This window comes from Sphaerodactylus townsendi, linkage group LG13 (genome assembly GCF_021028975.2).
Source record: "Sphaerodactylus townsendi isolate TG3544 linkage group LG13, MPM_Stown_v2.3, whole genome shotgun sequence".
NCBI classification, from domain to species: domain Eukaryota; kingdom Metazoa; phylum Chordata; class Lepidosauria; order Squamata; family Sphaerodactylidae; genus Sphaerodactylus; species Sphaerodactylus townsendi.
This window is the reverse complement of record NC_059437.1, coordinates 42130021-42350195: the sequence shown is the minus strand read 5'-3', so window position 1 is coordinate 42350195 and position 220175 is coordinate 42130021. Positions and strand designations below refer to the sequence as shown.

Sequence of the window (220175 nt, the reverse complement as noted above, 5' to 3'; positions counted from 1 at the left end):
GTTTAGTGGTTAAGAGCAGGTGCACTCTAATCTGGAGAACCGGGTTTGATTCCCCACTCTGCCACTCCAATGTGGAGAACCAGTTTGATCCCCACGCTCTGTCGCCGGAGACTTATCTGGCGAACTAGATTAGCTTGTGTACTCCAACACATGTTAGCTGGGTGACCTTGGGCTAGTCACAGTTCTTCAGAGCTCTCTCAAAGGGTGTTTGTTGTGAGGGAAGGAAGAGGTTTTGCCAGGGCTTGCTGGAATGTCCTGCCACAGGAAGGAAAGGGAGATAGTAATCCCTTCGCTGTACCAGCTGTCTTCTTTAGCTTCTTCTGGCCTGTTTCTTCTTCCTCTTAACACCATTGTGGCTTCCAGCTGTGTGTAGCTTCTTTGTGCCTTCTCCTTCTCCTTCTTCTCCTTCTCCTTCTTCTTCTTCTGCTGCTGCTGCTGCTGCCTTTTCCTAGCATGATTGTCTTTTCCAGTGAGTCCTGTCTTCTCATCCTATGACCAAAGTGTCATAGCTTCAGTTTAGTCAAACAGCTTCTAGGGGAGAGTTGAGAGCTTAAGTGACACCTAGAGCATCCTTGTATCTGTGTCTTTTGGTGGTCCACGATATCCATGAAACTCTCCCTACAAGAGCATCACAGTGTGAAAGCGCTGAGCCTTAAGGGCACAAGGCACAGCCCAGTGAAATCCAGTATTAAAAAATTAGAGGGTTTTGCTCCAAGTCATAAAACTCAGGTCCACCTTAATGCCTCCAAGAGGATGTGTCTAGTGATTTCTAAACCTCCAGCATTTTTTTCCTGTTGTTATCTTAAGCATGACCAGTAGCAAGAGATCTAAAGCTGTACTCAAGTGGAGGAATTCAGATTATTTATAGAACCTTGGCTTCTGTCAAGATTCCCTTCTGTTTGCTCTTTTTGTGGCGATCTTTCTCTGGCAGAGAGCAGAGGTGGAAAAAATGGAACTGATTTAGTGCAGGGCCCTGTAAAGCCTGTGATCTTCCTGCTCAAGTGCAGAAAAGAAACAATCGTTTTACTGTCTTTCACGTGCTCTGGATCTCTGTTTTGCTGTTCTTTAAAGAAAATAATAAATTGCTAGTCCGTAAGACAGTGAAGATTCGAAAGGGTATGGTGGCCTTATCTGAGAAGCCAAGCAGGTAGAGATGAGATAGCTCTTGTTGGCAGAGTGACTAACAATAGAAACAGTGTGCAACCTGATTAATGTGCAGATAAATGTTTATTAAGGAACCACCATACTTGATAGTAAAGAGGAGGGGCAGAGAGACTCCCAGACCTGCTCCAACAACTCTGACTGTTAGAGGGAAGAAGGGAGGGAGTCTTCCATTTTCTGGGTGCCTCTTTGTCCCCCACCCCCAGTTTTAAAAATGAGAATAAATTATACAGATTTGGGTGTGCTTTGTTTTTGTGTTTTTATGCAGATGTGGGTGTGGGTTGTTTTTGCTTTGTCAGTGGGATTCTTTTTTGATGCAAGAGTTTTGCACAGAAGCGTTCTCTCCACCTTCATTTCACAACAGCCCTGTGGGGAGGTACTTTAGGTGTCAACCAACCAGCTTCCATGGCAGAAGCAGGATATGCTCCCAGGTTCTAATTTGACAGTCTAACCACTCTGCCATGTGTATTTTCCATGTGTCTATGCCTAGGCTTCCAGTGTATCACTCAGATCCTAGCTGGACAACCAGTAATGAGAGCCTGCGTGGTGCAGTGGTTAAGAGCAGGTGGATTCTAATCTGGAGAATCGGGTTTGATTCCCCACTCCTCCATCTGAATGGCCGAGGCTTATCTGGTGGACCAGGAATGTTTCAGCACTCTCTTACACATTCCTGCTGGGTGACCTGGAGGCTATTAGTCACAGTTCTCTCAGAATCCTCTCGGCCCGCCTGCCTCCCAAAGGTGTCTGTTGTGGGGAGGAGGAAGGGAGAAAGGAAACTGTAAGCGCCACGCTTGAGTCTCTTTACAGAAGAGAAAGATGGGGTATAAATCCAAACTCTTCTTCTTCTAATGTTGCAAGGGAAGGAATAATAGAAGAAGGTTAACCTCTCAAAAGAGAGGGCCCAGTAGCTCAATTCTGGCTCTCTGGAAGCCCGGCTGAATAATCCTGAGCAAATGGGAGATGGCTTTGGCTTCTCAGCGAAAAAGAGAAATCTTTCCGTACATGTCCTAAGATATGCAGCTTTTAGCAATTGACCTTGGACTTTGCATTAAGCTGCATGGCAAAGTGAGGGGGGCAGGGCGGGGCATTCCAATGATGCACCAAATTCACATTTTTTTTCAAAAATACAACGGATGAAGGCTAGATATGAAAAAAGACAATATATGTTAAACAAGGTAGTGTTTATATCTTAAGACAAACAAATTTTTAAAACACATCCTCACATGTACCTGTATTGAATATGACACAGAAATGTCAGAGTCATTTTAAATAACCACAGCAATATGAATATGCTTGGGAAAAAATTCTGGGGGTGGGGGATCTGTTCTAAGAAGATCAAATTAAGTATACCTGTCATAAAAATATATTCCTCTGTCCATCCTATAACTAGCTCTCTGAGCAGAGGTGGGAGGAGTTTTATATCTATTTCGGTATGGAACAATTTCGCCTAGGAAGGAATTCTTGTGCCTTAAATCCCTGTTGCAAAAATGACTGTTAAGGGTGTAAGGACAGTCCTGCAGCGTCCATCTCAAGTCCACTTTGAGGCTTCATAAAGGTAGAGAAACGCAGGGTATAAATCCAGACTCTTTTCTTCTACGTCAGTGGTTCTCAACCTTCCTAATGCCGTAACCCTTTAACACAGTTCCCCTAACATTTGTATCCATTTTACAGATGGAGAACTACTGATGAAGAAGTAGTAGAAACGACCCATGTGAAAGTGTCGTTTCAATCTAAAGGGAGCGACCTACAGGTTGAGAACCGCTGTTCTATGTTTTTATCCTGCCTTTCCTCACCAAGGAACAAAGAGCTCCATGCATAGTTTCCCCTTCTACAACAACCCTGCAAAGGACATCAGACTGAGAGTTAAAAACTGCTCCGAGATGATCCACTACGCCATGCTGTGTTAGCCCAGTTTTAGATAGGCTACATCCATGCAGGACTGCATTATGGCCCCTTCCGAACATGAAGAATAATGCACTTTCAATACATATTCAGTGCACTTTGCAGCTGGGTTTTACTGTGCGGAATAGCAAAATCCACTTGGAAACGATTGTGAAAGTGGATTGAAAGTGCATTATTCTGCATGTGCGGAAGGGACCATTGTGCTGCCTTTGCACTGCAACAATCACGCACACTCAAATATCCCAGGGCAGATGAGCCGATACAGGTGGTGATACAGGTTTGCCAGCTCCAGGTTGAAAAAATGTTGAGCTCGTGGGGGGGGGGGTTGGGGGGGGGTATCCTAGTAGAGGGGGCTTATGAGTGAGCTTTAATGCCATAGAGTCCACCCTCCAAAGAAGCTCTGTTCTCCAGGGGAATTGATCCCTGAAGGTAAGTTGACATTCCAGAATTCCACGCGTGACCTGAAATTGGCAGTCCTAGCGGTGAATTATTGCAATAGTGCACAGGTGTCAAACTTGCGACCTTCGAGATGTTCATGAACTACATTTCCCATCAGCCCTTGCCAGTATAGCCAATGCTCAGGTTGGGAGGAACTGATGGGAATTGTGGATTCATGGTATCTGGAAAACGCGGTTGATATCGTCACAACCGTAACCCAAACCGTAACCCATACCAAGGAGGTATGAATGCAGCTGAATATCTGGAGAACCACAAGGCAAATTTAGAAGGACCAGACATTTTTCCTGGATGCTCATCTAGTATAAGCCCTATTTCAGATTTCAAGGCAGCATTAAAGAGGTGCGGTTTATGTTCTGTAAACCCAGTGGACTCAATACAGCACATTCTTCTTGTCAATTGTCAATTTCATTCTATTCCACGTAACATCTATTTACTTCCACTTCTCAAAGCAAAAAATGGATTGTCTATGGTCCATGTAGTGCCCTATCTATTGAACGATCTTTCTCCCGAGATAACTAACAAAAGTTGCCACTTTTGTAGCTGAAGTGGTAAATGAAAGAGGACAGCTTTCTAATTGATCTGATTTTAACTAGTCTGATTTTAACTATTTCAAGAATGCAGTCGTATATTTTTTATAAGCTTTGCACTTCTCTTTCTTAAATTCTCTTTCGTTTTATTGGATATTTTAATATTCCAGTATTCGATCCTTATGGTTGAAATATAATGTTTTTACATTATATTTTTACAGGAGCAGCAGTGGCGTAGGAGGTTAAGAGCTCGTGTATCTAATCTGGAGGAACCGGGTTTGATTCCCAGCTCTGCCACCTGAGCTGTGGAGGCTTATCTGGGGAATTCGGATTAGCCTGTACACTCCCACACTCCCACACACGCCAGCTGGGTGACCTTGGGCTAGTCACAGCTTTTCAGAGCTCTCTCAGCCCCACCCACCTCACAGGGTGTTTGTTGTGAGGGGGGGGGGAGGGAAAGGAGATTGTAAGCCCCTTTGAGTCTCCTGCAGGAGAGAAAGGGGGGATATAAATCCAAACTCTTCTTCTTCTTCTACATATGACATGCCTAATAAAGGTCCTATGGTATTGTACAGTGATCCCCAAACTACGGCCCGGGGGCCAAATGTGGCCCCCTGAAGGCATTTATCCGGCCCGCCAGGCATGGCGGCGATGGCTCCATTCATGTGCAGTGGGGGCTCGAGGGAGAGGAGGAACCCATTGCTTGGCTGTTGATTGCAGTGCATTGATGGCACCCCCAAATCTCCATGAATTTTCTGACCCAGAGTTGGAAACCTTACATGTGGCAATGCCTGCTCCGCCTTTCCCTCTCGGCTACTCCATGTGTTGCTCTCAGGCTTTCTGTTCCGCCTCACTCCCATTGGCATCAGCCAGGCTGGTGAGGTGCTCACTGGCTGCTAGGGAGAACAGAACGCAGGAAGATACCTGATCCTGGGGTAGATGGAATGCTTCATTGGGAAAGTGCTGCTTTTTGTTTTTTTTTTTACAGGGAAGGTATTCCACAGCCCCAACAATATTTGGAGCCCACCCTGTACTTGACATACTTTGGTCACTGTTCTAAAATAATTCACTTGACAGAAAGGCTGAAAGGTGAAATCAAACATTTTACAATCATTTTGTGCATAGGAATTTGTTCATAGTTTTTTTTTTAGTCCGGCCCTCCAACAGTCTGAGGGACGATGTATTGTCGAAGGCTTTCACGGCCGGAATCACTTGGGTGCTGTGTGGTTTCCGGGCTGTATGGCCGTGTTCTAGCAGCATTCTCTCCTGACGTTTCACCTGCATCTGTGGCTGGCATAGATGCCAGCCACAGATGCAGGCGAAACGTCAGGAGAGAATGCTGCTAGAACACGGCCATACAGCCCGGAAACCACACAGCACCCAAGTCTGAGGGACAGTGAACTGGCCCCCTGTTTAAAAAGTTTGGGGACCCCTGGTATTGTATAAGCCTCATTCCCACACATATTTCATTGGTAGTAGTTGTCCTTCTGAACTTCAACACACTCTGGACCTAAAGCTGGAAAGTGCTTGAGCATTTATGTAAAACTCTGGAATAAGTCTCAGTCGCTGACTGGAAACACCAGGAAGCTGGCAAAGAGGGATCAAGTCAGACTGTCAGTAAATTTGGCCCCCGGACCTCTATTGTGTAGTGAAGCAACGAACGATCCTGCCCCTGTGGACCCAGATTGCCGTCAGACTTTGAGAAAACAGCAATATTCAGGATGCATTAATAACCCTCATTTTCTCCAACCGAACAATCCTTTTAATGCACGCTTCGCTCTGGAAGTCCATCGCTGGGAATTGACAGAGCGGCTCGCTTCTCACTTGCAAAGCAACGGGAGGCTTTTGTCCCACAACGGGCCTTTATTCCCTTGCTGTAATCCTCAGAACAAAACGGCAGTTGGCTGATATTATTCTCACATCAGCATATCTCATGAACTAGACCAAGGGTATGGCTGATGGATGTGCAGTTTACGGCAAAGCAATAATGATAGCATACTGCTAAATCAGCATGGTGTAGTGGAGAAGAGCAGGTGCTCTCTGACCTGGAGGACAAGGTTTGATTCCCTGCTCTGCCACTTGAGCTGTGGAGGCTTATCTGGGGAACTAGATTAGCTTGTGCACTCTGACACAACCCAGCTGGGTGACCTTGGGCTTGTTACAGTTCTCCTGAGCTCTCTCAGCCCCACCTACCTCACAGGGTGTTTGCTGTGAGTGGGGAAGGGAAAGGAGTTTGTAAGCCCTTTGAGTATCCTTACAGGAGAGCAAGGGGCAGTGGTGTAGCTCCAATGGGGTTGAGTGGGGCGCGATGCCCCAGGCAGAGAAGTGGAGGGGGTGTAGCAGTTGCGTATTTGCCTAGAGGAGTGTCCCCCAGTGGAGGGCGCAAAAATTTCAGGTTCGTTTGTGTGTGTTTTTGTATTTTTTAGTGTTTTTTCCGTTTTTGGCCTGCAGGGGGTGCAGTTTTTAGGCTAGTAGCATCAGAATTTGACGGATATTTTAGGACACCCTCCTGATGATAACACAGAAGTTAGGTGAGGTTTGGTTCAGGGGGTCCAATGTTATGGACTGCCAAATGGGGTGCCCCCATCCCCCATTATTTCCAATGGGAGCTAATAGGAGATGGGAGCTACACATTTGAAGGTCCATAACTTTGGACCACCTGAACCAAACTTCACCAAACCTGGGTGGTATCATCAGGAAAGTCTCCTAAAGATACCCTGAAAGTTTGGTGCTGCCAGCTTAACAATTGCACCCCTGACAACAGGCACACTCCAAATTTCCCCAGATTCTCCTTTTAAATCCACCTGCTTCGGCATGAACTTAAAGGGAGAATGTGAGGTCCCCAGTTTAAACATTGAAAGTGATACTGTTTCAGGGTGGGGAAGAATCCATCCCAAAACAGCATCACTTTCAATGTTGTTTTAACTGGGGACCCCAGATTCTCCCATTAAGGTGGATTTAAAAGAATAATCTGGGCTCTCTAGTTTAAACACCATTGAAAGTGATGCTGTTTGGGGGTGGATTCCACTGGTGGCGTTTTGTGAGAGATGGTGCTGACATTTGTTTGGTAAATGTTTTGCTGGGGTGATTTGTGAGAGATTTACAGGCTTGATACCCATTTGCACTGGGTTGGAGCTGTTTCTCAGGCTAACAACCTACCTCATAGGGTTGGTATGAGGACAAAATTAGGAAAGAGAGTTGGTGAAGAGAGAGACATGTATGCTTTGCTGGGGGTGGGAGGTGTTTTGTGAGCTGGTGAAAAAAACCATTGTTTGGCGTGGTGGGGGGAGCGTGGCCGCTCATATGGGGGGGGGCAAAATCAGGTTTTGTCCCCTGCCTCCAGTTTGCCTAGATACACCTCTGGGGTGTGGTGTGGCGTTCTGGGGCGGGGGTGGATGGCGCTGTTGTAGGGGCGCAGGGTGCACGCCCTGGGCGCAGTTCCCATTGGCTCTGCCTCTGGAAAGGGTGGGGGATATAAATCCAACTCTTCTTGTTCTTCTTCTATTATACACAGTCGTGATGGGAAAAATGCATACATAAAATACATACCCCTATGACAGTGTCAAAAAGATAATACCCCTTGGCCAGAGCCCCTAGGCGTCAGCCTGCTGTAAGTGTCAAACTCTCAGCCCTCCAGATGTTATGGACTACAGTGCCCATCATCCCCGATGATGGGAACTGTAGTCCATAACATCTGGAGGGCCGCGAGTTTGACACCTGTGCTATAGCTCAATCCAGCACTGGGCCCAGTTCAGGTTTACCAGAGCGCTTCTTATCATCCTTTTACGCGCACGGGGAAAGGAAGCGGCAGAGACCGCTTCTTCTGTTGGATTTCCGCCTGCAAGTCGCCTACTTGGGGAAGTCTTCGAAACCCGGCAGGGGTGGGTGGGTGGCTGGCTGGGGGCAGAAGCTCTCCCGGCTGCGGCGCCCGCCCAGGAACGCACCGGCGAAAAGGTCACGCTGCCGCGGGGGAGAGAGCGAAGAAGCCGAGCCGCCCGCGGAGGGGAGGCCTCGGCTGTCCCCGCGGGGGTTCGGCGAGAGGGCAACGGAGGCGCTGTGGAAGGCAAGGCAAGGCAAGGCAAGGCGAGCCGAGCGGGGGCGGCGGCAGCACTTGCCTGGCCGTCGGGGGGCGGGAGCGCGCAGGCAAGGCTGGGGCGCTCTCGGAGGCGCAGCGCCAGGAGGACCTTCCGACGGGCAGCCGAGGCGCGAGCGGGTGAGCTGCGCAGGAGGAGCCAGAGGGAAGGGCCAGGCAGGCGGGGACGGGTCCTTCCTCCTCTCCCGTCCCGGAGGGGGGGGGGCGGAAAGGGACGGTGGGGAGGGGCGTCCTCCACCCCCCTCCATCCCTCTCCATCCCTACCCCCCTCACACCCCACCGGGGCTTGGCGCGCGCGGCCGGGAGCGCCTCTCGACGGCAGCCCAGCTTGTGCCCTGAGCTGCCGGTCGGCTTTCCAAATATAGCACGTGTGTTCTGCCGGAGGGGGGGGGGGCTTCTGCACGCCCCCGGCCCGCCCCCGGCGCCTCGCTCCTCTCGATGGGGAGGGGGCTCGCTTGCCTTGACCCGCCTGACTTAGCTTTCGCTTGGGAGGTGCTGAAGTGTTTGCGGGGGGGTGGGGGTGGGCGGGCGGCGGTCTGCTTTTTTTCCTGGTGTGCTTTTTGGAAAAGGAGTTTTACAACTGCAGGCTCTGGAGGGGGGAGTGTATGGCAGAGAGGTGTGGCACTTTCAGACCGTTCCGGGGCTTGGGGCACAGTTGCGAGCCTACCCCGTCAGCGTGGTGTCGTGGTTAAGAGCAGGTGGATTCTAATCTGGAGAACCAGGTTTGATTCCCCACTCTTCCACCTGAGTGGCAGAGGCTTATCCGGTGAACCGGACGCGTTTCCGCACTCCTACGTTCCTGCTGGGTGACTTTGGGCTAGTCACAGTTCTCTCAGAACTCTCTCAGCCTTACCTGCCTCACGAGGTGACTGCTGTGGGGAGAGGCAGGGAAAGGAGCTTGGAGGCCACCTTGAATCTCCTCACAGGAGAGAAAGGGGGGGGGGATATAAATCCTAGCTCTTTCTGATCAAGCCCATGTTTCTAGTATTACAGAGTTGGAAGAGACCACAAGAGCCATCAAGTCCAACCCCCTGCCATGCAGGAACACACGATCGAAACACTCCTGACAGATGGCCACACAGCCTCTGTTTAAAACCCTTCCAAGAAGGTCATGCTGCTGACTACCAGTGTGCTGTGGGGTAAACTGCGGAGGAGAGAACCATGCGTGCTTCCTTGAGCTTCTTGGAAGGAAGGGGAAGGGAAGAATCCGTGCCCCTGAGGGTTGGCTTGTCCAGTGCTGTGAGCCTGTGGCCATTGGGGAACGGAAGTGTGGCAAAGTGGGCGAAAGGAGCTGAATGTGCACAGGAGAGGTCGAGCCCACATGGTGGATTTCTCAACTGCTGGCTTTTGGCACCGTGTCTGTACCTGCAGCAAAGGCTGTTGGGCACTGAGCGTGAGTTTTCCTGACCGTCGTGGCCCTGTACAAATGCTGGGGATGATGCGTTCTGTTTTAGTATTGAACTGGGGTGTTTTTTTTTTAATTAATGCAATCTTGGTATCTCCTTCCAGCTTCTGGAGCAAGGCTATCCATATGTGCACAGACTTAGTCCAGGTTTCAAGAGAACATAAGAGCTGGGAATTCTCTGGCTGTTCTTTGGCTTCTTTGGCAACGGCTGACCCAGCACACATGTACTCAAGGTCACCTAAAGTCTATTAATTAATTCTGCATTGCCCCTTAATTTCTGCTCTTGAGATCAGAGTAATGAAGAAGTAGGCCTTCCCAACATGTGATTATGGATGAAATGGAGACTCTGTTCTGGGACTCTGTGCAGGTGCAGGTGCGAACATCCCCTGAGCTGATTGGTACAAACTGTAGATTCTGTATTTGGAATATCAGGTCTGTCCAGACTGTACTGAAGGAATGAATGGAGTTTATTTGCATATGGCCACAGGATGTGGCAGGATGGCTGATCTGGAACGACCCCAGTTGTGCACGGCTTGTAACTGGTGGGTTTGATGGACAACTGCTCTATCAGAAATTTATATCACCCTGTGGCTAGCTGTGGAATCTTTTCCAGTGTGGTGTAGTGGCTAAGAGAGAGCCAGCATGGTGTAGTGCAGTGATGGCCGAGTGCCCAAGACGGAGTCCAAGACCCGCTTATTTATCGCAAAGTGCCAACATGGCAATTTAACCTGAATACTGAGGTTTTCATTTAGAAAAAACGGTTGGCTCCAAGGCGTGCATTACTCGGGAGTAAGCTTGGTGGTAGTCAGTGGCTTTGCTTTGAAGCAACCGTGCAACTCTTCCAACGGGTGAATCACGACCCTAGGAGGGTTTACTCAGAAGCAAGCCCCATTGCCAGCAACCGAGCTTACTCCCAGGTAAAGGATCGCGCTTTAGTTCTTTGCATAAAAATCAGTGGGGTTTCACAGCACTTAACAGGGTTACCTACACTGCTTCCCAAAACTAGATCTTAGGTTTAATGCTAATAATCGAGCTGCGGCCTAGGCCAGCCTAGATGTGTGGGGGTGGGTGGGGACAACTCTGTTTGCACGTGCCCACAGAGAGGGCTCTGAGTGCCATCTCTGGCACCCATGCCATAGGTTCGCCACCACTGGTGTAGTGGTTAAGGTCAGGTGCACTCTACTCTGGAGAACCAGGTTGATTCCCCACTCTGCCACTTGAGCTGTGGAGGCTTATCTGGTGAACCAGATTAGCTTGTGCACTTCAACACACGCCAACTGGGTGACCATGGGCTAGTCACAGTTCTCCGGAGGACTGTCTGCCTCACCCACCTCACAGGGTGTTTGCTGTAAGGGGGCGGGAAGGGAAAAGAGATTGTAAGCCCCTTTGAGTTTTCTTACAGGAGAGAAAGGGGGGATATAAATCCAAACTCCCCTCCCCTCCCCTCTCCTCTCCTCCCCTCAGATGCCAGAACTTTGAAGAAAGTACTTGGGAGGTCCATTCATAATACCATGAATGGTTTTCACCTGGGCAAGCTGAGAAACAGGTAGGCAGGCCTCTTGCTGTGCCATTATCAGCCCCACCTGCTGCCTTGGATGCTTCAGTGTGGTGGTTCTTCCACTGTAGGAAGGCCCGCTGTTTCCAAAGTGTGAAGCATAATCTTCACACTTACAGCATGACCCCTTCTTTGCCGGCCTGGAATGCTCCTGGTCAGCAGGACCGTTGATGTCTTGCTCTCTGTCCCTGCCAAAGCACAGTCCTCACACTGGTATAGAAGTTCACTTGGGCCTTTGAGAGCTCCGCTGGAATAAAATCTGTGAGGAACAATGGGATTCGTTTCAAAAGCCTGATTTTAAATGTAGACTTTGGAAAGGCAGAAGAACTGGTCCGTGGGACTTTGCATTTGCACAGCTTCTCGTTAGAACGGCATGCCGCACATGCCAAGCAACAGCGTGTGCTAAGTTCAAAGGCCGAAGTCTGGTAGTCTGCGTGGGTGGTGGCTGGAAGTCCAGCTTAGCACAAGTAGCGGCTGCGCTTGAATAACTGGTCCTGTTTAAATGAAATGTTGTGCAGTGGTGACCTAGACCCCTTCTGCACTTGCAGAATAATGCACTTTCAATCCACTTTCACAATTGTTTGCAAGTGGATTTTGCTATTCCGCTCAGCTGCAGAGTGCAGTGAAAGTGAATTGAAAGTGCATTATTTGGTATGTGTGGAAGAGGAAGAAGAGTTGGATTTATATTCCCCCTTTCTCTCCTGTAGGAGACTCAAAGGGGCTTACAATCTCCTTTCCCTCCCCACCCCCCACAATAAACACTCTGTGCGGTAGGTTGGGCTGAGAGAGCTCAGAAGAACTGTGACTAGCCCAAGGTCACCCAGCTGGCGTGTGTTGGAGTGTTGGAAGAGACCCTAACCGCCATCTAGTGGTGAAATTGGTGTCCAAATGAGAGATGACCAGGGGCTTTTTTGGCCAGAGTATCCCTCCCTTGGGCAGCCACTTTCTATGCAATGAGTTTGCTCCTTTAAAATGGCATCATGTACGTGCCCAGTGTACAGGTTTCCAGGGTGACTGCTGTAGGGAAGGAGCCATCTTGCCCACCTGTACCACCGTCAAGCAACTGCTCTAGGAAGCCTACAGCCATAGACGCCTGCTTCTCCTCATGGAGGAGTAGGTGGCTGTTGATGGAGTTGTTAAGGGGGTGACTAACCTGAAGCATGATGGGGATTAACTTAGCCTTTCCCCCTCAGATGTTGAAAGCACTCGGCTCTCCCAGCAGGAGAGCGTTGTGTATTCAAACCCCACTTCTATAGAACTCCAGGGATTCCTTTTGCTACTGGGATTAAATTCCCCGCAACTGCGTAGGGGGATGCAAAGGAGAGAACGTGAGGTTTAGGAAGAGAGGAAAACTGCTGTAATTTTTACATGGAGAGTTAATACAGTTTGCTGACAAAGAAGCAAGGAACAATGGAAGTCACTGTGGTCGTTGAATCAAATATAACAAATGGGGTGGGGGGGGGAGTGTGAAAATAGTGTGAAAAGAATCCTTCCTTTAATGCACGGATGCCCATCTCAAAGAGCTCCAGTCACCATCCTCTAGATGCCAAATAACTTTCTTTGTAATTTCCCCATAAATAATGTCAATTTCATTTTAATCCTTCAAACGTCAGTTCTTCAGTCTCCTTCCTGATTTGTTACCCCTCCCCCCTCTCCCCCCTTCTCCCCCTCTCCCCCCCAAAAGTGATTTAGTGCCTGGAGAAAGAAAATGCTCATGGGATTGGGATGCGTGGGTGGGAAGGCTTTAAAAGGAGATCTGCAGTCGAAATCCTCTTGCAGCTCTCCACCTGTCTCTGAAGACCTGCCTTGGCCAGGTATTCATCGACTGACCCCGAGCCCTCAGATTGAAAAGCCCATAGAAAAGAGGTTGATGCTTAGGTTCTGACATCTTCAGAACTGGCAAACCCTTCTTTCTAGGCTCTTTTCTAACTTCAGGTCCACCTCTGTATTCTGTGATCCATCTTGACTCTTGGCAAAAAAAAAAGGTAAGTGATAAAATACATAAATACCTCACATTGCACTCTTCCTGCTGTTTTCTTGTGGCTCTCCAAAGGTAATCCAGCATGTCTGATGTGGACCATGGGGATTTATCTATGTATTTTGAGCATTTATATCCTGCCTTTCTACAAAAGGGCACCACGATACCAGAGGCGTATCTAGGGAAAATGTAGCCCGGTGCAAAATCTGCATCCCCCCTGTATGGGCAGCCACCCTCCTCCACCACGACCAAGCAACTCTTTTTGCACCAGGTCTTGACGTTAGTGTACGGACCCAGGGAGTAGGAGGAGGGGTGTGGGGGCGGTTTTCCACTCCCCATGTGACTAAATGGCCACAGTCTGGGGACATTTGACCCCTTATGTCCCTCCGAGTGGTACGACCCTGCTGATACATTACAAAAGGAATTAACCCAGGAAAACCAAACAGAATAGACTGGCGGCAATATACACATCAGCTGACAATCTTTTTATCAGAACAGTTTCTGGATGGCAATCCACGCTAGTCTGTCACTGCCGAGCAGATTTCTGCTTATAACATGGCGGTAGCTGAAAATGGGGGCTGTGTTGGGGGTGGGGGAATATTTTACCCAAATGACTAGATACAGCGGTATGAAATCCATACGCATCAGTTTAAACGACTTCCAGAGAAGCAAGCATTTCGCCAGCCAAGGTAACGTCTGTGACTCAGCGGCGAAATGAAAACGAGGGGTTCTTGTGCGGGAACGGACTTGCCCGATTTCATGCTAGGCTACAAATTACAGAAGGGTCGCAAAAAAATATTCTCCAAGGTGCTGTGTGACTCTTAGTGTTGACACTGAGCTTGCATTCGCTGGGCTGCTTACCGTTTGTTGCTACAAATTTAAAAGTAATAGTTGAAGGCTTAACTTTAGCAGAGATGCCAAAAATGGTTTCTCTCTGGTAATAATACAGTTTCCAGTGGGCAAAAAAGCCTTCAAATCACCCACAGAAGAGGCTGAAGAGATGGCTGCACCTTTACCATTTGTACCATGCAATCGTCTCAAGTTCTGCTCCCTTCCTCTATGGCTGCCATAAACAGGAGGGCCCCAGGTAGACCATGAGGGAGATACATGTCTCTGGAGGAAGCAAGTGTGTGGTGATGCTGTCCTTTACTTCAACAGGAGAGATTAAAGCTGCGGTAAGAGGTGGCTACTATTCTTAGTGTAGCCTTGACTTCTTGAGTCGGGGGTTCATCGAGAAGTTTGAATGGCCCCTCCAAAAAGCCAACCTGAGTCGCACCTGTGGTACTGCCAGCCACTTCTGCTGGGGCCATTCAGCTCTACTGCAACCATGCCGGTGACTGCGTTGGCACGCCTGTTCTTTCCAGTAGCAGCACTGAGGGGACAGCTGGTGAGCTGACCCCAATAGCTGCTGCTGAAAGGCCAGAGCCAAGTGACTCCTGGGCTGGTCTAGGTTCTGAGGTGTGGCTGTGCTTTTTCCTGGCCACCGGTGACCCTGCAGGTCAGTGGCCTGCCTGGAGCGTTCTTGGTAAGTTAAATGGCCAGCCTGACCATGTTCTGGTCCTGAAGATACTTGCATTGTTTGGAGGGTTGTAAAGATACCACAGGTTGTGTTTGAGGACCTCTGGACTGTTCATTTGAGGATCAGGCTAGTCTGAAATGGTGAATTGGCTTCTTGGTCTCTGTGAGGAGACTGTGTGCCATTTTGCAAAGGGGTTAGAGCAGTGATTCCCAACCAGGGTTCTGTGGTACCCAGGGGTGCTGTGAGCATGTCCCAGGGGTACCACGGCAACGCTACCAGCCCCCCTCACATTTGTGGTGTCTTCTGCCGGTGCCAGCAAGGACATGGAGCTGGCCCAGGGGGCAGGACCAGCCGCAAGGTCAGCAGCCACTTCCTTCTTCACAGTGCTTCCCTTCACCCTGGGAGGAGAAGGTGGGGGGATGGTGGTAAGCAGGGGCACTGAGAGGGGAAGGTGAGGGGGGTGGCAGAGGTACCGTGAGATATGAAGAGTGAGGTCAAGGGTACCGTGACGTCGAAAATGTTGGGAAACGCTGCCCTAGATCATTCACATCTGATATGATTGGCAGGAGTTCTCCAGGGTCTTTAGACAGAAGAGCATGCTGGGGATTGAACCGGAGAACTGCACGCCAACATGTGCTCTGATTCTAAACTCTATCCCACCCAAAAGCTGGGAGAGAGTGTTCTGTGTTTTAGGTCAGTGTTATGATAAAGTTTTCTGGTGTTGTGAAGCTAAACATGGAGCCAGCGTGGTATCCTGGTTAAGCGCAGGTGGATTCTAATCTGGAGAACCGGGTTTGATTACCCACTCCTCCACTTGAGTGGCAGAGGCTTATCTGGTGAACCAGATGTGTTTCCACACTCCTACATTCCTTCTGGGTGACCTTGGGCTAGCCACAGTTCTCTCAGAACTCTCTCAGCCCCACCTACCTGACAAGGTGTCTGTTGTGGGGAGAGGAATGGAAAGGAGCTTGTAAGCCACCTTGAGTCTCCTTACAGGAGAGAAAGGTGGGGTATAAATCCAAACTCTCCTCTTCTAAACACTGCAATCTTAGCTACAGTTCCTTCAATCTATCTATTGACGTTCAGCTTTTCTTATCGCAAGGAAAAGCTTAGAAGGCATTTGAGTAACGTACATGATCCTGTAATACACTCAATGCCCCAAAGCAGGCAAACCAGCAATTGATCTTAGTCTAATCTAATGGATGGATAACTATTTCTTTGCATTGCAGGCTTGATGGCAGCCAATTACAGCAATATGCTAACAGCCGCGTAGTAAGGAACCCACTCTGAACCACCATTTGTTTGAAACAAAGGTGTGGGTTACCTGTTGAGAACTGAACAGCAGTCGCAGAAAGTTCAGTCTCGAAATTACCTGTTCTGTGAGGTACCCAACGTGGAGCTGACTTGAGACTGCGATACGCCCCCCTCCCAATTGCTATTTTCTCCCTACCTAGGCAAAGTGCCTGTTGTTTTTTTCCCCAATTGAAGTTAATGAAAGCCTGGGGGAGTAATTTCAGCTGAGGACAACAGAGTATGTGTTGGGGGGGGGGGGAGATTGTGGCAGGCCTGACATCCCTTGCACTTCTACGCAGTTGCATTTTGATTTGATTTTGATTTGACTTTTGATGTATATACTGCCCTTCCCCGAAGGGCTCAGGGCAGTGTACAACATAGTAAATAACAGCATATCAGTACACTAGGCATAAACAACGTCAATTACAACAAATCCTGACTCTGGTCCAACATCTCAGGTTAACAGCTAACACAAATCAGCATTATAGCATCGTAACAATTTGTAACAGCATAATAACATCTTATATTTCACAGCATAATAATAACATAACATCAAATAACACAAGATTCTAACAACTGCCAAAAATATCAATCCGTAGTACATGAAAACCTAACCATTTCAACACTCAGCTCTGCTGTGTGATCCACAAAATATTGTTCGCCCTTCCGTACTGTTTCTCTGCTTTCTCCATTCCCCCCCCTCCTTTTCTGCCTCCTTGGGTCTCTCTTCAAACCCGCCTCTTTTCAGTGATCCCTACCGGACCCTTCTCCCCTGGATGAACACCCTGCACCCCTCCCTCAAGTCTCCCTGTGTCCTTTCATGTCGTAGGAGAAGACATTATGTCCTGACCAGGAAGTACAGACTGGGACATGTTTGGGAGCAGATTGTTCTGCACTATCCTGCGTATCTCAGAGAGCAACTCTCCCAGATGAGTGCACTTGCTTATTTTCAGTTCAGCAGGTAAAGTTTTTATCCCCTCTTGTCAGGTTAATTCGATCTGGGTGTGTTGCTGGACTTCTACTTAGTGTTGGCCCTGCCGTTGTGTCTTAGAGATGCTTAAGCCTGCAGATATCTTTGAATCAACCAGGTTGCACCCCTGTGAAACTTAACTTTCAACAACAAAATCTGTTTTGGCATGCATTTGGTGTGATTAAGCTCCCCCTCCTTGTAGCTAAAATCAGCTTTCCCCCCTCTTTCAGACCCCTTCCGCACATGCAGAATAATTCACTTTCAGTCCACTTTCACAATTGTTTGCAAGCGGATTTTGCTATTCCGCACAGCTGCAAAGTACCTTGAACGTGGCTTGAAAGTGCATTATTCTGCATGTGCGGAAGGGGCCTCACTTTGTAACGTCAGACCTGATGATGGGTTCTGGGGAGCTCAAAAGCTTGTGCGCTATTGTGTGTTGCTGGATTGGTCCTAACAGAAGCTGTTCGTGGATTTGTGTTCAAGGCTTTTTGGTTCTGCTGTCTGTGGGTGATAGGGTCTCCCCCCCCCCTTTTTTTTGATCACTGACTCTAATTATTTATTCAATTCATATAATTTATTTTCTACTGAAGAGTGGGTTACGCTAAACTGAGAACAGCAGTTGCAATAATTATTTTTTAAAACCCAATAACCAACACATAATAAAATAACAGAAAAAAAACCCATTTTAGCAGTAATCATAAAGGCATCAGTTAAAGTTAAGAGCCGTTGGTTCAAACTATAAAATGCAGTATCTTAATTAAAATCCATGCCAGATTAAGGGTAAAGGCTGAACCTGTACAGAAATAAATCTGGCTCTAAATCCTGGACCCGGGACTTTTAAGGAACTTGTCAAGGCAACATAGACCAACTATAATGGGTCAAAGCAGATGAAGATGTTGTTTCAGGTTACGTATTCTCTTTTGAGACCATGTTTTCTATATACATGACCGGTTCTCTCTGGGGTCCTGGTAGAAGAAAAGGAGAGGAAAACTGTTTCTAGAATTGGAGCTGTCTTCCAAGGAAAAGAAAATAGCAAGAAAAGGGACAGTTCCAATAAGCAGGGAAAATGTTGAGGGACCTTATTGGAGATGGTCGCCTGAATGAGAGTCTGAGATAATTTCATTACTGCACCTGCTAAGGTTTCAAAAATTAAGTGAGATCAAGAGAACTGGAATCTGTTTATGGGTAACTGCACAATGAATGTTTTAGAGAGCCAGTGTGTTGGACTAGGATCTGAGAGTCCCAGGTTTTTATTCCCTGTCTGCCACAGAGGTTTGCTGGATGACTTTTGACCAGTTGCACATTCTCAACCTAATCTACCTCATAGGGTTGCTGTGAGGAAAAATGAAGAAGAAAACATTGTAAGCTGTTTTGGGTTGCCATTGGGGAGAAAGGCTGAGTATAAATGAAAATGAATATATTTTCAGATATAACATTATTCTTGTGACTTATAGTGGCCACTGTGGTGTGCTGCTTAAGTCTGGTGAACTCCAATCTGGAGAATAGGGTTTGATTCCCCATTCCACTAAATGAACAGCGGACACAACAGTGAACTGGATTTGTTTCTCTGCTCCTACACATGAAGCCTGCTGGGTGACCTTGGGCTAGTTGCTCTCTCAAACCCACCTACCTCACAAGGTACCTGTTGTGGAAAAGGAAAGGTGATTGTAAGTCACTTTGAAACTCCTTTAAGGTAGAGAAAAGTGGTGTATGAACAAACCAACCCTTCTTCTTCATAAGTGTTCTTTGGATGGGTGGTGTGAACGAGTGTGCTGTTGTGGTTATACTGTTGGAATAGAACCAGGGAGGCTCTAGCTGATTAGGGGCAGGTCAATTACTATAAGTTTCACTACCTTCAAAGGTTATTGTAAGGGTAAAGTGGAAAGGGAAGTTATGCCATGCTGACTTCCTTGCAGAAGTTTGGGATAAAAATGCAACAGACAATGAAATGAGAGTTTAGTCTGCCAAGGTTTTGTAACAATAAAACCTGGGGTTTTTTTTTAGATGTCACAACTATTAAACCAGGAGTTAATGTTTGCTCAAAAATAATTCCCACAACAGAGATTATTTGCAGGTAGATATGCTGGAATGGAACCATCGTCTGAGGGCGCACAAGCAAATAACACAGTTATTTCTCTGGGAATTAATATTCCACTTGCAATTTAGTAGATAATATGATTAACCTAAGTAATGAACCGGTGGAAAGTTGTCAATACTTGACTAGTAAGATAGCATCATTTGTGTAAACACAGGGATTGTAACTTGGTAGTGCAAACATTGTTGATTATGTGATCCTTTACTTATGATTTAGAACTGTGATGGACTGGAATTTTGATGCAGAGTTTCTAAATTGCGGTAGCACTTTAAAGGGGTGTGTGTATGTGTGTGTGCAAGCAAATAACCAGCATCTACTTGTTCTCCTTGGGTACTTCTATCAGATATCAACTGTGATTTCCCTGCTAGGAATTTAATTCTCAAACATCTGGACCCCCAATTGAGATTGGAATGACAGAAAGAAGGGGTGTCTGCCTCTTCCTTTTTCTTTCCAAACTGGACCACATCAGGTGATAGTCTTACAGTTGGCTCTGTGGGTAACCTATCAGTTCATGTGCAGCACTCAGAAGGATAAATAGTGTGCTGTGTCCTGTCAGAAAAATGTAGAATCCTCTTCTTCCAGTTGTCCTGGAATTGGGGGCCCACATACTTGAGAACGGAGTTCCTAGCAAGAAACTTAGGACATCTGACTGAAAGTCTATGTGGAAAACAACCGTAAAACATAAAATAGGGTTAGGTCTTTAGCATTTTCTCTTTTGACTGCCAGAGTTGGCTTTGTAACCCAGCCTAGCTTATTTTTTAAATTTTATTTTACAAAATGTATACCCCACTTTTCCGCCCTCATAAAGGCTTGATTCTTCCGGGGTAGCCAATTCCAAATCTGAAGTGCTGAGTCATGCTCTCCTCCCTCTGTCTTCCTGGCTATCTACAGCAGTGTTTCTCAACCTGTGGGTCGCGACCCCTTTGGGGGTCGAACGACCCTTTCACAGGGGTCGCCTAAGACCATCGGAAAACATATATTTTCGATGATCTTAGGAACCAAGACACAAATAATTTTATGGTTGCGGGCAGTGGTGGGATCCAAAAATTTTAGTAACAGGTTCCCATGCTGGTGGGATTCAAACAGTGGCGTAGCGCCAATGGGACTGGGCTGGGCATGACAGGGGCGTGGTCGGGCATTCCGGGGGCGGGGCACTGCTGGGCGGGGCTGTGGCAAGGACGCAGCCGCTGCGCCGGTCCTTGGGCAGGAAACGAATGCACGCAGGCACGGGCTGCCACACACGCCGGTGCACCTCCTTCTAGACTTCTTCAAGTTCTGCGCGCTACTGCTGAGGAGCGGAGAAGGGGCGTAACTAAGGCAAAAATCACGTGGCAAAATCACCAATTAGTAACCCCCTCTCGACACACACAAATAATTAGTAACCTACTCTCAGGAACCTGTGAGAACCTGCTGGATTCCACTTCTGGTTGCGGGTCACCACAACAAGTGTCACAGCATTAGGAAGGTTGAGAACCACTGATCTAGAGACAGTCTACCTGACTGAACTTAGCAAAGCCAGTGTTGAGGGGAGAAGCCTCATCAAAGCAACAGCACTGTGTGAAGAGGACAGTGTTCTGAACGAGTGCCAAGAGATGATCAGATTGTGGGGAAGGAGACTGTGGACCGCTCAGAGGTCCTCCTGGCCGGCTCTGTCAAGGAGCACTTGGTCAATTAATGCAATCGTTGCTTTTTTAGGGAGATGCCGGCTTTGACTTTGGAAGAGCAGGTGATTAGCTCCCAACTGCCTCGTGGCTGCTTCTGTACCTCCTGTCACTTTGTGGGAGAGGAAAATCGATAAGTGCCACTTTGAGATTCATAGGAGGAAGTCTTATCTCTTGATGGATCCCTAGAGATAAAAGTCCAAATGAAATTCCTCTGCCCAGTGGTGAAGGGCAAGAGAAACCCTTTGTGAGTGCCTGAACAGGGAAAGCACGAGAGCACTCATTTGTTAGGGACTCTATAAAGGGTAATAATAAATCACAACTTCCGGACAGTGTTATTGATTTGGAGGGCCTTCGGCGCATCAGAATAGAAGCACTGCCTTCCATGATCACCTTTCTTTCTCAGGTGGTAGCAGACAAAACCATGTCACCTGGAGTCTTGATGTCTCTCCCTACGTTGTTTCCACATAAGATACAACTGCCCCAAGATAATTTGTTTGAACTGTCTCGCTCAGGGGTCTGCAATGACTCTGAACGGCATGAGCTAGACCAGGGGTCTGCAACCTTCAGCTCCCCAGATGTTCATGGACTACAATTCCCATCAGCAATTGGCTATGCTAGCAGGGGCTGATGGGATTTGTCGTTCATGAACGTCTGGAGAGCCGCAGGTGGAAGACCCCTGGTCTAGCTCATGCAATTCAGAGTCATTGTAGGGACGAGTGCTTCCTCTCTTACTGTGCTGTATTGTGGCTCTGACACCCTACGTGTCATCTCTTGCCACAGGAGTACTCACTAAATTAATGTAGTAAATGTGTGTGAAAGTATGAAGCTGCCTCATATGATGCTGGGCTGTGATCCAGTATCCTCTGCTCTGATTGGCTGCAGTTCTCCGGTCTTGGTTTTTCCTGAGATACTTTAGTTGGAGGCTTTTCCTGAGATACTTTAGTTGGAGCTGTCTAGAGATAAACCTGACAGCTAAGAAGCATGTTCCTTGTCACTGAGTCACTGTGACATGGTATTTTGATGTGCCACTAATGCACAGATGTGGGTGTGCCCTATCTGGTAGCAAGAATGCAAAGATATGAACCTTATCGCCTCCCCCCATGCACCTTTCTAGTCTCTTAAGTGTGGATTAATGTATTTCTCCACCATATTCCCCCCCCCCCTTGCTTGGTATTCCCTTCAGGACATACAAGGTCCTATGTGTGACTAAGCCAGGGGTAGGGAACCTGCGGCTCTCCAGATGTTCAGGAACTACAATTCCCATCAGCCCCTGTCAGCATGGCCAATTGGCCATGCTGGCGAAACTGATGGAAACCTTCGAAACATCTGAGCTATCAATACTAGACTGAAACTAAGCAAGGCACAATTCTCTCACTTACCATAATGTGGCCCCAGGGTGGTAAACAGTTCAGTGGTCCTTCTGTGACCCCCTCACTGGATGAATTGAGTTACTCCAAGAAAGGTCGTGTGAGACCGCGAATGTTGAAAACAAAAGTGATCCATCTTCTGCAGGCAAAACTTGGAGCATCAAGCAGGTTTTATTTTTTAAAAAAAGTGCAAGATGGATTTATCCAAAATGAGTCCATTCATGTAATTCTGTTTTTCTTCTGGTTGGGGGAATGGGGAGCCGAGTGTTGGGTGGCCAAGGGAGGCCCCGTGGCCTGTTCCCCTGGCAATAGCCTGTGTCTAAACTGCTCCATGTGTCAGCTGATTTTTTTTGCACTGCGGCTACTTTCTCATTACAGACATTCTTAAACGCAAAGTCTCCGAGGCTCCTTGGTGCTTGCCGTCTGCTCAAGATGTTTACCCCTGGGCAGTTGGAAAGTTACCAGAGACGCAAAGGAAGCATCTGAAAAATGAAACTAGATGAGAACGTGTTCAGTCTCTAGCTGCCTGCTAGAATCTTATCAAGCAGTTTGGAAGAAACTTGCCTACAGAAGGCAGAACAATGGTCTAACTGTATGGCAGTGCAGGAATGACTTGGGCCCCTTCTGCACTTGCAGAATAACGCACTTTCAATCCACTTTCAATGCACTTTGCAGCTGGATTTTACTGGGCGGAAGAGCAAAATCCACTTGCAAACAACTGTGAAAGTGGATTCAAAGGGCATTATTCTGCATGTGCAGAAGGGGCCTTGGTGCTAAAAATGATGCTTTTCCCATTGTGCTGCGCTTTAACAGCATTCGTAAGTGATACATTCCTGTCTAAGAGTTCTCCCTTTACTGGCTGTGACCATTCAGACTGTGGTGGGACATGGAAAAGGCCTTGTTTGTGTCTGATTCCTTATCCTCTTTTAATGGCTGATGTTGGAAGGGTATCCAAAGCCACCTTTTCTGGTGACCTTGCCCCTTGTAGTGCACAGTATGATGTAGTGGTTAAGAGTGGAGAACTCTAACCTAGAGAACTGGGTTTAATTCTCCACTCCTCCACATGAACCTTGCTGGGTGACCTTCGGCTAGTCACAGTTCTGTCGGAACTCTCTTAGCTCCATTTACTTCACAAGGTGTCTGTTGTGGGGAAGGGAAGGGGATTTCAAGCCCTTTTACAACTCCTTAAAGCTAGAGGAAGACGAGGTATAAAAACCAATTCTTCTTCATGTGCATGAACACACATACCCTCCTGGGAACGGGAGTATAACATGACTTTTGCTCTCCCACTGAGGACGATCCAGATAAGAGGAACGCAAGAATCTCATTTTGCTGTTTCTTTGAGGGCCACTTGCATGGGAGACTGAAGTCACTGGAGAGACCTGGTGACATTGCAGGGGGCTGTGAGGTCACTTCCTGTTTCTTGTGGAAGCAGGCAGGGCAGATGGCATTGGTTGGCAGTGGGCTGGACTGTGGACCTCTGCAGAGGCCAGGGATGCTTAGTTGTGATGTCAGCCTTCATAGAATCATAGAGTTGGAAGAGACCCCAAAGGCCATCCAGTCCAACCCCCTTCAATGCTGGAACACACAATCAAAGCACTCCTGACAGATGGCCATCCAGCCCCTCAGGTGCATCCTGCTGTTGGCGCTCCTTTATTCCACAGAACCCAGGTCTAGTTTTAGCTTTTTCCAAATTGGCTTTGCATGGCCCTTTGAACGAAGTAGTGCTCAGCTTCCATGTGCAGTGTCCTCCTTCTGTTATTTCTCCTATTTATGTATAGGTTTAGAAGCTTCTAGGTTGCCTTCCTATCAGAAGATGCTCAAGGCTGTTTGCAGCTAAATCATAGAGACAAACAGCACATTTATGTTGCTTCTTTCTGCACTTGAATCCTCCCGGCCCTTTTGGACTGTGTGGAATTCATTTTCTTTCTTTCTTTTTTTTATTATAATTTTTCTTTACCAGGAAAAAGTTACCGAAAAGGAGGAAAGAATTAAAAATGAAAAAAATTAGCAAACATAAACAGCAATATTCCAAAACAGTAATATTATTACATGGATCTGCATGTACAATCTTATACATTTTCTTCATTGTTTTGGTGCAAATAAACTACTATTAAGTAGCATACTGAATAAAAGCAACTTTAATCATTGGTCATTTGAACGATCTAATTAATTATAGCTGCATTCTCAGTTATTATATGTAGAAAAAAGCTAATAGAAAGATACATATAATTTTATATACATAGAAAAATATTACACTATTTTAAGAGGTCTTAAACACCTCTACCCAAGTTGTTAAAATGGTTTAAATAAATTTAGAATTGTATAGCTGTAGATATGCAATGTTTTTAGATATGTAAACTGTAACATCATAAGTAACTGTATATTATGCCTGAGTTGGGATTCTTTTTCTCGCTGGTCAAGCGAGCATCCTGGTTATTGCTTCCAGATCTTCAGTGACAGCTCTCTCCCCCCTTTTTCTCCCCCCAGCAGAGCTGTCAATCTTTGTCTAGTGACTCTAGGGAGTTACGTGGGTGGGCTATGGATGATTGACAGGAAGGCATAAGGATCATTGGAACAGGCAAAGCTGCCTTACACTGAGTCAGACGGTTAGTCTATTGAAGTTAGCATTTTTTACTCTGACTGGCAACAGCTCTCCAGGGTCTCAGGTAGAGGTTTCTCGCATCACTTTGTCCTTTGGAGATACCAGAAATCGAACCTGGAACCTTCTGTCTGCCTAGCAGATTTTCTACCACCAAGCCATGGCCCTTTCCAGGTAATGTACTATGGAGCAGCATAGAATGGGGCAAAGTAGAAAGTAGAGCTCTGAAATGTATTCCTTGCAGTAGACTACAGAATGACTTGGTCATCTTCTGGACCATTTGTGGTATGTGCTAGATCTGAGCATAGTGCAGACGGATGGTCCCTGTCCCTAGTAAGGCAAAGATGGCAAGGAGGTTTGCATCTGCCACAGCCGGGTTCAAGGCTTCGGTCACTCTGTCCTACCGCACCTTCCTGCAGTGTGCTTCGATGGCCCCATTACTGTGGCTTTACAGCAGTGTGATTTGGCAATAGATGCTCTGTTTCAATCAGCGGCTGGTTGCAGTTCCATCGCAACTAAGCCCAAAGACAAAGCTGGAAATATAGTTCCAGCATTTCTCTGCATGCTGATTTTGTTGGCAGATGACTGAGCAGAGGGGTGTCAGGTGCACTGATTAAAGGATTAAAAGTAAATGTTTATTAGGGGAACTACATTTCAGATAGGAAAGACAAACAGAGGTAGCCTGCTGCAACCTTTCTAATCAGAGAAGACTTCTGAGAAATAGGAAATTAGATCTGAGAATACCTGTCTAAGGACAGACAAGAGGTGACAGGAAAGGACGCAGGGGTCTCTAACCTTACAACCCTCTCTACCTGACCACTTGCCCGCCCCCTGCTGGGTGGTCTTCTCATTTCCTTTACATGCTTCCCTGTTTCTCCGAAAATAAGACATCCCCGGAGAATAAGACGTAGCAGAGGTTTTGCTGAAGTGCTAAATATAAAACATCCCCCGAAAGTAAGACGTAGCAAAGTTTTTGTTTGGAATCATGCCCGTCGAACAGAACACCAGACCATGTAGCTGTGGAGCGGAAAAATAAGACATCCTCTGAAAATAAGACATAGCGCATCTTGGGAAGCAAAAATTAATATAAGACACTGTCTTATTTTCAGGGAAACACGGTAGACATCACTACTTCCAGCAGTTTTATGTAGGATCCTCCAGGTTTCAGCACAGAAGTATCTATTCTTATAGCACAGCATCAGGTCCCAACACGCAAGGATAGTGTCCCAAGTGTTGTTACAGGGCTCAGTTAAAACTTTATCTGGATGTCGGCAAAATACATTTCCAGATTATTTTTCAGAATGGGTGTGGGGTTTTCTTCTGATTTCTGGTTATTGTCAGTCATGTTTGGCCGGTGGTTTGTTTTTTCTTTAGGGGTGGGGCCGTGGGGAACAAGCTTCAAGCCCTACTTGTGGCAGAGAGCCTTTCCTGGGCTCTTACGGAGTTCTTAGAGCAGTGTCCTTCTGTTTAAGATGGCATTCGAAGTGTGCTAGTGCTTTCTAATGACTTTTAGGGTGGTTTTTGATAGTTCTGCTTCTGTTATGGCTTGTTGGAGGGGGGCTTCCTTCTCTCTTTTGTGAACATTCAGTTCATTGTTGGAGAAAGCACTGCGTAAATAAATGAACCAGCAGATGCCCACATGCACAGCAGCTTGAAATCTGCTTCCTCGCTATGCGTTCATGCTTATTGTGCGTTCCAGATTTCTGCAGTCCTGTTCCCAACACGTAGCTTGTGGGATGTCCCATCCTGTAGATTGTATTGGCTTGCCTTGTGTAGCCTGCCTTGAGTCTCTGTACAAAGGTGGCCCGTGAATAGCATAAATAAATACTCTACTGGGGTGGACTTCTGTGCTTGAGTGGGCGTGACTATTCCAGACAGCTTCGTAGGCAGAGGCCTGTCTCGCTGATCAGATGGGAAAACCAGTGTGATTGGCTGGCTCATTGTGGTTACAGTATGTGCAGCCAATTGACTCTCTGTGCTCACAGATCACATATCCCGGGCAGAGGTGGGATCCAGCAGGATCACACAGGTTCCCAAGAGTAAGTTACTAATTATTTGTGTGTGCCGAGAGGGGGTTACTAATTGGTGATTTTGCCATGTGATTTTTGCCTTAGTTACGCCCCTCCTCTCAGCAGCAGCACGCAGAACTTGAAGCAGTCTAGCAGGAGGTGCACCGGCGTGCGTGGCAGCCTGCGCCTGCGTGCATTTGTTTCCTGCCCAAGGACTGGTGCAGTGGCAGCGGCCTTGCCACAGCCCCGCCCAGCAGTGCCCCGCCCCTGGAATGCCCAGCCATGCCCCCGTCATGCCCAGCCCAGCCCCATTGGCGCTATGTCACAGTTTGAATCCCACCACCATGGGAACCTGTTACTAAAATTTTTGGATCCCACCACTGGTCCCGGGCCTCAGTCTTTAACTTATTGTGTCCATTACGTGGTTGATACCATCATGTTCCAGTGTGGCCGTTGATAGGTTTGCATTCTCATTCCTGCCCTGTTTGTCTTTCACATGTTTCTGGCAGATGTTACCCTCTCCCCGTCCCCGTCAGGTTATGTCTTTTACCCACGCCATCCTCAGAGGGTGGCTACAATCAAGCGAGGGGATCTCAGCCAGCCCTGATGCAAAGAAGCTTTTCTTCCTAGGTATCGGACCTCTGTCATCCTCTTGGTTCTCGGCCAGGCAAAATGAATATTCCCATAATGTTACTGTTCCAAGTGCGGTGCTCCTTAAAATACCATTGAGGTGATAAATTGCCTTTTTCTTTGCAAGAGAAGGCATGGACAATGGAAAGTCACCTTGGCAAGAACAGGCTGAGGCAGTGAGAGAGGGGACGGCTCAGCCCATTTATGCCAAGTTCAATTACACCAACTTTCTCACCGGTTTTTGAGACTTCCTTATCCCAGAGACTTTAGCAAGATTTTAACCAACTATTTTTTCAAAAAAAAATTTGCATTTAAGAACATAAGAACTAGCCTGCTGGAGCAGACCAGAGTCCATCTAGTCCAGCTCTCTGCTACTCGCAGTGGTCCACCAGGTGCCTTTGGGAGCTCACCTGCAGGAGGTGAAAGCAATGGCCTTCTGCTGCTGCTGCTCCCAAGCACCTGGTCTGCTAAGACATTTGAAATCTGAGATCAAGGAGGATCAAGATTGGTAGCCATAGATCGACTTCTCCTCCATAAATCTATCCAAGCCCCCTTTAAAGCTATGCAGGTTAGTGGCCATCACCACCTCCTGTGGCAGCATATTCCAAACACCAATCACACGCTGCGTGAAGAAGTGTTTCCTTTTATTAGTCCTAATTCTTCCCCCCAACATTTTCAATGAATGCCCCCTGGTTCTAGTATTCTAGTATATGCCCCCTGGTTCTAGTAGTTCAATAAGCCTACCATGATGCTACCTGAGATAGTTTTGAGACGTGGCTGAAGAGCTGCGCTAGGATCTGGGAGACTCCGGTTTGAATCCCCGGTCTGTCACGAGAACTTTCTGGGTGACCTGGGGCCAGTCACTCTCTCAGCCTAACCTAAAGGGAATGTCTGTGGCTTAGTGGTACAGCATCCTCTTCCCATACAGAAGGTCTCGGGTTCAACCCCCAGCATCTCCAGCTAAAAAGATTGTGTGATGTGTTGTGTGATGTGAAAAGGAAATGCAATGGGAAAGACCTCCGCTTGAGTCCCTGGAGTGTTGCTGCCAGTCTGAGTAAGTTCTGACCTTGATGAACCAGTGATGTGATTCAGTATAAGGCAGTTTCATGTGCAGGGTAACAAGTGGGAGGGGGAAGGGTTTAGCCCCACCCCTCCCCTGTACACTGTCACTGCTAAAACAGACCGTGCGGCTTCCCACTTTGGCCCCTTCCGCACATGCAGAATAATGCACGTTCAATCCACTTTCACAGCTGTTTGCAAGTGGATTTTGCTGCTCCGCACAGTAAAATCCTGCTTCAAAGTGCATTGAAAGTGGATTGAAAATGCATTACTCTGCAAGTGCGGAAGGGGGCTTTACCTGGGAATGGGAGGGCGTGGTTGCGTGTAAGCACACATGTAAGCATGTGTAAGCACACGTGGTTCCTGGTGTCTGCACCTATTGACTTCAGGAGGATGAAGTGGAGAAGGACCAAGGAAAGATGGCTCGTCAGGGTTACTCTGGCCAACGATGGGGGAAAGGGCATCAGTGCCTGCATGGCTGTTCCCCCTCCCTGTGGTACTATCACGATGCATCGTGCAAAGTAAGCGCACAAACTTGGTTTGTGTAACTGATCTGTGTTGCGGAATCCTGCTTTGGTCAGTACAGAATCCTTCTTCCCAGAGCAGCATAGAAAGACCCTCTATGTCAGTGATGGTGAACCTTTTCGAAACTGACTGCCCAAATTGCAACCTAAAACCCATTTACTTATCGCAAAGTGCCAACACAGCAATTTAACCTGAATGCTGAGGTTTAGTTTAGAAAAAAGGGTTGGCTCTGAGACATGCCTTACTCGGGAGTAAGCTTGGTGGTAGTTGCTTTGAAGCAACTATGCAGCTCTTCCAATGGGTGAATCACGACCCTAGGAGGGTTTACTCAGAAGCAAGCCCCATTGCCAGCAACCGAGCTTACTCCCAGGTAAAGGATTGCACTTTTCTTCTTTGCATGAAAATCAGTGGGGTTTAACAGCGCTTAACAGGGTTACCTACACTGCTTCCCCAAAATTAGGTCTTAGGTTTAATGCTAATAATCGAGCCCAGAGGCCTAGGCCAACCTAGATGTGTGTGGGGGAGAGGGGGGTGACTCTGTGCGTGCCCACAGAGGGGGCTCTGAGTGCCACCTCTGGCACCCGTGCCATAGGTTTGCCACCACTGCTCTATGTGTATCACTTCCATGTCTAGTTTTTTTAAAAAACAAGACCATTCCTCAGCATAGAGACTCCAAGAAGCCAGAGAAGCATTGCATGCGAGTGTTGTTCAGCAGCACAAGAGACCGCTTTTTTGTCTCCTGGGTTAGCGCTCTTGTGTTCTCCGTCCTTGCAGTTTCCCCCTTCAGATGCCAGGAAACAAGTTTGCAGTTACCGTAACTGGAAAGTCCAGGAAGGAGGAGGAACTAGTTGATAGGGGAAAGGTGAACACCTGTGTTGATTCCCACCTTTACTTCCTATTCTGCTCCCAGCTGCCCTGTGAAAGTCTGTGACTAGCAGGTAACTTCCTCGGGCTTTTATGGGATTGCTTTAGTTCTCCTCATTTAGTCTTCTTTGCTTCTTTTGTGTCCAAGGGGAGGTTCTTAGTTTCTCTGGGGAACTTGCAGGAGGAGGATGTAAGTATGGCAGCAGAGTGAAAGACTGAGAGAACTTCGGTCTCCATTCACTTTTTGCATTGGTTATCAGTGGGAGGCATAATGCGAATTCTCGCATCACCGCTTGTTATGAATTATTCCGTAATGTCTCAAACTGCAGCGTCGGGAGTGTCAAAGATGGGCAGCACTGGCTGATTCCCACTCCGCCTGCCTTTGTCTATGCAGAAATGGCAACAGTACTCAGTGCGCGCGGGATTATGTCAATCAGTGCAATTTATGCACATTTTAGATTTTGTTTGGCAGACACTCGTAGGTTTGATTTCGGGGGAAAGTGGGAAAAACTCCAGAGATGGAGTGTTTCAGGCCATGGAGGGATATGCAGGCTGATGGAGGCAAATGACGAGGTAGCTTTAGGCAGGACATAACCAGAGGCTCTGAGGAAAGGATGCGGAGTTGACATTGGGCGTGCCGAACAATTTACAACACTGGGTTTTTTTGTGTACTAACAGTATTTCATACGTATGATCTCAGCCATTGTAACAGCTCCTTAAAGTAGGTTGGGATTATTTTTCCCACCAATAGAATGCCAAACAAAATCTAAAATGTGCATAAATTGTATTGGTTGGTTTGATTGTTGTATTTTATTGATATGTTTTGATTGGTTTTCATTGTTGTGTTAACCTTTGTAAGCCATCTATAGACACTAATATGAGACAGGATATATCTTCTTCTTTTTCTTCTTCTACTAGGGAGCAGCAGTGGCATAGTGGTTAAGAGCAGGTGCATTCTAATCTGGAGGATCTGGGTTTGATTCCCCGCTCTGCCGCCTGAGCTGTGGAGGCTTATCTGGGGAATTCACCAGCTGGGTGACCTTGGGCTAGTCATAGCTTTTTGGAGCTCTCTCAGCCCCACCTACCTCACAGGGTGTTTGTTGTGAGGAGGGAAGGGAAAGGAGGTTGTGAGCCCCTTTGAAGGAGAGAAAGGAAGGATATACCTCCTCCACCTCCACCTCCACCACCTCCTCCTCCTTTTCCTCCTCCTCCTCCACCTCCACCTCCTCCTCCACCTCCTCCTCCTCCTCCTCCACCTCCTCCTCCTCCTCCTCCTCCTCCTCCTCCTCCTCCTCCTCCTCCTCCTCCTCCTCCTCCTCCTCCTCCTCCTCCTCCTCCTCCTCCTCCTTCTTCTTCTTCTTCTAGTAAAATGGAGAAAGATGCCATCTTGAACTATTATCCCCTCATTGTTGCAAACCTCCTCCTGTAGTTCAGGTTCTCTGCAAGGCACTTCTGCCCCTTGAAGATGTTCTTCAGAGCAAATAGAGGACTGTTTGGGGAGACAGGGAGGTGGGGAAAAGCCCACCCTTCCAAGAATTCTTCTGCTAGATCCAAACCTGTGTCATTATTTTAAACAGTAGCACACAAACTCTAAATGATGCTGAATAGAATTTGTGTGACTTCCTAAACATGGAACAGGGGGGGATGGAGAGAAGGTTCTTACTGAGTCTAACTCTTGCACTGCTGTGTGTTTAAATGGAGGATGGGGACACTGTACCTTGAAGATAGGACAGAATTAAAGGATGAGATACGTGAACTGAGGCATTATTCACTGTTCATAAAGCCCAATAAAGGTTTCTTTGGTGGGCTAACTGCACAGTTCCCATCTTTCAAAAATGTAATAAAAGATAACAGTTTATTTTAAAATATTTTTCAGCAGAGAGGCTTATGTTTTTTGTAGATGGGTGGAGATCTTAGCCATAAGCAATCATGTCCCCTTAGAGTTGCTGGATCCCTAGCTTACTAAATCCTAAAACAGATGGGGCGGCCCCTGGTGATGTTACGAAATGGGGTTGGTGATGTCACGGAATGGGGCTAGTGATGTCATATTGTGTTATACTGTTAGCAATGGAAACTTCCATAACCCCTTTAGAATTATGCCACAGAGTATGCAGGAATGTAAATCGTCAGCCCCAGCTCAGTAGTAAGAGCATCTGCTTTGCTTGCAGCGCATCCTGGGTTCAGTTCCTGGCATCTCCAGTGTAAAGATGGAGTAGTAGGTGATGTGAAAGACCTCTGCCAGAGACCCTGGAGAGCCTCTACCTGTCTGAGGAGACAGTGTGGTCTGATTCTGTAGACAGCAGCTTCATGTGGCTTTGGAGAATCGGATTATTCATCTCTTGGGCCCCTTCCGCACTTGCAGAATAATGCATTTTCAATCCACTTCCAATGCACTTTGCAGCTGGATTGTACTGTACAGAATAGCAAAATCCACTTGCAAACAATTGTGATAGTGGATTGAATGTGCATTATTCTGCTTGTGTGGAAGAGGCCTTGCTCAGGGAAGAAACCATGGGATGTAGGTACCGTAAGGTGACCAGACGTCCCGCTTTTGGCAGGACAGTCACGCTTTTAAGCAATTTGTCCCGTGTCCCGCGGGGTTTTTTAATTCTCCCTATTAGGCAGTGCGGCAGCGTGGGAGCACGCACGTGGCCGCAGGAGCGCATTGCCTTTTGCGGCGCTCCCCGGTTTCCCGCCCTGTCACAGGGCAGGAAACAGGGAAGCCCCCCAGAAGGCAGTGCGGCAGTGTGGGAGGCGCACGTGGCCGCAGGAGCGCACTGCCTTTTGCGGCGGTCCCCGGTTTCCCGCCCTGTCACAAAAGGCAGTGCGCAAAAGGCAGTGCGCTCCTGCGGGTGCGCGCGCGCACGCCCCGCCCCGCATTCCAAAGGTGAAAATCTTAAGGTACTGGTATGTGCCAAATGTAAAATGTGCTCAGTTAATAACTGGATTGTCTTTTGGCTCCAGATTTATTTGTATGATCATCATAGCCAGGAATGCATAGAAGCTTTTAGAAGATGCACCACTGCAAATAAAGTATTGGGATCAAACCCTGACACTGGCCATTTGTGTCTCCTTACAGAAACCTTAGCAGTATATTTCTGAATCATAGCATCAGGAGGCAACATTAGGGGGAAGGGCTTCTAAGCCCCGTTTATGGAACTCCAGCATAACTGGTTGGCCACTGTGAGCGCAGGGATTCAGGACAAGATGGTCAGTCTAACCCAGCCGGGCTCTTCTTATGTTCTTAACTAGTCCCAAACTGAAGGACTTTCATAGCATTGTGAGTCTTTGTGGCTGAGAGGCAAAACAGTAAGCATTGATGCAGATACATCTAATGTGGGGTTCGGGGCATAGACCCAGAGAGAACATGTTCAGTAAAATCGCCAAGTGGGTCCATGGGGTTGACATTCCCGGGGGGTGTCTTTTGCACCAAACAGCATCCGAGACCAAGCGTGTCGAATTTGGAAGCTCATGATCCCAGTGATGGGAGTAGTCACTTTAAAAAGAAATTGAATTGCAGGGATGACCAGCCAGGACATCTCTGGAGCAGTTTGAAAGACTGACGCAGCAAGAAAAGTTTTGCTCATTAGCAATCCTGGACCTTTTAAATGCTGCTCCCCCAAAGTGTTAACAGTCCGTACTTAGATCTTATTACTCCGTTCTTGCTACTCTATTGAACACTGAATTAAAGCCTGTTTTTCCCTGCGTGTGACGGGAAAAATGGGGAAAATATTTGACTTGGGAGGTCAAATATTTTGAATGACACAATAGGTTATGTATCATATTTATTATTATGAATATTTATGACTCAACCAAATAGCACGGCCGTTTACTTTCCATCTGTCTTGTTAAGCAATTACCAGCCTTGCTGCTGGGAAGGACGGGGTGAGCGGCTCGCAATCTTGCTCCTCATACTGTTCTGCAATGTGATTCTTTGCCTCCAAGAAAACCGTCTCCTCATCTGTGCACATACAAAGGCAGATGAACAAAAACCCCGGAATCTCTCACCTGTCCCCTCTTTGTCTTTAGAGGATGATTGAGTTACATGATCATTTTAGAAGCCTTTACTTTTTTTTTTTGGGCAAATCCAGTTTTTGGATCTTCATTTCGGAGGGGGAGAATAGGCCTGGTGGAGGGACTCTTTTGCTCTGTCCTCCTCCTTTATCATTTTCTTCACTGAAAATCCTCAGAGCTGCCAAGGAGCACTTACAGGTGCTTGCATGTTTTTCCAATAGGAAGTATTCAACCAGATTGGTTGTGGTGTTTTTCTGTGGCAGCGACAAGCTGGAACGGGTCCACAGGAGGGCGACCAAAATGGTAAAAGGTCTGGAATCCATAACCTACGAAGAGAGGCTTAGGGAGCTGGGTATGTTTAGTTTGGTGAAGAGAAGGTTAAGAGGTGACATGATAACCATGTTTAGATATTTGAAGGGATGCCATGTTGGTGAGGGAGCAAGCTGGTTTTCTGCTGCTCCAGAGACCTGGACCAGGAGTTATGGGTTCGAGATGAAGGAAAAGAGATTCCACCCAAACATCAGAAAAAACTTCCTGACAGTAAGGGGTGTTCAACAGTGGAATGCACTACCTCGGATTGTGGCAGAGTCTCCTTCTTTGGAGGTTTTCAAAGAGAGAGGCTGGATGGCCATCTGTCGGGAGTGCTTTGATTGTGTATTCCTGCATTGCAGGGGGTTGGACTATGGCCCTTGGGGTCTCTTCCAACTCTATGATTCAAATGACAGGGAAATGGAAGACTGAGGCCCTTTCCCCACTCACCTTTGCCCGAGGGTTGCTGCGGGCTATTTCTGGCGCACACAATTCCTGGCACGCGCCCTGGCTTCCCCACGACCCTGCACTCTGCGTGGGGTTGTCAAACGGCACCATTTCAAAAGGCGCCAGGAATTACGCGTGCTGAGGGGGCACGAGAGAGGCAGTGTCGGGGCGGCTGCGTTCTCACCGCCCCTGAAGTGGGGAGGGCAGCTGGACCCCGCACTACTTGAGGAAAGTAGCACGGGGCTTAATGTAAGTGGGGAAAGGGCCTGAGAGAAAAAACCCTCTCCTCCCGTGACTTATTTTCTTCCTTCAAAAGGCAGTTCCAGAGGTGACAATGGGAAGAGGAGTAAGTCTTTTAAAACAACCACAGCACAGGATAATCCCGGTGGTGACGGCTCCACCCAAAGCTGATACGATTGTGTGGTATATAAAGGCACGTGGATTGGGAGATGGGAGGATTTGGGGTTATATTCTTGGGAAGGCAGGCTCCGTTTTCTGTTAAATCCTATTATGTCTTAATTGTTATGGCAACCAGTTTAGTATGTTGGTTAGGAAATTCATGCCACTCAAAACAGCGGATGTGATTTAAAACCCATTGTTCCCCTCTCGGTGACTTAAATCAGCTCTTTTATTATTATTTTTTTTAAGCACTTTTAATTTAACCCTGGTCTGTTAACACATTGTGAATGTGCATACGTTTCACAAACATATGAATTGACATCGGGTTGAGTCAGGCTGTGTGGCTTTCTATCTCTGTGTTGTCTACTCTGACTGGCAGCTGCTGTTCAGGAACTCAGGCAGAGGCGGGTCTTCCCCAGCATCTGCTATGTGAAATCTTTTCACAGGAAGGTGCCAGAGACTGGACCAGAGATTTTTTTTTCTACCGAGCAGGTGCCTTACCCCTGAGCTGTGACTCAGTGCCCAAGATGATTACTCTCCAGCTGGCTTGTGCTGTTGAGCTGATATATTATCATTTCAACAACAGAACGGGAGACTAGCGGGGCTTTGCTGATGACCAGTAAAGCAATTGATAGCTTGAATATCCACTCATCGCCCAGATCTTTCCCACTTCCCCAGAGCCCGAGCAGTGTGCCGTGCTGACAGCCCTTTGGCATCGCTGTAGCAAATTGCAACCCAGTAGATTGTTGTTGGCGCTCTGCCGAGATGCCAGCGGCTTGCTGTCCTCTCATAAACCAAACTGCTTTTGGCTGTGGAAGGAGCAGAAAGGGCTGCCACCCCCCATCTTATTCCAACAGTGTTCCCAGATATGGTCCTGTGTTGCTGTCTGCAGAAGATGAGCCGCCGCCTCTTGCCCCATCTTTCCAGGGGCTGCATGCAGAAGTCCATCTTAACCCTCAGTTAAATGTAGGGCTGCACAAACCCAGCCTGCAAATTGTTTCCTGTGCCAACAATTAAGCTTAAAAGCTGAGAGCCACCGTGGTGTAGTGGTTAAGAGCAGGTGGATTCTAATCTGGAGAACTGGGTATGATTCCCCACTCCTCCACCTGAGGGGCAGAGGCTTGTCTGGTGAACCAGATGAGTTTCCGCACTCCTACATTCCTGCTGGGTGACCTTGGGCTAGCCACAGTTCTTCAGAACTCTCTCAGCCCCACCTACCTCCCAAGGTGTCTGTTGTGGGGAGAGGAAGAGAAAGGAGCTTGTAAGCCACCTTGAGTCTCCTTACAGGAGAGAAAGGTGGGGTATAAATCCAACTCTTCTTCTAAATTTGGTTACCTGTGATGTAACCAGCTGCATGAGTTAACTGGAGTTAGTTTCCACCCTGTTTAACTAGGATCCTAAACCTGGATTTCACTCATGCTTTGAATTCGGGTTGCCATGCGAGGAAGGGAACCAGCTGCAACTAACCTGGCTGCTTTTATTTATGGGGTAATTCCCCACCCCCACTCCAAATTGACTTCCATTGACTTTTAACGCCCCTTCCGCACACTCAAAATAATGTGTTTTCAAACCACTTTCACAACTGTTTGCAAGTGGATTTTGCCATTCCGCATAGCTTCAAAGAGCACTGAAAGCAGTTTGAAAGTGCATTATTCTGCATGTGCGGAATGAGCCTCAGTGTGCTATCTAATAGTAAGCTCCAGAATTGTTAATATATGAACCACCATCTCTTAATCCCCCCCCCCCCGCCATGCTGGCTAATTGGCCATGCTGGCAGGGGCTGATGGGAATCGTAGTCCATGAACATCTGGGGTGCCAGAGTTGTACACCCCTGTCCTAACCAAATACAACAACATCATTTAAAATATATTCATTTAAAATATTTTATTTTCCATATTAAATTTACATATTTTGCAGAGCCCTTCGGGGGGTGGGCGGTGTAACAAGTTTAATAAATAAATAACTGTTTCCCTGACTTTCCTCCATAGGATCTTCTAAGGAGGCATACGTGTCATAAACTGCAGTCCTAGCAACAGCAAATGGCATCTAAAATAGCAAGTAGCTACATAGCCGTCAAAAGTTCACGGGGATTAAAGATGGATTGGCTCGGTGTCCGACAGATATAGAAACAGGAAAACTTGGATGGACTGTGTGCTTGTGGGCGTCGCTCCAGCCAGAGCAGAAGCAAATATCACGGAGTCAGCCTGGCCGTGCCCTGGATCTTGGGTTTCCGAGGCAGAAAATCTTAATACCTCCAAAGCAGAGAACCTAATGTGAGATTTACTTCCCAAGCAGAATCACCCCTTTAGAACAGCGGTTCTCAACCTGTGGGTCGTGACCCCTTTGGGGGTTGAATGACCCTTTCACAGGGGTTGCCTAAGACCATCGGAAAACACATATTTCCTATGGTTTTACCGTGTTTCCCCGAAAATAAGACAATGTCTTATATTAATTTTTGCTCCCAAAGATGCGCTATGTCTTATTTTCAGGGGATGTCTTATTTTTCTGGGTTCTGTTCGACGGGCATGCTTCCAGACAAAAACTTTGCTACGTCTTACTTTCGGGGGATGCCTTATATTTCGCACTTCAGCAAAACCTCTACTACGTCTTATTTTCCGGGGATGTCTTATATCCGGGGAAACAGGGTAGGAACTGAGACACCGCTCCTCTATAGTTGTATTGTATTGTATTACTTGATTTGTATACCGCCCTCCCCCGAAGGGCTCAGGGCGGTGAACAACAACAAACATCAGTAACAGCAAACATCAGCAACAAAACATTCAATAAACATAGGATCAACAAACCCAACATTATAAACATAGAATTATGAACAAGAACATCAATAATCATAACGTCATAAGCTATAAGGCAACAATAATCATAGCAGCATATATAATCAACAGAGATAGACATAATAAGCATAGATGGTGACTTTCCCATTCTGTAGCCTAATGTATACCCCATATTTCTGCCCTCATAGGGTAGGGGGGTCAACACAACATGAGGAACTGTATTAAAGGGTCGCGGCATTAGGAAGGTTGAGAACCACTGCTTTAGAATCTCCTTCCCTTCAGAGGATAGGATGCTTAGCACTGTCAGTCATGGATTTCTCCTTTATTTTATTTATCCTGTTTCAGCATTGAAGTCTCAGGGGACCCCGGTTTAGATTGGTGGCATAAGACCTGTAATTTTTTTACATCAAATCCCCCAATCCCCCTCCCTTACCTGAAAACTTCTCCCTTTGGGGAAAGGAGACACTCAGTTTGCCCTTATGTTCCCTTGGCCAGTGTGATATAAAGGTTGGAGTTAGGTCTAGGAGATGCAGGTTTGAATCCCCACTCTGCCGTGGAAGCTTACTGGGTGACTTTGGGCCTGAATCTACTGTGTAAATGGCGCAGTGGTTAAGAGCAGGTGCATTCTAATCTGGAGGAACCGGGTTTGATTCCCCGCTCCACCGCTTGAGCTGTGGAGGTTTATCTGGGGAATTCAGATTAGCCTGTTCACTCCCACACACGCCAGCTGGGTGACCTTGGGCTAGTCACAGTTTTTCGGAGCTCTCTCAGCCCCTCCCACCTCACAAGGTGTTTGTTGTGAGGAGGGAAGGGAAAGGAGATTGTAAGCCCCTTTGAATCTCCTACAGGAGAGAAAGGGGGGGATATAAATCCAAACTCTTCTTCTCTTCTAAAAGTGGTTGTGAGGATAAAATGGTAGCGAGGAGAGTGATGTAAGCCACTGTAGGTCTCTGTTGGTGAGAAAGAGGGGAGGGAACCTTTGCAGTAAGGTAAATGGGCACAGGTAGAATGGGTTAACCCTGGCCTGGATGACCAAGGATAACCCAATGACATCAGATCTTGGAAGCTAAGCAGTGTTGGTCTTGGTTTGTACTTGGAACGGAGACCACCAAGGAAGTCCAGGGTTGCTCCTCAGAGGCAATGGCAAACCACTTCTGTCTTGCAAACCCTGCAGCAGTGGTTGCGAACCTATGGCACTCCAGACGTTCATGGACTACAATTCCCACCTTCCCCTGCCACCACGGCCCTACAGCACTGCCATAAGTTGTCTGTGGCCATTTGTGCACTTGTGGTTTCCTCCGCAGTGAGCATACATTTTCTGTGGGTCAGATTCTTGGTGGGTCTCTGCCCTGGAGATCCACTGACAACCAAAAGCAAGTGAAGTAGACTAGCTCCAGTGCAGCTGAGGCTGGATTATTTGAACCCTGCCCCATCTTCCATGGCACTGGTTGGAGGAAGCATTGTGGCTGTGATGTAAGGGGGTCATCTGCGCTGGCAAGTTGCAGCCGACTTACGGCGACCCTGTGGGGTTTTCAAGGCAAGAGAAATTCAGAGGTGGTTTGCCATTGGATGCCTCCACACGGGCTGAGAGAGTTTTGAGAGAACTGTGGCTGGCCCAAGGTCACCCAGCAGGCTTCATAGGGAGGAGCGGGGAATCAAACCCGGTTCTCCACATTAGAGTCCGCTGCTCTTAACCACTACACCACACTGGCTGTGCTTGTAAGGGTTGCAAACATCCTTCTGTCGAGTGAAAGGCTAGCTGGGATTGGCCGTTGCAGGTTCATCTCTGAGACAAGCTCTCCACCTTTCATCACTCTTAATTTGAGAGCAGTCAGATGCGCTTTGTTCTCTGCCTTGGTCGCCATGCCACGGGATGAAAGCAGATGGCATCAGCCAGACACCATCTCAAATCTCCATGACTTAGGGCACTGGGTTGGGTAGCTTCGGTTATTCTTAGATGTGTGTCTCTACACTGTTCCCCCAAGGAAAGGGGCTACTGGTTTTCTCCAGCTCTGCTCCACGTCTGTTTTCATTTCACATGTAAACGTTCCTCTGATCTTTCCATTGGACGCGGCTCTCACGGCGCGTTTGCTCGTGACTGACATGCTGTCAGCAAACATTGCGCGGATCCGTCTGGAGAAGCTTGCGTCTGTTGCGGGGAGAAGAGGGTTCTGTTGGTTTTCAAGAGTTCTCTCCCCGGCGCGGCAGAACCGAGCCTGGTTGTGAAATGTGCTATTCGTGGCACATTTAATTGCCAGCTATTACCGTCGTTGTGTTCTTTCATTTAAAAAAAAGCAAAACAAAAGAAGCAAGCAATGTTTTGTTGCCACAAGTCTGGAGAACTTCAGAATGGAAGGAGCGTTAAGTGTGTTTGTGCTGAGGTGCAGTCCGTCAAACCCTCCCAAATAAAAATACATTTCCTCAATCAAACCAGATTACAATGGGGCCTCTGCAAGCCCCAGGATTGAGTTAAAGTGGTTAAAGGCAAGGGATGTACAAATAAGTATTTCATGTTTTTATTTACGTGCGCTGCTGGGTAGAATGTTCTTTTTGGCTCATATCCTGTTTTTGTTTATTTTATTTTTATTTATTTTTCCATTTATATCCCGCCCTTCCCACAGGGCTCAGGGTGGCAAACATGTTTGGGAACTTTGCCTTTCTTGTGAACAATTACTCCACCAAAAGTTATTGGTTGAAGCAGCAATATTTCTGACTGATTTGGTTAATACGATCCGGGGTGGGAGAATGACTGTAGTTTGCTCCTATATGTGGAGAAGCCATGAAACAAATTTGGGCTTTTGAACGGAACCAGAGTTATCCGAGAATTTGGCGGCATCTCTGGCGAAGAACACTTAGGCTCATTCCGCACATGCAGAATAATGCACTTTCAAACTGCTTTCAGTGCTCTTTGAAGCTGTGCGGAATAGCAAAACCCACTTGCAAACAGTTGTGAAAGTGGTTTGAAAACGCATTATTTTGCATGTGCGGAAGGGGCCCAAGTTTTTATACCCCACTTTTCTTTACCACAAGGAATCTCAAAGCAGCTCACAATAGCTTTTCCTTCCCCCGCACCCAACAGACCCCTTGTGAACATCAAGACCAGCAACAAACAGTTCTTCAAGTACATCAAAAGCAGGAAGCCAGCAAGGGAAGCAGTAGGCCCGTTAGATGACAAAGGAACAAAGGGTGTGCTAAAAGATGGCAGGGAGATTGCAGAGAAGCTGAATGAATTCTTTGAATTCTTTGCATCTGTCTTCACCCAAGAGGAGGTGAGGAACATTCCTGCACCTGAACCAAGCTTCTTAGGAGGCGAATCCGAGGAACTAGCAAAGATAGTGGTAGACAAGGAAGAAGTTCTGGCAGCCATTGATAAACTAAATGTTACCAAATCCCCTGGCCCAGATTGCATTCACCCAAGAGTTCTTAAAGAGCTCAAGCATGAAATTGCTGAATCTTCTCACTTTAATATGCAACTTATCCCACAAGGAAATCAGGCTCCATCCCCTGAAGACTGGAAGATGGCCAATGTCCACACTACAATCTTTAAAGAAAGGATCCTAGGGGGGGACCAGGGAAATTCTAGGCCAGTCAGTTTGACAGCTGTTCCTAAGTAGAATTGAGTAGAATCTATCATTAAAGATAAAATTACTCCTGGCAAAAGCAATAGCTTAGAAAAGCAAGACCCTAGCTGAGAAGGAGAGTCCAGCATGTGAAAGCTTTTGCAGAAACAAATCCTGTCTTACAAACTTTTACTGAGAGTTCTTTGAGGGGTGTAAACAGGCATGTGGACCCAGGGTGAACCGGTTGGAACATTGTCTACTTGGATTTCCAAAAGGCTTTTGACAAAGTTCCTCACCAGAGACTGTTGAGAAAACTCAGCAATGAAGAGGAATAAGAGGGGAAGTCCTCCCTATGGATTAAAAAACTGGATTTGAGAGCAACAGGAAACAAAAGAGTGGGTGTAAAATGGAGAGTTCTCACAATGGAGAGATGGCAGGAATTAATGGGTGTCCCCAAGGATCCGTTTTGGGACCAGTGCTCTTTAACCTATTCATAAATGACCTATGGAAGTACTTAGGGGGGTGGGTAGCGTGGTGGCCAAGGTTTGCAGATGACTACACCAAATTCATGCTTAGGGGTGGTGAGAAGCCACAAAGGATTGTGAAAAGCTCCAAAGCGGACCCTTGTAGTAGAATTAGATGAGTGGGCTCCAGAGAAATGGCAAATGCAGTTCAATGTGGCTTAAAATGTAAAAGTGATGAATTGCGTGAGGGGCAAAAAATCCAAACTTCACATACACGCTACAGGGGGTCCAGGTGCCTATCAGGTCACAAGAACCAGGAAAAGGGATTTAAGCGTCTTGGATTTGATAGTTCCATGCAGGGAATGTATCCAACTCAATGCATGGCAGCTGTGAAAAAGGCAAACTCTATGCTGGGGATCATTAGAAAAGGAATTGATAATAAAACTGCAAAGATTGTCATGCCCTTATATAAAGCAGTGGATCGACCGCACTTGGAGTACTGTGTCCAGTTCTGGTCGCCGCATCTCAAAAGGATATTGAGGAGATAGAAAGAAGTGCAGAGAAGAACAACAAGGAAGATCGAGGGACTGGAGCACCTTCCTATGAGGAGAGGCTGCAGTGTTTGGGACTCTTTAGTTTGGAGAGGAGGCGGCTGAGGGGGGATATGATTGAAGTCTACAAAATTATGCATGGGGTAGAAAATGTTGACAGAGAGACATTTTTCTCTCTTTCTCACAATACTAGAACCAGGGGACATTCATTGAAAATGCTGGGGGGAAGAATTAGGACTAATAAAAGGAAACACTTCTTCACGCAACGTGTGATTGGTGTTTGGAATATGCTGCCACAGGAGGTGGTGATGGCCACTAACCTTTATAGCTTTAAAAGGGGCTTGGACAGATTTATGGAGGAGAAGTCGATTTATGGCTACCAATCTTGATCCTCTTTGATCTGAGATTGCAAATGCCTTAACAGACCAGGTGATCGGGAGCAACAGCCGCAGAAGGCCATTGCGTTCACATCCTACATGTGAGCTCCCAAAGGCACCTGGTGGGCCACTGCGAGTAGCAGAGAGCTGGACTAGATGGACTTTGGTCTGATCCAGCTGGCTTGTTCTTATGTTCTTATGTTCTTATGTTCTTGTGAGGAAGGTGGGGTCGAGAGAGTTCTGAGAGAACTGTGACTGCCCGAAGGTCACCCAGCTGGCTTCATGTGGAGGAATGGGGAATCAAACTCAGTTCACTAGATTAAAGTCCACTGCTCTTAACCATTACACCAGTGATGGCGAACCTTTTTGAGACCGAGTGCCCAAATGGCAACCTTAAACCCACTTATTTATCGCAAAGTGCCAACGCAGCAACACAGCTGAGGTTTTAGTTTAGAAAAAACGGTTGGCTCCAAGGCACACATTACTTGGGAGTAAGCTCGGTGAAGCAACCGTGCAACGCTTCAAATGGGTGCATCACAATCCTAGAAGGGTTTACTCAGAAGCAAGCCCCATTGCCAGCAACCAAGCTTTCTCCCAGGTAAAGGATCATGCCCAGGCCAGCCTAGATATGTGTGTTTGTGTGTGTGTGGGGGGGTGATTTTCCACCCCCCTCCCACATGATGAACTCTGTGCACAAGTGCCCACAGAGAGGGCTCTGAGTGCCACCTCTGGCACCCGTGCCTTAGGTTTGCCACCACTGCATTACACCATGCTGGCCTTCTGAAGGCCAGAGATGTGGTAAAAGATGCTGCGAGTATTGCATTAAGAACCCCGCTGGATCAGACCAAAGGTGCAAGTGTAGAATCCTGTATCCCACAGTGCTAAGCAAGTTGCCTTTGGAAAGCTCAGAAGCAGGGCATTAATTCAAGGCCCCTCCCCTGTTGCTGATACCTGCTGTTTGGCATGTGTGTGAACATGCCATTTAGCTATTCCGCCACAGACAAGTATTGAATTCAGCTACCTCGTAAGTCTCACTTATGGCAACCAAAATGTCCAGAGGAGAGCAACCAAAATGGTAAATGGTCTGGAATCCATGCCTTACAAAGAGAGACTTAGGGAGCTGGGTACGTTTAGTCTGGAGAAGTGAAGGTTGAGGGGGGACTTGATAGCTAATGTTTAAATGTTTGAAGGGATGCCTAGTCGAAGAGGGAGCAATCCTGTTTTCTGCTGCCTCAGAGACTAGGACACGGAGTAACAGATTCAAGGTGCAGGAAAAGAGATTCCACCTAAACATTAGGAAGAACTTTCTGGCTATCAGGACCGTTCGACAATGGAATTCACTGCCTCAGAGAGTGGTGAAGTCTCCTTCTTTGGAGGTTTTTAAACAGAGATTGGATGAACGTATATTGGGAGTGCTTTGGTTGTGTATTTTTTCTGGTTGTGTATTTTTTTCTGGTTGTGTATTTTTTTCTGGTTGTGTATGCTTTTCTGACTCTGCTCATCATCTGTGCCAAGTATGTAGAACCAGGGGGCATTCATTGAAAATGCTGGGGGGAAGAATTAGGACTAATAAAAGGAAACACTTCTTCACGCAACGTGTGATTGGTGTTTGGAATATGCTGCCACAGGAGGTGGTGATGGCCACTAACCTGGATAGCTTTAAAAGGGGCTTGGATAGATTTATGGAGGAGAAGTCGATCTATGGCTACCAATCTTGATCCTCTTTGATCTGACATTGCAAATGCCTTAACAGACCAGGTGCTTGGGAGCAACAGCCGCAGAAGGCCATTGTTTTCACATCCTGCATGTGAGCTCCCAATGGCACCTGGTGGGCCACTGCGAGTAGCAGAGAGCTGGACTAGATGGACTCTGGTCTGCTCCAGCAGGCTAGTTCTTATGTTCTTATGTATTCCTGCATGGCAGGGGGTTGGACTTGATGGCCCATGGGGTATCTTCCAAGTCTATGATTGTATGATCAGGGGGAGGGGAGCATTGTTGGTAAAGCCAGTAGCCCTCATGACAGGCTTACAAGTGTGCCACTGGACATTGGTGAGGCCTCAAAAGCTGATAAGGGGTGGGTAGAGCAAACAGGATTTTCCGTAATCATTGCCCATGAGTGAGAGAAGCAGAATGAATTATGAGGAATAAATATGTGTGTATGATTAACTGGCATATTAAAAACAGGTTACAGGATCCACCTCTTTGTGGTATGGGATTTGAATGATCTGCTTTTTAATAGGCAGAGCATAAGTGGAAGCTGGCAGGCACTCCTACGAGGCCACAGATCTCTAGGGAGCAGCATATGTAGCCCCTTCTCCTCCAAGTCTTCCTCCCTAGTATCAGGCAAATTAGATACTTTCAGTTCTTTGCCTTTTCTAGACTGCCCCCTGTTATTCTTCTCTGGCTATATTGAGATGGGAATAAACCAGGAAACCCAGGGGCTCGTGTGTGCTTTTCTGACTCTGCTTATCAGCTGTGCCAAGATCCAAGACTTCCAAGGTTTAGAACTAACCCCATGCCTTTCTTCTTCGATAGCAGTATGTGAATCGGGCATTGGCAATTAACAATGTGTGGTTTGCCCCAGTGGTGGGACCCAAAAATTTTAATAACAGGTTCCCATGGTGGTGGGATTCAAACTGTGGCGTAGTGCCAATGGGGCTGGGCGGGGCACGACGGGGGCATGGCCGGGCATTCTGGGGGCGGGGCATTCCTGGGCAGGGCTGTGGCAAGGATGCAGCCGCTGCGCTGGTCCTTGGGTGGGAAACGAATGCACGCAGGCACAGGCTGCCACGCACGCCGGTGCACCTCCTGTTAGATAGCTTCAAGTTCTGCGTGCTACTGCTGAGAGGAGGGGCGTAACTGAGGCAAAAATCACATGGCAAAATCACCAATTCGTAATCCCCTCTCGGCACACACAAATAATTAGTAACCTACCCTCGGGAACCTGTGAGAACCTGCTGGATCCCACCTCTGGTTTGCCCCCTGGTTTACATAGCAGTGGAAATTGATTTCAGATAGCTGGCTCAAGGTTGACTCAGCCTTCTGTCCCTCTGAGGTTGGTAAAATGAGAACCCAGCTTGCTAGGGGTGAAGTGTAGGCGATGGGGGTAGGCAGTGGCAAACTACCCTGAAAACATAGCATGCCTAGTAGGCATGATGGGTCTACTCATGGGTCAGTAAGGGCTCGGTACAGAGGACTTCCTTTACCTCTAGTTCAATACCATAATTGGAAACCAGGACTTGATAGCAAGAGAACAGACTGAAATGTTCTGATTTGGACAGAGCAGAACATTGCGGTTGGTTCCAAATCAGGAAGTCTACAATCCTTGTGTAGCGTTGCCAGCGGGAGAGGGCAGAATGGTAGGTGAAAAGGGGTGAGCCCCAAGATTTCCTAGTTTGTTTTCACCCCCCTCCCAACAGAGTTTGTTCATAACATCCAAATGCAGCTACTGCACACCTGTGTCCCCCCCGCCCCCAGCAGCAAAGCATATCTCATTTGCCAGTCCCTGCACCAGTAGCGTAGCGCCAAGGGGATAGGGGTGTGAGGCACCGGGCACACACCGGGGCAGGGGCATTCCGGGGGCACGGGGCGCACGCATTCCCCAGGCGCAGTTTCCCCTTGCTCTGGCCCTGCTCTGCAGGGTATTCTTTCAAAACCGCTGAGAATCTCATCTCTCAGGTCACCAGCTACTATCCATTCACTAGTGAAACATTGGCGGACCCTCTGGGACTCTTAATAAGCAAAACAGGCCTAATTAAGAACCGGTTGCGCCTCCGGGCCTGCCAGCAGTTCTCCCTGTAGCAGAACTTGAAGCACCAATCATTTCCCATTCAAATCCAGAGAAGTTTGCTTCGCATAGCGGAGGGTTTAAATGTTGGGTCAGACTCTTATCTTTCCTTCCCAAAGCTCAGCTGCTCCACATGTAGAATCAAGAACCATCTGGCGCATCAACGTTTCCCTTGGCTCTCCCTCCACCCCTGTGTTGTACCTGTCAACACTGCAGAAGGGCTGGCGGCACGTTTGCTGAAAGGTAGGCAGGGCAGAGCACTTTCCTTGACATGCATAACTGTGCATGAAATAGGTGCCTGTATTTCCCCTCTCCGGTCCCAGTGGGAATTGGGCAGCGTCAGCCTTAAACAGATTTTCCCTTCCCAGCTGTGCTTATAGACCCCTGCAGCTGGTGAAAATTTAGTTGGCAGTTAAACACCAGGTAACTCTAAGGATAATTGCTACTGCTTATGTTCCCATTACTCACACAGCAAGGAGAATTCCTCCCTTTCCAAAAAATCTCCATGCCACCTTTTTTTTTAGGCTGGGCCAGAGTTTTCTTTCATTTGTTTCCAGTGTGTGGTATTCGCAGGCAACGTGCCCCTAGAAATGATGGTTCTGTAGTCTCGGACAGGTAAATGGAACTTCCATGGCCAGAGGTGGTGTATCTTGGTGCACTGGAGACTGTACATAAATAACATGAGAGAACTTCTGTTTTTTCCTTCTCTATGTGGGCTTCTCCGAAGCATCTGGGTAACCTGATATTGGACTTGATGGATCCTTGGTCTAATCCAGTTGGATTTTTTGTCCTTCTATGAACGATTAGCTGGCTCACAGTGGACAAACCTTTGAGCAGCTATTAACATTGGTCCTTTCCCCACTCACCTTTGCCCGAGGGTTGCTGCGGGCAATTCCCGGCACGCGCAATTCCTGGCGCGCGCCCTGGCTTCCCCATGACCCCGCACTCTGTGCGGGGTCGTCAAAAGGCGCCATTTCAAAAGGCACCAGGAATTTCGCGCGTCGAGGGGGCGGGAGAGAGGCAGCGTCGGGGTGGCTGCATTCTCGCCGCCCCTGAAGTGGGGAAGGCAGCTGGACCCCGCGCTACTTGAGGAGAGTAGCGCGGGGCTTAAGGAAAGTGGGGAAAGGGCCCTTGAGAATTGAGAATAGAATTGCCATGTTCAGAGGCAGTCTACCTTTGAAGCTCAGTTGCTTGAGGGCAAGCAGACTGTGCTGCAAGCAGACAGGGTGTGGAATGCTGTGAAGGTGTGGCCAGGTCCAGTCTCACAGGACAGAACAGGCAGCAGACAAGAGCGTGGTCAGAAGACAGTCCAATGGGTCAAGGCAGGCGGCAGGTGAAGGCATAATCACGGGTCAGTCCAACAGGTCACGGCACAGGAGATCAGGCAGACAGGCTTGAGATCAGCAATAGACCAGGCACACAGAGACAACAGGAAACACACTTGTTGCACCCAGACAGAAGCAAGGTCAAGCAAGGCTTATATAGAGAGCCTTGTCCAAGGGGTTGGGATTCTGCAAGGAGTTAATCCTCATCAGATGCAGACACTTCTATCTTCCCATATCTTGCTGCAATACGAGCACTCCTCCTTTGCTTCTGCAGCAGCTGCCTCTGCTTCTGCCTCCTGTGCATAGCTGACTCATTACTGGATTCCCTAGGAGGATCTGCAGGCTCCTCCACCTGCACGTCACCAGGCAGGGAAGGGCTGTGAGTTGGCTCTGTTGCCTGGTCTTCCTCAGGAGCAGCTAATTCTGGCTGCACTGTGTTGTCAGGCTCTGCACTAGAGTCCTCTGTATCCTGGTAAGTACCCAGGGGTTGACTCATGACACAGACCACTACTTTCCCTTAGAAGCATCTCGTTGGCCACTGATGGAAACAGGATGCTGGGCTACATGGGACTTCCAGGAGGGTTCAGCTGGGCTTCTTTTGATGTGAGCTAAATGGAGCCTCCATGTTCAAAGGCAGTGACTGTCAGCTGATGGAAGATGCAGGGAAAAATGGGATGTTGGACTAGTCCAGGGGTCAGCAACCTGTGGCTCACCAGATGCTCATGGACTACAATTCCCATCACCCCCTCTCAGCATGGCCAGCTGACAGCAGGGGCTGATGGGATTTGTAGTCCATGAACACCTGGAGAGCCACAGGCTGCAGACCCCTGGACTAGTTGAACCCTCGACCTGGTCCTGGTAGACTCCTCCAAGATTTACTTCTTAACTGCACTGAGGCCTTTCAGGCATTGGCTATTAATGGGGCATTTCAATACCGTTGAAATTCTTCTGTGGGTGTCCAAGTTATGTTTTCTTTTCCTGCTCAGCCGCAGCTGTGTGCGAAATGCTCTGCTGCCATTAAACAACTGTTTTGGATAATAAATCATGGTGTGCAGAAATTATATTCACCTTGGCCTGCCAAGCCAGCTTTTCCTCTCCTTGCTGGATTTTTATTGCACAGTCTGTGACTTATTTGGAGGGGAAGATGTTCTCAATTTACACCATCCCTGGATTAATTAACCTGAAACCTCCCTGGCTGTTCTTGAGAAAACAAAAACGTCCCAGACGAGTCTGCTGCGATTTTCAGATCATTGGCTTGTAAGTTTTTCGAATTACCTTGGTAGGCGGGATGGATCAGAATGGTCTAAATCGGATTGGTCCAGGTGCTCCTGACTTTTGATTGACCACCCTGGCCAATATCCCCTCATCCTGTTTCCACAGCAGTTGTAATGGTATGTGAAATGCCACTCAAGAGTCTCCACTCAACAGAGCTATGTCCCCAGGATGGCAAATGTAAAACTGATACACTGGGGACTTCTGTGAATCAAAATCTGAGTGCTCGCTTCCTGACAGGCTCCAAGAATTCCTCTTCCTCATGGGTCACATGTTACCAAGTGAGGCAAGGCAATGTACTCCGGGTAGCAAATTCTCCACCACGTTGTTTAAACTTTGTTCCTGGAATGTTGATTTGCCCCACTTTTTATTGGCATGCCTTTTAATTTGTAACGTTTTCCTTTTAAAGAAATGAGAGTTTCTTCTTGGAGTGCGGGACTGTTGGAAATATTACTTCCAAAATGGCTCCTAGATCTCCTCTTCCTGAATATAATATGAAGACCTTTATCCCATTTCTTGGTGGGCTGGTTTGGGGGGGAAATAATACCTTTGTGTGTGAGATTTTGAGCGGAAAAATGGTTGGGAAGGAAAGGGTGAGAGGCTCTTCCTCCCTGTGGCCCCTTCCGCACATGCAGAATAATGCACTTTCAATGCACTGGATTTTACTGGGTGGAATAGCAAAATCTAGTTGCAAACAATTGTGAAAGTGGATTGAAAGTGCATTATTCTGCATGTGTGGAAGGAGCCTATGGGCCCTCCTCCCAACCACCTCGTGGTTCTCTGTTAAATCTGAAGGCACCCATACCTACTGCTTTATCAGGTTAATAAAAGTTCTGGAAGAAAGACCCATGGAAGAGTAGATCCTGAAGCCAGTATAATATAGTGGTTAGTGTGTCAGGGAACTGGGGGGACCTAGCTTCAAATCCCTACTCTGTCTCGAATTTGCTGGGTGATCTTTGGCCACACTCTCTCAGCTGAACTTATCTCACATTGCAAGGGGCCATGCATAGCATGCTACACTGAACTGCTTGGAGAAACTGTGGGATGTCACATTTTGCGAAGCAGACATTGTGTAGGTCTTCCCTGTCCTAAACCTTTATCTTTGAACCGTTTGAATCTGCATGCTGAATCTCTACTGGCTGCAAGGTCCTAGTGATCGTTGTCCCTTGATTTTGCAGGTACTTAGCCAAGATGAAGCTGATATGTGGGCAAATGAGGAGACCTAAAAGGAGAACCATAGGTATTGATTGACAAAACGGGGGTCCTAACTGTCCCATGCTTGTTCTTGGCCAGTCTAAAGGATTTTTCTCTCTCAAACCTCTGTGACTTGAAGGAGAGTGCAGGTCCTAGAGCTTATCCAGCGAAGCCGCTTTTGAACAGGTGGCTGGCTGGGTGGCGTCGGCTTGCTCAGTCAAATGCTTTTACCTTTTGCTGAGTTTTCTGGAAAGCAATTTACTCAGAACCTCTGCAATGCATCACTTAATACAAAACTACAGCCATAAATTACAGGGAAGCAGGATTGGACACAATGGGATTAGGCTATTGAAACAATAAATCCAATTTCCTAGAGATGAGAATCAAAACAGCAGGTCTATTTCAAGCGATGAGATCAGGCAGACTCTTGACTTTCTTTCCCAGGTCTTTTCCTTCTCTTCAAACTTCTAGATTGAGCCACCTGAGCTGGCCAGGCCCTGTAGCTTTGTTGCCAGAGTACACCCAACTCCTATAGAGGCTCTGCCATGTCCTTTTATGGAGACTAGCAATAAAGCCCATTGCACAAACAAATACAATGGGATCTGGTAGGTTACGGTAACAGTGCCCACCAGGGAGGCCAACCCCTCCTGCCTTTCCTCCCCCCTTTGTCCCATATCACTAGTTTCCTCCGTGTCCTGCTCCTCCTCCCAGATGCCTACATCAGCTCACAAGGCTTGGCAGCCACTGAGGGGGGCAACTCCTTCTGGCTTCCCCCCCTCTTTGGCTCCATGTCACCAGCTCCCCCTCCTCCTCTTGTCTTCCTGGGTGCAAGCTCCTCTTCTCCTATCAGCATGCATCAGTGACCCTCCCACCTGGAGTGACTGACACCTGCACCTGAGAGCCAGTGTGGTATAGCGGTTAAGAGCAGGTGGATTCTAATCTGAAGAACCAGGTTTGATTCCCCATTCCACCTGAGTTGCAGAGGCTTACCTGGTGAACCAGGTGTGTTTCTGCACTCCTACATTCCTGCTGGGTGACCTTGAGCTAGTCACAGTTCTTCGGGACTCTCTCAGCCCCACCTACCTCATAGGGTGTCTTAGTTGATAGTTCCATGGGAATGTCAACTCAGTGCATAGCAGCTGTGAAAAAGGCAACCTCTATGCTGGGGATCATTAGGAAAGGAGTTGATAATAAAACTGCAAGGATTGTCATGCTCTTATATAAAGCCGTGGTGCGACCGCACTTGGAGTACTGTGTCCAGTTCTAGTCACCACATCTCAAAAAGGATATTGAAGAGATAGAAAAAGCGCAGAGAAGGGCAACGAGGATGATTGAAGGATTGGAGCACCTTCCTTATGAGGAGAGGCTGCAGCGTTTGGGACTCTTTAGTTTGGAGAGGAGACGTCTGAGGGGGATACAATTGCAGTCTATAAAATTATGCATGGGGTAGAAAATGTTGACAGAGAGACATTTTTCTCTCTTTCTCACAATACTAGAACCAGAGGGCATACATTGAAAATGCTGGGGGGAAGAATTAGGACTAATAAAAGGAAACACTTCTTCACGCAACGTGCGATTGGTGTTTGGAATATGCTGCCACAGGAGGTGGTGATGGCCACTAACCTGGATAGCTTTAAAAAGGGCTTGGACAGATTTATGGGGGAGAAGTCGATTTATGGCAACCAATCTTGATCCTCCTTGATCTGAGATTGCAAATGCCTTAGCAGACCAGGTGCTCAGGAGCAGCAGCAGCAGAAGGCCCTTGCTTTCACCTCCTGCATGTGAGCTCCCAAAGGCACCTGGTGGGCCACTTAAAGTAGCAGAGTGCTGGACTAGATGGGCTCCCGTCTGATCCAGCAGGCTTGTTCTTATATTCTTATGGGTGTCTGTTATGGAGAGGGGAAGGGAAAGGAGCTTGTAAGCCACCTTGAGTCTCCTTACAGGAGAGAAAAGTGGGGCACAAATCCAAACTCTTCTTGTTCAGGCAGCTGTAGACAATACAATGACTGTAATTATTCAGCAGTCGGGAAGAAGGGCAAATGCATGAGAGTGAATAGCCACCACATTCTGTTATTTTGGTTGGGGTTTTTCCTGTTCTGTGTAAGTCCTGACCTAAGCCATGTGTGCGTGGCAATTGGTTAGAAGTGAGTCGTCACCCCTATGGCTAGACTTTATGGATTATTTCTTGGAATGACTGGGCAGGCAAGCAATTTGTATAGAACCTACCTCTGTAATGGTGACCGCTTTTGCATGAAGGAGGACTGCACATCTCAGACTAGTACTGTCAAATTCATATTCCAAGGTATCTCTAAGCTTAGTGGAGGTTCCTTACTTAAAGTTTGTTTTCTAGTGACTGATGGAGCTTGTGGGGTACTCTGGAACCCACACATGTTTTTTTTCCAAAGCAAGTGGGCAGTGTTGCTAGGCATGACTTTTTCATCTCTACATGGTGGGCAGGTTATGGTCCTTTCTAGACTGACTTTTGCTATGCCAGTTCATACATGCTTGATTACTGTAATAGGTTCTATGGAAGAGAGCCCTTGGAGAGTGGTGTAGGATAGAGTGGCCTGCCTTTTTTATTAGTGCTGGGTGACTTCTTCTTCTTCTTCTTCTTCTTCTTCTTCTTCTTCTTCTTCTTCTTCTTCTTCTTCTTCAACACAGTCCTTCTAAACATGCTAAGCTAACGAAGCCCCCACAGTGTTATAAGAAGCCACTGTTTATGGAGGCCTGGTTGTGGAGCTTTCGTGTGGGTTATTAGTTCAACAGTTTCATGTCAGAAATCCCAAGTGATGGACAAATGTGCCCATACCCCTTGCATGCTGGGTTAATGTGAGTCCTCAAAGACATTGCCATTCCAACTGCATGTGTATCCCAAGCACGCTGCTGTCTTCAGAGAACACCTCACATCCACTTGGCTGATGAGAAGCCCCATTCCAGTCTAGATAATCTCTTAGAGGGGCTCTCGCTAAGAGATTATCTGAGGGGAGGGAGCTTCTCAGCAGCCAAGTGGATGTGAGATGTGTTTTCTGAAGACAGCAAAATCTGAAATTGCCTTAGTTGACTAATCAATGGGGGCAAATTGTAACCAGCAGGGTTGAGACTGGGGGTGGGGGTGGGGGTGTGGCTGTGTTTCTTTTTTTGGAAGTCAATCTTGGATCTGGTACAGCGCTGTAATAAGGAACGGCAAATATTAAAGATGACCTTTTCATTGCAGTTACGAGTGCTGGATTTTGTTTATTAAGTCATCTGTTATCTTTCGCTTCAGTATCTGCTGAAAGGCAACTATATTGAGATTTTGGTAATACGGTGAAGTTTAGTGATTCAGTCGGCTGGTGGATGAAAAGCAATATTTTAGAAAAGGTACCTGGAAATGCCTCTGGCCTAGGAGGACACATTTAAACTCATTCGTGCAGAGCAGTCAAGCATAAGAGCCTTATGGATTTCTCCTCATGATCTGAAGAGTGACCAGACCAAACAGAAGGACTTGTGTGCCTTAGGACTGAGCACATGCTGTGTGGGTGGAACTTCCCAGGTTCAATTCCTGGCACCACCTTTTAAAGGATCTCAGATGCTGAGGAAGAGCTTTCTTTGGAAAGAGATGACAAGGAGAACTTTTCCTTCCTATTCCAAAAGACTAGAACTTGGGGCATCCAATGAAGGTGATGGGCAGTAGATTTAGGACAGGCAAAGAGGAATACTTCCTCTTTGCCTGTGGCATAGGAAATTAAGAGCTCGTGTATCTAATCTGGAGGAACCAGGTTTGATTCCCCGCTCTGCCGCCTGAGCTGCGGAGGCTTATCTGGGGAATTCAGATTAGCCTGTATGCTCCCACACACGCCAGCTGGGTGACCTTGGGCTAGTCACAGCTTCTTGGAGCTCTCTCAGCCCCTCCTACCTCACAGGGTGTTTGTTGTGAGAGGGGAAGGGCAAGGAGATTGTCAGCCCCTTTGAGTCTCCTATAGGAGAGAAAGGGGGGATATAAATCCAAACTCTTCCTCTTCTTCTTCTTCTTACACAGCGAGTGATTGGAAATTTGCTACCTGAGGATGTCGTGATGGCCACAGGCACAGACAGCTTTAAAAGGGGATTAGGCAGATTCGTGGAGGATACATCTATCAGCCGCTAGTAGCCATGGCGACTGAGGGGATCCTCCATGTTCAGAGGCAGTAAACATCTGAGTACCAGTGCTATACCTTTTTCAACACAAAGATGACAGGAGATTTGAGAATTCAGTTGCCATTTCCTGGACCATCTTCATTCTAGAATGCTCCGCTTGGGTCCCAGTTCCTTGGAGGACGGAACTAGAGAGGCACCAGGACTCAACTAGAGCATTCCAGAACCAAGACAGTCCAGAAATGGTAGATGAACTATCAAATCTCCTGTCATCTTTATGCTGAAAAAGGTATAGGAGTCAACATTAGGGGAAGGCTTCGGCCTCTGTGCCCTGTTGTTCGCCCTCTAGAGTAACTGGTTGGACACTTTGTGAGACAGGATGCTGGACTAGATAGACCATTGGTCTGATCCAAGAGGCCTTTTATATTCCCATGACACTAGAGTGAGACAGCACTGAGCTACATAGACCAATGGTCTAACTTAGTATAAGGTGACACCATATAACAGTGATGGTGAACCTTTTCGAGACCGAGTGCCCAAACTGCAACCCAAAACCCACTTATTTATCGCAAAGTGCCAACACGGCAATTTAACCTGAATACTGAGGTTTTAGTTTAGGAAAAACAGTTGGCTCTGAGGCATGCATTACTCGGGAGTAAGCTTCGTGGTATTGGTGGCTTTGCTTTGAAGCAACTGTGCAACACTTCGAATGGGTGAATCACGACCCTAGGAGGGTTTACTCAGAAGCAAGCCCACCCCACATGACAAACTCTGTGTGCGCGTGCCCCCAGAGAGGGCTCTGAGTGCCACCTCTGGCACCCGTGCCATAGGTTCGCCACCACTGCCATATAATAATTGTGGACCATAAAGTTGGCTGTGTCCTCCTCAGTTAGCTTGTGTGTATCTCACAAGGCCCTCTGCAGTGCCAGCATCTGGTGGTTGGCATGGATTTGAAGTGACTGAGGTGCTTCAAATCAGCATCTGATATTTCCCTCATCCTGGTTGCACTAACATGTTTTGAGCTGTTTTTGCCCTCCCTCCAAATGGATATAAGTTTCTGTAACATCAACCGTGTCTTGTTGCTTTCAAGCCCTCTGTGTGGGTTTTGCTGAAGTATCTGGCTGGCCTTGGTTGGAAATGGGTTGTTAGATAAGGTGGATTTTTGTCACGATCTTGCAGAGTTCTTGGATTCCTAAGACCCAGCTTCCTAGCCTGTTCCTGAAGCATGTGTAGAGCTGCTACATTCATTTTGTGTCCCAGGGTTTGAAATATAAGAACCACGGGAGGAAGGCTCCTATCTCCAACCTAATGTAGATATGGAACGTATCCCCCTTGTCTAGTTAACGTCCTCAAAGCTAGTGAGCTGAGCTAGAGCTTCATGAGGATATCTTGAGGACTCATGAGGGGAAAAGCATTAAAAAGAAAAACATTAGCTATTGTTCCCACCCAGGGGCCTTCCTCATTAATGCAGAAGGGATTTCACAAAGGGCGATCGGAATGATTGGGCTCCGAAATAGCTCTCCTGTGAAGAGAGAGTGAATAGGCTGAGTTTGGTTTAGCTGCTGAAAAGAGACCAAAAAAAGTGCTGATCAAACACATAGGAGACAAAGAAGGACACGGATGCAGGGGACGGAACAACATTCACAATAGGAATGAAGGTGCATTCAAGGGAACCGAGAGGTAGTGGAATGCTAATGAAGGAGAAGGGATTCGGCCATGTAATTTATGCCCAGGAATTTATTTTGAAGGGGTATGGTCCGGTTTCTCAGTTAAGAGCAGAACTGAGCCCAAAATTCAGGCTCAGCTTTCATGACACTAATCTCTTGCTTGTGATGGCTGTGTCCGCCATTTTGCACCTGCAAACTGCGTTTCAGTTGGTTTGGACAGCTGTGGTCCTGTTTGGCAGTATAGCTGATTTGTAAAGAAAAACAGCATTTTCGATCCCTCCAGGCCTCAGTGTTTTATCCGCCAAACAGTCCTGTCTGTTGGCTTAGGCTCAGAGAGCCGGCCAGCCCACAGTCAAGCTGTGAATTTGTCGGGATTTGAACCCATGTTCTAGTTTGTAATGCTAACCTCTGCATCACACCATACTGGATGCTGATAATCAGTGGGAACAAATGGAGTATTTCAAACTAACATCATCTTCAAAAACCAAAACAAAGCTCCCACCTGTGTCTAAAAAATTATATGCAAATCACCTGTAATCTTGTCATCCTACTTGCTGGTGTCCTTCTGTCACACTTCATTTGTAGATCTTTTATCCCCTCCCCCCACGCTGTCACTTTTGCATGCCCCACTATTGTTTTGCAGAGAAAAAGATGGCACTGTGTTGGTTGGAGTTGGGCATTCATGTGGCCTTCAGAAAGTGGCACAATCGGTGTGTCCTGGGCCTTGGTGGGTGGATGCTTATCCAACTTCTTCCTCTTTCACTGGGTTTGGTTGTATGGTGCCCAAAGTTTCTTTTATTAAATAGCCAGCCAACAGAAGAGATTTTCTAATAGCTTTATTTGCAACAAAAGGGGAGCCGTCCCTGCTAAGGCAGCTCCGCTCACCATCCACAATACACGCACCTGTATACAGCTCCCTTCTCTCGATACGAAAGTCCCACTCCGTTCCTCCATTGGCTACTTAGAGTTCCACCTATCCGATCCGCCTTTTACATATCAAGAAACCCCTTCCTCAAATACTGGAAGCCCCTTACCATTCCATGTTCATTACTGACACCCTTTATTCAGCTCAGGGTGTGTCAGTTAATATGTAATAGCTAATTAAGCATGCATCTTGGCCCCTTACTCATAAAACTCATGCCCTTTGTCTGACTTTCAAGCAGCTTGAGGTCTGAACTAGTTCTGACCATTTTTTTCCAGCCTGGTCTCATGATCTTCCCTGTCCCTGGTACGAAGAAAACATCCTGTTCCTGTTCTCACTGTTGGTTTTTGTAGGTTTAGAAATAACTTTGAGAACCTTTTTGACCAGAAACAACAGTGAGGCCAAAGAAGTTCATGGGAAGGTGATGCCTTCATCTCTTTCAAAAGCCACTCCTACACTTGGGGAACATGCAGATATCCAAGGAGGAAGACCAGGCCTCTCCCAATAGCTGTGGCTTTTAGCAAGTGGGACTTCTGGACCAATCCTTTTCTTTTAGCTGTGCAGAGATTTTGCCATTGGAAAGCCATGTTTCCAATCATCGTACATCTGCAGGGAACGAGACAGCTGTGGCTCTCTTAAAGCCTCTCTGATGGTGGCGCTGGGGGATCGTTCAGTTTTGAGCATGTGTTGAGGTTCAAAGCCTTTGAGGTGCCTATGCAAAAATACCAATTGAAAGCTGGGTGATTAAACTTAACCCATTGCAGCGCTTATAAGCTCATTACAATACTCGCAGGAAATGTTGTTATTCTGGCTACTGAGAGTTGCCAACTCATTAAATTATTGTTGACCATGCAAATGAATAAGTGGGTTTTAGATGTGGAAAAGAGTATCTAGCTATTAATGAGCATATTCTGTGGCACCATGTTTCTGTAACAAAAGCCATTTTCACCTTTTGTTTTACGCTAATGACAACCGAGAGACACTAAATTTAACGAAGCCCTTTTCTCTGCGGTGCGTAAAATTTAGGGCAACTGACGCACAGATAGCTTGTCATCAGAGTGGTTATAACCCACTCTTAACAAGTTTCTATTAGAGCTTTATTTACTCATACCCTACTTTTCTTTTCAGTGAGAACCCCAATCAATCACGTTTTCACGTTCTCATAACAACAGTACAGTCGGGAAAAATAACACTGAGGTTCTCAGAACACTTTTTGTGTGGTGGTGAAGTTACTGGGTTTTTTAAAATTACTGTTAAAATGGCAGAAGAAATCAGACTGCACAAAACTCCCTCCCCTTATGCCCCCTTTTATTTTGGGTCCCTGCTCTCTCTTGTACCAGCTCTCTCCTGGTTCTGTCCTAGCCCGAACTCTGAAATTTATTGGGTGGGCTCCATGAATGATTGTGTATTTTTAGAAGGGTGAGCTAGGGTGGGGGGTGGTTTATTAAGGAGATTTTAGGATGGTTTTATATGATTGTACTCTTATGGTCTTTTTATGATTGTACCCCACTCAGAGATTTTGATGATGGGTGGGAAATTAAATAAATACAGTTGTATACTATCCAAAAGTTTTTTTTTAACTCTAAAAAACTAAAATAGAATCACAATAATGGCCAAATTTACATACTGTAGAATAGATAGATTAGAGTAACAAATAAGTACATAGGGAAAAAAATCTCACACTATCTAGACACAACCCAGAGATAATATGGAAGCAATCTGTATGACTTTCTGGACTCCATAGACCCTTGGAATTTTGTCCCCCTCAACAGTTCTGTGACTGAACACACATGAAGCTGCTGTGTCCCTTTAGTCTGTCAAAATCCATGCCATTAACATGTATAGATTTTGGAGGCTCCGTAAAGCAAAGCTTCTTTGGCATTGTCTTGGTAGCCCAGGGCTGGCTATTTTGATCTACTTCCTTTTACTTGCATTTCTGTTGACATTAGATTGCACTTCTTCCAATTTAAGACAAGCTGCCATGAGTCCCGTCGACTGGGAGAACAGTGTGACATAAATGTTTTTAAAATGGAGTTGTTGTTGTTGTTTGGATTTATACCCCACCTTTCTTTCCTATAAGGAGACTCAAGGTGACCTACAAGCTCCTTTCCCTTCCTCTCCCTACAACAGACACCTTGTGAGGTAGGTGGGGCTGAGAGAATCCTGAGAGAACGGTGACTAGCCCAAGGTCACCCAGCAGGAATGTAGGAGTGGGGAAACTCATCTGGTTCACCAGATAAGCCTCTGCCACTCAGGTGGAGGAGTGGAGAATCAAACCCAGTTCTCCAGATTAGAATCCACCCGCTCTCAACCACTACACCACACTGACTCCTGGGGATCCAACTGTGGTTGGAGGACAGTCCTCTCCTCGTGGGCTGGAATGTTGTTGGGACTAAAGATGGGCCAGCAAAACTCTTCTCTGGCCATTTGCTTGAGGCTTGATTTTATGCCCCTTTTTGCATAAAGAGTCCCCTCATAGCAGAAAGCAAGCATTGGTAACGTGCTCCCAAAGACATTCACAACTGGGAGTCTGTGCCGCTATCCACCTCCGCTGCCCTCCGGCATCCTCACCCCGCCTTACGTGACCTCCGCACATGAGGATGCCATAATTGGCCCTTTTTGCTTCTCGGGCCTCGTGCAGCAAGAGGGAGACAAACTGCTCTGAAATCATAAAATTCAGACGCTGGCTAATAGCGTTAGGAGGCCGGTGATTGTTGCAGAACGTCCAGTGGGATGCAGCAAATGAACCATAATTCTGTAATATAATTTCCCTTTCCCGGTCAGACTAAATGTTCTTGGCCACTGGGAATATGCAGAGAAAAGAAAGCTGTCTCTAAAGGGCTGTCAGCCTTGATCGCATCAGAGATCACCGGAGCTTTTGCATGTCTCCGATGGCGGTGGTTTACTTTGGTGCAAGTGCTTGGCGCGAGTGACCGAGAGTTTATGAAGGCTCCTTTATTCTGTTTGTCTTCTGGCTCTTCTTACAGCTATTGGTTTCTCGCCGTAGCATTTTTATGTACCATTATGTCGCGGTTTAATTATTCCTAATAATAGCCCCTTGTTTTGCCACCCAAGCACAGATCATGGTGACGGGGCAGGTTTAAGTTGCTTGGGGGGGGGGGGGAATTGCAACACTGCATTCTAGGTCACTATACCACAGTTTTATAAAGCATGCCAATGTCTTTTTAATCTGGAGACTACCGAACACATGCACAGCTCCCTTAACAAACTTCTCAGTACTTTTAGCAGAAATTCCTACACCTAGAAAGCTAGCATGTCAGACCTGAGCTTAAGTTGAAATGTACCAGTTTTTGTGTGCTGCAATATTTTTCTGTATAGATTAGCATTCAGCTGTGGAAACTCCCAGACCTGCACGGAAGCTTAGACTGGAGGTGACCATCTCATTGAGGGGTTTTTGGTGGTATCCTTACTTTATCTTGAGGATTACTGCCAGCCAACCATCTATACTCTGTTTCACATAAAGATGATGGTGTGGTCAGCAATTGAGAAAATTGCGCGCTTCCATATTAGAATATAGTCCTGAACAAATATGAGAATTATCATTCATTTTTATGTGCTGCCTTTGTCAAAACCGTTATTGTGTGCATTATTGAACATGGTACTGCAGTATGAGAGCATTTATAGTTCATTGAATGACTATCATCAAACTTTCAAATGCGGGGGTGGGGGGGGGGAACAGGGCTAGGTAGGCACTAGGACCCAGGGAGAAGTATGCTTTCTGGATACCTCCATATAAATGGATGAACATTTTAAACTATGTCCCTGCCCATATCACAGATAAACTGACAGACAGAAATAATGCTTTACACTTTAAATCTAGCTTACCCTGTTAGCATGCCTTAGGAGTTGGTATGCCTTAGTATGCCTTAGGAGAAATTCCACATACAAAGAGGACTTTGAAAGAGAAGGCAGTCTATTACTGCATCAATACAAAAAAGTGGCTATCCAGATTTTACATTGTCATCAGCCTGGCCCAAGATTTAGGGAGTAGATAGGCAGAGTCTTTCAACGGCAAAAAATAAAGCCACTGATACAGACAGAATGAACTTTGCTTTGGATTTCACTCCTAATGCCAATCATATTAAGAACATACTGCTTAAGCGTTGGCATTTACTTTCAGAGATTCCTGGGTTTTCACAGTTTCCGCAAATAGGTTTCAGGAAAACAAAGAATCTCAAACAATTATTATCTCGATCAGACTTTCTACAAGTGCCTCCTTTGAAAAAATTGATGTTAGGGTATTTTAGATGCGGCAACTGTGCTGCTTGTGAGATGTCAATGAACATAAAGAAATGCGTACATCCGTTCCTTGCCTTTAAATGGCATTTTTCTTCTTGCACAACTAAACAATGTGTATACTTGATTGTTTGTAAATCTAAACATCTATACCAGAGGTCTGCAACCTGCAACCAATTGGCCATGCTGGCAGGCGCTGATGGGATTTGTAGTCCATGAACATCTGGAGAGCCGCAGGTTGCAGACCCCTGATCTATACATCGGGATGACATGCAGGGTGGTTAGCTCACGTGTACTTGAACATGCCTCGAAAATCTGCAGTTGTCACTGAGACACCTCTAGTGCCACATTTTATATCTTAAGAATCTGACAGATAAAGATTTCCAATTGTGTGTTTTATTTAAATACCAGCATAAAGCATACAATAGAACCAATTTCAGGAACCTCCTGTGGCAAGAGGAAGCCAGATGTATTCACGGGCTTTAAGGCATGCAATTCACCGCGGGGTGAATTCTGAAGTGGATCTTGCATGCTTTTTTATAAACAATCATTTGAGAGACAGTCTCTGCAGTGTCCTTGTAGTATGAAGAGATTGTAATTACATGTCAGCAACAAAATGGTACTTACCTCTAAGATTCTAGTAACAGCAAGGACCACACAGCTGCAGCCAATTAACCTTTTTGCCTTATAGATTCGTGTATAGGTAGGCAGCAACACTCTGATGGATATGTGCGTCTAAGCCTGATAGGGGGATGGTTCAGTTAAATCTGTATTAAGTAAATCTATTTTTAATATAGTTATATGATTGGATGAAGTTTAAAATCTTTTACACATTTTATAGTTATTGTATTTATTGATATATAGAATCATAGAGTTGGAAGAGACCCCAAGGGCCATCAAGTACAACCTTCTGCCGTGCAGGAACACACAACCAAAGCACTTCTGACATATGTTCATCCAGCCTCTGTTTAAAAACCTCCAAAGAAGGAGTCTCCACCGCTCTCTGAGGCAGTGAATGCCACTGTTGAACAGCCCTGACACTCAGAAAGTTCTTCCTAATGTTTAGGTGGAATCTGTTTTCCTGCACCTTGAATCTATTACTCTATGTCCTAGTCCAGGGGTCTGCAACCTGTGGCTCTCCAGATGTTAATGGATTACAGGGGGTGATGGGAATTGTAGTCCATGAACATCTGGAGAGCCACAGGTTGCAGACCCCTGTCCTAGTCTCGGAGGCAGCAGAAAACAAGCTTGCTCCCTCTTCGACATGACATGACATCCTTTCAAATAAGTCAGCTTCAATTTGATTGCAATTTCTACCACCACCAATTTAATGAATGCCGGGGGGGGGGGGATTTTTCTCTGATTTTTTAAAAAATTGTTTTCCATTTTGGAAATTTGGGAGCGCACTGAAAGAAACCCTCCTCTGAACTAATATTTCCTTAGGAATGAAGGAAATACTTGTAAAGATAAAGATTTCCACATTTAAAATGTGTATGAAAAAGTCTTCAGTCTAATTTGTTCAGTAGGTAGATTGGGACCTTTTCTTCTGCTCCCAAGTGCTTCCCAAAATTTGGGATACCCCAGACCAGGGGTAGGGAACCTTTAACACTCAAAGAGCCATTTGGACCCGTTTTCCACGGGAAAAGAAAACACTTGGAGCCGCAAATAATTTTTGACATTTAAAATAAAGATAACACTATATATATATAGGGTTTTTTTAACCTTTTACTCCGCTCATTCTGAGAAGCACACGGATGCGCCCGCCCTGCTGCCTGCAGGGCGGGCAAGGATGAAGCCGGCGGCTCAGTCTCGCTGGCCGCCGGGAAAGCGCCCGCCCCGCTCCAATGGGGTGGGCGAGAGGGAAAGCCCGTGGCGCGGCCCAGCCGACCGTGAGCAGTTGGTGCGCCCGCCCTGCTGCCTGCAGGGCGGGCAAGGATGGGGCCAGTGGCTTGGCTCGTGGAGCCACAGTGTAAGGGCAAAAGAGCCGCATGTGGCTCTCGAGCCGCAGGTTCCCTACCCCTGCCCCAGACTCTGAGCAGGGACTTCACGGTGCCTTAACCTCTTAACTGTAACTTCAAATCTAAATCACCCACTCGGTTGAAAAGTTCACTCTGTCACTTTGGGCCAGCCTGTCTCAGCTTAAGCTATCTCACAGGGTTGTTGTGAGGATAAAACGGGGAAAGGGAGCAGTATGTATTCTTGTGGCTTGTGGAGGCAAGGTGGGATAAAGATCTAATGCTTAGTGTCTCAGGAGCCGCATGTAGCTCTTTGGCATCCCATCTGTGACTCGTCTGAACCGGGATAGCACTTGCCCCATGTTTCAGGAAAGGGAGCAGGTGCCCTTCTGCCAGCGGGGGGCATCTGATTGGCAGGTGGTACCCACCTTGAAACACTCAATGGCAGAAGAACAGGTCAGCTATGGAAGGCTTCATGCCAGGAATGGAGGTAAATACGGTTCTTTTAGTTGATGGTAACTGCAAATGTGACTCTCTGTAAGTTGCAGAGTTTCTCCCCAATCTAATGAATAAATTATGAGCCAGTGGTGAAGCAAGTGGTCCGGAAAGCAAACAGAAGAGAGGGACCAGGCAGGCTACTGCTAGGGGTGCAAAATAGCTTTTTTGCATAGTAACACATAAAAGGGGGGATTTTTTGCAGTGTTCTCTACTCTTGGAACCTCTAAACACAGCCCAAATAGCATTTCCCAATTTATAAACTTTCTGTCCCTGCCTCTCCCCGACCCCTGCACCCCCAATGCCATGCTGCATTGGCCCTTAGTCTTTTTATCGCCTGCTCCATCTCCAATGTCAGGCTCATTCCATCACTGCAACTCTGTGATCTTTATCACCAGCTCCTTCTTTTGACTTACCCACTCTACCCCAACCTGACAAGTTAAGCATCACTTCAGCCTGTTTGCCAGCCACAAGTAGACTTTCTTGCACAACTTGGGGGAAATATTGGGGATACAAAAGATAACTGTACATGCAAGAAGCTGGAAATAACTCTTTCTTTTAATGCATCTGTGAATACAGGTGCAGGGAAGGGCTGTGAGAGAACTTGTAGCAATCCCCCACCCCCCGCCACGTATCCTAGTTGCCTACCAAATTATCATGGACAAGATTGGGGAGAGTGTTCCTGGGTTGCTAGGGGACACTAACCACTTCATCAGAAATCTATTACTTCTTCATTCGGTTTTAATGAGCAATCAAGATGATCTGATGTGGTCTGTGTTGTTATTTTCCATATCTTTTTAGACCTGATCTATAGCAATTTTTGAAAAACTCGAAGTGCGATTGCATATCAGGCCGCGAAGTGTGGGCATTCAAAGGGCTATTGAGGTTTCTCAGGGCTACAGTTCCTTTGAATTTGTCTCATTATTATTAGCTTCATTTACTTTCTCATTTTTATCACCTTCATTATTTTCCTGTTTCTCCCACAGCTAGTTCCCTAGGGGCATGCATGAATCAGGTGTCTGTTATGTTCTTGGAGAGGTGGGGAAAGGGTTAAATATTGCTTTTCACTTTGCATCTAGTCACACCGACTACTAGTTTTGTTTTTATTTTTTAAATTAAAGTTATCCCTTCCACATTGCAAAGATTGTACTATCTGAGACTTTTAAGGGAACAACAACTGAATGGAAAACTCCTGGTGTCCTTTTACCACTGTGCTATAGAGAGTGTCTTAACCTACTGCATCTGTGTATGGTTCTCCAGTTGCACAGTGGCAGATAGGAAGGCGCTCCAAAGGGTGATCACTACTGAACAGAAGATTATCAGCTGCCCTCTCCCCTCCTTGGAAGAACTCTATAATTCCCGAAGCCTAAAGAAAGCCCAAGAGAGACCCGTCTCATCCAGCACACTCTCTTTTTGAACTGTTACCATCCGGCAGACCATACAAGTCTATCAAAACTAGGACAAAGAGGCTTAGAGACAGCTTCTACTCTAAAGTTGTGGCTATGCTAAACTCCGCGGCTTCGTGTTGATGTATTTGGGGCTGTGTAGGGATGGGTGGAGGAAGGGGAAAGTGAGGATGGGGTATGAGTCTGAAATTGTGTGCATCGAGGAAAGCTGCTGTAAATTTCGTTGTGCATGCACAATGACAATAAATGCTTATGCTTATGCTTATGTTAGGGGTGCATCACCCCGCCCCCCACATCTGGAAACCTGTGTAAAAAATGTTGGCCTTCCCTTCATACCAGAAAAGCCTGAGTTTTTTCTTTTTCTTTTCTTGTAACTTTTAAAAAGAAATTGTGCATATTTATGGTATTAAAAATAAAATATGTTGATTTTATACAATACCATACATATGTTTTATGCGTTTCTTAGTGTCTAAACTTTTTTGTGTCATTTGCTGGCCTGCGCATTTTGTCTCTGGCTTCCGCGAAACACCCCAAAATCCCCATTTAATTTCTTATACTGACTGGCCTTTGTATGTCATCTTCACTTTATGCAGAACTCCCCCCAAATTCCCATTTCATTTCTTACTCTTATCAAAATCGCAATGGGGAGAATCACAACGTGGAAGGGATAACTGTATTATGTTATTGGCTGCCTGCAAAGTAAAAAAAAAAGTATGAAGTGAAAAATTGAGGTCAAGTGGAACCTTAAAGGTTTACAACGATGAGGGGAGCAGGGAAAAGACATCTGGTAAAAGTTTTGCCATTAATCTTTCAAGAGCAAATTCTCAATGTAAGGGGAGAAAGGCGAAGTAAAGGTGGAACGGTTAGAATTCAAACCTAAACTTTCCACCTTGACTGCTCCCTTTCTCCTTTACATTGAGAATTTACACTTGTAAGATTCATTGTGGAGTTCTTCCTCAGTTTCTCCCTTCCTCAGGCCCCTTCCGCACATGCAGAATAGTGCACTTTCAATCCACTTTCAATTCACTTTGGTGCTGGATTTTACTGGGCGGAATAAAAAAAATCCACATTCAATTATGAAAGTGGATTGCAAGTGCATTATTCTGCATGTGCGGAAGGGGCCTCAGTAATCCTCCTCACAAGAATTCCCAGTATAGTGTACTTCACATCTATCTGAAGAAGTGAGCCGTGACTCACAAAAGCTCATATGGAAATAAATGTTTTATTTTGCTATGACAGACTAACATGGCTACCCCCTTTGCAGTGCAAAGTGAAAAGCAACGTGACCTTTTCCACTAACGAAAGAACAAGAACTGATTTAAGAAACCACTGATATGCGAATGCCTTGAGTGAGCTGGCTAACTAGGAGACCACAGGAAATAATTGATTGGGCTGAAAATAAAGAACGCAAGGGCTATTTTGGGGAAAAGTAGATTCTTCTAATCGAATTTGTTTCAGAGTAGACATTGTAGGACCTTGCATGTGAGGGAAAACTTTTTGGAGGAAGACAGCATTATTTTAAGTGCCATGTGGAACCACAGTTTTAATTCCGCTTTCAGCTGGTTTGTAGGATGGAGAGGGAAAGGAATTTTTCAAGCAATGCAAAACAACGCTTGAATTCTTCTCTTCCTGGACCCAACAGAATGATGCTGGTAGAATATGGTGAGCCAGAAGGAGATAGGAAGGGGCTCATATTCCAAAACAGTGCCAAGATGTTCACTTTGTACAACTGAACCCAGTTACTTTTAATCACTCTTAAGCAGTGGTTCTCAACCCTTTCACAGGGGTCGCCTAAGGCTCTCTGCATCAGTGTTCTCCATCTGTAAAATGGATAAATGCTAGGGTTGGGGGTCACCACAACATGAGGAACTGTATTAAGGGGTCATGGCATTAGGAAGGTTGAGAACCACTGCTCTTAAAGAAACATGATCCTCATCCTTTTGGTTTCCATGTAATGAAATCAGTGGGTCTACTTGTGTGCCTCTTGTTGTGCAAGAGCAAGTTGTGCCTTCCCCCCTTTTGCTTTCTTTCTGGAAACAACAGTGAGGCCTCTATGGGGAGTGGTTTGGTGACAGGCAAATTAATGAACATCTAATAAACTTGGAATTGAATTTAAACAATCTTGTTGCTTTCCCAAAGGGAGATTCTATCTCCTGTCCCGGAAGTGCTGTTTACCCGCATCCTATTAGAATACTTTATTTTACAAGCACCCGTTCAATATCCCATTAAAATCATTTTGGTAATAAATCTCCCGCCTGACAATGCTTTGGTGAATGGAGCCATTTGTCTGCCCAAAAGAAGCTAAGTGGGAACTTCCCCTTCTGGAGAGGTTAATTTGGAGGGGCTGGGCAGATCGAGCTCGCGGGTGAGTCAGAGGAGGACGTGAATGGGCTGCCTTGTGCATTCCTGTAATTGCAACGTAAAGTTTTGCAGGTAATAACTTTACTGTCTTTCCTTGTTCTGTGAAGGCTGTACAACATTTTGTTAGGTCGTTAATCCACTAGCTTTACTAGTTTGTTAGTTTTCCTCTCCTGTGCTTTTTAGAATTATTTGAACAAGAATGCCGGACTTATTGCGGAAAAGAATCCTCTCCACTCTGGCTTTGATCTGCCCTTCCAAAGTCAGGTTTGTTGTTTTCTAGGTCAATGAACCCGGCATGCTCAAACACCTGCCAGTGCAGCTCAAACCTTTATGCCCATTGGCGATCAGGCAGCAGTCAGTAGCTACATCTTGGCTGAAGGGGGATCAGCTAGGAGTCTGCCTCTATTTTGCTCTATATCCACCAAAAAAAATTAAGGTGCGGTAAGGATCAAGAGCAAAATCCCAGATGATTGTGGAAATTAGCTGGAAGTTGGACTTTTCTGACCTCCCATTCTGGAGGGTTTCCTACATTGCGGACTTGCTGAGAGGCAGCAAATTTGGCAGGGAGGGTGGTGAGAAGGTGAGCCAATTCCCCTTCTTTCCATGCAGAGCTCTCAGCTTGGATTGCAGTAATCTTTGTTCCCTCACTTTTGCAATGGGGATCATCTTTAACAATGGCTGATTGATTCTTATCTCCATCTTTTCTGTGTAGAAATCTGGGGGTGGGGTGTTGAATCAGAAGCCCATTCTCAGCTGATCACATTCATCAGCTGAGAGTCAGCTTCTGATGTCTCAGAAAGCTTTCTTGTGACTTAGCACAACAAGACAAGTGCAAGGAAGAGCTGGGAGATCGGCACCGGATTCCTCAATCAGCTGGGACTCAGCTTCTCATCAACAGGCAGCTGCAAATTTGTTTGGCAACTGTTCAGGTAGTTTGATGCAAGCTAAGCATGTTGTTGATCCACTGCTCAAGTGGCAGAGCGGGGAATCAAACCCGGTTCTCCAGATTAGAGTGCACCTGCTCTTAATCACTATGCTGGCTCTGTGAAAAGACTGTGGAGGGCACCTTTTTGCCATCTGGCATGGTTCTGCTTCCTGTTGCTCCCTCCCCCCCCCCCATTTGACAACAGCTGCCAGAAGGGGAAGAGAGCAGTGGTGGCGAACCTTTGGCACTCCAGAAGTTATGGACTACAATTCCCATCAGCCCCTGCCAGCATGGCCAATTGGCCATGTTGGAAGGGGCTGATGGGAATTGTAGTCCATAACATCTGGAGTGCCAAAGGTTCGCCACCACGGGGGTATAGTGATCAGAGCTGTCAGATTATGAACTCAGGTTCAGCTGTGGAAGTTCACTGGATGATCTTGAGCTAGCCACAGTCTTTTCTCTGAGACCAGCCTACTTCACAGGGAGGTTGTTAGATTAAAATGGAGGAGGGAAGAACGGTGGTGTCAGCTGCTTTGGGTCCCTGTTGGGGAGAAAAGCAGCACATACATATCCAAATAAATAATTGAGGCAGACACGTTAAAAGTAGGTGATTGGAGAAAACTTCTTTTAGGATCTTGGGGATCGAAGTGTGCATCAGGTAAGGGAAGCTGGCAGTGGCTCTCTGGGGTTGCTTTTGGGGTTGAGGTCTCTCACTGTAAGATCCTACACTTACAAATGTAAGATACTACACTTAAGCAGAAAGAAAAAAGAAATGGATAGATATAGGATGGGTTTGACAACACTACATGAGAAATGGACCTGGGAGTCTTAGTAGACCACAAACTGAACACGAATCAGCAGTGTGATGCAGTGGCCAAGAAAGCTAATGTGATTCTGGGCTTTATCAATAGGTCTCTTCCAGCTCTATGATCTGGTCGCCACATCTCAAAAAAGGATATCGAAGAGATAGAAAAAGTGCAGAGAAGGGCAACGAGGATGATTGAGGGACTGGAGGAGAGGCTGCAGCGTTTGGGACTCTTTAGTTTGGAGAGGAGACGTCTGAGGGGGGATATGATTGAAGTCTATAAAATTATGCATGGGGTAGAAAATGTTGACAGAGAGAAATTTTTCTCTCTTTCTCACAATACTAGAACCAGGGGGCATACATTGAAAATGCTGGGGGGGGGGGGGAGAATTAGGGCTAATAAAAGAAAACACTTCTTCACGCAACGTGTGATTGGTGTTTGGAATATGCTGCCACAGGAGGTGGTGATGGCCACTAACCTGGATAGCTTTAAAAGTGGTTTGGACAGATTTATGGAGGAGAAGTCGATTTATGGCTACCAATCTTGATCCTCTTTGATCTGAGATTGCAAATGCCTTAACAGTCCAGGTGCTCGGGAGCAGCAGCAGCAGCAGAAGGCCATTGCTTTCACATCCTGCATGTGAGCTCCCAAAGGCACCTGGTGGGCCACTGTGAGTAGCAGAGAGCTGGACTAGATGGACTCTGGTCTGATCCAGCTGGCTTATTCTTATGTTCTTATGTTCTATCATTCTAATCTGATTATTTGAACAGACGACACCAAGGATCGAACCTGGTACCTTCTGCATTCAAAGCGGATGCTCTAACACTGAGTCACATCCCCCCACACTAGATATAACAGGGCAAGTGTCCAGAGAGATGAGGCTTATTCTGCTCTCTGCATATTCTGTCTTCATATTCATGATAGCTTCCAGCTACCCCGAGGGACGTGGAGGCCTTTTTGCTGGCATGGGTGCAACATGGTAGATCACTGCCATCTCAAGGCAAGGCTTAGAATAAACTCTCCCTCTCTTCCTAAAGAGGAGCAGGGAAAGAACCAACCGTGTCACGGTCCCGATTCAAGCCTGCTTCTGAGCCAAGCCACCTACTCTCATCTGCTGCGTCTGTGGGCATATGGTTTACATAGGCTTGGGAGCATTTAGTATAAATATGCCGAGCTGCTTCTTTATCCTCCCCTCCAGCCGGCATTGTAATCCCTCAAAGTTGCTCCGAGTTGTGATACGTGAGTCGCCGGCTCATTCCTAAGCCACTGCCACTGCTGCTCTGGGAACTGTGGCTCAGCATGATTCGGGGCACAGCCTTGCAGGATATTAGGGCTTTTGAAAAAAAATCTCAGGAGCATCTGTGGAAATCCTCCCTGCTTAGGGTAAGGTCTTAAGAGCGCTAACTCAGTGCTGTGTTTTGTCAGAGGCGCAAAATCCTGAGCTTACCTCTATTCAGTCCCCTGGAGAGAATGCAGTGCGTTTCTTCTGGCAGATGACTCTCATTGCAGAGTGGGAATCTCTGTAGCCCTGTGTGACATAGAGCGGGCAGGGGGCGGCAGAGAAGCTGGAACAGCGGCTGTCGTATCAGGAGAGCGAAGCACCGGGAGGCGGTCGATGATCAAACACTACAGAATAGACACCCTCTCCTACAGTCCCATATTTCAAGGCCCTGAAGAGGTCTGTGGGAAAGAATAGTCCAAGTTCAGGACAGGTTGCAGAAAGGCAGGAGTGATTCATCTGGGTCTCAAGAAGGTGTGGCCCCCTTGCAGACAGGTTGGCAGCCTTCCTTTCTTCCTATCTTGCTCTTGGAATGGGTGGTTTCTCTACTTCCCCCACCAACTCTGAATCTTTTCGATCAGTTAATCGCAGGCTACTGTTGTTGTGTTTATCCTGCAAAAGATGCTGAGCTATAGGCTAAATGGGTGTTTAAAGACTAACGTCAGAGAGAGAGAACAAGGGAGAGCCAGCCTGCTGGGCGTACGGAATAGTGTGGACACACCAACCGTTCATCATGAACTGTGGCTCGTGCTATCATGCCATGTTTTATACACACTGTGTGTGTAGATCTATATAGATGGATGCAGTGGTGAAGCCACCAGGGGATAGGGGGTGTGCAACGCACTGGGCGCACCATTTCTAGTCACATGGGGGGCGGGAAAATCCCCCTCCCCCACCCCCCTGCAGCGCACCACCCCACTTACTTTTAGGAATGGAGCAAGCCAGAAGTTTGCCTGCGTTGCCTGGGCCTGGTGGGAACTACATTTCCCAGGGGCTCCTGGGAAATGTAGTTCCCACCAGGCCCAGGCAACGCAGGTGGGCTTCCGGCCTTCTTCTCCGGACTGCTCCTTTCCTAAAAGTAAGTGGGGTGCGTGGGGGTGTGTGTGTGTCGCAGGGGGGGCACTGTGCAGGGGCTGCAAAAGCCAGAGTGTGCACCGGGTGCACTCTGGTCTAGCTACGGCTCTGGATGGATGTTCAGACAGCACACGGCCCCACTAGTGTGTGAGCATGTATATGTATGCACAAATCCACACACATGAGCGGGATAGATTAATAACCGTACTCAACTTGGTGCCTAAGGTTACTTAATGCACTAGTATCTCCAACACACTAACATGGATTCTGATCAACGGGATGTTCCCTTGAGGAAATATCACCAAAGAGCAGTAGGCTGTGTTCCGGATCTGCCTTACCAAGTCAGATGATTGCGCTGTAAGCCGCATTTTGGAGTCTTGGGGCCTTTCCCCACTTACCTTAATCCCCCCTATGCCGCACGCTGCTCTCAGCTCTGTGCGGGGTCATCACAAGGCGTCATTTAAAAGAGCGCCAGGGATGCCACGTGCTGAGGGGGCGTGACAGCGGCAGCATCGGGGCGGCTGCGCTGTCACCACCCCTGTTGTGGGGAGTGCCGGGGGACACCGCACTATTTTCGGAGAGTAGCGCGGGGCTTAAGGTAAGTGGGGAAAGGCCCTTGGACGGACAAAAGTGCTTTTCACTGCTTGCTACAGAAGATGATGGGGAGCAGACAGAGAACCTTACAACAGCTTGCTGCTGCCCCCAAGTTAACCAGGCCTAATTCTTGGTTAGAGTGTGGTCTGCATAGAACTTGTTGGAACCCCACAGATCTGACATGCTCACATCCATGTGGTTCATGTGGTTTCCTCAGGTTATGAGATGAATGGCAGGAAGAAGCTGTTGTGGCAGCCCATCTGTTGTGCCTGAATCTACCTCCAGGTGAGGATCTCCCCCTGCCCACCTTACCATTTTGAACTGAATTTCAATGTCATTTGCATTTATTATATTAGAAGAAGAGTTAGTTTTTATACCCTGCTTTTTCGCTTCAAGGAGACTCAAACCTTCTTACAATAATCTTCCCTTTCCCACCCCACAACAGACACACCTTGTGAGAAAGATGGGGCTGAGAGAGTGAGGAGGAAATGGAAAATCAAACTCAGTTCTCCAGATTTTAGCCCACTGCTCTTAATCATTCTGACCTGCCTTGAAAGGAAATGTTTGACTGAGTGGTGGGAAATGTTAACTAGACCAGTTTACTCACGGCACAGTGCATTTGAAGTTGAGCTTCTGTGACACGGTCTTACACAGGTGACTCTGACGTCTGCCCCACTAAATTTAATGAAAACGTGATCCCAGGTAAGTGTGTGATGGTGCTGTGGTTTCCAGCAGTGCAGGCAAGCAGAGTTGTCTGCTTTTCAGCTCATTGAGTTACTGTTATTTAGAAGTTTGTTGTGACTGTGGTCAGGGTTCTTTTGTAAGTCTCATGAGGATAGGATAGTGTAGTAACGAGGCAAGTGCACTTTGACCTGGGACCTTAAAAGTCTGAATCTCATCTTGACCACAAGTTCACATAGGCAATGTATTGTCGAAGGCTTTCACGGCTGGATTCAACTGGTTCTGGTGGGTTTTCTGGGCTGTGTGGCCATGGTCTGGTGGATCTTGTTCCTAACATTTTGCCGACATCTGTGGCTGGCATCTTCAGAGGGGTATCACAGAGGGTATCACAAGTCTGTTACACATAGGCAACCTCATCATTCTCCTCCCCTTTGCTAAATGGGTATAGCAATAGTACCCTGGCTACGAGTAATGGATTCAAGGTGCAGGAAAGAGATTCCACCTAAACATTAGGAAGAACTTCCTGACTGTCAGGGCTGTGCAACAGTGGAATCCACTGCCTCAGAGAGTGGTGGAATCTCCTCCTTTGGAGGTTTTTAAAGAGAGGCTGGATGTCAGGAGTGCTTTGGCTGTGTGTTCCTGCATGGCAGGGAGTTGGACTTGATGGCCCTTGGGGTCTCTTCCAACTCTATGGTTCTATGACCTGACTAACCCAGGCTAGCAAAATCGTCAGCTCTCAAAAGCTAAGCAGGGTCAGCCCTAGTTAGTACTAGGATAAGAGACCACCAAGGAAGTCAGAAAATAGTAAATCATCTCTGTTCAACTCTTGGCTTGAGAACCCTAAAGGGTCACCCTAAGCCGGCTTGACTTGGTGGACGTTTCCACCACCAACAGTATCCTATCTTTATATGACTCCTTTCAAGGACTACCATGTCATTATGCATACAGCTCTTTTGAAGACTGAGATCCTTACGGTATATAAATATGTATTGCTCTTATTAAGTTGCAATTGAAGCATCAACCATCTGCTGCTGAAATCTCTCCCTTTCAGAAACAGGCTAGGGGTGTGAGGTTCCAGGGGTCTGGATAATCCACAACTCGGAGGGCAGGCGAGGTGCTTGCCAGCTCTATGAAAACCTCTGGCAGGCAGTCTTTTAAATGCAATGAGAACTTGGTCTGGGGGCCCCGTGGTGGGTCACGGCAGTCCACCTCCTGTTGTAATCACTGGGACGTTAAAAGTGCTTAAATCCAGCTGGAATGTGCCTGAAGAGTACTGAACTGGAAGAGGTGAAGAGATACCAGCTGTGATCATTTGCAGTTGAGACAGGAAGGAACAGGTTGAGTAACTAGCCTCGGGCCTTTGAGATGCAGCGGATTCTACAAGTCTGACCCAGTTCTTCTGAACCTGCAATTCTTTTCAAGGGGGCCGCACTCAAAAGGTGGCATGCCTGGTGTTCAAATGGGCAAAATTGGACGGTGACCGTAAACAGTCAGATCTCAGTTGTGAAAGGAAAAAAAGCCCCACCACATTCCTTCAAAAAGGATTAGTGATACATCTGATAAACTGTCCCAATTTCCAACCGCTTGGTGTTCCGTAGGGTTGCTCCTGGGGCTCTTTTGATTAACTACTCCCGTAATTAGCTTCTTTACAAGCATCTTTATAGGTCTTTTCCTAGAGAGAGGGGGAAATGAAACCTTGGTTGCAGGGGAGAAAACTGTGCAAAGAGAGATTACCATATACCGATTGCAATTTGAGATTACTCTGGACTTTTTAAATAGCTTGTTTTGTTGGTTTCTTCCCCCCCCCCCTCGCCATTAATATTGAATTACATTTCCATCCCTTTTCTTAACCTGGGCCACGGTAATGAAAGTTGTCCCGTGGCATTATAGTGATTTTAATTGAACGGTGTCCCTCCACCAAGCTTTCTGTATTCCTTTAGGTTGCAACTGCGTCAAACAATCAAGCCTGTAATTGTCTCTTGGGCTTCAAAATACTCTCCCAGGGTCTGGCTCACAGTGACTTGAAGTTAAGGCTTCTTGCAGTCACTTTATCTATTGGTTGATTTGGATGTATTCATACACTGCCTTTTTGACGTTCCATTGCCAAAGGATAGGCAGGGCTGAATGAACTGTTAGGCTAGTAAGTCTATAGCCTAAGGCCCTCCGTTTCCCAGCTCTGACTAACCTAGGGCTACCAACCTCCCAGTGTGGCCTGGAGGTCTCCTAGAATTACAATTGATGTCCAAACAGAGTTTCCCAGAGAAAATGTCTGCTTTGGAGGGTGGTTTCTATGGCATTTTATCCCACCGAGGCCTCACCTCATGTCAAATTCTGCTGACTCGGAACTGTATTTCTAAAAGCCAGAAATTGCCTAAGCCACAGGGGGCAACACTATTTAACTTATCTCACAGGGTTGTTGTAAGGGTCTTTGTATGTCACCTTGTTGGGGTGTAAGCAGTGGTGGGATCCAAAAATTTTAGTAACAGGTTCCCATGGTGGTGGAATTCAAACTGTGGCATAGCACCAATGGGGCTGGGCGGGGCACGACGGGGGTGTGGCCGGGCATTCCGGGGCGGGGCATTCCTGGGCGGGGCTGTGGCAAGGACGCAGCCGCTACGCCGGTCCTTGGGCGGGAAACAAATGCACGCAGGCGCAGGCTGCCACGCACGCCGGTGCACCTCCTGCTAGACTGCTTCAAGTTCTGCGCGCTACTGCTGAGAGGAGGGGCGTAACTAAGGCAAAAATCACGTGGCAAAATCACCAATTAGTAACCTCCTCTCGGCACACACAAATAATTAGTAACCTACTCTCAGGAACCTGTGAGAACCTGCTGGATCCCACCTCTGGGTGTAAGGAGGAGGAAGAAGATGAAGATTTTTTTACCCTGTTTTTCTCTAGCAAAAGGAGTCTCAAAGCAATCTTCTTCATTCCCTGTTTGTGAGCCTCCTTGAGACATCTCCCTCGCCACTGTTGGAACAGGATTTTGGCGTCAACAGACCATTGGGAATCCAGAAGGGCTTTTAAAATTGGTTAACTTGTTGATGTCCATTGCACCAAGCCCATCTGATGGGAAGAGCAGTTTACAAGTAGAATAAATAATAATAATAATTTTTGTATATAATGGCGGTGAGATGCTTTTTATGGGACCTCTGTACTCTGGAAGGTGGAATGCGGCTTTTTTTGTTTCCTGAATGAGCTGACCTCCCTTAGGCCCCTTCCGCACATGCAGAATAATGCACTTTCAATCCACTTTCAATGCCCTTTGAAGCTGGATTTTACTGTGCGGAATAGCAAAATCCACTTGCAAACACTTGTGAAAGTGGATTGAATGTGCATTATTCTGCATGGGCGGAAGGGGCCAGTCTGCAGCGAATGGTGATTCAGTTGTAATTTGTAGTGTTTTTATACAGGAGTAAGTCCCTCTGCGATCAATGCAGCTTACTTCCAACTAATGGTGTCTGATGGAAGCTTTGGAAATACAGATACCCTCTTGGGGCTTAGATGTGGCCCGCCTAAGATTGCTGAGTCCCCAACAGCAAGTAGATTTGCAGAAACTTCCCAAACATGCGTAGCTACAAAGCGCAGTTCCAGCTTCAGCTGCTGATCAAAGCGGTGGTGATCAGTGGTGGGATCCAAAAATTTTAGTAACAGATTTCCATGGTGGTGGGATTCAAACTGTGGCGTAGCACCAATGGGGCTGGGCGGGGCACAATGGGGGCGCGGATGGGCATTCCAGGGGCGGGGCATTCCTGGGCGGGGCTGTGACAAGGGCACAGCCACTGCGCTGGTCCTGGGGCGGGAAACGAATGCATGCAGGCGCAGGCTGCCACACACGGCGGTGCACCTCCTGCTAGACTGCTTCAAGTTCTGCGCGCTACTGCTGAGAGGGTAACTAAGGCAAAAATCACGTGGCAAAATCACCTATTAGTAACCCCCTCTCGGCACATGCAAATAATTAGTAACCTACTCTTGGGAACCTGTGAGAACCTGCTGGATCCCACCACTGGTGGTGATGATATAAGAGCAACTCGGATATCTTGTTTTGGTCAGTTGGCAGTCTTTGGCCTGAAATTATGTTGGAAGCAGCAGTGTCTAGCATGCAGAGGAACTGAGAAGAAGACTTACGTTAGCTAAATAAGGTTGGATAAGGGCTGTAAGATTAGTGACCCTCCATCCGTTTGTGTCACCTCTTGTCTGCCCTTAGACTGATACTCTCAAGTCTAATGTCCTGCTTTTTCTCAGAAGTGAAGTGTTCCTCTTCGTCACTTGCTGGTGGTGAGATAGCAGCAGGCTATCTCTGTCCCTCTTCTTTCTTATCTTAAACATAATTCTGTAATAAACATTTCCTTTTAATTCTTTGAATCAGTTTGTTACCGCCTCTCTGCGCAGTAATCCGTCAACACCTTAGTGGAAGCACCCCTCCCTCAAACGGGTCAGCAGAAATGGTTCTTGTTCCCTGAAGATAAGCGATCCCCACAGCAAGCACCCAAGATGGTTCTGGATTCTCAGGATTGTGTTAAGACCAGTGGTGGGATCCAAAACTTGTAGTAACAGGTTCCCATGGTGATTGGATTCAAACAGTGGCGTAGCGCCAATGAGGCTGGGCGGGGCACAACGGGGGCGTGGCCGGGCATTCCGGGGGCGGGGCATTAATAATTTCTCTGTTACTGTAAAAAATTCTTACTGTAAAAAAAGTTCCTAATTTCCAGCTGGTATCTTTCTGTCCATAATTTAAACTCATTATAGCAAGTCCTATCGCCTACTGCCAACAGAAACAACTACTTCTCCTCTAATTGACTGCCTGTCAAATACTTAATACTTTCAAATACTTAATTTTGTTTCTAGAAATCAAAAGAAGGATACTTTCCTTAAACAAGGAACTTTACCATATTTCTAAAACATGTTTTTAAAACAGCCCAACAGGGAGAATTATCCCGTTTTCGACCTTCGCTAACCAGCCACATAGGAAACAACAGGACTTTATGATTTTTGGACCTTATGGAATTTCTAACGGAAAATCAGACCCGATTAGTAACCCCCTCTCGGCACACACAAATAATTAGTAACCCACTCTCGGGAACTGGTGAGAACCTGCTGGATCCCACCTCTGGTTAAGACCCATTGCTTACATTTCTGAGTTCCCTGGGCAAGGCATCCCCGGAAGTGGGTTTGAAACAGGAAGGGAATGTTTGAGACGCAGCGGAAGCTTGGCCTGCATGGCAGACACTCCCCACTGTTCACTGGTGCTTGGCTCCCTTTGACTGCTGGGCTGGGCTGGTTTGGTCCCTCACCTTCCTCCAGAGTTGTGCTGGCAGGGAGGCAGTAGCCCCTCCCCTCCCCGCCCCGCCCCGCCCCTCCCCGCCCCGCCCCGCCCCGCCCCGCCCGCCCCGTGTGAAAATGTCTCTGATCTGCCAGGCAGGCTCTCCTGCTGGGCTCTTTGGAGCAGATGCCTTTATATTGAATTAGTTCGCTCTGCATCCAAATGGGGGGATAATTAGGTTTCCATTAGCCAGGGATGATGGATAACATCTGGATGTCCTCGGCAGGCCAAAGGGTGGAGGGGAACGGGCCCCTTTTGGCATTTTTCTACTCGCTTCAGTTAATTAGTTTTTACTTCTCATCTTTTACCGTCCTCATGGATCTTCCTACACATGGAAGCTTGAGCTTCATCCTCTCTACCTGGCACCACCCCTTGTAGGGCACTGCGCCCAAAATATGTTGGTAGCCAAATTGCAAGATGCAAATCCTCTCTTTAATAAAGTGTGGCATCTGGGTCAGTAAATCTCCAGTATGAGTCCCACCTGGCGGTTTTTCAGTTTTTGACTTAGAAATTAACTGTATTTATAGTGGGACTGTAATCCCTTGCCTCGTAAAATAGGGGGCAGCCGAGTGCCCTTGACCCGGCCCATGTTGATGATGACATAGGCGGGGTCAAGGGCTCCAGAAGATGATGAGGCAGCAGGAAGTTCTGCTGCCTCGCCGACTTCCTGGTCACGTGGGGGCAGAGGTGGGATCCAACCAGTTCTCACCACTTCTCTAGAAGGGGTTACTAATTTTTTTCTGAGTGCCAAGAAGGGGTTACTAAAGCAACCTCCCTGCCCAATAGGGACTGAAGGTGTGTGTGTGCAGTGGTGCCACTGTTTGAATCCCACCACCATCGGAACCTGTTATTAAAATTTTTGGATCCCACCACTGCATGGGGGTGGGGGGAGGCACCCAGAGACTATTTGTCTCCGGACGTCATTTGCCCTTGATATGCCTCGCCCCCCCCCCCCCCACGGACAAAGTATTCCAGGTGAGGTCTGACCAGTGCAGAATAGAGAGGTACTGATAAGTCATTCTATTTAGACCTGTGGTGGTGAATCTATTGCACTCCAGATGTTCATGAACTACAATTCCCAATTGGGCATGCTGGCAGGGGCTGATGGGAATTGTAGTCCATGAACATCTGGAGTGCCATAGGTTCACCACCACTGATCTAGACACTATATTCCTATTGATGCAGCCCAGAATTTCATTGGCTTTCTTGGCTGCTGCATCACACTGCTGACTCATGTTCAGTTTGTGGTCCACTCAGATTCCTAGATCCCTTTCACATGTACTGTTGTCAAGCCAGGTGTCGCCCATCCTATATCTGTGCATTTCCTTTTTTCTGCCTAAGTGTAGTATCTTACATTTATCTCTGATGAAATTCATTTTGCTAGTTTTGGCCAGCTCTCCAATCTGCCCAGGTCATCTTGATCTCTGACCCTGACCTCTAGGGTATTAGCTACCCCTCCAAATTTGGTGCCATCTGCAAATCTGATTAGCATGCCCTCTATTTCATCATCCAAGTCATTGATAGACATATTGAGTAGCACTGGACCCAGAACAGAAGTCTGCAGTACCCAACTAGTCACTTCTCTCCAGGATGATGAGTCATTGGTGAGCACCCTTTGGATTTGTTCTGTCAACCAATTACAAATCGGTCTAACAGTAGCACTGTCTAGCCCACATTTTACTAGCTTGCTTGCAAGGATATCATGGGGCACCTTGTCAAAGGCCTTACTAAAATCAAGGTATTTTACATCCACAATATTTCCTTCATCTACCAAGCTTGTCACGCTTTCAAAAAAAGAGATATGATTAGTCTGGCATGTTGACTTTTAGTGACCACAGTATTCCCTTGTAAGTTCTCACAGATTGCCTGTTTAATGACCCACTCTAGAATCTTTCTTGTTTTTGATGTCAGACTGACTGAGCAGTAATTGTTTGGGTCCACTTTTTCGCTCTTTTTGGAGATGGGGACATTAGCTCTCCTCCAGTTCACAGAGTCCTCTCCTGATCTCCAGGAATTCTGAAAGATTGTAGCAAGTGGTTCTGAGATTAGTTCTGCCATTTCTTATAGTACACTGCAATGTAGTTCATCAGGTTCTGGAGAACTGAATTCATTTAAAGTAGCCAGGTATTCATATACTACCTCTTTATTCTGAGCTGAATCTCCCCTACTGTATCTTTTGTTCCATTTCCCCCTGGCTGGGCACTATTTTCCTTTTGGGAAAAGATTGAGGCCAGAGGCGTAGCTCCAAGGGGACAGGGGGGGTGCGACACACCAGGGGTGCGCCCCTGTGGGGGTGTGGTGAGGGCGTTCTGGGGCATGGCAGGGGCATTCCGGGGTGGGAGCGGAGGACACACCAGTGCACTGGGCGCTTTCCCCCCTTGCTACGCCTCTGGCTGAGGCAAAGATAATATTGAGTAGTTCTGCCTATTCTCCATCCCCTGTTAGCATTTTGCCATCTTCTCCATGCAATGGCTGTGTCATATCCTTTTTCTTTCTTTTGCTATGGACATTACCAAAAAGTTTTTTTAAAAACATCATTTTTAACCTCTCTGGCAAGCCTGAGCTCATTCTGAACTTTAGCTTTTCTGACTTTTCCCTTGCTATTTGTTTGAATTGCTCCCTGGTTTGAATTGCTCACCTTTTTTTACTTTTCTTGTATATGTCCCTTTTAAATCTCAGCTCAGTTAAAAGTTCTTTAGACATCCATCCTGGTTTCCTTAGACACCTCCCATTGTTCCTCCTCATTGGAACAGTTTGAAATTGCGCCTTCAAGATCTCACTTTTGAGAAGCTCCCTTCCTCTTTTAGTATTCTTAACCATAGAATCCAGTCGTTTCCTAAGTTTACTGAAATCAGCTTTCATAAAGTCTGGAATGCATGTCTGACTACGCTTGGCATCCCCTTTCCATTGTATGACAAACTCCAGGAGGACATGGTCACTTCAGAGGCGTATCGCCGAAAAACCCGCAACAACCAGTTGAATCTGGCCATGAAAGCCTTTGACAATACACCTAAGGATCACCCCATTAACCAGGTCATCATTGGTTGTGGTGGGTTTTCCGGGCTGTGTGGCCGTGGTGTGGCATTTGTTCCTAGTGTTTCACCTGCATCTGTGGCTGGCATCTTTAGAGGCGTATCACCAAAAAACCCGCAACAACCAGTTGAATCTGGCCATGAAAGCCTTCGACAATACACAGGTCAGCATTGTTGGTTAGGAGCAGATCTAAAATAGTGGATCCCTTTGTTGCCTTTTCCACCTTCTGGGCCATGAAATTGTCTGCAAGGCAAGGGAGGCATTTGTTGGACCTAGGCTTGGCAGAGTTTGACTCCCAACAAATATCAGGATAATTGAAATCGCCCATTACTATGACTACTCTTCTTTCTGAAAGTTTGGTCATCTGCTTCAGGAAGACATCATCCAACTTTTCAGTCTGGCTCATCCAACTTTTCAGTCTATAATAGAACCCGCACAATGAGATCTCTGTTGTTTCTCTGTCCCTTAATTTTTACCCAGATGCTTTCAGCCTGGCTTCCAGGATTTAAGTCATGGACCTGCTTACTGGTGTAATCATCCCTGATGTATAATGCTCCTCCTTCTTTCCTCGTTGCTCTATCTCTTTGAAATAGGTTATATCCTTCAATTATTACATTCCAATCATGAGATTCATCCCACCACGTTTCTGTGATGTCTGTTATATCATATTTGCTTTGTCGTGTTAACAGTTCATGTTCATTTTGTTTATTTCCCAAGCTCTGTGTGTTAGTGTACAGACTTCAAAGGCCATTGTTCACTATCCCTAGCTGCCTATTTATGCTTTTTTCCCATCCCACTGCTGTGGTGCCCATCCGAGCCACCTCCTTCCCTACCCTGGCCATCAGAATGGGGCTCAGGGGTGGCTCGGATGGACAGTGGCTGGCAAACCACCACAGTGCCCTTCCCTCACCTCCCTGCAGGCTGGCTTCTGCCCTCCTCGGGGCCTGGGGAGGGCAAAAAGCAGCCTGCTGGGAGGCTGGGGGGCTCGGACGGGCTTTGTGGCAGCAGGTCGACCCAGGTGCCCATCTGAGCCCTGCTTTAAGCCCTGCCCCCGGCTACGGGGGCGGGGGGGCATCACCCAGAGCAGGTGTTGTTCCCAAGTGCCATTTTCCCCAATAAGCCTCTGCTGAGTCCAAGAAAGATGCTTCATGTGTGGTTGGTCTTTTTCTCCTGTAGGTCCATGTCTGGTGGTTTTATCCCGGCCCTGAAAACTGGTTCTTAAGTTCCCAAAAAGGCTGCCCACATTACCAAAGACTTCTCTGAAAGTTTTGCAGTGCACAGGCATAGTGGAGAGCTAAAGGGTCAATTGATTTCCTTTGTTTGCTCTGATGGGGCAACCTGAAAGCTCTCAACCCAAAGCGCCACCCTTTTCAACTTTTTTTTTAAACTTTTAAGTAAACCTTCTGAAACTGGAGTGTCTGGAACTCTCCAGAGGCTCCCTGCCTTGATCTGAAAGTGGCAAGTTTGCATATGCAGATAGCCAGAAGTGGTCCTTTAGATCTGCCTTCCTTTTTCTTCCTTTCTTTACCCTTTCTTCTTTTGATTTCTTTTTTTGATCAGGTAAAAGAAAAAGGGAACTCTTGATCAGGAACAGACTTTGTGTATCTATATCTGTGTATGTGTGTGTGGTGTTACCATGGAAATGAGGAACAATTACAAAGGCTGGGGAATGATGTCAAACATGAGATCTGCTGAACTTGAAAAAGTGCAGGTATGGAGGGGGCAGGGATGAAAAGGTGCGCAGGCAGGCTTTGATTTTTGCCTTCTGCCGCAGATCTTTCCGCAGAGTTCAGAAGCAAGCAGCTGTGTTTTCTGCTGAGGGTCAGGTTCGACTTGCTGAGCTTTTCCGAAAAGGGTGTGGTGTGGTGTGAAACGGCTGGTGGTTGCCCTTGTTTTCAGCAAGGCCTGGCTTCAAATCATAGAATCATAGAGTTGGAAGAGACCCCAATCATAGAGTTGGAAGAGACCCCAAGAGCCCACTGCCCTGCAGGAAGACACAGTCAAAGCACTCCCGACATAGGTTCACCCAGCCTCTGTTTAAAAACCTCCAAAGAAGGAGACTCCACCACTCTCCGAGGCAATGCATTCCTGCTTCCCCATTACGTTCCAGGCTCCTGTGTTGTAGTCTAACCTATAACTCTGAACAAAAGCGGAAGGCCAGTAATACCTTGGTCAGGGTAAAACCAAGAACTCAGAATTGTTGTTGTAGAGGGAGGGCGAATAGTAAGCCGTGTAACCATCCTTCTAGCAGGAATTATGATTTTAAAATGGCAGTGCTGGTTCTATAGATCCAGGTATTGCAATGTTCCACAAGTCCTCATTTGTGATGATCCTAGTCCATAATAAACCAACGCTGTTTGGAAGGAGTGTCTTTGTTGTTCTTCCCCCCACACACACACTCCCACTCCCCACTCTTTGTTAAAGTGACATTTCCCTTCCCTCCACGCTCCTTTTTGGCCAAATCCATCCTAATCCCTATGGGTGATTGTAAAATGTAAATGTAGATGTTAATCCAGATTAAATCCACCTGCCTATACATGCCGAGCAAATCCGGCTCAACTCAGGAGGGTTTACAGCCTTTCCCCCCAGGTTGCCTAGGGAGAAAGCCCTATGAGCACCGTGTGGTCTACTTATGAGTAACCACGCACCCCCTCAGCCTGTATCCAGCGGGAACCAGGGTGCACTTTGGGGGGCTAGCAGAGGAAGAAACTCCTCCTGTACGGGGGGGGGGGCTTCGAGGGGAGTTCAGGCGGGGCAGCTGGGGCTGTGCCTGAGCCCCTCCGGGGTCAAGCCTCTTGGAGGGGGTAGCCGTGGGGCTGGCAGAGGGAGTGGACCGCTTCTGCTGCTGCCGCCGGTCCCCCCCGGCGGGGCGTGGAGCTGACGCGCTTATATAAAAGGCTGCCTGACGAGGTGGCGGCGAGGCCGGCTGAGCCCCACTGGTTGGCCGTCGGGCTTAATTCGGTTTTGCGCGGAGCGCTTAAAGGGGGCCCGGGCGGGGAGCGCGGGGCGCAGCTCGGCTCCGCAGCCCACCGGCCGGCTGGCCTCGCTCCGGCCTCCCCCCTCCCCCCTCCCAACACACAAACCCCGATCCGGTGAGAAGCGGAGCGGCAGCCGTGAAGGGGCGGGGAAGAAGGGAAGGGAAGGAGCGCCCGTGGAAACCGCAGCCGCTCCGGAGTCAGCCACCCCCGAAGGACTCGACGGAGGGGGACGCCGCCTGGCACCAGGTGAGCCGAAGGTCCCGAAGAGTTAGGGGTGGGGTGGGGTGGGGTGGGGGCTCATGAATGCACCACGTTTTCTCCTCGCTCCCCTTCCCCAGTCTGGATGTCCGCCCCTCAACTCCGAGCTCCGCTTCAGCGGGAGAGATTCCAGAGCGCTCTTCTGACATGCTCGGAGGCGATCGTGTGCACTGGCAGGGGGAGAGTCTGTGGCCGGGCTCCGATTCCTGTGGCGGCGGAGAAATGGGGCGGGGAGGGGTCCTGGGGTTTGGAAGGGCGAGCTCGACGGCAGCGCGGCCCGGGCGCTCGGGGGTCAGCGGGCGTCCTCCCGCGCCCACCTTGTGCTTGGCGCTCCCGCGGTCGGTGGATCGGTCCCGCTCTTGGCCAAGGGCCCTTCAACTCCTCGAGACTCTGCTTGGTCCTAACCAGAGCGCGGCTCAACCTCCTCCATCCCACAGCCGTGCTTGGGTCGAAGCGGTTGGCGGGGTCGGAAAAACTTAGCAGCGCTGGAGAATGGACCTTCCTGCACCGGACCGGAGGGTCCCACCTGGGCTCCTTTGGGAGCTGTTTGCTCGGGCCCGCAAACGAGCCAGGGAGGTCGGGGAGAGCGGTCCTGGGACACCTGCCCACCCAACTGCCCTTCCACTCCCTGTCCTCTTAGCCCCCGAGGCGTTTGGGGGTCTCCTCTCTCTATTCACACGTTCCCTAATCCCTCTTCCCCAAGGCAGAGTTTGGGCTGCGGGAAGAAGCAGCAGCCGGACCGCAGCCCATGGCTGTCCTGGCAGAGTTGTGCCAGCTCTTTGCCCGGTCCGTGGAGTTCCTGGGAACTCCGTCGCTTTTGCTAGGAAGGTTTGCGGCGGGAAGATCCTAATTTGGCGTGGTTTTCTGGCTCTGGGCAAAGGAGCGGCCGTAAGATCGGGATCTGGGGCACCCTAAACCCAGTCGAGAAGAAGCCCGCGCTGGAAGGACCGGGGCTCTGCACGTTTGGTCTCAAGCCAGCCCGGGTCCTTCCAAACGGGTTTTTCTTCCTTCCCTCTCCACCTTGCATTCCACACGTGTCCAGAACACGGCTCTACCTGCTCAGCACAGGTCCATTTCACATCAATAGGGTTGGGGCACGAGCCCTAGATGGAGCGCCTTTGCCTTCCAGCGGTTGACTCAGGTGTGGAACCGGGCAAGGCTGGTCTCCGGATCGGTTCGTGGAATTGGGTCCCGGCTGGTTCCGGCCCCGTCTGTCCGCTCCTCCCGGCTCCAGCTGGGGCCGCGCGCTTCCCGCATCTGCGTCGCCTTCGCCTTTTCACGTGGAAAGCCTCTGCGCCGCAGCCAGCTAGAATTAGTCTCCATAAATTAACCTTTCCATCTGCCGGGAGATGAAAGGATCTCGAGAGGAGGGGCGGAATCGGGGAAGAAAAGCCCAGCTCGAGTTTGGGGAGGGGGGCTTTTGGTCGCCTGTAGGTTCGGGTCCAAATGTGTGGGGTCGTTTTGGATCCCCTTCCCCGCCCTCTCTGCACAACTTGGCCAGGCTTCCTTCTTTCCATCTGAGGTCCAGGGGAAAGGGGTGGCTTGCCAATCCATCGCGCTAGCCAGGATTTGAACCCAGGTGGGAGAGCAGTGCTGTTTCTGAGGGCGCTAGGCAGTATGGCTGAGGAGGAAGGGTGCCCAGGGGGATCCATGCCAAAGTGTTGGGAAAGCCGCTGAAGCCAGGTAGCCCTGCTTTGCAAGAAGAAGAGTTTGTGTTTATAGCCCCCCTTACTCTCCTGTAAGGAGACTCAAAAGGGCTCACAATCTCTTTTCCCTCCCCCCCACAACAAACACCCTGTGAGGTAGTTGGGGCTGAGAGAGCTCCAAAGAACTGTGACTAGCCCAAGATCACCCAGCGGGCATGTGTTGGAGTGCACAAGCTAATCCGATCCACCAGATGAGCCTCCACAGCTCAAGTGGCAGAGCGGGGAATCAAACTCCGTTCCCCAGATTAGAGTGAGTGCACCTGCTCTTAACCGCGACACCACGCTGGCTATTATGACAGATTAAGACAGTGCACACGAGGTCGTGTTGATGTAGTCAGAGTCGTGGACCCCAAACCTTTGCATGTTTGTGAGGAGGGATCTGTGGATGAACACGCTGGAGGGTCTGCCACGGCTAAAATTGCAATTAAAAAACGTATAGAGGGGCGATGAATTCACAGGGAACTTTGGGTAAAGATGGTCCCTTGTATGGTGGTGGAAAGGGCACTCATAGCTGACATGGAGCCCCTGTTAGGGGAGCAGACATAGACTCTGACTCAGAATGGTTCCAACAGCTTCTCACTTCAGGGGAAACAGAGTCCCCTCTTTAAAACTGGCCCTACTCTCTTCACCACAACCCCACCGTCTCCCACCCCCTTCAGCCAGCATCCCGCTCTAGGGGCAAACGCCACTCATCACCGTTAGCTTCTGCGAAGTTCAACAGGTAGGGAGGCAGGCACAGCTTGGTCGAAGGGAAGAAGGTGGGAAGGGAGGGGATAAAAGAGCTTCTTGAGGGAAATGGGTCAGGGCTTGCACAAAAACGTCCATCAGTCCCTTTTGCCGATGGTGGGGGCGGACTTCTTTGGGCGCCCCAAATTCTGGAATCGTCTTTGTCAAGACGTATTCAGCACCGCAGGAGATCAGCACCTGGGACAGCTCACGGCGTCCCTTTAACTTCTCTCTTGAAAACAAGAAGAGGAAGAGGTTGGATTTAGACCCCGCCCTTCTCTCCTGTAAGACGATTCAAGGGGTCTTATAAATTCCTTGTCCTTTTCTCTCCCCACAAGAGGAAGAGGGTTTTCCCAAGAGTCATTGTTGGGGAGAGGTTTAAGACTGGGGTTAAAAGCAGCAGGAAAGTGGTCTAAACACATTGTATGGATCTCCCACTTAACAAATAATGTAGTTCTGAAAGGATGTGGGGTGGAAAGGAGGATCTCTTTTAATAAAAGCTGAAAATATTTAACCTGAACAACAAAAACTCTGTGAAGTAGGTTAGGCTGGACACAGGTGTGATTAGCCCAATGGACTTCTATGGCAGAGTATGGATTTCCTTCAATCCTAGTCCAGTCACTTTGCAGAGACACCACTGTGTAGCTAATCGCTACACAATGATGTCTCTGTGAAGGGGCTGGAAGCCACCTTTATGCTAAAGTGATCCTTGGATGGCATCTCAGGAAAGCATCTGATTTTCTGAAGGAATCTGCCTGCAAATGAACAAGCCTTACACAAGGCATCTCTCAGTCCCAAGCACTATGCCTCGATTAGTAAGACTAGAGGGAACTTCCTTCCAGGAAAAGGTGCTTTTGATTCACAGTTTTTTTTTATTCTTTAGAAGGCAAAATGTGTGGCAGCGTATTCTGGCTCAAAGCTGTGTTAGCCATGTTTTGGTTTAGACCCAAGCAGCCCAACTTTTCTGGATATACATTTTTGGTGGCCAGAACAACACAGAAACTATTGAAATAGCAATTCCCATAATCACAGCAATAACTTTCCTTTTGTTTACTGTGACCACAGGAATAGCTTCTGGCTGAGACTGTGGTCAGCTGTTTCCCACATTACGATTACCAACCTGCTAATTTTTCAAAAATTACCCTCTTTGAACTGGTCTAGATGGCTTGTAGTGGCATGATCAATGAAAAGTAACAGACGACTTCACCAGAGGTCCAACGTTTACTCCAGCATCTTGCATAATTCACACACCATTGTGTTGACATGCTGTGCAGTTTAAATGAACTTATTGCTTTACTGTAGCAGCAACCAGAAAACCAACATGATGAGGTGGTTGAAGTATCAGGTTATCCATCAGGAGATCCTGGTTCAAATCTTTGCACTGCGAAGACAATTGCTAACTAACCTCGGGCTGTCACTCACTATTTCTGAGTTTACCTTCCAGGGATAGGGGTAGGGAAACCATGAGACTCTGTATTTGTGGAGGAAGGCCAGGGTTAAAAATGTCAGAAATAGCTCTGATGTGCAAGTACTTTAAGAATAAACAGCATGGGGAAAAGGAGGAGGAAGTTTTATTCTAAAGCACAAGACTTGGATACCTCACAATGGGCAGTTTTCTTTCTGGAAGAAATTAAGTTTGTCCTATTTGGATATGTGTGTATGTAAAGCACTGAGTGCTCTGAGCAAGGAAAATGTATTTCATTATCTTAATGTGCTGAGTACGGTGCAGCGGCTGCTTAGACCTTGCAGTGTAGCAGCCACATCTGTGTGAGGAGCCGGTTATCGGTTATCTGTAGTGCTAGTCCACCTGAAAAAGCCAAGCCTCGATGCCCCAGGGCTACTCTTGGAAAAGTTCTTTCCCTTTACTCGCTGGTGACATGAACCATTTCTATTTGTGTATGCCTGCATCCACATTCAGCTGCAGCCAGGCACTCCTGTGTGCCCAGATCGCGTTTTGAGGTTTCTGTTTCCTAGGGCACGTTCAACAGAAAACTTCCCTCCTCCCGCATATCTCCTTCGCTTTCTTACTCATGCTGTTTGCTTTCAGGAATGGGGTGTTTTGCACATCTTGGTACAAATTGCCAAGTTTGCCTACTAAGATTCCAGTGCTGTGCTGTTGATTCTAAAAGGGCGTGTGTCGGAGATAGGTTAGCAGATAAGTAACAGTTATTCCTCAACATCCTTCAGCTATTTCAACAAGGTGGCAAAAGTGTGTATCGTCTCCAGGCTTTTGAAGCCTCCTTTTTTTGGCAAAGTAGAGAGACTCATTCGTACTTGCGACTGTGAGTGCAGATTGTGAGTGTGAAGGCAATGCCTTGTCCCCCCCTCCTCCCCCGTCTGCTGCCTAGGTAGTCCTGGAAGAATCAATGCGGCATTTAAGGACTTTGTCTTGCGTATATTGTGTAACTGCAATAACTGCTTCAAACACTCGCCCTTGTTAACTGGCTCCTTATCAGTTCCAAGCGTAGGATGTTTGATTGTCTTCTGTCTTTCATCTTTCAGTTCTTCCCCTGTGGCCTTGGAATGCCCGGGGCTTATCTCCTGGGAAAGGTGCCTGAACTAGAGCAACTTTGTTTTGGATAAGCCCAGTTCCTTTAGCACAGAACCCTATCTTTTGTCCAAGCTGGGGATTTTGCTTGGTTTTCCTTCCCCCTCCCCCTTGTTGTCAAAAGATCACATTTGCTTCTCTGAAGGGTCTCCTTATGTGACCCTCTCCATTGTGAGCTAGCAAAAAGAGGAGATTTTTGTCTGCAGCAATAAGCACGCTGCACATCCTTGAGCAATGAGAAATCCAGAGGCAGCGCTTCAGGGCGTCGATTGCTTTGGGTGAGAGACAGCGGTGGAGTCTTGGGGCATCTTCCTGTTTGTTTGTTTCTTAGGTACAAATGTGCAAGCAGAACGTAGTGGGAGCAAACAGAATTGGGTAGCACCAGCACCAGTGCCAGAGAAAACAACTGCCCAGAACTCCTGAAGCTACACCCCAATTTCAACTAACTCCAGCTAAAAACTGCAATTATATTGGGGTGTTGTGGGGTTTCTGAGCTGTATGGCTGTGTTCCAATAGCATTTTCTCCTGATGTTTCCTGCATCTGTGGCTGGCATCTTCAGAGGATCTGAATCCTCTGAAGATGGATCTTCTAAAGATGCTAGCCACAAATGCAGGCGAAACATCAGGAGAAAATGCTACCGGAACATGGCCATACAGCCTGGAAACCCCACAGCACCCCAGTGATTCCGACCGTGAAAGCCTTTGACAAGGCAATTATATTTCCTCCTTGCTCTCTTCCAGTTTGCAAGCAGTTCTTCCCTTTGCTGTAGCTGAAGGATGTCTCCTTCCCAAGTAGGCAAGAGGGATAATTTGAACTATTGAGGGACATCACCATTCTTTTTAAAGCCCCCACCTCTCTTCGTGAGTCAGGCAGAACCAGAGAGAGAGAGACCCATACTCATTAATCGAGACTGCCAAATCTCTAACTAGTACATGGGCAAATTTGCAAGAGATAGAAAACATCACTGGAAGATTTGAGAATGCCTTATTTTTATTTCATTGTTTCTCGTTCAGTGGAAGGACCTTATTACGAGGGCATGGCATCACTCTTTTCCCTGTTGCAGAGAACAGAAATATCAGTTTCAGAGCATACCCTCCACCTTTAAGGCTGGCAATATTTCCCTCTGCCCTTTCTGAAGCAAGACCTTCGTCCTGTCACTTTTCAGATAGTAATAGCAACCAGAAACCTGTATACACTTTTAATGGCCAGTCTGTCATTTTATGAACCTTACAATAGCCCTGTAAAGTAGACCAGTACTTTAATGACCAGTCCAGTGATTCCCAGTCAGGGTTCTGTGGTACCCTGGGGTGCCGTGAGCATGTCCCAGGGGTACCACAGCAATGCTACCGGCCCCCCTCACTTTTGCAGTGTCTCCCACCGGCACCAGCAAGGATATGGAGCTGGCCCAGGGGGCAGGGCCGCAAGGTCAGCAGCCACTTCCCATGCCCCCCACCCCCATGCTTCCCTTCACCCTGGGAGGGTGATCTGAGCCGCAGTGCATGGTCTCCCAGCCCCAAGCCCCAAATGTTCAGGCTCTGTCATGGCTTTAATTTATTAACATCATTTATACCCCACTTTACTCCTTAGTGAGGACCCAAAGTTGCTTTCATTGTTCTCCTGTGCTCCATATTATCCTCCTAACAACCCTGTATGAGTAGGTCAAGCTTCTGTGGCAGAGCGGGGATTGGAACCTGAGTCCCCCAGATCCTAATTTGACATTCGAAACATTCCACCTTGCTGGCTCCAAAGACTGTCTTTTTGAGTGCTGGTGGCTCCCCTCCCCAGCCATTCATTACCTGCATGTATCCTCCTGGGAATTCTGTTATACTTTAGGAACTTGTCAGGCCAATCAGTGAGGACTGTCAGGAGGACAAGCCAGACGGCTGTGCTTGTATAAATTGACTCCTACGTGTTTGCACTCAAAGACACAAGTGGCAGGCATTGCAGCTCCTGGTGCTGGGTGTGAAGGGGAAGGGAGAGGTGGCTACTGCTAATCTGGAAGCATAAATCCATTCCTAAATCAGCTCAAGTCAAAAGATTCTCATTATTAATTTGCAGGAAAATCCAGGCGGGCATTCGCAAACTGGCAATCAAGGATCTATCACTTAGGTAGCAAACAGGTAATATGGAAATGGTGACAGCGGAGGGTAACCTTTAAAAATCTGCAGTGTGTTCGCAGCTGGACAGAGCACAAAACATGCCCTGATAAAGGGCTTATTTAAACCTGTGTATCTTGAGGGCCCTGGACTGTATTTGCAGCATCTGCCCAAATCACTGGTGGCCCCAGATTATAACTTCAAGGGGGAAAAAACAGGAGGTCTTGTTACGGTCCAGCTGCCCTTCCTTAAACTGTGTTGTGGTTTGATCTGACCATAAAGACCATGACTTACCTTCAAAAACAGGACAGTTCTTACCTTTGATCTGACCATAAAGACCATGACTTACCTTCAAAAACAGGACAGTTCTTACCTTTGATCTGACCATAAAGACCATGACTTTACCCTCTCAAAAAAACAGGACAGTTCTTACCCTTTGATCTGGACCATACAAGACCATGACTCTACCTTCAAAAAACAGGACAAGTTCTTACCTTCGATCTTAAATTCATAAAGACCATGACTTACCTTCAAAAACAGGACAGTTCTTACCTTTGATCTGACCATAAAGACCATGACTTACCTTCAAAAACAGGACAGTTCTTACCTTTGATCTGACCATAAAGACCATGACTTACCTTCAAAAACAGGACAGTTCTTACCTTTGATCTGACCATAAAGACCATGACTTACCTTCAAAAACAGGACAGTTCTTACCTTTGATCTGACCATATGCCAAGACATGACTCTTACCCTTTCAAAAACAGGGACAGTTCTTACCTTTGATCTGACCCTTTCATAAAGACCATGACTTACCCTTCAAAACAGGACAGTTCTGTACCTTTGATCTGACCATGTTAACTTCATGATTCTTCACCTTCAAAAACAGGACAGTTCTTACCTTTGATCTGACCATAAAGACCATGACTTACCTTCAAAAACAGGACAGTTCTTACCTTTGATCTGACCATAAAGACCATGACTTACCTTCAAAAACAGGACAGTGTAGCCACGTTGCTTAGTGTCCTGATCGTTCCAATAAGTGTAGAGGTGGGATTACAGGAACAATCCAGGAGCTTCATATGCTTTAGGTCAGCTTTACAGTAGACCCCTGTAAATCAGAATCCATAATTCCATCAGTTTCAGCATGGCCAATTTGGTCTCCCAATTCGGGCCATGCTGGTAGGGGCTGATGGGAATTGTAGTTCCTGAACATCTGAGAGCCGCAGGTTCCCTACCCCTGGTCTACAGGGAACAAAGACCGTACTTACTAATCCCATTCTGAATTAGTGGACTGGCCAAAACATTAGAACCAGAAACCTACTGAGATTTCAGAAGTAATTTTTTTAAAGTTGTGTAATAAGTACCAATGTTGCTTTTGAAAACAAAGTATTTACTGAACACCTTTCCTAAGCGCTGAAAACACTTTGCATACATTGACTTGGTAATTGTCATGTCAAAGTGTAAGGTTTATTATTCCATTCAGCTTTGTCAACCCTCGCGTTTTAGGTAGGGTGGCAGGGAAGGGGCTGAGAAAAATAATGGCTTGCCTGAGGTTATGCTTAAATTATATATATTTAGTACTTCCATGGTGCTACAGTGGCCTGTAGATTTGACCATCAGTGAAGTGGCTTAAATGAGAACTGAACTAGAAATATCCCGATGCACAGTATCACTTTCACGATGCACCGTTTTGCCAATCCCTTTGGATAGCAGTGGAAGAGAATTACAGATGCTCAATGAATAAAATGGGGAGAGGGACAAGTTTATAGACCTCATGAAGGCAGAAAATAAAAAGGGGGGGGTGTTAATGGACAGTCTTAAAATCAAAATTAAGTGAAAGGCATTTGATATAATTGCCTGACATTGTGAGAATTTCAAGCTAGTCTATGAAATAGAAAGTATTCCTCACATTTTGAAAGGGATGTGCAAGAGATCCATGCATCTGTGTAGTCAAATGAAATCCAGGAATTAATTGTAATTATTCATAATGAATCTCATTTCATAGAGTTGGAAGAGACCACAAGGGCTGTCCAGTCCAACCCCCTGCCATGCAGGAACACACAATCAAAGCACACCTGACAGATGGCCATCCAGTCTCTGTTTAAAAACCTCCAAAGACGGAGACCCTATTACCCTCTTAGGCAGCATATTCCACTGTTGAACAGCCCTTACCATCAGGAAGTTCTTCCTAATGTTTAGGGGAAATCTCTTTTCCTGTACCTTGAATCCATTACTCCTTGTCCTAGTCTCTGGAGCAGCAGAAAACAAGCTTGCTCCCTCCGCAACATGACATCTCTCCAAATATTTAAAGTAATATGTTACTTGGGACAGTAGAATTATAGAATCATAGAGTTGGAAGAGACCCCAAGGGTCATCAAGACCAACCCCCAGCAATGCAGGAACACACAATCAAAGCACTCCTGACAGATGGGTAATATCAAGCCTAAAAAAAAACCTCCCAAAGAAGGAGACTTCACCACACCTGAGGTAGTGCATTCCACTGTCGAACAGCCCTTACTGTCGGAAATTTTTTTCCTGATGTTTAGGTGGAATCTCTTTTCCTTCACCTTGAACCCATGACTCCTGGTCCTAGTTTCTGGAGTAGAAGAAAACAAGCTTGCTCATTCACCAGCATGACATCCCTTCAAATATCTAAACATGGCTATCATGTCACCCCTTAACCTTCTCTTCTCCAGACTAAACAAACCCAACTCCCTAAGTCTCTTCCAGTTTCAGTATGAATTAAAAAGTTGTTTTGGCTGGCAGGAGGGAGTTCTAGAAATGTGCAGTATTCATGCTGTATGCTCTTCTGAGGAACTGTGAAATCATGCACACTGAGTCGTGGTCCATCTAACTTAGTATTATTGACTCTGCCAGTAATTCTCTAAGATCTTCAGGTCTGTTTCCACCTTCCTTCCTGAGATCCTGGAAATGCTAGGGATTAAATTTGAGACCTTTGGTCAGCAGCAAAACATATGCTCTTCCACTACGATGCAATGGAAACATCCAGATTTTAAGAGCTCTGCATTTCTGTCTCCGTCATCCCAAAATGTTGGGGAATAGGCTGGGGGAACTGAATTGAGTGCAGCCTTTCAGCCTTTGGAACATCGAAAGATGACGTTGATGGGCAATTGCATCACTATAAAGGCAAAGTCCTTGGCATTTTGGAAAACCCTTCATAGATGCTGAATACACTAATAGTTGCTGGGTTTTTTTTAAAATGAAAGAAATATTTCTTTCTTCCAGTCTGGTGGATATGGGGCAGACTCTCTGGCCTGCTCACATCATGTATGGTCTTTGCGCATGTGCATCTTTCCTGTATGTAAATTAAAGCCATTTTTTTTGGTAGGAGGAAGCTGGCTTTGTCACCAGTTTGAAGGGACACATTTTCACAGGTGCACGTTTTCGCAGGAAGCTCACAACGAGGTTCCAAAGCCCTGCCGGAACTGAAAACTGTTTGACAGAGTTGCAATGACAGGTTGGTCCTTTTGAAAGGAGAAAGCGAGTCAGAGGCCCCTTCCGCACACGCAAAATAATGCGTTTTCAAACCACTTTCTCAACTGCTTGCAAGTGGATTTTGCTATTCTGCACAGCTTCAAAGAGCACTGAAAGCAGTTTGAAAGTGCATTATTCTACATGTGCGGAGTGAGCCGGAGAAACATATTATCAGTCAGTCTTGAATGGTCTGTCTGCCGGTGAAACCTTCCGGCTTCAAAAGATTTTACATCTCTGAGAAGCTATAAGGTGTAGATTTGCACTACACCAAGTTCTCCTTCAGACAGGATATGATCAAAACAGAGACATGTATCCAGCAATGGAAGTGTTTCATAGAGCCCCACCAAAAAACCCCAAGGGGCCTTGCCAAAGTCATCCCTTCTCTGCTTTTCAATCATTTCAGCCTTCCATGCTTTGAAAGGGGTAACTAGGTGAATCATTAAGATAGTTGAAGTGCCTTCTGTGCAGCATGGAAGGGCCTGAGGATGCACTAGTGCCTAAGTGAATAGATAAACATAGGAGGTTTCTGTAGAACGTCCCACTAGGATTTAATTAATTGCGTGCAGAAAGTTACAGCTGGAGAAAACTTGTAAAAAATGGCTATTCTCTACATTCTGTCACGGGGTAGTCAATGCGTCTCAAGAAACTGGAACCCCAGAGGGGCTAGGCTGCTAGTATGCCAGTTTCGTTTCTTTTTGATGAATCATAAAGGAAGGAATGTACAAATGGAGAACTATAAAATGTAAAAGTCCCCTCACGACTAAAAGGCAACTTTTGCACAAAATCATAATCATGCAAGAGCAGCAGCGGCGTAGAGAAGTTAAGAGCCTTTGCATCTAATCTGGAGGAACTCGTGGCCGGATTCCCAGCTCTGCCTTTGAGCCGTGGAGGGCTTATCTGGGGAATTCCCGGATTAGCCTGCGGGCTTTCACTCCCACACACATGCCAGCCAAGTGACCTTGGCCTAGTCAAGCAGCTTCGGAGTTCTTCAGCCCCACCCACTTCACAGGGTGCTTCGGTGCGGAGGCTGGGAAGGGCAAGGAGATTGTAAGCTCCCTTTGAGTCTCCTGCAGGAGAGAAAGGGGGGACATAAATCCAAACCTTCTTCTTTTATGTTGTGGGTATCATGGCCAAACATTGTTTTGTACTTTGATGCTCTCAAAATCTTCTGGGAAGCCCTGTTTCACGCACACCCCTCCTGAGAATTTTGTTTTCATTTCTTTTTTTCATCAAATATTCTGCATAATTTCATTATATATAATAAATGCATAAAATGTAGGATTTTATTGGCAATTTTAAGTCTTTATTTAGCTTATATGCTTGCATATACTGTCTACTTCGTGTTCAGCATATTTCGTGTTGGCAAAAGCCCCTCCCCCCCGGACTTACACGCCGAGTGAACGGCTGAGCTTTGCAGACCTGCCATAAAAAGACTTGCTTTGGGTAGCGGTTGCCATCACCACGCAAGCATCTTCTTCACCGTGTCATGGCGGTGCTTTCATCCGTGTTGGGAAGGAGAACCCGTGACTTTTGGTATGGCGACCTTGTTGAGCATCTTCCTCATGAGACTCTGAAGAGATACTGTCTGTGAGAGTTCTATATTCCACTTCAGAACTTTTAAAGTTATTGTTACCATGCTGTTTTTCTTTGAAATAAATATTCAAAAACATCTTTTATTGGCATCTATTTTTATTTTTGAAATTTACCAGTAGCTGCTACATTTCCCAACGTAGTCTTATACTCGAGTCAATAAGTTTTCCCAGTTTTTTGTGGTAAAATTAGGTGCCTCGACTGATATTCAGGTCGACTTATAGGCGAGTATATACAGTAATTGTTTGGTCTATGACTGTAAATAAATGATTGATTGATAGCACTGGGGAACCTAGGTCCAGATATATTTTTCTTGACTGATCTCCAGACTTTCTCGATTCGTAAAACAGTAAAGTGCGTGTACGTGAGGGATCCTGAGCTGTTAATTTGTTCGATTAAAGTTTTCTATCCATACACTCTTTAAATTAGAAATCATCCATAGGAATTCTGGCCTCTATTAACAACAGTTATGATTTTCTCCATGATAGCAATAGCCCAGGTGCTCTGAATTTGGGCCCAAAATGCTTCTCCCAGGGCTGCCAGGTGCCCCTTTCTTTCATCTATTTATTTTTATGACAGCTATTTACCAACCTGCTTTTCCACCTGGCAACTCCAGATCCAAAGGTAAATAACTACTCCTTGTGAATCCCTCATGTGCATGTGGGTTGGCCACCCTTGGTAGTTACTCTTCCATCTGCTGCCTCGTTTCCAATGTCCCTTAACTCCCTGGCCCCTCAATGATGCGGCTGGCCTCCACGTGGGCCACAGGGCTCACGCTCTGGCCTCGCCTGGTGGAATTCCTTCCTCCAGTTGTTCAAGATTCTTGCGGGACCTTAATGAGTTCCGCCAAGCAGGGCCTGTAAAACGGAGTTGTTCCGTTGCTGGCCTCTTGGAGGGACCCAGCCACTGAAATGCCCCCCCCCCAGTTAGCCTTCTGTCATCTGATCCAATCATCTACTGGGATTCTGTCCTCCCTCTCTCCTGGGGAGAATTTTAAAGTGGGGCTATGGACGCCTCTATTACTGTTATTCTGCCGTTTTAAAGGTTTTAGTAGCCTTTATTTATAATTATGTTTTATGTTGGACACCGCCCAGAGCCCCTAGGGGATTGGGCGGTATAGAAGTTTAAACAATCAATCAATCAATCAATCAATCAATCAATCAATCAATCAATCAATCAATCAATCAATAAATAAATAAATAAACAAACAAACAAACTCTCCAGAGCAGCTTTGGGTGGCTGTAGAGTAGAAAGAGATCCTTGTTGTTTTCTGGTTCCAACCCTTCATGGTGTCTTTGCTTTCAGGATTTGTAGAACCTTTCTGAAGACTAACTAAAAGTAAAGTAGTAGAAGAAGGGTTGGTTTTAATACCCCACTTTTGTGTGCATATAAGTTATGCATAGAAGAGGAGGTTAGCTATATTAAGCAGTCCTCAGGAACTGTGCAGTGTGTTGGATCCACAAAGACATCCTATACCGCCTCCCCCCCCCCCCACATTAATGCCACACAGTGTCAGGATGCAGATCTTGCCCCAGTGCTTTAACTGTCTCTTCGTGTTTGTCTCCCTTTAAAGATCATACAGATCATGATAGACAGATATCCTGGAAGCTTTGAGCATGTGTTGAAGAGACTAAGGTGGTGGAAGGATTTCACTCAAAATTTACTGGAGATATCTTTGAGAGCCAGCGTGGTGTAGTAGTTGAGAGCAGGAGGACTCTAATCTGAAGAACTGGGTTTGATTCCCCACTCCTCCACATGAGCGGGGGACTCTTATCTGGTGAATTGGATTTTAGTTTCACTCCTCTAAGCATTCCCGTGGGTGATCTTGGGCCAGTCACAGCTCTTGCAGAACTTTGTCAGCCCCGCCTACCTCACAAAGCCCCCACCTCCCTCACAAAGTGTCTGTTGTGGGGAGGAGAAGGGAAGATGCTTACAAGCCACATTGACATCCCTTAACGGTGGAGAAAAGAGAAATATAAAAACCAACTCTTCTTCTTCTTCAAACATAAGATGCAACGGAGCTATGACAATGACTTTCTAAACTTGTAAATGAATCATTGTTAACTTTAACAATGTTAGGTAAGTTTTTGTGAAATTATTTTAAATGTGAATGATTCACTGAACACTTCTTCTCCTTGGCTTTTTTCCCAGAACACCAGAGTCAGCCTATAGTTTGCTTAATTCTATTTTAATTTCCTTTTCAAAACATTCACAAAGTAATAGCTACTATTTAAAAAAAAAAAACAAAATTCGGGTTTTGAAGGCAATGGTGCTGTGTAGGTGGCAACCCAAATTTGACCTTTTCAGGAAGAAAGTTAGCTGGCAGAAGTTTTGCCGCTCTACCAGGCACGTCCAGGCTTTCTATGGGGCTGGGGGGCAGTGCATGCTTAGGCCCCTTCCGCACGTGCAGAATAACACACTTTCAATCCACTTTTGATGCAATTTGCAGCTGTGCAAAATAGCAAGATCCACTTGCAAACAATTGCAGGAAAGTGGGATTCTTAAGTGCGCTTATTCTGCAGACAGGCGGAAGGGGCTCTGAAGTCTAATCAGCCCTAGTCCACATGTGTCAGTTTCAGGTGTTCTTCCGATGTTAGTGGACTGTTTCATGGTCATCCCCTGCCAGCATCATGCTGGCAGGGGATGATGAGAACTGTAGTCCATAACATCTGGAGGTGCGCGAGTTTGGCACCTGTGTCCTAGTCAAATTGCAAAGATGCCATCAATATAACGGCATTTGTAGAATATTTGACTACAGTTGCATAATAGGTGGTCTCGTGACCAGCGTGCCAGCCCCAGTAGACGTGCTTGTGTTTTTCGCCTTTTTCCTGGAATTAAATTTACAAAAAAACCAAAATAAACCCACAATTGGCTTTACCGCCACTTGCTACTACAGAGAACTGAAGCTACCTTTAGTGCAGGCTGCTGAAAGCTATAGAAAACTACCAGATCATGACCACACAGCCTGGAAAACCCACAACAAAAGAAGAAGAAGAGTTTGGATTTATACCCTGCTTTGCTCAACCAGGCTCCTCAGTGGCCCCTCTCCTAAAACCTGGAGCCCTTTCTGGTCATTTTGATAAGCTAAACCAGTGATGGCGAACCTATGGCATGGGTTCCAGAGGTTGCACTCAGAGCCCTCTCTGTGGGCATGCGCAAACAGAGTCCCCCCTCTACACACATCTAGGCTGGCCTGGGCCACTGGGCTTGATTATTAGCATTAAACCTAACACCTAGTTTTGGGGAAGCAGTGTAGGTAACCCTGTTAAATGCTGTTAAACCTCACTGATTTTCATGCTAATAAGAACTAAAACACCCATCCTTTACTTGGGAGTAAGCCTCGCCATGCTGGCAATGGGGCTTGCTTCTGAGTAAACCCTCCTAGGTTGTAATTCACCTGTTGGAAGAGTTGCATGGTTGCTTCAAAGCAAAGCCACCGACTACCACCAAGCTTACTCCCCGAAAGTAATCCACTTTGGAGCAAAATCGCTTTTTCTAAAACTAAAACCTCAGTATTCAGTGTTAAACCGTCGTGTTGGTAATACTTCTATGATAAATAACTGGGTTTTGGGTTGCAACTTGGGCACTCAGTCTCGAAAAGGTTCGCTATCACTGAGCTAAACGGTCCAAAGAAAGCTTTTGTTGAACACCCTTGCCAGGTGAAACTCACCCTCTCCTGAAAGCGGCTTTTAAAAAATATTTACTTACTATATCCTGCATTTCAGGCTGAATGCTGAATCTTTATAAAGGTTCAGGAAATCTGGCAAAAAAAGAGAAAAGTCTGTCTGAAAACAACTATATTTAGCTCTGCTCACATATTGTCAGCTCCTCCCTCTCTCAAGTTAGGCGCATAATGTTCAATATGTGTTAATACTGAGCAGAAAAACCTTTTTGAGCAGGGAACTGATGCTGCGGCCATGGCGTTAGCATCAATGCATTAAATCCTGCAGATGTGGATTACCCAGGCTCTTCCAAATAGATGCTCAGGGCCCTAAAAATAGACATGCTTGCAAGCTGGCATCTTCATTGAAACAAAGAGTTTCCTCCCCCTGGCTTGCCTGAAGCTGATGTTCCAGGGCATACCAGACAGGCACTGGCCAAATATGCTTTGGCCGGGGGTGATTTTTTTGGCAACGAATGCGGAATCAGCTCAGCATTAGAATTCCAGTGTTTCTTCGATAAAATAGAATCTATCAGTCTCTTCAGCATGGCCAATTGGGCTACGCTGGAAAGCGGGCTGGATGGGAAACTGTAGTTCCTGAACATCTGGAGAGCCGCAGGTTCCCTACCCCTGTGCTAGACAGAAGCCTCACAGCAAGGCAAGCTGGCTTGGTGCTCTTTGGATAACATGATCCAGCCGCTGGTTGACTATTTTCAAGGTCTGCAGCACCCTATGAACATTGCATTCTTTCTGTTGTCTGTTCCACCCACTTGGGTATGTTGGGCTGGCAGTGGGGGTAGCCAGATCTGCATGCTTTTTCATTATTGGAAAGCAGTGTTTACAAACTGCCCTTTAACAAATGGGAGCAGAACGGTGGATCTAATCTGGAGATTAGACCCAAACACTTACTGATTGGTTCCCCACCCTGGGACATGCACAATATACCCCACTAAACTTTCCCTTCTCTATCACCAACGCTCTGATCCCTCCTTGATCTCCAGATTGACAAATGCCTTTAGCAAGACCAGGGTGCTCAGGAGCAGCAGCAGCAGGAAGGCCATTGCTTCTCTACATCCTGCACACATGAGCTCCCAAAGGCACCTGGTGGGCCACTGCGAGTAGCAGAGTGCTGGACTAGATGGACTCTGGTCTGATCCAGCAGGCTAGTTCTTATGTTCTTATGTTCTGATGACACAGTGTGAAACAGACTTTTCTCTGTTGATACACCTCTGAAGATGCCAGCCACCGATGCAAGCGAAACATTAGGAACAGGATCTACCAGACCACGGCCACACAGCCCGGAAAACCCACCACAACCAGCTAATCTGGAGAATTGGATTTGATTCCCCACTCCTGCACATGAAGCCTGTTGGGTGACCTTGGGCTAGTCACAGTTCTTCGGAACTCTCCCTGTTCCACCTACCTCACAAGATCTCTGTTTTGGGAAGGGGAAGGCAAGGCAATTGTAAGCAGCTTTGAGATGCCTTAAACGTTGAGAAAAGTGGGGTATAAAAACCAGCTTTTCTTCTTCAACTAATGCCAGGTGTCCTATAGGCCTTCATTCTTCCATTGTGTGACTTTTTTCCCAGCAAGGGGTGTCATCGATCAGTGTGAAACAGCAACAACTAAAATTTAGATCTGAACGATCACAGGCATTTATGTTTTCGATGTGTGAGGGGGAACACATTGATTTTTTGCGTTTAAGTCCAAGTGGTAGAGTTAGACAAATGACATTTGGTCTGTTTCAGATCTGTAATGTAGCTCCGGTTAAATCAGATGCTCCTTTCGGCTACAGATTTTCACCAGTGCACATTTGTATACAGATGACATGGATTTTGATGCATGGTGCCCTCCACATTCTGAAGTAGTTACATAATGATAATATTTGTCCAAATACATATGTAAAAAAGAACAACAACACAGTTCTGGTACAAAGCAACGGGAGACGGGCAAAAAGAAGACAGTGCTGTTTTGCTTTGCTTCGTGGGCAAATGTTTTATTCTCTGAGACAAATTCCCACCAGTGAGAAATTAGGAAACACCTGGTATATATCGCCTTTTTCATACCTATTTGTATCTACTAAGTCTGCAGGTTGACCTGCACAGCATTGTAAGTCTCTAACAGGTCCTAGACTTTGGAGGGTTTCCACCATCTCTTGAAGGATCTCTTTCTTTCTGGATCTCCCCTTCCCCACCCTTTTTTTGGAAGGGGGGAAGGGTACCGGAAAGAACCTGCCAAAGAGTTCTGTTCAACTCAAGGAGTTGTTTGTTAGCGTTGTGATGCTTTCATTGAAGGCCAGCTACCTGCAATGTTATGCTGCACGTTTGGAATTATTTCTTAATTTAATTGTTTGATTTAAAATAGAACTGTAGTAGATGGAACAGACCAGAGAATTGCCTTTATAATGAAGCAGGATTGTAATCTGCTGCAGTTATTACTCTAAGTATCATCACTCATTTATTTATGTCATTTGTACTCCTATCTTCCTTCATGGTGGACACCCAAAGCTGGTCCCATTGTGGCCCGTGCCTCCGTCTTATCCTTTTACCCTGTTTCCCCGAAAATAAGACATCCTCTGAAAATAAGACGTAGTAGAGGTTTTGCTGAAGTGCTAAATATAAAGCATCCCCCGAAAGTAAGACGTAGCAAAGTTTTTGTTTGGGAAGCATGCCCGTCGAACAGAACACCAGAGCATGCAGCTGTGGAGCGGAAAAATAAGACGTCCCCTGAAAATAAGACATAGTGCATCTTAGGGAACAATAATTAATATAAGACACTGTCTTATTTTTGGGGAAACACGGTAGCAACCCTGTGGAATGGGTTAGGCTGAGTGTGTGTGACAGGACCAAGGTCATCTATCCTTGGCAGAGTGGTTAATTCGAACCTGGGTCTCCCAGATCCTAGTCTGACACTCCAACCATTACACTACACCATCCTGTTTTTACTTCACTGTCTTCTGCCTTTGTAATTCCATTACATTCTGCCAGGACAGTTGCGATTCCGCCTTGGCTCATTCCGCACATGCAGAATAATGCACTTTCAAACTGCTTTCAGTGCTCTTTGAAGCTGTGCGGAATGGCAAAATCCACTTGCAAACAGTTGTGAAAGTGGTTTGAAAACGGATTATTTTGCGTGTGCGGAAGGGGCCCTTGTCTACTAATTCTGTAATCCTAGTCCAGTCGCGTTGTTTAATGGATGTCTTCTGCTGTATGAGCCTCGGGGTTTTTTATCCCGCAATCCGCCTCAAGTCTCTGCGAGAAAGGCAAATAAAGGGAGTAAATTAAATTATTATATAATAAATTAAAGATGCCGTTCTAGTACCTATCCCCCATCCCAGTCTTTTTGCACCCATGTGCTGAACAATTGGAAGGACGGAACAGGCTTCCTTCTTGTCGGCAATTTGGCAGAATGTTTTTCTGCAATTGTTCCTTTTATTTTTGCGAGTTAAAAGGTGCTCAGAAGTTTCTTTTTGAAGTTTAAGATTCAAGTAATGGTCTACAATGTATCCAAGGGGACTATTTCTCCCTTTCCTTCTATTTTAGCCTCAGCAGACTATTGCTCACATATGCTGAACTATTCACTGTCCATTTCAACCTTTAACACATTTGCTTATGAGCAGCTGCAGGACGTGGTATTTACAGCATCGGAGGACTTCTGGGCTTTGACCAATGGCCGTTTGACTTCTGCTCACCCATCCCCTGACCCAGACAATGCCTGTGTGGACTTTTTTTTACTGTGTTACCTTAACAACCTTGAAAGGGAGGCTTGGTTATTACTATTTTGCAAGGAGGCTTCTGAGATATTAAACATTGACCACAATTCAAGAAGGATATCGACAAGCTGGAACAGGTCCAGAGGAGGGCAACCAAAATGGTAAAAGGTCTGGAATCCATACCCTACGAGGAGAGACTTGGGGAGCTGGGGATGTTTAGTTTGGACAAGAGAAGTTTGAGGGGGTGACATGATAGCCATGTTTAGATATTTGAAGGGAAGTCATGTCGGTGAGGGAGCAAGCTTGTTTTCTCCTGTTCCAGAAACTAGGACCAGGAGTAGTGGGCTCAAGGTGAAGGAAAAGAGTAAGAGCTGTTCGAGAGTGGGAATGGCACTACCCTCGGGCGCAGGTGGGAGTCTCCTTCTTTAGAGGTTTTCAAAGAGAGCATGGATGGCCATCTGTCAGGAGTGCTTTGGTTTGTGTGTTCCTGCACTGCAGAGGGTTGGACTTTATGTCCCTTGGGTTCTCCTCCAACTCTATGATTCTATGACTAATGCAAGCCTAGAGTATCACCTTGGCTTGTCACATATCACAGCGGGGCAGTCAGTCGTCCATCTATATTTCCAGCAAATCTGGTGGCAGGGTGCTGAGCCTTGCAAACGAAGTCTGGCCCATCCATCTGTCCCCTGATCTTCATTCTCAGACCCATCTGTCTGCTCCCTGGTCTTCATTGTCTACTCCTGTCTTCATGACTCCCCTGACATTAGAGCTGTTTGCTTCCCATAGAAGCTCGACACAATGGTTCTGGGAGGTCAGGTCAAGGGGATGGAGAGTGACAGATCAGGAATAGTACAGACCTGTGTTAAATTGTGGCTGGATCCAAAGAGGAGTTGGCACATAAAGGTTTAGAAAGGCGGATCTGTTTACTACTTCCTTGTGATGGAAAAGAGACTTTATTAGAACTTATGTGCTTAGGAAGGAACCACAGACTGGGTCAACATTTTCATACAGCTTGAGCTTTCCCCTGCAACCCCAAGGTCATTTTCAATTCAGACCCCAGACCAGGTGTGCGAGTGTTAACTTCATAAACATTCAGATTCCTTTTGCCCCTGGATCCCAGGATAGTCAGTGTTTAAACGTTCCTAACAGAATGAGGAAGCCAGTTAAGACACAAATTGGTAATGAACCTCATTGTCAGAGATGTTCATAAAGAATGACTCATAACTATTCAATATCCTTGTGAAATAACATTAGATTCTCAAGCATCAACTGATGTCCCAGCAGGTTTCTTAGCAGGAAGACATCTGTTTTCAAGACTTGGCCAGTGACATTCCACAGAGAGGTTGTTTTTCTTGTTCTAGCATCGCATCCTAAACCATTTTTATCCTCACAATAACTTTGTGTGATATTAGTAACAGTTTGTAATCCCGTGTAGTTTTCCAGATACGGGATTGGTTTCATCAGCCCCTGCCAGCACGGCCAATTGGCCATGGTGGCAGGGGCTGATGGGAATTGTAGTCCATGAACATCTGGAGAGCTGCAGGTTGCAGACCCCTGCGTGACTAGACTGACCTAAGATAACCCAGCATGCATCACTGACGAAAAAAGCAGTAATTATGAGGAAAGGGACTGAAAGTAGAATGGCCAGTTCTGGGATGTCCTTGTATTAAGCTGTGGTGCAGCCTCATTTGAGATGTTGCATACAGGTGTGTATAGTTGTGGGCTGTGTACTGTTGTGTGCAGTTGTAGTCACTATACTTCAAGGAAGATGTTGTAGAGCTGGAGAGGGTACAGGGGAGGAAAACCAAGATAGATTTGGGGTGGCTGGTTGGAGTTAAGAGGTAACATTGGAGGAAAATCCTGACCTCTCTAACCCCTCTACCCTGTTTGTTGGCCCTCCAAAGCACCTTTGTTATGAAGAAAGCCTGGGGAGACTGGGACTTTTTAATCTAGAAAAACAGCTGGGGGGATATACAATAGAGGTTGGTACAACTATGCATGAGGTGAATAAAGTGGATGAAGGTGAATAAAGTGGATGGAGGTGGCTTCTTATCCTTGTAATACTTGAATTTTGGAACATCCAATGAAGTTGTTGGGAAATAGGTCCAGGACAGACAAAAGGAAGTAGAAGAAGAAGAGTTTGGATTTATACCCCATCTGTCTCTCCCGTAAGGAGACTCAAGGTGGCTTGCAAGCTCCTTTCCCTTCCTCTCCCCACAACAGACACCTGGGGCTGAGAGAGTTCAGAGAGAACTGCGACTAGCCCAAGATCACCCAGCAGGAACGTAGGAGTGTGGAAACACATCTGGTTCACCAGATAAGCCTCTGCCACTCAAGTAGGGGAGTGGGGAATCAAACCCGGTTCTCCAGATTAGAATCCACCTGCTCTTAACCACTGCACCATGCTGGCTCTTTTTAACTCAGTGAGTAATTAAACCGTACTATTCACTGCCAGGGGCAGTAGTGATGGCCAGAGCATTGATGGCTTTCAAAGGGGTTAGGTACATTCATGGAGAAGAGGTCCATCGATAACTACCAGCCATGGGGACTGGAGGGGAGATCTCTGCGGAGGCAGGAATATCAGTGCAAAGAAGCAATATAAGGAGAAGATCCTGGCCTCTACCCTGTTTGTTGTCCTTCCAGAGCATAGGTGTCAAACTCGCAGCCCTCCAGATGTTATGGACTTCAGTTCCCATCATCCCCTGCCAGCACAATGCTGGGAACTGTAGTCCATAACATCTGGAGGGCCGCAAGTTTGACACCTGTGCTCCAGAGCAATTGGGTGGCTTCCGTGAAAAGCAGCATGCTAAACGAGATGAACCACTGGTCTGACCTCGCAGACTCTTCTTCTGTTCTTGTGTCCTTTTTAATGTTTTTAAAAGGCTTCTGCCATTGGTATGCTTTTTCTCTAAGTCAGCCCAACTTTGCAGTAACGATAGCATCTTATTAAATGGGGGCATGTTTCTTGTCATGCCCCATGATTGGATTTCAAAGCCGTCTCTGGAGTGACACTTTTCTCATTTATTTTTCCATCCCTTTCTGTTGTGCTTTTGAGCGGGTAGGGGATTTGTGTGGGCAAAACTAACTTCGCGACAGCTCCACGCCACTTCTTAAATTGGAGGCTTCCTTTTGGCTTTGTAAGTTGATCTCGCTCAAATTACATGCGTCTTGAGTCCTAATCTAACAAGAACATTAATTTTGCTTTTGGGAGGGTTGAAATGGACTATTTAATGGAAATGGTTTCGTATCAGATTTTGGGTGCCCCGTACATTCTCTGTGAATTAGCGCGCTGGAAGTGGCAATTCAACTTTACTGAAGTATGCCGAAGTCCTTGGGACTCTAGAAAACCATTTGTCATCACAGAGGGGGGAAAGGAAATTTAATGGCACCGTTTAAACTCTTTGAAAAGTTTTTAAAATTCATTTTGCTCAACCCATAGAGATAGCCATGGTCAATTTGAGATGTGAGATATTCAAAACCAAACTTTTGAATATGTAACCAGCCATATGGCTTTTCTCTCCCAGAGCGGGGGAAAAAAGGAATTCTATACAGTATTTCAGAAACTTTTGTTGATAATGTATCTGAAGACCTAGCTTGGATTTTCCCCAGACAAATGCCATTGTGCTGTTGCAAAAGAATCCCTTGATGTTCTTCTGTTAAAAGGCTGTAATCCACAATCTAGTTAGCATGAATTACGGGAATTCAGGTTACTTCAAAATATGCTTTAAACTAATAGGCCTAAAAAAAATGAGAATTGAGGCAAACAAAGGAGCGAGGCAATCCTTTGAAATGCCAGCGAGGCATAAGCCTCAGCATCTACACGGAAGAAGAAGAAGAGGGGTTTGGATTTCTACCCCACTTTTCTCAACCGAAAGGAGTCTTAAAGGGGCTTACGAACAGCCTTTCTTCTTCTGTGGCGTAGGAGGTTAAGAGCTCATGTATCTAATCTGGAGGAACCGGGTTTGATTCCCAGCTCTGCTGCCTGAGCTGTGGAGGCTTATCGGGGGAATTCCGATTAGCCTGTACACTCCCACACATGCCAGCTGGGTGACCTTGGGCTAGTCACAGCTTCGAGCTCTCAGCTCCCACCCACCTCACAGGGTGTTTGTTGTGAGGGGGGAAGGGCAAGGAGATCATAAGCCCCTTTGAGTCTCCTACAGGGGGGATATAAATCCAAACCTCCTTCTTCTTCTTCTTCTTCTTCTTCTTCTTCTTCTTCTTCTTCTTCTTCTTCTTCTTCTTCTTCTTCTTCTTCTTCTTCTTCTTCTTCTTCTTCTTCTTCTTCTTCTTCTTCTTCTTCTTCTTCCCACAATGAACATCTTGTGAGGTAGGCAGGGCTGAGAGAGTTCTGAGGGAACTGTGATTGGCCCAAGATCACCCAGCAGGCTGCCTGTGGAGAAATGAGGAATCAAATCCTGTTCCCCAGGTTAGAACCCACCGCTCTTAACCACTACACCATACTGGAGAGAGCAATCATAAACCCAGTTTTTTTTTCAGTGGGAGTTACTCCCAGGAAAGCACTCTTAGTTTGCAATTGAAGTCTGAAACAAGATGGTTTGCAGGGTTGGTGTTTACTCTTGTACTGCAGTTGTATCTCAACTTTCCTCCAAAAAGCTCAAGGTGACACTTGTCGTTCTGTGTTCTCCATGTTTTCCACAAAATATGGTCCATTCTTTTGTCTTCCCTGACTCAGGCAATGTGGGTACTCGTGAGGGGGAGCATGTGAGTTGTGTCACCACTCATTTCGCTTCAGCCAATGGAAGAGTTGCCCAGTAAGGTGATGTCGGGAAAGAGCTCCCCTCCTCTGTTTTATGCTTGTCGCAATCCTGTGGGATAGGTTAGGTTGTGGGTTCATGCAGCTGACCCAAGGTCACCCTATGAGCTTCACAGGTGAGCTGCATATGGATCTCCCCCTGTCCTGACCCAACTCTCAAACGGCTGCCTCTTACAGGGTCTGCTGCAGAGACCACATTCCTTGGCCGTGGGACTATGCGTGTGCCAAGATCATGCTCAGCAAGCAAAGAGTTAAAGGGCATCACTTTTGGACCTGTCTGGTAAAATCCCAGCCTGGTAGGTTATGTGGTGGGACGGAGGAAGGACAGGGGAGTGATGGCTGCCGTTTGAATTACTGACCTGTAAAGAGGGGAGTCAGCCTGTAGAACTGTCAAGGAAAATTAACTGGCGTTGACGGGGCCGTTCATCTGTCTTTTCCTTACGGTGATTGATGGGGGAAAGAGACCACTTGGTAGCTTTTCTTGGCAATTGCCCCCAAGGAAAACTGCTGTCTGTGGTGCAGGTTGAATTTTTTCCCCTACAGATTCCAGGGGGTGGTGGTGGTGGTCACGTCTGTGTTCGTGCGTCCTTAAAAAAAGAACCGCCAGTGACTCTGGCGAAAGCCCGACGAACCCGCGAAGCCCTGGCTGCCTGGGTTTTTAAACTGGAGCTGGCAGGGGGACAGGCGGCTGTCAGTGACTCATCCCCGTGCTCCTCTTTCGGATACGCGCGAGCTAGCTGTGCATATGTTGCTTCCTGTTGCCCTTCGTCAGATCCACTTGGCTTGTAAAAATTAAAACCCGCATAAATCCATCAGCCTAGGGGCTCTTTGTCTAACAGCATAAATCCTGTGAAAACTGATTAAGCAAGACAATGGCGAGCATTTGAATCTGTGCTCGTAAAAATGGATGCCATTAAACTAGACAAGACAGATGGAGGAGGAGAGGCAATTGACTTTGGGGAAGGCCGTTCCCCCAGTTGGCGGGAAAGGCGCTATGTCGGTGCAGCGGTGCAGTCCTGTGGGGGCACTTAGATAAGGTCCTGGCGGAGTAAAATACCTGCCGTCCTGCTTCTCAGTTGGATCCGATTGTTAACATTCACAGTCTTGGTCGAGTGGCTCTCTAGCTGAGCTCTTCATTATAGGTTTTCAAAAGACTTTCTCCTGCATTTTTGAGGCCAAGATTTCAAGGCTTTTGTAGAAGTTGTATCTTCAGCAGCTGTTGTCATTCGAAAGCCAAAGTACCTGAGAACTGATGAAACCAAGTAGCAATGAACCAAAAATTGTGAGGTCTCTGTTTTTGAATGTTTCATCTGCTGTCAGCATGTAATGTGACTTTTTCATTGAGCCACGCTCTCTTTTGTCCATGTAAAATACAACAAAGTTTTTATATTTGCTGTGATTAGTTTGGAAGTGGTTTTTCCAGAGACCTTTAGCTGGAGATACTGGAGTTAGATCTGGTCCTTTTTGCATGAAAAGTATGCATGAAAACTCTCCAGTTGCATGAAAATTCTTGCATGAAAACTCTCCAGTTGTGGTCCTCCCCTCCTCCCCCCCCCCCAAATGATTTGGTGGGTACAAGGAGGCTTTCTGGGAAGGAAAATATTTGAGGTGGGGAGTTCTAATGGGGGGGATTAATTTTTATGGATGAAAATTGAATAAGGGGTTGAAGAGCATGTGATAACAGCTACCTGGCAGAAAGTAAATGGGTCTCGGTTCAGCCTGTGCCTTCATGGGAGGTCGCCTGGGAATCATAGCTAATCTGTCCTGAGTTGTGTGATGGAAGATAAATTAGATGTAAATGTCATAAACAGAGAGAAAAATGCCTGTATACGTAGGGCAAAGGAATGGTAATTGTGTTTGATTGTCAGAAGACTATTTGTATTGCCTGAGGCTGGTCAGGCTGTGGTCTGTCTGATCTGGCATTCCATTTCTAGCAGCTGCTAGCCAGATTGCTCTAGAAACCCACCAACTTGGGAGGTGGGGAAGAGAGCCAATAATCTATGCCTGTTATATGTTTCTAACCTGTGGGGTGTTCAAAGGGACACAGCCAGTAGTGCGAGGACCCTATCCTCAATAGACGAGTCAGGACCCTATCCTAATAGACAGATCCTCCAGTAAAGTCACCTAAGGGAGTAGCCATCTCTACATCTTGTTGAGATGGGCTGAGGGGGCTTCCCAGTGGTGGGATTCAAATAATTTAACAACCGGTTCTGGTGCTGGGATTTAAATAATTTAACAACTGATTGTTTCCAAGCACCATTTTAACAACCGGTTCTGCTGAAGTGGTGCGAGCCGGCTGAATCCCACCACTGGGGCTTCCCATCTCTGCCCTGTACTCAATCTGTGATACTGGGCAAGTCACTGCAGTCCATCATGTCCACCATTCTAATTTTAGTCAACTGAAAGACCATGGAGAGCTTACACACAAGGTGCAAGAACAACTATGTTCCTTTGTCGTTTGTTCCCAGCATCTGATATTATGAGGGATACTGCCTGAATACACGGGATTTTGTTCAGTTGTTCTGACTGACAGTACGGGATTGCTGTTTTGGAACATGGAGGAGGGTTTCTGGATGGGTAGTGTAAGGTTGTGGTTTGATGTGTGCTTCTGTTCAGCCAACTTGGCCTTGGAACATTCCACCGTCTGGGCTGTATGCCCAGGGTGGCTGCTGGAGTTAACCTTGCTGTCTGCGCTTATCATATATGTTTGAAGCTTGTCTTTTTCTATTGTGGGAATTGTATTGGGGAGTTCGGGGAGGAGCCGTTTTGCCCGTAAAAGAGGACGCCTGATTTTGGGAAGGTCAGAATCTGCATTCCGTGTATTGTGACTCCTGAAGTTTATAAAATAAAGAACTATTCAAAGTTGCTTAATTTCGGGTCCTTTGAGGTTCCTTACAGGTAGAGCCAGTGGTGGGATTCAGCCGGTTCATACCACTTCGGCAGAACCGGTTGTTAAAATGGTGTTTGAAAACAACCAGTTGTTAAATTATTTGAATCCCACCACCGTAACCGGTTGTTAAATTATTTGAATCCCACCACTGGGTAGAGCCAAGGTGAAGGCTGCTTGAATGTCTTAGCAGGGCTAGTTGGTCATATAGCAGCCTTACCTTTTGAAGGCATCATTGCTGTTGTCTTTGTGCATAATCACAGTAAACCAGAAAAATGTTTATTTGAAGGCAGTACAGATGGTCGGCAGTGAAAGAGGAAAAAATACTCCAAGTCTTGGCTGGGTACGTAAACTAATGACACAGGATCAACAGTTGGTAACTTCCTGTGTTGCAGGTTGGATGGCATCAATTTTTTGCTCCATCTTTTCCAAAGACCAAGGGTACACCCTGATACTAGTTAGCTCCTCTACCCTTTGGACTCTTCAGAGCATTCTATCTGAGTTGCAAACAGAGTCTTTTTCTCCTTTCCCCCTTTTGAATTATCCAACCTGGTAACTCAGATGCTTTCACGCTGTGGTGCATTATCTTCCTTGGTCTTATCAAGCAACCTTTGTTTGAAGACGGAATGAATATCATCCTGCGCTGCTTTTCATAATGATGGTGCAGCACCTATTGAAACACCAACCTTGTGATGAGTGTCCTCTTAATAGGATTCTTTTTTCTCCATCCTTTCCCTGTTTGGCAATGCTGTCCATCCCGTTGTCTTCTGTAGGCAGCGTCTGCTGAACAGACCAGAGCAGTCCAGAAAGCCTGCACCCTGCTAAACTTGGTTTGCACCAATCTGTTTGGCTCTTGAAACTTTACTGCCTGGGGCAGTAAGAGGGAGGAACTGGTTTGTCTGTTTGTGGACAACTTGAAAGTCATTCTCAGCGCCAGTGTTTTTGGGAATGCGTGGAGAGTCTAGGGCAGCGATGGCGAACCTTTTTGAGACCGAGTGCCCAAACTGCAACCCAAAACCCACTTATTTATCGCAAAGTGCCAACACGGCAATTTAACTTGAATACTGAGGTTTTAGTTTAGAAAAAACGGTTGGCTCCGAGGCGTGCATTACTTGGGAGTAAGCTTGGTGGTAGTCGGTGACTTTGCTTTGAAGCAACCGTGCAATCTTTGAACAGGTGAATCATGACCCTAGGAGGGTTTACTCAGAAGCAAGCCCAATTGCCAGCAACTGAGCTTACTCCCAGGTAAAGGCTCACGCTTTAGTTCTTCGCATGAAAATCAGTGGGGTTTAACAGTGTGTAACAGGGTTACATACACTGCTTCCCCAAAACTAGGTCTTAGGTTTAATACTAATAATTGTGCCCAGCGGCCCAGGCCAACCTAGATGTGTGTGTGGGGAGGTGGGGGGGGGGACTCTGTTTGCACGTGCCCACAGAGAGGGCTCTGAGTGCCACCTCTGGCACCCGTGCCATAGGTTCGCCACTACTGGTCTAGGGCACAAGTGGTGGGGGGGGTGTGGGCTTCAACATGGAAGACAGGCCCACAATGCTTTCAGCCTTTCCCTGAAGCAGGGGTCTGCAACCTGTGGCTCTCCAGATGTTCATGAACTACAATTCCCATCAGCCCCTGCCAGCATTGTAGTTCATGAACATCTGGAGAGTCGCAGGTTGCAGACCCCTGCCCTAAAGTATTGGTGCCACAAGGAGCGGCCATGGCTCTGTGGTAGAACATCTGCTTGGCATACAGGGAGTCCCAGGTTCAATCCCTGGCATCTCCATTAAAAAGGATCAGATAGTAGATGACTGGGGTGCCAACTAGCCCTTGCCAGTCTGAGTAGGCAATACTGGCCAAGATGGACCAGTGGTCTGATTCAGTGTAAGGCAGCTTTCATGCGTGTTCAGAGGGAAAAATACAACTTCTGGAACCTACTTGGAAAACCTAGATGAGCTTAATGCCATGTGATACTACCTGGTTTTTGCAAGCTGAATGTTTGCTGACTGGCCATCATAGCCAGTCTATATAAAACACACCTGTGCTTTGGTATGGGGAAACACAGTGATGCGCCACAGGGCAAGCCAGTGAGCCAAACTACTTGCATGCAATATCCGTGTCTGGAGTGAATTGACCATGGAACTAGGTGGAAGAGTTCCTGATGGTGGAAGAGTTTCCCTGGAGGGCCACGGGAAGCCAGGAGAGAGTAGAGGCAAAGCCAAATAGTTCTGGTTGTGGTGGGTTTTCCGGGCTGTGTGGCCGTGGTCTGGTGGATCTTGTTCCTAACGTTTTGCCTTCATCTGCCATTTTCAGCGGTGTATCGCAGAGGGAAGTTTGTCACACACTGTATACACTGATACACCTCTGAAGATGCCAGCCACAGATGCAGGCAAAACGTTTGGAACAAGATCCACCAGACCATGGCCACACAACCAGTTGAATCCAGCCGTGAAAACCTTCAACAATATCAAGTAGTTATGTCTTGCTGAAAGTGATGCTTTATTATTTTTAGTAGGCACTGAGAGCAATCTTTTGTCACCCCCTGGTTGCGTCTTCTTGCAACACCACTGGTTGGCAGCAGGGTGGGAAGAGATGATGGGCGAACCACTCTAATTATTTGGTGTTGCCGGCTGAGTCTCACAGACCGTGGCTTCTCCTGGGCCATTTTATCTTCCCCGTTTGCCACTGATAGTTGTCCTCTTTAAAAATAATATGTATTGATTAAAGAATAAATGTGAGCAATATATTTAAAACTTAGTATCAAACCCACCGATTTATAACCGCAGCACTCCAAAAATGCGTACAGATTCGCCCTATCTTGGAACGGAAAGTTCTAGGACATCAGAAATATAGCGCAGCATTCATAAAAAATTTATTTTCCAAGGAATGTAATCTATTCTGAATTCGCAGATAGTATGTTAATTTAATTGGGACACACCGTTTTCATGTTCTATGAAACCATTCCGACCTTGCCGGAGCATTTTGATTTCTTCCAGTTTGCAGCAATATAAATTTTTGCTACCTTTTAATAAATTTATCATCCTCCCCAGTAGTTTTCAATTACTCTACCTTTCAAATAGCCTAATGCTATTATCTTGGGATCTATTGGTAATCCCCTGACTGGATTGCTCTGAATCAATCCCCAAATGTATAATTTACCTCAGAAATGCTCTGGTACGGAGAACAAGGTGAACTACAGTGTGCTATGGTGCTTAGGGATGTGGGGTTTAACTCTCTTCACCTTGTACTTTCCTTGTTTGAAACTCTGGGGCTTTCCCCACTTACCTTCTGCTGCGCGCTACTCCGGGAAAGTAGCGCGGGGTCCAGAGGCACTCCCTACTTGCAAGGGCGGCAACCACGCAGCTGCCCCGACACTGCCGCTCTTGCACCACCTCAGCGCGCATCATTCCTGGTGCTGAAGAAACGACACCTTTTGATGACCCCGCAGAGAGCACGGGGTCGTGGGGAACCCCGAGAGTGCGCCAGGAATGACGTGCGCTGAGGGGGCACGAGAGCGGCGCGCAGCAGAAGGTGAGTGGGGAAAGCCCCTCTCTCAAGGCAAGGGAATAGAATGCCATACAATACATTCAGGTTTGTAAAGAGGTGGATCTGGATTCCCCGAACCCAGCTTGGTTTCCCCATAGCTGTCGGGGGCCCAAGACAGCTGTAGGTGAACTTCGACCCATTGCTGTAAAAAAAGACAAACAGGCAGTTGGACCTTATGCTCAAAGACAAAGCTGGATATAATTGATCCTTTTTACTGCTGATGCAAATATTCAAAGTTCTGCCCTGGATCTTCCCAATAGTGTTTTGTAAGCAAACTGTTCCCAGTTGAACACAGAAGTCTCTGTTTCTTTTGGGGCAGATCTTCCAACACAATAGGCTGCGTAGCTTCCAATGGGGACTGAATTCCAGCATTTTTCAAAGGCAGTCTTAACCAATGGGCACCAATGGGCATGAAGAGAAACTGCTCACACCCAAGCCTAACTTAACCTGAGCTTGTCCGATCGAAGCCAGGTTTGTCACGGTTAGTACTTGGATGTGAAGACCAGTCACATGGAGGAAAGCATTGGCCAATGACCTCTGCTCCTAACTTGCCTGGAGTCGGGTGTCACCGTGTGTCAGTTGTTACTTGACGGCACGTTCTTCATCATAATAACTAAGGAATATCAGGTTCCTTTTAAGACCTGGCTTAGAGAGAGCGTTCAACTCCTTGATGAATATTAATGCAATAATTTCCCTTTGCGTTCTCCCACTAAAGTTCTTCGGGAGAATAGCGGACTTTAAGATCCGCAGCAGACTGCTGCGGCAGAAGTGCTGAACTTGGCTAGCGAATCCAATCTCTCTTTATTATTTGTCTTTCAGTTTTCAAGACATAAATGTACGGCTGTATAATAGGCTCGTGTCAAATGTAGCTGACTCTTGAGAAGATTATATGCATATCTCCCCCCCCCCCCGCCCCGTCCCACCAAGGACAAAAGAATGACATTAGCACAAAGTACAAGGAGGCAGGGGGGCCCACAAATGAACATTTCTCCCCTTTCAGAGGTTTAAAAGGGGGCTGATCCTGCAGCGGGAAGTCTCATGTCTTTCTTTCTGGGGGCTGTCAGCAGGTTTTTGGATGGTGAATGTTTCCCCTTTCATATGTAAATAGAGGCATCACCCATCAAAGCAAGCCAGACTCCTCCGTATCCTCATTTCAGCCAGTGCAAAAGGAAGATTGTCAACATTATGCTGATTACTTAAAACGTCCTGGAAGTTTCTTCTAACAGTGACTCGATTCCCGTCCCCCATAGCTGGGACCTGTTAAATAATTGGTGAACATATGAAGTTTTCCTGATCCTGTATCAAACCACCTACCCAACAAGGTCAGTATTGTCTGCTCAGACTGGCAGCTGGTCTCCAGGGTCTCGGGTCAAGGTCTTTCACATCACCTCAGTGGCGTATCTGCCTAGGGACAAGGGGTACCCCTTGTCCCCGGGCGCCACTCTTCTGGTCACATGGGGGGGCGCAAAATCGCCCCCCCATGTGACCAGGAAGTCCTGCTGTCTCATTGTTTTCGTGTGCCTCGACCCCATCCGAGGCACGCAAAAAACGACGAGCACCCTCAACCCCACCCTGGACTCCCCCCTCTCTTCAGAAGAGACTGCAGGCTGCCAGCTGGGAACCCAGCCAGCAGGGGGAGTCTGGGGGGGAGGTGGGCACCCTAGACCTTGCCTGTGTCCATGGTGACATGGGCAGGGTTGAGGGCAGTGGGGGTGGAGCCTGGGGGAATCAGGGGTGGAGCTAGGGTGGGGGGGGCAGAGCCTGGGGGGCATCCTGGAGACAATTTGTCTCCAGGCGCCATTTGCCCCTGGTACGCTTCTGCATCACCTGCTACCTCTTCTTGTTGGCTGGAGATGTCAAGAATGAACCTGAGACCTTCTGCATGCCCAAAGAATTGACATTTGAGCCAGGGGATTTGAAGCTTACAGGTCATGCTTTTTGAGCCATTGGTGTTAAGAAAACGAGTGTCAGGTCTTCAGACTGTAATCAATAACGGACTCTAGATTCTTGATCAGAAGTCTTTATTGGACACAGCTAGTACCTGGCTTTTTCAAAGCTGGTTCTGCTTGGCTATGGAAGTACTGTTCCATTTATCTCTTCAGAGTTCCTGCCATAAAACCCCTTCCCTGTTTCCCACGGAATGTGAGAACAACCCAACGGAAAGAAAGATGTTTAGAAGTTGAGCATCTCAAGGACAGTGCAGTGATAGTGTCCAGCCACCTGCCGCCCTCCCGTGCTGGGCTGGCGCCAGGGTAGCTCTCTAGTTCAGCTACAGTTACAAGCATCAAAGGGAAACGAAAGGACAGAGAAAGGTCCATTAACATATCAGAAGTGAAGTCACTTCCCCCTCCCCACAAGCAAGTGTGAATCCTTGAACCTAAGCCCCAGTCCGTCATCCGTCCTGACATTGAGCTACAAATCAGAAAGATCTCACTCAGATGTCGGGTCTGTCATGATGTCAATTGGTGGCTTTGGCCTTAAAGGGATCCTGCCCACCCCCCACCCCCCACCCCCCACCCCCGCCCCCTGCTTGAATAAAGGTGCTGCTATTATCTTACAGAGTTCTGGTAAGATCCTCCTTGATCTCAGATTGCAAATGCCTCAGCAGACCAGGTGCTCAGGAGCAGCAGCAGCAGAAGGCCATTGCTTTCACATCCTGCACGTGAGCTCCCAAAGGCACCTGGTGGGCCACTGCGAGTAGCAGAGTGCTGGACTAGATGGACTCTGGTCTGATCCAGCAGGCTAGTTCTTATGTTCTTAAGACCAACAAGACAAGAAATCCAGTGTGGCCTAGTGATTAATGTGTCAGATTAAGATCTGGGAGGTTTGAACCCCCACTGATAAAATGGAGGAGACAAGAACAACATGAGCCGTTTGGGGGTCTCTGTTGGGAGAAAGGCAGGATATGAATTAAATACATGATAAAGCTCTTGAAAGCATTCTATAAATTGCCAGTGGTAAGGCGTTTTACAATTTAGAGATATAATATAGCAGTGATGGCGAACCTTTTCGAGACCGAGTGCCCAAATTGCAACCCAAAACCCACTTATTTATCGTGAAGTGCCAACATGGCAATTTAACCTGAATACTGAGGTTTTAATTTAGAAAAAAAAAGTTTGCTCCAAGGCACGCATTTCTTGGGAGTAAACTTGGTGAAGCAACCGTGCAACTCTTTGAATGGGTGAATCACAACCCTTGGAGGGTTTACTCAGAAGCAAAGCCTGTCTATATGTGTGTGTGTGGGGGGGTGATTTTCCGCTCCCCCTAAATGACGAACTCTGTGCTCGCGTGCCCACAGAGAGTGCTCTGCGTGCCACCTCTGGCACGCGTGCCATGGGTTCACCATCACTGTAATATAGCAAAAGTTATATTTGGTAGTGTTTGGCAGTTAGATACTGGCATACAAGAAGTTTAAGTTGCTGTTCATATTGAGTCATTCCTCATTCAGGTGGTCTTTAGCTGAACACCCAGAAATATTATATTACCCTGCAAGTACCTTTAGCCTAAAAAGGGTTGGTAACTCTCACCTGGGAAATTCCTGGTGATTTGGGATGGTGCCTATGAAGGGATGAATTAGGGAAGGGATTTCACCTAAAATCTATAGTATGCCATAGAGTCTGCCCTCTGAAGCCAATATTTTCTGATCTCTGCGATCTGGTGATTAGTTATCATCCTTGTCCTCATGGAAGCTGGAAACCCTAAACTCACCTTCCCCATACAGCGGGGGTAGGTGGGTGAAGAGGTGGTAATCCACCTCTTAATGTTAATTTGCCTTGATTCCTAAGCATATATGGCTTCAAAGAGAATCTCTCAGGCTATTTGTCCAGCACAAGTATGTGTCTCACAGGTTATGTGAACAATCTCCATTAGAATAGTTTCTCCAGCAAGTGCGAATACAGGAGGTGTTTTTTTTAAAGACCAAAGATTGTGTTCGTATGATTTGACTTTGTCAACAGAGTTAAGATCACGGCCCCCGCCTCCAGTTCTAAGCTATTAAATTCCAGCATAGTTCTGAAAACAATTTATTAGAACGGTGTGTCTTTGATAAGAAGGAGGCATTTATGGGTCTTTTTTAAAAAAATGCCTTCTGCAAAATGCATCCGCACAGGATTGATAGCAGTCTCAGATATGGGGTTGGGGGGAACGGAATTGAAATCTTAGTGAAATTCCCCAAACTCTGCTCCAATGTGGGTAGTTTTCCAAAAACAGAAGATAAAGGGGGCACTCACAGAAGGCAAAGGAACTATTGACCACAGATTGATAGCTTTACAGTGCAATCCTAATAGCACTTCTTTTTCCTGAAGTAAATCCCATTAAATAAAATGCGGCTTTCCTCTGGGTAGACCTCAGTTTGCTTAAGACAGCTCCCTTAGTTGCATTTTTGGACCTTTCAATAAAATGTGTGTGGGGGGGTGCAACCTCAGGGCTTATTTCAGACTTTTCAGGGTAGAAGAAGAAGAAGAAGAGTTTTGGATTTATATCCCCCCTTTCTCTCCTGTAAGGAGACTCAAAGGGGCTTACAATCTCCTTGCCCTTCCGTCCCCCACAACAAACGCCCTGTGAGGTGGGTGGGGCTAAGAAAGCTTCGAAGAATTGTGACTGGCCCAAGATCACCTAGCTGGCATGTGTCGGAGTACACAAGCTAATCTGGTTCACCAGATAAGCCTCCACAGCTCAAGTGGCAGAGCAGGGAATCAAACCCGGTCCTCCACATTAGAGTGCACTTGGTCTTAACCACTGCACCATGCTGGTAGGGCATCCAAGAGCTCTTCCATCCAACTCAATAGTGGATTCCTCCCCACACATTGTGGATTTCTTTTCCCCTCCAATCATAGCGACCTTTGAATCGCATCGGTTGCAGCTTTTGCTGGAAGGAGCACGGTGCACGGTTTTTGTATTCCTTTCAGCCCTGTTGGAGCCGGCACGTCCGAAATGAACAAGAACCAGTTGTTGCAATGTTACCAGATTTAACAGAAGATTCTGAGCTCCCTAGTTTAAACACCATTGAAAGGGATGCTGTTTGGGGGTGGATTCCACTGGAGGTGTTTTGTGAGAGATGGTGCTGACATGTGTTTGGTAAATGTTTTGCTGGGGGTGATTTGTGAGAGATTTGCACTGGCTTGGAGTTGTTTCTCAGACTAACAACCTACCTCATAGGGTTGTTGTGATTAGGAAATTAGGAAAAGAGTTGGTGGGGAGAGAGCCATGTATGTTTTGCTGGGAGTGGGAGGTGTTTTGGGAGCTGGTACAAAAAATCATTGTTTGGTCATGGTGGGGGAGGGTGGCTGCCCATACGTCAGCAGGGGGGCGGGCGGGCACCAAACTCAGGTTTTGTCCCCGGGCGCCAGTTTGCCTAGGTATGCCCCTGGGGGTGCATAGAGGAAACGGAGGAGCATGACCCCTCACTGCCTTCACCAGCCTCTCCCATTAGGAAATGGGAGAGCAACCCGGCATGTGCCGTCAGAGGCAGGCTCTCAGCAAGCCCGTAGGCTGCAGGCAGCGCTCGCTAGTCAATTATTAACATGGCGTAGAGCTGTAAAAATTTCTAGAAATTCCCCAACAAAGGACGGTGAACTGGGGCTTGGGTGTAGCGAAATGTCTGCTGCCCTTTTTACGGTGCTGCTTTAACAACATGAAATAGCGCCGTTCGTAATTTCACCCAGTGTATAAAATTATACCAGTTGGCAGTATTTATGACACTTAAAAGTATAAACGCCTGCGTTTTCTACAAGCAAAATTGCAAATACACCCCTTGCTAAAAAGCCTGAAGGGATCCCCACATGTGTATCGTTTTCCCAACTGAGAAGTAGGAAGAAATGAAAGTTGCAAATTGAAAACACAAAATGAGCGCCAAAGAAAAGGAAATGCGACTTTTGGACAGTTGGGGGTGGGCAGTTTCCCCCAAATATTTCCCAGGGCGGGGGCTTTGTATTTTCAGGCTTGGGCTTCGCGGTGTGTTTGTTCCCATTAAGAGGTACCACCAGTAGCGGAAGGTGACCAGTGTTCTAACCACTGCCAGGAAATGGGTCTGCATGTCAGCCCAAGAAACAGCATCGCTGTGCAAAAAAAAAAATGTTCCTTTCAGGTGTTGCCCTCTGAGAGTTTGGAGAGCGACATTGCTCCCATCTACCTGACATCTCCTCAAAACAAAATAGAAAGAGTATCTGTGAACTGACACATGATGGTCTCTAATGGGGCTGAATGTCTGGCAAAACAACCTAATGACCGTGGTGTTGACAAGCGGGCTTGTTGATCTGCGGCTGGCACCCCCGCCATTCCCCCCCACGCACCACCTTCTGCCTTTCGAGCAGAGCCATCTGTAATGACACTTCCTGGCCCATTAACAGGAGCCCTCAACGAGGCTGGTAGGCAGGAATATGGAATCAGGGGTTAGTCTCGGTTCCGCAACAGAGCTATGTTTTATTTTGCGGTCAAGTCGCAGCCAACTTACGGCCGGCCGGGTATTCTAATCTGGAGAACCGGGTTTGATTCCCCACTCCTCCACCTGAGTGGCAGAGGCTTGTCTGGTGAACCAGATGTGTTTCCGCACTCCTACATTCCTGCTGGGTAACCTTAGGCTAGTCGCAGTCCTTCGGAACTCTGTCAGCCCCACCTACCTCGCAAGGTGTCTGTTGTGGGGAGAGGAAGGGAAAGGAGCTTGCAAGCCACCTTGAGTCTCCTTACAGGAGAGAAAAGTAGGATATAAATCCAAACTACTACTATTACTACTAGTATTCCTCCTCCTCCTCCTCCTCTTTCTTCTTCTTCTTCTTCTTCTTTTCTATGCTTCTCTAGGCAAGAGACAATCAGAGGTGGTTTACTCTTCCCTGCCTCCATGTAGCACCCAGGGACTTCCTTGGTGGTCTCCTTTCTAAGTACTAACCAAAGCCGGCCCTACTTAGCTTACAAGATACGACAAGATCAGGATAGCTTGGTCTATAGCCCCTCCAAAGGAAGTGGAGATTCAGAAATGCTGGCAGGGGAACTGAATGTGAAAAGAAGGCATTGGACCCAAGTAAAGAGTGGTTGGTGAGGAAAGGGTTGCGGAAGGGGATGTCTTGGCAGACTGGGGATTTACACCAAGTTGTGGGCCATATATGAGTGGGATTCTTCAAGGGCATCTTTTAGAGCAGACAAGGAAACAGAGTTTGATTTAAACACAGCTAGTTTGGAAATATGCTTTTTCATTTTGTTTTCTTGTCTGATTACGAGTGGAAATGAGATTGTGAACAGATGTTTGGAACGGGGGATTAGGAAGGGAGCACATGATACTGTTTGTCACTTTGTTCTTCAAGCAGTGTTCTTTTTATGAGGGGAAAAAACAGGTGATTGCATACCAAGCACATTTTATTCCTTGGGGGAAACAGCATTTTAACGGAGAAAGGAATAATTAGCCACTAAACTAGTATCCTCTGGTAGATTCTGTTTACCCTGAAAAGAAGAAGGTGGGATCTAGGCAGAGATCAGTCTTAACACAATTTTGCCCTGCCCAGAGGGTGGCAGACAAAGCTATTCCCTCCTCCTCAGAGCAAAACATTCCTGTGAGGTGGGTTAGGTTGAAAGAGAAAGGGATTGTCTCAAGGTCATCCAGTGAGTTTCATGAGAGAGCTGGAAATTTGAACCCAAGGTCTTCCTAGTGTCCAATACAGGGCACTAGATTGCCCTGACGCTCCAGCATCGTTCTCCTTGAGCCAAAACTCTGCCTCCCAGTGCATATTTCCTTGAGAATAAGGCTTAGTGCACAGGGGCATCCAAATAAGATGGTAGAATGGACTACAACAGCAGGTTTGAGTGGCTGTTTGTAGAAGGAACCCAGAGGTGGGATCCAGCAGGCTCTCACAGGTTCCCGAGAGTAGGCTACTAACCCGAGAGGGGGTTACTAATTGGTGATTTTGCCACATGATTTTTGCCTTAGTTACATCCCTCCTCTCAGCAGTAGCGCGCAGAACCTGAACCAGTCTAGCAGGAGGTGCACTGGCGTACGTGGCAGCCTGCTCCTGCATGCATTCGTTTCCCACCCAAGCACCGGCGCAGCAGCTGAGTCCTTGCCACAGCCCCGCCCAGGAATGCCCTGCCCCCAGAATGCCCAGCCACGCCCCCGTTGTGCCCCGCCCAGCCCCATTGGTCCTATGCCACAGTTTGAATCCCACCACCATGGGAACCTGTTACTAAATTTTTTGGATCCCACCATTGAAGGAACCCATGCCATCAGAGAACTGGAGCAACAGAGAGACAAAGGTTCTCCTCTGTTTCTTTGCATGCTGTGTTTCCTATTTGCATGTCAATTTATTTATTTAGATATTTATACCCTGCTTCTCTCCCCAGTGAGAACCCCAAAGCACCGTACAGCGCAATTCTCCCTTTCTCAATTTTGCCCTCACAACAGTTACTCTATTGGGTAGACTAAGCTGAGACTGACTAGTCCAAAAGCTTCCATGGCAGATTCGAACCTGCGCTCTCAGGCTGTAATCACTATGTCACTCAGGCTCTCTTTCTGATCCTTTGTGATTTTTCTCCTGAAGTGGTGAGTCCTGAGATGTTCAGAAGAAAGGCATGTAAAGCGGCATCAAGTCACCGCTGACCCAGTAGAGCAGTGGTGGCGAACCTTTGGCACTCCAGATGTTATGGACTACAATTCCCATCAGCCCCTGCCAGCATGGCCAATTGGCTGATGGGAATTGTAGTCCATAACATCTGGAGTGCCAAAGGTTCGCCACCACTGCTAGAGTTTTCAAGGTAACAGAGGTTCGAGATGGTTTGTCGTTGCCTTCCTCTGCCATAGATATCCTGGACTTCCTTGGTGGTCTCCCATACAAGTACTAGCCGGGACAAGCCCTGCTTAGCTTCTGACATCTGACAAGACCACGCTAGCTTGAGCCATCCAAGGCAGGGCAGAGAGGCATACATACGAATATTTTAAATAAATATGTTAAGAACATAAGAACGAGCCTGCTGTATCAGACCAGAGTCCATCTAGTGCAGCTCTCTGCTACTTGCAGTGGCCCACCAGGTGCCTTTGGGAACTCACCTGCAGGATGTGAAAGCAATGGCCTGCTGCTGCTGCTGCTGCTGCTGCTGCTGCTCCCGAGCACCTGGTCTTAAAGTATCACTTCTTTTACTTCTCAAGCTTGATTTTAAGTAAACGTTCATTGGACTGGCTGGTAGTTCTTACAGACCCTGGTGGGGGTTACTTGGGAACTATAAAATGCTCAAGATCTGACCCCCCCCCCCCACACACACACAAACAAACAACTGGACTCTGGTCTCTCTCTGTGTGACTAATGATCTTATATGATCATTAGTCATTGTCAGGGACCTGCAGTGCAAGTCAGTCCGACACATTTTCACTGTGTAACTACTGTTAACAACAGAGTTATCTGCCTTGACTGATTCCACAGTTCTTGTGCTGTCTCAGTGGTGACAACTAATTTTTTTTTGTTTACATTTACAGCACCTGTTAATAAATTAGAAATTAATCATGGGAAAAGTCTGCATGGGAAGGCTAGAGGGTGTTTTTTAAAAGATGCACGGTAAAAAGTCTATTATGTTCTTTCTCGGAAACTTGGAATAACGTCTGGATTTAATTTAAGAGGAAGCTGGTTTGGTATTTTGTTTACAGTTTGCTGGAATGATGCGACCGTTTTGGGTTCTGCATGATAGCTCACCCTTCAAATGCCTCCATTAATTGCACAGAGTCCTGATTTTTGTTGCCCTAGGACCCATCCTGATTTTTTGCCAATGTGGGTGCAAGAGGGTTCCTTCAAGCTCCACTCTACCCCATCTTTATTTATTTTTTGTGAGTGGGTGGATGCAACATCTTGTCTACCGTGCGCATGCATATCAATGCATGTGCCTGAACAATTGGGTACCAGGTATTGCACAGCCTAGCCCAGCGATGGCGAACCTTTTTGAGACCGAGTGCCCAAATTGCAACCCAAAACCCACTTATTTATCGCAGAGTGCCAACACGACAATTTAACTTGAATACTGAGGTTTTAGTTTAGAAAAAACGGTTGGCTCAGAGGCGTGCGTTACTCGGGAGTAAGCTTGGTGGTAGTCGGTGGCTTTGTTTGAAGCAACAGTGCAACTCTTTGAACGGGTGAATCATGACCCTAGGACAGTGATGGCGAACCTTTTGAGACCAAGTGCCCAAATTGCAACCCAAACCCAACTTATTTATTGCAAAGTGCCAACCCGGCAATTTAACCTGAATGTTGAGGTTTTAGTTTAGAAAAAAAATGGTTGGCTCCCTCTTCCTCTGCCCTTCCTGCTCGAGCAGGGGTCAGCCTGCTCTAGCCTCCAGCAAGTCCCACGCACACCGCTCTGTGCCTTTATAGCATCTCTGCCTCCTCTGCGCCCCTCCCCCCTTGGGCAGCAGCCACCTGGAGCACAGGCACCAGGCCCTCCAGCCGAGTCCTCCCTGCTCACCGCAGTGCGTGCATGTTGTGCTCAGTGGCCCAGGCCAGCCTAGATGTGTGTGGGGGTGTGGGGGTGATTTTCCCATGGCCAGACTCTGTGGGTGCGTGCCCACAGAGAGGGCTCTGAGTGCCACCTCTGGCACCCATGCCATAGGTTTGCCATCACTGCCCTAGGAGGGTTTACTCAGAAGCAAGCCCCATTGCCAGCAACTGAGCTTACTCCCAGGTAAGGGTTCGAACTTTAGTTCTTTGCATGAAAATCAGTGGGGTTTAACAGTGTGTAACAGGTTTACCTACACTGCTTCCCCAAAACTAGGTCTTAGGTTTAATACTAATTATTGTGCCCAGCGGACCAGGCCAGCCTAGATGTGTGTGTGGGAAGGTGGGGGCGACTGTTTGCACGTGCCCACAGAGAGGGCTCTGAGTGCCACCTCTGGCACCCGTGCCATAGGTTCGCCACTACTGGTCTAGCCTTTTAACCTCTACAGAGCTCAGGTAGATTTGGAGCTGTGAGAGCAAATGTGGTATAGTGACTAAGAGTGGTGATCTCTAATCTGGAAAACTGGGTTTGATTCCCCACTCCTTCACATGAGCGATGGACTCTTATCTGGTGAACTAGACTTGTTTCCCCACTCCTACATAGGAAGCCTGATGGGTGACCTTGGGTTAGTCACAGTTCTCTCCAAACTCTTTCAGCCTAAGGTATCTGTTGTGGGGAGAGGAAGGGAAAGAGTCTGTAAGCCACTTTGAGACTCCTTACAGGAGAGAAAGGTGGGATATAAACCCAAACTCCTCCTCCTCCTCCTCCTCCTCCTCCTCCTCCTCTTCTTCTTCTTTTTCTTCTTCTTCTTCTTCTTCTTCTTCCTCTTCTATTATTAGGCAGTAATTTCATGGTATGTTGGCGGTTGTAGCCTCTGTGAAATGGTGACCAGCGGGTGTTGCGGACTTAATTAGATTAGATGGTATTAGTGGAAAAATTAAGATTCTCCCTTGGGCATTTAATGGGGTAAAGAAGCAAAAAAAAAGGGGGAGCACTCTAGCTTTGAAAATGTGTATGCTAGCAGTTAGATCCCTTCCCAACACTACTCAATTCTGCAGGGTCTATAAGGCAGAGCTGTTCCGCCAGGCCTATGCTTGAGGACGCTGACAGGTAATGGTTTTATCACTGCTGGTCTCTCTTTCCCCCTCTCTTCCTTTTTTCTGCTCCACTCCCCTTTTGTTTCTGTATAGGTTGCTTAGCATAGAGCAGGGGTAGGGAACCTGCGGCTCTCCAGATGTTCAGGAACTACAATTCCCATCAGCCCCTACCAGCATGGCCAATTGCCATGCTGGTAGGGGCTGATGGGAATTGTAGTTCCTGAACATCTGGAGAGCCGCAGGTTCCCTACCCCTGGCATAGAGTTTGGAACATCCCGAAGTTCCATCCTGATTTAATTCTCCACCATGTACACCGGTTTTTAAAGCATATCATTATTTTACTATGTATACTATTATATATTTTATGATGCGAGAAGCATCTCTGAGCCCGCTATGGTGGGGAGAGTGTGGTATAAATCACATACTATTCAGAACATGCAGTCGTCTCAAAGGCAGATTAAAAGAAGACCTTGGTAGTCTTTGCTAAACCACCATATACACCCCTTTGGGTGGGGAATTGAACATTAAGCCTGAAAATGTTCATCACCTCCAAACATCACCTCCAAACATCCAAACATCACCTCCCAAATAGCCTATTGCATAAGCCTTGCTCAGGTTTTGCAAACAGAAGGACATGGCTTCCTTTATTGAGTCAATCCAGCTCACTTCTTTTTCTTCTGCTTTCACTTTTCCTAGCATTATTGTCTTTTCCAGTGAGTCTTGTTTTCAGGCGGTAGATGATTTGAAAGCTCTCTACTCAGACTAGTTCTCTGCTTGCTCAAACAGTGTTGCTATGGATGGTATAATCCAGGCTATAATTTATAATTTGACAGAGGTTCCTGATGAAGCATCTGCAAAACACATAGGGATCCAAAGCGAATTAAAATTAGTTTTCCGTGGCTCCAATTACCTCTTGTTTCTTGTTTCTTTCTTCGGTGTAAGGCAGCTTAATCTGTGGTCTTCAAGACCTACAATTCTTGCCTGTTTTGCAAACAAAGATTGCACCTACCTTACCGATGGGAAACTGAGCCTCTGATACAGCCCAAAGTCCCTTTCTTGGCAAGGATCTAACTACTTCCCCTCTCTGGACCATTCTGGCCAGGTTCTATCCCGTGTCTCTTCTCTGAGTGAGAATAGAGGGATTTTTAAAACTTGTCTTTGCTCTCCAAAACTCAGTGACAAATCCCATTCTGCAGGTCCCTTCCTTTTGACAACTTCACCAGCTCTGTCTGTTTGCCCACAAGGCTTCTCCCCGGCCCCCCTCTCGCCTGATCCCCCTTTTTTCTATAATGAGCCAGCGAAATCAGTGAAGTTCGTGACAGCTGGAAAGTTGTTACAATTCATTGTTTCTGTTGTCACTCGCTTCAGCTGGATCATTAGAAGAAAAAGAAAAGCCACTTCGTGGTTTGGGAAAAACAGCAAAAACAAAAGTATAGAGAGAGAGATGTCAGTGGGTTGCCGGTCCATGGGAATGCTGGCCCGATCATGCTCAACAGACAGTTCGGAACCACCGAACGTTTATATTGGTTATGATAGATGTATACCACATTCCAGTACAGTCATTGCAATATCAGCATTCTCAAAAGGACTCTTGATTTATCTTTGTATCAATCAAAATATCATGAAACATAAAATCTAATAATGAACACGCATAAATAAGAGTGTGATATGAAGGGAGCAGAGACTGGCTGTGAAAAAGTCTTTCAGCCAGAAGTGAGTCTAGGGCCCGAGATGTTTAGCTGCAGTGGCAGCAGTGGCGTAGGAGGTTAAGAGCTCGTGTATCTAATCTGGAGGAACCGGGTTTGATTCCTCGCTCTGCCGCCTGAGCTGTGGAGGCTTATTTGGGGAATTCAGATTAGCCTATACACTCCCACACACGCCAGCTGGGTGACCTTGGGCTAGTCACAGCTTCTCGGAGCTCTCTCAGCCCCACCTACCTCACAGGGCGTTTGTTGTGAGGGGGGGAAGGGCAAGGAGATTGTAAGCCCCTTTGAGTCTCCTAAAGGAGAGAAAGGGGGGATATAAATCCAAACTCTTCTTCTTCTTCTTCTTCTTCTTCTTCTTCTTCTTCTTCTTCTTCTTCTTCTTCTGGTCTCAGCAGTGGTGGGTGGAAATGGGTGGTGGAGCATGCTGTGTTTTCATGCCCTGTAGGAGGGGAAATGGTCTCTCCAACAATGCAGGGGCTGATGGGAGTTGTAGTCCATGAACATCTGGAGAGCCGCAGGTTGCAGACTCCTGTTTTAAAGTATGCTGATGTGTTTAAAATATGTAAACTGAAGCTGCTAGTTAGGTGTGTTGTCGAAGGCTTTCGCGACCAGAATCAGCCGGCTGTTGAAGGTTTTTCAGGCTGTGTGGCTATGGTGTGCTAGTTTTAGAGCCTAATGTTTTGCGCGTGTTTGTGGCTGGCATCTTCAGAGGCGTGCCATGGTAAGATACGTTTCTCTGAAGAGAAACACATCTTACTGTGACGGGCCTCTGAAGATTTCAGCCACAGATGCAGGTGAAATGTCAGGTACTAAAACTAAAAGACCACAGCCACGCAGACTGGAAAACCCACAACAGCCAGTGCTACTTAGGCTTCAAACATCTGAAAATAAAAGTTTTAAAAATTTGTTTTGATCATAGAATTCCCAGTGTCTTGGCTGGTTTGCCCAGAGCCTCAGTTGCCATTACAAGGAAAAGGTTGGTGAAGATCCAGTTTCTGACGAGAGCCAGCGTGGTGTAGTGGTTAAGAGCAGCTGGATTCTAATTTGGAGAACTGGGTTTGATTCCCCACTCTTCCACCTGAGTGGCAGAGGCTTGTCTGGTGAACCAGAAGTTTTTCCGCATTCCTACATTCCTGCTGGGTGACCTTGGGTCAGTCACAGTTCTCTCAGAACTCTCTCAGCCCCATCTGCCTCACAAAGTGTCTGTTGTGGGGAGAGAAAGGGAAAGGAGCTTGTAAACCATCTTGAAACTCCTTGCAGGAGAGAAAGGTGGGGTATACATCCAAACTCCTCCTCCTCCTCCTCCTCCTCCTCCTCCTCCTCTTCTTCTTCTTCTTCTTCTTCTTCTTCTTCTTCTTCTTCTTCTTCTTCTTCTTCTTCTTCTTCTTCTTCTTCTTCTTTAGTTTCCTTGTTGCCTTCCTTATATGCTCAAGCCCATGGCATTTTCTGGTATCTAGTCCTTCCCCGTGGTGGCGAACCTTTGGCACTCCAGATGTCATGGACTACAATTCCCATCAGCCCCTGCCAGCATGACCAATTGGCCATGCTGGTAGGGGCTGATGGGAATTGTAGTCCATGACATCTGGAGTGCCAAAGGTTCGCCACCACTGTGTAATCGAAACCATTGTTCCTATGTTGTCTTGGATGATGGTGGCATCCAAGTTTGTTTATTTAGGAAACCGATATACTCCACTTTTCCACAGACACTGTCTTGGCCCAAGGTGGGCATTAACAACAACAAACTATACAAAAATAATCACCCAATAAGATAATTCAAAGACATAATTATATAAAAGAGTTTGACTCCGTTCACCTGTAAGGAACCGTTAAAAATGCCACCTTGTGAATGCTAACCTCAAAATTGGTTTCTTTCAAAAAGAGTTTGTTTACAGGAGATCTTTGCAACATATGCATATACACATGGATTTATTTTGGTTTTCTTTCCTTTCCCCCATTTGTAGATGAAAATGTGAAGTGGAACTCCAATCCCCAGGGCTCTGCCAGCATTCTGGTTTCTCTGAGAAGCTGCACATCCAGGAGATATTTGGTTCAGTTCCTGCTCTTCTCTGCCCAGCGTTTACTTGTTGTGGAGAAACGGCCAGAGAATAAGAGTGACCCGGAGCTGGTGATCAACAAGTGGGGCCCTGCAGAACATACAGTAGGTGATCAGTGCAACGTGTTTGAAAGCCAAAGAAACAACCTATCCTAGTGAAGTGCTCACAAACAGAGAGCAAGCGAAAGAGAGCGCCCTGTGTTCTTCCCTCTAGTTTCTGCTAAACGGTCACAGACCAATAGAGAGACGCTACGCACTGCTTGCTCTCAGCCATTGGGCTTGAAGATTTACAATGGAAGAGAATGTGTTCAGTGTGCAGCAGATTCAGCCCAACGTCATCTCGGTGAGGCTTTTCAAGCGCAAGGTTGGGGGTCTCGGGTTCCTCGTGAAGGAACGCATCAACAAACCACCGGTGATCATCTCAGACTTGATCCGAGGAGGGGCAGCGGAACAAAGTGGCCTTATTCAGAGGGGGGACATTATCCTAGCAGTCAATGGAAGGCCCTTGGTGGATATGAACTATGGAAATGCTCTGGAGGTCCTAAGGAGCGTCGCCTCGGAAACCTACGTCGTTCTCATCTTGAGAGGCCCCGAAGGTTTCACCACTCATTTAGAGACTACTTTCACCGGCGACGGGACACCAAAGACTGTCCGAGTCACCCGGCCCTTGTGTACGACCCCAACTTCGGTTGACTTGCCGTCCAGTCCGAGAATCCCCACCACAGATCAGCAGGAAGGGGTGGACCTCACGATGGGCGGTTCTGTCAGTTCTCGATGTGCCCGAGAAAATGGGCAAGGGGACCAGACTTTGGTGCACGTCAACGGGGTGGTTTCTGGCACCGTTGCAGGGGACTCCCTGAAAGATAACAGCGACGACATTTCTGAGCGTTGCCTGAACGGTAGTGTTGAAAACAGTGAACTGTTGAAAGAGATCAAGCCGGTCTTGGACCTTCTGAATAACAGCAAGGAACTCAACGGAGAAACACAGTCCAAGATGGACAAACAAGATGCCGAGGTCCAGGTGGATAGGTAGGTGTTTGTGTGTAACGTTTTTGTGCTGTGCAGCCTCCCTATTGCAGAGAGAGAGAGAGCGGCATTCTGGATAATCTGGATAAAGCTCTCTCTTTCAAATGTTGCTGTACTTAATGGGTATGGCAGCGTCATTGTAGAAATAATGGCTGAAAACAAGCTGGTTTGGGCTAGGAACCCTAGACCCCGCAAAAAGAAGCAGAATCAACCTTTGACTGGCTAACGCTGATACAATCAACTAAAATTCTTCACTTTACCTACAGAGTTGGATTGTAATCAGCAGACATTTGAAAATGTCTTGAAGTGTGTGTGTGTCAACTTTTTCCTGATTACTAGGCATAGCTCCTGTTTACTGATCCTCATGTCTGGTGAATCATCATCCTGTTTTACTTTCCATATTTGCCTTTGGAGAATGACTTATTCAAATATGGTTAGTGTGACTTGTTAGAGTTGTAATTCTTCAGAGTTCAGCATCTTCCCTGGGGGTTGTCTAGCAATTAAATCTCCATGTGGGGTATGTTTTTGTCTCCAACGTACATGTGTGCAAATGCTTGTGTGGTACTATCAAGGCGCTGTGCGGTATATGGATTATTTTTCACGCTGGCGAGGTTCATAGTGAACTTTTTGATAAGAGACGTATAGAACAAACCTAGATTTTCCCTTTACCCCCAGCATGTCTTTAACTTAAACAACAAAGACTTTTTTTGGCTTTTAAAACAGGCTGTTGCCGAGTCAATTAACATATTGTATCGCGGGTGGAATAGGACCTTCGGCAACGTTGAAAAGCGGAGTGGCTCAGGCAGTTGTCCTTAATGTGAGAACAGGGACACAACGAGGCAGACCCTGTGACACATTGGAGACGATGCAATTGTTGATAGCTTTACTTCATTTTGCAAATGGCTTTGAAAAGTCTAAAACTAAGTCATGGTATGACAATCTGGTAAACAAGATAAGAAATAAATAAAACTTTGTGTTGTCAAACCTCGATAAATGTCCCTTTTGAGGCATGCTGGGCCACATGAAATTGACGCACAAATTATTTGTATAGCCAAAGCTACTACTAAGAGTTGGTGTTAGGCGGCCATCTTTAACAGTTACATTTCATTTGCTGTTATTTATTTATTTATTCATTCATTCATTCCACTTTTATACCGCCCTCCCCCAAAGGGCTCAGGGCGGTTAACAACATAATACATACAAGTGGATAATAAGATAAAATACTAAAATTTATACAAGTTAAAATGCAGCGCTCCAAACTTATAAATATTTAAAACAGATGGCGTCTAACCTTTCACTCCTCTGACTCTGAGGGGGGAACAGCGGATCTCAGTTGTTAATGGGCAAAATTTATCAGAACTAAAATGGTAACTGCAAAAAGCATAAACGGTTCCTAGCATGCAGGTAAGGGTATGCTAAATTTGCCTTTACGGGCGAAAATACGCCCTTGTGGATCTGTTAGTGGAGTCCTTAGTTGCCGTATCGACCAGTTTGAAGTGTACAGCTCTGAAAGGTGAAGTGAAGAAGAACTGGGTGAAAATCCCCTTGAAACTCACCTTAGGCCGGTCACTTCCTGTCAGCTTAACTTACCTCATCAGATTGTAACAAAAATAAAATGGGAGATGGAAGATCTTGAGCTCCTTGGATGAAGGGAGGAATGAAAAACGTGAGATAAGCAGAGGGAAGTGAAGAGTTGCATTAAATACCATCCTCACAAAGTCCAGTCTCTGGGAGCATGCCAAGCGCTTTCTAGCTCACGTTCCCGTACTTCTGACCCAACCAAAGCTCTCAACCCCTTTCAAAGTGCAGAGGCTGCTAAAACTTTAAAAACATTCCAAAACTTGAACATTCCAAAACTTAACAACCTTGTGTTTTAACGGCTTCCAAAGATTCCCATTTCATACTTTCCTATCCCAGTCAAGGAGCCCTTCCAGTGAAAGGAAAACAACCGGTTAGGTATGTTCGGAGCAAGGACATAGCTGGGCAGTGTGTAAATGGTGCAAAAAAAGAGAGGAAAAGTGAAAATGAACATTAGAAAAGTGCGTGGAATTTTAGAAGCTCAAAAGCAGAAAACTTTTAAACAGCAGGAGATTTTTTTTCCAGCATTCAACTTTATCCTCCTCTAAGTAGCTTCCATAATCACTAACTGCAGAGCTAATTTTATATATTTGTGTCTGTGTAAAGGGCTGATTTTTGTGACCCTGACAAGTAATTAAGCACTGAAGTTTTGTTGCAGTTGCTTTCCTCTGCAGAGTCTTTCTTGGAGGTCTCCTTTCCAAGTACCAACCCTGCTTAGCTTCTGAGATCTGAGATCAGGCTATGCCATGCCGTGCCGCCTTCCTTCCCTTTATACGCTTAGGTGGGTTGAAATCTTTACATTTAGGACTGAGGCTACTTCCGCGCATGCAGAACAATGCACTTTCAATCCACTTTCACAATTGTTTGCAAGGGGATTTTGATATTCCGCACAGTACGATCCAGATGCAAAGTGCATTGAAAGTTATGTTTTATATTGGACGCCTATGTAACATTCTTAATCTGCTGTTTTAACGGGGTTTTATTGTAATTACTGCTTTACTGTGTTGTTCACTGCCCAGAGCCCTTCGGGGGAGGGGCGGTATATAAAACCAATTATAAATAAAATAAATAAATAGATTGAAAGTGCATTGTTCTGCATGTGTGGAAGTGGCCTGAGTGGCCAGTATGTCATTCTGGCCAGTTAGAAAGGTTTAAGAGGGAGTACGTGGGGGGTGAAATTTAGATCGAGATCTGTGAATGCTCACAGAGCATCAATTTGATGGAGATGGAATATCAGCAATTCCTATTCTGGCATTCCCAAGTCTGTCTGTTTAGCAGTAACTCAATATTACTAGACAGGAACGTTCAGCATTTGGGCCTAAATTTTCATCATTCAGGCTCCTGATCTATGCATAGACAGTTGGCTCGGAAGAAAGCCAATGCCAGCTTATTTTCCATCCTTCTCTTTTACTCCACCACTGGAGGCTAAGACGTTCCCCCTGCCGTAAAAGTTTTTAATATAAAGGTGACAGCACAATTGCTATATGCTGCTACAATTTGGATAAACGGTGTATCTCGGGAGATATATAGACTCCAGACCAGATTTTTAAGGGCAATTCTGAAAGTTCCCGGTTGCATCTCTAATGCAGTTCTATTGGAAACGGGACTTGATAGCGCGCACACTCACACACTGTTGTAACGATCTGTGTTAGTTGGGTGCTGTGTGGTTTCCGGGCTGTATGGCCGTGTTCTAGCAGCATTCTCTCCTGACGTTTCGCCTGCATCTGTGGCTGGCATCTTCAGAGGATCCAGAGGTATTTTAGATGCAGAAGCGTCGATAAACACAACACCAGCCACAGTGCAGAAATCAGGAAAACACAACACTGAAATGATCCCGGACGTGAAAGCCCAACCCGACAATACATTGATCTGTGTTAGGTTCCCTGAACACCCATAATTCCTTTTTAAATGGAGCTACATCGATAATTGGCTAAGAGCCCCACCTGATTGATTGACATGTGCAACTATAATTTTATGTGCTTGTGTATTTAAAAAAAATGACCCCAGCAGAATACTTTCTGTTCGTCAGAACTTGCCTCATGGACAGTTTCGGCTTTTAGGGACCTGTTTTGAAACGCAGCTGCGCTTGGCATTCTTGCTCATATTTCTTCTTGTGTTTCTGCCCTCCCCCTCCCCAGTTCTGTACCTACATGACAAGAAGCTGTGATCAAAGCTGCTAGTAATAATCCGTTCCACACTTCACTTCCAATAAGCAGCTTTGGCTCCCAAGCTGGTAAAAAAGGGAAAGGAAGGGAAGGCTCTGTAATGAGATCCCGACTTCAGTAATGTCAGCATAGTGCTCCGGTCTTCCGGTTGTCCTCAACCAGGGCTAGGGGCTCCACCAGTCTAGTGGAGCACTCTGCCAGAGGAGACCAGGGTGCTGTATGACTTGACACAATTTCTCAGGGCCTGTAAGACAGAGGCCCCTTCTGCACATGCAGAATAATGCACTTTCAATCCACTTTCAGTGCACTTTGCAGATGGGTTTTACTGTGCGAAATAGCAAAATCCACTTGCAAACAATTGTGAAAGTGGATTGAAAGTGCATTATTCTGCATGTGCGGAAGGGGCCAGAGTTGTTCCCCCAGGCCTATAGTGAGGCAGCAATGGTATTCTATGTAGCAGGCTTCCTTCCTCTTGTCCCCCTTGTTCTGGTATTCCTTTCCCCTTACACTGGTGTGGTGGAGAAGCATGTGGAAATTAGCTGTTTAACTCGTTAGGATTGTAATGCCATCTGGTTGAATTATTATAGGCCATTACAGGTTGTGTTATGTACTGTGTCGATTTTATTGTTGCTATCTCATGTTGGCCTGTAAGCAGAATGAATGAATGAACAAACAGACAGACAAATAAAATGAGTGATACTTGGGGCAGGTGAGATAAAGAAAAGTAAAGTAAGGTTGAGCCAAATTGTAAATATAGATAGAGAGATAGAGAGATAGATTTAGGCTCACTCCGCAAATGCAGAATAATGCACTTTCAAACTGCTTTCAATGCTCTTTGAAGCTATGCGGAATGGCAAAATCCACTTGCAAACAGTTGTGAAAGTGGTTTGAAAATGCATTATTTTCCGTGTGCAGAAGGGGCCAGAGAGAGAGAGAGAGATTGATATATTGAGATATTGAGATATTGAGATAGATAGATAGATAGATAGATAGATAGATAGAGAGAGAGAGAGAGAGAGAGAGAGAGAGAGAGAGAGATCAAAACAGTCCTCTTAGTTTAGCATTTCATTGCTCTAAACAGCTGGGCAGTGAGGATAGAGCAAAGGTAAATAACATCCGTCTTTATTAAAGCAAACCAGGATTCGAATGATTATTTGCAAACCAAACCCTAGCATTAATAAACCATTATTTTGTGTTGCCACTGGACTGAGAGCTACATTGTGAGAAACAGATTCCAGGGTGGGCTAGGGTGAAACTGTAGCAGCGGCATTACCACAAGTTAGGTATCTAAAAGATTTATCCCTCTCACCACCACCACCATACCGCCAATTTGCCTCCAGGTTAAGTTCAAGGAGTCTTAAAAATCATAACAAAATAAAGATGCTGTAGATCAAATAGTTCCGCATCTGAAATCCTGGGAAAGTCAACTGGAAATCAGTAATCTAATCAAATTGGCAACAGATGCCTTCCAGTGATAAACTCAACAGCTCAACGTTTAAATGTTGTTGGAAGCTTGGAAGGTAAAGTGGTTTTCAAGAGACAGAAAGATTTCAAGTAACCAGCCAGGAGGAACTCCAGGGGAAGGGGATATGATGACTCCCAAGGTGTGTGCTTGTTTCGAGGAACTGATGGTACTTGAAATTATTATTATTATAATCCACCCTCCTCCTGCCAAAGTATACAACAAAAGTTAAACAAATTTTCAGTAACAGCCTATAACAAAATTTAAAACACAAGCAAATGTACAACTCCTACTACAGTTCAAAGGGAAGGACGAATGGAGTATTGGAAACAGGGCAAGGCTGCACCAACATAGATGCTAACTCCGCTGCCGTAAGAGGCAAATATATTATGCTGGTGGCAGGGTGCTGCACGACTGCATGGTGCTTAAATCCACAACTGCATGGTGCTCAAATTCTGCGCATGCACCAGCTCCTTTCTGCTGCAGAGCCTGCGCAACACAGTTCGGGGCATTCCAGGGCCATTCCCAGAAATGCCCCTTCGGTGTTGCAAACTTATGCCACCAAAAAGGTTTGCATAAGTTAGTGGTGGCAAACCTTTGGCACTCCAGATGTTATGGACTACAATTCCCATCAGCCCCTGCCAGCATGGCCAATTGGCCATGATCACTTCTTTGGAGGCAGAAGCCAGGCCCTTTTCCATCTACCCCCGTGGGCATGTGCCGCTCCGCTGCAGCTGTGATGTCCCGTGGTTGTCGCCATCTTTTTATTTGGCCTATCTTCTGATCCAGCCACAGGGGTTGGTTCAGTTAGCAGCATGTATTAAATTATTAATTCTAATTAGATTAATTATAATTGAATTAACACTGAGGCAAAGATATAACTAGCATGGTCAGTTAGATCAACTTTGTCAATTTCATGCCAAATTGACAATGATGCGGCTGGCCTCCACCCGGGCCAGAGCCTTTACAGCTCTGGCCCCTGCCTGGTGGAACGCTCTTCCTCCAGCTTCACAGCGAGAGCCCCTCGCCGGGGATCTTAATGAATTTCGCAGGGCCTGCAAGATGGAGCTGTTCCACCGGGCCTTTGGGGAGCCCGGCCGCTGATGCCCCCCCCTTTCTTTCTAAAATCTGTGGACCCTACCGGTTTCCCCTCCCTCTTCTTTCCCTCCCCCCCCTCTTTTTCTTAGGGGACGGCCCTATGCGAAGTAGGGCGCATACATGTCGGTAATTTTTGATAGATGCTTGCATTTTAATGAAGGTGCGATTTTAACTTATAGAGCCATGTTTAATAACTATTTAAAAAAATTTGATTTTATTATTTGTGCTCCTATCTATTTGTTTGTTAAGCCGCCCTGAGCAGCCCCTTCGGGGGAGGGCGGTTTATAAATATAATAAATAACAACAACAACAACAACAACAACAACAACAACAACAACAACAACAACAACAACAACAATAATAATAATAATAATAATAATAATAATAATAATAATAATAATAATAATAATAATAATAATAATAATAATAATAATAATAATAATAAATAAATTGCCAATGTAATGTTAGGGAGAGAACCATTTTGAAGCCAGGGGCGAATGGAAAGACTACTCGGAGTAATCGTTGCAGTAATGATTGTGCATTACTGTAGATCAAATTTGGCCAAAAAAATGTGGTTCTTTGTGTGTGCGGCACGGGAGATGAGTGCTACATGTTTCTGCTCCTTCAGGAAATCACATCTGCTTCAGGAGTTGTTTGGGCTTCCATTTTGGGTTGGTTAAGTAATTGGAGACCCAGGTTTGAATCCCTACTCTGCCATAGAAACTTCCTGGGGGACCTTGAGTCCGCCACACTCCTCAGTCCTAACCTACATAGCAGGATTTTTGCTGGGGGGGGGGGGGTTAAATTGACGAGAGGAGAATGATGTTTAAAGACACTTTGGGTCCCCATTGAGGAGAAAAAGAGTATAAATGTTTAGATAAAATATTCCTGGGCAAATATAGCCTTTCATACTCCAGCCTTGGGCACCAGAAAGTCCTAAGGGCAGGTTTTGACAGGGGTTATTTTTGTTCTGTGTAATGTCTGTTGGTTGACCACTTGCACAGGGGAGAAAGGAAGCAAACAAGCATCTATGCAAATATCTCTGGCCTCTAAATAATAATAATAACAGTTTGGATTTATATCCCACCTTTCTCTCCTGTAAGGAGACTCAAGGTGGCTTACAAGCTCCTTTCCCTTGCTCTCCCCACAACAGACACCTTGTGAGGTAGCTGGGGCTGAGAGAGTTCCGAGAGAACTGTGATTGGCCCGAGGTCACCAGCAGGAACGTGGGAGTGCAGAAACGCATCTGGTTCACCAGATAAGCCTCTACCACTCAGGTGGGGGATTAGGGAATCAAACCTGATCATCCAGATTACAATCCACCTGCTCTTAACCACTACACCACACTGGCTCTCCCAGAAGCAAAGAGTCTACCTTCATTGAACCCCAGAATGCTTTTTGCCAATCACCGACAACACTCATCTCCTTTGCTGGCTGTATTCCACCTGCCTACCTATTCCTTTCCACCTCGTTCAAGCAGGTGAGGGCATGTCTGCTATTAGTCACCTGCCAGCAGTGCCCATTTCAGTGACTGATCACCTTCTAGCAATTCGTGTCCATTGAAGAGGCACAGAAAGACTGGAGGAAGGTCATCTGCTTGTTTTACATGGGCCATAAAACCATTATGCAGTGCACTATCTATCCAATGCCCCCACCCCCACATAAAATATGGAAGCAGAGAAGTACTCCAAAGGAAATGCTTATCAGTCACAACCTTCCCCACCCCCAGTTCCGCCTTTTTTTATTACACTACAGTCTCCAGCTTGTTTGAGTGGTTGCCAAATAAAAACCACACAATACAATAAAGCATACAGAAGAAGAACATGCCCTGAAGTCACAACGGACTCACTGCAACTCCATCCCCAGGGCATTCCAAGCAAGAGATTAACAGAGCTGGTTGGCCATTATCTCTGTCCAAACAACAGTCAACGTCTTCCGTAACTATCACCAACCCTGATTACTGGGCTATTCAGGCTGCTACGTTCAAGCACTATAAACAAGCATATAAAGACATGCTTGTTGCCTTCTTTTTTATTACTTTATTATTATGGGTTGATTTCACAGCTGCCAGATCTTTAGCCCATCGTTGGCCTTCATTACAATTCGAGCCTCACCCACAGGCCTAGGAAGTTGTAATGTATCAACGTACTATTTGTGTGTATCCCCAGTAGGGCTGCCTTCTGAATCTGACAGATGTTAATTTTGTCGATTTGAAGATGTTTCAAGTGCTGCCCTAGTGTTTTCGGGATGGCGCCCAGGGTGCCGATTACCACTGGGACGACCTCAGCTGGTTTGTGCCATAGACGCTGAAGCTCAATTTTCAAATCGTGGTATTTAGTAACCTTCTGATGTTCTTTTTCAGTGACCCTGCTGTCACTGGGTACTGCTATGTTGATGATGGTCACTTTCTTGTCCTCAGTCATGGTGATGTCTGGTGTGTTATGTCCATTTGGATTTGAAAGTCCCATAGGACCTTGACTTTCTCATTTTCCATTACTTTCTCTGGACAATGTTCCCACCGGTTCTTAGCTGATCTCATGTTGTAATTCTTGCATAAATTCCAGCGGATCATCTTGGCCACTGAGTTGTGCCTCTGTTTGTACTCAGTACTCTGGACAATCTTTTTGCAGCAGCTGAGGACATGATCGACAGTTTTGTCTGCTTCTTTGCACAATCTGTATTTTGCATCATCCGAGGATTTTTCGATTCTGGCCTTGATCAAATTTGTTCTAATGGCTTGCTCTTGAGCAGCTAAAATCAAGGATTCATTTTACTTTTTCAGACTTCCAGTTGTTAACCATAGCCAGGTCTTTTCGTTGTCCATCTTGTCCTTGATCTTCTCCAGAAATTGGCCATGTAGAGCTTTGTTGTGCCTGATTTCGGTCCTCATTTTAATCACATTTTTTCTGTATTCTTGTTTGGTTTTCTGGGTCTTCAGGAAATGTTTCTTCTTCAGTAGCGTATCTGCCTGGGGACAGGGGGATATCCCTTGTCCCTGGGTGCCACTAATCTGGTCATGTGGGGGTGCAAAATTGGGCCCCCCATGTGACTAGGTCTGGAGCAAAGACATCATCTTTGGGCCCTCTCGGCCCCACCCACATCATCATCAATGTGGGTGGATCCAAGGACACCGCCCCCACCCCATCCCTCTCCCTGGCTCCCGTGAGCCCAGTAGACGGCAGTCGGGCTTCTCCCCCCCTCCCCGCGCCCAGCCTCAGTGTTTATAAAAGCACCTCTCAGAGGACAGAGGACTGCAGCCTCTTCTGCTCTCCCGAGAGGATAACATATCATAATATTTTAGAATTCTTTTTTTTACAATTTTTATTAAGTTATATTTGCTTCTTGCTGCGTGGGTGGGAGATCTTGTTTTTCTCGAATTTCATACATCACTCTTTGTAATGGGATTATTTGCTAGTACATCTTCAAAACATTTTAAATAAGCCACTGTCAATCCATCGGGTTCTTTATGCACAATTATTAGAAAGATTTGAAATAGATCAGAGATCCTATGGTTTTGAATAGTCGAAGACTGAATTTGAGGTAGAATTGTGTTTAAACGATCATTAATTTGAGAGAGATTAATTATAATTAATGATGATAATTAATTTGAGAGAGAGTGTGTATGTGTATGTACTAGCCCTGTGGCGGAGAATGGTACTAGTCCAAGCTCTGCTCTGAGTTTTTGATTTGAGTGGCTTATCCTCTTCTTGTAGGTTTTCAAAGTCTTAATAAAACAAATTATTCTTTAAAAAAAAAAGAAAATAAGGACTGAAATCCCACCAGTCTGCCTCTCTTTCCCTTCTGGTTTTCTTTCCTGTTCCCTTATGTCTAAATTGGAGATGGACAACTTTGGAAGGCTAAAAAAGTACATTGTCTAGCTGTGAAGATGGTGTGCTGGCAGACCAAGAGGGGGCCTGGTTGCGTTTGACTGGACACACTTGGCACAAACCAAACCCCACATCTCAGTGACCCTGGTGGCTGTGCACAGATTTGCCTTGGACTCAGCTTGTGACTGTGCCAATCCAGGAGGAGATAACAGACATAGGCCATGCTTGTTGCCTTATTTCTTTGTTTATTTATAATTAATTAATTAGGCTCAATATGGTGACCCTCACCTCCCAACGCACACCATTTCTTTTGTCTGGCACCAAGGGGCTGTACTTTAGGGCAGAGGTTTTGACTCACAGGCTCAGAAGAGAGGCCCAGCATGGTGTAGGGGTCTGCAACCTGCGGCTCTCCAGATGTTCATGGACTACAAATCCCATCAGCCCCCTGCCAGCCTGGCCAAATGGCAGGGGCTGATGGGAATTGTGGTCCATGAACATCTGGAGAGCTGCAGGTTGCAGACCCCTGACTGTAATGGTTAAGAGCAAGCGGACTCTAAAGTGGAGAACCAGTTTTGATTCCCCACTTCTCCAAATGAGTGGCAGACTCGATTCTGGTGAACCAGGTTTGTTTCCCCGCTCCTACATGTGAACCTGCCGGGTGACCTTGGGCTAGTCACAGTTCTCTCACAATTCTCTCGGCCCCACCTATCTCACAAGGCATCTGTTGTGGGGAGAGGAGGGGAAAGGAGCTTGTAAGCAGTTTTGAGACCTATTATGATTAAGAAAAGCAGGGTATAAATCCAAACTTTACTTCTTCTCTTCTTCAAAGGAAAGACTTCTGGTAACCAACTTGCAGGTGGAGACTGGCGATCTCCTGGCAGGCTAACTGATTAACCTTCTTCTGATTAACAGAATTCACTTCTTCTGGAGTAAATGTCAGCTTTGGAGGGTGGACTCTAGAGCAGAGGTCAGCAACCTTTACCACCCAAAGAGCCATTTGGACCCATTTTCCACGGCCCCAAAGATCTACCGAGCCAGAGAGGCGGCTCCGCACAGAGCCACCTCCGGTTCAGCCCCTCCACTCACCTTTCCTTCCAGCGCTGCTCTGGAGGGCTGGAGAAACATGCCCACGCTACCCTCCAACCTCCAGGCTCTGGCGAACCCACGAGGTATAAGGCTGAAAGAGCTGCATCGTCTGGCTCAGAACCCTGGAGTTGCACCCGAATCCCCTGCTCTAGAGCATCACCCTCGCATTGAGATCCCACGGCAGCAGCTGCCCCCAGATCTCCCCAGGAATTTCCCAGGCCAGAGTTGGCAACTCTATCCCACCTAGCAAACCCCATCAAAAATGTGAAACTTACTTCTGAGCACAGTCAAATTATACCATGTTCCCTTCCCTGCAGAGATAGTTGTGTGGAACAAGTGAAGCTTGTTCAATAGTCATTCTATGCACTGGAATTATATGTAAATCCTCTAATGGAGATTCTCTCTCTTCCTCCCCACCAAGCATTAAATCCAGTGACTCAGCTGCTCCGCTAACTTCTGAAAACTAACTAGTTTCATTAAAACTATCCTTCCCTCTGCGTAGCTTTTCAGAGGCTATCAGATTGAGAAGTGTTTAAGTATCTCTAAAGGTTGAAAGATAAGCTCAAATCACCCCTCACTGTTGATGGGTAAACAGCCTTTAATAGCCCAGATAAAAATACATCTTAGATGGCGCATGACTTGACTTTGTGGTAATGTTGGCTTCTTCTCTGACCAAGAGGCCTTTGGAAAACATTTCATCCCTGCTAGCCGGCAGGCAAAAATGGAGTCTTGATCATTCGTTGTCTACTTGAAAATAGAACCTTGTTCTATTTTCGCCCCTTTGCCCAAAGAAAAGTTGTCATGTCCGATCTCCTTTACTAGCTTGCCACCTCTTTCTTCTACATCTGCATCCATGTTTTCGTGTGCGCCTGAAGCTATGCCTTACACGTAATTCATTCAACGAATGAGGCTACGCTATTTAAGTCCCAGGACAGCCATGCCAATAGAAAAATCAGGTGCTACGGCCAGGGCTGGTTGAAACATAAGGAACTGAAGCAACAAAATTCCAGTGGTATTGTTTAAAATGTGGGGAAAACTCTTGCTTGCACTTCTGGATTCAGCCTCTTCATTGAAAGCTTCCAGCCGAAATGAGGATTCCAATCTATGTTAGCAGCAGCCAGGAAACTGGATGTTGTATTTAGGGCCCCTCCGCACAGTGCAGAATAATGCACTTTCAATCCACTTTCACAATTGTTTGCAAGTGGATTTTGCTGTTCCGCACAGTAAAATCTAGCTGCAAAGTGCATTGAAAGTGCATTATTCTGCGTGTGCAGAAGGGGCTGTAGTTCATATGAAGAATCCTTCTGGTTTAGACCATCTGGTTCAGAACTTTGTATCCCATTAGCCAGATAGGGTGACTGACATGTTGGGGGGTTGGGGGAGACTTCCAGTGTGACTGGAAGTTATGTCACTGCATCACCAGCAGTATACTAACATCCAGCCAAAACTCTTTGACCATAAAGAACATAAGAACATAAGAACTAGCCTGCTGGATCAGACCAGAGTCCATCTAGTCCAGCACTCTGCTCCTTGCAGTGGCCCACCAGGTGCCTTTGGGAGCTCACCTGCAGGAGGTGAAAGCAATGGCCTTTTGCTGCTGCTGCTCCTGAGCACCTGGTCTGCTAAAGCATTTGCAATCTGAGATCAAGGAGGATCAAGATTGATAGCCATAGATCGACTTCTCCTCCATAAATCTGTCCAAGCCCTTTTTAAAGCTAGTTGACTTGAATGCTAGAGTGTCACCAGCGACATGAAGGTTGACTTGAATGCTAGAGTGTCACCAGTGACATGAAGGTGTTGCTTCAGGTCATGCTCAGCCAAGACACTGGCTGTCACCCACCTGTCCATCTCCCCATTTTTCCCCCACTGCTCAGCTGGGTGGTTGTAGTAAGGGCTGGCCTGGGACTCCCTGAAGCAGGATCCTGAAAGCCCTAGCCCCAGAGTATCCATGGCAGGGTCCCAAAGCTGCCACTCTTCTGTAGTTATTGTCCTTCCAGCAACGGGCATTCGAGATATATAATTTCTGAACGTGGAGGCACCATTTAGCTGTCACGGCTAATAGTTCTTGATGGACCTATCTTCCATAAGCCTTCTAAAGCTAATCACTATGTCTTGGTGCAGGCGAGTTCCATAAATTATGTATTGTTGGCAGAAATGCTTCCCGCTTAACTAATGTAACACAATTGTGTGATTTGTTAAATTATTTAAATTAAGCATCACAAATGAGCTAACTCCTGAGCAACTCTTTCTCATTCAGCAATCGGTTGTGATGCCATTCACTGTGATGATAGTGCAGGGGGAAGGGGGGATTTTAATTCACTAGGCAGCAAAAACATCTAGGCCTAGGCTTCCTGAAAGGAGGAACAACCCTTCTGCAAACCTGTATTTTCCAATTAATCATCATGCAGTAATGGAGGGGGTTTGCAGGGGAAAGTGCTTGGGGGAGAGGAGAGGGCTCAACACCTTCCTATTGATTGCCCCTCATAATCCCTCTCTCGGAAGATTTCTTCCCCTCACATACAGACTTACTTCTGGTCTGTGCAGAGGCATATTTAGGGAAAATGTAGCCCTGTGCATAATCTGAGTTTTCTCCCCCACCCCCCACCCCGCCCCGTATGGGCGACAACCCTCCCCCCATCATGACCAAACAATGTGGGTTTTTTTGCACCATATCTTGGTCAGTGTATGGATCCAGGGGAAAGGAGGATTTTCCACCCCCATATGACTAAATGGCTGCAGCCCGGGGACATTTGACCCCATGTGTCCCCCTGGGCGGTACCCCCCTAAGGTACTCAGCTGGGAGAAAATGAGGAGAAAAACTGAGGGACCGTGAACAAATAGGAGGATTCACCATTTGTATCAATTGTTCCCAGCGTTGCAAAACTAGTGGGAACTTCATGTTTTTCCCCACCATACAGTCCTGTCCTAAGACTGTACCGCTGTCCTGCCCATACCAAAATGCATTTTGGGATACTTGCTAGAATTGCCAGCTTCCAGGTGGTGGCTGGTCACTACCTGCTATTACAACCGATCTCCAGAGGTCAGAGATCAGTTCACCTGGAGAAATTGCTGCTTTGGAAGGAGGTCTTTGTGGTATTATTCCACACTGAAGTCCCTCCCCTTCACAAACCCTGCCCTCCTCAGGCTCCACCCCAAGTATTTCCCAACCTGGAGCTGACGACCCTAATACAGAGCCAGCGTGGTGTAGTGGTTAAGAGCAGGTGCACTCTAATATGGAGAACCGGGTTTGATTCCCTGCTCTGCCACTTGAGCTCTGGAGGCTTATCTGGTGAACCAGATTAGCTTGTGCCCTCCAACACATGCCAGCTGGGTGACCTTGGGCTAGTCATAGTTCTTCTGAGCTCTCTCAGTGCCACCCACATCACAGGGTGTTTGTTTTGTGTGTGGGGGGTGGGGAAGGAATTTGTAAGCCCCTTTGAGTCTCCTTACAGGAGAGAAAGGGGGTACAAATTCAAAACTTTTATTCTGCTTCTTCTACTCGCCCAGGTTAGCAAACCTGTGCTGGCGAAAAACTAGCATGTCTGGCAGTGTCTTAGCCTTATTTGCTGGCTTTCAACATGACAGGAGAACCATTTTTACTATAGGGGAGCATGTTGGTCATGGGATTCCTCCCCCCCCCCCCCACATGCACTGTGAAGGAGCGGGAGGGCTGTACCACCTGGTTATTCTGAAAGTATATCTTTGGCTCTGAACTCTCTCCGATGCTTCTGGCATCACACTTTTGGAACTGTTAGGAGTTCATATGAGTCACTTGCTGAAGAGGAAGAACCGACAGAACCTGGGGAGCTCTCAGCTCCCTGAAGGGGTGGGGGAAAGCCAAATAAAACACCCACGCGTATACAGGGGAATAAATAGCACCGCCGTGCAAGCTTCAGTAACCGAGAGGCTGCCTTGGAGGCGGGCAAGAGGTCATGCTTGCAAATAACGGGAAATTAAAAAACAAAATAGGGCAGCGTTGCTTATCAGAGAAGGAGTGTGCAGTCTACACCCTCCACAGCACTGAGCAGTAAAAGGCGCTGAATGATACGTAATGTTGGGATTTCTGTGTCTGGAGCGCTCAAGTAGTTTCTAAGCAAGAGTCACCCGGGGCAGCGATTCAGATGGATGGACCTTGAGGTAGGAGGCTAATCTTCTTCCCCTCCCCGATGCCATTGTCCTGAAATGGCCCCCAGGAGCCGTGGTTTACCCCACTGAGCAGACACATGGGCCAAAGGCAGAGCGCTTGCATCCCCCCCCCCCCACATCAGTAGGGCAGATCTCAACGATATCAGGAATGTTACAGGTCAATTAAATGGTGTGTAACCCTACACCCCTGTTGGCACCTGATCTAAAATGGGACCCCAAAAAGTTATTATCTTTAAAAACATGCTTGAGAGATCCAGATGTCCCAGTATCAAATTTAGCCCCAATTTACATGTGATGCTTGGGAGGCAGGAGAATTTATGGAATTTTGTGTGGGATCCAATATCTCTACCTGTGCCTGTGCGGTCCACTACCCATACAGAGCAGCTATAGGGGAAAATTCTGTACGGGGGGGTATTCCTTGGTTGCCTGCACTAGTATGCCAAAATTGTACTTTGCACAGGTAGCAGCCCAGTTGAAAGAAGACACTGTGCTGGACTTATGCAAAGTTTCATTTTTTTTGGATTCTTTTTTTTTTTTGCTGGCAATTCACAGATGACTTATAGCAGTGGTGGCGAACCTTTGGCACTCCAGATGTTATGGACCACAATTCCCATCAGCCCCTGCCAGCATGGCCAATTGGCCATGCTGGAAGAGAACTGATGAAGGTGAGATCCATAACAATCTGGAGTATAAAAAATTATCCACTCTGCAACTTATAGTGACCTCCTAGGATTTATGAGGCAAGAGAAGTTCAGAGGTGGTTTACCTTTGCCTGCTTCTGTGTTGCAAACTTGGATTTCCTTGGTGGTCTCCTATCCAAGTACAATCCAAGGCTAACCCTGCTTGGCTTCTGGAATCTAATGAAATTCGGTTAGTCTGGGTCATCCAGGTCAGGATTAATTTGGATTACTTTTCTGAAACTTGAAAGCAACCCAACTCTTAGTCACATGTTAAAAAAATTAACTGTTGCTCCGCTGAGTTTTTAAGGCTAGGCCTTGCTTGAATGTGTGACTGGAAACGCCGGTCTTCTGTGGTCTGCAGCGTGGTGAGTTCTGAATAGGGGAAATGCATGGGCAATTGAGAATCTGACCTGAAGGCATCGTACTCTTGACCCAAAGAGACAAAATGTGTGCAAAAGACTACAATTAAAAGACATCAGAACTAATCAGCAGCTCTAGCTATTCCCTGGAGAATGAATAGCAGTCAATGTTGAAAACTTTCCTGAATAATGCCCCTCTTCCCTGCCCAGTAGTTGGGCGCCAGTTTCTCTCACGCCCCAGCTGCTGGGCGGGAAGAGGAGCCGAGGGCAGCCCCTCTTCCCGGCCCAGCGGCTGGAAGGCATCTGGTCACTTGGGGGCTGATTTTGCACCCCCCACGTGACCAGATTAGTTGCCCCGTGTCCCTGGGCAAATACACCACTATATGGAAGCCTTCCTGAGAAAGCTGCATGGGTAAGATCTTTAGTTTTAACAGAATCTTCTCAAAATAGACAAGACACATGATAAGTGAGCATAGTTAACCTTCTTTGCTTAGTGATAGTTCCAGTATTTGCTGAGCATTTCCAGATAAGGATTCAAAGAACTTTGAACTTTATCCAAAGAATTCAACAGAATTGCTGATGTCCTCACAGCAATTAGAAACACTGGAAATCATCGCCTTTGTGTCCACGTCTTCATGTTGGAAACATACAACTTGCACTGTTTTGTTTTGTTTTTTAAAGCTTTTATGTGAACACCTTTTAGATGAATACTTCCTTGAGTTGCTTGAAACACTTTTTAGTTGATAGACAGTATATAAACATCTAAAATAAATCATAATAAAGTTAATCCTTTAAGCACTCTTCTGTGGTTGCCGTCATAGCAACAAAAGATATTTCAGGATCACTTAAGTGATTAGTGATTATAAAAAAGCCCAACGGGGGGGGGGGGCCAAAACTGGCATAAGATGGGTGGTGTCTGGAGTGCTGGCAATTGGTACTTTGGGGGGCGGGCTGTCAAGTCAGAGCCAATTTATTGCCCTCCCTTAGGGAAGGGATCTTCAATGTTGTTCCCGCCAATACCTTTTCTAGTGCTCACCATGTGTATTTCAGAAAGTGGGTGGGCCAGGTTGGGTTTTGCCCAGCCAACTTCTCACTGACTACTGGAGATTTGACTGGCTGACGGATTTTTTAAAAAGTTGTTTTGGCAGCAGCTGCACTGGGATCTGCGCTGTGTTGCTGTAGCTAAGCTGTGGCAATCATTTTGTAACTGGTTCCGCCTCCCGCAGCAACCATTTTATTGCAGCCATTTTGCCTTTTTGCTAAGGTGACCAGATGGTCACCTTTGTGAACTGGGATGGGGGGGTAGGCAGCCGTGCGCAGCTGCAGGAGTGCACTGCCTTCTAGGGCTTGCCGTTTCCCGCCCTGTGACACGGCTGCAAACGGCAAGCCCCAGAAGGCCGTGCTCCTGCGGCCGCGCGCGGGGGAGGCTGCCGCACTGCCTTGCGCCCCAGAAGGCAGTGCAGCAGCCTCCCAAAAATCGGGACAATTTGAAGAACCTGCGGGACGCGGGACAAATTGTTTAAAGGCAGGACTGTCCCGCCAAAAGCGGAACATCTGGTCAGCCTACTTTTTGCCTACTATGCCTTGTCAGGATTCCAAATGTGCCTGCAGGCTCAAAGAAGCTGGGGTTAGCCCTGGGGTTAGCCAGTTGAAGCCCTGGGTCCTACAGAGACCATTTCCTTCTGCGACTCCACTGCTAATGGCTGAGTGGGGTGGAGCACCATGCCACTTTCTGGCTCCTTATTTTATTTATTATTTATTATGTATTTATTATTTATTTCTTAGTTTTTTATACTGCCCTATCACAACATAAAACCCAGCACACTATTAATGAGGAGCAAACAATAAAAACAGATTACATAGGCTCCAACAATTTAAATTACTAAAATAAGTAATACAATCCCATTTAAAACAGCAGCAATACAATACAATAAAATAAATAAAATAAAATAAAAGGTGCCCGATAAACCTAATATCAGACCCTCCCCTCAGAACAGAAAAAGGGGAGGACAACGGGTCCCAATGATATAGGTACCCCGATGTAAAAACAGAGCAGAGAGAGAAGGGTAAGTCCTCTGCAACTCTGGACTCAGGTGGGGCCATGACAATACTTAACCTTCTCCCGTTTTCTTGGCAGTCGATCCACAAGCATTGGAACCATTTGGGTCAGGTCTCTTCTACACACCTGCTTTCCCTGTGCATCTTTGTAGTTGAGGAATCTGTTTATTGTGGATTATTTTATTTCACACATGCCTTAAATAATGGGGGTTTTCAAGAAAGGGTGATGTCTTCATTAGTGGTATGACGCTCTTATGTATTTTTTTAAACACAACCCTGAAATATTGATATATATCGATGTAGTGTTGCAATGATAATTTAAGAAAGTTCCCACTGCATATAATACTGGTTTTGACAGAAAAGGCAGTTAAATAAGCGTTTAAAATGCTGCTGGAGAATCGGAAAGGGGTGAAGGTGGGCACTAGGACCCTGCGGAGCATTGCAACACAGGGAGATGTGACAGATTCATGCATACCTCTCCAGTCAACTTTATCCTGAAAAGGGTATAGGACTTCACAGGTCGTGCTCGGCAGTTCTCCCTGTGCTCTTGAATCCTGCATCATCATCATCATCATCATCATCATCATCATCATCATCATCATCATCATCATCATCATCATCATCATCATCATCATCATCATCATCATCATCATCATCATCATCATCATCATCATCATCATCATCATAATATTTATTAGATTTTTATACCACCCTATCCCCGAGGGGCTCCGGGGATATGCATTATGTTTGATAGTGCATCCTTATTGGTTCCTTCCTAGCACAACTGAAAAGGTATTCTGGGTTTCCCCAAACTGCACCTTCCCTCTTGTTGGCCTCATTTATCTTTCCACACAACGGTCTCATGTTCTTGCACAGGAAGTATTTGTCCTTTTTGCTTAGTACATTTCAAGCTTGCTTTTCTTAATTACAACTGGGCAGCAATCCTTCTCTTTTTCTTTGATCCCTCCTGGGCCTTGTTGAGTTCACTTCTTAAGACTTTCCGTTCCCTTTTCAGTGTTTCTATCATCCCTTAATTAGGATTGTCCTCCGAAGGCCAGTAGTAATCATGTTTGCTGTGCGTTCAGATTAGATCTGCTTGTTTCTCTGGACATGCTTTTGGAATGCATTTGCAGGGCCTTTGCTTACAAAAAAAGAGGTATTAAAGAGTAAAGAGGTCTATACCTTGTCTCGCTACAAGAAAGAACCTCAAAGCTGAATGAATCCGCAGCCACTTCCTGTAGCGGAATACTCCATTGTGGTCCTAGTGCCTGACCAGTTCTCCCTCCCCCCCCCTTGATTCTCTGCTAGGATTATAAAAGTTATTTTAAGCACCTCTTGTGCCGCTTGACTCAGAACCTTCATTCTGTGCACTATTAAGCTTGTTACCTTGATAAAAGAGCAGTTTAGCAACTCTAAAGACTATTAGTAGAACTTGCCTGTCGTGCCCGCCATTTTGTTTTAACATCAGTTGACGCTGACTCAAGATGGCGAGAGCAACTTGGTAGGATTCTACTAATGTACTGCTAGAGACTTGCTAAAAGACTCTTTTATCAAGATATTTCTTTCACCTAACAATAACGGCTGACAGAATGAAGAGTTCTGACTCATAAGTCAGCACAAGTGGTGCTTAAAATAACTTTTATAATCCTACCGAAGGATCGGGACTTCTTTAAACGACAGAAAGATGCAGCTGTGGTTTCCTGTCACGCCACCACAACTACATTTTTAACTTTGGCTGAGACAGAGTATAGCCAAGGATAGGGTTTTGAACTTGGGGAACGGGGAATGGGTTCTTTTTGCCGGAGTTTGAGGGTCTGCTGGTGTTGGGCTGGTTTGAGCAGCAAACACAGAACATAATACAGTCTATTTATATCATTTTGGATTTTTTTTAAACTTTGTGACTCACAAGATTACACATATGGAATGGAATTATGTGCTTTGACCCAGGGCATCCATTTTAGCTACAAGGTTTGTTTTTTTTCTGTTCAGATTTTTAACCGACAACTGGGGGGGGGGGGGGGTGTGTAGGGGATAACAAAATGCATGAGCTTTCCTATACCGCTGATCAGATTCCAGCCTAAGGCCAGGTTGCCAGCTTCCAATTGGGAAATTTCTGGAAATCTGGGGCTGGAAGCTGGGGAGGATGGAGTTTGAGGCGAGAATGGAGTTTAGTGGGGATCTGATGCCATAGAGCAGTGATGGCGAACCTATGGCATGGGTGCCAGAGGTGGCACTCAGAGCCCTCTCTGTGGGCACGCGCAAACAGAGTCCCCCCCACACACACACACATCTAGGCTGGCCTGGGCCGCTGGGCTTGATTATTAGCATTAAACCTAAGTCCTAATTTTGGGGAAGCAGTGTAGGTAACCCTGTTAAGCGCTGTTAAACCCCACTGATTTTCATGCAAAGAACTAAAGCGCGATCCTTTACCTGGGAGCAAGCTCGGCAATAGGGCTTGCTTCTGAATAAACCTTCCTAGGGTCGTGATACACCCGTTGGAAGAGTTGCATGGTTGCTTCAAAGCAAAGTCACTGACTACAAAGCAAAGCCACCAAGCTTACTCCTGAGTAACAGGCGGCTTGGAGCTAACCATTTTTTCTAAACTAAAACCTCAGCATTCAGGTTAAATTGCCGTGTTGGCACTCTGCAATAAATAAGTGGGTTTTGGGTTGCAATTTGGGCACTCGGCCTCGAAAAGGTTCGCCATCACTGCCATAGAGTCCCCTATCTGAAGCTGCCATTTCCCAGGGGAGCTGATCTCTGTAGCCTGGAGATCACTCGTAAGAGATTTGCAGGCCCCATTTGGAAGCTGGGCAACCCTTTCCGAGCCCCAAACAAGACCATAGGCAAACTCAGCTTGCAGTGAAATTAAATTAAAATATGCAACTTAAAAAAAACAACTGTCAAAAGCAGCCAGCAGCAGATAAAATAACATCAGTAAGAGGATCAAGAGCCCAAATTCAGAATTAGCAAAATGCTTCCGCTATAATCCACAACTAACATAAACCAAAAGCTCCACCGCTACTGCTACCACTACCACTAACAGAGGTCCTTAGTATCCCAACTGGGTTCAATCTGGGAGACTTTCTTTATAACCCAAATAGTGAGGATCCAGGGTTGATTGCACACAGCATAATAATAATGGGTTAAATCCATTATTTTTTTTTAAATTCAGGTCTGTTTTATTCTGTTTTTGTCCTTCTCATGGGTGCCCATTTCCCATGAAAGCAAATAATTATAGTTTTCTTTCTGACCCTTCACACAAACCCGCTTTTCTTTTTACAATGCAAACGCGCAGGCGTGAACATTTAGTTTTTCTGGCATTCCGATTGGCTGTTCCATGTCCTCAGTCCCCCTTCTGGCCACTCCCATCCTCTGCTAAGGGAACACTTCTGCCTGGGGGAGAATCTATAGCAACACTGGAAGCCCAAACAGGATCTCCCATTTCTCCAGCGTGGAAAAAAAAGTTTTGGGCTTTGAAACCACGACAATGTAAACATGAAGCATGCAACACCCCCCCCCTTTAACGTTGTGATATGCAAAATAATTAAATTTCTCCAAAAAGGGAGCAAAGCAATATGTCCCATCCACATCCAAAGATGTGCATCTGCCTAGCTGTGTGTGCTGAGCATCCAAAAAAGAAAAAGAAAACAAAATCAGGCCATTGCTCACAACACCTCCTTTTGTTGTGAATCTGTTGCTGTTCACATTTGAGTGAAATAGTGCTCAGTGTCACTGCCAAGGGAAGATAACGTGCTTGGGGGACATTTCTGAAATGGCGGGCTAGCACACTGGTTCACAGCTCAGCAGAAACGAAACTGACATGACAGGAGAACGGGCAGCAGGGCAGGAAAAATAAAGTGGTCTGGCGCCTGTGCCATTCCCATGGGAGCAGGTTTAACCCAGGATTTTTTGAAAAAATCGCGATGTTGGTGTTTTTTGGGAAAAAAACAGGCTGAGAGAAATATTGCGGGTCAATCCCTCCTTGGGGACGGGGCCCATGCAAAGTTCTTCGCCAAACAGGGATATTTCCCTTCATCAACCCGCTATGTTTGTATTGTGCAGAATCGACCCAGGTTTGTTGTGATTATTCAGTTGTGAGGTGATAGCATTATGTAGATGCTTGAAAGTACTCTTCATGACACCTTCCATCTCTTAGTGGTTTGCATGTTCAACACTCAATCCCCGATCCTGGCAACTGGTTCTAGCTAGAACAGGGGTCTGCAACCCGCGGCTCCGGAGCCGCATGTGGCTCTTTCTTCCTTATACTGCGGCTCCGCATGGCCTGGAGGTTGGAGGGTAGTGTGGGCGTGTCCCTCCAGCCCTTCAGAGCAGCGCTGGAAGGAAAGGTGAGTGGAGGTGCCGAACCAGAGGCGACTCCGTGCAGAGCCGCCTCTCCGGCTTGGTAGATCTTTGGGGCCACGGAAAACGGGTCCAAATGGCTCTTTGGGTGGTAAAGGTTGCCAACCCCAGAGCTTGGACTAGTCCCTGGTGAGGTTTTAGTCCAGCAGAGGTCACGCTGTGTCCCTACAGTGTGTGAACAGTCCCAACCATTGTTCTGCTTTTTGAAAACCATGCCCCTCTTCACCTGGTCTGTTTCATACTCCCATTTTCTCAGGCTGACACCACCACAGCCTGGACCCCTTATCATGCTGTTATCACCAGTTTTGGTCTGTGTCCTGCTTTGCCAGGATGTTAATTGTGGGTGGGGCTCTTTGTTATCTGATCAACATGAAAGCTAAACTGGGAAAGGAACACTTCCAGTCTTCTGTACACACAGGAGATCATTTATTGAGCAATGTAACCTCCTCCTGGATTGAAACTCGGATTTTCACAATGCGCTTGAATCCCCCACCCCAATCGGAAACATTAAACTGTTCTGCAGCGTTCCATACTTACGATGTTGGAGGTCCCCCAGTGAATTAAATGGGCAGCCAGGTCCAGGACAGACCACAGAAAGTACTTCATCATACAATACACATCAAACTTAGAGAACTCGCTGCCACAAGGAACTAAACAAACTCATAGAGGGAAGGTCTATTGCATCTATTAGCGGTGACAGCTAAATGGATCCTCAGTGTTTAATGGCCATGTACCTTTGACTATCAGTTTTGCGGGGCTGGCAATAGCAAAGGGAAGTTGTTGCCTTCATGGCCTACTTTTGAGTTTCTTTAATGTATCTGTAGACCACCGGTTGCCACTGTGAGAAACAGGATGATGGGTTGAGCTTTTGGTTTGATTCAGAAGTGTACGTGTGGGTTGCTGTCATAGACAGGCCCTCAGGAACCAAAGATAGTCCAGACACAGTTCTTTGTGGGTTCAGTCTTTTAATGAGTACACCGAGCCTGGAACCAAGACAAGACTAGAAGCAGAAACAGTGACCTGCAAACTGAACCACAACGTTGCTGCCACAAGTTAGCTCAGCTACAACCATTCTGTTATAGCCAGCCTCCCATTCACTAGTGCAATAACCTCTTGCAGCTGGGTTCCTTTAGCATGACGCCAGCAAAGACTTTGCATCCAATTCAGCTCGCCCCATAGCTGCTAACCTGCTATGTCTCCTTTGCTGTAAACTAGCACGCAGTCTCCTCCTGTGTTGCTCCTGGGGCTCTGGAGACCGGGGTGGGAGGGTGGGCATGTGACGGAGCTGGCAGGGTCCCCTCTGCCCCTCTGAAGGAGCAGCAGTGGCGTAGGAGGTTAAGAGCTCGTGTATCTAATCTGGAGGAACTGGGTTTGATTCCCCCCTCTGCCGCTCTGCCGATTCCTTGCTCTGCCGCTCTGCTGTATGATTCCCCGCTCTGCCGCCTGAGCTGTGGAGGCTTATCTGGGGAATTCAGATTAGCCTGGGCACTCCCACACACACCAGCTGGGTGACCTTGGGCTAGTCACAGCTTTTCGGAGCTCTCTCAGCCCCACCTACCTCACAAAGTGTTTGTTGTGAGGGGAGAAGGGCAAGGAGATTGTAAGCCCCTTTGAGTCTCCTACAGGAGAGAAAGGGGGGATATAAATCCAAACTCTTCTTTTCTTCTGGCTTGGTATCAAGAGGCTAAAGAGTCTAGACCCTGGCTGGGGAATCTCAGAGCTTGGACCTAGCTGTGGATCCCAGGACCTGGTCCTGCAGGAACAACTGACTGCTCAGGCTCTGCGATTACAGGCAGTGCCTGGGAATATAGAACCAAAACTGTCCCCATCTCTCCATCTAAGTCTTCCTCCAGGGGTCCCCAACCAGACCAGGCTGAGCCATAACAATTGCTTATCTTAGGTTTTCTGCACCATAACCATCCTCCTATACACACTTACTTTGCACAATCATGCAAAAATGTGACAATTAAGTAAGCCCATTTTCTATGCTGTGTTGGCAACAATTTCTGCAATTGCAACTTTTTTGCTGTCTATATTCACTACTTGGCATGCTGTTTATCTGTGCAAACCCACACACAAGATTAAATTGCCCCTGCGTGCATGAATGCCTCCTTCGCATGGACGTGGTAAACCTGTGCGTGGCATTTCACTTTCAAGTGGAAGTTGATGACTGAATTGTACCCCCGTACAAAAATATTCCTTGCGTATAAAAATGAAGAATTTCCAGAAGAAGGATTTTAGCCAGTGTGGTGTAATCTTTAAAGTGTAGGCTCTGTGAGATCCCCATTTGAATCCCCACTCTGCCACGGAAATTCGCTGAGTAACTGGGAGCCAATCACTCATTTTCAGCCTGAACTCTTTCACGAGTTGTTACGAGGCTAAAATAAAGGAGAGGAGAATAATAGAAGCATCTTCCAGTTCCCGTTGTGAAGAAAGGCAGGGTGAAAACTAAGTAAGTAAATAAATAAATGTCCCAAGATGCTAGTTTTCTACACAAGGGAAACAGTTTCTATATCACACACGTTCTATCTTGAAAGAACTCTCTTGAAGTCTGAAGTGATATAGCCCTGACATGACATAAACCTCTGTAGTAAAGTCAAGGAAGATGAAGAAGAGTTTGGATTTATACTCTACCTTTCTCTCTTGTAAGGAGACTCAAGGTGGCTTACAAGCTCCTTTCCCTTCCTCTCCCCACAACAGACACCTTATGAGGTATGTGGGGCTGAGAGAGTTTCAACAGAACTGTGACTAGCCCAAGGTCACCCAGCAGAAACTTAGGAGTGCAGAAACACATCTGGTTCACCAGATAAGCCTCTGCCGCTCAGGTGGAGGAGGGGGGAATCCAACCCGGTCCTCCAGATTAGAATCCACCTGCTCTTAGCCACTACACCACACTGGAAGACAGGCAGTATGTAAATTTTCTCTTATGGAGTGATCGGCTTAAGAATAAGGGGTCCAAAGCCTTGGACTCCGAATTTTTTCTTTTACTCAATGGCTCCTACTTAATGGCTAGTTTTCTTCTAGAGTCCTTTTGATGGGGGTGGGTAGGCAGCCAGAGGCTACAGGGCCAGAATTGCCAGCTCCAGACTGGGGAATTTCTGGAGATTTGGGGGTAGAGTCTGTGGAGAGCTGTGAGACTTCAGCTGGTCCTTCAAAGCTGCCATTTTCTCCAGGGGAATTGGTCTCTGAAGTCTGGAATTATCCTAACTTTCCTCTTAGCTCAAGACAGCATAGTCATCAACCAAAACCCCTTAGGTTTAGACTTTGGTGAGCCTCTAGGAAGAAGGGATTCTTTAGTACAGTGGTTCTCAACCTTCTTAATGCCGCGACCCTTTAATACAGTTCCTCATGTTGTGATGACCCCCAACCCTAACATTTATCCATTTTACAGATGGAGAACACTGATGCAGAGAGTCTTAGGCGACCCCTGTGAAAGGGTCGTTCGACCCCCAAAGGGGTCCCGACCCACAGGTTGAGAACCACTGCCTTAGTAGAAGACAGACCCCCCCCCCCAACATCTTGTCATGTGCCCTTGCTGTAGGTCAGTGAGAGGTTGCATCAAATAAATGAGAAGGTGTGAAAAGAGGACCCTTGGGCTGATTAGCAAGAACAAGAATGTACGCAACATGCAAGATCAGTGACATACTCGCCTCAACAGAATGTGTGAATTGTATAATACTTGAAAGTGCACTTTTTTATTAATGCAGGCTGGACTACCTAACACCTGTTGGGCAGAAGCTACCAATATAGCTGTATATCTCTACAACAGGACATTATGCAGACCTATTGGAATGCCCTGCCAGAAGTCCCTCCCCTCCCCAAATACCACCCTCCACAGGCTCTACCCCCAAATCTCTAGGAATCTTCCAACCCAGAGCTGGCAAACCTAAGGGGAAGCGTCAGAGGGGATTCTGTTGTTTTACAGCTTGCACATTTGCAGGAATGTTCTAGTTGAGGACTGTGGGAAACAGGATGCTGGACTAGATGAACTTTTGATCTGATCTAGCAGGGCTAGTTTTTCGTTTGTTTTTTTAACAAGTCAGGTATGTTGAACGGGGGTAAGAGAATGTCATTTTTCCCCTCACTAACCTTACACTCTGACCCACCAGACTCTGACTTCTGGCCCACCCAGCTTCAAAACTCCCACCCCTTAACCTTATACAACTTACTATGTTCCATCCTGTTTTTTTCCTTCTAAATCTACCAAGCATTGTCCCAGTTTATTTGTAAAATAGGAGATTACAGTGCCATAAACAACTATGAAAGAAAACAGTGGCCCATTACCACAGAATGTTTACCTTGGGACTCCTCTCTGTGCAGTGAGCTTGCAGAGGGCTCTCCTTGCATTTCTCTGTTTACATGCAAGGAGGCGCACCCCCTTCTCCCCAGAGTTTTTTTGAAGAGTGCTCTCCAGGCCCAATTCTCTGAACTCCACCCATCAAGTGATTCTTACAGGCATAGATATTACTAAGCCCAGTAGTCAAGACTGCTGGCTTAGTTCTTTAAGCTGCAATTATCAATATTACTGTTCCAAAAGTAATCTTCCCCACACCTGGCAAATGAAAGAGGCAAAGCAATTCCCTGGACCATGGGCTGCTAAAAAAGAGGGCTGTCCTACAGCAGATATTTTCTTTTCCCCTCTCCTCCACACTTCCTGCTGCTGGTGCTGCTGCTGCTGGAGGACAGAGGCTTGTTATTTCCAATCTCTCTTTATATCAATATCTCAAAATATCAAGAGAATTAGTGGTCGGTATGCTGTTACTTGAAGCAGCCAGCAACATGGAAGGGGTTGTTGAGAGGGAAGACGTGCAAAGCAGTGCAAGGGAGAGGGAAGTTTCACTGTGAGTGGAGGGAAGATCTCCGGGGAAAGCTGTGCTCACTGGCAGATTTCCCTTTAATTGGTGAAGCCAATTAAAAGACATGCTAAAAGTGGTTTTGCTTGCCATGGAGAGAATGAACAGTGAAAGTGGGGCTTGAGAAAACAGGTCTATACAAGAAATCTTGCTGTGACTGGCGTTCGCCCCCAACTCACAGCAAGCACATTGTGTGTAATCAGCCAGTGTTAACTACATCTTTAGCACTGATACTCAGAATTCAGTTAGTGCTCTTTGCATATATTATCTATCGTCCTTGAAATATTCCTGTAAGGTATGGTGGAAAATGTTGTCAAGTAGCAGCTCACAATGGCAATCCTGCAGGATTGCCCTGCAGGATTGCCATTGTCAGCTGCTACTTGACAACAAGCTACTTGACAAAGCAAAAGATGTACAGTGATGCTTTGCCATTGCCTGCCTCTGTATAGCAACCCTTGACTTCCTTGATGTTCTCTCATCCAAGAGAGCCAGTGTGGTGTAGTGGCTCAAAGCAGATGGATTCTAAGCAAGAATCATATTTGATTCCTCACCCCTCCACATGAGCAGTAGACTCTTATCTGATGAACCAGATTTGCTTCTGGCCTCCTACATTCCTGCTGGGTGACCTTGGGTTAGTCACAGTTCATTCAGAATTCTCTCAGCCCCACCTACCTGACAAGGTGTCTGTTGTGGGGAGAGGAAGGGAAAGGAGATTGTAAGCCACCTTGAGTCTCCTTACAGGAGAGAAAGGGGGGGTAAACATTCAAACTTTTCTTCCACTACTAACTGGGTCTGACTCTGCTTGGCTTGCAAGATGAGATAAATCTAGCCTGGGCCATTCAGGTCAGAATTCCCTGTAAAGGAAGTCAATATTATTATCCTCCTGATGTGTCTAGGGTTTATATCAGTTATAAAACTCCAAAATCCTATTACAGACAGGGTGCTAAGGCTGAGAGAGAAGCATTTTACTAAGTACACAGCTGAGGGTAGATTTGAACTGGGGACTAGTGGTTTATAGCTCAGCCTCTCAACCTCTTTAGATTAAAATCCAAATAAATCACCCATTTGAAAGTGACGGTGGGACACAAGTTCAACAGCTGGACAGTGAGAAATCTTTACGCAATCAAAGTTGTTGCTTGGACCTATGGCTTGCTCGGTCTTAAAAATAGACAATGAGCAATCTGGTCAAAACACAGGCGCTTGTGCCAAAAGTAATGTTTCTCTGAGACTGGTTGTTGCTTGCATGCCGGGTTTTCTTTTCCTTTTTTTTTATTATATTGATGTAATGAAACCGCCGCAACCTCCTGCTGAGAAAAGACTGTTGCTTTTATTCTTGAAAACCGACAAGGGTAAATTCTGTAAGGCAAAGGCTGTTTAATGCTGGGAGAACAAAGGAGGTCTCTGCAGGTGGAGGTATTTTGCTGTTGCCTGCCCCAGCATCATTCGCAGCGTTGTTATGAGAGGCAAATGTGTGTCTTCCAGAAAGTTCAGCCTTGAATGACTTCTGATGATCATATTGTGATTTCTGAGTTGCAGTGGAAGTGTGTGTGGACTTCAGGAAACAGCTGGCTCGGGCCTAACTAGATGCAGGGATTATACATACAACCTATGTCTTAGTGTGCTTTACAGCACCACAGAGTTGTAAAAGCAGGGCAGGGTCATGTAAAACAAAGGAGGGGCAGGTGGGACAAGAATTTAAATTCTCCCTCTGCTTTTGTCCTCAGGAAAAGTTCCCTTTGGATTTCTCTTCGTTAGTCTAGACCAGGAGTGTCCAACTCTGGCACCCCAGATGTTCATGGACTACAATTCCCATCAGCCCCTGCCAGCATGGCCAATTGGTCTAGAACTTAGAACTGGTTAGTTTAGAACTCACAGCCTGGGAGGAAGAGATGCAGAGGGCAAACTCACAAACAATGGAGAGGTTTGCAGCCCCTCACATTCCCATTCTACTCTGCCACCTTAAGTCTCCTGACTAGTGTTGCCAACCTAGCTTTGGAAATTCCTGGAGATTCGAAGTGGTCCAAAGGCAAAGTTTGGGGAGGAGATGGAGCTCCATTAGGATGTGATGACATGGAAATTCCCAACTGTGTCATGTTTCTCACCCTTTGCCTAAAAATGGGCCTAAATCTCCTAAAGACGAAGGCATGGCCACTCATTTTCAAATTCTGTCTGTACCTCCATTTTAGATCCAAAACCAAGAGCCTAGTTTGGCTCATGCTGTCCAACTCCTTTCAATCCAAGCAGGCCAAAAGTGGTTGTTCATAAAATCAAGACAACTGGAGTCTCCATGGATTCCCTCTCCATCTTGGATGAACTCTGTGCCTTCAAGGCACTGAAGCAAGGCAAACCCTGTACTGTTGTACGCACAGCGTTTGCTCACCACTCAGTTTTGGAATAATACCATCTTATGGATCACTTCCTTCTTATTTTACTAATCTTACCTCTCCCCAGCAGCTTCACTAAGCTTTTATGCTGGCCCGCCTTAATGTTCTTCCCAAGCCACCCTGCGTGGCAGGTTCCTACGCATTCCTCACAGTGAAAGATTTTGCTTTTGTACATGGAGACAACCCCAAACTACAGAACATGTGTTGCTCCCCTGCACATTTTATGCAGCCTTGCGCAGAACATTTATAAAGCCATTGCTTAAGGCATGCTGTCTACCACTCAGGCAATGGTATGCTACTTCCTTGGTGACAGTATGGCGGTGGAGGTGACCAAATGACGGTGGAGGTGACCAAGTTCCTCACTTCCACTATGGGGAACCATGATTCTAAGCGTACCACTCTGTAGTTTTAATGTCTCATGCAGAGGTGGGATCCAGCAGGTTCTCACAGGTTCCCGAGAGTAGGTTACTAATTATTTGTGTGTGCTGAGAGGGGGTTACTAATTGGTGATTTTTTCCACATGATTTTTGCCTTAGTTACGCCCCTCCTCTCAGCAGTAGCGTGCAGAACTTGAAGCAGTCTAGCAGGTGTTGCACCAGCATGCGTGGCAGCTTGCGCCTGCGTGCATTCGTTTCCCGCCCAAGGACTGGTGCAGTGGCTGTGTCCTTGCCACAGCCCCACCCAGGAATGCCCCGCCCTCAGAACACCCAGCCACACCCCCGGAATGCCCCGCCCAGCCCCATTGGCGCTACGCCACAGTTTGAATCCCACCACCATGGGAACCTGTTACTAAAATTTTTGGATCCCACCACTGGTCTCATGCCAATAAGGGTTGCTGTTGTGAGTGTTATTGTTGAATACACCTTCTGAAGCTGCCATTTTCTTCAGTGGGACTCATGTGTCCAGTCAAGAGACGAGCTGTGATTCTAAGAAAACTCCAGACTGTACGTGGAGGTTGGTCTCCCTCTTTGCAGCAATGCACCAGACCTGCCTTCTACCGTACAGACCTGCCACCGCCACTTCTAGTTAGGGACTCATTTGGCTTAATTGCTATAATGTGTGTTCTATGTGCAATTTAAAGTAAAGTGGGTATATCTCTTCTTTTCTTCATCGGTAATTGTTAGATCGCCTACAACTACTTCCCTTTGTCCCGTTCTCTCTCTCTCTCTTCATCCTTCATGCCAGAAATAGAATCCCAGACTGCCTTGCCATATTGTGTGCTTGTGTGTTATAAATAAACATGTGTTTGTTCCTGACCTGATATAGCCCTGGAGGGGGCACTGTTTGACCCACTGTGGAAATGCAGCATATAGTAAGTACGTCAGTACACAAGTAACTCCCACTTGGGCACATAGCCCCCACCTCCAAAGCACTGGCTCAAAAGGCTTTAAAAGTAGAGTAGACAAGTTAATTGAGGAAAAAAGTCTTTCTCTGACTCTTTCCACACAAATCACCAAAAAAGTTTGGAAAATGTTTTCAATCCTCCCCTTTACCACCATGTATTTTTGCACTCACCCCCTTGAAATGATTCCCGGCCATCATTATGTGATTTCCTCCCCCTATCTCCCTTTTTTAGTGTTATGTTGAATCAGTGCTTCAATGCCTCAGAGCTTTTTGCTGAGATTCTCTATTCCTCCTATAAGAACATAAGAACGAGCCTGCTGGATCAGACCAGAGTCCATCTAGTCCAGCATTCTGCTACTCGCAGTGGCCCACCAACTGTCTTTGGGAGCTCACAGGCAGGATGTGAAAGCAATGGCTTTCTGCTGCTGCTGCTCCCGAGCACCTGGTCTGCTAAGGCATTTGCAATCTCAGATCAAGGAGGGTCAAGATTGGTAGCCATAGATCTACTTCTCCTCCATAAATCTGTCCAAGCCCCTTTTAAAGCTACCCAGGTTAGTGGCCATCACCACCTCCTGTGGCAGCATATTCCAAACACCAATCACGCGTGGCGTGAAGAAATGTTTCCTTTTATTAGTCCTGATTCTTCCCCCCCAGCATTTTCAATGTATACTCAAACCGGTAGCGTTAAAGACACACACCCAATAAAAAAAATCAGCAATGCTTAAAATAAAACAGGGGGAATAAAATGAGCTCAGAAAATGGCATTGAGGTGGAAGTTCACGGAAGCAGAGAACAGTGGGAATGTAGTCAATAGATCACACAACGAAAGACGTTTTCAAAACATTTCAGCCCACAAATCGTTTTCAAAGGGCATTCATTTAAAACATTTTGAGGCTGCAAATAAAACATTTGGGGGTAAAAACAATGTGGAAATATATGGAGGGAATGTTTTATTTCCTGTCCCAAAATGTTTTAAAAGGTTTTTGTGAAAAGGGCCACTGGCTGTTGGCCAAGATGGCTGCATGAAACTTCCATTCTCGGAGGCAACGTGCCTTTGCTTGTGGCCAGGGGTGGATGTATTTTGCAACTAATGAAGCCTCAGCTTCAGGGCCTCTAATCCCGTGGGGGACACCGAAAAGCAACTTTAGTCCACATTGCTTAAAAAATTTGGGTCCACTGCATGAGATGGTTTTTTTTTTTATTAAAAAAAAAAATTAGTATTAATAATATAGTATAATTCAATACAAAATAATAGTTAAAATAAAAATTGAAAGGTTATTAAAGTATCATGTAGGCTAACTGTAAATGTTAAAAATTGTTCGAATTAAGGATGTTTCATTCTAAATATATTGTATATAAAATAATTATAAATAATTTAAAACACTATTAACATAGATGGAGTGTTCTTTGCTCTGTAATTTCCCCTTTTTTCAAAAAGTGGAATAACCTTTTTTTAAAAAAAAAAGTTAGTAATTTTTAAAAAGGAGGGAAATTATTGAGTAGACTTACAAAATTTGTGGTTAGCTATCGTGGAACAGCCCGACGGAAGAAGATAATGGTGGTTACCCACACCTGGTTGCTGATTGCAAAGAGGGCCCCCCATAATAGTTCAAGCTTCAGGGTGCCAAAATTGAAAATCCACCCCTGCTTGCTGGCTGCCTAGGTACCAGATTATCTTGCTTTGATGATGCCGCGTATAACAACCGTGCGGCTAAAACGGTATCAAACAGGAGAGCACGTCTTGTCGAGCCAGTCCTTTGCCTGCTGGAGCCAGGAGTCTTTGTAGCTTCTCTGTCCAGGATTAGTATGCATTGTCCTCCAAATGAGAAACTGGGAAATTTGCTGCTCCACCCCCTTCCCTAAATCTTGACAGCTTTAAGGACTTCCATTTCCTGGTATTTTTTTTTTTTAGGATTGGGGCATGTTTATGTTATGAAATTGCCATTGTTTTTACTCCAGCTCGCAATCTGCTGATTCTTTACTCTGTTGCTGCTGGGCCAAGTTCCCTCCCACTCCTGACCCAAACTTCTTTTGAAAGTGTCAGTCTTTTGTGGGGAAACGGGGTGTACAGAATCATTGGGACTAGCTTACCTGGAGGGCACAGCAAACTAGAGGCCCCTGCGGCACACCTGTTCAAGCTGAGTTTCCGCACATCCAAACCAGGTCGGCTTTGCACTCGGGTTCATAGGGGATCTGGCCAGTCTTGCTTGGGAGGGGATGCTGCAAAGAGATTTGGGGGGGGGGGGGCGAGGGACAGGCAGGATGGGAAGAACTGCACTGGCTTCTGATGTGCGTCCTGCTTTGGTGTGCAGCTGCATGCGATTGCATAGGTGGGAGAATGAGAAATGCATGCACCCATTGCTGAGCATGAGCCTGCCTCAGAGCTTGCCACAAAACAGCCCTGAGGCTAGTTGGAAGGTCTCTGTGCCTCAGAAGTTCTCACAGGTGCAGTACCTTACAGCACATGGGGTGTGTACATTATTGTGCTTCTGAAAGCAGGTCATTTAAGCATGCTGATATGGTGTGAGGAGGTGGTATAAGTGAAACTCAGCTGTGAATTTTTCAGGCTGCAGTTAGATCCTGGGATGATGACTATCTTTATTCCATCTAGATCAGGGGTCTGCAACCTGTGGCTCTCCAGATGTTCATGGACTACAATTCCCTTCAATTGGCCCTGCTGGCAGGGGCTGAAGGGAATTGTAGTCCATGAACATCTGGAGAGCCACAGGTTGCAGACCCCTGATCTAGAGGTCTGCATGGGTCAACTTCTTGTGGTGGGCACAAGATTTTAACATTGTCATGGTTTAGGGATCCTCTGATGATCCTGGACCACATGCAGCCTGCAGTCCACCCTCTTCTGATTAACCCCCCCTCCTTTTCTAGTCTCAGGGAAGAAGACCAAAAGTCTGTGAAGTCGCTGCCAGCTGGGATGGAGAATGATCGAGTCGTCAATGACCACTGGGGAAAGACGGAAACGTCTGCTGTTGTGAGCAACGCCTCCTCAGAAAACAACCAGGTGGGTGTCTGAATTTGGGGGTGCCAACCTCTCTTCTGGTGCTGAGAAAGTGGAATCAGGACATGTCCTTAATGAATGAATGTTTATTTACGGTTAACAACCAGTAATACAATAATTCATAAATGGCCAAATGCCAAATTTTTACAAAGAAAGAGGTAAAAACGTAAAATATAAAAGAGAACTTATTTTAACATTCCTCTAAAAGAACTGATGGTCTCCTATCCACCTTTCCTTATTGAAAGTTCAGGATTCCCCAACTTGGTGACAGTGGGCACCTTCCTTGGCACTTTGGAAAGTGTGTGGGGTCAAGTGGGCATTTTGACACTTCCTGCTTAAAGCTGCTGTTTATGTTGATCAATTTGCAATTCAGGTATAATAACCTGCATTACTTCAGGATGCTCACTTCCTCTAAAGGTCTTTCCCCTCCTGTACTACATTAACCAATCCCCAAGGTTAACGTAAACAGGGAAGAGGAGGTTCTGGCTGCTTTTGGAGGTAGTAGACTGACCTTCAGTGGGGCTCTTTTATAAGCAGGCTCTGGATGGCTCTCTGTCAGAGATTCTGCAGTTGTCTGTTCTTGCACTGGGTATGGGGAGGTGGCCTAGAGGACCTCCAAGGTCCCCTTCCAACTCAAAGGTAATTTAAATTGACTCAAAGGTAATTTAAAGGGAGGGTGTGAAAATAACTCTCTGTCGACAGCAGCATTCAAGCAATCCAACGAGACGGGTGACAGCCGCCCGTGTGGGTGAATGATCCAAACGCTTTAAAATGTTTTGCAAGCGAAAGGTGTGGCAGAAATTATAAGCAGCCCAGGGGAGCAGCCAGAGAGATCTGGCACTGATTTAAAGAAGCATGCTAGTCCCAGGGAAGGTAGTTGTGCTTCAGGAATGGAGTTTCTTTTTTTTTTCACTGCCTCTTCCCTCGGTATGGCCTCATTCATTTCCAGTGTGATTCTGATTGCCCTGGATACTGGTTTCCTACTTCCCACCTTGCAGAGAGAGTTCCTGTTTCTTTATCAAGGGAACTTCTGCAAGAAGCTGGGCACCCACCCCCCAGAAAGAAATTGGCAAGCCTCTCTAGGCGTGGGCCATTTCCATTATTCTCTTTCCTCTGTGCAGGGCGTCAGGACTTGGGTGTGTGTCGCTTGTGTTGTCGTTGCAGCCTGAATTTCTCACACACAATTCCAGAATGTTTTTCCTGTGAAGAGTGAAGGAAAAGCGAAGCTTGGAATGAGAGAGGGAGAAGACTTTTTGCAAGGAGAGGAGGGTCAGAAGGGAACTTCCCTACTTTAGAAATGTGGCCCTAATTACAAGCCAGGCCAAATCCCCCCCCCCCCCAAAACCTGGTTCAGATTGACAGCTCAGAATCTAGCCATTTTACTTTTTTTAAAGTTTATTTTTAATTAATGTACTTATTTATAACATTCATATTCTGGCTCATTGGGCAATGCTTCTCAGTGATAGGTGGTAGACCTGTCCTCCGTCATCCCAGTGCTTTTCAATAGGAGTCCTCCAAGCAGCTAAGATGCTCTTAGGCATGTCTGCGTATCTTCGAAGATATCTCCTCCAACTTTTTTTTTTTTTTTAAGGAAAACTTTATATTGCCAGAATTGGCAGGACCAGGTGGGTACAACTATCCTGTTTCCCCGAACATAAGACATCCCCAAAAAATAAGACGTAGTAGAGGTTTTGCTGAAGTGCGAAATATAAGGCATCCCCCGAAAGTAAGACATAGCAAAGTTTTTGTTTGGAAGCATGCCCGACGAACAGAACACAGAAAAATAAGACATCCCCTGAAAATAAGACATAGCGCATCTTTAAGAGCAAAATTTAATATAAGACACTGTCTTATATTCGGGGAAACACGGTATGTACTTCTTAGCCTGAAAAGGTGCCCAGGATCGGAGCCTGCAGAGCAAACATCCTGGTGCAACCTTCAGCAAATGGTGGCAGGGAGAAGCCCTTCAGCTGCGCACACAATGTCAGGTTCAAGCTGAGGGTAACATTGACCAGAGAGCAAAATGGTCGGGTGGGAAAAATAAGATGCCATCCAAGCTCTGCATTCCACACAGCCAGGCAGGAGACATCTTGCAGGCGACTTAGGGGGGAAAGGTGTGCTTTGAAGCGTTCTCCAGAAAACATGCCATGAGCCAAAATAAAGCATCCTGAGGACATCTTGGGGGAAAAAACTGTGCAGGATGCCCTTTTTAGCATCCCCAGGTTGTCTTATTTAGGCTGTGCAGAACAGCATGATAAAATATATCACAAGACCAATGAAAAGTAGAGCTAAAATATATAAAACAGAGGACAGCAAATTAAAATACAAGGCAGGAAGCGGGGAACATTGAGGGAACATTAGACCAAAAAAAAAAGCATTCACTTGCTGGGGGAAGACAGTGATAGAAGAGGACAAATGAGTATCTCTGGGGAGGGAGTTCCCTACGTTTTGTGCCATGACTGAGAAGCCTCAAAACTAACCTTTCTACGTTCCCTTTTCCCCTTTGAACTTGGAACAGTCCCCTGGTGTGGACACAGCCTTCAACTGGAAGGCCTGTGTCTCTTGACCCATCCTCTTGCCGAATCACCTTTGCTGCTTCACCAGCCTGGCTGGTGTCGCTTCTTCCTCACATGTTGCACAAACAATATGTCATAGATTGTGTGAAAAAGCCTCCTCCCACCCACCCACCCTTTTGCTGGCTGGTTTTAGATTTTTCTTCCCAAAGTGCATTCATTAAAGTATGTATGACCATGATTGGCTAGTTACTGTTGCGTTATATAGCCACGTAGTGCAAAGTGCAACAGTGCCCCCTGGTCAGAACTGGCATGACATCTTAGCAACATTCCCCACTCCGCCCCTACCCACACACACAACTGTTTACAAACTGGAACTGACATTTGGTCTATTGGTTTCACTCTTTGGGCTCAAACTCAGGTTGAGGTTTCAGCAACACAGTTGTGCTGCTGTTATTTGAGTCACACTGGAAATCATTGTTCAAGTGGAAACGCTTGTAGTAGTATACCTAGAACACATGAAGGACACAGGTTGTTATCAGTCTGTATATGCAGCTGCCTTCTGATGAGTCAGATGACTGGTCCTTCTAGCTCAAGTACAGTAGAACCTCGGTTTTCGTTGGTGATCCGTCTGAAAAGAATAGATGAAAACCAAAACCGATGAAAACCGAGGCAAACTTTTCCATAGGAATCAATGCAAATCCAATTAATCCATGCTAGGCACTCCAAAAAACATACCAAAAACACATTTTTGGGGTGAATAAACATAGTGTTTAATGCTGAAAACAGTAACAAACAATAACACTAGGACCAGCTTCAGAGCCAGTGGACCAATGTCGCACCAGAAAGCTGTCCAAAAAGGTCTGTTTCTGACGCCTCTTTAAGATTTGTCTGAAATGGGGCAAGACAGTGTCATTAAACAAGTTGCAGACACGGCCTGCAACAGTGTTGTCCGGGGGATATTTCTCCACAAACCCCTGCACCTTACTGCAAATTGATGAAAACCGAGGCAAATTTTTACTGAAAAAATCGATGAAAACCGAAACCGATAAGAACCGAAGGCAATGAAAACCGAGGTTCCACTGTACTGTCTGCTCTGGCTAATACCAGTTCTCCCAGTACTCAAGCAAAGCCAGGCCTTTTCTGATTTAACTGGAGATGACAGGGATTGAAATTGGAATCTTCTTCACATGAAGCAGGTACAGTTGTCCCTTCCACATTGTGGGGATCAGGGGCATGGTGCCCCCCTTTATCTGGAAAACTGCATAAAACTCAAGGCACAAAGGTCACTGAGAGATCACCATGAAATGTCATGCAAGAGATTGGCGTAAACACGCTTTGAGCTGCAGTTCTTTTACTTCAAATGTAATTTTAAGAAAAGAAATTGTGTAGCTGTTCATTTATTTTATTAAGCAGCTATGTCATTAAAATTCCCATTTACAGTTCTTTCCCATGCTGACTCATGGTGTACCGAAACCACGATCGGGAAAGTTGCAATATGAAAGGGACAACTGTACTCTGCTATTGAGCTTGTACCTCCGACAAACCAACTTTTTAACTCTCTTTAGCTCCTGTTTTCAATGAATTCATACCACTCTGCCTGCATCTCTCTCTCTCTCTCTCTCATTCCAAAAAGCATTTTCCTAACCCCGATCTATGCACAGGTGCGTTCTGAACACAGAAGTTTCCTTGCTCTCTCCCCCACCCCTACAGCTAGAAGGGAAATGTCGCACAGTTGGCTTTTCTGCCAAACAGTGCTATATAAAGATGAGAGAACCTGCATAGAGGCCAAAACAATGCAGAAGGAAAAATCCATTCTCTACCCTTGAGGAAAAGCTCATGCAGAAAACATCAATCTACAAACGAGGCTCTTTGTTTTCTGTAACAATCAACCTGGGAGTTTGATGAGAGCGAAAGCTCTAAGCCGCCTCCCTCATCTAGCCTGCAAACCTTCAGCATTTTTTTATTCACTGACATAACGGAGCAGCAGTGGCGTAGTAGTTAAGGGCAGGTGTACTCTAATCCAGAGGAACCGGGTTGATTCCCCGCTCTGCCACTTGAGCTGCGGAGGCTTATCTGGGGAATTCAGATTAGCCTGACTTTACTGAGTTTGTAAGCCCCTTTGAGTCTCCTACAGGAGAGAAAGGGGGGGATATAAATCCAATTCTTCTTCTTCTTCCATCCTACCCTTGTGTTAGATGACATCCAGATCAACTTACAAAGCAGAAAACATAAAGCATGTGAGAAAAAAGGTAGCAGTAATTTAAAAAAAACAATCAACAGCAGCAAACCCATTAAAGCGTCAGTCCAACAGTAAAAGCAGCAGTTTGGAAAAGGTTCCAGGCAGATAAAAGCAATCTTAACTGATCCAAGACCATGAAGACTGCTACCTGAAGTATTAGGGGTCAGCTATAGAGAGGTGTATGGATTGGGAGGGTGGTCAGTCCATCCAGGGCTGTCTTAATACATGGGCACACTGGGCAGTTGCTTGGGGGCCCCACGAGCATAGTGGCTCCTTGCTAATCTATGTCTACTGTGACTTGCTGTCAGTAAATAACATACTATACTAAACTATAAATATTTGTTATTGGAAAATGCATATTTGGCAAATGTTTTACTGAAGATAACAAACAATATTAATGTTAATTTTGTGTAACAAGTGAACATTGGCATTTGCCTCTGATTTAGTATCACGGTCACCTCTGCAATCACAAGTGCCTGTGCAGAAGTGGCGTAGGAGGTTAAGAGCTCGTGTATCTAATCTGGAAGAACCGGGTTTGATTCCCTGCTCTGCCGCCTGAGCTGTGGAGTGTTATCTGGGGAATTCAGATTAGCCTGTGCACTCCTGCACACGCCAGCTGGGTTACCTTGGGCTAGTCACAGCTTCTCGGACCTCTCTCAGCCTCACTCACCTCACAGGGTGTTTGTTGTGAGGGGGGAAGGGCAAGGAGATTGTAAGCCCCTTTGAGTCTCCTGCAGTCTCCTCCTCCTCCTCCTCCTCCTCTTCTTCTTCTTCTTCTTCTTCTTCTTCTTCTTCTTCTTCTTCTTCTTCTTCTTCTTCTTCTTCTTCTTCTTCTATGTGTACATATCTCACGTACTGCTTTGCCCAGGGGCCTAGAACATTGTTAAGATGGCCCTGAGTCCACCCTAGAGACAAGTGGCACATCTGGCTGGAATGCTGTGCAGTTGGCTACGGGGTGCGTGTGGCAGAATGGGCAAATTCATGCATCTGTAGTTCAAGACACAGCAGTGAGGTTACATTTCCCTGCTGGAGAGGTTACATTTCCCCACTTCTAGAAGTTGTTCACTGACTGGCTATTGCATTTGCTGGAAATCTTCCGTAGTGTTTTGTATAGTTTCCAATGTTCCTAATAAAAAGGTACGGCGTGGTTTTGGGAGTTTGTATGGGTCATTATGGCTGGTTTCAACTTCTGTCTCATATAAAGCCCAACATAGTTCAGGCTCAGAATACCTGAGGGCAGAGGTGTAGCAAGAGGGGAAAGCGCCCGGTGCACCGGTGCGTCCTCCACCTCCACCCCACCCCAGAATGCTCCCATTCCGCCCCTGCCACGCCCCCAGAACACCCCCAGAACTCCCTTGCCCCACCCCCACAGGGGCGCGCGCCCAGTGCGTTGCACACAGCCCTATCCACTTGGAGCTACACCTCTGCCTGAGGGATTGCTTCCTCCCAAGTGACCCAGGATGGTGGGCAATCACCAGGGAAAAGACTTTTTCTGTTGGTAAGGCAAGAGTCTGGAAATTCCTTTGTGAAGTCTGGAGTCAAAACTGTGGGTTTTTCAAATTAAAACTTGCTTGATATTTTTATTTTCCTACACCTTTAATTAACTGTTGCACCCCCATTCCTTTGAAATGTGTTCCATCTCTGCTGTCTTCATAGTGTTGCACTTTGCTGATGGTTTTTAACCTGTTGGCCGCTTTTAGGCTTTTATAGTTTTATCTGCTCATTCTGTAGCTTTTAAAGTATGTTTAAAGTGCTGCTTTTAAGTGCACGCTGCTAGTTTTCTACTGTGTTCGTTTTATTCATTGAATGTTGCTGAACAGTACAGAAAGGGTCAGTGCCTACCTCTGTAAGAGTCAGCGCTGCTTATGCGTTCGTGTGTGTGAGTGTGGCCCCTTCCGCACATGCAGAATAATGCACTTTCAATCCACTTTCAGAATTGTTCGCAAGTGGATTGTGCTATTCTGCACAGCTGCAAAGTGCATTGAAAGAGAATTGAAAGTACATTATTCTGCGTGTGCAGAAGGGGCCGGTATGTGTGTACTGACAAGTCACAGCTGACTCGGGCAATCCTGTTGGGTTTTCAGTGCAAGAAAGGGCTTACCATCCATAAAATCACATAATTGACAGGGGTGCAGAGGGATCGCCAAGTTGCTATATAACGGAAGCGATTGGCTGTTAGTTAAAGAAAGGAGCGAAGGGAGGTTTCCAGGACATGAAAGGACTCTGCAGAAGGTCTCTTTGCAGTCTGAAAGCCAAAAGAATACATTACCCTGGAGATTGGAAAGGTTTGGTTTGAATGAAATGTGCCTCCCCTGCTTATAGTATTTCTCAAGCTAAATTCCCCTTTCCTATGATGGCTGTTTGAACAATGATAGAAAAAAATATGCAGGCAGAAGTAGGAAGACTTATATTTTTTATTGTATTATTCAATTTATATCCCACCCTCCCCCCATAGGGCTCAGGAAAGCTGCGTGGGAGAAAAGTTTAGGAACCCACACACACACAGAGGCAACTGCTACTGTGGGGGAACTGGTAACTTCTTCCGTAGCAGCATTTCATTATTCACTTATTCCCTCTTTTTATACTCCACTTTTTCCTGTTGGGAGGTCCCTGCTCCACACAACAAACCTGCAAGGCAGGCTGGGCTGAGAGTATGTGACTCTCAAGGTTACCCAGCAAGCTTCCATGGTGGAGTGTGGGTTCGAACCAGGGTGGCCTAGATCCTCATTTAGCACTCGGACCGCTACACCACTGGAAAAAGGAAAGGGAGCCTATCAGAAGATCGAGTCACAGGTCTCCCCCGCCTTGGTAACATATTGTTTGGCAATTATCAGAATAAGGTCAAGCAGGCTTCAGGCCTACTTTTCCAGGTCAAGAGCTCTTGTTTCACCGTGTCTTTGCTGAGGTTTCTTTTAACTCTGCATACCTTCTGTGTTGAGAGCTTAACCCCTCTGCCTGTTCAGGCTGCCCAAATCCATCCTTTTAAAGCTGCTATTGTTGAACTCCTCCGCCACCCCAACTAGAAACTGCAAGCTTTCCTCTTATCCTTCTTAAATGTGATGCTCCACATACTTCTTGACTACCAACTTAGCATATTCTCCCTACCTCCACCTCTTCGGTTGCCGGCTCCAAAATGGTCAGATCAATACTATCAAGACTCAAAAGGCGGCTGAAGAGTGTTATTTGTTAGCAGGGAAGTGGCTGGGGATGAGAGAGCCAAAGAACTCGAAGGAGGAGGAGGAGGAGGAGGAGGGTTTATATCCCCCCTTTTCTCTCCTATAGGAGACTCAAAGGGGCTTACCAACTCCTTTCCCTTCCCCGCTCACAACAAACACCCTGAGAGGTGGGTAGGGCTGAGAGAGCTCCAAAGAACTGTGACTCACCCAAGGTCACCCAGCTGGCATTTGTTGGAGTGTACAGGCTAATCTGAATTCCCCAGATAAGCCTCCACAGCTCAGGCGGCAGAGCCGGGAATCAAACCCGGTTCCTCCAGATTAGAATACACCTGCTCTTAACCACTACGCCACTGCTGCTCCTTTGCCCCTCCTTGAGAAAGCAGCTCCAGCAGTTGTGTTTGAAAAAGAAAAAGCCAGCTTTTAAATTGACCTGGGTGGGGTAATAGTATTTCCACAGAAGCCTTTCTCAAAGAATAAGTCCCCCCCCCCCCCCAAGATAACACACGGATTATAACAGGGTGTCCAACTTTGGTGCCCCAGATGTTCACGGACTACAATTCCGATTGGCCATCCTGGCAGGGACTGATGAGAATCGTAGTTCATGAACATCTGGGGCACCAGAGTTGAACACCCCTGGATTATAACATTTGTTGGCTTCTTTACCCAATGCAAATGTAGCCATCTTTTGGATAAACTCCAAAAGGTTAGTAATGCCTTTTCCATGCTAGACACTGACTTTTACAATCGCTCTGGGAGGAATAAGATTCTAGTCCAGCGGCTCTTTTGTGACCATCAAGAAAGAGTAGGGAACAAGTAGAAATGTTTGTATTTAATGAAGGGAGCTGACTCACTGAAGCTCGTACTGTGAAAATCTTGTTGGTCTTTAAGGAGGCCACTGGACTTGAATCTTGCTTTTCTACCGCAAACCAATGTGACCACCCACCTCAGCTTTCTAGAAGGAACCTGACCCTTCATTGCTGGACAGTGGAATAAATCTTAGAGTCACATTGTGTCAAGTGTCACTAAGAAAACTAAATCCGCTTGTGATGTATCTGAGGTCCTGGGGCTCACATGATATAGAGAGTCTTTGATCTAACCACAATTTGTTGTGACGTCTGAATTGGAGCTTAAGCAAATTGGCTTTTTAAAGCAGAATTGCATCAGTCTAAACAAGTGATCTCAGCCGAAAGACAGGCTTATAGCTTTTAGGTGCTTTGGTTTCAGGCTATTTGGGCCTTTTGTAAGGAAGATGGTCCTTTAGAATTGCACTTGGAAACCAAGTGGAACCTGGCAAAGATTTTTGAAATGTCTGCAAGAATATGTTCCCTGCTCCAAGTCCTACTTAACAACCTGGCTGCTCTTCTTTAGCAGCTGAAATTTCTGGATCCTTTTTTACATCGATTCTTGCGCACAGAGAATATGGTATAATGATCAAGCTCAGGATGGATAACTGAGATACACCCATATTCAGAGGTGGGATCCAGCAGGTTCTCACAGGTTCCCGAGAGTAGGTTACTAATTATTTGTGTGTGCCAAGAGGGGGTTACTAGTTGGTGATTTTGCCACGTGATTTTTGCCCTAGTTACGCCCCTCCTCTCAGCAGTAGCAAGCAGAACTTGAAGCAGTCTAGCAGGAGGTGCACCGGTGTGCGTGGCAGCCTGCCCCTGCGTGCATTCGTTTCCCACCCAAGGACCTGCGCAGCGGCTGCGTCCTTGCCCCAGCCCTGCCCAGGAATGCCCCGCCCCGGAATGCCCGGCCACGCCCCTGACGTGCCCCATCCCCATTGGCGCTATGCCACAGTTTGAATCCCACCACCATGGGAACCTGTTACTAAAAGTTTTGGATCCCACCACTGAAGGAACCCCATGCCATCAGATAACTGGAGCAACAGAGACAAAGGTTCTCCTCTGTTTCTTTGCATGCTGTGTTTCCTATTTGCACATGATATTCTATTATGACCCTAGATCTGTACCATGTGGGTTTGCTGTAACACTGAATCTGATTATAAAGGGAACTTTACTTATTTATTCAAAACAGTTGCATTGGGCCTTTGTGGCCTTCCAGGTGGTGAAGGACAGTTGAAAATACATTAAAAATCAACTTTTGAAATAGTACACATATAGAGATAAAAACAGCAATTAAAAACAAACAAGAAGTAGGGTCCGTAAGGAAACTCCAGATGAAACACTGGCTGGAAGAAAGTGATCAAAGAAGACAAACAAATCTCCCTGGAGAATGAATGCCATAATTGTGGTGCCATTTATTTAGCCTCTCATGATGGCAGAGCCCAAAACAGAAGACTGTCATAATAGGTAGGTTTGTATGCGAGTCTTTACCATCTTACACCGCTTTAGAAGTGGAAGCCGCATCTGAATCTCTGAAAAATATGTTTCCTCCGTCAGATTTGGGTCCATTTTTGCGGCACTTGAAAGAGCCAAGAAGCAGCTGTTTATTTTAACAGGTCCTTGACAAGTCCTTTCCTCCTTCTAAGAATTCAGGAGATCTGCATTCAGATTACTCCCTAGTATGCATGTGTGTGTTGTGCGGGAGGAGGCAATTCTGTTGAGAGTCATGGGACCCAAATGGAGAGTGTTCAAAGTAATTTTTTTTTTTGCAAAAAGTATCTTGCAAGGTAAGTGGGATATCCCTTAAGAACCTTCTCTGCCCCCCACCCCCAAACAATGCATTTTCTACCTCCTGGCCTCGTTTTTAATTTTCTCTGGGGCTTTAATGAGCAAACCAGGCGAGACCAAATGCTGGCATGCATACTCCCATACAGATGTAATAATTGTGGAGGGTTCACTAATCTTCACACTAGTAATAAGCCGTTAACATGCTGCCTCGTAAAAGCTTTTTTGCATAATGTATGTGGACCTCTGGCAGTAGCATTAATCTCCCCATTTCACATAACCTGGATTTCCCAAGACAGCAACTGCATTATAAGAGAGCCCGGCTCCTCATGCAGCAAGGGCCCACCGGCGGAAACCAAGCCTGCTTTGTGCTGCAGATCGGCAAATATTCTCCATTTCATATCTTTAAAATCTTTTTCTCGCTGGTTTCACCTCTGACCCTTTTGGCAGTTGGTTTTATTGATTCGTTTCTTGTGTGGCCAGCGGTTGCAGCGGTACATTCGGTTTATTTGGTATTCACATGCTGGCCGTACGTCATTTATCTACACAGTATATTTAGATCTAATGCTGATCTGTCAATCAATTGGAAAAATGCGTACAGGAAAAATTGGATACGAGGAAACTACAAAACAAATCTCAGGTTTGATTCGCAGAGCAGGCGGGTGAAACTGAAGTGGGGATTGGGGAATGAGAGTTGCGAGGATAAGAAATGCCAAGGAATCTCCCATGTCGATCTTACAGCTGGCAGCCGGCTTCAATTCGTACAAACAGTTTACACATTATTATTCTCTTTCTGGCTTGATCTAAGTTGGAAGATACAGGGCTTAATTTGCAGAAAGAGGCATTCGAGCAGGTTTGAAAGGGATGCACATATTGGTAAGGAAACCCAGATCCTGCTCTCCTAGATTGCCACCCACTCTCCTCCCGTATCTTAAATGGCTACTTGGCTGGCAGAAACTCAACAGGTGGAGTTTTTCTTCACCCTTGCTGCTTCATATTGGGGAGAAAGTTGCATCTGTTAACAACCCATTCCCTTCCAGATTCTATGGCCTCTTCAGGCATTGTCCATGTGTTGCCAAGTTCCTTTGAGGTCTAGAAAGGAAATTCCCAGGATGCCGCATTCTATGTTCTAAGAAGAAGAAGAAGAAGAGTTTGGATTTATATCCCCCCTTTCTCTCCTGCAGGAGACTCAAAGGGGCTTACAATCTCCTTGCCCTTCCCCCCTCACAACAAACACCCTGTGAGGTAGGTGGGGCTGAGAGAGCTCCGAGAAGCTGTGACTAGCCCAAGGTCACCCAGCTGGCGTGTGTGGGAGTGTACAGGCTAATTTGAATTCCCCAGATAAGCCTCCACAGCTCAGGCAGCAGAGCTGGGAATCAAACCCGGTTCCTCCAGATTAGATACACGAGCTCTTAACTTCCTACGCCACTACTGCTCCTAAGCCAATTCAATGCAGTTAGAGACCACAGAATATACACAGTGTTATGCATTTCTCTCTCTCTCCCCACCCCCCCCCCTCCCCAGCTGCTGGAATGTAACAACCTAATGCTTCTTCTCCATCTCACACAGCCACCCCCTTCAGGCCGGCAATCGCCAACCAAGAGCCTGGTGAACGGGAGCCCTTCCAAGTGCCCACGCTTTGCTAAAGTCAAGAACTGGGAGACGGGCTCTGTGTTCAATGATACCTTGCATCTCAAGAGTACCATGGTAAGTAAGACCAAGTCTGGCGCGGCATTTCCCAGTTGCCAGATCACTTTGACATAGGAAACAGCTCGGAAACCGTTGCTTTGGAGAAGCGTCACCCAGACTGCGCGCTGCCATGGCAACCTCGGGGGAACCGCTCTGTCTGTGGCTCAGCAGGGTTGAATCCAGCCAAGGCGGGAAGCATCACCACCTGGTGAAATGGGCAGATAGACTCCAATTGCCTCCATCCATTGCTTCCCTTTCCCTCCCAGTGCTTGAAGGCCTAGGCGTGAACCTGGCCAGACATCTCACTTCAACTGCAGGGCAGGGTGTTTTGTTGCATAGAACTCTCAATGTGTAGTCCAGGGTGCATTAGCTAAAACAAGCTATTGCTATTTGCTGCTGTTATAAAGTCAGATAGCCGATAAAAATTTGAGGGGATAATTGCATGAATGGTGCTTTGAACAGGAAAACCAAAGATGGACGACCCATCAGCAATATGACAGAAGGGCCAAACCACTGAGATAATCAGTGTTTCCAGTGGACGTAGATATTTGTGTTGCTTGAAGAGCAAAAGTAAGCTACTTCCTTTTTCACACACACCATTGAAAACACACACACGCCCTCCACTCAATTCTTGTAATTTTTAGAACAGGCCAATTCAGGAGTTTAGTTTACACCACTAAAACATTCCCATTCTCACTGGACACAGTGTGTAACAGACTTCCCTCTGTGATACACCTCTGAAGATGCCAGCCACAGATGCAGGTGAAACATTAGGAACAAGATCCACCAGACCACGGCCACACAGCCTGGAAAACCCACCACAACCAGTTGAATCTGGCCGTGAAAGCCTTCGACAATACATCAGGAGTCAGAGTTCAAATTTGTGAAGAAGGTTGGTTGACTTAATGAAGCCCACGTCTCTAGTCCCAGCTATAAATGATAAGGAGAGATCATCTAATTCTTACTGTTCCAGCCCTTTAATTGACTCCGTGTTGAATGCAGTGTGATGCCCCCTCGTGGCTGCTGTAGGAGCAAACTCAAGAATGGGGCTTACTAAAAGATAGAAAACTATCACAACTTTGTTGTTGTTTGTCAAAAAAAAGGTGATACAGCTAAAAGGGGAGTAGCTTGGCTTGAACAGGATGCAGGAAGGAATCCCCTTCCCATCACAGATCACTGTGCCACAGTTTGGCTTATGGAGAGATTGCTCAATGAGAATGTTTAGACAGTGTGGGTGACTGGGACTGTGCAGCTTATCTGCATGGCATGGCATGGTGCAGTGTGCTGCCAGGTTCATTAACTGAATCAACTTCTCTTTTTAACTTTATGTTCACCCCTAACCAGTTCATGGACAAGAAACCCTGCAATCCATCTATCCCAAATTTGTAAAAATTGCCCATTCCTGATGTGTAGCCAAAAGGGGAGAAAGCATACAGCTTGGTAGCCCTCTGGGCTGGCTACAGGTTATGAGAAGCTCTGAGTAAGATGTCTCCCCTCCACTACTTGAACCACTCCATTGTGTACTTATATACACCTTGTTGGTGGTAGAAGCAGAGAACACCCCTTTCATTATCAGTTGGTCTTTGAAGGAGCCAGCAAGATTTAAAGGAATGTTGAAGAGTCACATTCCATTACTTCCTGTAGGAACCCATACTAGTAGCAAACAGGAGACCATCCCTTGCAACATCTTTGGAACAATCTTCCATTTTTGGAGAAAGTAGGCAAGTCAAGTGTCTTTAGTTGGTGGTGGGCCTTCTGCTAGGTCAGGGGTCTGCAAACCTGTGGCTCTCCAGATGTTCATGGACTACAAATCCCATCAGCCCCTGCCAGCATGGCCAATTGTGCTAGGTCATGGCCTTGGTTTGTGTCTTACCATGCTGATGTTCAGGGCCATTCTTTGCAGTCTGGTCGAATGAACACAGCTGACACAGAAGCGAATAGCCATGTAATCTTTTGGCTCATACCTTTCAGGTGACGCCCTGTACCGAGGATGTCTGCATGGGTTCCGTCATGTACCCTTCCCAACAAGTCCGGAGGCCGGAAGACGTCAGGACGAAGGAGCAGCTGCTCCCGCTAGCGAAAGAATTCATCGATCAGTACTATTCCTCTATCAAGAGGCAAGTCTTACGTGTGAACAGTCTTGGCCTCTGCATCTGACAGAGCTCCGTATAAGAATACGCCTAGATTTCTGCAAATAGCAGCTTGATTGAATGAGGACTTGCTGTGCAAATGAAATGGAGTGCTGTGGGGGCATGCTTTTTACTTTCTCCCAAAATAATGGATCTATGGTCCAGAGGGGGCGTTCTGGGGCAGGACGGGGTGCGTTCCAGGGCAGGACGGGGGCGGAGGATGCACCGATGCACCGGGCACTTTCCCCCCTTGCTATGCCTCTGATGGTCAGCCTTTACTCTGTGTGTGTGTGTGTGTGTGTGTGTGTGTGTGTGTGTGTGTGTGTGTGTGTGTGTGTGTGTGTGTGTGTGTGTGTGTGTGTGTGTTAAAAAACCTGGAATCCATGATTGTATGATACAAGACAGACTTTTCCTGAATGATGATGATAGTGACAGCTGCCAGCTCTTTTCTCCATGCTGGCAGGTTTGGCTCCAAAGCTCACATGGAGAGGCTGGAAGAAGTAACCAAGGAGATTGAAGCGACGGACACTTACCAGCTGCGAGATACGGAGCTGATCTACGGAGCGAAGCATGCCTGGCGCAATGCCTCCCGCTGCGTGGGCAGGATTCAGTGGTCCAAGTTGCAGGTGGGTGTGTGGGCGGCTGTCCTGGGCACAACTAGTGGGGCTCCTCTGCAAGAAACCCACCTGGGGAAGAATCTGTTTATTTGGAAAGAAGCGCCATAATCGCAAGCCACTGATTCAGACTTTGGAAGGCATCCCTACTGCAGGGTTTGAGGAAACAGTTTGTAACGTGAGCGAGTCTAAGCAAGTATGTCTGGGGAGCCTTTCCTATAAGCCTCTTTACTTTTTAAAGAAGAAGAAAGCCAGTTTTGTTTGCAAGCAAATTTTCTATACAAATGTGGATGTTTAATTAAACGTGTGCAGGGATTTGGGCTACAGGAGCCTTTGAAAAAGAACTGACTCCTAATATCATCGTAGCTGATATCCTGACCTAAGGCATCCAAGAATTTGTTTGGGCTGTGAGCCACAGTATGTATACTTCAAAACAAAAATTATTCCATTAAAGTAAATGTTGCTGCTTCTAGTCAGACTTTTCCTGCTTTTTCCGTTCTGTGCGACCTGTCCTTATGCATTTTCAGAGAGCCACGCTCTGAAATTCATGTGGCATCCCGCCAGAGGTTTGGTAGCCCTGCTGAATTAGACCAAAGGCCCATTTAGTCTAGCATCCTGTTTCTCACAGTGGCCAACAAGATGTTTCCACAAAACACACAAACAGAACAAGAGGGCCACACCTCCGTCAACAACCATCCAGTGATACACTATCTTTTCTCTATAACTGTATATTTTTTTAAAACAGTGCATTTTGGACATATGTGATCGGCAAACGTGGGAAATCTCTTTGTGGCTTTTGCAGAATAGCAGCAGTGGCGTAAGAGCAGGTGCACTCTGATCTGGAGGAACCGGGTTTGATTCCCAGCTCTGCCGCCTGAGCTGTGGAGGCTTATCTGGGGAATTATGATTAGCCTGTGCACTCCCACACATGCCAGCTGGGTGACCTTGGGCTAATCACAGCTTCTGGGAGCTCTCTCAGCCCCACCCACCTCATAGGGTGTTTGTTGTGAGGGGGAAGGGCAAGGAGATTGTAAGCCCCTTTGAGTCTCCTACAGGAGAGAAAGGGGGGGATATAAATCCAAACTCCTCCTCCTCCTCCTCCTCTTCTTCTTCTTCTTCTTCTTCTTCTTCTTCTTCTTCTGAACTATCAGTGGTGTCTATTTAGGGTTCTGTTAGGAGGGACAACTTTCTAGCAGGTGGTAACTTACCCCAGAGTATTTGCAGCCATTTAGGAAGCCAGTTGCCTGTAGAGTCCTATAAAGTGGTCAGAAACACAGGACAGCAGACGATTCTCCTGTGCCCTTAGCGGGACAGCACAGGTTTACCACACAGTGCGAGGCTAGTTACCCCTAGATAAATGATCATCTGTGTTTACTCCATCAGTTGCTTTAAGAGGTGCTTCTGTGGTTTTTCCTTTTTTCCCTCCTCCTTTTCTGACCTTTCCCCCTTTGCTGTGATGTGTATTATGTTGTGGGCAATTATTTTTGAATGGTTAGCCATTGGGAACACAATGGCAAAGCCAGCGGCATAGGAATGAAGTGGATAAACAGTGATGTGTGTAAGACGTGCCTCCTTGAACGCACATTCTCTGCATTCTGAGGCCTTTGTTTTTCGGGCAGCAAATACGTGCACAACGCAGGGCTGAAGCAGGCAGGTCTCCCGTTGGTCTGCAAAAGGCAAATTGCAAGATTGTGCAGCCCGGATTCAGTTTGGTGCTGCACGGAAGGGGGTTTCGGGCTTCACCCACATTGTGGTTTTGTTTATCAACCCTGCTGCCCCATGCGGATTAGCATTTTAAAGGGGAAAATGTTTGTCCTTTGAAACCCCTATCCTCTTGCGGCTGCCAGCTTGCGGCAGCCATTTTGGGGCTGTGTTCAACATGCTGTGACAGAATTCCAGATGTGCCCACAGGCTCAAAAAGGTTTTAGACCCCTGCCTTAGACTGAAAGTAATTGCCAGCCTACCTCTTCTCAAGTACAATTTAGGACTGCCGGTATAGCTAGATGAGACATTAAGTCTCTGGTATTTTGGGGAGGAGGGAGGGGAAGATTGGTAAATAGCAGCCAGTACAAAGGGGGGATTTGGATTGAGTCTGTGTGTGGTGGGGGTTTAATTACTTCTTCCCCACTTTCAAATCCCATCCTTCCCATTTTCTGTAAGTCAGGGGTGTAACAAGGCGAACTGGAGTCCTGGGCAAAACCTGAGTTTTATGCCCCCCCATGGCTTGGAAACAATGGGGGATAGGGGCTACCCCTTTGGGGGGTCCATAACTTTGACCCCCTGAGCCAAACTTGGAGGGTATCATAATGACAGTCTCCTGATAATACCCTGAAATTTTGATGCCAATATCTTTAAAAATGCACCCCCTGCAGGTTGAAACGTGAAAAAACACCAAAAAATAAAAACGCAGGAGCATGCCCTGTAAAATTCCTGAGCCCTGGGCAGATGCCCACATTGCCCAATGGACATTACGCCACTGCTGTAAGTTGTTGTTAAGTCGAAGAAGAGAAAACAGACTTGTAACTTACCTTGTAAAGAAAATCATGGCTCCAGGGTGTGGACTTGTTTGAGGTTCAGGGAAAAGAATCAAATTCCCCCCTGCTGCATCCCTAGCCAAAAAAGCGAAGAAGACAGCAACTTCCTGTTACCACAACTCTGGAGATCCAATCCTGTATCATCCAGCCTCTGGTTTTGTTAAATTCTGAGTGAGTTACACAATGGTTGTTTATATCTTAAGGGAGATACAGGAACCATTTTGTCACATTGCGGCTTTGAATTCTTGCAGGTGTTTGATGCCCGGGACTGCACCACCGCCCACGGGATGTTCAACTACATTTGCAACCACATAAAATATGCCACTAACAAAGGGAATCTCAGGTGCGCTGTGCAATTCTTAGGGGTTGTATATTTGTATGTGCACTGTTTTTTCCTTTTCCATTCATCCCCGTTGTCATGGCTGGATTGGGTCAGCTTGTGGGGGTGGAGGGGGGGCCTGGCAATCAGAGACCCGTTCCGCACGTGCAGAATAATGCACTTTCAATTCACTTTCAATGCACTTTGCAGCAGGATTTTACTGTGCAGAATACCAAAATCCACTCGCAAACAATTGTGAAAGTGGATTGAAAGTGCATTATTCTGCATGTGCAGAACGGACCTAGGTGAGGGACTGATGGCGTGTGTCTTCAGTGGTACATCAGTTTCTGCATGTGCTTTGTTAGCTGAGTGGCACAGAGAAAGAAGTGATCTGCAAGAATCACATTTCAAGATTTGTGGCTTCCAACAGAACACTTTCAAAAGCTGCCGTCCAGCCCAAAGTTTGCACTGTGCTTCAGCGTGTATCCTGGGGGCTCTTGGTTTGGAATTGCTGACCTTAGCCTCCTGCATTCTCCCTTCCTTCCTCCCTCTAGGTCTGCCATCACCATATTTCCCCAGAGGACTGACGACAAACACGACTTCCGAGTCTGGAATTCTCAGCTCATCCGATATGCCGGCTATAAGCAGCCAGATGGCACCATCCTAGGAGACCCGGCCAGTGTTGAGCTGACAGAGGTCAGTGGGTGAGAGAGTGGCAGGCACACATAATTACATGCTGCCCTTTGCTGCCATTGCAAGACTGTGTCCCTGGAGGTTGCTTTATGGATTTAAGGTCATTGGCACTGCGGCGAATACAATACTTCTACATGCACAAAGTCAGCAGAGCTAACCTTGACGCAAGCCTCAAAGGAGACGGCTGCAGGGCTGCTGTCTCGAGAGGCTCAAAACAATCCCTGATCGACTTTCCTTACAGGTCTCATTCTTGGCAAGTTACAAAGTCCTCATGTCTGCTGTGTGTCCTTCTCAGAGCCAGTCATTCAAAGATGGTCTGGAGTTCTGCATTTGGAACTTAATTGCCTGGCATCTGGTAGCCAGTTTTGTTCTGGAGCTGTAGGGGCGTGGGGTGAAAGGATCTAATTGTCTCCCTTCCGTGGCTGTTTTCCTAGCCTGAGATTGCCCTCAAGAGCCACCATTTCCCATTTACAATAACCAGAGAGCTATATTATCAGAGGGGCTAATAGTGACTTTGCCCTGACCTGTGTGAAAGAAAGAGGGGGTGGCCTGTCCTCTTTCCAGTAATGTAACTGAGAGAACACATCGTTTATGACTTAGCCGGGCCGTGTCAAAAGAGGCCAAATGTTTGTTCGACCTTCTATAAGGAAAGTCACTGACCAAATGCTCTCCTTTGGGGTACAGATCTGCCTCCAGCAAGGGTGGAAACCTCCCAGGGGCCGCTTTGACATCCTGCCGCTCCTTCTCCAAGCCAATGGCAATGACCCTGAACTCTTCGAAATCCCACCCGAGCTGGTGCTGGAAGTACCCATTCGGCACCCCAAGTAAGTCAGAGCGCCTTGTCTTGATAGAAAGTCTAGTAATGCTGTACCTGAACACACATGAATCTCCCTGGCATTGAATCAGCTCAATGGTCCAATGAGGCCAGTATTGTCCGCTCAGACTGCGGTGGCTGTCCAGGGACCCATGCAGACATCTTTCACATCACCTGCTACTTGACCCTTTCAACTGGAGATGCTGGGGGTTGAACCTGGGACCTTCTGCATGCAAAGCGGAGACTTTTCCACTGAGCCAGCACCAGGTGCTCAAGAGGAGCAAATGAAAAGGGTGTCAACAAGCCTTATGCGGAATTCTGGCTGTTCTCCTGCCTAGCTCAGTATTGTCTAATCCAGGGGTCTGCAACCTGTGGCTCTTCAGATGTTCGTGGACTACAATTCCCATCAGCCCTTGCCAGCATGGCCAATTGGCTGATGGGATTTGTAGTCCACGAACATCTGGAGAGCCGCAGGTTGCAGACCCCTGGTCTAATCTGTGGGGTAACCAGTCTCCAGGGTCTGAAGCAGAGAAAAAAAAACTTTTCTCAATGCCTGTTATCCTTTTAACTGGAAGTGTCAGGGATTGAACCTGGAGACTTCTGCATGCAAAGCCCATGTACTATGCCACTGCGCCACCATTCCTTCAGGTATCTCAGTGGCAGGCAGATAGATGAAAAGCAAGACGCTGGGCAAGAAGGCTGAAGGACACAAAGTGTGAACTAAGTAGCCTCCTCCAGCAACGATTCCCGTATTGTAGCAGGCTGCCCTGTCTCTGTGACCTTTGGTGACACCAGGTTAGCCATTCACATGACTTCACAGGCCGGAACGATCGTGGATTGCCATGTTGCTTTGGCTACGATGGCCTCAAGCTCCTAGCTTCTACCCAGCAGAACACAGAACCGGTGCTTGACCCTACTTGAGTCTGCTCTTCCTGGTCTTTTACTTTTAGATTCCCCTGGTTTAAGGACTTGAAGCTGCAGTGGTACGGCTTGCCGGCTGTTGCCAATATGCTACTAGAGGTCGGAGGCTTGGAGTTCTCCGGCTGCCCCTTTAGCGGCTGGTACATGGGGACTGAGATCGGAGTCCGTGATTACTGCGATAATTCTCGCTACAACATCCTGGAGGTAAACCCAGAAACAATGTATTGTCGAAGGCTTTCACGGCCAGATTCAACTAGTTGTGGTGGGTTTTCCCGGCTGTGTGGCTGTGGTCTGGTGGATCTTGTTCCTAATGGTTCGCCTGCATCTGTGGCTGGCATCTTCAGTGGTGTATCACAGAGGGAAGTCTGTTACACACTGTGTCCAGTGAGAAGGGACTAAAACATTCCCTTCCCACTAAAATATTCCCTTCTCACTGGACACTATGCAACAGACTTCCTTCTTGTGATATACTTCTGAAGATGCCAGCCACAGGTGCAGGTGAAACGTTAGGAACAAGATCCACCAGACTACGGCCACACAGCCTGGAAAACCCACCACAACCAAACCCAGAAACATCATCTGCTTTAAGGCAGAAGGGACACTACACACTTGGGGTGGGCTGTACACCTTACCGGAGAAAGCAGGGAAAATGTATGAGGAAGCATGGCAGCTGTGGGCAGCTGCTCCTTCAGACTAGAAGTGCGGTAGGCGTTGTTGCGAGAGGGTGGCCTCAGCTTTCCGTCACCTTTAGTCCTGTAATGGCACAATGCTGTCACTCGCCCTTCTCTCCTGTTCTGCTTCAGAAGAACTGTCCACTTTGATTTGTTTTTCAAGTGCCTTGCACATTTGGATGCTCAGATATTTGATGAGCATTTAAAGTTCTGGATTGATACACTGGAGCATTGTCTTTTGGAGTGTGCATTTCACTCAAGTAGATGAGAATTATGGATTTTGTTGCTTCTTCAAGGGGGGACAAATATACCTATTGGAGAGAAATTGGGAGTGCTCCTAGCAGGCACTGAAGACAAGGCCACCATAAATGAATGGAGAAGTCCAAGTCTGGAGCTGGGCTATTGAGATTGTTTTTCACTGTTTCATGTTGTGTTGACATTAAGTGCAAGCCCGTTGACTATTTTCCCTACTGGGGCAGTTTCATTCCATATCAAGTTACAGGTCTTCACTCTTCTTGCGTTGCAGGAAGTTGCCAAGAAGATGAACTTGGACATGCGGAAGACCTCTTCGCTGTGGAAGGACCAGGCCTTGGTGGAGATCAACATTGCTGTCTTGTACAGCTTCCAGGTACCAGGGAGCAGTGCTGCAGCAAACAGTCATCGGGAGTTTGATCCAGCGTCACTGCTGTGATGCCTGTTGTTGCATTCATGCACACAAAGAATACATCAGGATGCAGTGAAGAGCCTTCACGTGGGCACGTGTGCATTATAAGGGGCACAGCGTGGTTTCTTGTGGGGAATCCTTTGAGGTTTCCATATTCATGAGACAAAAAAGTACACATGTAATTTATTCCCATAGGTCAACGTACATTGTTCTGGCACTTCATATTGGACATGAAAACCTTTAGAAATGCCCCCGATAGCGTTTGTTCAACGGGGTGGGGAGCAGGCTGGACTCCTGTTTGAGCTGTAAATACCTGCTTGCAACACAGGACGGTGCTTAATGGAGGTGCAAAGCTTGCGTCTGTGACTTGCTGCTACATTTGTACTGCACTTGTGGCAGGAAAGCTTCTATTAGCTGAGCTGATGTGAGGGTGTGGGATATTCACAAACATTCCAACAGCTCAGGGGAACAATATCTGCAACTTCCGTGGTGGACAAGAAAGTTGGCAGTCTGGAAGGCCCTATGGACAGAAGAAGCTTTATTCATTTATTGGCTTTGTTTACTATTTGCATTTCACCCTTTGAGAATCTAAAATGGCTCACATCTTTCTCCATGCCTCCATTTATATCCTTGCAACAGCAACCCTATGCAGGAGGCTGTAAGGTGTGGGAGGGATAAATTAGCACGAGGGAAGGCTATCAACAGACAACAGCGAATAAAGGAAATGGGACAAAGACGGCATCATGCCCTCATTCATCCTGCCTGCATCTGGGAAATGTTTGCAGAATGGAGTGAGCGTGGCCCAGGCAGGTTGGGATGATTCTGGCTTTCAACTTCTTTCGAATAAGTTTTGTCTGGTCCTCCCTTCCCTACAGAGTGACAAAGTGACCATTGTGGACCATCACTCCGCCACCGAATCCTTCATCAAGCATATGGAGAACGAATACCGGTGCCGAGGAGGGTGCCCCGCTGACTGGGTCTGGATTGTCCCCCCAATGTCTGGCAGCATCACCCCTGTGTTCCACCAGGAAATGCTCAATTACAGACTCACCCCTTCATTTGAATACCAGGTACCATGTGTTTCAGTGTCCCTCTGCTACAACTGGGGATAGGCCTAAGGAGAGTGGTGGGAAATGCATCCAAATGATCACCACTGATTGTGGATCCACAGTTGCCACTACAAGTTCTGCAGTGTTTAGGGGTTGTCAGAAAGCTTCGCAGGTCCACTGTTTGCATTCCTTCTGTGAAGGCAGCTGTCACATTTGTGGGCATCACAGGTATCCTGCCAGCAAAAAAAGATCCTGTGTCAAGTCTTAAGACTGAAGTCAATAAGCGGACTCTGGATGCGGGATCAGAAATCTTTATTGATGACAGTCAGTACCTGGTGTTCAGAAAGCCAGTTCTGCCAAACTGTGAAAATACAATTGCCTGTATTCCCTCAGAGTTCCCGCCAAAAATCCCCCCTCCCTGTTTCCCTTGGAATGTGAGAATAACACAACGGAAGAAAGATGTTTGAGAGTTGAGCACCTTGAGGCCAGCATAGTGATAGTTCTCAGCCACCTGCCACCCCCTCTTGCTGTCCTCCATGCTGTTACTTGCTCTTTCCCATTGCTGGTCAGTTTCCAATCCAGAATTATTCCATCTTGTGGCATGTGGGAGGCACTTCCGTTGTGACTTTGAACAACTCCTCTTCCTGAATGGGTCCCTTTTCTCTCTTCTCCCAGCCTGACCCTTGGAACACGCATGTCTGGAAGGGCATCAACGGCACTCCTACCAAGAAGAGAGCCATCGGGTTTAAAAAGCTGGCTAAGTACGTACATTCTGGGTATGTCGCAGGGCCTTCCTGGAGGTGGAGGGGGACAGACAACTGGCTTTGGGGCATGCTGCAGCTCATCTTCGAAAAAGCGCAAGAGGCGGTATTATATATATATCGTTGGTGTGGTGGTGGCTGCGTGTAGGTTTCTGGGTTCCGTGCAAAGAGCTTGCCCCGACCTATAACCCCCTTCATGGTGCATGAGCTGCACATCTCAGAAAGCATTTCTCTCCAGACCAGTCTCCATTTCTGGTCGCCAGGAAGAATCCTGCTTGAAATGTTCTCATTAACCGCAATGATAACTGTTGTGTGAAGAAGCAGGGCCTTCTCGGTGATGGCTCTGAGGAACAGGAGAAAGGTTATCAACGTCTGCCCCACTGATCTTTTAGAAAGACAGCTCAGTGTTAGAACACCTGCTTTGCGTGTAGAAGGCACAGGTTTAATCCCAGGCAACTCCTTTAACTAAAAGATTTCTAGTCGCTGGCCAGCAAAGACCCTGCCTCAGCCACTGCGGAGCTGCTGTCAATCACAATAAAACCATTTTGGGCTAGATGGAACGCAGGCCCGAAAGCACATAATTGGCCCTTCATGTGTTCATGCGTGCTGAATATAAGTTATTTAGGTATTTATACCCCACCTTTCTCTCCAATAGGCTCCCAAAGCAGCTAATAGCGTTCTCCTCTCCTTCATTTTGTCCTCATAACCACCCTGTGAGGTAGGCTAGGCTGTGAGCAAGTCACTGGCCAAAGGTCATCTGACCAGCTTCTATTACTGAATGAGAATTTGAACTCAGAACTCCCAGATCCTAGTCGGGGACTCTAACCGCTGCACCATTCTGGCTCTCAAGACCCATCTATTTTCTGAAGACATGAAGGATTAAGAAGGAGTAAAGGGTGCCTTTCTTAAGTTAGTCAAATGGTTTTAAATGACTATTTTAATTATTGCTCCAACCTGTGATGAATGTGGTTGTGTCTTGTATTGTGACAACTTTGCCCGGACAAGAAGCCAAATCAGAAATATTTATCTTGTTTGGCTGATCAGAGCACCTCTTCCAGTTGACCCAAGAAACAGTAAGGGGAAGTCCATGGTTGCTAGGTGACAGCAACCTTCCCCCAAAACAGACCCAGAAGCGTTCATACTGGAAGAAGTAGAAGAATTAGATTTATATCCCCGCTTTCTCTCCTACAGGAGACTCAAAGGGGCTTACAAACTCCTTACCCTTCCCCCCTAACAACAAACACCCTGTGAGGTGCCTGAGAGAGTTCAGAAGAACTGTGACTAGCCCAAGATCACCCAGCTGGCGTGTTTTGGAATGTACAGGCTAATCTGAATTCCCCAGATGAGCCTCCACAGCTCAGGCGGCAGAGCGGGGAATCAAACCCGGTTCCTCCAGATTACAGTACTCCTGCTCTTAACCAGTACGCCACTGCTGCTCCTGAAAGGGTCAGGGAGAAGACATCTTGTAAAGAAGAAGCGAAGAAGAGTTTGGATTTATATCCCCCCTTTCTCTCCTGCCGGAGACTCAAAGGGGCTTACAATCTCCTTGCCCTTCCCCCCTCACAACAAACACCCTGTGAGGTAGGTGGGGCTGAGAGAGCTCCGAGAAGCTGTGACTAGCCCAAGGTCACCCAGCTGGCGTGTGTGGGAGTGTACAGGCTAATCTAGTTCCCCAGATAAGCCTCCACAGCTCAGGCAGCAGAGCTGGGAATCAAACCCGGTTCCTCCAGAGTAGATACACAAGCTCTTAACCTCCTATGCCACTGCTGCTCCTAGAAAAGGCTAGAAGGATATGCGACCCTTTCCTTGCCTGAAAACTACCAGGTGGAAAGCAGAACCAAGATCCGGACAGCGGAGCTGGTGTACTTTCCCCTCACTTGGGCATGTCAATGGTGCAAGCCATCCGTCACCACCAAAATGGCTTGTCTCCATCTCTGTTTCTGGGCATCCCAAAAACATCTGGCGGGCCCTTCTTGGGGAAAGACGATCCTGCATTGAGTGATCCTTTCAGGCTGAGCCATTAAGGCAATTCTGTTCTTTATACAGGATTTGACAAATGAATGGCAGACAGGCCTATCAGCTGCTATTAACCAAAACCACAGAGAATGGGAACATTCTTGGTTGGAGGCATCCTTTACCTCTGAAGAGCCGGGAGGGGTGGGGGATGGTCACCACTTCCTGTCTAATGGTGAGCTTTCCAAGAGGTATCTGTCCGTTGCAAGACAAGACGGACCTTTAATCTGATCCTTCAGGGCTCTCTGAGCATCCGGTTGAAAACCAGAAGTGCCAATCAGCTTTCATTGGGGCAGAAACCTCTTGGGGAGTTTCTTTGGGGTATCACTGGAAGCTACCTGATGATGTTATTAGTGCAAGAGAAGTGACTCACTAACCCTGAGAGCCAAGTGGTGACCACATCCTGCCAATTCTTTCAGACTGGGCCAGTAATTCCAGCACTGATCATCATTTTCTTATGTTGTCAAAGGCTTTCTTGGCCAGAATCAACAGGCTGTTTTGCATTTTCTGGGCTATATGGCCATGGTCTGGTAGCTTTTGCTCCTAACGTTTCACCCACATCTATGGCAGAGCCAGTGTGGCGTAGTGGTTAAGAGCAGGTGTACTCTAATCTGGAGGAACCGAGTTTGATTCCCCACCCTGCCGCTGGAGCTGTGAAAGCTTATCTGGGGAATTCAGAGTCGCCTGTGCACTCCAACACATTCCAGCTGGGTGACCTTGGGCTAGTCGCAGTTCTTTGGAGCTCTCTCAGCCCCACCTACCTCACAGGGTGTTTGTTGTGGGGAGGGGGGAAGGGAAAGGAGTTTGTAAGCCCCTTTGAGTCTCCTTACAGGAGAGAAAGGGGGAATATAAATCCAACTCTTCTTCTTCATCATCTTCAGAGGCATGATATGGTAATATTTGTGTCTCTCTGTGGCACAGCGTGGAATGATTGTGTTGTAGGGTATCTGTAGTGGACAGAACAGAGACCCCATCACACAGTCACTCTGCACTGCTCCATAGACGGAAACACATCTTGAGGCTGGTGCTCTTTCAGCCATTCTGCTACAGTTCATCTTTATGGCCACGTTTCCACCCAAATTCCAATCCCAGAAGCTCTTTGGCACAGTAAATTATAAACTGTTGGTTTTCTGAGTGAGTTAATAATTCAGTGATATTAACCGAGCCGGGCCAGACGCAACCGCCAGCCCCGATGCGCAAAGCAGGAAGTGGGTCTGTGTGTACTGCTTACGGTGCCCTCAATATTTAACCAAGTGCCGGAGCTCTCCTGTCATCTGCGATGCTGGAAACGGCCTTCAGTTCCGTAAATGGAGTCTGGGCACGGCAGAGGGCAAATGCGGCCAGAACTAATTCAAAACACGATGCATTAACCTTTACGCTAAGGGGCTGTGTGCGAGTGGCGTTCAAAACACCTCTTTGCCTCTCGCACAGCGCTCATAAACTGCAGCAATGTGGCGATATCGCCAGAGGTTGATTTGAAGTTATGTTAACAGCCTGGATTGGAGGTTCTCTCCGAACTCTCTCTGAGCCACCTCCCTCACAGAGTGTTTGTTGTGGGAAAAGAAGAGAGATGAGTTTGTAAACCGCCTTGAGACTCCTTACAGGAGAGAAGGGGGGGGGGGGCGGTATAAATCCAAACTCTTCTTCAGGTTTGCCAGTGAATGTAGAGTTGAGGAACCCACAGTCCTGGCTTTTTGTCCAATGAATGTACAATACAAGATCCATGCATGCGTGTCTGCTTGTCTCTTTCACACATAACATTTTTAGGTGCACGTTCACAGAAAACAGAGGTACACTTAAGAGCATCATATGAGAATCTGCCCTGGCTCGGAAAAGATTCTGGGTCTTGTAAAATGTTTGTTCTTTTTGTTCTGTCCTGTAACCCATCCACATGACCTCCGGTGTCATGAAACAGCCAACACAAACACCAGGGGGGACTCCTCTGCCGTCTGGTTTTTTTGATTCAAGGAGTCACCTTTACCCCCCCCCCCCTTTCTCCTAGAGCGGTGAAGTTTTCTGCCAAGCTGATGGGGCAGGCGATGGCGAAGAGGGTGAAGGCCACCATCCTGTATGCCACAGAAACAGGGAAGTCCCAGGTCTATGCAAAAACCCTGTGTGAAATCTTCAAGCATGCCTTTGATGCCAAGGTAGGATTCTGGATTGTGTGAGTTTGGATGAGTGGGGATGGGGGAGCAATCTCCAACCCCTAGCGAAGAGCTGAAGAGAAATGGCTGTCCTTTGAGGAGGTCACACAGTCTTTGTAGAACGAGGATACTTGTAAAGTCCCCTTCCACCTTCAAGTCAAGTCAAGTCAAGTATTTATTGTTTGAGCCATTGGCTATAACAATACAAAAATACATGCAGTTAAAACAGTAACTTAGTTAAAACAATAATTTAAATTAAAACAATAATTTAGTTTTACATTAAAATATAAATTATTAGTGTTCGCAATCTCTAAATTAAAACCCTTCCACCTTCAATTCAAAAAGACTCTTTTTTTTGGGGGGGGGGGTGTTACATATCCGCAGCAAAAGCCAGCTGTGGATAGTGACTGTGCTAATTGGCTAGTGCCTGTGAGGTCAGGAAGACACCTTCCCCACTGTGTCGCCAGAGGACTTTTGGCACAGCTCTCCATCGGCTGGCATGTACCTCTGTCATGTCAATGCTGATTGGCTAGTGGAAGTGCCTGTGAGGTCAGGAAGGCACCTTTCCCCACCTATCTCCTCCAGACTTTTGGCACAGCTCTCTATTGGCTAGCATGTACATCTGTCATGCCGGTGCTGATTGGCTAGTGCCTGTGAGTTCAGCAACACACTTTTTCTGCTGCGTCTCCTGAGGACTTCTGGCAATGAAGAGCAAAGACTGCCAGAATTTGAGAGGCTGGCGGGTGGCCAGGAGGTAGGTTCTTAGGGGACTGCCACCTGTGCATCCAACACAATAGCTCAGAAAACCTTTTTTGAATATGCTTTTCGAAGAAAACGTGGAGAGATGTGAGTCAGAAAAGGAAATGGGATGCTTACTGGCAGATTAGGAAAGGAAAACATGAAGCAAATGCAGATTGGGAGGGTCGTGGGTAAAAAGGCAGTGGAAGGACAAGTGAAGGAAGCCCCCCCCCCCCAATACACAAAACTCAACTGTGAACTGATAAGAGTCAAAGAGGAGCTGTGATTTTGTAGAACCGTTGCATAACCAGAGAGGGGGACAGCCACCGTCCACCCACAGAACAAATGCAGCATCCAGCTCTGGATAAATGTAGGCAAAGGTCAAATCTAAAAGCTCAGAAAGCCAGAAAGAGTGAGAAACCTACACTCAAACCTCTGCACTTATTCAGGGAATGTTTTTTTTAAAAAAATAAACAAACCTTAAGAGCTTGGTTTGAACTAGGACTTAGCTCCTGGGACCTGCTGTCAAGCCCTAGAATATTTAACTGCATAATAAAAGACAGGGCCTCTGAACACCAGCCATTGGGGTTATCTCGGCACACAATATTCACTTCGGGTCTAATAGACAGGAGGAGAGGATATACAGACCTGTTCATCATTGTCCAAGAGCAGGTGTGTCCAAGAGCACTTATTTCATTTCCCTAAAGCCTTGGTGTTTACTCCTTGGCTTGAGAGCCCCAAAGCCTTGTCAGATGGCTAGCATCATACACGTGCACGCGAATTCTCCTGCATCACTAAATGTGGGTGTGTGTAAAGTGCCGTCAAGTTGCTGCCGGCCTCTGGCAACCCCAACAAAGGGCTTTCAAGGCAAGTGAGAAGCAGAGGTGGTTTGCCGTTGCCTTCATCTGCAGAGTGTTCCTTGGTGGTCTCCCTTCCAAGTACTAATCCTGCTTAGTTTCTGAGATTTGATATCCATGAGGGAACAAGCTTGCTTTCTACTGCTCCAGAGACTAGGACCAGGAGTAATGGATTCAAGGTGAAGGAAGAGGTGAACGATTCCACCTAAACATTGGGGAAAACTTCCTGACTGTCAGGGCTGTTCGACAGTGGAATGCACTACCTCAGAGTGTGGTGGAGTCTCCTTTGGAGGTTTTTAAAGAGAGGCTGGATGGCCACCTGTCAGGAGTGCTTTGATTATGTGTTCCTGGATTGCAGGGGGTTGGACTCAATGGCCCTTGAGGTCTCTTCCAACTCTATGATTCTGATTCTATGCTACCTGCCTTCTCTGCGTCACTGTACACAGAACTAAAAAAGAACCCCTGGTCCATGTGTATCATCCTTTCTGAATAGTATCAAGAATCCCTCTGACCAGCCTTTCTGGGGGTGTTTTTGGCAGGTGATGTCAATGGATGAGTATGACACCGTCCACCTGGAGCATGAAACCTTAGTGCTAGTGGTCACCAGCACCTTTGGCAATGGAGACCCACCTGAGAATGGCGAGGTAGGAAGAGTTCTTTGCCTTGTTTTGCATATATGGGGGTCCCACCCTTTCCTTTCATTGACAGTAGGGCCAAGAATGCTTTCTAGTCACCGTGGGTTTTGGAATCCCACAATCATTGGACTGCTGAGCTCTGGTGTTGCCTTACACCAAAGTTTTCTCTCTGGAGACGGTTTTCCCGGTCCCTCTTGATTCTGCTGCTGGAGAGCTATCTAACTGGAGGTATCAGGGATAGAACCTACGACCTTCTGCACGCAAGGTGCATGCCTTGCCGCTGAGCCACAAGCCTCTCGGGCAACTGGGGAGTGTGTCCTGTCATTTTGGAGCAACTGTAAATGTTCCCAACCAGCTGTGTGACCAGTTTGTTAAAGGTGTGGCCAGGACGATCGACCTGGTCATACAGTTGATTGCGACGGCAAGGCAAAGAGGACGCACTTGCATTTGGAGGAGGGATGAAGCAAACATTTCATATGGAAGATAGCCTGGGACTGGGCCATCAGCATGATGCAGCACCTTTCCCCCTACTTTTCCCTCAAGGTGTCCCCTGACTTTGTGTCATTTAATCTCTCTCTCTCTCTCTCTCTCTCCTTTCACTTCTCAGAAATTTGGCTGTGCTCTGATGGACATGAGGAATCCAAACTCCAACCTGGAAGAGAGGAAGTAAGTGTGACTAGGCATGGCCCCTTCATGTATCTTCTTTCACCATACTTGCTGCCAATGGGGATGCCAGTCCACACAAATGCTGTGGGACATTTCAGCTGGTTTGGGGGTGTGTGGAAGGGGTCAAACAACAGGCAATGCAATACACCTTCTCTGGGTTGGTCTGTATTCTTTTTGGATGATTTCCTTGCATTACTACTGAATCCACTTCTGTATCAAGGTTTGGGATAGGAGCAGAAGAGTTTGGATTTATACCCCGACTTTCTCTCCTGTAAGGAGTCTCAAAGGGGCTTATGAATTCCTTTCCCTTCCTCTCCCGACAACCTTGGGAGGTTGGTGGGGCTGAGAGAGTTCTGAGAGAACTGTGATTAGCCCAAGGTCACCCAGGGGGCTTCATATGTAGGAGTGGGGAAACAAATGTGGTTCACAAGATTAGAGTCCATCGCTCATGTGGAGGAGTGGGGAATCAAACCTCATTCTCCAGATTAGAGTCCACCTGCTCTTAACCACTACCTGGTTCTTTAGAGTTCACCTGCCCTTAATTACTACCTTGTTCTCCAGAATAGAGCCCACTTAACCTCTACATTCTGGCATTTAGTTGCTGTGAGCCAATTTGATAGAACAGGATGAAAATTAATTAAATTCTTTGTCATTATTGTTTTTATTCCACCCCCAGGTACTCGAGGTAGTTCAGACTATTAACACAACATGAACTGTTTTTAAAAATGTCATCATGAAATAGTCCCATGTCACAAGAGCAGCAGCAAAATTGCTTCCACCGAAACAGCAACATAATCAAGAAATGTCGTAGCCACCCCAGAACAATAGCAGCTACAAAATCAAAGGCAGACTAGGAACAGTAAAAACAGATGTTTAAAATGTGCAGCGGCGTAAAAAAGAATTTAACACCCTTGCGTGCAATCTAAATAAATCATTATCAACAGAGAAACTGGGTAAACAAAATATATCTTTAGCTCATGCTGGAAACTTGGCGCACTCTGCACCCTGTGAATGTCTGTGGGGAGGGTGTTTTGTAATTAGAATTATTTTAACAAATAAATATTTGCTCACTTAGGGCTAAACCTATTCTGTGTCGTTCTGCTGTTCTTTTCCCTGTGTTGATTTTCTCCCCTGTGCTGCTGCCTTCAAGAATGTGCAGAGGACAGAAAGGCAGCGGGGGAGGGGGTTTCCTTTCCCTGCCAATCTGTTGTCATCCCCCACCCCAGTGAGTGAAAAGGTGCATTTCCCCCTTTGGGATAACCCCAAGGAACAGTCCAAAATCCTTGACAGGAAAGCTAGCAGACCTTCCATCAGTTTTTCAGAACTGGATGTAGCCATGAGTAGCCATGGGGTAGATGCTAAAAACATGGCCCATTTGTAGCGATGCTTTAGGCAGAAAAGGAGCAGCATGGTGCTTGAAAGAACAGCCGTGGCATCATCATTAAGAACACGCCATGTTGAATCTCACCTGTGCCAAAACTTCCCAGGTGACCATCCACCATCCACTTTCAGTTTTCCTGAAGCAATTTGGGATACTTTGCAGAATTGTTGTGAGATTTTGAAGAAGATAGGGGGCCTTTCCCCACTTACCTTAAGCCCCGCGCTACTCTCCTCAAGTAGCGCAGGGTCCCCAGGCACTCCCCACGACAGGGACAGCGACAGCGTAACTGCCCCGAGGCTGCCGCTGTCGCGCCCCCTCAGCCCACGGCATCCCTGGCGCTCTTGCAAACGGCACCTTTTGATGACCCCACACAGAGCACGGGTCGTGGGGACACCTGGGCGCATGCCAGGGATGCCACGCGCTGAGAGCAGCGCACGGCATAGGGGGGATTGAGGAGAGTGGGGAAGTGCCCAATGTTTCCTAAATGCTTCAAACACTTGGAAGTATTTAATAATTTATTATGCTGAACTCACCTTTCAGTCTCTTCCCACCTGCTGCCTGACACCCTTTTCCGTAGTTCGTTTTAAGGTAGCAGTATTTGTTGCATTAGCCATAGGCCGTCACAATCGTTATGCAAAACAAACGTTAAAAGACATATACAAATAAACTTCATTCCAAGGATAAAATCTTCCGAATTAAAATTGTCCGAAATAAAACCAAAACTATTTGAGAAGAGTTATGGCCAAGCTTGCTCTTTATAACACCCATTCATTTCTGCTAAATATTGCATAATACGATAAGCATAACTTGTTCCCGATTCGTTTTAAGGTGAACAAATACTTCCCGTATCCATTAGGTGTCAGGCTTTCACATCCTTCTAGTCTGTAATTGACTCCCTATCATGGGCTGCTTCCCTCATTGGTTGCCCACCTGAACATCTTACAGACCAAGCGAGAAGGTAGCGTTTCTAGACAGGTGGATCAAAATGCTCAGCCACAATCAGAATGAGTTGTGTTCCTTGTCCCCTCTGCCCCCCAATCGCCTTCCATTCCCTGACCTGGAGGTCCTTGTTCTGCTACAATGTGTTCGCAGGAGCTACAAGGTGCGTTTCAATAGCGTCTCCTCTTATTCCGATGTCCAGAAGTCCTCGAGTGATGGACTGGAATCCCAGGACAACTTTGAGAGCACTGGACCTCTGGCTAACGTCAGGTGAGCAGGGAACGGTTTAGGGAGGTGGGATATTTTAGGAGCAATTCAGAAAAACGAAGGCACGAATGAATGTCTAGGGTGGAGGGCCCGTATATGTTCTTGTTCTAGCTGTGGAGTCAGAGGTCTTCTTCCTTGCTCGTGGCCTGCAGTCCTGGGAAGTGGAAGCTCTTGTTGGCTCTGCGTCACCTCAGCCACCTTTCTCTGACCTGCTTGCAGGTTCTCCGTCTTTGGCCTGGGGTCACGTGCCTACCCCCACTTCTGCGCCTTTGCCCGCGCTGTGGACACTCTCTTGGCGGAACTGGGAGGAGAACGCATCCTGAGAATGGGAGAAGGGGATGAGCTGTGTGGGCAAGAGGAATCCTTCAGGACGTGGGCCAAGAAGGTCTTCAAGGTAGCCTGCTTCCTTTTCTCCTGGTGGGGCTCGGACGGAGGGAAGGGGATCCCAGCTGTACAAAGCTGCCGGGGTCGAATTCATTGCATTTGCTTCAGACACAGATTGCTGTTGTCTTAACGGCCCCATTCAAGAGTTTTGGGGTTTTTTGCTATTTTGCCATTTCAATTCTGGGATTGGATACTGGGAAACCCTGGCTCAGTATCAGGTCCCTTGCTTTGCATGCAAAAGGTCCTCAGCATCTCCCGTCAAAAGATCTCAGCTGACTGATGCTGTGAAAGAACTTTCTCTGCCAGAGGCCCCTTCCGCACACGCAAAATAATGCGTTTTCAAACCACTTTCACAACTGTTTGCAAGTGGATTTTGCCATTCCGCACAGCTTCAAAGAGCACTGAAAGCAGTTTGAAAGTGCATTATTCTGCAACCTCAGCAAACAGTGTGGCTTCCTTGTTTACATAAGCCTTCTAACAGGCCTCACTACAGTGCCTGCACAGTGGTGGGCACTTTTCTGACTTATGCACCTATGCCCAATTTGAGGTGCATGTGTGAGGGGATCCCTCTGGGCCCCGTTCCCCCACCCTTGCCCCTGTATCTTGAGAACCTGGTGTGTGCTGCAGGCAGCGTGTGATGTGTTCTGCGTGGGCGACGACGTCAACATCGAGAAGGCCAACAACTCCCTCATCAGCAACGACCGGAGCTGGAAGAGGAGCAAGTTCCGCTTGACTTACGTAGCCGAGGCCCCTGAACTGACGCAAGGTATTGGAAGGGCTAGCGGGAAATTCCAGTTGGGGGCCATGAAAAGCTGTATTCCGTGACCTGACTAAATTTATCCAGAGGTTTGCAAATTGTTTTGCTTCATTTATTATGGCTTTGCTACTCGTGAGGAACCAAGCAAGGACTGTGAAATGCCTCTTGTTAATTCCACTCAACCCTTGTTCCTCTTCCTTGCACAAAAGCCGTCCCTAGACATTTATTTGTTCCATTGTGTACATACACAAGTGTACATTGCCTGTACACTTTTGAGCAATAAGGACTGGCAACTTGCTTTGAGAAAAGCAAAAAAAACTAAAACTGAGATCTCCTCTTATAGTGGATTCTGTCGTTGCAGCAAATCATAGATGACATATAGTGCTGAATATTGGCTTATTTTAGATGTATATCAACATTTAATATAGAGCTTCCTAAGTATGTAAACTGAATGTTCATCTGCCGGGTAACTCTGAGAAAGCTGAAATCTTTGTGTGCCACGTCCTTTTCCTGTTGCTTGTCTTCCTTCATCTGGTACCCTGCCATTTCACATGGAGGTTCCATACAGCTATCATGGCTAATAACCATTAAAGACCCCTCCTCCATGAGTTTTCAGGGGTTTTCATTGTTTGTATGGAGTACAGATCCATAATTACCAATGAGAAAAGGAAGCAGAATTGTGAATCTAAGAATAACAGAGTTTTTCAAGTGTCCAACATGCATTTCTAGTGCACACATCTGGAATAGGCTGTTTCTAAAAGCACTGTATTCATCCCCAGGTTTATACAGCGTCCATAAAAAGCGAGTCTTTGCAGCCCGGTTTCTAACGCGTCAGAATTTGCAAAGCCCCAAGTCCAGGTAGGAACTTTTGCCCAGCCAACTGGCTCTCAGGTGGTCTGGATTTATCACAATGGAGTGCTGGTAGATCGCCCCCCCCCCCCCGGTAGAAGACTTGCCCTCCTAACCTAACTGCACACATGTACATCAAAGGGTTTTCAATCTTGTAGGTAGATCTGCTAGGAAACATCTGAATTGTGAAGGCACTAATGCAGCAACCGAGCTTAAAGGCCGCTGACTTTCAAGCACTTTTTATCTTTGGCTTCATTATCTGTGGCTCTTCCTTGTACCACAGTTCTGAACAGAGAAAGATCAGGCTTTTCATTTCATAAACATTCCTTATTCAGTAAAGAGATTTTGGGCCATCGTCTCACAGCTGACTTATGACAACCTGTAGCTTCTTCGAGGCAAGAGATGTTCAGAGGTGGTTTGCCATTGCCTGCCTCCATGCCATGACTCTGGTGTTCCTTGAAAGTTGCCCATCCAAATACTAACCAGGACCAACCCTGCTTAGCTTCTAAGCTCTGACAAGATCAGGCTAGTCAGGGGCTATCCAGATCTGGACGTGGCTTTTGTAGGTAGCAAGGACGCTCTTTGGGAAACAGAGCCAACGTTACAACCTTTCGTCTCCTTTCAGCCGCTCCACAATCTTCCTGCGGCTTCACACTAATGGGCAACAGGGGCTACATTACTTCCCTGGAGATCACCTGGGCGTGTTTCCAGGCAACCATGAAGAGCTGGTCAGTGCCTTGATCGAACGGCTTGAAGATGCGCCTCCCACCAACCAGCTGGTGAAGGTGGAACTCTTGGAAGAAAGAAATACGGCTTTAGGTAACATGAGATATTTGAATGCACCTCCTTTTAATGCAGTAAAGTTGGAACCCATTTGGGCAGGTTTGGAAGCCTATTCCGACTAACTCATTTCTAACATTTCCCTCAGAATCATTGGATGAATAAAGATCAACAAGGAACGTTACTAGGATGTTGCCTGAATCCCATAATAGGTTTGGCTGACAAGACTGGCCCCTGCTCAGAACAAGATGTAGATTTAAATCTAGAAAGACCATTAAACAGCCTTATTTTATTTTCAGCCGTGGTTATGAACAGAGTGTGTTTGTATTTCCTTTTTCTGTTTGGTGGTGGTTGGGGTATTTTTAGGCACAATCTCTGGTTTATAACAGTGAAATCCTTGGGTGCTGTGTGGTTTCCGGGCTGTATGGCCGTGTTCTAGCAGCATTCTCTCCTGACGTTTCGCCTGCATCTGTGGCTGGCATCTTCAGAGGATCCTCTGAAGATGCCAGCCACAGATGCAGGCGAAACGTCAGGAGAGAATGCTGCTAGAACACGGCCATACAGCCCGGAAACCACACAGCACCCAAGTGATTCCGGCCGTGAAAGCCTTCGACAATACAGTGAAATCCTTGTTGATCAGGGAGTCCGTATAAGCTATCTTGCTTCAAAGACTAGTCACAGTTCTTTGGAACTAACTCAGCCCCACCTACCTCACAAGGTGCCAGTTGTGGGGAGAGGAAGAGAAAGGAGTTTGTAAGCCACCTTGAGTCTCCTTACAGGAGAGAAAGGGGGGGATATAATTCCAACTCTTCTTCTTCCTCTTCTTCTTCTTCTTCTTCTCCTCCTCCTCCTCCTCCTCTTCTTCTTCTTCTTCTTCTTCTTCTTCTGTGGACTTGTGCCCTCTGTGCGGTCTTAAGTATGACCTGGGTTCTGTCCCGGCAGGTGTCATCAGCAACTGGACAGACGAGAACCGTATTCCGCCCTGTACTATCTTCCAGGCGTTCAAATACTACCTGGACATCACCACCCCTCCCACCCCTCTCCTGTTACAGCAGTTTGCCTTGCTGGCCACCAACGAGAAGGAGAAGAAACGCCTCCAGGTTCTCAGCAAAGTAAGCCGAGAGGATGGGGGTGGGATAATATGGCAGCGTTCCTCTCCCCCAGCTACACATTCCTCACTGTTGCAGGGGTGCTGTGGATAACCATTTTACCTCACATTCTACAACGCACTGAATCCCATATCTATGCTTGGCAAAATGGTTGACATTGTGTAGAAATGACCACAGAAACAGGACCCGGGACAAAGTTTCACTCTTGTGGGATGAACTGGGCTTTTTTCTTCCAGTGACAGCCATATTTGACTACTCAGTGAATGCTAGGTGGACAATCTGCCTTTTTATTTCTGGAAGCCATTTTGTGGCAGCCATTTTATTGTTGGCATCACCATGGCCTGTCTGCATTCCAAATGTGCCAGCAAGCTCAGACAGGATGGGGACCCCTGTGCGAGCAACTCAGGGTGGCATAACTGATTCTCCTTCCATTTTACCCTCATAATTACTGTGTGGAGTGGGTTAGGCTGGAACAGCAAGACTGTCCAGAGGTCACGCATTGTCCTTCATACCACAGATAAGATTTGAACCTGGGCCTCCAACACTGTAATCCTTAAGCGCCACACTGGCACACTGGAGCAGCAGTGGCGTAGGAGGTTAAGAGCTCGTGTATCTAATCTGGAGGAACCGAGTTTGATTCCCAGCTCTGCCGCCTGAGCTGTGGAGGCTTATCTGGGGAATTCAGGTTAGCCTGTGCACTCCCACACACGCCAGCTGGGTGACCTTGGGCTAGTCACAGCTTCTTGGCACTCTCAGCCCCACCCACCTCACAGGGTGTTTGTAGTGAGGGGGGAAGGGCAAGGAGATTGTAAGCCCCTTTGAGTCTCCTGCAGGAGAGAAAGGGGGATATAAATCCAAACTCTTCTTCTTCTTTCCTGTGCAGGGTCTGCAGGAGTTTGAGGAGTGGAAATGGTCCAAGAACCCCACCCTAGTTGAAATTCTGGAAGAATTCCCATCGGTGCAGATGCCCTCGACCCTCCTCTTGACTCAGCTTCCGTTGCTTCAGCCTCGCTACTATTCCATTAGCTCCTCCCCTGACATGTACCCTGATGAGGTCCACCTCACCGTGGCTGTGGTCTCCTATCGCACCAGAGGTACTTCATACCACATGCGGGCCTGAAAATCAAGTCCCAATCCAGGCCGTGCCCAGAAGGCTGTATCCGAAACACTATCATGCACCAGTGAGCTGAACTTTTCAGCCCATGCCCTGTCACTTATTTAAATGGATTTGATTCAGACTATTCTGCAGATAATTTCTGGATAACTGCCTGTATTTGGGATGTATAGGCGGGATGTTTGATTTCAGAAAACTGGCTGGTCGAAAGGTTGCAGTGATACCCAAGAACCTAACTGGATGTTACAAGCTGCAGAAGTTCTCCATGTGAAGTGGCTGCTGTCAGGAGTGTAGCTGTTTAGAACAGCGCCCAGGGCTCACTTCTTGCGGAGTTCAGGGTGGGGTGAGCCCCTCTGGTTGGCGTTCAACTGAATCCCTGCCCCGCATGGGGAGTTTGGGACAGGGTGCTGTTGCAAGGGTGGGTGGTCCTGCAAAGTGCCCTTCATGTGACTGTGGAAAGTGGTGCACAAAACTCTACCCCCCCTCCCCACGCCCCTTACACCACTGCCTGCTGTACTGTAGCTGCTAGTTCTAAGAGGCAACTCCTGAAAAAACATGCAACAGAGATTGATTTGGATCAGGACCATGGACAGGGAAAAGAGGACTTCCTTCCCCCTGTGCTATTTTCATCTGCTGAAACAGCTCAGGAGTCATGGGTGGAAGTGTTATTTTATCTGTAGGAAGCCAGCACATGCAAGCATTCAGTGCATGTTTTGGCTCCCAACAGACCAAATGAGTGTCCTCTCCCTGACAGCACCCAGACAGTTTTAGCTGCCAAAAACAGCACAGAGGAGAAGGCAGGAATTGCTCCTCCTCCTGCATAGCAGTTCCATTCTGAATCAGAGCCTGTTGTGCCTTTACTCATGAATTGCCACTGGGAACTAGCAGCTATAGTAGAGCAGCAAGTTCCTGTGGTGAATTTCTGTGGTTTGTAATGTCTAGTTGGGTCTCTGCCTCTCCCCCTCCTCCCCTGGCCAGCCTATGTTGTCCCCTTAAGAATACCAGGTCCCAGTGCTGCAATAGAAACCAGTCAGACTCCTAGACCTAGCCATTGGAATCCATCATGGGACCCCTCCCTTCCTCAGCTTCTAATTTGTTTTGTACCATCAAGTCACAGTTAACTTACAGTGACCCCTAGTGGGATTTTCAAGGCAAGTGACCTAGTGGTGGTTTGCCATTGCCTCCCTCTGCAACACAACCTTGGTATTTCTTGGAGGTCTCCCAGCCAAATACTAGTCAGGGTCGGGACTGAGAGTATGACGGTCACGAAGCTAGTTTCCATGGTAGAGTGGGAATTCAAACTTGGGTTTCTCAGATCCAAACTTGACACATTAACCACTACACCATCCTTTATTGACCATCCTTCCTAGTTCTCCCAGCAGAACGTGTAGCCTCTCCTTATTAGCTCCTTGATTGCTTTCTGCCCTTTTCCTCTGTTTTTATTCCTTTCTTTCTGGTTCTACTTTCTGAGTCCACTGTCCATTCTGCATCCCATCCTTCAGTCTTTGAATTTCTCACCCTATAGCTTTGCTACATACTAAGAGTCTATTCCAGTCTTTTGTTTGCACGTGATATGCTTTATTTCTACCAAGCTGACAACTTTCCCTTCCTGTATATAGGCTGGACCTCAAACGTCTTTGTTTTCCTAGCCACTGAACCTTCTTTGGACAAAGGATAGCTCATAAGACGTCACTTTTGGTGTCTGCCAAAGCAATCAATGGATGCCAATAGATCTAAAGCTCCAAGTTTTTCAGATTGTGTGTTCACCTTGTGAATTTCAAAAATGTCACACTTAAAATCTGAGCGGCAAAACTGGGGAAAAAAATAGGGACATGCTCAGATATTTCCTAATATTTGTTTCAGTTTTGCAAACAACCAGTCTCCTTTATGCCTTTTTCTAGATGGGGAAGGACCATTACATCATGGGGTCTGTTCCTCCTGGTTCAACCGGATACAGACAGACGAAGTGGTGCCATGTTTTGTCAGAGGGTAAGACCTCAGGGGTGAGGTGGGGGTTCTAGGAAGTCAGTGTTGATCCTGCTTAGTGATATTTCAGACATCCAACCAATTCAGCCTCAAGAAAAGACTGTGTGATTGGCCAGGGTGCCAAGTTGGCTTTCTAGAACAGATCAGCTCCTACTCTCACGTACATCTTGATTCTTCCTTATCTGCTTGAGAATCACAGTCTTGATAGCATTTATTGTGGATATCTGTCTGAACTTTCAAAACGAGTCCATGGTTTAACTAAGAGGGATGGCATCGGAAACAGTGTCAATGTAGTCTTCTTGAATTAGCTTGGGGGTAATTCTGCATGCAAGATCACAATGGAACCATGTTCTTCATCCAGAGCTCCTGGATTCCACATGCCAAAAGACCCACAGGTTCCCTGCATCCTGATTGGTCCTGGGACAGGAATAGCTCCTTTCCGGAGCTTCTGGCAACAGCGGCTCTTTGATGTGAAGCACCAAGGTAGGTCTGATCCTGTGTAAATAGCTGTGTGAACTGCCTCGCTGTTTCACGGTAGCTCTCTAGCAGGGGGCAGAAAGTGGTCACATTAACACAACGCTGTTTTTGCTAAAAGAGAAGCCAGTTCTGCTGCCAATTGGCTTCCGAAGGTTTAGGCCAGGGGTGGCCAACCTATGGCACTCCAGACAATTCCCAGCAGTCCCTGCCAGCATGGCCAATTGGGAATTGTAGTCCATGAACATCTGGGGTGCCATAGTTTGGCCACCCCTGGTTTAGGCTCTATCCTTCCTCTGTTAAGCCTAGTGGTTCACATTTTACCCCACAACAAAGATGGGGAACATATTCCAGAGAGGCTTGGCTATCAAATATTGGTCATCATAGCCTGCCCCTGCCCATCTCCTCATCGAGAAATCCCTTATAAGCTTCTGACAAGTCCAAAGGCCCCCCAATGCTGGAATTAAAACCACTGATTCAGCGGGCCAGATGATCATGGCTCAGAGCAGAGGTGGGATCCAGCAGGTTCCCGAGAGTAGGTTACTAATGATTTGTGTGTGCCGAAAGGGGGTTACTAATTGGTGATTTTGCCACATGATTTTTGCCTTAGTTACGCTCCTCCTCTCAGCAGTAGCGCGCAGAACTTGAAGCAGTCTAGCAGGAGGTGCACCAGCGTGCGTGGCAGCCTGTGCCTGCGTGCATTCATTTCACGCCCAAGGACAGGCGCAGCGGCTGCATCCTTGCCACAGCCCTGCCCAGGAATGCCCCACCCGTGGAATGCCCTGCCACGCCCCCGTTGTGCCCCACCCAGCCCCATTGGCGCTATGCCACAGTTTGCATCCCACCACCATGGGAACCTGTTACTAAAAATTTTGGATCCCTCCACTGGCTCAGAGTCTCCAAATGAATCTGTGGCCAAATTGTCTCCAGTGTGAACTACTGGGAAGAGAGAGAGCAGAATAACATTGCATTTCCATTCTCCCATCCCTCCTCCCCAATCTCTCCCCCAGGGCTGAAGCCTTCGCCCATGACTCTGGTCTTTGGTTGCCGACAGTCCAAGATAGACCACATTTACAAAGAGGAGACCCTATTGGCCAAAAGCAAAGGGGTCTTCAAGGAGCTCTACACAGCCTACTCTCGGGAGCCAGACAAACCAAAGGTAACCCACTACACACCCACCCCCAGGCCTACCCAGCACAAAGCTTACTGATAACGATGCAGAGAACGCTGAATTTCTGAAGGTTTGATGAGTTAAGGAACCAGCTGTGGACAGTCTCCAAAAACTCAGCAGAGGAAGCAGCTGGAGAACCTTGGCTCCTATTAGTTTTCCCACTGGTGCAAAGTGGAGAAACGGGTCCCAATTGGACCACATGTGCCGATGCAGGAGGGGCCGTGTGACCTACATGGACATAATCCATGTGGGAAGAGGGTTTTAGTAAGGAAGGACATTTGGGGGAATTGAGGGGGGAAAGAGTGGCTGGATCTAGCCCCTTGGCTTGGATTACAGTTCCTGTGAGGTAGGAAAGGCTAAAACACAGTGACTGACTCAAAGCTGCCCAGTGAATCTGAAGGCTGAGCAGGGATTTGCGCCAGTCCTGGTCTTGAAAGGTAATCGGTGTGCCATTTTGGCTCTCAAGTCCTGGCTTTCTGCACTGATTCACAGACACAACTTAAGTGTTTCCCACCCAGTTTCCCCTTAAGCCTGGCCATGACCACAGTGTTTCCAGTTGCACACCATCCTTTCTACCGTGCTGAGACTGCTTTTCAGGCCAGAGAGGAAGGGAGGTTGTCTTCAGGAGCAGCTGTGGCGTAGGAGGTTAAGAGCTCGTGTATCTAATCTGGAGGAACCGGGTTTGATTCCCAGCTCTGCCGCCTGAGCTGTGGAGGCTTATCTGGGGAATTCAGATTAGCCTGTACACTCCCACACACGCGCCTAGCTGGGTGGACCTTGGAGCTTTAAGGCCACGAGCTTCTCCAGAGCTCTCCTCAGTCTCCACCCACCTACCTCATAGGGTGTTTGTTGTGAGGGGGGAAGGGCAAGGGAAGATTGTAAGCCCTTTGAGTCTCCCTGTGCAGGAGAGAAAGGGGATATAAATCCAAACTCCTCCTCCTCCTCCCTCCTCCCTCCTCCTCCTCCTCTCTCTTCTTCTTCAGCTGCTTCTTCTTCTTCTTCTTCTTCCTTCTTCTTCGTACCTTCCTTTATTGCTTCTTTATTTATTTCAGCTATTCTTCTTCTTCTTCACCTTCTTTTCTTGCCTTCTTCTTCTTCTTCAACATCCCAGAAGATACAAAGAGCTTACCACTATTTACGAGGAAAAGATCATCGGCTTTTGCATTATGAGCACTAAATAGCTTGTTTATTTTTCCCCTCCCCTTTGAAGGGACAATGTCACTAATGGAAAATGTGTACCATCGTCTGGTATGTTAGACTGTAGGGGGCCAGGCATGACCTGCTCACCTTCCTCCTTTCTTAACATGCAGTATGACTCCTAATGCTATCTCCTTTCCCTCCCCTTCAGAAATATGTGCAAGATATCCTCCAGGAACAGCTGGCAGGATCCGTTTACAAGGCGCTGAAGGAGCAAGGTGGTCACATCTATGTTTGTGGAGACGTCACCATGGCTGGTGATGTTCTCAAGACCATCCAGAGCATTGCGAGGCACCAGGGCAAGTTGGCAGCAGAAGAGGCCAGTGCTTTCATTAGCAAACTAAGGGTAAGTAGCAATTGGTTACTCAGCATACAGTACAGCAGACAGTTTTCTGCTACTTAAAGGGATAAACCAGTGTCTAATTTTTGTGGACATTATGTTCTACAATGGAAAGTTTCCAAAACCAAGGCTCTTTGGTCTCTCCATTAGGCTCCATTCACGTGTCACAACACATTGTGGTGTAGTGGTTAAGAGCAGGTGCACTCTAATCTGGAGAACTGGGTTTGGTTCCCCACTCTGCCACTTGAGCTATGGGGGCTTATTTGGGGAATCAGATTAGCTTGTGCCCTCCAACACATGCCAGCTGGGTGACCTTGAGCTAGTCACAGTTCTTTGGATCTCTCTCAGCCCCACCCACCTCACAGGGTGTTTGTTGTGGGGGGTGGGGGAAGGGAAAGGAGATTGTAAGCCCCTTTGAGTCTCCTTGCAGGAGAGAAAGGGGGATATAAATCCAAACTCCTCCTCCTCCTCCTCCTCCTCCTCTTCTTCTTCTTCTTCTTCTTCTTCTTCTTAATTTAAACTCAGATGAGACACAAATATAGCTTGTCGATTTCCTCACTTGTGCTCTTTCCCCTCTTCCTTGCCTCTCCCTTTTCTAATCCCCTGTTGATTATGTCACCCTGACCTGGTTGACCCAAGCTAACCTGATCTCGTCATGTTCTGGAAACTAGGCAGGGTAGAGCCTGTTTAGTGCTTGGATTGGAGACCACCAATATAACTAAGGTTGCTGGTGACAAGATGACAGAGATCAATTTCCCTGGAGAAAATGGCTGCTTTGTAAGGAGGAGTCTATGGTATCATCCTCGATCGAAGTCCCTCCCCTCCCCAAACTCCACCCATCTCAGGCTCCACCCCCAAAATCTCCAATCTGGATCTGGCAGCCCTATGCTACGCTGAGGGCATACATCTCTACATCTGTTGCCTTGAAAGCTTCCAGGGTCGCCGTAGGCTACAGCTTGACTGACTTTTCCTCCACCATTGATCATATCGCTTCCTGTTGGCGATAGCATTCAATAATTATTTTAACATTGATCAATATTTTACTTTTGCTACAGCTTGTAGGCTTTTAATTTTGGGGCGGGGGGGGGGGGGTTTGGTTTGGGTCTCCTGATTTTTATTGATTTGAACAAGTTGTGCTTTGCCATGCAGCCCAAAGGCTCTGTTTTTGTCTTTTTGGGTCTCATAATTATAGGATAATTTTCAAAACAAACAACCCTTGTACAGAACGAGCCTGAAGAGCTTTTTCCTGATGTAGTGGAACATAAAATAAATATTCCCCCTAGTGTTGTAGCACAGTTCACAGACAAACATGGCGGTTTTCAGACTTTGCTTAAAGACCTGCGCTTCACAGGCAAATAACTGCAGTGGATTTGTTTGTTTGTGCTTGTGGCCCCGCTCCCCGCTGCAGGATGACAACCGCTACCATGAAGATATATTTGGAGTTACCTTGCGCACCTACGAAGTGACTAACCGCCTCCGATCTGAGTCGATTGCGCACATTGAGGAGAGCAAGAAAGACACGGATGAGTGAGTTGGCTTTTTCTTTTGACCTGCGCTTTTGTTTCTCTGCAACACGTGGGCTGGCGGGAAAGGAGCCTTTTGTGTCGCTCGGAGGTATCGATGGTACCGCCTGACACCATCATTTACATTTCTTATTGTGAGTGGGCGGGGATCACAGTGCGTGGAGCCATCTTGTCAGGTTTTGCCACTCTCTCGCAAACCCTGTGGTTTGTTTTTAAAGCTGCAGCAGGCAGCTCTGTGTGCTTTTACTGTTAGCCTCTCTTTCAGATATGTGCGGTGGAAAAGGCAGGAACACGTGGTTCTGGTGGGTTTTCCGGGCTGGGTGGCTGTGGTCTGGTGGATCTTGTTCCTAACGTTTCGCCTGCATCTGTGGCTGGCATCTTCAGAGGTGTATCACAGAGGGAAGTCTGTATCGCTCTGTGGTACACATCTGAAGATGCCAGCCACAGATGCAGGCGAAATGTTAGGAACAAGATCCACCAGACCACGGCCACACAGCATGGAAAACCTACCAGAACCAGTTGAATCTGGCCGTGAAAGCCTTTGACAATACAAGGCAGGAACAGTTAGGCTCAGAAACTTCCAGAGTCAGCAGGCAAAATGAGTCCCTGACTGGTTATCCAAAATACAGGTGTCTTCTTCTGCAGAGCCTAGTTCACACAAACCAGAGTTCCTCTGACAGACGGTTTAAACCAGCACAGTTATTTGAGTTGAGTCCATCTTACTTACAGAACGCTTTTACTAGTGCTAACAGAGACTCTGGATAATAACGAGATATACCACTTGCCCTTGAAGTCTTAAGAACATAAGAACTAGGCTGCTGGATCAGACCAGAGTCCATCTAGTCCAGCTCTCTGCTACTCACAGTGGCCCACCAGGTGCCTTTGGGAGCTCACATGCAGGATGTGAAAGCAATGGCCTTCTGCGGCTGTTGCTCTCCTGAAAGCACCCTGAAGTCTGTTAAGGCATTTGCAATCTTCCAGATCAAGGAGGATCTGGCAGATTGGTAGCCATAAATCGACTTCCTCTCCTCCATAAATCTGTCCAAGCCCCTTTTAAAGCTATCCAGGGTAGTGGCCATCACCACCTCCTGTGGCAGCATATTCCAAACACCAATCACACGTTGCGTGAAGAAGTGTTTCCTTTTATTAGTCCTAATTCTTCCGCCCAGCATTTTCAATGAATGCCCCCTGGTTCTAGTATTGTGAGAAAGAGAGAAAAATTTCTCTCTGTCAACATTTTCTACCCCATGCATAATTTTGTAGACTTCAATCATATCCCCCCTCAGCCGTCTCTTCTCCAAACTAAAGAGTCTTATATGAAATCAGATCACATCCAGACACCAGCTAAGTTTAGTGGGTGCTCTTATCAGTAAAGAGAAAACAGTCCTTAATAAGGAGGTTTTCACTGATGTTTTCTTAGAGCTTTTCAGTGTACTGAGTTCTTTGAACTGTTTGCTTGAAAGTATATGTTTATCGTATAGCACTGTTGGTGCACCCTTGAGCTTTCGTACCATTGTTTGTAAGCAGACTGCTCTGAACACTCCTTTAAGGTTTTCACCTTGTGAATATGTTTAACTTACACAGCTGTTGCTGTTAGCTGTGTTTAGTGCACTTTCTCTGTTTTCATTTGTTGCACTAACCCCCACTTGCTCATTGTTTGTGGGGGTTCACGCACACAGAAGAAAGAGGGGGGGCAAGTTTGAGACTTTATATAAATAGCTCTGCTTGGAATTTATGGCACTTGATATGAGCACTTCTTAAATTACGCTGTCTGCCTAAACTATCAGGTGTTTCCCATTCAGTGAGATATTTTGAACTCTGGTCATGAAACACCTACAGGAGTGCAGCTAGCCAGCTTCTTTTCTAACCCAAGATGCTAAGAAGTATCTGGTCCAGCTGAGGCAAGTTCTTGAAGGGCAGAAACTTTTTTTGGTTCTGTCATTAAAGCAGGAAGTCCATTTTCTATCTTCTATTTTTTTTGTGGGACAGGAGGGTCTGCAACCTGCGGCTCTCCAGATGTTCATGGGCTAAAATTCCCATCATTCCCTGCCACCAGAGCCAATTGACCATAGTGGCAGGGGCTGAGGAAATTGTAGCCCATGAACATCTAGAGAGCTGCAAGTTGCAGACCCCATAGCTAGTCTGCTTTCTTCGGCTCAAATCAGCCATTTTCTCAGTCCCCATTCAGCTATGAAGTTCACTAGGAGAAGACCTGGTGGCTGGCTATTCCCATTCAACCTCAATTGCCTCACAAGATTATGAGGATAAAATGGTGAAGGGGGGAATCATGTGTATCTTTGGAGTTGGTATTTAATAGTCAGGGTTGGGACTTGGGACTTTGAAGCTTGTTTGTTTAGTGCGAATCATTCCACCACAGAACTCCATGGCTTTACGGGGCTCCCAGGAGGTTCTGCTTTCCAGACAGTGACCAGATTCATACTAGTTTGTCTTCAGCCAGATCAGTGAGTCAAATGCCTTCAGACCATAGCTGTAACAGGCCTCTCCCTGCTTCTGCTTCTTCCCTCAGCAGACTTGCTGTTTTCCAAGACTTCATTCTAGAATGAGGGGTTAATTTAAGCTTTTTTAAAGAGTCTGCTTTGAGAGCATTCAAAGTGCTTTTCACTCTTGTTGCACCTCTTGAGTTTAGAAATAAGACGCTGGTCCAAGCAGAATCTCCACAAACCAAAACACAAACACAGATTCCGGCTTTGGCTTCATAGAATTTGCAAGCGGTCTCGTAACAGTCACTAGAGTCCTTCTTGCTAGTATTGCTTTCCCTGGCAAACCTGCTTCCGAATCCAGGGTCAACACTGCCATCTACTGCCTAGAAAAACAATCCCAGCCATTCAAGAGATGTCCAGTTTAGCTAGACCAGGGGTCTGCAACCTGCGGCTCTCCAGATTTTCATGGACTACAAATCCCATTAGCCCCTGCCAGCATGGCCAATTGGGATTTGTAGTCCATGAACATCTGAAGAGCCGCAGGTTGCAGACCCCTGAGCTAGATTCTCCTCTTCCTTAGTAACTTTGCAAACACTTATCAGCTTGTTTGGTGCAAAGCAGAAGTTCTGTGTTGCGTGCACCCGAATGAGTCTTTTAAATCAAATCAAACCAGTCTCTTATTGGATTAAGCAACTAATAAAAGAGAAATACTCATTTAAAAATCAAGGAGAGTGCAGAATTTAACCTTGGAGGTTACTGGTAAGCTCCCATAGCCTTATAACAGGTTGGAAAAATTTTGCAACCTTGTTAATTAGAACTGGATTCTGGCTGTTCAATAAAAACAGCACCATATGCTTATCGGGAGGCTCATTCTTTCTCCTTAAAAGTGGGAGTACAGATTTGATCTGAAGATCTTCACAAAATGGGCAATAACACAAAAGATGAGAAACAGACTCAGTGGGATTTAATGCAATTCTTCAGGGCCAGTACGACAAAGGTGTTCCACCAGGCATATGGTTGAGGCAGCATCTTGCCCCGCCCCCCCCAGTCCCCTGCCACCCCTTCTATCAGGTGATAACTTTATTTGCTATCCTCCCCCTCTTCTTTAGCATTTAATCAATCTCAGCTGAAAATGGATGGTTTTTGTCATCATGTTATATAGGAAGTTTGTAGAGTTTTAAATGTATAGTGAATATTTATAGTTTCATTATATTTTTAATGAAACTGTATATGTATGCATTCTGTTGAAAACCGCCCTGAGCTTGAGAGAGGAGGGTTGGAATAGGAATAAAATAAAATAAAAATCAACACCCCTGCTCAAAAGGACAAAAATCTGTTTAAGTAAGGGATTTTACAGGGTCTTCCTTCAAGCAGCTCTGAAGGTAGAACATGAAACCTAGTAAGCATAAAAGCTCCATGCTTGTTTGTTGGTAAAAATATGAGACTACCTGGTCTGGATAAGGGTGAGCAGGTTTTCCCAGCTGCACTAATGAGATCTTGCTTTTCTATAACTAGAATTCTATATCTAGAATCCAGATTGGTGGGTCCCGCCTTTGGCTACCCTTTTCAGTATGGTTTGTTTGTTTGTTTGTTTGTTGGATTTATAGGCCGCCTCACCCCCGAAGGGCTCAAGGCGGCTCACAACACAGCTGTTCTCTAGACAGCAACCAATACAAATAAAACTTAAACCCGTTAAAACTTAAGCAGCAGTTCCTAAAATAAATACAGTTAAAACAACAAAAGTTGTTTGACTCCACTGGCCAAATGCCAGAAGCCTGGCTAAATGAGTTCATAATGTAAATATATAAAAAGGGAGATCCTACTCTACCTGGAAACTAGATCAGTAAGTTTGTTGTCTGTGATGGGGAAATTGTATGCTAGACATCTCTTAGATAAACTCACTACCTAAATATTAAAACATGGGATTTTAGGCCCTGAACAAGTTTTGATGAGGAAAGGCTACTTTAGATCACTGCATTGTTCTCACCCGCTTAGCTAACCAGTATAGTGGGAAGTATGGTTCCAAATTGTACACGGCTTTTTTAGATCTCAAGGGAGCATTTGACTTGATTCCCAGAGATTTTCTTTGGGATAAACTAACCATATGAACATGAACAGGAGGCTGTTACCCCTAATTAGGAAGTTGCATTCTCAAACAAGTTGCCAACTTAAATATACTTTGACAGGGAATTTATCATCTAAAATTTCAACAAAGAAAGGAGTTAAACAAGGCTATTTTTGGCACCTATTCTTTTAAATATGTTTATGAATAATTTGGTTCTGCCCCTGGCATGTGTTGATGGACACAGTCCTAAACTTGGCTCACTCCACCTACCACTATTTCTATATATAGATGACAATGTTTTACTCTCTTGTTCACAAACTGGCCTGAAACACCTGCTTTATCAATACCAAGATTATTGTAAGGATAACAAGTTCATTTTAAACTATGAGAAATACAAAGTGCTGGTTTTTTTCAAAATCATGGAAACCTCTCAGTTGGATTATTAGAGGCAACTACATAGAGCAGGTTAGGCACTTCAAGTATTTAAGACAACAATTTTACTATAAGCTGGTCTACACTTTGAAAACTCATGACAAGTATGGCAAAGGACGGTGTCTTGGCAGTAATCCTTTTTTTACACAAAAGGAATTCAGTATATGCCTGCTGTTCTTAAGGTTTTTAATGCCAAGCCTTGCATCCAGCTGTTATACGGTATCCCAATATGGATTAGTACATTCAACCAAGTCATTGGATGTTTCTAATCTACCTTTTTGCTCAAAATCTTAGGAATCCTAAACTGTGTTCCTTATGCGGCTTTATGCCTGAAACTCAATCAAAGTTTGCTGGGAACCAGAGCATGGCTGCTTACAATCAAATTTGGGCTGCGCGTCGATATGACTAGTCTTACGCACTTAATCAGTCAAAGTGGACAGGTTTCATTGAACAAAAAATTTAAACCATCAGGATTTCTTTAGACTAGCTGAGCTCAGGTTTCTAAATCAATCGATGATCTTGCAGGAAAAAAAATTTGCAAATCACCGTTCAATCTTACTTCAGATGGAACCAATGAAAGCTGCTTTATACCAGTTCAAGCTGTTGGTCCAACTAGATCAGTTTACTCTGACTGGCAGCAGATCTCCAGGATCTCAGAGTATGATTCGTGAAGGATCGTAATGCACACTCCACAGGGAGGGGTGTGAGGGAGAGCCCCAGGCTAGCATTAAAACTCTTTAAAGAATCATGCGACATCAGTCCTAACTGCTGCCTCTCTTGCAGGGTTTTTTGTTCCTAACCACCACCGTGTTGCCCCTGATGGGACGCCAAGCCAGTCCAGTCAGAGTAGTTCCTGCTGCTCCCAAGAGGGCTAGGTTCTGTACTGACCCGTCCACATCCGTTCCTTTTCTCCAGGGACTTGACGGCCCACGACAAATGCTCTTCTGTGTCTCCTCCTGTTGTTGTCTCCTGAAGGATGTGTCGCAGACGGAGAGAAAAAACCGCGGATGAAGATGGCCGTCTTTCTTTTCCCCCTCCCTCTCTCACGTCCTGTGACAGTTTCTTTTTCTCTCCGTGTGCCCTCCTCTGAAGCTCCCCAAGGTTGAAGCTGCTGCATGGTTTTTTGTAACCCAGGTAAGTGGCTCTTACTTAATAATAAACGTTCACAAAACGAAGAAAAAAAACTTGTCTTCTTCCTCCGTCCTCTCGTGGATGATTTGTGCCATTGTTGCTGCTGGGATGAAATCGCCCACCTCCATGCGATCAGATGCAAGGCTCTTCAAGTCTGGGCCAGGGCTTGGGTCTGAGGGTCGAGTTGGGTTTCTGTCCGGGAAGCAGTACAAAAATACAGAGAGCTGCTCTTGTTTGCTAAAATCTTGGCCCAGCATGATCTGCTTCAGCCAGTGGGCCATGTTTTTCCTTCCCTGTTGTTTTTTTCTGGGTTGGGGGAGAGGTAGGGCGGGTTGAGCGGGAAGGTGGTGGCGGCTGCTCTACCAGCCTTGTTCTTGCACAGAGTCTTGGTCCTCTGGAGGGCTGGATCAGTCTGTGACAAACAGGTAATGGTTTCACCTATGACAGCATGCTGTGTTCTGTTTGCATTGTTTTAACATTCACCATCACACCTGCCTTGTCCTCCTTTCCCATTTATCTCCTGAGATCTCAGTCCTCATCCATGTATCTTAACCAGGGCTGCAGCCAAGGCATTTAGCACCCTGTCCGGAGCACTGATTTTTCCCGTCGAAGAATTGCGTGAAAAACAGGATTTGTAATTTATTACCCAACTGCTTCTGTTTAAAGAACGAGAGCTGGTTTTTAGGATCAGAAAATATCAGATATTTATTTTTTTAATCCACGGCAGCAGGTGTTACTCCAAAGCGGTGAGGCTATCAGGTCCATCCATCGGCTCTGTGTAGCCACGATCTATCTCAAGGCGCATTTTTCAAGTTTACTGTTTTACTAAGTGATCGTGAAATAAATACACCCTTTTCCCCACCCCCTGGGCTGCTTTGAGTTTGCACATGGCAGGGTGCTATAAGGAGTAGCTCATTTAAGGAAGTAAAATCAAGCAAGTAAAATCTTTTGGAATGTGACAAATGATGCTCATTCTTATTAGACAGTCTTTTTTTCAGACACTGCCAATTTTTAGGTTAGAAATGCAAAGATATTTGGACATAAAGACAAAGTTCAGGATCTTCTTCTGCTGTGGGGAAGTTGATGGTTTTCCATTCATGTCTTTGAAGCTCCGGCAAGCAATATGGCAACCTGACCTAGTCCAAATGGGCTGTTTTTGGCACTGTCCTGAATGCTAAAATTGCGACTGCAGCACTATTTGACTACTAGACTAGAAGGCTGTGCCCAGGCTTAAAGGACATGGGTGGGGAAATGACATGTTGTCAGAAGATCCTGCTGTGACTCAGGCCTTGTTCCCCCACCCCTCTCGTAGCTCCACAGATGTCTTCACCTCCTCTTGCAAGGCAAAAAGTAACAGCTGATGCCAAAGGGCTCCTAGTGCAGAACTTAAGGTCAAGGGAGCTGCAGAGAGAATCGCCCCATTCACTCCTGCTCATAGTTTCCCAAGCTGCTTGTAACTCTCACTGTAACCCTATGGATACTTTCTTGGGCATGCCCTTTTAGTAACATGGGACTTGCTTATTACTACAACAGTTTAAGATTGCTCCCTCTCGTGTTTAATCTCAGTCTTTTCTGGGTCACTTTGCGCCTCGCTTTTTAAAAAATGAAAATGTTTAACGTTTTAAGTATACATTGGTGGTGGTGGAGAAACTTGATCTGTCAAAATGGCAAAGAAGTGCTTGAGACTGGCACACTTGTCAGTTTGCCGTGTTCAGCGAATGCTCAGAGGCAAGCTCGGTTTTGGCTCTGTATAGGGTATGAAACAGGCCCGGGTACCAGAGTTACCCAGTCTTTTCCCACTACGTTCAAATCTAAGAATATCCTTATTTTGACACACAGAAATGGCAGCCCAAGATACAGATCTATGGCTTGAAAGAGTTCCGGAAATCTGGTCTTGGTCATGCTTCACACCTGCTTTTTAGCGCCATGTTTTTGGCTCAGTATATAGAATAATTTCTCCCTGACAACTCTGTGTCTGGTCTGTACCACTTCACACGTTGCACGTGGAGGCCTGCACAATTCAAATTCCCCTTCAGACGAAGACATTCCCTTCACAAGTGGTTTTGTTTTTACTGAACTCATTTGCCGTTCTTTAATCCATTTTCCAACCCTCAGTTCTCACTTTTAAATGAAAGCTGCTGCCTTCTCCAAGTTAAGGACAGGCATGAGGCATCACGTGCACAAGATAACAGAGCTTGGACTTTTGAAAGCTTATACCCCGAAAATCTGCTGTATCCACATATAGTTGTTCTATGGCAGACCAACATGGCTGCCCTCTGAAATTATATGCATAAGACAGTGTACTGGAATTGTTGTATAAAGGCTGGTTCAAGGAAATCAGGAGAAGCGGTTGGAGAGGATCTTCAGGTAGCCTGGAAGTTTCCCTGAGTTAGGCCTGGTCTATACAAGCAGTGAAATAAAGAGACAGTCTTGAGATGATAAAATAGCCACTACCACTTCAGACTCCCCCTCGCCCCCAGGAGCCTTCTGTGGTGACTCTCCTGTGGTCACCATTTTGGAATGTTCCTCCGTCAGAAGTCTTCCCCCCAGCAAGAGGGACAGAGATTCTGGCTCATCTCCCATTGCTGGTGTTCCAGTTTTCTATTGTGATGTACATCATATGTCAATTGGTCAGGATCTTAGCATCTTAGGAGCAAGAGAAGAGCCTTACTCGATCTGAGCTGTGGTTCATCTAGTTTGGGGATCTGCAACACGGTGCCCACTAAGTGCTTTTAACAAAAGTGGTCGAAGGGCAGGTCGGGCAAAGCTTTTGACTGCCGAATGGAGAGTTGATTGGCTATGCAGATTTTTAAACAGTTATTTGACTGCAGCTGCTCCTGTACCACAAGGATCTTCACTGTGTGACTGAGGTATAGCAGTCATTCTGCGGCAGCCATTTTGTGGCTCACACACCACCCTGTCTTTGAATTCCAAAGGTGGCCACAGGCTGAAAAAGGTTGGGGACCCCTAATGTAGTTTATGATCCTTTTCCCCACATGGACCAATCAGTCGTTCATATGCAAGATCCTTAGGCTAACTCCACCTCCTGTTGTTACTCCCTAGCACTCGATATTCCAGAATTGCCTAATTTGCTCGTTGCTCTTTAAAAACCATCTTCACTTCACTTCAGCTGACTTTTTAAAAAGAAGCCGCTTGATATTTCCTTTCAGCAAAGTATAGAATGGAGACATCAACACTGTTGAAAAAAAATATGAGATTTTTTAAAAAAAAATCTTTAAGACAATCAGGATTTTGTTCGATGTATGTGTAGTTGTTTAGCTGTTGTGAGATATATGTTCCAGAAACCCTCTCCTAAATTCTTCCATTGTGGAAAAACAATTGGCAGAATTCATTTCACAATATTCTGTAGCTGGAAAATATGTTCAGCTATGGCATGTATTGTGACAAGGTAGGTTGTGGTTGTGTGTCACCTATTGAACAGTGCCTGTCATCACTGGCAATGAGACACAGAACACAACTGACCTCTCCTGTGGTTTATTTACAGTCTTATTTTCTCCCTTTGAGTTTATTAAAGGCTGAGTTCTCTCTCATTGCAACACTCAAGTATCAGGATTGTTA

At 46.6% G+C, this 220175-nt stretch overlaps 1 protein-coding gene across 3 annotated transcripts; it reads left to right on the top strand.

The window, feature by feature from the left end:
- Positions 1-8148: 8148 nt before the first annotated feature.
- NOS1 (nitric oxide synthase 1) lies at positions 8149-219816 on the top strand. 3 transcript variants are annotated; one of them, XM_048514672.1, is made up of 29 exons: positions 8149-8262; positions 130252-131372; positions 165655-165787; positions 177915-178052; positions 180006-180151; positions 180627-180789; positions 183563-183654; positions 184185-184326; positions 185008-185147; positions 186088-186262; positions 187256-187357; positions 188269-188463; positions 189118-189203; positions 193219-193363; positions 195495-195599; positions 196198-196256; positions 198730-198846; positions 199063-199237; positions 199855-199993; positions 200764-200842; positions 201459-201652; positions 202556-202725; positions 203606-203816; positions 205738-205825; positions 206184-206305; positions 207307-207455; positions 208816-209010; positions 210413-210531; positions 216381-219816. In XM_048514672.1, the coding sequence occupies exons 2-29, from the start codon at positions 130636-130638 to the stop codon at positions 216436-216438; spliced, it is 4374 nt and encodes a 1457-aa protein (XP_048370629.1). In that variant the 5' UTR covers positions 8149-8262; positions 130252-130635; the 3' UTR covers positions 216439-219816. The 3 variants fall into 3 exon arrangements, with proteins under 3 accessions (XP_048370629.1, XP_048370628.1, XP_048370631.1); XM_048514671.1 differs by lacking the exon at positions 8149-8262 and adding an exon at positions 84114-84280; XM_048514674.1 differs by lacking the exon at positions 8149-8262 and adding an exon at positions 84114-84280 and having other exon boundaries at positions 216249-219816.
- The last annotated feature ends 359 nt before the right edge of the window (positions 219817-220175 follow it).

What these genes read in the sequence shown, in the direction of transcription:
- NOS1 (XM_048514672.1), top strand. Translation starts at nt 130,636, where the DNA reads ATGGAAGAGAATGTGTTCAGTGTGCAGCAGATTCAGCCCAACGTCATC. An exon ending in GTACCCATTCGGCACCCCAA is followed by an intron (nt 185,148 to 186,087) that starts GTAAGTCAGAGC and finishes TTTTACTTTTAG; the next exon opens with ATTCCCCTGGTTTAAGGACT. An exon ending in GGGAGCCAGACAAACCAAAG is followed by an intron (nt 207,456 to 208,815) that starts GTAACCCACTAC and finishes CCTCCCCTTCAG; the next exon opens with AAATATGTGCAAGATATCCT.